The 241030-nt window shown below is 39.5% G+C and overlaps 1 protein-coding gene across 2 annotated transcripts; it reads left to right on the top strand.

Moving 5' to 3' along the window:
* The first annotated feature begins 33030 nt into the window (after positions 1-33030).
* LOC124717131 (pre-piRNA 3'-exonuclease trimmer-like) lies at positions 33031-238369 on the top strand. 2 transcript variants are annotated; one of them, XM_047243883.1, is made up of 12 exons: positions 33031-33310; positions 44787-45021; positions 74807-75109; positions 95650-95857; positions 105696-105794; positions 128241-128351; positions 138922-139021; positions 139093-139189; positions 145646-145732; positions 158866-158954; positions 204825-204923; positions 238059-238369. In XM_047243883.1, the coding sequence occupies exons 1-12, from the start codon at positions 33180-33182 to the stop codon at positions 238129-238131; spliced, it is 1632 nt and encodes a 543-aa protein (XP_047099839.1). In that variant the 5' UTR covers positions 33031-33179; the 3' UTR covers positions 238132-238369. The 2 variants fall into 2 exon arrangements, with proteins under 2 accessions (XP_047099839.1, XP_047099830.1); XM_047243874.1 differs by lacking the exons at positions 204825-204923; positions 238059-238369 and adding an exon at positions 161252-161484.
* Positions 238370-241030: the final 2661 nt, after the last annotated feature.

Raw genomic sequence — 241030 nt, 5'->3', positions numbered from 1 at the left:
TTAAGAATGTGCAACACACACACACCAAAAATTTTATCTACTGTTAACAGTCTTAAGATTTGTGCATAGAAGTATAATTTGTTTTCTTATGTCACCAATCATTCCATTAATGCTATTACTTTACATCTCTTTGATATATACTGTTGTTAGCATGTGAAGAAAATCTGTGGCTGAAAATGATACATTTGTTTCATCATATCACATTCTTAAAATTTGAAGAAGATATCTGACACAAAATGCCACATTTCTTTTACTGTTTCACATAGTCCTTTAGAAAATATTGATTTAAATAGTGTATTATTGATTGTGCAATAAACAAAGCAGGTAACAGACAGAAAAGTCTCAGAATGCTTCCTTACATCAAAATATGATCATCATACCTTTCTGTTTCAAAATAGTCTCTCAAACCTGTTACACTGCATGTATTCAAATTATTGTAGCAGTGCAACTGCATTACTGTTGAAATATTTCAATAACTTCCAAGAACCTTTCAGCAGAACATAATCTGTGGCGAATATGAGTGCTCTTTTAGATATTTCAGGTACTTCTCTTATTTGCTTCATAGTTGGCCAATTAACATCCATTATTTTGTTCTTTCGTTTACCCAATTTTGATCTAAAGATTCTCAAGATGACTTATTTTGTGATGTTAAGGAAAGTTCTCAGTGCATCATAGGTCTGCTGCCAATCCCAAGGACTAAAAAAAAAAAAATTGTGGCCTAAATTGATTTCATTTGGTAATGAAGATGATTTGTTTTGTTCTCATGTCATTACCCTGGTAAAATATAGACATAAATAAAATTTATTTGTGAATGATACTGTTTATAAAAGTGCTTTTAATTACACTCAATAAGCAACTGAATTAGACAAATATACTTGTTTATTCTAGCACTACTTGCAGCATGAGGATAGTGGTGACACATTGCTGCAGTCACTCTAGGATATATTGTAAGCATACGGGAGTATTTTGATGATTGACAGTGGAAATACTGTCTCAATACATGGAAATGGTGATGAGTCAAAGATGTACACATATCTCAACAGTGTACCCGATTATTTAATATGATAAAGATAAGGTGATTTGGTTATCTACACAAACACACACATGTCCAGTGCTCCTCAAACCCTTCAAACATCCCAGATGTGTTCAATTGGGGTCAGAACAAAGGAATTAGGTGGCCAAGACATCTTGAATTCACTATCATTCTCCTTGAACCACCACTATATGATGCTAGCCTTGTTACCAGGACAGTTATCTAGCTCAAAGATTCCATCACCCACGGAGGAGGCATCGAGCAAGGAGGTCTGCAGTAATATTCACATGGTTCGCAGCTGTTTATGCAACACTTCTCGTGAAAGCCTATGTGAATGCAACACCGTAATATCATAGCGCCCCATTGGCCTATACTTGTGCATCTTTTTCTTTGTAAATATCTTTCACATGAGAATGTCTAGAACTGCCGAAAGGATGCCTTGTTTCGTGCATCATGTTATGTAGTTTTTGACATCATTGGTATTTATGAGGGTGTTCAGTATCTCAGTCCAGATTGCTTCTTTCCACGCTTAGACTGTGTCCAGTCACTTGTTTAGTTGTGTCAGTGTTAATCGCAGATATATATTAGGAGAAATACATTTGTGGGGTGATGGGATTCTGTATTAAATAGTGATGAGGTGGTTAGATTAGATTAGATTAATACTTGTTCCATAGATCATGAATACGACACTTCGTAATGATGTGGAATGTGTCAGGTTAATAAAAGATGTCTGTACAAGATATTACATTACATAAAATATTGCATGACACTAATGTTTAAGTTGTCCCCCCCCCCCCCCCTCCTTTAATGTATATCTAAAAATTCAGCCAATGAGTAGAAGGAGTTGTCATCTAGAAATTCTTTTAATTTATTTTTAAATGTTGGTTGGCTATCTGCCAGGCTTTTGATGCTGTTTGGTAGGTGACCAAAGACTTTTGTGGCAGCATAATTTACCTCTTTCTGTGCCAAAGTCAGATTTAACCCTGCATAGTGAAGATCATCCTTTCCACTGGTGTTATAGCTATGCACACCACTATTACTTTTGAACTGGGTTGGATTATTAACAACAAATTTCATAAGTGAATATATATACTGTGAGGATCCCTAGATCCTTAAATAGATGTGTGCAGGATGACCGTGGGTGGACTCCAGCAATTATTCTGATTACATGTTTTTGAGCAATGAATACTTTTCTACTCAACGATGGATTACCCCAGAATATGATGCCATACAAAAGCAGTGAATGAAAGTAAGCATAGTAAGCTGATTTACTGAGATTCTTATCACCAAAATTTGCAATAACCCTAATAGCATACGTAGCTGAACTCAGACGTTTCAGCAGACCATCAATGTGTTGCTTCCAGTTTAACCTCTCATCGATGGACACACCTAAAAATTTTGAAAATTCTACCTTAGCTACAGACTTCTGTTCAAAGTCTATATTTATTACTGGAGTTGTGCCATTGACTGTACGGAACTGTATATACTGTGTTTTATCAAAATTTAATGAGAGTCCGTTTGCTGAGAACCACTTAATAATTTTGTGAAAAACATCATTTAGAATTACATCACTTAGTTCTTCGTTTTTGGATGTTATTACTATACTTGTATCATCAGCAAAAAGAACTAACTTTGCATCTTCATCAATGTGGAATGGTTAGTCATTAATGTATATCAAGAACAGTAAAGGACGTAAGATCGAACCCTGTGGGTTGCCCCCCAGTTTGAGGAATCAGCTGTTGTTTTAACATTACATGAACCACTTATTTCAACTTTCTGCTTTCTTCCAGTTAAGTATGAATTAAACCATTTGTGCATTGCCCCCCTCAAACCATAATGATTTAGCTTATCTAAAAGAATTCCATGATTTACACAATCAATGGCCTTTGAGAGATCACAAAAAATACCAATGAGTAATGTCCGGTTATTCAGAGCATTTAATATTTGATCAGTGAAAGCGTATATAGCATTTTCTGTTGAAAAGCCTTTCTGAAAACCAAACTGACATTTTGTTAGTACTTTATTTTTACAAATATGGGAGGCTACTCTTGAATACATTACTTTCTCAAAAATTTTTGATAGAGCTGTCAGAAGAGAGATTGGGCGATAGTTGTTGACATCCGACATATCCCCCTTTTTATGCAATGGTTTTACAATGGCATATTTCAGTCTATCGGGGAAAACACCCTGCTCCAAAGAGCTATTACATACGTGGCTTAGAATCTTACTTATCTGTGGGGAACAAGCTTTAAGTACCTTGCTGGAAATGCCATTAATTCCGTAAGAGCTTTTACTTTTCAGTGAGTTTATTATTTTACTGATTTCAGAGGGAAAGGTTGGTGGAAATACAGTTGTTTCAAACTGCACAGGTATGGCCTCTTCTATTAGTAGCCTTGCCTCTTCTAGTGAAGATCTAGATCCTATTTTCTCCACAACATTTAAAAAATGATTATTGAAAATATTTTCAATTTCTGATTGTTTGTTAGTACACTTGTCATTATGGATTGTATCAGTGCGTACTATTTTTTGCTGTCTAAAATTTAATGAGTGATTGACTTACTGCACATTTGAAGCTGGCTGCAGCAGTTCCCTCCTAATTGAAGTTCCTGACAGTGTGCACTTAAGACGATAGCATATAAAAAGTTTATTGCTTGTACATCCTTAGAGACAGTGTACTCCTTGCCTGAAATCTAAACTGCAGGTGGCTGTCACAGCAGCCTTACAAGATTTATTGTCATCTCGTTCCCATGGTACATTGGTCTACTCCATTTTCATGTGACAGTATGGCTTTCTCTCCAATGTAACAGCAATTTCTAGTTCATGGTTAGCTGACACATTGTCAGCAAGACAACAATCTCTGAATTTGAATACTATAATCTTACTAGAGAAGTGTATTTTCCCAAATCACACACATAAAAAACTAGTTTGAGCAAGTTAAAATATCAGAACTGAAACGTTATTACAAAAAAATTTACTGTCTGATAATCATTTTTCATTGCAAAGAAGAAATTTTAATATTCATATTACATAACATATAAATATGTACCATTGTGCCACACATAGCGGAATTTGTGGAATGTTCGTGTGCTGTTCTGACTATGTACAGCACTTTCAAAGTGTATGCATCTTGTAGTTTATCAGTTCTGCCACTCGCTATCGTCATCCTTCTCTTTATTACACAGTACACTGAAAGTATTTATTTGTTATGTTTCTAAGTTGTTATGTAAAAAACAAACTGCTGCCACCTGATGGTACTTCTAAACACTATATAGTCTGTTTCATGACTGCCTCGCAGTGTGCCATCAGCTGTCACCATGGACACAGAAGGCAATATCCAATAAGCCAAATGTATTTGACCAGAAACTTTTGTGCTTATTTGGCACAATCATGGTTTTTTTTTTTTTTTTTTGTATAATGTTACACTATAGCATGTTTTTACTTATATTACAGTTGTTCCCACATGTGCCCATGACTAAATGACATTGCACTACACTAAGTGGCAAAATGGTCTATATTAGTTACCAAACAATGGAAACTCCAGGATGGAATATCAACAATATGAAGAGAAAGATAAATTGTTACTCACCATAGAGATGACACATTGAGTCGCTGACAGGCACAACAAAAGACTGTTACACATTTAGCTTTCAACCAAAGCGTTCTTCAGAAAAGAAAGCACACACGTTCATTCACACACGCAAGCACACCTGATGCGTACATGACCGTTTTCAGCAGCCTGTCCTTATACCTTATCTGCATATAGGGTTTGTTGATTAAGTTCTTTTGATAGACCAGAACTAAAGTTTGTAACTAGGAAAATAAGGAGTTCTTCATGAAAGCTAGAACCGTGTTTCATACAAATTTTAGGGGCTCGCCCGGAATCAACTGACAATGCAGTTTTATCGCCTAATCTGCAACATTTACAATGAATTTTTCTGAATGCTAATTTGGCTATGATGATGTATGAAAATGTAAATGTGGTGATTTTTGATCTACAATGAGGATTCTCATTTTAACTGTGACTGGTAGTAGCAGAGTGATGAAAGAAGAAATTTTAAACATTACAAAAGGAGAAATGGTCGTTGAAGAAAAAATCTAGAAATGGCAACATTAGAAGAAAATGGAAAAGTAGATAAGAATTTTCTGGTTTTATTTTTTAATCACTAGCTGGCGAACTTGAAGCTAAGAAGTCATTCATTGAAGCGTCATTTGCAGAAGAACAGTTAGGAGCAGTCTGCAATATATTGTGTATAGATCGTGGGATGAAAAATGAAATGACTACCAAGATTTGTTGTTATTTATCGAACATTGACAAACTTGCAGTGAAAATTAACAATGGCATAAAAGTGTGAGGAGGATGATTGCGATCCCGATGATGGTTAGCGATAAAAGTTCGAATTTACTCGAAAAGAAGACAGACAGAGATTCTGATTTAGAAACAGGCGATAAAAGCGAAACACAATCCTCGCCACATTTGTAAAATCAGTGCAAATTTTCTGTCATTTTGTGATGTCGAGGGTGCTCTAAAGCCATTTAATGGCAGTGACAGAAATTCAGGTAAGAAGTAGATCACAGACCCAAGGAAATGTCACTTTTAATGGGATAGAGTCAACTGCAAATGCCTGTTTTCACACAAAAAAAAAAAAAAAACTGTTGAAGATTTGGCTGAGATTTTAATTGGGTGAGAGTGGCCTTATGTTATCGGCTGTGGTGAAGAAAGGTTTGCAGGAAGAATTCGACATGAAAATAAGTGCTGCAGAGTTCCACCAAGTGCTGTCTTGAAAGAAGAAATGGGAAGAGTCTCTTCAAGAATATTTTCTTGTAATGAATGAAATTGCCAACCATGGTGGTACTGATAATGACTTAATGTTTCAGTATGTGGTTGATGGAACAGAAGATGACTCGGGCATCAAACTTCTGCTTTATAGTGCTGGAAGTGTGAGAGAGGTTAAGGGAAAAAATTAGGTGTTACGAAAGAGCTGTGAAATCATTGCCAAAAAGAAATAAAAAAATTACAGCAACAAAAATTTAAACTCCAATAAGAAAGATGCTAAAGACTCAAGTAATAGAAATACTAAAAGCACAGCTTGGGATCGAAACCAAGAGTGTTTCAATTGCGGTGCCAGTGGTCACAGGTCAAGTGATTGCAGCCACAAGAGCAAGGGAAAGAGCTGCTTCAATTGCAATGAGTTTGGTCATATCTCATCCAAATACACAAATCAGTAGGACAATCAAAACGCCACTATAAATGTGAACACTGTTAAGATGAGTATTAACACTCGAAACTTAAAAATGTGTGAATGAGTAACAGAGGTGAAGGTGCAAACTGTCAGTGGCAGTTAACTTATTATGACAGGATGTTTATGAGCTTATGAAAGCTCTAAGTTTACAAAATACAAATTTATTCTTGATGGGATTTGGGAAAAACTGCATCTCTCCACAAGTGTACTTTAGAGGCATTGTTGAGATTGATCATGTGAAAACTGAAGCAGATATTATGTGGTTTCTAAAGACATTATGAAATTAGAAATGGTAGTTTTCTATATCAAACTGAAGTTTTAATAAACAAGGACAGTGTTATTATTAGGAAGCCAGAAGGGCAAGCTCATCTTATGCGTATCCACGTAGAAGACAAACCAGAATCAGATACTGAAAGCTCTGTTACTGATGACACAAAGGAACACATGGATGACTTGGTGACTAATTACAGCCCAACAATGTCAGAGAAAAGATTGTTGTGAGAGAACAACAACTGATATATAGAAGACCCAGAAGATAGTCACCAGAGCGGAAAGAAATTATTAACAGCCAATTCCAGACGTGGCTAGATCAAGGAATAATAGAACGAAGTTCATTTGAATACGTTATCGAGGTTGTAGTTGCAAAACAGAACAATGGAGATATCGTGTCTGTATGGACTACAGAAAATTAAACAAGATCACAGTGGAACATCATTACCCGTTGCCCCTCATACAAGATATTTTAGTTAAACTACAATATGCCTGTGTGTTTTCCACATTAGACTTCAAGATCTTTTTTTAATGTTGAAGAGGAAAGCCAAAAACATATCTCATGTGACACACTCAGGGTAGTTTAAATTCCATTTGTCTTATCAAATGCACCTGCAGTGTTTCAGCATTTTATAGATCCTGTGTTTTGGGCAGTGGCTTGAGGATAACTTCATGTTTATTTACATGGATCATACTATAACATCATCAAAGAGTGGTGATGAGGCATTCAGTGGCTTGGTTTAATGTTAAAAACTGTGACAGAATATGGCTTGGAAATTAATTTTGCAAAATGCCAGTTCTTAAAGGGAGCTGTTGATTTTATTGGGTGTGTTATACAGTATGGACAAATCTATCTTTCTTCTGAGAAGACAATAGACACTCAAAACTTCGCAGAACTGAAATTTACTGCAGCAATACAAAGTTTCCTATGTATAACTGGTTACTTTAGGAAGTTTATCTCAAATTACTCTACAGCTGCCAAATCTCTGAGCATTTTACTGAGTAATGATCGAGAATATTGTTTGAAGGAGAGCAGAGGTAAACATTCAAGATGCTCAGACATATCCTTTCATTAGATGTAGTTTTAAAAACTAAAACTCAAAATGCGAAACTGAAGTACACATGGATGCATGCAAAGAAGGTTTTGGAGCCATGTTATTGCAAAAATCTTCAGAAGATGACAAGTCCCATCCACTCTCATATATGAGTGGGAGAGGGGGGGGGGGGGGGACACCAAACACCTGAAGAGGAAAAATAAAGTAATTATCAGCTTGAAGTTTTAGCTGTTGTTAATGCCTTAAGGAAATTCCAGGTGTATTTACTAAGAACACATTATAAAATTGTAATGGCCTGCACTACATTCCAAAAGACTGGATAAGAAGGACTTGTTACCATGAACAGCAACATGGGCTTTAGTTTAGGAACAGTATTCCTACACCATTGAAGACTGATCTGGTTCTAGGATGAAACATGTAGATTACATAAGTCGTCATGTGAATGTACTGTTTGGTTTCACAGATGGTTTAACAGTCAGAATCAGGAAAATCAGTAGAAGAATGATGGTTTACCAACAATCAAGAGCATTCTCAAAGGTAGGCCTTATGAAAACTTTTTAATGAGAGATAGAATTCTTTTCAAATTCTATGATGGAAGAGAGACTTTGGTGGTTCCAAGCATTGTGCAACTTGAAATCATCAAGCTTGTGCAGCAGAAATGTTGTTATGCAGTTTAGCAAACTGGGGAGGAAGTAAAACAATATTATTATATACTAAATTTGACTGACAAGGTGGAAAGGGTATCTTCATTTGTGTAAGATGTTTAAAAGTGAGTACGAAATCAGGGAAGAAGGAAGATTTCCCTCATTCCTTATTCAAGGAAAGTGAGCCATTATATGCTAGTCGCATGGATCGTATTGGACCACTTCAATCAATGCACAAAAGATACAACCACATTCTGAATATTATTGATGCATTTACCAAGTTTACATCGCCATATCCTGTACTGACTACAACATCAACAAAGCAATTAGTAATATGGAATTACAATAAACTAGTTTGAAGAATCCAGTCCAAATAATTACTGATAGAGGGACTTGTTTTACTTCTCAGGAATTCAAGGAATACTGCACTGGAGAAGGAATGGAACAGGTTTGAGGGCTTCCCTGCTACAAGACTGATGACACCCCAGAGAAGCTGAATTCTGGAAAGTAGTTCCAGGTGTGTGTGTGGAGAAACAATATTCATGGAAAAACACAAGTCTTTTGATTAAGTTCTTTTGTTTATTTTGACAGTTCAGTAATAAAGCTTGTAACTAGGAGATTAATAAATAGTTCCTCATGAAAGTCAGAACCATTTTTTCTACACATAGGTATTTATTGCTATCTGGGAACATAAACTTCTTTAGTGAGAAGATTACATTATTCATTTCTAATTCATTCAATTGCTCTTGAGTCTAGTATTCTGCTACTGTTAGAACTCATTGAATTTAGTGGCCATTGATTAGAATATATCACTTGTCAGACAACTGCTGCCATAGTAGCATATCATTTGCTTTACAGAGTTTATTTGTTTCATGCTAATAATGCTCAAATTGCTTGCTTTGTTTTTGGAATTTTTTTTATATATGGTGACTTAGTTGGATACAGAATCGTCACCTGCAGAAAACTCAAATAATTTGCAGATGAAACGTATAGACAGTGTATTCCTCTTCCATTTTTACTGTTTTATTGTTTGACTAACAGGTACATCAGTTAGCAATGTTAAAGTGTAATTTGTATAGAAAGGCTGTCAGCTGCACCAAAGTCCAGACATATGTGGATGACACGGGATGCAATAGCAAAGCAGAAATTTTGTCACTTTTCAAATGTCTCTTTACATGCACCACACCAGCTCCTAACCATTACAAATACCCATTATATCTAATGAAAGGGGATCCAATCTGGCAGCACCAACTATGATAGAGGGAGCTATGCCATGTGAGGGGTGATACTGTTCTGCATGCGACCACCACAAATTTGGGCTTCACCATTGTCAGTCCAACTGCATGTTCTAAGTCCAGCTCCTTGGACTTGACACCTTCACAGCAATGGGCCTTCTTCCAGCCACAGCAGACTTCTACCCTTCAGGGTAGCCATTTGAGACCAGGGCGGTGCAGCCATTCGCTCTCCTATGCTGATACAGGCATCCTGTTGCTGTGCACCTTACTTCAAGGATGAGTTCCACTTCTGAGGGCTGACATCCCCTGCAAGAATTATAGGAAGCTTCTGTGCTGCTGGCATGCCTTGCCACAAGCAGCTGAGCCGAACGCATTTGGAGCACGAGTCACTGTGCAGACTCCAGGCTTCAGCATTCCTTTTGTCACTCAGATGACTGCTGGCCCCTGGCCGCCTGCTGGTTCAGTGGACCTCTCTGCATTCGTACTCAACATGCGAAAAGGCGGGCATGGTCACTGTGAAGCAACGCTGCAAGTGTTGTAGCTTGTGTCTGAATAAAATGCTTCTCTATTGATGTGTTGTCATGTGTTACTAATAGCCGACATCCTTACAGTGACCCACGGCCACTACCCAATCCTGCCACTGTAGAAGCCATCCACTCTGGGCCACTATATGGGGCTACAATATCAATGAATCACAAGTGGAATCTGTTAGCCCACACAAATACGGAGATTTGAAATAGAAGGCTCAGCATCAGTTGAAGTGACTTTACTTCACACAAACCAAAACAGCCTTTGACTGCAAATTTGTTTATTCATTTCAGATACCAATTTGAGTTGTTATGATCATCATCAGACTGATATAAAAAAGAATGGATGTGCATATTCATGAGTTAGTGCACAAGTTGGATCAGTTACCTTAAAAGGTGATAATGTTACCCCACTTCATTGTTAGGATACTTGGAAAATTTAATCAGTCTACAAAGAAAAATGTTTCCAATCTTAAAATATTGCTCAAATGTGTGAAATCCATACCAAATAGATGATCTACAGGGAATACTGAAAGTATACAGAGGACACTGTAAATTATCACATTTGTTTGACTCATGGGAGAGCATCATTTAAATGCTGAGAAACCTGCATGGCATACAGTCAAAGATAGATGACAGTCTAGTTACAAAGTTTGTAAAAACTGGTATCAAGTGAGTCATCTAAGAACATACTACAGGCCTCTATGCTTTGTACCTGTGGGGAGAAGAACGAGAAGTTGCAGTGTTCACAGAATATAGGAACAGTCATTCTTCCTGTGCTCCAAAAGCAAGTGGAAGAGAAAGAAACCATAATCTCTGCTACAGTGGGAAGTATCCTCTGCCATGCACTTCACAGTGATATGCAGAGTATGGATGTCGGCAGAGTGTGTCCTTTCCTATAGAGAGCCCAATGCTGTCCCTAATTCAGTGTCTGGATACACTCTTGCAATTAAAGATCTACATTTGTACACCATAAACCCCTAAAGAGTGTGTGATTTATATATTAATTCACACATTGTGTTCTGTAAATCCCATCATTAAGGAGAGCCTTCAAGCTATACAATAACACATCGACTGCTGCATGCTTAGTGATGGATGTTTTAATAGCAGGACAGCACACTGTGTTAGGTGTGAGGCCCTACTGTGGCCAGCAGTGGGCCACACGGCTAAGGCATTAGGTTCTGCTGTGGTCAGCAGTTGTCACACCGCAGTCAACATATTGGAAGGCATAAGCATCAACTGCATTCTACCCTTATAAAGAACATTAAAAACAAATTATGACCAATGCTAAACTGCTCATATTAATAATAAAAGATAGTGAAAAATTTAAGAGAGAGTAAATAGGGAAATAGCTTTCTCTCCCCACACAAACTGGTGTTCCACTACCCAGCCAATCTATGAAACAGCCTGGACCATCCTTAACCATGCCTACTCCCATCTTATCACCACATGAGTTTTACCATGGAAAGACAATGGGCAAGACACATGCTAAGCACCCACTCAGCACATTCTTTTTGTGTCCAATCACTGGCATATCCTATCCTGTTATTGCCAGAGCCACCTGTGGAAGTTGTTATGTTATATACCAGCTCCAATGTAACTTCTGTACTGCATTTTTTGTGGGCCTGCCCACCAGACAACTATCCTAGACAATTATTGGCCACTGTCAAACTGTAGCAAAGAGTACTGTTGTTTATATATGTTATAAGCAGGCAATGAACATACAGAGAAATCAGATTTGTCATATAACTAATAAAATGTCAAAATTACTTATTACAAACGTCCATGAAGGAAAACTACTTAACGTAGTCATTTTAAGTCTCTGCAGCACATCCTAATCGTTAACTTTTCCTAAGAGAATGATCATATTTTACTAATGTTAACACATCTTCATCTAAATCTACAGAAGGTATGTGCACAGGTTGGAAAAAAAAAAACAGTATCATCACCTCTTAAACAACTCTGAACATTGCATATATTTTTCCTGTCTAATTCAACAATACCGAAAATATCTTCTAATGTAGCTTATGACATTTTACCTCCTTCAAACATATTTCCATACACTCAGCAGCTATGATGCCTCAACTGCCCTTCGTGTTCAAACACTGATCAGCCTGTGCAAAAGGGATATTATTATACTTACAACTGCTGCTCATTACATAGAAGGAATCAAGAAAATGTGAACTTTATTAAGCTGGAACCTAATTAGTTAGCAATTGGCTACCTAAGTTAGTATAATATCTTACAACTGTATCTCAAATAGTACTTTATTCCTCATATGATAAGTAAATTAAAAAAAAAAAAACAGGTTATGCTTCTACCACAAACAACATGACCTCAAGTTCAACAATATTAACTATCATGACATAAAGAATTACATAAAACTTTGTATTTGAGTTGGTAATGTGAGACGGGTGAAGAATGTGGTGTTTTTTTTAAATAATAAGAAGAAGAGAGAGTTGATTAGTCAACTGAAACAAAACAGTTTCAAACACTCACGTAATTGACTTTTTAACTTTCCACACAACACTTTTAGTAATCCACACACTCATTGACGTGTTGATGTAGCAGCTGATTCTGACATTTCTGCTCCTGTTGAATATGTCAAATGAGCACAGTGGGTGTTGATTGTCGTGTAATGTATGGTGGTACAGCAGAAGGTCATTGATTCTCATGTCATGGCAGCAGGCAGCAGATGTTTTGACCTCTGACTGCGAAGGGGGCTAGTCGATGATGAGTGTAGCCGACAATTGTGTAATTCTACTGCACCACTGACCACTGCCTCTCGGTGATGGTAGTAATGGGGTGGGGGTGGCACTGGAAATAACTCGAGACTCTCCTCTGCAGCCAGCCATGCAGCAAGTGTGTAAATTTTAAACAAATAACTTGGCTCAGTGTCTGTATGCCTTACAAGAATCAAACCACTGTCTAGCATGTAGCAGTTCTGTGCCTCTATTTGTCTACTCGTAAACACTCAGTTGAAAAAAGTGAATACCATTTAAGAAAAAGAAAATTCCACTGTTCATTATAACAACAGTCTATATTGCCATTAACCAAACACAGTACAGTATTTTAACACAAACGGTATGAAAATACTATGCAAATCACTGTTAATAAGTATTTGACAGTTCCTGTATTTGTAAGTGCAACTCAGTCTTCTTGCAGCTATAAAACATCCACAATGCATAGTTGTCAATCTCTTTTCCTGTCCTTTCTTCTCCTCTTCTATTGTTAATCTTTATGTCCTTGTAAGTGATCAACTGCCAATATGTCATTTCAGCTCTGCTTACTCTGCTTCTCCCCAGTCTGCACATCCCTTTCTCATTCTACTTCTTCCTGTGTCTCTGCCTGTGAAATGGCAAGTCATAATATCGTACATGTCTTTGTGATGGTAGTCACACCCTCTTGTTACCTATGCTTGTGTTTGCTCCTGACACCCATTGCTTCTTCTCTGTTCAGTTTCATGTGGACCTTCATCAGCCCTGCTCTACAATTCTAATCATTGAGCTAGGCAGAAGACCACAAACTTGGGACATCAGTTGTTGCATCGCTCTGTGTGCAGTGCCATTTTCTTTATACTGCACGTTAAAATACTGATTCCTTTAGCAAAAGTTTTGAATATGCTTTGTCATGTGTCTGATTATATCGATCATCACAAATCAGTTTTAAACCCTCATTCTTTTGTGCATTTAGACCAACATTTTGCCAAATCTTAGATTCTGCAAGCGATAAAAATTTCTTCTTTTTGCTACACAAACAACATATTTTCAAATTTATTCTCACAATCTATTGACTTCTGACATTTCCCTTCTACGTATTCTTTTTTTTTTATTTATTTTATAATGATGTGGTCCAGTTTCTTTGTGACAATAATGTTTCGTATCCTCTGCTTGAACCTGTCTGCTTCACAATACCCAAGAATATCATCTCATATTCCTCTGCATAAGACAAATTTTCTTCTTCTTCCTTCAAATACAACACACCATAATGTTTCTTATTAAAATCTGATGACCTCTGAAGTTTATCTGCTGAATCTTGGTTTTGTTTCATGTCAGTCTGCTTCAGTTCCTCTGTAACAAAAATCTTCTCATTGTCCGTTTGAATATTCTGTTTCAAAGTACAGGGTGATTCTAATTAAAGTTAAACTTTCAAAATGCTGTAGAAACAACACCATTGGTCAGAATGACATCAAATTGCAACGGAGTTTTATCAGCAAAGGAGGAAAATGTGTGGCAGAAGAGAAAAAATAGTGTGAAAATTGATCAATAGATGGCGTTCTATGTGTCAGAATACATAAATGAAAACACTTGTCATGCGTACGACCCATTGAAGTTGGTATAAACAGGCCATGGCTTTTCCTCCTTTCTTGTCTGCGAAATTCGCCATGACTGTCCCAATGCAGAATCCTGCTCTGCTTGTAAAGCTGTATTACAAGAATGCACATGTTGCTCTGCAGAAATTCTGGACACTGAAGGGTTTAAAAAAAGGTGTTGGTCCGATGACTGCCATGGGTCTGAAGAAAATGATTTGGAAATTCAAAAAGACTGGTTCTTTTGGTGTACAACCTGGTAGGGCAGGAAATGAATTGATTCGATGTCAGTGGAAGCAGTGGTCACAATAATGCAGGAGGAGATGAGTGGTGGTTTGCAGACATGTAGTGCACGGAGAATTGCCCAAACATTGGACATACCCATGAGCACGGTGCATAAAATCCTAGGAAACATTCTTTTTTGCTATCCATTCAAAATTACCCCTGTGCACGAGTTGCTTCCTGTTGACCCGCCAACAAGAAAGTCCTTTGCTTTAGAATTTCTTGTTCGCATGGAAGTGGACAATGATGGGCCACGGAAGGTTTTGTGGACAGACAAAGCGCACTCCCATCTGACAGGTTATGTCAATACACGGAATTTTCGAATATCGGCAACGGAAAATCCACACTCAAATCAAGCAGTACTACTTCATCCTCAAAAGGTCACTGTGTGGTATGGATTTATGGCATAATTTATTGTAGGGCCATATTTTTTTGGAGAGACAGGTGCTTCCGGTCCTGTTACCTGTGGTGTCACTGGTAAGCACTATGAGCATCTTTTGCGCAATCACATCATTCCAGCTCTCCGACACCATGGATGTGTGGATGGAATAATTTTTATGCAAGATAGCGCACCTCCACACACTGCAAATCAGTTAAGTAGCTGCTGAAGTGCCGTTTCGGAAATGCTAGAATTATCAGCTGCCATTTCCCTACAGCCTGGCTGTCCCAATCGCCTGATCTTAATCTGTGTGAATTCTGGCTGTGGAGCTATCTGGAAGATGTTGTGTTCAGAGTTCCAATTGCAAACTTAGCTGAATTGAAGGCTTACATTGCGCAACAAATTCTGAACGTGACCCAGGAAACACACTTCCATCAGTTGTGGATTATGCTGTATCTCGAATTCAACTTGTTGCAGAAAATGATGGATAGCATATGTAACATGTTTTGTGCCAGTCACACTGAAATTAATAATCTGATTTGAATTTGATTGATGCTTTTTATGTGGTTTTTGGCCTCAGGAAAATTAAAAACCAATGTGATTGGTGCTTTTTATGAGGTTTTTGGCCTCAGGAAAATTAAAAACCAATGTGATTGATGCTTTTTATGCAGTTTTTTGGCCCCAAGACAATTAAAAACAGCGTTTCCCATCCGATGTGACATGACCTTGCCATGGTGGATGGGCTTACATAACTAACAGTATCACACCTGTATACCCATACACACTGAGTAGTACAGTTTGTTTAATGTCAGACGTACACCTTAGGCATTGTGTATGATTCATTTGTCATTTGTAGTTGACCACTATTAAATTGTGATGCTTACAGCACCATCTATTGCTACATTTTGTAACTATTTATTTTTCTTCTGTCATATATTTTCCCCCTTCTCCAATAATATTCCGTTGTAATTTGATGTCATTTTGACCAGTACTGTTATTTCTACAGCAGTTTGAAAGTTTAACTTTAATTATAATCACCCTGTATATTCCCCATCCAATGACAATACATCTGAATCTATACCAAAAATGTTAGCATCCAACTGAATACTATTACTAACTGTGCATGTACTAGTCATTTCATAATCTGAGACTGCATAAGGTTTCATTCTGCTTGGCATGTGAAGTTCAGAGCTAGATATTTCTATTAACTAGTCAGTGTCTTACGTTGCTCATAAATCTGACTCCATGGGTTCATAATGATCAATTGATAAGAATAATAGGTGTGTCTTGCAATTGATTACATGTGTCTGTGTATTTTTCTTCTTGTCTCTCTTCAGATATCTTCACTGTTTCCTCTCTTACCTCTTTAACAACAAAGTTTATTATATCCACAATTTTCTCTTGAATTTCTTTCAAATTAGGCACCTCAGCCAGCTGCTCTGCATTTGATGTGGATTCAGCTGTGGCTGCAGCTGTATCGAAAATTCTGGAGGAAGAATAGGTGCGTTCTGCATTTCTTCACATACTTCCACTTGTTTCATTGTGAGGCTCACTGTAACTAACACTAATCACTGGTACTTGTTCCTTTTCTAACAACATTTTTATTTTACACTTGAAGTCTACAATACAAAACACAGTCTTAATTAACTTTCTCCACACAAAATTTGTCACATGCCAAATAATCAAAAATTTACACTTATTACTTTGACTGTTGGTTGCTGTATTGTGGCATGATGCTGCAAGCTGTGTCACTCACGTCATTGAGATAATCGTCTCAGACCACTGCAATCCAAGATATTCCAGAATTCCTCTTTTTGTTTTGAGCCACTGCAATCCAAGATGCTGGAGATTTCCACTTCACACACAATTATATTGGCGATGATACACTTTTATTTATTGGCAATGATGCACTTTTATTACGCACTCTACACATAGATTCATAGCTCAGCTGTTTACAGTGATTTCTTGTTATTGCATTTAGAATCATTATTCCTCACAAAAGGGCAGTTGTACTTTCATGCATCACCAGATGTAAAGCTTCATTAAATGTCTTTATAGTTTATTTTTAGATTAACTTTTGTGGCCATCGAACTTTCTGGCATAAATATGAGAGCCTTACATTGACAATGTGCTTCATTAAAAAATAAACCTAACCATGTGCCTAATATCAATTTGCGTCTCTTACATCTCTCAAATATTAAAGTTATTCAGCTGAGAATTGGAAAATTTACTCTCCCTTGTTAAAATTGATTACTTCCTCTACCTCGCCTTTTCTTCCTGACTATCGAACTCAACTTTTGCTATACTGATTATTGATATTTGTTCCTTTTCTAATGTCATGACTTGAAAGCTGAAAGCACAAAAGGCTTTCTTAACAATGTCTCAACTCATCCAGTCTAGTGTTAACAGTTATGCTTCTTTCACATTCACAGTGATGTAACCATTGCTAAGTTGTTTTTCCACATTAATAAAACTGGTTGTGAGTAAAGGGATACCATGGGGCTAGAAATCCATCAACATAAAGACACATCCAGATCGTGAGAATACTCTTTATTAAACAGAGCACTAGTACAGAGTGTCTAGTCAATCGCATTGTCCAGCTTGACTCAAGTCACTCTGTGTTGTTCCAAAGAGCTTCCACATCACTTGCACCAATGATATTTGGTCATCCTAGGACAAATCTCCCCACAGAGACCCCTGCTGGAAGTTCAGAGCACTATGGCATATAGCGACCAGTCTCTGTCAACAGGTGTGGAACCACAAGGCTGCGTCGATGTTTGTGGTAGCGCAGGTGTGTGTGACTGACTGGACCATGTGTGACATCTGCAAAGAACTCAACTGGATCATTTCTTGTAGAGCATTTGAGAGCGTACTTGACCAGTCATGTCATAGCCAGTGCTTGCACGAGCCGCACGATCAGACCATTTCTCGCAATGGAAGAAGTAGTGTAGAAGATTCTGTACACATGGTAGATGGTAAGCTGTTGCAGTGGTCATCTGCCTGCAGCTGTGCTGTGACGTCAGAGATGTGGGCAGGTTGGTCAGCTCATGTGGACACGCGACAGCATCTCATAGCTCTTGTGGCAGCTGAAGTGTTGTGTCATGTGTGTTGGTGTTGTGCTTGTCAAGGTGGGTGTCGTCATCCACCAGGGACAATGGAAGAGGTCCATCTTGCAGTATCCATGCTAGCTTGAAGCAGTTATGGGAGACAATGGTAGGTTTCTCTTTCATTAAAATGTCAAAAGATATAGGTTCCATGTTTGAGCAATTTGTAGGGTCCCAAATAAGGAGGTTGCAATGCTGGACATATTGTTTCGTCATGCAGCATCACCTGGTCACAGTGTTTCAGATCTCTATGAACAAATACCTCCAGCACAGAGTGTGGACAGAGGGATCTGTATGTGTTGGATGTGAGTTTTGATGCATCATACCAATTGTGGAAAACTGAACTTGCTGATGTCAGTTGCAGGCAGGATAATAGCCACAGGGAATGCAAGGAGTTTTCCTTACACTGCTTTGATGAGCAAAGCCTGAAGGTCCTCTTTATATGCAGTCTGTATGCCTATTAGGACCCATGGAAGTGCATCGGTCCATGAGCTCTTGTGGCACATGAGCACTGCTTTCATTATTCTATGCTATCTCTCCACCAGGCCATTCCTTTGACATAGAAGAATTGTATTAAAATTTCCCCCTTTGTATACGTTTCTTATACATGCTGCAAAGTGCATGCCACATCTCTTGACTCAACCTTTCGTAATTTCCGAGAAAAATGTACCTCCTTAATGAAAAAGATAACTCTGAGAAAACACACTCTGAAGATAAACTTATATTTTCTGTACCATTCCCTATATCAAAAGGCTCCAGATCTGTACTGAGCATCCTCCTTTTCTTCAAGAGATTTCTCTTCTTGCTTCTTGTTTTTACTGTCTTGCAATCTCTGCAAGATCTTTATTGGATTTCCCAGCTGGAGTTATATGTTGTGTGCCAATTCTCTTCATGATTTCTCGAGTGAATGCTCCCTCAGCCTTGAAGGCCATTCTCTGCAAGACTTTTATACTCTCAGAGTTGTCACCATTAAATACAATAACTGCATCATAACCTCCAATTTTGACTTCTGTGACTGAGCAAAATGTCGTTTTGGGACAACATTTCTATATAATGGCATTCAAAGTTTCAGTAGGGTTCTGCCTTTTGTCATCCACACACTTCTTGAGAAGCTCAGATTTGCGCAGAAACCTGAATTTTGGCTTGATGATGTTCAAAATCATTTCAGGAAGACTTTTCTTGTGAATGTAAGGAATACCATCCCTCTGGGCTTTCATATAACACCACCAAATAATGGGGCACAAGGTGTGTATAGGGGATTCATCTGTTGATAACATATGAAAATATGTAGTCCATAGAGACCATTCTACACTTAAGCAGCTGAAGGTTATCCCTGATATTCTTACCATAATACACTTTGTAAATGGATCAGCTCAGCACAGGTAATCTTTTTGTGAAGTATCGAAGTACATGATATGACACAAATTGAAGTAATGACTGTTGTGACGCGTTATTAATATAATACATATTGTTTTCTAAAATCATTCTAAAAGATAAATTGATAAAAAAGATGCTTTTGTTATTGAAATCTTAACTGTCTGTGTTTCTTTGGTCAAGGAATATCAATTGTGTATGCAAATCTTTGTAACATTGTATAACACTAGCATAGGAAAAATGTAGATGGACTCACAGTATGCAGTTAAGGATTAACATGTAATACTCTTTTTAGAGTCTGTTTGTATGTAATGGTGGAATGAAATGGAAGTTGGCATCAACTTGGATTGTAAATTCAATTGGTTTTGTCAGAACAAGTCTGGTTAATATTTATTTTTCAATGGAAGTTTGATTTGTGATATGAATAAAATAAAATAACTGATGAAGAAGCAATGCCTGAATTATTTCATAAACCCTAATCATACTCACTAGGAATGAGCAATTTTACTTACAACAATTCAGGAGAAGAACAACCACAAAGGAGTGTCCCCTTCATCACCCAGTACCACCCCGGACTGGAACAACTGAACCACATCCTTCAGCAGCGCTTTGATTACCTATCATCGTGCCCTGAAGTGAGGGACATCCTACCCAGAATATTTCCCACCCCTTCTAAAGTGGTGTTCCATTAGCCACCCATCCTTCACAACATCCTAGTCCATTCCTATGCCACCCCCAATCCCAACCCCTTGCCACAAGGATCATATCCCTGTGGAAGACTCAGGTGGAAAACCTGCCCAATCCACCTACCCAGCATTTCTTATTCCAGTCCTGTCACAGACTTATCTTACCCCATCAAAGGCAGGGTGACCTGTGACAGCAACCATGTCATATACCACCTCTGCTGCAACCATTGCACAGTCGTGCTTCGGTAGCTCAGATGGTAGAGCACTTGCCCGCGAAAGGCAAAGGTCCCGAGTTCGAGTCTCGGTTGGGCACACAGTTTTAATCTGCCAGGAAGTTTCATTGCACAGCTTTTTATATTGGTATGACTACCAACCAGCGGCCTACCAGGATGAACGGCCACCGCCAAGCTGTGGCCAAGAGCAAAGTAGACCACCCTGTGGCACAGCATACAGCTGAACATAACATGCTTGATTTCAATGGCTACTTCACTACCCGAGTCATCTGGATCCTACCCTCCACCACCAGCTTTTCTGAACTAAACAGATGGTAATTATCCTCACAGCACATTCTCCACTCCTCTAATTATCCAGGTATCAACCTACAGCAACATACTGTCCCTACACCCAACAGTTTCCACCCCCTCTTTCCTGTCATCCCCTCCTCATTTCATCTTTCACTCTGTTTATTTACAGCCCTCCGCCATTGCATCACCCGTCTTTCCCCCCTCCTCTCCTTTTTTTTGCTCCTTTTTTCCACACTTCTCCCTGCCTCACAACCTCCTGACTCTGTGCCTGTTGGCAGTCTAGTCTCTCTCCACCTGTACGCTACTATACCTCCCCCTTCCCTTACCCACCCCTTCCAGACTGCTGCTTGTATCCTATTGTTCAACTTTACTTACAGTGAGCCACAATATTCTATGAGCAAGAAAGTCATCAATGAGCCGTGAGAAAGAGGTATTTTGCACTTATCCTTCTCACATAATAATCAAATACATACAGGGTGACAAAAGCTACATAATTTACTTTTGGCTGTTGTTTATTCGATTATAGAGAGAAGAGTGTCTCAACTTGAAGAGTATCAACCATCCATCATCTTTGTTAGCCTGTTGTGTACACCTAGACTCTTCCTGTCTTCCAACTTCTTCGCCTTCATGTCACTGACGAGTTTTCATAATCATGAGCTCCTGTGCTTCTGGACATGACCTATGCATTCAAGCAATTCAATAAAATGCCCCATGTCATTTGGATTTCATCACTTTGTACTTCGAATGCACTGGAGTTGCCCTACCTGTGATATTTTGCATATGTTTAGCAACAGGTCTGTTAAAAATAATCTTCATTCAATCACCCTCCACAGTAGTTCATTCTACAGTTGTCATATTTTTATCGAATCTTCTTTGCTGACATGATTTCTAAGAAGATAACTTTAACAATACTTATGCATCAAGTAGCACACTTGAAACACTATATAGGGACTTGTGGCATTTTTTTTTCATAAATGTGCCATCACATGAAACAACTAGGTCTTCCCACCCTTTCTGTCATCATTTTCATCTAAGGGATCATTCTCTCTTGTTGCCTCTGCCTCTGCTTCTGATGCCACTGCAGACAAATTCTCTTCACAAACTTCATAAAGAACCTTCTCCAATTCAGTTTGTCTTTATAAACCCAACACATGGTGCTGGCATATTCATCATCCCCCAGATAAAATTTCTCCCTTCCCTCCCTACACCAAATCTCCACGAAAATCTCATGTTGGCTTTGTCATACCAATTATTTGATTCTGAAGTTTTAAATGACAAGTCAACATCACAGCCCATCTATGAAATATTTACATCAACACCAAACCTATTCTATTACCTCATCAAATGCTACCTGATCGTTGGAGCCACCTTTCTTACAGACACACACACTGGACAACAACACAATGTCAGTCAGCCTATATTCAGCGCTATTTTGACATTTATCACTATTACTGAACTACATTTGAACTAAGTTACATCATCAACATATCTTCAATAGTCAGCAAATTAAGTAACCATGAATGTAGCCACAAAACCTGGTTAGGTTTTAAGCTCCAGAAATTTGTAATCTCAAGATTGATTAACTCATTAGATTGCTAGGTGTATGTGTCAACTTTGGAGGGCTTTTTAAATTGGCTGTGAGAAATTTGAAACTTAGCTTCCTCAGTGAGGTAAAAGTCAGTAGCAAAGACAATGTTTTACAGCTTTATCATGAAAGATTTGGATACCAGAACAAGCACCATGTAAAGTCTGTTCATAGCAGTGAGCTAAATGTCAAGGCAAAAATTGACAGTGAACCATGTGGAGGCTGTATTTAAGGCAAGGTTTATCATTAACATTTGGCACCTGGAAGAGGAAAGCAAAACTGGGTGAGCTTATGGACATCAATTTGTGTGGTCCATTTCATGATTCAGTGTCAGGATATCAGTACCTCAAACTTTTTAAAGATAATAATGCAAAGCTTCGGGCAACATATCTTATCAAAAAGAATCTGGAGTTGCATAAAAGTTAAGTCAGTTCATAGCTAAAGCAAAAACTACTGGACATATCATCAAGGAACTTCTGAGTGACAATGGAAAAGAGTTGACAACAAACAAGTAAAGGAAATTCAGCAGAAAGTAGTTATTATTCAGCATCTCACGATTCCATGCACTCCAGAACAGAATGGATGCCATGGAAACTGTCAGAGCCATAATGCATGCACATGGAAATGTTTCACAAAAGCTTTGGGCAGAGATAGTGAACACTGCAACCTACACCATGAACTGAACAAGGCCTTTCAGTATTCCAGGAGTATCTCCACATGAACTGTGTTATGGCAAGGAGCCAAACTGAAATATTTGTGGGTGGTAGGCCCTATCTGCTACATTCATATTCGGGTATTATCTTACAAAATTCCTACAGTCACCTTTCTTGAAATTAATTGCTTGAATGGACCCGCTACACAATAAATTTTGCAACATTGTTGTAGGATTTTATATTTAAACTCAAGAAGCTCAGGATGGTAGCAGATCCAGAGGGCATGGGAGGGGAGTGTTAGCCTGCTTTCTTAGTACTATACTACCTACAGTACAATTTTCATTACTTAGCCTTACTTAATCCATTTAAGCAGTTATACATTAAAATTTTAAATTTCTATACAAAGCTGTTCGGATGACAAGTTTTTAATTCATGTTCCACTAATTCTCGATGCAGCCTCACCACCACCCATGATGAGGTCGCATGTGGTACTTGAGGTATGAGTGTGCAGTTTGTGAGTGCACAACCCATACCGCTGTACACGTAATCCTTTGATGTATGGTTTGTTGAACTGAACACAACATATTGAGCTGTCATGTGGTTTTTAATTGGTATTATGGCATCCTTTCATTTGTTTTCATCAAATTTTGAAAAAAATGTTGTTACAATGTAAACAAGATCATTGTTCATCTTCTTTACTGAAAAGAAAGACAGAAGAGCTTGAATTGAGTGGAAATGAACCAATATTACCTGGGAACAATGTCAGTGACTTACCATTGTAGACTCAAAGTTCATGAGGTACATCCTTCTGATTATATTGTATGTATTTAAATGAAATTCACATAAACACAATTAGTCGATTTTGTGATGACTTTTTATTCAGTTGAGTTCATTGATCTTTTGACCAGTGTGGTGTGGGTGGCTGTGGACAGGAATCTGGGCACTTGATCCTCCCTGCCTGCTCTACGAGGGACAATGTGAAGTAATAGTTAATGATCCTCCCTGCCTGCTCTACAAGGGACAGTGTGAAGTAATAGTTAACATAAATAATGTAACATAAAATCAATCATTGGGTTTCTTCAGTTTTTAATTCTTTCTAAGTAGCTTCATTTACACACCTGCATTATCTACCTGAAATCTGTCAGTAATCTCTTAAAGGTTAAAGTAAAAATAAAGACAACTGTTACTATGGAACAATTTTTGGAATCATGAAAAAAATTAGCTATTTCATACATTTTGGTCAAATACCAAGTGGTTATAATTAAACTGATGGTGTTCCGAGTGTGCCATGTGAGCTCTGTGCAGCATAGGATGCTGAAATGTTGTAGATATGGCCATTAATATGCTTACTCATGGTGTATGCTGAAAAAAAGATAATTCACATTTCTACTACCAGTTGAAAATATGGCACCATAAGCAGTCAGAATGTGGTGTGGACACAGGAAAAGGGTTGGAATGACCAAACACATTATAATGGTAGTTCTGGCACATATTATTAGGATATAGTCACAAGTTATAACATATGTTCAGTATGGTCCCCCAACTTAGCAACATGCTGCATCCATAACACAGCATGGTTGACAGTTGCTCACAGCATGTCTGGTGTAATCAGAGCAATATGTCATTGAATGCTATCCTTCAAATCAGGAAGAGTCCAGATACATCTCTAACAGACACAATCTTTCAAATGTCCCCACAACCAGAAGTCACTTAGATTTAGTTGGTGGATCTGGGAGGCCACATATCTTTAAATTGCCCAGAGACGATGCAGTCATACTAAAGGTTTCTCAAAATAAATCTTTCACCTGGTAAGCAACATGTGGTGTCACCTCATCTTGCATGAAAATAGTGGTGTGAACACAGTTGCTTTCTTGCAAAGCTGGAATAACGTGTTGCACAAGGAGGACTTTACACTGTGCAGATGTCACTGTACACCTAACAGACACATGAGGTGTCATCTCCTTGAAGGAACACAGTTCAAGAAGAAATAACTTTCTGAACCACAGCATACAGTCATATAAGCCGAGTGTAATGGATGTTCCTGCTTGACCTGTGGCAGAGTAGAACCACATTTGCCAGTTCTGTGCATTCACAGCACTGTGCAGAGTAAAATTTGCCTCGTCTGTCAAAAGAATATTCCCCAGCCACATATCATCCATTTCCACGCATGCCAAAAAATGAAGGACAAAGTCTTATGACTTCATTTGGTGCATGTTCTGAATCTTGTAGGGATACCAACGTAAAATACACTGCATAATCATTTTAACTATTGAACAAGAGTGAGACTATTCCTGTGATACAGTTCGAGCACAGGTTGCAAAATTTGAGGCATGTGCTACATGGTCAGCTATAGCTACAGCAACTTCATCAACAACTGCCATGGGAATGGGCCACCTTTCTCTCCCTACTGTGCCATCTAATTCACTTATTTCTTCAAATTTCTTGATCATATTCTTTGCACCATTTATTGACATGAGGCCTCTTTGCAGCTGTTTCTGTTGGCAATATTCCTGCAACACAGTGCTACTATTGCTGCCTTTCTGATAAAACAACTTTACCAGCAGTGCATGGGCTTTCTTATCAATAGACAATGCATTTCATACAGAAAACTTCAACCTTCTTAACCCTTTACACCAACAGTCATGTCACAAGAGAAATCATCACACATCGCCATATGAGAGACAGCATACTGATGTCAAAACAGGAAACCTTTCACATTCTGACTCCATACAGCACCGTATTTTCAACTGGTGGCAGGAAGTGGAAATATTTTTTTTTTTTTTTCCAGCATGCTTTAAGAGTAGACAGATTAATGAACATACCTTCGGTGTTTCAGCATCATGAGATGTATAGAGCCTCTACTGCAGCACTCAGAACACCATCAGTTTACTTATAACCATCCGGTAGGTTACCAAGTATGTAACTTTTATAGGGATTAGTTGATTTTTTTGTGATTTTGAATTTGGCACCATAATAAAAGAAACTGATTGATGAGTATTATTCTAACCCCATGGAAAATTATTGGCCATTTCTAAACAAACATGTAGAGTTGTTCTGAAACCACACTATCACTGAATGCCTCGTGTACTCTCAGCTTTCCTTCACTTTGTGTTGTGCATCGAATGTTGCTTGTCTCATATATTGAAATGTGTGAAGATGCCACTCTAGGTCCATCACTAGGTTTGAGTACGACTCCCGTGACCTCTAAAAGGAAAGGGAGATTTGTAGTATGAAGTGGTGCTTGTAAAATAATGCTTGATGGGCTCGTGTGGTGCAAGGTGGAAAAGAAAAGCACAAAGCTGCTACACCCTATCACTCAAGCCCATAAGAGAGCTGTCACTTACACCAGCAAAAATGTATCACCCTTAGACAGGATTAAAAAGTATGCAAGCTCTCATCCAGTTGAATATCCCGGTACTTCAGGAAAAAAAGGTCAGTGTTAGTTCTAATTTGTGCCATAGAAGTGTAAAGCTGTTTATATTCGACAATGCTCCCAACTAAGTAGTTGCTAGGTTCAAATTACTTTATGTTTATTTTGTTTCACTTAGGAAGAGGTGCAGTGATATTCAAGAAGAAATCAATGACTTAAGTAAATTAGTTATAAGGAATACCATTGTGAAGTTCCACACACATCAGAAAGTAGTTCTTAGTGTGGAAAAACTTTTTCCATTCCTGTGTGAGAAGATAAATTGGAGATGGGGCAGTACTTCATTAATAATTTTATTTAAGTTGATGGGACTCATGTGGAACTCCATACAGAGCAAATGAAATCTTTTGCTAGAACATGGTGACATTGTTCTTTGGTGATCTTGTTTCCTTGCACACATGAAGAGCATTAGGGAATCTCAACAAAATATGTTTATCTTGATGACTCGTGGATTGTCAGCAGTCTGACATGTGGCAAATGTTGGTAGAGGCCACAAGATGTGCTGGGTGTTATGGCATAGGAAAGTGCCTCCACAAGGATGATAGTGCATGTGTTAGCTCAAAAAATGGGTTTGTGTATCAAGCAGAGATAAAGTTCTGGGCAAAACTGATGCAAGGAGGTTATCATGGCCAAATGATCTCTGAGTATTTCGAGAGGTGGTTTTCAGAGATGGTGCTCCCAATCTTCAGCCAATGTCTGTCATTGTTATGGGCAATGCATTGTATCACTGTAGGCAGGTGGGCAAAACAACAACAATATACTATCCAAGAGTGATGATGGTAAAATGGCTGCGAAAAAGGAAAGCTAAATGCAATGACATCATGACAAAGCTTGAACTGTATGCTCTTGTGAAGGCAAATAAACCTACTGAAAATGTGTATGTAGTAGCCGTACTGGATAAGAGTGCAGGCCACACCGTGGTTCCCATGCTGCCGTAGAATTGCAACCTGAACGCAACAGAACTTACGTGGACAAAAATTAAGTGGTACGTTAGGGAACACAATGACTCTGGTGAGATGTCTGCAGCCAATCTCAAGAAACTGACAATGGTGCCTTCAATTCTGTCACTCCAAATAACTGGTAAAGGTACTGCAGAAAAGTGCAATAGGAGGGGAATGACTACAGGAGGCCCGATGGCATAATGGAAATCGCTGTTGACGAGATTATAATACCTGCTAATGACTCTAAGGAGGACTCATCTAATACAGACACAGCAGACAATAAGAGCTCATCCTGCATGGACACAGCTGATAATGAGTCTTCATGTACCGACACCGCAGAGAGTGACTGTGAAAGTAACTAAAATAAATTGTCAAACTGTTTCATGCAGTATGTAAATGTTGTATTTATTTAATTACACTGGTTTTCTATCAAAAATTATGTTTGTAATATCTTGTCATTTCTGTTAAATTTGTAGCAATATACTGTAATGGGACATCCTTTTCTAATATAACCTTTTTTTTATAGAAATAACCTATACCATGTATACTATAGATTGTTATATAGGTGAACATTATATCAGCTGTTTTACCGAATGAAATTCAAATGATTTTCTATGTGATGCATTATGTTTCAGGCTAAATTATGTAAAAAGAAATCAATTTGCTAGTACTCTGTACATACAGTTAAAATCACTCTTCTTTTAAAAATATTTGAAAGTATGAAGTATCCAGCATATTTAAAATTCATATTATTAATTGTACAATCTAACACAAATTATTAAATTTATTTCTGGATTTATCTACAGAATAATGTTATAACTTGGTGACGATTCTTCTTTTGTCAAGAAAGTTTGTAAACTCTTTCACTTTGTAAACTTTTTGGAATATTGTGAGTACCGCAGAATGTAAGTAGTAAAGGGCATGCCTCTGATGGAACTGGTTGGATTTTTATATTGTGCCACAACACTGTGAATTTGAGTCCTGAAGTGGAAATTGTAAAGACGGTGGGATGTGGAAAAATGTGACAAAGAATAAAATTCAAGAGTAATACAGGCAAATCTTCAACAGTTATTTAGTCATCTGGATCCCACTAAGCCAAAATTTCAGGTGCAAGAAGGTATCCCTAGACGCAAGAACTGAAGAAAACAACAACAAGAGAAAATGAAGATAAGTAAAAAGTTTTTCTTTTGTATATCTTACACTTTACGAAGGTTTCAAAACTTGTGCAGAGAAAGAGAATTTTAATAGTGATGTGTGGGAGGATAAGATTACAACACGTCTTCACTGGTTTCGACTGTCACTGTCACCATGTTTCAGATTTACTTTTGCTGAAGCACGAAACATGAGTGTAGGCTGGCTGCCCTGTGAGAGAGAGACAGGTCTTCTGCACCTTTCTTCTCCCCTCTACCAGCCATACTCCTCGTTTGTCTACGTGCGGCCGACTGCCACAATACAGTGATTGAGTAATACTACTACTACTACTACTACTACTAGTAGTAGTAGTAGTAGTAGTGTTGGCTCGAAAAATGGGCTTGTGTAACAAGCAGAGATAAAGTTCTGGGTAAAATTGACGCAAGGAGATTATCATGGCCAAATTAGCTCTGAGTATTTCGAGTAGTGGTTTTCAGAGATGGTACTCCCAATCTTCCACCAATAATAATAATAATAAATGGTTCTGAGCATTATGGGACTTAACTTTATCTGTGCTGCAAGCGAACAGTGTATATATGAACATTCACGAAAACTGTCTCACTCTTACATTCACTTAAATGTGAGATCAATGATGGTGTGCTTTTGACCTTTATGGCTCTCAGTGCCTCATTTGTATTCTAGTCAAGTGACATTACTTCTAGAATTTCACTCCCACAACTGGAAGTTTGTGTTCTGAGTTGGTTGTTTACTGTGCAGGAATCAGTTTTTGTGTGCAGTATCAACATTAAGTCTGTTGATTCTCTTTTTAAGGTGCTAACAGAAAAGAAAATTACCTGGAAAAGTTAGCCGCAAAGAAATTAGGGCCTCCCAGATCAGGTCCATTGATTGAGAAAGTGACAAATCAAATAAGCGTATGTACAAGCAAATATTTAACAAAGAACTGTACAATAGCATAAGTTGTTGTGTTGGTGTAATGTAAGACAGTCTGATTTTCATCCTGGAACTTAATGCATGGACTAATACGTCTGTAGTAATTTTGTACATTTGTCCAAAAAACAAAAAAGCACAAAAACTCCCACTTACACAAAAATTCAAAACAGAGAGTAGGAGCTCGACCTCTAATGGCTGCCAAGCCAAGATTGAGTGTTGCAGACAGCTCGTTGGGATGAGAAATGGGAGAGGGAGAACTAGGCTACACATCCGTGTTGTCGGATTACCTGTAACAGTGTTCCTTGCGATTGCAGGTCCTTGGGAATATTATTTTATGGACAACCTTCATATCATACCCTTATCTACTATACACCAATAAGGAGTGCTAACCTGCTGCATACTTCTAGAAAGACCATGTGTAATTGGATGGATGATGTGAGAATGATTGGTATGAAACAGTCTTTGCAGAACAGTAGTTAGGGTGATGGAAATGAGAACACCAGTCTGTATCACTATTGTCAGTCAATTGTGTAAGTTTGGAACATATTCTGCCCCTTCCAAAAGCAGAATATCGATGTGGATTGATTATGTGGAACTCGTCTCATTCTGTTCCTTCATGAGGCATCGTATGTAGCAGATATTGTACCCATTCACTTCTGGTCAGTTACAAATTAAATCGGAGACAATGTTGCAGGGAGGATTGGTTAAAGTCAGCAGAACAGTTACAAGATGAATAGAGAGACCACCTACAGTTTTGTTCAGGATCCTTAGCCAGTTGATTCAATGAAGGGGCAGCCCATTTTGAAATTGAGGGCGGAATGCTGCTATGGATATGAATCATTTTTTGGGGTGGTTATCATCAAAGATGATGGTGAGATCTTTCAGTCTCCTTCTTTTTATCCTACGAATGTGAGAATACTTTGTGACTCCCATCCACACTGAGGAAGAAGGCAAATCGTAATAAAATCTTACTGAATTTATAAAATAGCTCGGCTTAGGAGTAGTTTTTGCACCTCGTATCTGTTGATAGCTATATCCTACACAACGAAACAGTATTTGTGTCATGTGATGTAGGCAGTGTTTCAAGGTTTACAAAATGTGCACTTGTAGATGGCCCTCGCGGAGTAATGGAGTGGGTGGTTTAGCAATGATACAAAAATTGAGAATCATGCTGCAATGTCATTGGCTGATAGCATCACAAGATCAAAGCAATGAGACATTTTCTTGACATCAGAGTTGCTGAGAGTGGGTGTTTCTACCTCGTGTAACTAGGTAAAAAACGTTGAAATTACCAAAAACCTGGTAAAATAACGAAAATTGAACTAATGAGCATAAAATTGATGAAATTAGGACACAGTATAGAGGAATGAGGGTAGTTACATGCTCGTCTGAGTGTGTGAAAATCATACCATTTCTCTACTAGTAGTATTGGCAACTTATGATGTATACCATCTATGCTTTATGGCTTTAAGTCCTGCAGAATATCCCCTTGTTCTCACATACAGCTACACATTGCAAGCTATAAAAATGAAAGATGCGGTGTCCAAAGATCTGGAGGTCAGGATGACCACCGCGTAGGACACTGAAACAGTGATCATATACCTGAGTGCAATATGCACCACCAATATGAGGAATCAGTGCTCTTGGTCTCTTTGAAAATGGAATGCTGAAACATCTGCTACCCTGTCACTGTGGAAGATGAGGCGAAATGTGGAGGTCATCACCTTTGGACAACTGTTTGGAAATGCTCCACAGTTCCACAAACTCTTCCACTTTCCATATTTTGCAATGTCTTCCAACATCTTGTCAATAAGAAATACCATCTCTGTCCTTTATTTCAACCATCCTGTGTTTTAGCGGCTTACCTTACGCCATGCCATGTCCATCTTCCTGTGACAGCCACTGAATCGAAACATGTTAATGTCAGTTTAGTACCTGACACAGACCTCAAAGTCATTGTGGAAAAACAAAATGTATGGCTGTTTAGACAGCTGTAGTCATACACTGCTTTGATGTGTTACATGAAGAAACGATGTATCAAAATGCTTATGAAACAAAAACACAAGAAACCTATGTTTTGATGGAAAGTCTATGGGATATGATCTTCCTCCATTGCAGGCGGCAAAACTTTACACAGATCCTTGTAAGCGACTTCGTTCAGTGGCCTCCTGCTCCAATGGACCAATACATGTATATTTTATGTGATCACCACATATGGTTAGTGCCAACACACAGACAGTAATTGTTTTCGATACATCGGAAGAGAGTGAGGCGGTGAAATCTTATTGAATTCCCTACCAAGTGATGTTAAGAAAATGTTTACAGTTGGTAGTTTTACTCCGTTGGATGTTACAAAAATAACAAGTAGGAGAGAGAGAGAGAGAGAGAGAGAGAGAGAGAGAGAGAGATACTGTGCTGTCAGTGAAGAGTCTGACAACATTACACTGTCTGATTTCTACCGTAGGAATCATAAGAATAAGATAAAGGCGATTAAGACATCTACAGGGGATATTCTTAGACACTTATTCGATATCAACGAATTTTATGTGTTATGCTTCTGAATTTCTTTGTACAGACCACGTGTACTCTGCATTGTTGGGAATTGTCTCCTGTGCACTTTTGGCGAAAATGCATTTATTCTGCAAAAATGAGTAAATGAACAAGGGACGAAAATGTAATAAGATCGCAATGTCCATTTAACGGCGATCGCAATGATTGCGTTTGCATAAGTTTCACCACAACACCTCCGCTAGGTGTGCATCTCCTCGGTGTCGAGCGCGTCCACCGATCATGTGAGCGGGGTGGAACAATGGAAACATGTCCTTAACGAAACGAACTTTTTGCGCCATCGCAGGCCCCCATGTACTTCGCGAACGAGACGAAGCGAAAGCGGAAACAAACGGAGAGCGTCAAATTAAAGTGGAAACAAACGGAGAGCGTGAAATTTCCGTACGCGTGTGTGGGGATCTTTCATTAAGTTCGACCCACGTGGTCCGCCGATTGAAGTGATACACTTTCGAAAAACGCGTCTTGCGCGCCGCACCTTGCCATAAATTTGTCAAACGGTAGGAATTCGCACCGACCCATATCTAACGCAGCTAAACTGAGCCGGCCGTGAGCTGCTTTGGTGCGTTCACGCATTTTTGCGGCGCGGCTGCCACACTGTTTTTAGCTTTATGGATAAAATGACTTGTGGAGACCGGTAAGTTGTGTTGCAGAATTCTAACAGCGTTCATTTATGCTTTGTCGTGGCCATTGATGAGTTCTGACTGTTACTATGTCGCTATGGCCAATATACAAAACAAAATTTGGGTTCTTGTAGTAATGCGGACCCTCTTTAAATCATTATTTAGCATTGACCTTTCCTCGGTTGACGGCAGTGCCAAATGAATATCGTACGTTTCGCGCGAAAAAACACTCCGCGAGTTAGATTTGCGTTGCCAACCGAACTGTATGGAAGCTCTACCCCATACAATGCGCACCCCAATTTATACGGCAATTAGCTTGTTTTTCGAATAGCTAATTGTGTCTTTATCCTGCGATCGTACAACTTGCCCTAAAAATCTGCGTCTCCAAATCAAGGTTAGAAATAGTTGCAACCTATTGGAAAAACGCAATCGAGGTACTTTGAAAAAGAATAGTTGCGGCGCCAAGAATCTTTGATAACAAAGTGTAGAAAACTGTCGAGTGTCGGGCGTTGGCGGAGAGCCGGAGATATTGATTGTTATTGTTGAGGTGAATGTGCTCAGACAGGTTGTTAACGATGTAGGCGAAGAGTTGGGTAGTGTTGAAAATTGTCTAGTGTTGAGAAGCAGTTCGTAGTGGAAAAATGGTGGACATACTTAGGAGTAACTTTGAAGAGAAATTGCCGGAGATAAAAGCTGCACTAACAAATGCAAAGTTCATTGCAATTGACACGGAATTTACAGGGTTGTCCGTGTACAAAAATTACAAGCCAAGGTATGCTACCCAACATGAAATCTGGAACGTATTTTAGTTATGTTACCCATGGTGACAAAAACCAACAAAATGTTTGTATTGTACTACCATAGCTATTTGTTAAAAAAGAAATTCGGTTGCATTGAGGTGGTGATAGTTATTTGGTGCCATCTTCCCTGATCAGTTTTATGATTCTGATCCGGTGAGTGTGTTCACCGGTCGCAGAGGTGCAGTGGCATAACGTTTGCAATAATATGATGCCTATAAATCACCGTCACAGTGTTAGTGCCAACCTTCTGATACTTTGCAAACAAAACGAGCCTTACGTGAAATATGAATTCAACAGATCTTGGATAGAGTGTGATACCTACTAGTGGAACACTCCCACACCCGTCTTCGCCCAAAAATCTTGGTTTTGGGACAGATTACCGTTCCATATTATGTCGCGATAATGCCCTAATCTTGTGAATATTAGTATGTATACATTTACTCGCTCTCCTTTTTTTCCATTTGTATTCTTGTTTATAACGTATTTTAAATCCTTGAGGATCTCTATATGGGCATTTTAGTAATAAACGTATGTTAGTCATTGGAAAACTTTTCGTTGTGCCTATCAGCAATTCCGTCTTATCCCCAAAGCGAGTAGCAATCTAACCTTTTACTTGTATTGTTCTCTCACTGCAGAGGGAATCCTCACTATATTGCCCTTGTTAAAAACATTTCATTTCAATGAAGTGATTGGAGTAATGTTTGCCATATTCAAATAATGGTTTTCGCCAGTTACTTCTCATCCACTGCACTAACCCGTCCACAGATATCACAAAATATAAAAAATAAAGCTGACAGAGAAATGATCATCGTATGGAGTTGGGAGATGACAGCTGAGTCCCTATTCGTGTGGTATATTTTTAAATAAATTAGTTGGAAACCCTTTCAACTTCAAAGAAGACACCAAAAATAAAACTTGTACAGGAAGCTTGTTCTATAGCCACTGTGACCATGGTTGTGTTAACCTGGGGAGATATCTGCTGGTCCCACACTGAATGTAGTTGTGAAGTTGCCTAAATTCTAATACCCAGCAGTTGGACATACATTCCAAGGTCTTCATTTAGTTGGTCATTACCAATATATACATGTACCTGATTAATCTATATGTCACTCGTAAGTGTTTCTCTCTTCTGTGACTCACTTTAATTGGTTTTAATTTTTTCTAGACCATTCGACTGTTTTACAGCACATGGCAAATATGAGTAGGCCTAATTAAATATTACGGAGATTTCCTTCCAGAATTCATATAATATATGAAGACATGCAGATAGAAGAGGTTGGCAGTGTTAAATTTCTGGAATTACAACTCATTAATGAATTCAGTTGGGAAAAGCACACCACAGAATGACTCTGTATTTGCGATGAGAAAAAAATTGTATATGTGCTTAATTTAATTCTTTTGTATGTCATATGAGATTATATTCTGGGGTAACTCATCAAACTGATCAGAAGTTTTTAGAATACAAAATCAAGTAGTAAGACTCATTTTTGGTGAAACCTCAAGATCACAATAGAAGCCTGTTCAAGGAACTGCACTTCCTAACCACTGCTTCTGTATATTTACAGTATTCCTAAATGAAATTAGTTGCAAATAAAATGTCTGTAGCCCAATACATAGTATGTATCAACACTACGATTAAGAATAATCTACTTAAAGACCTAAAACCACTTACCTTGTTCCAGCTGGGGTCCAATATTCAGGAACACACATTTTCAATAAATTGCCAGCAAACGTTAAATTCGAGATAAAGCACAGTTTAAACAGAGCTTGAAAGACTTTTTGGTGGACAACTCCTTCTACTGTATAGATGAATATCTTAATAAGGACTTTTATACCATTTTAAGTTAGACTTCAGTTTCGAAAACACTTGATCACAACACTCAAGATTAGGTATTTTATGTATGATAAATTTGTTAGGGGACATAGTGGTGTAAGTAATGTTCCTGGTCTTGGAAGTTTTTCTGAACATCATGTAGTAGCTTATCACAGCTTCTTCTTCTTCTTCTTCTTCTTCTTCTTCTTCTTCTTCTAATTCTTAAGTCATTAGTCTTCTGACTGGTTTGATGTGGCTCACCAGGACTTCATCTCCTGTGCCCAACCTGTTCATCTCAGATCAGCACTTACAATTTACATCCTCAGTTATTTGCTGAATGTATCCCAGTATCTGTTTTCCTGTATTGTTTTTGCTCCCTCTAGATCTTTCTAGTACCATCGACTATATTCTCTGATACCTTAACAGATGTTGGATTGGTTTTCCCCTTCTTCTTGTCAGTGTTTTCCATATATTTCTTTCCTCACCAATTCTGTGGACAATCTCCTCATTCCTTGCCTTATCAATCCAAATAATTCTCAACTTTTTTCTGTAGCACCATGTGACAAGTGCTTCTGTTTTCTTGTGTTATGGTTTGTCCACAGTTCATGTTTTACTACCATACAATGCAGTGCTCTAAACATACATTCTCAGAAATTTATTGCTGAAATTAATACCCCTGTTTGAGACTGGTAGACTTATCTTGGACAGGAATGTCCTTTGCGCGGGTACTAGTCTGCTTTTTATGTCTTCGTTGCTCTGTCTGTCATGGGTTACTTTGCTGCCTAGGTAGCAGGATTCCTTAACTTAACGTACTTCATGAGTACCAATTATTATGTTAAGTTTCTTGCTATTCTCGTTTCCACTCCATCTCATTACTTTTGTCTTACTTCTATTCACTCTCAAATCTTATTCTGTACCCATTGGACTGTTCATTCCATTCATCAGGTCCTGTAATTCTTCTTCATTTTCACTGAGGAATTGATTTCCTTTTTAATCGCACTCCTGACTTTCTGTTATTTCCATCATTGCTTTTTCGATGTACAGATTGAATATCAGGGGCAACAAACTACATCCTTGTGGTCACACTCTTTTTAAACCATGCATTACGTTTTTGGTCTTCCACTCTTAGTGTTTCAACTTGATTCTTGTACATATTGTATATTACCTGTCTTTCCTTATAGCTTGTTCATATTTTTCTCAGGGTTTCAAACATGCCCCATTTTATATTGTTGAATGCTTTTTCCACGTCGACAAAACCTATGAATGTGGCTTGATCTTTTTTTTTCTAGTCTTGCTTCCACTACCATCAGCAACATCAGAATTGAAACTTCCTGGCAGATTAAAACTGTGTGCCCGACCGAGACTCGAACTCGGGACCTTTGCCTTTCGCGGGCAAGTGCTCTACCATCTGAGCTACCGAAGCACGACTCACGTCCGGTACTCACAGCTTTACTTCTGCCAGTATCTCGTCTCCTACCTTCCAAACTTTACAGAAGCTTCTTTAAAGTTTGGAAGGTAGGAGACGAGATACTGGCAGAAGTAAAGCTGTGAGTACCGGACGTGAGTCGTGCTTCGGTAGCTCAGATGGTAGAGCACTTGCCCGCAAAAGGCAAAGGTCCCGAGTTCGAGTCTCGGTCGGGCACACAGTTTTAATCTGCCAGGAAGTTTCATATCAGCGCACACTCCGCTGCAGAGTGAAAATCTCATTCTGAAAACATCAGAATTGCCTCTCTGGTGCCTTTACCTTTCCTAAAGCCAGACTGATCACCATCTAACACATCATCAATTTTCTTTTCCATTCTTTTGTATGTTATTCTTGTTAGCAGATTGACTGAATAAGCTGTTAAGCTGAATGTGCGATAATTGTTGCAGTTGTCAGCTGATGCTATCTTGGGATTTGTTTGGATAATTTTTTTCCAAAAGTATGATGGTATGTCGCCAGTCTCGTCCATCTACACACTGACATGAATAATTGTTTTGTTGTCACTTCCCCCAATGGTTTTAGAAATTCCAATGGGAAGTTAGCCACCCCTGTGCTTAATTTGATTTTAAGTCTTCCAAAGTTTTTGTAAATTCTGATTCTAGCACTGTATCCCCCATCTCTTCCCTATATCTCCTGTTTCTTCTTCTATCACGCCATCAGTTAAGTCCTTCCCCTCATAGAGGCCGTCAGTGTACTCTTTCCTCCTATCCGCTCTCTCCTCTGCATTTAACAGAGGAATTCTCATTGGCCTCTTAATGTTACCACCTTTGTTTTTAATTTCACTGAAGGTTGTTTTGACTTTTTTATATGTTGAGTCAGTCCTTCCGACAGTCATTTCTTTTTCAGTTTCTTCAGATTTTTGATGTCGTCATATCATCTTAGCTGCACTGCACTTCTTACTTATTTCATTCCTAAGTGACTTGTATTTCTGTATTCCTGAATTTCCCAGAAAATTTTTGTACTTCCCTCTTTTATTGATAAGCTTAGGCGTTGCTTCTGTTACCCATGGTTTCTTCGCAGTTATCATTCTTGTACTTGTTTTTCTGTCCAACTTATGTTATTGCCCTTTTTAGAGATGTCCATTCCTATTCAACTGAGCTGCCTACCAAGCTATTCATTATCACAGCATCTATAGCCTCAGAGAACTTAAAGTGTATATCTTCATTCATCAGTACTTCTGTATCCCACTTCTTTGCATATTAAGTCTTCCTGATTGGTCTCTTGAACTTAATCCTGCTCTTCATCATTATCAAATTGTGATCTGAGTCTGTATCTGCCCCTGGATACACATTACAATCCAGTATCTGATTTCAGAATCTCTGCCCGGCCATGATGTACTCTAATTGAACTCTTCCTGCATCTCCTGGCCTTTTCCATGTATACCTCCTCATATTGTGATTCTTGAGCAGAGTTGCACCCAGTGTGCAACGGTCTTTTTGTTTTTATGTATATAGACTGAAGTGTGGCCAGTGAAAATTCCTACCAAGGTTGGGAATCAAATCCGGGTCCTCTGCTTACTAGGCAGGTGCGTTAGCCACTAAGCCACCTTGGGACAGTGGTTCACACAACTGCACGGATTACCCTGACGTGCCTCCCTCCTTGATCCAAATTCTCACTGCTGTCCTACTCTATGTTAAATTCCCTCTTACACATGAACAGAATTGCCAAGGTACCTGAATAGCATCCTGGCATTCAACTTAAATGGGGGATTCAGCCTGAAACCCAGTTGCATGTGCTAACAAAAATGAAATGATACAATTTCAGAGGCTTTACTGGTCTTATACAGATCTGATTTTGTGTATATAGACTGAAGCGGCGAGTGAAAATTTGTAGCATGACTGGAGGAATCTAAAGTAGACTGGGGGGCTGTGAGAATTAGAATCGAGGAGAGAGGCATGCCAGGGTAATTAGTGCAGTTGTGTGTACTGCTGTGCCAAGGTGGCTTAGTGGGTAATGCAGCTGCATAGTAAGAAGGAGACCTGGGTTCGACTCCAGGCCTTGATACAAATTTTCACTTGCTACTTTAGTCAGTATACATAAAATTATATCTGTGTGAGACCAGTAATGTCACTGAAATTGTGTTGTTTCATTTGCACAGGTCTTCTTTATTGTACTTGTCTGTGACTCAATGTGACATCTTGACAGTGAGTAGATTTTACGTTCACGTAGAGTAATTACTGAATTTGCAAATGTTTGTAAATTAATAAAAATTTCTACAATTATGCTAAATTAACTAAAAGAGGACTCTGGTGAAAGCTGTTAAGGAGTTCTTACATTTGGACTTGGCACCTGTATGACACACATTCACACATAATTGGTAGAGACTGCAGACTTGACCTATTTGCTGTAAACAATATTTACACACAATTTACACATTTCCATGCAAACTAACTACAGCATGTGGTAGGTTGAGGATAGTGTTTAACATACTGCACTGTTATGGTCTGGTCTTAGGTATTTTAAATGCTACACACTAGTTGACTGCAACAACAAAACTAGCAGGCAAAAACAGTTTGTATCAACATGCCACATCCACTCATTATAATATTATTTTACCTTTTCTTCGTTATAGCTGTTTTTTGTAAATTTATAATTAATAATTTTAGATAGTAGGGTTCGTTGTAAAAATTTTAATTGACATTCTGTTTTGATTTTGCTCCACACACATCTGTGGACATTATTATCATACTTCTAGATAAATTTGTTTAATAATCAGTTCTGTAGTACCATGCAATGAGATAGTCAGTTGGCATGTGATTATTGCCTCAGATGGCCTTTATGAGCGCAGTTGTATTTGAGAAGTGGTGAGGTGTGGACAAATGGAGGTATGTGGACATATGGTAGCAATGAGGGTACTGTAGTAGTTCTGACTTAAAATTATCTTTTAGTGACAGCTGATTTTGAGTTTATTCAAATGTTGATCATGTGATAATTTTCTTTTATGAACTATTACCATCTGATTCTAAAGAACAGAATGTTAACATTTCTATGAAATACCAGGCTGACTATCAGTAAATCGAGGTGTTCTCAAGTTGTTATGTACAAATTGACTCTTACCACCATAGATTAAGAACTATCTAGGGATTCAAATAAATGTGCTAAGAACTATGAACTTTAGTCACTGAAATTATTTACAGTGCATCACTTGCACCAAAGCACTTTACACAATTTCAGCTAATGCAAATATCTTAAGTTGAATGATATACGAATTGATCCAGGAAATATTACCAGTACGACTAAAACCTCGATGAACATCACAGAAGATGCTAGATGTGGTCACTGTTAATTTGATGCAGCCCTGTGCTTGAGTTATCAAACTGTGAGACATGGGGAACAGCTCTGTGTGAGGGATGCTGTAACAGCAATACTGTTCACAGTGTTCTGCTGTAACTCTTTCAGTGTGCGAGGATTATGAGGATTATTTGAGTGCAGCTGACCCTCCTTTGTGCTCCATTGGTAAAAATCACAGGGAAGGAGATCAGGCAGTCGAGGTGACCAAACAACTTGTGCACTGGTGACAAGATTATCAAGATGATGTGTGCTGTTGCTCTGTCTTGCTGGGAAAAAATCCATACTGTCGTTCATCACCTCAGGGTTAATCGCCGACTAACTTGACACACAAAAGTTCATTTTGAACACTTTGACTCTCATGTGCAACAATAAGTTTGTAAGGATACAGATGCTGGTCTTTTTGACTCAACGATTTCTCACACAGATAAACAGTGTTGATTAAACTTATCCATTGCGGATGTTTAAGAATCCATGGATGTTTATTGAATATAAATACAGAAAACGGAAACCAGTCACTTTTCTGAAATAGTATTTATTCCATGAACTGCTTTTTTAATCTTTTCAGGCTCATCTTCAGATGGTGTACAGGAGTTTACGTAGCTATTTCAAAGCATAATGTTGGGTGCTGGCTTCTGACAGCATGAGTGGCTTTTGTTGTTGATATCCGTACTTTACTTCCATTGTGATGAACTTTTGGTACCACATCACTCCGTCTACAGAATATGCATGCATATGCATTGTAATAATGAAACTCTGCCAGCATCCTGCATGTGCTGTACAACTGTTGCTTGTTGCAAAGATCTTCTGTATGGAACAGTATTGAGATTTTGTCAGACTTTGTTCCAGGCTTCCCTTCACTAAAGCAATTTTGTCATGGTGTTAAAAACTCCAGTTTGGATATTTACTATTTTTATTTGCTATAGAGCCTGTTTTCAGACAAATTTTACCACGGAATTTTGCATTGAAAACTTTGTTGAAAGTTTTGCCAAAACACTTCCAGTCTCTAACTATTGTACAAATGTTTCCGTACATGTTTTCCCACAAATTGTTTCATGTAACACACAACAAAGAACAGGTACTCTTTTATTGTGAGTACCATTTTATGTTGCATTCAACTAGTTGCTGAACTAGTCTGCTTCGCTCACTCACTGAAACGTAATGAAACTGTGAAGTATTCAAGGCAGATCATGTGGGAGATGCACATTTGCAGACAAGTGACAGCAACCAATTGGTGCATCTATATTACATTTTCCAGCATTTTCTGTGATGAGCAGTTCTCTTGTTTGTTAACAAGGGCCAGTTCTGTATCAGTCTTATGAATATTTTCTGGGCTGGTTTTATTAGCCCACCCTGTAAATCCTGTATTATGGACATGTGGTTTGAACCATAAGATTAAGAAGGGGCCAAAGTTTTAGCTTCTCATTGACCCAAAACCCACTATGTAAAAATGTGTGTTTTAACTGCTTAGTGGAGAATTGATTGTTTGGATTAACATTGAAAAGTTTAGTATAAAGACCCATTACTTCTTTTACACCTCTCCTCTGTATGAATAATGTATCTTTCCACACAATGGGACAAGATATTCAGTTTTATAATGGCAGTTCTCGGTGCCTTTTCTTAAGTTTTTTCCATGACTAAATTTATGCAAATTTGTGATATTGTCATGGAATATGTCTATGTGGTTCATGGTGTGGGTTCCTGTTCTCATGTCCTAGTTCATGATCCACGGGCAACATATGAGTGGTCAAGTAAGTGGTCCTGACAGTCGGGATACCAGTTACTTTGGAATAAGGCTTGGCATCTCGGACATATTCGAGTCGTGGTCACTTTTGTGCTCAGACGGCAAAGACTGCCAAATCCACCGGTTAGTCCATCAACCGTTAGGGGTAAAACTCAATGGGACCTGGGGCAAGTAAGGCTAGCAACCTGCTTCCCTGGTACTTTAAAATATGATGCTGGCAACAATCAGAGCAAAATGCCTCGGACCTTTGGAGGTGACGGAGTCCCACCTCTAATTGACAAACCAGGGACTCCTAAGATACGACTCGACAAACGAATGGTAACGAGATGGGGAGCTATTAATATCAGTGGGGGCTACTCTGGGAAGAAGGTAGAGCTGGCAGAGGCTGCAAGTAAGATGGGGTAGGACGTTTTAGCTGTTAGTGACATTCAGGTAAGGGGTGAGAAAGAAGAGGAAGTGGGAGAATACAAGGTCTACCTGTCAGGAGTCAAAGCAGGAATAGCACAATGGGGTGTAGGGCTTTACATCAGGAAAGAAATGGAACCCAGCGTAGTTGCAATTGGGTATGTAAACGAAACGACTGATGTGGATAGATTTGACAGTGTCTAGCAATAAAATTAGGATTGTGTCAGTATATTCGCATTGTGAAGGGACAGATCAAGATAAGATGGATAGTTTTTATGACACACTCAGTGATGTAGTTGTTAGAGTAAAGGACAAGGACAGTGTTCTGCTCATGGGTGATTTTAATGCCAGGATTGGAAATCAAACAGAAGGGTATGAAAAGGTTATGGGTAAATTTGGAGAGGATATGGAGGCCAACAGGAATGGGAAACAACTCAGGGGTGTCTGTGCCAGTATGGGCTTAGTAATCACAAACCCCTTTTTTAAACATAAGAACATTCACCGTTACACTTGGGAAGGCAAGGGAACCAGATCTGTCATTGACTGTATAATAGTAGATCAGGAATTCAGGAAGGCTGTGAGGGACACACGTGTATTCAGGGGATTCTTTGATGACACTGATCACTATTTAATCTGCAGTGAAATTGGTATCGTGAGGCCGAAAGTGCAGGAGGTCAGGTCCATATGTAGGAGGATAAGAGTGGAGAAACTTCAGGATAAGGAATCAGGCACAAATACATAACAGTGATATCAGAAATGTACCAGTTAGTTGAATGTAGTCAATTACAGTCGTTGGAAAAGGAATGGACAAGGTACAGGGACACAGTACTAGAAGTAGCTAAAGAATGCCTTGGAACAGTAGTGTGTAAAGGTAGGATGAAGCAAACAGCTTGGTGGAATGACACAGTCAAGGCAGCCTGTAAAAGGAAAAAGAAGGCATATCAAAAATGGCTACATACTAGAACTCAGGTAGACAGAGAAAGTTATGTTGAAGAAAGAAACAAAGCCAAACAGATAATTGCAGCATCCAAGAAGAAATCTTGGGAAGATTTTGGAAACAGGTTGGAGACTGTGGCTCAGGCTATTGGAAAACCATTCTGGAGTGTAATTAACAGTGTTTGAAAGGGAGGTAAGAAGGAATGACAAGTATTTTGGAAAGGTCAGGAAAACTGCTGGTGAATCCTGTTGATGCCTTGGGCAGATGGAGGGAATATTTTGAAGAGGTGCTCAGTGTAGATGAAAATACGATCAGTAATGTTTCAGATTTCGATGTACAATGGGATAGGAATGATGATGGAAATAGGATCACATTTGAGGAAGTGGAGAAAATGGTCAATAGATTGCAGTGCAATAAAGTGGCTGGGGTGGATGAAATTAAGTCGGAAGTCATCAAATACAGTGGGATGTCAGGTCTTAAATGGGTACAACGGATAATTGAAATGGCATGGGAGTCAGGACAGGTTCCATCAGACTGGACGAAAGCAGTAATCACACCTGTCTTTAAACATGGCAGGGTGAGGTTAAGATATGGGAACACAAAATAAGCAGTCTTGCATATACGGATGAGTTAGTTGTGATGGCAGATTCAATTGAAAGTTTGCAAAGTAATATTTCAGAGCTAGATCAGAAATGTAAGGACTATGGTATGAAGATTAGAATCTCTACAACGAAAGTAATGTCAGTGGGAAAGAGATATAAACGGATTGAGTGCCAAATTGGAGGAACAAAGTTAAAACAGGTGGATGGTTTCAAGTACTTAGGATGCATATTCTCACAGGATGGCAACATAGTGAAAGAACTGGAAGCGAGGTGTAGCAAAGCTAATGCAGTGAGTGCTCAGCTACGATCTACTCTCTTCTGCAAGAAGGAAGTCAGTGCCGAGACTAAGTTATCGTGCACCGTTCAATCTTTCAACCAACTTTGTTGTATGGGAGCGAAAGCTGGGTGGATTCAGGTTACCTTATCAATAAAGTTGAGGTTGCGGATATGAAAGTAGTTAGGATGATTGCAGATACTAGTAGGTGGAAACAATGGCAGGAGGGTGTCCACAATGAGAAATCAAAAGAAAAACTGGGGAATGAACTCTATAGATGTAGCAGTCAGGGTGAACAGGCTTAGATGGTGGGGTCATGTTACACACATGGGAGAAGCAAGGTTACCCAAGAGACTCATGGGTTCAGCAGTGGAGTGTAGGAGGAGTCGGGGTAGATTTTGAAGTAATAGGCTTAACATCAGAAGAGGCACCAATGTTAGCACTGAATAGGGGATCATGGAGGAATTTTATTAGGGGGCTATGCGCCAGACTGAACGCTGAAAGGCATAATCAGTCTTAGATGATAATGATGATACGTCTATGTAAATATGCATATTATCATGGAAGATATGATTTAGATTTTCCAGCACCCCATTTAACTGAATCATTGCAAATAGAGGCATCACATCAAAACTGATAGTTGTAGTTATACCACTACCACGTAGTTGGAATGTGAAACTTGTCTATTGTAGCAGGTTTCATTATTTATACTGAAGTTCCCATTGTCCATGATTCTCCAATATCTGTCTGAATTTTGTTTACTAAATATTCTATACTAAATTCAATCATTAGTACATTTAACTTGCAGTATGCTCGCAAGAGTGCTTTTTGAACAACATCAACACATTTAAATTACAACATCATTAGTAAAGTACTTAAACAAATTCAATTTTTTGTTACAGTCTGTTTGACACAGGAAGACAGAGATATGAAAAATTAAGAAGAAATCTTGAAAAAGTAATTATTATACAGATTGGTTTGTCTGTATTTTCATATGTTCGAGATGAAAATAAATATGTTGCGAATATATACAGAATACCTGTTTATCCCTGCAGTTTTGGTTCAATAGATAGTGTTTACCTCACACAGGCATCATCTGTCCATTTCCTGTGTGAGTATGACTTCGACTTCAATAAGGTAAGTACATCCATGTCTTGTGGCTGCATAAACATACTTTAGAGAAAAATTGAAAGCGTGTAACTTCAGCTTTGTTAATAATAATAATATTATCTATCTGTAGTGCATATTTCATTGCTTTCCTTCTGCTGTTGTGTTCATGTAGTATAAACTGATTTTGCATATCGAAACATTATAAACTAATATAAAATCCAAACTGACACTGAATAAAGCGGAGGTGATTCTGTTTTAAAAAGTATGTCCACATTATTGTGAAAATAAGTTGTTTTGACTTGGAATGAGACAGTTCTATTCAAATTGAAGCATTTTAGGGACAGCAAAATGAGACTAGTGGGAAAATAAAATTGAAGATAATTGTACCAATTTCACCCTCCAGATATATACAATCCCTGTATCAGTTGCCTATATTTTCCTTCGTCTTATCATCTTTATCAAACCCATATACGCCTCAGTGATTCAGGCTCTAAAACTCCCAACAGCTCTCCCTGTTAACTATTAAGTAAAAGGAACTTAACAGTGAAAGGGCACTTTTGCGTCAAAATAAGCTATGTAGGGTTTAGAAACTAGGAAGGAATAGCTTGCTTCCTTAAGGTCATCAACAGATAGCGTAGTGGCACTCCTTTTTATTGAAACTGTGTTGGTTTTCAGAACAGATGTTCGGTATGAACCAAATTGTATGGGAACTTATCTCTGGATACCTTCAGGAGGTATGGTGAGACCCTACTATATTATAGATGTTGATGTCAAAATGTGGGATGAAGAGCTAGCTTGTGCAGTCTGACAGAAGGTGGGAATATTGTGAAGAATATAATAAATAATACACTGAAATGCTAATGCAGAAAATGTATATATATAAAAAAAACAAAGATGCTGTAACTTAGCAAACGAAAGCGTTAGTATGTTGATAGAGACAAAAAATACATAAACACACACACAAATTTCAAGCTTTCACAACCCACGGTTGCTCCATCAGGAAAGAGGAAAGGAGAGCGAAAGATGAAAGGATATGGGTTTTAAGGGAGAGATTAAGGAGTCATTCCAATCCCGGGAGCGGTAAGACCTACCTTAGGGGGAAAAAAGGACAGGTATACACTGGCACACACACACACACACATCCATCCGCACATATACAGACACAGACAGACATATGTAAAGACAAAGAGGTTGGGCAGAGATGTCAGTCGAGGCTGAAGTACAGAGGCAAAGATGTTGTTGAATGACAAGTGATGTGCGAGGGGTGGCAACTTGAAATTAGCGGAGGTTGAGGCCTGGTGGGTAACGGGAAGAGAGGATATATTGAAGGGCAAGTTCCGATCTCCGGAGTTCTGATAGGTTGGTGTCAGTGGGAAGTATCCAGATAACCCGTCCGGTGTAACACTGTGCCAAGATGTGCTGGCTGAGCACCATGGCATGTTTAGCCACAGGGTGATCCTCATTACCAACAAACACTGTCTGCCTGTGTCCGTTCATGCGAATGGACAGTTCGTTGCTGGTCATTCCCACATAGAAGGCTTCACAGTGTAGGCAGGTCAGTTGGTAAATCACGTGGGAGCTTTCACACGTGGCTCTGCCTTTGATCGTGTACACCTTCCGGGTTGCAGGTCTGGAGTAGGTGGTGGTGGGAGGGTGTATGGGACAGGTTTTACACCGGGGTTGGTTACAAGGGTAGGAGCCAGAGGATAGGGAAGGTGATTTGGGGATTTCGTAGGGATGAACCAAGAGGTTACGAAGGTTAGGTGGACGGCGGAAAGACACTCTTGGTGGAGTGGGGAGGATTTCATGAAGGATGGATCTCATTTCAGGGCAGGATTTGAGGAAGTCATATTCCTGCTGGAGAGCCACATTCAGAGTCTGATCCAGTCCCGGAAAGTATCTTGTCACAAGTGGGGCACTTTTGTGGTTCTTCTGTGGGAGGTTCTGGGTTTGAGGGGATGAGGAAGTGGCTCTGGTTATTTGCTTCTGTACCAGGTCGGGAGGGTAGTTGCGGGATGCAAAAGCTGTTTTCAGGTTGTTGGTGTAATGGTTCAGGGATTCAGGACTGGAGCAGATTCATTTGCCACGAAGACCAAAGCTGTAGGGAAGGGACTGTTTGATATGGAATGGGTGGCAGCTGTCATAATGGGGGTACTGTTGCTTGTTGGTGGGTTTGATGTGGACGGATGTGTGAAGCTGGCCATTGGACAGATGGAGGTCAACATCGAGGAAAGTGGCATGGGATTTGGAGTAGGACTGGGTGAATCTGATGAAACCAAAGGAGTTGAGATTGGAGAGGAAATACTGGAGTTCTTCTTCACTGTGAGTCCAGATCATGAAGATGTCATCAATAAATCTGTACCAAACTTTGGGTTGGCAGGCTTGGGCAACCAAGAAAGCTTCCTCTAAGCGACCCATAAATAGGTTGGCATACGAGGGGGCCATCCTGGTACCCATGGCTGTTCCCTTTAATTGTTGGTATGCCTGGCCTTCAAAAGTGAAGAAGTTGTGGGTTAGGATAAAGCTGGCTAAGGTAATGAGGAAAGAGGTTTTAGGGAGGGTGGCTGGTGATTGGCGTGAAAGGAAGTGCTCGATCACAGCAAGGCCCTGGATGTGCGGGATATTTGTGTATAAGGAAGTGGCAACCTCAAGAAACTATCCAATATCCTGGTTTCCCGCCTCCGGAAAGGCAACTCACTCACTCTCCACAACCTTTCCAAGAAACATCAACCTCCTCTCATTGCACACAGACCCAGTCTCTCCCATCTACTCAGTCTCCCACTTCCAGCTCCACTCACCCCAAAACCTCAAAATTCTAATCAACACAGTCTGGAACCACAACACTCCAATTCAGTAGTTAACCTTTCCTCCAAACCTCTCTCCCAATCCGAAACCTCTGTCCTATCCAAAGGCCTCACCTTCAGCCCTACTCCCAGATTCAACCAAACAGCCCTTGCCGAAGATTTACTGTCCTACACTCGTACTCTCTGCTGGAAATAGCACTTTGCCACGAAGAAAAATAATCCTAATCCTACACCTAATGATCCAACTCACCAAGACACTATCCAAATTGAACCCTGCCTGGAACAGTTCCATCTTCCATCACAGCGGGACCCACTTCCTCTTCCTCAAAATCACCCTCTCCAAACCTTCCAGGAATTTCTCACTTCCAGCCTTGCCTCTCAATCCTTCTTGAAAAACCTTAATCCTACTCCCAACATCACCATAGCTGAAGCCCAGGCTATCCGTGATCTGAAGGCTGACTTATCCATCGTCATTCTCCTGGCTGACAAGGGTTCCACGACCGTGGTACTTGATCGTCGGGAGTATGTGGCTGAGGGACTGCATCAGCTTTCAGACAACACTACATACAAAGTTTGCCAAGGTAATCCCATTCCTGATGTCCAGGCGGAGCTTCAAGGAATCCTCAGAACCTTAGGCCCCCTACAAAACCTTTCACCTGACTCCATCAACCTCCTGACCCCACTGACACCTTTTACCCCTACCTTCTACCTACTCCCTAAAGTTCACAAACCCAATCATCCCGGCCGCCCCATTGTAGCTGGTTACCAAGCCCCCACAGAACGTATCTCTGCCTACGTAGACCAACACCTTCAACCCATTACATGCAGTCTTCCATCCTTCATCAAAGACACCAACCACTTTCTCCAATGCCTGGAACCCTTACCCAATCTGTTACCCGTGGAAACCATCCTCTTAACCATTGATGCTACTTCCTTATACACAAATATCCCGCACGTCCAGGGCATTGCTGCGATGGAGCACTTCCTTTCACGGCGATCACGTGCCACCCTACCTAAAAACTCTTTCCTCATTACCTTAGCCATCTTTATCCTAACCCACAACTACTTCACTTTTGAAGGCCAGACATTCCAACAATTAAAGGGAACAGCCATGGGTACCAGGATGGCCCCCTCGTATGCCAACCTATTTATGGGTCGCTTAGAGGAAGCCTTCTTGGTTACCCAAGCCTGCCAACCCAATGTTTGGACTCGCAGTGAAGAACAACTCCAGAATTTTGTGTTTGTTAGTGTCTCTATCTACATACCAACGCTTTCGTTTGGTAAGTTACATCATCTTTGTGTTTAGCTATATTTTTCCCACGTGGAATGTTTCCCTAAGATGATGTGACTTACCAAACGAAAGCGCTGGCAGGTCGATAGACACACAAACACACACACAAAATTCAAGCTTTCGCAACAAACTGTTGCCTCATCAGGAAAGAGGGAAGGAGAGGGAAAGACGAAAGGATGTGGGTTTTAAGGGAGAGGGTAAGGAGTCATTCCAATCCCGGGAGCGGAAAGACTTACCTTAGGGGGGAAAAAAGGACGGGTATACACTCGCACACACAAACATATCCATTCACACATATACAGACACAAGCAGACATATTTAAAGACCAATATGTCTGCTTGTGTCTGTATATGTGTGGATGGATATGTGTGTGTGTGCGCGAGTGTATACCCGTCCTTTTTTCCCCCTAAGGTAAGTCTTTCTGCTCCCGGGATTGGAATGACTCCTTACCCTCTCCCTTAAAACCCACATCCTTTCGTTTTTCCCTCTCCTTCTCTCTTTCCTGATGAGGCAACAGTTTGTTACGAAAGCTTGAATTTTGTGTTTATGTTTGTGTTTGTTTGTGTGTCTATCGACTTGCCAGCGCTTTCGTTTGGTAAGTCACATCATCTTTGTTTTTAGATATATTTTTCCCACGTGGAATGTTTCCCTCTATCCATTAGAGTTCACCTGTTTGTTTCCAACGTAGTAAGTCTGTAATATGTGTAACCTACCTGTTGCTGTATTTTGACAATTCTTAATTGAAATTGGATACAGGTAAGTGGTAGTTAACAGAGAATGTGCTTTGTATAAAACCTGGACGTGTTGCTTAAAACAGAAACATGCCTCTTTTCTTTACAAATGTTGGTCATCAGTTTTTTAATTAAGTGAAAATGTTTCTTTGAATGGATGACAGTTCATACCATTGTTTTCTTTACTGAGTTCTTTTGTAGCACAATTCCTAACAATGGTTGGGCCCAGCTGTACTAATATTAGCAGCTAAATTTAGTTCCACTTCCATACTGAAGTTTGCCATTGCTGCATTGCTTTTCGAAATTAATCTGTCACATGGTAGCCTTGACAATTGTTGATATAATATTTAGCCCACTAACTGATGCTACTGAGTGAGATTGATGATATTGATGTTCCACTGGTTTATGTGTAATTATATGCACCCTGCATGAATAAACTAATAAATCGTGCACTGTTGCCCTGTGATTCAACAGAAAAATTCAAATTTTATCGACATCTGTGAACTGGTAATATTTTTTGTTGTGATCGACTGTGTATGACAGTTCCATGTGAAACCTGAACAATGACTGGTCTTGCCTCGCATGAAGATATATGAATGCTGGTACTTGGGCATCATTGAACAAAACAGCAAGACAGCATCTCCTGCCAGCAAAGATGCACTCAATTTGGAATATTCAGGGGAACCAGTGAAGCGTAGGGGATATGACTGTCTATATGTCATGTTGCTATTCTGTAGCAGTACACCCTTACAGATTTTTTGCACTTCAGAACTACGGGCAAACCCTTTGTCTATATGTCATGTTGCTATTCTGTAGCAGTACACCCTTACAGATTTTTTGCACTTCAGAACTACGGGCAAACCCTTGTTGTGTATAATCATAAAGCTGTGTGAGTAAAATACAGGTTGTCAGATCATCAATATGAAAGAACATTAACATGTTAAGAGTGTCAATTGTTAAGGTAAACACTCAGTAGGACTCAGTAGCAGTAGGACATGCTCAGTATTTGTTGCTGATAGGAAAATTCAAGAGCAGAATATCTTAAGGAAAACTCTTTCTGGTGAAGTAAAAGAAGCATTTAATGTAGAGCAACCATAGAGGTTTGCTACTTGTGCAGCAGCTATTAAAAAATTCTAATTCTAATGAAGCAACCCACAAATACTCCACCGAGAGTGGGGCAAATACACACAACTGTTGTTGAACCTGCCAGGGGAAAGACTGTTATATCTTTAACTCCTACCAAAATAATGAGTGCAACAGTTAGTTTGATACTGTTGATACAATTAAAAATATTCACAGAAAGTGCAGAACAGATAGTGGAGAAACCATTAATGGTTCTTGTAAAAGAAATTTTCTCGGGTAGGGGGATGCCAGCTGTGCCCCTCAAAGAAGGAAAAGGGTGTAATTAGATGAAAACCCAAAAAAAATGAGCACTAAGTCATAAGACCGCCGACACTTATGCTGTCTTAAGTTCACAGTGTTGATACACTTAAAAATATGGGCCTAAAATTCGTTTGTAGGAACTAACCATTACAAAATCCAAAAATATGTAATAGTTATGTCACTTTGACAGAAAGGTGGGCTGAGAAAAAAAAGAGAGTACCTCACCATTGTTGTTCCCATACCCAAATTTTGAGTGTCAAGGGGCACGGAGTTCATGTGGAGTAACAGAGCCTACTGGCACAGGTGAGGCCAATTTGCATATTTTTCCAGGAGACTTCTGTCAGAGGTAGCAATGCTCCCAGACTAGGGATTATAGCTTTTCATGAAAGGATGACCTTTTGGGGTGAGGGCTATGGGCGATGTAACTGTGTTTGTCAATGCCAAATACCACTGACATCTTTTGCTTAATATCAGACAAGGCTACCACTGCTGTTGTGCCCATATTGTATTAATGCTCCCTAATGAAGGATATACCGTGAGCCTCTCCATAATCTCACCAGATAGCTTCCTCAACCTTTTCTTCTTCATGGAAACTTCGCGCAATACAGTGTGCTCTGGGGTTCTGCCACCACACGCTCTTCATGTAGTGCGGTTGATGGTCTGACACAGGCAGAACTACGCCTTTTTAATATGGGCTTTCTTATATACTGCTATGCAGTTGTTCTGTGCAGCTAGTATCTCAGTTTACCCTTGCAAATATTGCTCAGTGGGGCGGATTGATGATTTGCTCTCCAGTGACCACTTCCCAGTCGCAATCCATTAAGCATATAGAAAATGTGCCAACATAGATGTTCAGAAAATCTAACAGGGCACTTTGTAGTCAACTGCCTGTGTTGGAGCATTGTATACATCAACATCTACAGCGATACTCCGCAATTCACCGTATGGCACATGGCGGAGGACACTGCCACTATTAGTCATTTCCTGTCTTGTTCCACTCACAAATAAGACTGAGGGAAAAAATGACTGTTTATATGCCTATGTGTGACCCTTAATTTCTTGTACGTTATCTTCATGTCCTTTCATGCAAAGTATGTTGGGAGCAACAGAATCATAGTGCAGTCAGTTTCAAATGCCTGTTCTTTAAATTTTCTCAATAGTGTTCCTTGAAAAGAACGGCTCTTCTCCCTGGGAATTCCCATTTGAGTTCTCGAAGCACCTCTCTAACACTTGCATATTGTTTGAACCTATCACTAACAGATATGGCAGCTCATCTCTGAATTGCTTCAATGTCTTCCTTTAATCTGACCTTGTATGGTTCCTAAACACTCACAAAAGCTTTACTCAAGAATAGGTCGCATTAGTGTCCTACATGCAGTCTCCTTCGCAGATGAACCACACTTTCATAGAACCGTCCCAATAAACCGAAGTCGATCATTCGCCTTTCCTACCACAATCCTGACCGGCTCGTTCCATTTCATATCGCTTTGCACCGTTACATCCAGATATGTAAACGATGTGACTGTCGAGCAATACACCACTAATACTGTATTTGAAGGTTAAGGGTTTGCGTTTCCTTCACATCTGCATTAACATACATTTAGATCTCGCTTCCATTCATCACTCCAACTAGAAATTTTGTCTGTCATCTTGTATCCTCCTGCAGTCACCCAACTTCGACACCTTACTATACGCCACAGCATCATCAGCAAACAACCACAGATTGCTGTCCACCAAATCATTGATGTGTATAGTGAATGGTAGTGGTCCTATCATACTTCTGTGGGGGACTCCTAATGGTACTCTTGTCTCTGATTAACACACACCATTGAGGAGAAAATTCTGGGTTCTGTAAATTAAGAAGTCTTCGAGCCTCTCACATATCTGTGAACCTCTTCCATATGTTTGTACCTTCTTTAACATCCCACAGTTGCACACCGTGTCAAACGCTTTCTAGAAGTCTAGAAATATCGAATGTGCCTATTGACATTCATCAATAGTTTGCAATGTATAAAGTGAGAAAAGTGCAAGTTGAGTTTCATACGAGTGATGCTTTCTGAAACGTGGACATAAACTTCATTATGCCAAGAACATTATTATATTCAGACTGAGAGTATGTTCAAGGATTCTGCAGCAAACCAGTATTAGGGATATTGCTGTGTAATGTTGCGGGTCCATTCTTTTGCCCTCATACACAGGAATCACCTGCACTTTTTTCCAGTCTTTTGCGACTTTGTGCTGGTTGAGAGATTCGCGATAAATGATAGCTAAATAAGGAGCCAGTGTCGTAGAATACTCATTGAAAAGTCAATTTGGGATTCCATCCAGACCTGATTAGTTCTTTGCTTTCAACTCCTTCAGTAGTGTCTCTGCACAAGGGATGCTTATTACTAAGTTGTCCATATAGGAGTTCGTTTGATGGTCAAACGATGATATGTTTGTATGATTCTCCTTTGTGAATGATTACTGGAATATGAAATTTAAAATTTCAGCTTTTGTTTTGCTAACTTCAATTGCCACACCAGACTGGTCGACCAGTGACTGGATGGAAGCCTTAGACCCACTCAGCGACTTTACATAGTATTTGCATTTTCTTGGGTTCTCTGCCAGATCTTTTACTTAGGTATGACAGTGGTAGTAGTTGTATGTTTCGCGCTTAGGTCTTTTCACAGATGCGTGAATACTAACATTTGTTTATTGTCATTTGCGTATTCTTGTTTGAACTGAGATTGCAATAGCCTCTGCTTCCTCAGCATTTTCCGATTCTCGTTATTAAACTATGGTGGATCTTTCCCATCCTTAACCCACGTACTAGGCACATAATTCTCCAGACCACGATTTACAATCTGCTTAAATTTTGCCAGTAATTCCTCTACATCCATCTTACTGGAACTAAGTGATGCCAATTCACTGTCTAAGTGAGATGCTAACAACCCTTGGAAGCCATAGACCCACTCAGCTATTTTACATAGGATCCAGATTTTCTCCAGTTCCCTGCCAGATCTTTTGCTAAGGTATTATGGTGGTAGTAGTTGTATGCTTTGCTCATAGATCTTTTCACAGACACATGAATACTAATCTTTGCCACCATTTGTGTGTCCTCTTTTGAACCTAGGGTGCAACAGCCTCTGCTTCCTCAGCATTTTCCGAATCTTGTTATTAAACCCTTGTGGGTCTTTTCCATCCTTAATCCACTTACTAGGCACATAATTCTCCAGACCACGATTTACAGTGTGCTTAAACGTTGCCAGTAATTCCTCTACGTCCATCTTACTGGAACTAAGTGATGCCAATTCATTGTCTTAGTGAGACACTAACAGCACTTATCTGCTTTTTCTAACAGAAATACACTCCTAGCCATCTTAACTGATATATTAACTTTTGTAATCATAGTTGCTGTAATGATATCATGATCACTAATCCCTGTTTCTATACTGACATTGTCAATAAAGTCAGGCCTTTTCGTAGCTTCAAGTTCTAAGGTATTTCCATTGCGTGTGGGCTGCCGGAATAGCTGCTCAAGACAGTTTTAGAAAACATGTTCAAAAGTATTTTGCAAGACTGTCTGTCTGTACCACCTGCAATGAATCCATAGACATCCCAGTCTGTACTCGATTGGTTAAAATTGCCTTCAACTAGTAATGGGTGATCTGGGTATTTACATGCTACTGACCATAGATATTCTTTGAATGACTCTAGAACTGCCACAACAGAATCAGGTGGCTGGTAAAAACATCCAACAATTAGCTTGGTTTCACTAGATCTATTATATGCGAACTCGCACTCAACATCAACCTCATTAGAGACAATATTTTTGTCAAGTACAGTGAACACTTACCCTTCTATGGCCTCTAATCTGTCCTTCTGATATATGTTCCATGGTTAGCTAAATATCTCAGAGCCTGCTCTTGATCCCGAGAATAATTTGACAGTGAGACTGTTTCTAGATGGCTGTAAATTCGGGAACTTTGTAATGAATACTTCAACAATTCATTGATAAAATTTTGACAGTCGAAGTGTCTTTATTGCGAAAGCCGTCTGATTTCCCTCGTTGCGTATCAACTGCCGAGTGTTCATCAGAGTACTTCAAACTACTGCGTAGCCTAAAAGACCCTCATGTTCACTCTACAAATACTCTGCTACCAGAGTAGGTGCTTCCTTTTTGTAGTGCATCCCTGACCTATCAAGGGGAGTCCTACAAATCCGTAACTGATACCGCAGGTCTAGAAATACGCAGTGACGACCATCACAGAGTCGACGAATCCTTTGGTTGAGACCCTCCAGGAAAGGATGAAACAAATTGAAACTGTTATCCAAGAAGCCACTGATGTTTCCATTTCAAAGCATTCAGACTGTGTATTATGATTGCCTGTTCCACTAATGGAGCAGTGAGTGTCACTTGCCAACCAGGATAAGTGTTGTGGCTCTGTGCAAGTTCAGGTGTAACTTTGTGTTCTTTCAGTTACCAAGGGTCATTGCTGCTCAGGTATTAAGGAGATCACAAAGAGAATAGAATGTAAGTTGTTGAAAACTATTAGTTATTGTACAGTGTCCCTTATGGGAGTTCATGGCTTTTTTTTGTGTGAATGTCATGATGATCACAGGCCCCAGATAACTTCAGCATTTCTTTCTTTATGTGCTGCAATTACTTCTATCCTATTACTTGTTTCCAATTTCTGAGACTTCTTCGAACTGCCACGACTTCTTTCTCAGAGTCTGATTTTGGTTGTCCCTTTTCCTTTTTTCTGCCTATATTTAATTTCCTCCTGTTCAGCAAACTATAATGTTGTCAAGTTTAATTCTATACTTACTCTGCACCTCACTGTTCATGCAGGGAAGGCTACCCAATGTTCCACCAGTTTACTACTATCCTCTTAAACATTTCCAGGAGGATGGGATGCATAATACTGTATGCCCAAAACACAATGCAGTAGGCAACTTATCATTGGGGGGGATATTCAATTATGTGCATGCTGGTAGGTCCTTGACAACACATGTTACTTATATCTAGGTCATTGGGATTTCACTCAATGACTTGCATGTTGGCCAGCCATTCCTACGTTGATGTGCCCATGAGGAGCCGCGAGTTGGGGTGGGTCATACCATGACGACAAACAATGCCATGGACCAAAAAAAAAGGGGGGGGGGGACAGAGAGAAACATTTTTATTTTGGACTTTAAAAAAAGGATCACTCACTATCAGACAAATAAAATAAAAGAAATGGTATAACAATGAAAAGTGAAGCTTTAAGTATATATGCAGTATAAACACACTGGTTCTCCATGCTGCCTCTGAACTACAAACAGATGATCAAATGATAGGTTTAGTTACTCCTTGCAGTCTTCTGATTATGCATTATAGTTAATTGCTTATTTTGTCTTGCACAAATAAATTGTATTTATGCACAACATTTGGTGGTCCTGAGTTTTCAAATCGTGCCAGAATGATCATATGACATGCCAGAAAAATTAAATTGCATGCTGGAATCATAAAACGCATCTCACATAGGTTTTCGTGTCAACTGCACCATGCAGAATCCCTCGTGAACAATTGCATTGCATAATCAACACCTACCTTGCTTAACTTGGAGAATCCTGCAAGCAGCAACTTAACAGCAGCAAGTGGGATCCTTAGTCCAGTTGTTGTGTAATCCCTGCCCTTCTGGTTAGATAATCCAGTATTGAGAGTTGCCCAGCTTGAGAACCAATTTGTTTTGGCCCACATCGCCTTGGATGAAACTAAATATAATTATGTGGCAGTTGCACATAATGAGCAAATGAATGTGAAAGTGCAAGACCTAGCTTCACCAACAAGCACTGAAAAATACATTTCAACTAAGCATGCACTTGTAAAGCACTTACCACAGTCATGAGCTAAGGATCTTGGAAAATTGCTCTGCACTGAAGAATTCGATTACTGCAAAACATGCCAGCTATTTCATTATCTTTGCTCACTCACAAGCACGGCAATTAATGACGATATTTTGTGGAATATATGGCTGTAATGGTAGCCTGCCAATTACAACACTTCTTACATTGGCAAGAAATTGGGCACCTATTTGTGATAGAGCGATCATAAATGTGAGGTGGTTGAGGGTGCAAATTGGTCACATCTCATGATTTTTCTGAATTCCACTAATCTTGCATCTTCAGAGGTTGCAGTGAGAGCATCTGGTTGTGGTCTCGTACAGAAGTGGCGGGTGTGGTGCTGCAGTGGCGATATTTGGTGGAAATCCTTAACTACGTGGCTTGCAGCAAAGAGCACACACTTTTTGGTAAGGGACACCATTTAATGATCCATGTCATTTTTCACATTACAGTTCACTCTACACTTAATACATTGCACAATTAATTATCAATACAATTTTGCAATCGTGGGCAGATAACACTTTAATATGTGTGGTACACTTGTCTAAAAGAACAGACAGCATACATATAATAGTGATATACACTGACACGAAGTCCATGAATGGCTGCTAATGGTCTCCAAGTAGTGGAAAATAACCGTTTCCCATCAATGATCAGTTCATTCAGATATAGGACATAGTACACCTATGTAAAACTCCATTATGGAGCTGCGACCAGCTTGCACATTGCTTTGGTGACAGAACTTGGGTCCATGGCTTCATGGGTTCATCTGACCAGGCCATGGTGTTCCAGTTGTGCAGGGTTCAACCGATATGGTCACGAGCCCAAGAGATGCACTGAAGGCAATGTCGTGCTGTTAGCAATGCCACTTGTATCGCCAATCTGCTGTCGTAGCCCATTAACATCAGATTTATCTGCACTGTCCTAACGGATATGTTCGTCGTATGTCCCACATTGATTGCTGCAGTTATGTGACATGGTGTTGCTTGTCTGTTAGCATTGACAGCACTATGCAAACGCTGCTGCATTGAAAGGTAATGCCTGAAATTTGGTTTTCTCGACGCCCTCTTGACACTGGATCTCAGAATATTGAATTCCCAAACGATTTCCAGAATGGAATGTCACATGCATCCCACTCCAACCATCATTCTGCATTCGGTCTGTTAATTCTTGTGGTCGGAAACCTTATCCCATGAATTACCTGAATATTATACCTAGTGTGTGTGATACTACTACCATCTGCATATTGCCATCCCATGATTTTTGTCACCTCAGTGTATGCCTCTTGACAGCATTTCATGATATCTTCAGTGTGGATGCATCCTAGGTGTGACCTCTTGTGGGCATGAAGCTAAATGCTGCGAGCAGTGAGGATGGTGAATAGGGGGATGTTACAGAAGTAGTGTTTGACAAGTAGGGAATTTGGGTTGGACGGGAAACACGCTCAGATAGCTGAAATGGTTAAGATGACCACTTGTGTAAAGCAGGAATTTTCGGTTCAAATTTTGGTCTGGCCAAATTTTCACTTGTCGCTATTGAATTATTTCAATGCCCTCATGTGGCTGCCTTCAGTATTTCTTTTTCATCAACTGTAATTACTTCCAGCGCAAATATGCACTAGAGACTGGCCCATGACTACAGAACCATAAGCAAATGTTTTTAATGATATTGTTTTAACAGTTGATGAAAGCCACTACTGACATGACTGTTCACTTTGGCTCCCACTCCCAGACTGCTTTAATAATGCAGTAGTTAACATAACTGGCAGGAGCTGCCACTGATATGGGGTGTTCGAAAAGTCTCTCTGCGGTGCCGTATGATTGTTAGCCGCGTGTGCCATATGATTTTTCACCTGCCTGGGTTACTTCCCTTCAAGTGGACTCTCCCAACATTCCACTGTTTCATTTATCTCAGCCAGCGTCAGTAGTATCGTTGGTGCGTGTTGTTACGTGTTTACGTGAACGTTTAAGATTAGGCCCTTTGTTCGTTTGTTTCATTTCTGTCAGTGTTAAAGTGCTAACCATTGAAGAACGTGTGTTTTTAGTCAAACAAGTGTTAAAAGCTGGCGTTAAATACATAGTTTCAGTTCGTCAAACATTTAATTCAGTTTTCCCGGAGACAACACTCCCACATCGCGATACTGTGCAAGATTTGATTAACAAGTTTCAAAGTACGGGTTCAGTTACAGACGCACCGGGAAGTGGTCGTCCTAGCGTTTTGTCTGAGGATAAACTACTCGATATTTCCGATAAAATGTCCATGAGTCCGAACAAGTCAGTAAGAAAACTCGCCCAGGAAATCGATCTTAGTGTCGGAACAGCCCACCCAGCTGTAAGGAAAAAATTAGCACTTTTCCCATACAAAATGACAGCCGTGCAAGAACAAAAATACTGATCATGGCAAGAAACTGCATTTTTGTCAGTGGTTCAAAACTTTCTTTCATCAAAATGGAAGGGATATTCTTAATGAACCGTTTTTCACTTATGAGGCGTGGTTTCATTTATCCGGGCACATGAACTTGCAAAATTCTTGTATGTGGAGTACTGCAAATCCATTGTGTACTCATGAGGAACCACTTCATTCTGTGAAAATAGGAATTTTAACTGTAGTTTCTAGATGTCGGATTGTGGGTCCCATATTTTTCAATGAAACAATAAGCGCACAACGATACTGCAATGAGTTTCATTTAAGTATATCCACTGCGGCATATGGCATGTGAGGCTAACAATCATGCGGCACTGTGGAGAGACTTTTTGAACACCTCATATGTCTGTTTACTGTGGCCACCAAACTCTTACCAGCCCTGACCTTTGAATATCTGCTGACACAAGGGAGCCTCTTGGATCAGGTGTTTCAACCAATCCCAGTCACAGAAATTTTTATATTATTGTATATTTCGGGATGTAGCTCAACCAGTCTCAAGGCCATGTCAGCCAGGTGCCATGCCGTAATCTCCATGGCATTCCAACGCCATACCACCGGTCTGTGCAGATGGTAAGCTTTGCGTCTATTGCACAATGTTATGAAGTCATAGATAACAGTTATCTAACATAATTGTTATAGGATGCACAGAAAATACTCAGTTTGGGCTGGTGACCTCAACAATCTCACTTAAACGGCTGACCAAATGGTCAACATATATCCGTTGTTGGGTGTTCCAACCATCTCCACAGAACAGAGACATCTGTCAGAGCCCTGTAATCACAAGTAACTGAACAGTCGAAGCAAGTTGCAGCCCTACAAATATGGTATGCTGCAGCTGCGTCATGACGGCAATGCTCATGCAGCAGAAGCAGGCGTTTGCTCACCGGAGAGAGTATCTGTTAGTTTCACATAAAATTCAGAGTTGCAACTCGCCAGTCTAGGGCAAGCAACAGTGACTCATTTCAAACTGGATAGCTGCTGACTGTTTGTAATGGAGCACTCTACCAAGCTACAATTTTTCGTGGCACAGGTGCTGATCTCTCAGTTTAGCCTCCTCCTTGTCATCCGTGACGGAATACTTATGGAAATTGCCAGTGTACTGTAACTGGGTTTTCCATCAAGGCCTATAGCTACATCAGCTCATATCTAAACTTCAACCTTTGATGTAAATTCGTATGGAGTCGTGTTTGCGACTTGCTGTTGGAGCTCATTTTTTATTGTTTTACAGCCTCCTCCAACATATTTACAATTTGTGCTTGCTTGAGCCTGCAGCACAGTTGTTTAGTCATGGACGCCTACATGATGCCAGCCATACCGGCATAAAAGTGATTGCAGATGATTTGTCATACAATCACCTACTTCTTCAGTTCCCTGAAGTCACCTGTCCATTGCCTACTGCAGTATCGGTTAGACAATAAATGGTGTATCACATTGTCACCTTGCCTGATCACACTTGGCCTTGTCATCTGCATCCAGAAAAACTGTTGACGGCAAAGCAAGTGTTCTCTTTCCTGTTAGGCCGGTATTACACTATCAGATTTCTTTGTCAAAGATTTGATCAAAGATGTGATCCAATATTCCGTCCAATATATATGACAAAGATCTTTGACGTAGCACTACAAGGAGTATTACACTGTCATCAAATTTTTTGTCAAAGTTCAAGATGGCTGACAACAACTTCTTATTAACCGCAGCAGTTCTACGTACTTCAATTGCATTGTGTGCACATGCGGAAAAGAAGTGGGGGGAAAAAATGGAACCATACATACGTGGTTGACAGTCTTAAAAGTCCTGGGATTACAACTTGATAATAAATTCAGTTGGGAGGAGCACACCACAGAACTGCAGAAAGGCCTTAACAAATCTGTATTTGCAGTTCGAGTGTTAGCAGACATAGGCAACATAAAAATGAAAAAGCTTGCATACTTTCATTCCATAATGTCATATGGGATAATATTTTGGGGTAAATCTTGAAGTCAAACAAAAGTTTTCAAGGCCCAAAAGCGTGTAATACGTATTATTTGTGGAGTAAATTCACGGACCACCTGCAGAAACCTCTTCAAAGAACTGGGTATACTAACTACTGCCTCTCAGTATATTTACTTCTTAATGAAATTTGTCGTAAATAATATATCTCTTTTTCCAACAAACAACTCAGTTCATACATACAATACCAGGAACAAAAATGATCTGCACAAGGTCTTAAAAGCACTTACTTTAGTTCAAAAAGGGGTCCACTACTCAGGAACACTCATCTTCAATAATTTGCCAGGAAACATAAAAAATTTAGTTAGAAATAAAGATCAGTTTAAAAGGAGCCTGAAAGACTTACTACTGGCCAACTCCTTCTACTCCATTGGCGAAATTTTTAATAGAAACAAATGATGTATTGTATTTATTCATACTATTAGTATTGTTATTTCAGCTTAAAAAAATCGACATGTTCCACATCCACGAGGATCTCCTCAGCACAGATCTATGGAACGAAAAACTAATCTAATCTGGGTGAAGCCGTGGGTTTTACGACGACACGATAAAAGCATTCAATAATACTTGTTACGTGAGCTTACAGTGGTAGACGTCAAGTCGTACATCAATTACTTAAGAATGGATGAGCATACATTTCTGTATATGCTCAATGAAGTGTATCCTCATATCACAAAGCACAATATTCACTTAAGAACTGCTACATCTTCAGAAGACAGGCTCACTATAACACTCCGATTCCTTGCTACAGGAGAGGGTTATGTTAGGTTAGGTTAGGTTGGGTTAGGTCAGGTCAGGTCAGGTTAGGTCTCCAATCTTCTTAATCTATTTTTGTATTCAGGGTGCCTCACGCTGTAAAGCGCCTCATCAGCTTCAGACATCTCTATTAATTTTGTAGTTGTCGGCACACACCAATTGTATTTACCGGCAATGGTTATAAAAACACTACAGACGACAGAACGCTGCAGCGATGCTAGCGCTCCATGTGGTAACATGTCACATTGCAGTGAACAGAAGACAAGCGGTTTCTTTGATCAAATATACTGCGAGGCCCTAGATTTGATCAAATATTGGACGACATTTGACAAAGTTCCTATTACACTATCAAATATCTTTGACAAAGATATTGGACAAAGAAATTTGATAGTGTAATACCGGGCCTTAGCACAAGGTATTTGTCGTCCTTCAAATAATAGCTGGGCCTCTTTGCTCCTTGTACCTATGAAGACTGATGGCTGACACAGTGTATGGCACCTATTGTCGACTTAACTCCAGAATGATATTTGATTATTATCCCATGCCAGATATTGAGGACTTTGGTATGCATATTCATGGTAATGTTTTGCCCAGACGTTCCAGTGCTTCATGGTTGAACTAACTAGAATTCTGACAATATTATGAAAAGTATAGTATGCTGCACACCATATAGTGAAGAGGTTGAGTCACAGACAGGAATAACAAAGACTGCTAAACAACTAAGCTTTCAACCAAAAGGCCTTCGTGTACATTGATGGCCTAATATAACGTCATGCAGCAAGGCAGAGCATCTAGTACACCTACAGCAAATGTTCTCTAGGTCACAAGGACATGACTGAGTTAGCGAGTACAGTGTATAGCACACTGTACTCGCTTTCAGGAGGACATTGGTTCAAGACCCGTCCCGATTTAGGTTTTCTGTTAATTCTTAAAAATCTCCCCAGGCATGGTCGGATGGTTCCTTTGAAGGGACATAGCTGATTTCCTTCCCCTGCTTGAAGCATTTCAAGCTTGTGACCCATCTCTAATGATCTCGCTGTTGACATGACGTTGAACTCTTACTACTCCTTCCTTCTTCCTTCGTTTACAGAACCATGATCTAGTGATTGATCTGCAGTAGTGTGTCTTTGGAGCAATGGATTAAGATTCTTAGGGTACCTTATCAGTGCACAAGGAAGTCTGCCACCTCAAGACAGAGTGGAAGCTATTTCTCAGTTTCCCCATCTCACTATAATACAAGAATTGCACAATTTCTTAGGTTTGAAAACTTCCATTGACATTTTGTGCACAATTGTGCATTTTTAGCAGTGCTTCTGAATGAAATGCTAAAAGCTTCTTCTAAGCCTGGAGATACACTAGAGTAGACTAATGAAAAGACAGCATCCTTGGCCAGAATGAAAGCTGCTATTGCATATGCTGTATTGTTAGCTGGTCCTCTTCGTGATGCACCTCTTGCGGTCATGGTAGCTACATTGTCAACTGAAATGATAGTTGTGTTACAACATGTTACAATAATTTTGTGTAACACGACTGGCAAGCTCTAGCTTTCTTCAGTAAAAACTTATCGCCTTCACAAGGAAATTTATCAATGGAAAATTGCAACCTCTATATGTCATATGCCTCAAGCATAAAGCTTAGACACGTGCTTGAAAGTAAACATTTTATACTTCTCACAGACCATAAGCCACTTGTGTTTGCATTGTCAGAATCCAGATAAGGCATCGCCACCTCAATTGTGGCATTTGAACTTCAGTGCCCAATTTATTACTGATGTTCGACACGTTGATGGTGAGTTGATTAGACCAGCAGATGCGCTATCTCACATTGACGCCATCACCAATTGGAACACACCTTTCAGCTCTCTGCCAGGACCTCGCCTATCCTCCTTGGAATGTACTCCCAGTGTTTTCTTGCACACTCTCCCTTGGTTGGTACACAGACCATGAATTATAATCGTTCTGTTTTAAAGACATCAGGTATCGATCACCTACATGACCTTTCAGCATATGTTCCTTTTAGTTTTTCAGGAGTATTGGGGTGCTACAGTCTTTCCCACTGATGCCTCTAAAACCATACATAGGACTGGTTATGCTTTTACACCTCCCACTGGTCAGAAACGCCATTTATTGCTGGGAGTCCTTGTGCTTGTATGGCAGAGCCGATGGCAATTAAGAACCCTCCATTTTATGAAACGGGGGCTCCCTTGATCTCTTATTAATATGTATTGACTCAGTGAGCAGTCTCCAGGCCATTGACCAATGTTACTTTTGTCACCCTGTGATATCTGCTGTTCATGACATTCTCTCTGAACTTAAATCATACTGCCTGTTCGGTTGTCTATCTCTTGGTCCCAAGTCATGTTGGTATTTCAGGGAATGAACTGGCCAACCCATTGGCTAGAAATGTTACTACTTGCCCTACATTTGCTTTGATAATCGCCATGTGCGGATTTGTGGGTGCAACTACGACCTCTTCTCACTTGTAGGTGAAAGAAGATATGTGGGCTACTGCTCCCCCCCCCCCCCCCCCCCCCCCAAATAAACTGTGCACTATCAAGGAGATGACTGCTGCACTCTTTCTTCCATTCCTCCCAGAAGGAATTCACCATTGTATGTCGCCCCTGCATTGGTCATACCTAACTGACTCATAGTTTTATTTTATGTAATGACCCATCCCCACTTTGTGGTTATGAAGCCTAACTGACAGTTGTTCATATCCTGGTGGAATGCCCCCTCCTTCTGGCTTTCTGTGCTAAACATGGTGTTATGAATTCTTTGCCTCTCGTGACAGTGGATAACTCATGGACAGTTGAACGGGTTCTCAGTTTTTTTTTGTGACTGTATTTTTTATTCTGAGATATAAATTTCCAAACTACCTTCGGGGTGGAGATGTGGTGTTCGGGATTCGGGGCATCTCCTGCCACGTGCTATGTCATGGGGACTCTTGACCTTACCTTCTTCGCCTGCTGCCCCTGTCATCCTTGTTTTCCTCTGTTTTAATTACTTTTAGGTGGTTTGCCTCCTTTTCTGCTGCACCACTTTCTGTTTTACGTGTACCATTCTGTTGATCAGTGGGTGCTATCCTACTCTTTCACACTTTTCCTATGAAGGCTTGAAGGCTTGGATGTGGGGGGGGGGGTGGAGGGGGGGCGGAGGGACTGCCCCCTTCATATGCAGAGCCCATCTGTGGCCTTAACTTTTGCTCTCATCTTGTTTTATTATTTATGCTATGACTGATGTCTGTTACATTTTTAGCCTTATCCCTTGTCGTTTTCTGGATTGCTTGACTGTGAGGCATTCTTTAGTCAATAGTTGTCTTCGCTTTTAATTGGATTAGTAGGGGTCGGATGCAGGTGTGGTTTCTCTCACCATGGTTGAGCGCTAGGAGACTAGTTGACTGCTCTAACCTATGTACAGATTCAATTCATGTACTTCTCTGTAAATCATTTTTTCAGCTTTGGCATTAGTGTTGCCTTTAGTGCCTCGCTTGGCGTTCATGTGTGTGTGAGTGTGCTTGCTTGTGTGAATATGTGTGTATTTTCTTTTCTTTTCTTTTCTAAAGCATGATTTGGCTGAAACAGTCTTTCTGTTGTGCCTGTTTGCAAACCAGCAAGCCTTCTTTACGATGTGTAGCAGCTGTTCTTTACATAATATTGTTGCTATTCCAATGTGGACTTTACATTATTTGTTTTATTTTCTATGCGCTCAGGAATTTAAAGTAATGTAGTTATGATAGAAATTGACTAATAGATACTGAAGTCTGTCACTTCAAATCACAAGGAATTTCGAAATGTAGCCCAGGGACTTAAATTCCTGTCAAAATTAGTAGTAGATATATTACTAATAAATATTTCCCAAAAGACATGTCCTGAAACATATAACTCCAACAAAAGTATGCTTAAGTTGATAGTAATTAGTATTTACATGACCATAGCATCATCAGGTGTTCTCTTCAGTCATAATTGGGTATCGTCAAATGCTGGTTTAGTAGCTTGTATGAAAATTGAAAATTAAAGTAAAATGACTACTTCAGTATTAAATTAGAACCAACTTTGTAAGTGATGGCTGAAAAAGGAATGAATACTATTGTATTGTATATCAAAGGTGGAATAGATGTTGTCACTAATTGTTTTAGCTCTTATAGTGCCTTGACGGTAACATGCCTTTGGAGCATATTGTAGTAAAAAGTGCATTTTGGGAGTTTTAAAATCTTTGTTGAAATCTTTTACAACAGTGAGATAGTGTTATCATATATGGCAGTATCTGTGTATTCCACAGGAACATTTCTGGCCTGAGCAGCCAGAGGTAGCAGCCATTTGTGCGTAAGGTGTCTTTGCTAGTGTGAATGTGTGTGTGTTTTCTTTTCTTTTCTTTTCTGAAGAAGAATTTGGCTGAAAGCTCAGTGTGTGACAGTCTTTTCATTGTGCCTGTCTGCAAGATGTCATCTTTTCTGTGAGTAGCAATCTATTCTTTTCATAATATTGTTGATGTTACAATCTGGACTTCCCATTGTTTGTTTTATTTTCTTGCTGAGAAATTCATCATCTCCCCAGATACCATGATTGGTGCCATCTAAGCAATACATGTATCCATTTGATTAAATAATCCAGAACATTCACGATACCATTCTCCACCTAAAAAGATTCTATTGCAATGGGTACCAGGACACTTGGGAATTCAACTGAGAAATTAGTTGTCAAATGGAGCAGAAAAGGAAACATTTACTGAGAATTCTGTACTCTGGTGTGTTGTTTCCCTACAGGCTGTTACCATGATGTTGAAATAAACAGTCGGTAAGAAGAAAATTATATGGATGTGACAGACAATTAGCTACAGCAGCAAGTCAAAACCACTGCTCCCTGTTGATATACCTCCTGATCACAATGAGATTCTCCTCATTCATCAACTGATACAACACGGTCCATTTACTGTTTGCTTTCTGCTCTTGTGAGACTTACTGTGATTCTTGAGTACAAATTTTAGCACATCACATTTTTACAAATTGTGTTTTGTATTCAGATGAAGGTAAATATAATTTACATGAAATCTGCCAACAATTTTAATGGGTGATGAAGTAAATGTTAGAAGACTAAAAATTTTTTAATCTAACAAAGAGATAGAGGGGCTGGCCAGTACTTACCTCAGCTCAGTACAGCCGATAGATACACAAAAAACAGAACCGAAAATTTACGTTCCTAGCTTTCGGAACAAATGTTCCTTCATCAGGGAGGAGAGAGGGGAAAGAAAGGGAAGAAGGGAAAGTAGATTCAGTTACTCACAACCCAGGTTATGAAGCAACAGGGAAAGGAAAATAGGGAGGGTAGCACGGATCCTTGTTACCCTCCCTATTTTCCTTTCCCTGTTGCTTCATAACCTGGGTTGTGAGTAACTGAATCTACTTTCCCTTTCTTTCCCCTCTCTCCTCCCTGATGAAGGAACATTTGTTCCGAAAGCTAGGAACGTATATTTTCGGCTGTACTGAGCTGAGGTAAGTACTGGCCAGCCCCTCTAGCTCTTTGTTAGTATTTGTTTCACATCTTTATATGATATTTTCCATTAATCATTTAAAATTTTTAATCTGTCTGATTCACTTATGAAGTTATTAGATAGTGGATTTTAATGGGCCATCAGGTCAGGTTGTATAACTTATTGAGTTACTCTGCAAGTCATCAATTTGCTACCCTGATATTTTACTCTAGCCAGTACAGTTAACGATGTTTGTACATACAGAGGAGCTTATGTAAAATCAGCTTGTAAGAAAATGCTCGGTTTGTGGGTGCAACAGTGAAGTTTTGTGAACTTTAAAATTTTCCTGGTGACATCAAAGAAAATTCGAGCTTGAAGGCGGTTGTTGTCAACTACACTTCACAATATTTTGACTGAACACCTGTCAGTCATTCTTAAGTGAGCTGTCAAAGACATCCTCCATTCCTCAAAACATAGTGGTGCAAGTATTCTACACGTGTTTGAAGTTCATGGTGACAGATGGACCCTACTGCCTGGTGGCAGCTTCCGTGCTGATGTAACTGCAAAACTCAGCTGTTCTCACAGATGCTGTTTGCTGTGGTCACTGGCGTACTCTGTCATTGTCAGTTAGAGTAAATCATGGTGATGATCAGGTTCCAAGCATTATCCAGCTGTTAGCCACTATCATTGTTAATCAGATTTTACATCATGCATATTTCCACAGATTCTTTAATCATGACGTCCCAAAAAGTTGTTACTCTGCCCAAAACTATTGTTCTAACATTCTCCACTGAATGTCTGGTGAAGATAGCAATGTTTGGCAATAGCAGACTTGCTTTGTTGCAAAAGCTGAGTGCAACGCTTATGTTCAGTGCAGTATTCTTTGACAGTGCGTGTGGTACGCCCTATATAAGCCATGCCACACTTCCAAGTATTTTGTAAATTCTAGCTTTCCACTATAACAAATTGCTCTTCACCGATCCCAGCTGGTGTCTGCAATCTTCGATGGGGGTCAGAAAACCACTTTCACGAGAAAACTTCTCAGGTTTCTAGCTATTTTAAATGAAATATTGCTAACAAAGGGAAGAAAAGCTAGAGATCTTGCAGAAATTCTATCCATTTATCCACTTCCTGGTGTAATGTCCCTACGTAATGTGAACTGACAGTTCTATGGTGTATAGTAGTGTGCTTATGTTATTTGCGTCATATCTGTTATGTGAAGTGAAAAGGATGTTTTATTTATTGAATGTGTATGTGCAACACAGACTCATAATTTTTTATTGTTGTTAATAACAATAAACATAAATCTTAATAACGCAGCAGAGTGCTTAACTAATATTATTGGAATGTTCCGGTTGTGAGTACCAGCGAGGATGTGCTACTATAGTTGATATGACAATGCTCTTTGCTGTGAAAAAAGAGCACCTATGCCTTTTGTAATTTTGGAGATAAGGAATGGCTATTGGACATTTTTTTTTTTTTTGGGGGGGGGGGGGGGGGGTCAGATACGTAGTTTGCATATAGATGTGATTTGAATTGCAGAGGAGATACAACATGTAATTGCAATTATCAAAGGAAAAAAAAATTATTTTGTGAAAAAGAAGGTAAATAGCGTTTCGAAATTTTGTTCAATGTTGGGTATCTGGACCTCCATAAAACAATTAGTTTGTTTAGCAATCCAGTGCATAGTGATTTCTTCACAAATGAACAATACTGGGCAAATCAGCTACTGTCACGGTCTGAACAACGCGATATATTTAGCTGTCAGCTTGTGTGTTAAAGATGTTCCCTATGCGACCAGTTTGTTAGCAAGAAGATATCATACTGCCACTGTTGTTCAATCTTCTCATTCTGAAAGTGTTTCCAGAAAATCTTAAGGGTGACTGTGAGTACTCTAGCTGCCATGAGAGATGAAGTTTCCATCATGAGTTGTTGCAGGTTTCTCCGACTTTGCCTGGCGTTCTCTGAGAACCAGAGAAACGGAAACCTCTGACCGCCAGGTCATCCTGTACCTAACCCGTTCTCTCCTTACAGCAGCTACGAAGAAAGCATATTCATCTATAGGCAAATTTTTCACAGACTTTTATATTAGAAAAGTCAAAATTTTAAAATCTATACATCTAAGAAAAAAATCGAGTTTAAACGCAGTACCTGTCGTATCTGTGTCAAAGTCAGAAGTCAAATTAATTAATTTTTCTTTTTGACACAGCAGTTCCTTATATTGGTCTGTGGTCTTAACTGATAGGGTCCTGTTAATTTGCTGAGTAGAATATCCATTTTCCCTGAACACTATCTTACTATGGATGATAACAACTCGATGATTGTAGATACAAATTGGTATGAGTGGCCTGACAAGACTGAATGCTCCAGAGTGTCATCATTCTTCTGTCTAATCACAACATTCATGAAAGGCAGACATCCATCTTCCTCAAATTGCACAGTGAACTGGATGTACTTATGAATTGAGTGAAGGTAAAATAAAAATTCCATTGGAGGACCACTGATTCAAGTGCTGTCCCCTCAAAGTCTCAGTGACTCAATTTTGCACATAAACCTAGAGCACCAACTTTAACAAGTTTTGCGAGTGGTGTTGAAGAAGCCGTGCCACACTTTCCTTTGGATGTTGCAAAATAAATTAGAAGGGAAACTTGCTGCTCTTTTGAAAAACCTCCTCAATGTAGTAACACATAACATCCCCAGAAAGGGCTGCTTAATGAAATCTCAGACAAGATCCTGATATAGTGGTGCTGAAGGCTGATAAATGTAATACAACAGTACTTTTCCTCGTACCCCTTCATAAGGGGCAAACTGTACTACCGATATCTCCTGGTGTGGTTGTAGTGGGCTGTCAAGATGTAACATCACAGTAAAGTGCTCCAAAACAGTAGGACACCATAGGCCGCATGCTGCTTGTACAGGCTGTTAACTCTTGCTTCAACCCCATATTCTGATGTAAAGACATCCATTTACTCCTTTCTTGAATAAGAAACCATTGTTTGGCGCCGGCCGAAGTGGCCGTGCGGTTAAAGACGCTGCAGTCTGGAACCGCAAGACCGCTACGGTCGCAGGTTCGAATCCTGCCTCGGGCATGGATGTTTGTGATGTCCTTAGGTTAGTTAGGTTTAACTAGTTCTAAGTTCTAGGGGACTAATGACCTCAGCAGTTGAGTCCCATAGTGCTCAGAGCCATTTGAACCATTGTTTGGCAGGCATTTGCAGAATGATAAGGTCGTTTCCGAAGTTGAACTTTTCCTGAACAACCAAAATACAGACTTCCACAAGCAAGGTCTCTGCCAAATCATCCATCTTGAAATAATTCACTGGTGAACTACTGCATGTCAGTGTCCAACAGGCAAAGTGACCATGTTGCCATCGTCACGTGTGTTACTGAACTGACAGATGGTGGGCCAGCACTACGCTACTATCTCCTCCCATCTCCCTCTGATTGGCTGTCCACACCTAGCATCCCTACCCCTACTCCTCCTGCCGACATGATGTTCCGTCCTAGGTTTGTGCCCAGGTGCACATGTTGGCAACAACTCTGTTGTTCCTTTACCTGCCCTCGAAGTCAGTTTGATGTGTGATGTATCATTTTTCTTCCTTACCATTCTAATAGTGCGGCCCCATGCCTTACTAAGAATGTACCCGCTATCACAATTTATCAGTAGTTCCCTTACTGGGTTCTCAGTAGATTCCTTAACGACACAGGCCTACAAGTTGGTCATCTGTGTCTGAACCTTGGTGGAGTCATAATCCATTCCATGTAATTCCGTCAGGCAATGGTCTGCGACTGCCACCTTTTTAGGCAATCTGGTGTGCCATTGGTGTTTTCGACAACGATCTTTGTCAGTACTCTCTGACCTGTGTATATCTTACCAAACTGGCAGGATGTCTGATAGACACTGGTTCCGTACTCAAAGGTAGTCTTTTATACTATCAAGCAGTGCCCGTTTTTAGGTTGATGGGTGTAAGACTGTCGTCAGTTGGTGTTTCCAGAGATTTTGTCGTATCTCCCTGTATAATGCGCCATAATAAGGAATAAATGTAATGGGCATATCCTCTTGAGAATCGTTTCCTGTTCCTCCTGTTGTACAGAGGGTATAGGACACAGGGCTCACTGAATTTCCAGTAGCAGTTCTTCCAGAAAATCACTCAGATGTTCAAGTCGTAGGTTGACACATTTGTTGTCAGAGAGGATGTGAGCCCTGTGTACTGAAGTTTTGAGCACACCGTTCCTCTAATGTGGGTGGTATCAGTTGCCTGTATGTAAGTATAAGTCTGTGTGTGTCTTCCAGTACACAATGTTGCCCAGAGTGTTGTCTGCTGTTCTCTGAACCAGAGCTGTTAACAGCACATGCACCTGGGTGTAAATCTGAAATGGACACTGTGTCAGCGGGAGGAGTGGGGGTAATGATGATGGGTGGAGTGGCCAATCAGAGGGAGAGGGGGAGGAGATAAAAGTCTGGCTAACCCCCTCCCCTCTTTCCCCACCTCCAATCGATCAGTTCATTAGCACACATGATAGCAATGTGGTAATTTGCCAAAATTTTTTGCCCATTGGAGACGAACATCCACAGTTCACTCATAAACTATTTTGACATGAAGTAAGTGGGGAGAAGGTGAAGAATCACAAGTCATCCATCGTTTGAGTTCTGTGGGGCCATTGGAGGATGAATATTTAGAGGAGGACTAATGCAAGTTTCAAGATCCAAGCTTGATTTTTCTGAGTGAACCACTCAATCTGAAACACGTTCTTCTCAATTTGAATCAGCTAGCTAGATAGTCGTTCTGCGGCCCGACTCTATCTTTCTTCACTGAGAAAGGTGATATGAACTTGCCATTCAGGAGGCTTAATTTCCTTCACTAAACAGCCTTCAAATAATTACTTCCTTGATTATTACAGTTTTTGCAATTAAATATGAGGGTACATTTGGTAATTTCAGAGTTCAACACTTGATCACTGCACTGTGTTGTTCTCCCATTGTCTTTTATCTAGTTACTTAACCATTATGCTACTTTTTGTTGTACCCCCCTCCCCAAAGGCAGATTGCCCAGAATGTTACTATTTGTATTTACCAAGTTGCACGTCTATAATGATTTGGTGTGATGCAAAATAAACCTCACGCTTGCTCTGGCACAATTTTGAATACCAAGGCGAGTATTAGTCACAGCTCTCTTGCTTGCACTGTGAAAGCTTCCGAATTCCTTCTCTACCTTGGGAGAATCTAATGTCGTAAATGTGCCTTATTTTGTACTCTTATTTCATGATAACAAATCCCGCTGACACCTGATCATTCCCATTCAGCTTGTGCAACAAAGCACAGAGTAAGTGAACGAACTGCTCATCATGGCTGATGATGCTGGATTTAATATTCGTTGCATACTGTTCACAAATGAGGCTCAGGCTCATGCTGGAAAGATGTGAGGTCTACTGAGGATTCTATGTGTAAGAAGATTGATAGTAGTCCCTTAAGATGTGTGCAAAGGAAGACTCCTATGCCCCTGAGTTCTTCCTCATTACCTTAAGAGACAAGGTTAAGACCACATGCTTGTGTACCACCAAAATTGTATGGCATCTCTAAAATTCATAAAGAAGGTCTACTTTTACCGCCAATAATAAGCAACATTTGTGCCCCAGCATATGATTTAGCCAAATGTTCTACTTCCTTTCTGAGACAACTAGTTGTGGAGATGATAAATTAATGGAGCATTTATATCACCTCAAATTATTCATAAGAGCATCCAGTTCATTGTTGAATTAGATAAAGGTAGTTGTCTGCCTTTCCTTGGTGTTTTGATTAAATGGAAGAATGATGACTCTGTGGAATTCAGTTTATCATAAGCCCACTCATACCAATTTATATTTACGATCATAGAGTTGTCATCACCCGTGGCGAACTATGAGAGCACTTAAAAAGCTTGTACATAGACATCACACGTTCTCAGAGGCAGGTAATTTTTCCTAAAGAGCTCACCCACCTTAAGGACAATGTTCAGGGAAATGGATATTCTACCCAGTGGATTAATAGGGCACTGTCAGTTAAAACCGTGGACCAGAAAATGGATAAAGAGGAGAGCACACCAGCAAAATCTCTAGCTTTTCTTCCCTTTGTTGGCAATATTTCATTTAAAATAGCTAGAACCCTAAGTGGTTTTCTGGTGGAAGTGGTATTCCGTCCACCATGTAAGATTGCCGTCCTGCTGGGATAGTGAAGGGCGATTTGTTACAGTGGAAAGCTGGAATTTTCCACATACCTTGTGAGTGTGGTATGGCTTATTTATGTCATACCATACATGCTATGGAAGAAAGCTGAATATCAACACTGCACTTGCCCTTTTGTGCCCAAGCAAGTCTGCTCTTGCCAAACATTGGATCATCACCGGATATTTAGTGGAGTATAACAAAACAGTAATTTTTGCAAGAGAAACATTTTTTTGAGACTATACTGTTAAAGAATCTGTGTAAATATGCATGATGGAAAGTCTGATGAAATGTGCAACAGCTACCCGTTGACTGATGTACAGAAATCCACCATGTCCGCGACTTGCTGTACTCAAAGACAACAGAGTACACTGATGGCCAAGGTGAGCGGTAATGGTGAGGACAGTTGAGTTTAACAGTTTCAGCAATGAGGGCACTGCCACAGGCTTATGCTTTTTGTCTGTCACCATAATGTTGAAGCAAGTGTGGAATATGCACAGTGCGCCATATATTGTGGAACATAGGATTTCTTCATTAGTCTTCGATGGGTCACCCGAGGATGACAGGCAGATGCTCAGTCAAAATGTCATGGAGTGTAGCTGATGACAACCGACTAAAAGCCCAAAATTTCTTTGAACAATACAGTGTTGCTCATTACTTCTGTCTAAAAGTCTGAAATGCATGCCTATAATGAATGACATCAAAGAAATCTTAGAAAGTAAGTAAATCTAGGTCTGACCCGACTCCCTGTCTCATAATCTGTTATGCTGCGCAGTAAATTCTTTAAGTAGGCCTCGGAGTGTACTACATAAGGCTGTGAGACTGTTTGTGAAACTAAAACAGTGTGTGCTATTGTGAAGTAGATGTAGAATTGCTAACAGATAATCTTTCTTGCCCATATAGGTGATGTATGAAGGCGTTCCATATCTGAATTTGCGAGATGAGAAACGGCTGAAGCAGGAATTGCAGGAATGTAGAAATGTGATTGATCTCAGAAATCTGAGTTTCTTGGAAGAAGAAGCAATAATTTATTTGAAGACTGAAATGGATAAAGTGGTTGACTGGGTATCTACAGCTTGCATTGGAGATACATTATTACTATCAACCTTTCTAAAAGCAAGAATGAAGAGACAGCTAGGTTATTGTCTTCACATTGAACTGCGACATAGGTTCAACAACATTTGGACATATGGTGATGAAGAAGGTGTAAGTAGGGAAAAACTATTCTTCTGTAAATGTAATTATATACTTTTGTTTGTACTTAAATGGTAAACAGTTTTTTTTATCTAAATGGGTGAATGTCAGAGTTCTGTAGGAATGTTGGAATTATGATAATATTGTGTATTTTCAGTAGATAATCAGTAGAAAGTAATAATCAGTTGAAGAATTAAATTGGAAAATTATCATTACAGTAGATTAAATCTGTAGCCCATTACCTCTCATAAAGAATGGGAGTTGTGGAGCTGGGTTAGTATATTCTTTGGATTATGAAAAAATTGGTCAAGCGAGAGCAGAGTAAGAGTAAGAGTAAGAGTAAGAGTAAGAGTAAGAGTAAGAGTAGAGTAGAGTAGAGTAGAGTAGAGTAGATCATCCCCCCCCCCCCCCCCCCCCTCAGGAATTGAGAATCTCAATGATTCTTGCCTGTCATTGATATCAATACTGCAAGATATCGGTCCTGGGAATTTCAAGACTTTCAAGAATGTTTTAATTTTAAATTTGTTATTGTAGTTTCTAATTTTCTTAATTTATTCAGGAGATGCAATAAAATGCTAATTAGTGACACTAATTAGTTAGCAAAATAAGTTTAAAGATCAGTGAGCATAATCTTTTGCTAGCTCATGTGCTCAGGCATCATGTAAGTTTTTAGTGCAGTTATGGTAGAAATTGGCTGATAGGTACTGAAGTCTGATGCTTCACTTCAAACCACAACGAATTTTGAAATTTAGCCCAGGAACTTAAGTTCCCGTGATAAGTAGAAGCAGCTATTTTACTAATAAATAACCCGCCCCACACCACAAAAAAGGAAAAGAAAAGAAAACCATCCCTGAAACATACCCTTAAGGTGAGAGTGATTAGTTTTTTAAAAGTTGTTGGTGTTATCTTCACTCATAATTTGGTGAGATTGTGGTCAAATTTTGGCTTAGTAATTTATATAGCACAACATAATCATAGCTAACACTTGGTTTAAGAATCATGAAAGAAGGTTGTATACATGGAAGAACCCTGGAGATACTAAAAGGTATCAGATAGATTATATAATGGTAAGACAGAGATTTAGGAACCAGGTTTTAAATTGTAAGACATTTCCAGGGGCAGATGTGGACTCTGACCACAATCTATTGGTTATGACCTGTAGATTAAAACTGAAGAAACTGCAAAAAGGTGGGAATTTAAGGAGATGGGACCTGGATAAACTGAAAGAACCAGAGGTTGTACAGAGTTTCAGGGGGAGCATAAGGGAACAATTGACAGGAATGGGGGAAAGAAATACAGTAGAAGAAGAATGGGTAGCTTTGAGGGATGAAGTAGTGAAGGCAGCAGAGGATCAAGTAGGTAAAAAGACGAGGGCTAGTAGAAATCCTTGGGTAACAGAAGAGATATTGAATTTAATTGATGAAAGGAGAAAATATAAAAATGGAGTAAATGAAGCAGGCAAAAAGGAATACAAACGTCTCAAAAGTGAGATCGACAGGAAGTGCAAAATGGCTAAGCAGGGATGGCTAGAGGACAAATGTGAGGATGTAGAGGCCTATCTCACTAGGGGTAAGATAGATACTGCCTACAGGAAAATTAAAGAGACCTTTGGAGATAAGAGAACGACTTGTATGAATATCAAGAATCAGATGGAAACCCAGTTCTAAGCAAAGAAGGGAAAGCAGAAAGGTGGAAGGAGTATATAGAGGGTCTATACAAGGGCGATGTACTTGAGGACAATATTATGGAAATGGAAGAGGATGTAGATGAAGATGAAATGAGAGATATGATACTGCGTGAAGAGTTTGACAGAGCACTGAAAGACCTGAGTCGAAACAAGGCCCCCGGAGTAGACAACATTCCATTGGAACTACTGACTGCCTTGGGAGAGCCAGTCCTGACAAAACTCTACCATCTGGTGAGCAAGATGTATGAAACAGGCGAAATACCCTCAGACTTCAAGAAGAATATAATAATTCCAATCCCAAAGAAAGCAGGTGTTGACAGATGTGAAAATTACCGAACTATCAGTTTAATAAGTCACAGCTGCAAAATACTAACACGAATTCTTTACAGACGAATGGAAAAACTAGTAGAAGCCAACCTCGGGGAAGATCAGTTTGGATTCCGTAGAAACACTGGAACACGTGAGGCAATACTGACCTTACGACTTATCTTAGAAGAAAGATTAAGGAAAGGCAAACCTACGTTTCTAGCATTTGTAGACTTAGAGAAAGCTTTTGACAATGTTGACTGGAATACTCTCTTTCAAATTCTAAAGGTGGCAGGGGTAAAATACAGGGAGCGAAAGGCTATTTACAATTTGTACAGAAACCAGATGGCAGTTTTAAGAGTCGAGGGGCATGAAAGGGAAGCAGTGGTTGGGAAGGGAGTAAGACAGGGTTGTAGCCTCTCCCCGATGTTGTTCAATCTGTATATTGGGCAAGCAGTAAAGGAAACAAAAGAAATATTCGGAGTAGGTATTAAAATTCATGGAGAAGAAATAAAAACTTTGAGGTTCGCCGATGACATTGTAATTGTGTCAGAAACAGCAAAGGACTTGGAAGAGCAGTTGAATGGAATGGACAGTGTCTTGAAAGGAGGATATAAGATGAACATCAACAAAAGCAAAACATGGATAATGGAATGTAGAAATTAAGTCGGGTGATGCTGAGGGAATTAGATTAGGAAATGAGACACTTAAAGTAGTAAGGGAGTTTTGCTATTTGGGGAGCAAAATAACTGATGATGGTCGAAGTAGAGAGGATATAAAATGTAGACTGGCAATGGTAAGGAAAGCGTTTCTGAAGAAGAGAAATTTGTTTACATTGAGTATAGATTTAAGTGTCAGGAAGTCATTTCTGAAAGTGTTTGTATGGAGTGTAGCCATGTATGGAAGTGAAACATGGACGATAAATAGTTTGGACAAGAAGAGAATAGAAGCTTTCGAAATGTGGTACTACAGAAGAATGCTGAAGATTAGATGGGTAGATCACATAACTAATGAGGAAGTATTGAATAGGATTGGGGAGGAGAGAAGTTTGTGGCACAACTTGACCAGAAGAAGGGATCGGTTGGTAGGACATGTTCTGAGGCATCAAGGGATCACCAATTTAGTATTGGAGGGCAGCGTGGAGGGTAAAAATCGTAGAGGGAGACCAAGAGATGAATACACTAAGCAGATTCAGAAGGATGTAGGTTGCAGTAGGTACTGGGAGATGAAAAAGCTTGCACAGGATAGAGTAGCATGGAGAGCTGCATCAAACCAGTCTCAGGACTGAAGACCACAACAACAACAACAACAACAACAACAATTTATATGAAAATCAAAACGTAAATTAAAATCATTACTTCCATACTTGGTAACCAAATTTGTAAGTTATGACTGAAAAAAATGAACAGTAAAACATTAGGTATCAAAGTTGGAAAAAACATTGTCAATAATCATGTTAGCTCTTATAGTGCCTTGGTTTATTGATAGTTACATGCTTTCTGAGGAGAAATAGAGTAAAATTGTATTCTGGGGCTTGGTTTTAAAATTGTGTCAAAATCTCCTATGACAATGAGGCAAGAAATATAGTTGTTGCCGTTGTTATCGCATACTGCAGTGTCTGTGCATTCTATAGCAGTGTTTCTGGCTGTAGTGGTTGGAGATAGCAATCATGTATGTGTGAGGTGTGCCTGCCCCCCCCCCCCCCTCCCCCTCCTTGTGTGTGTGCGTGTGCAAGTGTCCATTTATGGATTTATGGTGACTGGTGACCAATCTGTTCTTCTCATAATGTTGTTGCTATGGCAACGTTGGTTGGACACTGGCGACCTCTGAACAGCAGTCAATTGGACTGTGAACATTTCAAAATACACACAATCACAATGGCCATTTGCAGAGCCCAGGTTGTTTAAGCAACACCTTTTACTTGATCTATCCATCACAGCATATCTTAGTTGTGATGTTCATATACAGTAGATCCCAAAACTGGGTATTTTCATTAGCTGCTGCTGGACTGTCTACTCGGCACTCCTCATCAAAGCCATCAGGTTCAAAAGTGTTACTACGACATTACCATGTTTCAACAAACAGTGTGGTATGGGAAGAAAAAAACGATAGGATCTGTGATGGTGTCTGGAAAACTGACTGTGAATCTTAGTATGTAACATAAATTTCAGCTTGATTCCTGAGAAAAAAGCATCTTAACAGACGGACAGACAGACAGACAGCTGGGTAACAAATGACAAAGATTTTTTTCGTGTGATATAATTACAAATTAACAATTTTGGCATTTTTTTTTCATTTACTTGTACTGTGAACCTTGCTTCTTGACAAGTTTCATGATTCTAGGTCAATGGGAAATACTCCATAGGTTTTGGTTAAAGAGTTTGCAAGTATCAAAATATGTGACGTAAATTGCCTATCTTTTGATTACATTGACTTAGAAGCTTAACATCTTTACATCACCAGAGGTTCATAAGCCTTATTATGTGACATAAATTTCATCTTGATACATCTAAATGATCTTAACAGTTGGACAGACGGACAGCAAAGTGATCCTAAAAGGGTTCTGTTTTTACCAATTGAGGTACGGAATCGTAAAAGGGACTCAACGTTCTACTGTATGTTGCACTCGTCTTGCTGGCACAATAGTCAACAGCTGCAGCTGATATTTGTATCTGAGTTTTCATTTCTCTCCTGAGATTTCCTTTGTCACGGTTCAGGTGTGGAAATGTCTTTGATGGCTTAGTAGTCCAATCCTAGTGTGGAACATGCGACCACAGAAATTACAAATGATGGAAGTTGAGCACATGGCTGGGCCAGGAGGAGTTTTACATCTCTGGCGTTTGTCATTCTCCAGTCTTCAGTGTTCTTGCTCAAAGTTCTGAAGAGCGTTTGAGGTAGTTGAAAGCCAGTGGCTGTGATCTTCTGCTGTGGTGGACCAATTACTTGGATCGATGTTAGAGGTTTTTAGATTTTTCTTATATTGATCATTATAGCATTTAATAGGGGCACCTTGGGGCATTTTACCTGTGCTCACTTCACTGTGCTGCATTTGACGTGGAAGTCTGTCATCTCTCATCCGCTGGACATGCCCAACCCATCTTAGTTGGTGCCCAATAAAGAGAGCTTCTATACCATTTGTTTTTGCTTTCTCAAGAATGGTGATATTTGATATAAAGTCAGCCCATTTCATGCTCATGATGTATCTTAGCTTCTGTTGGTTGAAGCATTCTAGTTTCTTCAGATTGCAGCGGTATAATGTCCAGGTTTCGCAACCATAGAGCAGCATTGAGATGACAACAGCTTTATACACCATCAGGTTGGTGTATAGTGTTAGGTCTTTATTAAGAAAGACATGTTTTTTAAGACGACCAAATGTTACATGAGCAGCACACATTCTGTTCTCCACATCTTTCTCAGATGAGAAATTATTTGACAGTATGCTTCCTAAATAAAGGAAATGGCCCACTTGTTCTGAGGGTGTATCAGAAATGGATATGCCGAAATTGGGAATGGAAGAGCCAGGAGCTGGCTGTGCGAGCACCTTTGTCTTTTGAATATTGATGGAAAGACCAAATCATTGTTATGCCTTGCTGAAACAGTTACCATCTCTGCAGGTGAATGAATTGGAGAGGCATTGTTGTCAGCATACTGCAGCTCTGTTACACGAATGGTACTTGTGAACTTTTTTGAATGGAGTCTGGATTGGTTGAGTAATCCTCCATCGAACCTGTACTTTAGTTCTACCCCAGCATTGTTCACAGATGTCTCACAAAGCATAGCTGCCAGGTACAAGGCAAATAATGTTGGTGCAAGAATGTCCTTGTTTGAGCCCACTTGTTATTGGGAAGTCATTAGAGGTTTCATTCTGGCAGATGACCTGTCCAGTCATGTTATCATGGAGAGCTTTAATCAGGTCAACAAAGTCTTCAGGGCAGCCAAAACATTTTAATACCATCCACATGACTTCTCTGGGAACTGTATCAAAGGCCTTTTCTAGATTGTATAAAACTAATAGTAAAAGCTTTTGTAGTTCTTTGCACTTCTCCTGCAATTGTCGTGCACAGAAAATCGTGTCAGTTGTCCCTCTTGATGGGCAAAGCCTGCATTGAGACTCAGGAAGCACAGTCTCTGAAAGTGTCTGAAGGCGATTTAAAAGGATTCTGGAAAAAGTTTTACCAGCGACAGAGAGAGAGAGCAAGGATATTCTAAGGTAGTTACCACAGGCGCTTCTATCGCCTTTCTTGAAGATGGTGACAATTGTGGAATTCTTCATGTTGGCTGGTACCTTGCAGGTTTCCCACATTAGTAGTATGAGTGAGAAGAGCCTAGTTTTTAGAGGCTTTTAGAGGCAAGCCACCACCCTGGATAAGTTCCAACGGGATGTTGTCAGGTCCAGGAGCCTTTCCTGGTTTCATACTATCGAGTGCCTTGCTGAATTCTTGAAATGTTGGAGGATGAGCCATCCAGGGTTGTGGAGTATGCTGTGGCACATGTTTTAGAAAGTCTCCAGCGGCAGTAGAAGTGTGATTCAACAGCAAGCTGAAGTGCTCTTTCCAACGATTTAAGAGGATGGTGTTCCTGATGAGGAGTGCATGGCTCCATAAGGCATAAGGCATAGAAGCCACACTGATTCCTTACATCTGAAAGATTTTGGAGTTCAGAGGCTTTTTGTTGCCACCATTTGTTCTTGATTGGTCGTATTTTACTCTGACACTTCTGCTTGAGCTCTTCAAACTTTTAGTTAGCCATCTGAGTTTACCAAAGTATCGCAAGCCACGATCCCACTTCTCAAACTCACCGCACAGAAAATTCAACATCAACAACCGGCAGAACAAAGACGTTTGCTCACACTTCCAAGATGAGGTGTCAGAACAACTCGACAAATGTCCAGCAATCACAGATGATGTCGAACAAGAATAGACCACATTAAAGATCATCATCACAGAGACTGCAGAGATGTGATTGGTTTTGATGTGTGGAAGAGAAGTGACTGGTTTGATCACACCAATGGCACAATAGTAAAGAATTTTTAAAATAACTTTGAGTGGAAAAAGCCATCCTACCCATTCATAATACAGTCATTAACTGCACCAACTGAATTAGTAGTAAATCCTACTTGCTCAAAGGAAGAACCAGCAGTAAGCAGACCCACTCATGTGGTAGCTGATATGTAACCACAATACAGCTTTCTGTAACAAGGTGTATCCCAAAAGTCATAGTGTATATATCTCTTTACCTCCCCTCCCCTCCCCACCCCCCGTCCAACCCCACCCCACAAAAGCAAGATGTCACGGGAACTTCGTTTAAAGCTGTTGCCACAGTCACTTGGGTAGCTTTGATGCTGTCAATATGGCATCCTTTGAGTAAATAGTTAATACAGAAATAAAACGGCTGGAGTGAAATTGAGACTGTAGGGTGGCTGCGGCAGCATTGCCACATGATCCATCTCAGCCAGGTAGCAACTGCAGTTTCTCTTTCTTTTGTGTGTGTGTGTGTGTGTGTGTGTGTATGTATGTGTGTGTGTGTGTGTGGGGGGGGGGGGGGGGGATTTAACTGTAACACCATGAGTAGGGAATACTGTGTGGTGGATCTGTCAGTGTGATGTGGTCTTTCTTTCTTCCAACATGGTCACCCTTTTGTTTTGTTCCCATGATCTGGCTACTTTGTGCCATGGCCATGCATGAACCCTTGACTTCGTCTTCAGGCAAGGTAATACTGTAAGGGAAAACCTCACTATTCCCAGCTACTGAATGACAAACATGTTTTCAATGATAATCTTCTGTATTCTGTATCTCGCAAGAGAAACGACCCGCAAAGAATACTCTATTCTGATTGGTCAGTTTTCTTTACGCCTCATAAAAAAAAACATTATTTTCCCGCGTTAGTCCACGCTTTTCACGACTAACCAATTAACAGATAACACACTTTCGAATTGTACTTTTTCCCGAAATAAATTTTTAACATTCTGGTATTTCGTTTATACTTTACATTATTAACTGTTTTCATTTGCACTCGAATTAGCTTTCCTTTTACCATAAACTTACTTAACATAGGATACAAAATTCCTTGTCGTGTGCATTCACAATGTCTTAAAACTTTCTAACACTAGTTTGTACAGCATTCATCAGTAGAACAATGATCTACATATTTATGTTAGACCACATTCACGCATCTTTCTCACTACTAAAAGCATATACAAACCTGTACAAACATAAATAAACAAAAAAGCCTTCAAGAAATAAACAGAACAATTCATGAAAACATTCTCTTGACCTGTTTCTGGAATGTCTCTCTGCACCACTGAACTCTGATGATCAAAATTCTTAATTGCATTCTAGTTTTTTTCTGTTTAGTCTTGCCTGCAACCGTCCTCTAGCAGAGGAAAATTAAAACTACGTACTTGACTGAACCCGCTTCAGACCATCCGTCACTGCACACATGAGTAATTCTCCCGATGCACGGGCTCTAGACAGGAGTGATATAAGGTGCCAAGCCTCACACCCCCTATAAATATGAAGTTTTTTCCAAAAAAATTTAGAATTATACAAATTATTGATCCTGGCTTCAGATTTTAAATCTTTCAAAAAATTCTCATTCTTATAAACTAAAATTACAAATTTCTTACTACGGACTTTGCAGTCTACAACTAACCTAGCCTAATCTTTTATTTTCTTTATGAAAATTCATTTCTTACTTGACAAACTTTATGCAAATTTTCGAAATAAATTTTCAACATTTTAATATCTCTTTCAGCATTTTTAATTTCGTGTTTCATGAAAGTCTTTTGAAGTTAAGTACGCGTCTTCTTCTTCTTCTTCTTCTTCTTCTTTTTCTTCTTCTTCTTTTTTTTTTTTTAATGGCACTGCAGCTTGTGTCCTTCCATTTAATAACGGTATTTTATCCTTCCTTATCACCAGCAGATCACTATAGTCTTTTCATCCCATACATTTCCCTGATTTTTGATTATGGCACCTTTGCATTGTAGCATCCATAAGATTCCTCCATTCTCCACATATCTGTCCTTCCAGGGTTTACATGCAATGTTGTCCCTGAAACCATACTTCCATCTAAGAATACTTTCTTCTTTGGTCAAATTATTTTTTCAAAAAAATGGTTCAACCACATCTTTCCCATTTATTTAAAAAATTACTACATTTTCATTAAAATTTAATCTCCCTTTGTACTGGTTAAAGAAATCTATGCCAGTTAGCATTTTTTTACATAGATAAGGGATTATAAGGAAGTTATGGAGTACTTGCTGCACACCATTAATTTTACTGGCAACAGAAATTCATGTTAACAGGTTTTTTAACTTTTCCTGTAGCTGCAATTATCTGCACCCCCATTTGTGACATTATTACAAGTTCATTTCTATTTGGCAACGATTCTAATGAACTTTTACTCACAGCACATAAATCATTGCCACTATCTGCTAAACACTGTACTTGTTTGTTACACACTTGCAGACTAATTACTGGCTGACTCAACACTTTCCTTTCATTGCTTATGTCAGACCCCTCCTCCAACAAATAGTTAACAACCTCCCTTCTACCTAAACCTTCCGTTTTCAGAAATTACACAGTTTTTTGCAGAATTTCTCTCATCACTTTTCTTCCTCATACTAACTATTCTGTCCACTAATGGCAGCTCAAATTTTTTTCCAATGTTTTACCGTTCTCCCTTTCCCCCCTCTCTCTCTTCCTTTTTTTTCACAGTTAATTGGCTGATCCCCGTTTTGGTCACCATTTTTCTGCCTCTCCCTTATAACCTCACAAATGTCGTCATTTATAGACACTAGTATTTCCTCTATGCTGGCAACACTAATCTCCCATAATTTTGCCACTTCTGTGCTTTTTCCTCCCCCAGAACCTGACTCAACTTCAACTTGTTTTGCTAAAGACTTTCTGGCAATCAGGTTCTGTCACATTTTCCGCTAATACATCACCCATTTTATCTGCAATACAGTGTTTATTTTGTTTATATCTGTCAAAAAAATCCCCTAAACCTCCGTTAAATGTACAGATTTTTATGTAGCTTGTTTTGTCTGTTGTTACTACCTTCTTCTGCTCCTCACTTATAATCCCTGTTTGTTTAGTGCTAACACGTACAAAGGGTTTTGCTAGCGGGTTCAAATTTCTGCTTCCCGTCTTTCACAGACGACATTTAGTTTAATGGATTCTGGGATTCTGTACCATTTCTTAAGTTTACCCCCATTTACTGTCGCTTTGGCGCAACATCATCCTCTTGCACTGGAGAATATGATTGATAATTGTGCACCTGCTCTCCATTACTTTGCCTGACATTTTCTGGATAGCAGCACCTCTGCTCCTGCTATTTCCACGGTACCTGCCTATTCTGTTAATGCTTACATTCTGCCGCAGTTCTTCATTATTTGGTGGTCTGACGTTACAATTTGCATGCTCTTCCTCGTGCAACAACTTCTCAACTCTCTCCAAATAACTAATGAATTAAATTTATCTAGAATATAGTACTGTTCGGTAGTGAAAACCCCCGAAGCTCCTGCCTTTCCCAAGAATTTAGACATAATAAACCCTATTTTTTGTCCGTCTGATCGCAAACTAGGTAGAACACCTTCAAGGCCATTCCAAAATTCTTTTGGTGTACATTTCCTGTTGGAGCAAAATGTAAAAACTGCCTGTTAGTGACATGATACTTCAGACGATTCTGCTACAAAACTACACCGACTGCTGTTCCATGTCTGAGGTTAGTTTTAACTTGGCATAATCTTCCTCTATCCTCATCCTACTTATTTTCAACCTCTTCTACCTGGTTAGTTAGCTGAAGAACATTTTCTTCAGACACACCCACTCGGTCAGACAAACTTTTTACTTCATTCATACCTTTGGCATATTCAGAAGTGATATTACTGTCTTAACGATTCATGATCATTTATGCATATAGACCGCTATTTTGACCTCTACTTCCTGCACAGTTTCTTTTATCAAATCTACCCTTTGTTTGTTTCCAATAGCAACTTTTTTCAAGGCATCTGTTAATTCACTTTTTACAGTTTTAATGAATTATTGGCAATTATTCTCAACTTGAGAAACTTTGCCAGCCATTTTTCTTTCTAACGACTTCATATCATTTTTCCACATTTCTTTTAAAACAGCAATCTGCTTTTCGAGTTTTTCATCAAGTTTACTAATTTTCTGAATAAAATTTTCACTCTGCAGCAGTGTGTGTGCTGATATGAAACTTCCTGGCAGATTAAAACTGTGTGCTGGACCAAGACTCGAACTTGGGACCTTTGCATTTCGCGGGTAAGTGCTCTACCAACTGAGCAATCCAATCACGACTCGTGCCCCATCCTCACAGCTTTACTTCTGCCAGTACCTTGTCTCCTACCTTCCATACTTCACAGAAGCTCTTCTTTAGACAACATTCACACTGCTGAAAGCATATACAAAACTGTACAAACATAAATAAACAGAACAATTCATAAAAACATTCTCTTGACCTGTTTCTTGAATGTCTCGGTGCACCAGTGATCTCTGGTGATCAAAATTCTTAACAACATTATAGTTCTTTCCATTTAGTCCTGTCTGCTAGCAGAGAAAAATTAGAACTATGTACTCGACTGAACCCACTTCAGACCATCTGTCACTGTGCATGCTTGAGTAATTCTCTCGATACAAAGGCTCTAGACAGGAGCGTTACCAAGACATAAATGTCCACGTCCAGCAAGTGCTACTGTGCTCTCCTCACAGCACCTTGCCCCTATGTGCTATGTCACACACAAACTGCTCAGGTAATAGATTGGACTGCGCACAGTATATTTTTCCCATGATATAAAATGTTTATAAGAAAGACAACTATCTCTTGCCAGCGCGCGTGTCCTCAGCGGCACATAGTCATTCTCATGAATAACCAATGTTGCACTACACGGCGATGTCTTTTCGCAAACTTTGCAGAACACCCATGTAGCAGGCAGTGTTAACAGTGTCCTTTAGGCACAAACTCTTCGTGAACCACACCCTTGGCTTTGAAGAGGACTATCAGGAATGTCTTCAATTTGGATTTGCTCATCATTGCCTTCTTCTACTTCAGGGACACTGGGATATGCCAGTCAGTACTCTTTGTGTCATCTCTGGGATGTATCAAAATGCTCACATTTCATCACCATTAATACATTGTTAAAATAACCTGGTTCAGTTTTCATATGTTCTTTCATTCGCTTGCCATCATCGCTCAGTTGGCCTTTTGCTCATCCATCAACAGTTTGAGGACGAGGCTATTGAACACCTTTCACAGGTTCAGTTCTTCTATAACAATGTGATGCACAATAGGTTTAGGAATGTTCAGAGCCAACAGTCAATCTCTCATTTGACAATCAGCATTCAACAACCCGTGCACATGAGTCACATTATTCTGTTGTCCTATCCAGTAAGAATCCAACATCATGCAGCAGCACACCAGAAAAGGATGGAAAAGTGTCTTGCATCGTGTAAGTGTTCTGCCAATAAAACACAGTCTTTGGTTCACCTTCTCTACAACATTTTCTGTGTGTTCTTTCCAATTCAAGTTGTTGGTAATTGTAATTCCTAGGTTTTCTTTGAATTTGTGGCCTTTTGATATGATTGATTTATCATGTAATCAAAGTTTAACTGATTCCATTTAGCACTCATGTGGTGTTCCCACACTTTTTGTTATTTAGGATCAGATGCCAATTTTCGCACCATACAGATATCTTTTCTAAATCTTTGTGAAGCTTGTTTTGATCTTCGGATGACTTTACAAGATGATAAACGACAGCATCATCTGCAATCAACCTAAGATGGCTGCTCAGATTGTCTCCTAAGTTGTTTATGTAGATAGAGAACAGCTGAGGGTCTAGAACACTACCTTGGGGAATGCCGGAAATCCTTCTGGTTTACTCGAAGACTTTCTGGCATCCTTCTGGTTTACTCGAAGACTTTCTGGCAGTTACTATGAACTGTGACCTCGCTGACAGGAAATCACGAATCTAGTCGGATAGCTGAGGTGATGTTCCATAAGCATGCAATTTCTTTACAAGCCGCTTGCAAGGTATGGTATCAAAAGCCTTCTGAAAATCTAGAAATATGGAACCAATTTGAAATCCCTTTTTGACAACACTCTGTACTTTGAGTAATGAGCCAACTTGTTTCGCAAGAACAATGTTTTCTGAATCTGTGTTGACACTGTGACAGGAGACTATTCTCTTCGAGGTAATTCGTAATGTTCGAATACAGTATACGTTCCAAAATCATGCTGCATATCTATGTTAATGATAGGGCCCAGTAATTTAGTGGATTGCTCATATTGCCTTTCTTGAATACTGGTGTGACCTGTGCAACCTTGCAGTCTTTGGGTATGGATCTTTTGTTGAGCGAATGGTTATATATGATTGCTAAGTATGAAGCTACTGCTTCAGCATACTCTGAAATGAACACAGTTGGTATACAGTCTGGATGGGAAGACTTGTTTTTATTAAGTGATTTAAGTTGCTTCACTAGTACAAAGGTATCTACTTCTGAGTTACTCATGTTGGCAGCTGCTCTTGATTCAAATTCTGGAATATTACTTCATCTTCTTTGGTGAAGGAATTTTGGAAGGCTGTGTTGAGTAACTCTGCTTTGGCAGCACTGTCAGTGATAGTGTTTCCATTGCTGTTGTGCAGACATGGCATTGATTGTGTCTTACCGCTAGCATACTTTACATACAACCAGAACAAAGGTATTACCGTATTTACTCGAGTCTAAGCCGCACTCGAATCTAAGCCGCACCTGAAAAATGAGACTCGAAATCAAGGAAAAAAATTTCCCGAATCTAAGCCGCTCCTGAAATTTGAGACTCGAAATTCAAGGGGAGAGAAAAGTTTTAGGAAGAATCTCCAAATCGAAACAACGTTGGTTCACTGTAATATGAGACAATTTAGGTCGAATGAATGACGATACAGCTACAGTAGTTTGGTTCGAGTCGTAAGCTTAGCAGTTAAGCTTTACCAGGTAGCCATTGCTATGCGTCAGGCGCTCCGTCCGTATTTATACGGGTACCCTTCCTTTTTCACGTGCTTCATCTGGTTTGAATTGATTGCTTATTTTTCTTTGATCTGATAAGCGCAGTTTTCTTTGTTATAGGTGTTTACATCACTCTATGCTGAAAATGCATTACTGTACTGTGTCATGCATTGTTTGTCGTACTCTGATACTGCGTATTTACGGCCTGTCGCCGATCGCGGCATGGCTTGCTTTTGAGCGCGCTACCGCCGCTTACAAATAAAAAAAAAAAAGAAAAAAAAGAGAGAGAGGAATCGTCTCATTAGCAAAACAATGGCAAGAGACTGCTACTTGTTGTTACTTACACTGCTGCTTTCTTTGATAATGATTAACAAGAACCAAATAATAGACTGTGTATGATAGAAGATGTTCTGAACGAGAGTTTAGCGAAAATTTTTCTCCGTTTGAAAATCTTTGCAGTTTTAGTACATTACACTCTGCACAGAAATTAGAGTCATCTTAGATTTAAAAATCTTGCCTCGCTTCATTTCTGACTGTATCACTGTTTAGCATATGAATATACACATGACATGATATGTATATTCTTCCGCATTTGCTGTTGTCTCACTCTAGTTTTGTGGTTTATTACGCAGACAGGATTTAAATGAGATAGTAGCAAACACGAAACAATACATGGCAAAATGTTTATATTCGTATTATTCTTATGGTGACGAGAATACTGCATGTGATTCACAATTTATAAAAGTTCGCATTAGCAACCATCTCTTCTCACAGATAGGAAAAAATTCAGAACGTAGAGTTGGCCATATTGACAAACATCCTAAACATTCTTGCCAGTCGGATTTTCGTAGTACATTGAAATGCTGCTACATTCGAAGATTTGAACAATACGGAATTAGTATTTACTTCGTTGAATAATGTATGAAAATGCAGTGGTCGAAACTCGGCGCGGAGAAAAAAAGCTTGTCTTCCACCTTTTTTTTTTTAATTTATTTACTGACACAGAGGTTTTGGCGCCAGTATTTATCTTTGTGCCTACAAACAGCACCCTACAAAGCATGCCTGTGTAGCGCTACATATATTCGACGGCAGAACTAAGTTGTGGCGGCACCCACCGACATTTTTAAGAACTTCCGCTTGCTTTGCACTCGATTCTAAGCCGCAGGCGGTTTTTTGGATTACAAAAACCGGAAAAAAAGTGCGGCTTAGATTCGAGTAAATACGGTAGGCAAAAGAGAGAGAGAGAGAGAGAGAGAGAGAGAGATTTTGCAGGCATGGGAACATTGTAGAATATTGAGGAGAAGCAGAAAAACAGGGTGGCTACAGGTTCTGGAAATCAAGGAAATTGCGGAATTTCAAACACGTTAGGGAAATCAGGGAAATTTGGAAAAAAAAGAAAAGGAAAAATGTGGAAAAAAAAAGAAAAGGAAAAATGCTGGAAAAATCTTGTTTCATTTCAGTAGATGAAATGAAATGGTTTGTTGACTGAGGTGTCATGCATCATCACTGGCTGGGTGCAGCTGAGTACATGCACCATGTCTCTACTCCCTCATTATTAGTGCTTCCCTTCTTCCTACCACTCCCCTCAGCTTGCAGTCAATGTTGCCACCACTTCTTGCCGGTAGCCTAGGAGCTGCCGACGAGGGGCAGAGAGGCATGAGGTTTGCTAAACAAACTACTCTTCATGCCTCCCTGCCTCTCATCAGATCTGATTCTCAGAGACTGTAGACGCAGTGGCCGGAGATTGCAGTCATGTCTGCATGAGTTGTGTCCAAGTCATTGTGTGAACCTGTGTGTGCTCTCGTTTTCTGACAAAAGCTATGGCTGAAAATTTAGTTTTGAGAGTGTGGTTCTAGAATGAGAATGAGATTCTGTTTTCTACCTGCCTTTGTGCAGCTCAGCAATCACCTTTATGGTAAGTTTCTAGCTATCCTCATTATCAGTGATTTTCAGAGTATTTGAACAAGTTATCTGTTGGATTGATTGATCACCATGGTCTCATTCCATCCACATGCTGTCTGTGGCTCATGAATGGCTGGCCACATGAGTGGATTTCTACGATGGGCCGAAGTCAGAGGTTGTTTTTGCGGGTATCTGTAATGGGTCGGACCTGCTGATCTGGAGCCATTCGGTTCCCACTAGTGTGCAGACCCTGCTCGTTGGATCTAGCTTCACTGATCTACCGGCAGGTTGGATGTGTTTGTGTGTGGCATAATGCAGTGGATTTTCATGGTTTATCCATGGACCCAGGACTGTGGTGCTCCTCAGCAGGCCAGAGGCCATGGGTGATAGATTTCAGTAATTGCAACTGTCTCACTGCAAATATGTTGTTCAGTGTGGCATTTTATCGACATTTTATTTATTGTAGTACATTTTGGCACTTCAAAAGTAGTTTTTATGTTAGAAAGTTTGGATGATAAGAAGAAGAAAATTTTGTCAGTCGCTGGCAGTTTTATGCTCTGTGTTATTATATTTCTCGAAAGAAAAATCACGCAATACCTGTAAAATAATACTTATAAGAAGTGACTAATAACCAACAATAACGAACATAGTAGAACCACATTTTATTGGTGGTCACCTGCAGTGTCGGTTTGCACAGTTCTTCCCCGCCTTATACTCTTCTTTCAAGAGGCCAGCTTTTTTCTGAGGTGATTTCTGAAATCAGTGAAGGTATTTTAAATCTGCCTTACAACTTCCAAGGAAATGGGTACTTTTGTTACCAAATGTGTTTTGTTTTATTGAAATAAAATAACACCAGTGGTCTTAATGAAACACACATATAATTTGGCTTGTTTTCTCCCCTAAAAACAGTTCATTACAAAAGATGTTGATGTTAGTACTTAAGATTTTTACTCACTTTAGTTAACACCATCTGCTTGCAAGTTTTTTTTATATATATTTCCTTGTTTGCACTATTGTTTCATGTACCATAACTGCAAAGACAGATTGTCAGCTTTGTCTTAACTTACCCTTGGGATCTCAAAAGTTGGTTAGGGGAAAATGCTAAAACTTTTCTGGAAATCAGGGAAATATCAGGGAATTGTACTTGCTGAAACTTGTTGCAACCCTGAAAAAGGAGCACATCTGGCAGAAGATGTGGGCATTGCTTTATTGTTTGGCAGAGAGAAACGGACATATACTGTCAGAAGAAGAAGAAGAAGAAGAAGAAGAAGAAAAAAGTTGACCATTCTGGAGGGCAGGAGGAAATCAATTCAGACTTCTCAGTTAGAGAGGGTATGTGATGTAATTTCAGTGACAGCAAAATTGACTCAAATTTACACAGAATTTGGCAACATTAGCCCATTTATAAGTGTGATGCTGCACCCACTCTAGCTATGATACATGCACTGATTCTGTTGGGAAGGGCATCATAAAGTCATTGAATTCTCTTCTGAGACAAACTGACCCTCAACTATTGTAACATATACTTACATGGATATGATGTCTGTTCTTTCAGACATGTAACAGGTCCTTCACATCCTGGATTCTGGACTAGGACAGATTTGATGTCCATGATGATCCCACACATTTTAACCAAAGACTGATATGGGGATCTTGGTTTCCACGAGATGACCTCAACATCAAGCAGACAGATACACATGCTTTGATGGATGAGCATTGCCATGTTGAAAAATAGTACTACCGCGATATAGTCATTTGGAAGGTAACATGTGAGGATGCAGGAAGTCTGTGACATACCATTGTGTTATCAGGAGTTCCCTCAGTCACTACTAGCCTTGACCTAAAGTCACACACAATGGCTCGTGACACCATCGTGCTAGGAGTAACACTGCTGTGGCACTTCAAAACATTGGAAGAGTGTCACCTTCCTCTGGGATGCTGCCGTACTTGCCAACAGTGGTCATGGTTGCTGCCATACTTGCCAACAGTGGTCATGGTTGCTGCCATACTTGCCAACAGTGGTCATCTGTAGTAGTGCAGCACAGTGATTCATCACTGTTTTTCCCAATCATGGCATCACTCCAAATGCAGCCAGCAGTCTATGCAAGGTACAGTAATTCTCTAGTCCAACTGCTACAAGTCTCTGAACAAATGTGGGAAGACACACAGTATTGCAGGGAGTCCTGTACATGTTATTGAATGACAGGTGCATATGTGAAGGGGTTATGATTTGGTTGGTGCACAGTACAGTGATACACCCTCGTGATCTTCAGGTGCGATCGACCAGCACCTTGTCGATGAGTATGACTCCTCTCACATTCCCATGCAGGCAGTGTATATGTTAATTTTTGGGCAAAAGTTATGAGTTGACAAAAGAAAGTACATCAGTATTTTTCTTAAATGCAGCAGGGTATGGGATAGCTTATTCCAGAGGCAGACAGCTGCAATGGAGGAGTAGATTGTGATTATTATTTTTGTAATTTGTTGGCATGGGTGAGATACTAGGTCAATAAGGCCTTGTGATGTTGTTATGATGAAGTGATACTTATTAACTGGCAAAGTAAACTGAAGCCTGGCCATTGTGGTTGCACTTTCATTGTTACAACCAAGAAACTGGGTGGGGGGTGGGGTGAGGTAGTAACAGCATATATTCCAGTAGACTTAAAAGTGGGGCGGCACTGTTACGCGGTAAACAAATGAATGCTAACACCCTGCAAAGCAAAACAATTAAATATTGATCAGCACTTTTGTTTAATGATATTTTTCTCACACTGCCATTGTGTCAGCATTTATTCACAGTGTAATGTGAATGAAGCCATGCTTTGTCCGGATAAACACAGACTGCTTGATTTCTGATGCTTCGTATTTTTGTAAAAATCTAACATGTATAATTTTCCAAACTGTGTCATTTACTTCACCCATTATAACTTGTTTGTGCTGGGTTCTTTTAAAGCCTGGCCCCATTGATAGAATAATTCTTCTCAGAGATTCATTGCAAGCATTGAATTTCTGTGTGACAAAAACTGTGAAGGTTTTCAGAGTCAGTATTTCTCTGTATTGTTTATGATCTTGCAAAAATTGATCCATAACAAGACATTTAACCATATTGCCAGTGAGGTACTTATTGTGTACATTTTGCATCTTTTTCTTTGGGGTTGTTACTTGAATCACATACAACTTAGCATTGTATTCTTCCTTCCATAATTTGCCTCAACTTCATAATTTGATTGCACTTTTCGTTGCATTTTCTGGTTGGCACTTCTACTTAACTCTTTCCTATTCATTGTCATCAAACTTAACAAAGTTAGCAACAAGCAATTGTGGTCCTCTGTGAATGCTCTTTCTATGATCACTTTCCATGCTTGTACTAAAAGGTAAAAACACATACTACTTTGAACTGAAATGCAGCTACGAAAGTGTTTTTAGTGTAAGGTAACACTATACAGTACTTCCAAATGGAACATATTTGGTAACATGGTCAAATTAGTTCCCACTATGGCTGGATTTGTGCTTTACTTTTCCACACAGTACTTGATCTTTGAAGTGAGGTATTGGAATGCATACCCTTTGGGGAGCTAATGAATCAGACATAGCATGCCCAAATCACATAACTTGTCTGAACGTTTATCTTGACTGGGACAATGAACCACTGACATGATCAAATATACAGATGTGGAAATCAATACTTCCACACCAATGTGTGTTGTGCACAATCATGCCTGCCTGTGGACAATAAGCTCACCTGTACCGCATTCTTATACCAGACACATGATCTCTCTTCCTCCCAGTTGTCACCCAGTCTTTCTCTTTTTCCCTGCCTCCTTTTTCTCCTTACCCACATGAGATCCACTACCTAGTCACTTGGCACATTGTATCCATTCAGGTGTGTGTATGCCTGTGCATGTGCATGTATTTGTATGTGGAAGTTTTGACAGAAAGCTGAGTGTACATGATAACAACGGCAGTAATAAGAAATACATATAGGACTTTAATTTCCTATTATTAGCATTGGGTAAGAAGTCAAAGGAAATGCCCGCAGTATCACACTTGAGTCGTCATAGCTGGTGAAAGTATGGATGTGCTTTGAAGTGAAGTAATTAGTAAAAAGATTGTAGTAATAGTGAATGTGGACTTTATATTTGGCTCAAAAGAGAAATTTAGATGAGTACAAAGAGATTTAAAAATGCCGAATTATTAAAAACATTCTGAAGATGATGTGGATCTATCATCATCAGATGAAATAAGTAGAAGAAAGAAAGGATAATTGATCAGAATTCAGCTTATGTACATTTAACGGAAGTTATAGCTGGACAACTGAGTGATATTGTATGATGGTCAAAACACTATTCACATGTTCATGTGCAGTTTCCCATCTGGCTCATTTAATTTAAGAGTTTTAGGTCTTTCCCAAAATCACTGTAGATGGGTGCTGACATGGTTATTTCAGTAAGGGTACAAAATGTTACTTAAAATTCTTTACTTTACAATCTGAGCTCGGCTTCTTTATCTAATGCCTATAATATTGGCAGTTGCACCATGTTCTATGAGCTAAAGAGGATGATGTTCAATGTGCATATTTTCTGTCTCTTTTCATAATCTTTTATACTGTCTTGCTAGAAGTGTTTTCTATAGTGAACAATATTTTTGCCCTGCAGATCATTGTTAAAAAGATTGCAACAGAGAAACATCGCTTAATGTCTAACAAAGAGAATAAGGAAAAATTAGATGAAGACTTTATCCACTATCTGCTTGGTTTCTCCCATATTTTCAAACTGTTAGTTGAACTGAAGAAACCAATTGTGGGACACAATTGCCTTTTAGACCTAATGCTTTTGTACCAGCAGTTCCATGATGTTTTGCCAGGTAAGAAATTCTTTTCATTTGCTGTGTAGTTTTGTAACCTTATATCTTAAATATTAAAACAAACAACTTATTTATTTTTGTAGGAAAAGTGGTTCTGACTTTCATGTAAACTACATGCTACTTTCACAGTTGCAGTTACAGTAAAAACAAACAAAAAGGACAGTCCAGTGCAACTTATGTCCTCTCTGTGAACATAGTTTCTCCATGGACACATGAAAACTGCTCTGCAGTTATCTTCTCCTCTGGCACATAACTTGTCAGCAGAAAAACCTGTATCTCCCCCATCCAAACCCCACATGTGGCCGTCTTGCCAAACTTATGACACCGATGATGAGTAGTCATTTCACTAGGGTCGCATAAACGTAACGCGTGTTGTCATAGTTCTGAGCTCCTTATGGTTATTACCTTGCCAATCAAATCTAGCAATGGAAAGTCCAGAATGGAGCAACAACAATGTGGAAAGTATAGATTGCTATTCACTGCATGGAGGAGGCATTGATTCACAGACAGGGTCAGTGAAGAAGACTGCTAGAAATATTTCAGGTTTCAGACAAAGTGCATGTTCAGAAGTAGAAAACTTGCACACATTCACACAAGAACAACTCTCACATATGTGGTCACTGTCTCTGTGTGGTCACAATTCAAGCGTACCTTTTCTTTGCTTTCGTGGTTACAGTCACTTGACCTAGGTACGCTGTCATCACAGTTGAAACTCTTTGTTTGGATCCTAAGCTGTGCTTATAGTGCTGTTATTACCAAATCTTCACTTTCTTTGTAATTGGAGGTTGAGAAATTTTCATTGCTGTAACTTTTTTTCAGTAATGACTTCACAGCTCTTTTGTTTCACAGCTCTTTGTTTTTGATTTCGCCTTTAAATCTTTCATTTCCAATGCCATAAAGCAAAAGCTTTGTGACTGAATCTTCTTCTGTCCCACAGTCACACATTGGTACAAGAAGTCATTATTGGTATCGTAATGGCTGGCAATTTCTTTCATTACAATAAAATATTCTTGAAGAGACTTCTTTTTCTTCTTTTGTAGGATGAGTAGTTTGTGGATCTCTGCAGCAGTTGTCTTCATGTTGAATTCTTCTTGTAATGTCTTTTTCAGGGCAGCCCATGATGTAAGACTGTTCTATCCTGCAATGAAAGCTCAGTCAGACCTAGCAATATTTTGTGGGGAAAAAAGGGGAAAATGCTGATGATTACAAACCACTGAAAATGGTGTTCCCTCAAAATCAGTGATCCACTTTTTAACGGGATGTCCATCATTGGTGCTGAATGACTTAAGAACACCCTCAGCATCATTCACACTTATCCTGTGAACGTGGTGAGAATTACATCTTGGGTTGTCGGGTGTTCTGCCGGATATCAGCGTCGTACTTGCACGATATTTCGGTCACGTAGCTCGAGGTCTCGAGCTACGTGACCGAAATATCGTGCAAGTACGACGCTGATATCCGGCAGAACACCCGACAACCCAAGATGTCATTAGATCGCCAGGAAAGCCTGAAGAGTTATGTGGTGAGAATTGTTTCTCGTGTTTATCATCTGTTGCCGAATCGGAGTCCTTCATCTTCTTTTCCAGTAAACTCAGTCTAATCACTACCTGTTTGGATTGAATCATCTCTTTCATCATCCTCCATCATCATCATCATCATCATTATAATCAGCCGCAACAGCAGCTTCTTCTTCTTCTTCTTCTTCTTCAGATTCTGTGCCTTTAATTATCAATGCAAAGTTGTCAATTTTGGATATATAACAATTTTCAGTAGTTACTTCATTTTTCATTCCACTATCTGTACACATTGTATTACAGGTTGCTCCCAGTTCTGTGTCTGAAAATGATGCTTCAATAAATGACATCTTAGTTTCAAGCCAAAAGAAATTCTCTCCTGTGTTTTTGATTTTTTTTTTTCTGTCATCTGGAACAGCTTCAAAAGTAAACTCTTGTAAAGATTTAATAGCTTTAACTGATGCAGAAATGAAATTTTCATTTACTTTTCAATTTTGCTTAACATTGCCATTTCTGTATAAGTTACAAATATTCTTCACCCTTTACAGTGTTCTGAAATTGCCAGAAATGAAACTATTGTAACCTCTCAAAAATCATCCGTAATCAAACCTTCCATTGCGCCTGCCAACTTGGTGTTCCATGTTAGAACTTGTTTCATCTAATAGTTTTTGTTTCGCTGGTAAATACTCCTTTTCTCGCAGTGTTCAAAAGTTATAAGCATTGTTTATTCTCCTACCAGTAATCATTGAAATGTGGATTTCCATCGTAGATCCAAAATCCACACAATTACACTTTGCTATGCCATCATGAGCAAAACAGCACTGAGAAAAATTCATCATAAACATTTAAATTAGATGTCCAAAACTATGTTGTCACTTGTACTGTTGATCGCGGAGGAGCACCCAAAATTTATAAGAAAAACTGTTCTGAATTTCTCTTAAACTATTTATTACTTCCACATTTACAGATTCTAGTAATGAATGAAACAAAATAACAATATAATACAACACAGACCTTCTCTGTGAACATAGTTTCTCTGAAAACACACAAAAATTAATCCACAGTATTAATCTTCTCTGGTAGATCACTTGTCTTGTCAGAAGAAAAACCTTTATATCCACCATATGTATTCCACATTATTATTACTGTTGTTATAACTGCAACCTTCATAAATGGTGAAGACTATCTTGAGTAATGTTTGTGTTGTTTGGATAATATAACTAGATTTAGCATTTAATTATAATTAGCTAGAATGAATTTACTTCATAAAATTGTTTATGTTTGTGGAATCTGTGAAAGGATAATACATCAGCATATCATGTATTCCTGTGTTGTTCATGTATCCGCCTTTGGAAATATGGAAGTTGCATATAAAAACAGTGATTTGTCACAGAATAAGATTTTTCTAGAAAGAGACACGGGGTGTTAGCAAAAAGCAACCAAGAAAGACATGTAAAAATGAATTACAAAAGCACTATGCTTTAGAAATCTCTGTAGGGAATTGAAAAATGGTTAAATACTGAACTGGGAGAAGAGGTTCTGCAAAAGATGCATGAATTTTGTTCGCTCAGAAGGCTGAAGGTGTAAGAAAGACAAAGTAGTAAGGGTTGCTTAAAGCCGCAGGTTTTTGTAAAAATGAAGGAAGTGCTAACTACTAAAAATATAAATCTTGTGTCCTGAAAATATACACAAGTTATTTTTGGAGCACAGCTTTGTATGGGTTTAAAACATGAACAAAGGGAAGATAACAATTAGAAGCCAGAATGAGATTTACACTCTTCAGCGGAGTGTGCACTGATATGAAACTTCCTGGCAGATTAAAACTGTGTGCCGGACCGAGACTCAAACTCGGGACCTTTGCCTTTTGCGGGCAAGTGCTCTACATCTGAGCTACCCAAGCACGACAAACACCCCATCCTCACAGCTTTACTTCTGCCAGTATCTCGTCTCCTACCTTCCAAACTTTACCAAAGCTCTCCTCCGAACCTTGCAGAACTAGCACTCCTAAAAGAAAGGATATTGCGGAGACATGGCTTAGCCACAGCCTGGGGGATGTTTCCGGAATGAGATTTTCACTCTGCAGCAGAGTGTGCGCTGGTACGAAACCTCATGGCATATTAAAACTGTGTGCTGGACCGAGACTCAAACTCGGGACCTTTGCCTTTCGCGGGCAAGTGCTCTACATCTGAACTACCCGAGCACGACTCACTCCCCGTCCTCACAGCTTTACTTCTGCCGGTATCTCATCTACCTTCCAAACTTTACAGAAACCTTGCAGAACCAGCACTCCTGAAAGAAAGGATATTGTGTAGACATGACTTAGTCACAGCCTGGGGGTGTTTCCAGAATGAGATTTTCACTCTACACCTGAGTGTTCGCTGATATGAAACTTCGTGCCAGATTAAAACTGTGTGCACTTGCCTGTGAAAGTCAAAGGTCCCGAGTTTGAGTCTCGGTCCAGCACACAGTTTTAATCTGCCAGGAAGTTTCACAACAATTAGAAGCATTTAAAAAGTACTGTTACCAGAGACTGGTGAAGACCAGATCAATTAATGTAGTAAAAAAAGGATAAGGACAGCTTGCAGTTAAGCAACAAGAAAAAATGTCTAAAAAAAGAACACAATTACTTAAAGATAGAAAATCTTATGATAAGAGTCTTTGCTGAATAGTGGTTTTAAGGGATGGCACAAGGAGATAATTACAGGTGCCTAAAGGAATTTATCCTTTGAGTATACTGACATCAACCTACATTTATTTTTAAAAAAATGTCATCTGGGATATTGGAAAAATATTTTCAGTAGTGTGACTTGCAAGCTTAATGTAAGAAATTTTACAGCTGAAATCTTTAACAACCAATTCATATTTAACCATTGAATTGCGACACGGAATTTTTAGGATGCATGTCCCACTTCCAAGCCTCCATGACAAGAAAGGATGTTCATGACATTTAGTAGTAAGTAAGTGTTGGGACGTCCTATGTGGGGAGATATTATTACGATATGTGCAGATGCGAGAACTGCTTGAACCCATCGCTGTTGCAATGTGAGAAGCGGGTGAGCATCTCCACTTACTGTGTGGAGCTGCTTGTTCCATGATATCATACCTTGAAGGTGGTTAGAAGAGGAGGAGAAAAAGAGAAAAAGACATGGTTACAATGGAACCCATGAAAAATGACTCTCAAATTGTCTTACGAAGCTGTGGTGCAGTGTATATAGTTACTGGCTGGCCAGTTCAATTCCTACCTCCTGCAACTACTTATGTGCCATCAGGTACACAATATAATCATCTCCTGTTCACATAGCTAGTGATGTGGTTAACAGCCATTACATTTCTGATATGTTAATGCTGGTAGCTATGTTAATGCTGGTAGCTGTAGCCTATGTTTGAGGTATCTGTGACCTCATCTTTCAACAGGCTAATGCAAGACCAAATGCTATTCATGTTGGTCCAGCTAGCTCAAACAGAGGTTGTTTTCCAGATCTCGCAACTATTGAAAACATCTTGTCATGAGTTTGTGAGAGACTGGTAAGCAATCACTTGTCAGCCACTGCAGTTGATGGACTCTAGCATAGAGATGAAGCACGGAATGACGTACTATTACGTGTAGTCAAAGCTCAATTTGACTTGATACCTAGCTGGGCTGGAGCCATTGCTGCTGCTAGAGGTGGCAACTGTGTCTACTGATATCCGCACCTACATGTTTCTAAGTCACCAACACATTTGACATACCATCTTCCTGGTATACTACGGATGCAAAAACAGATATAGTTTGTAATTTGGTGCTACACTTCCTGATAGTGTAATTTTAATAGTCAGCAAAAGCTTCGTTTTTCAAGTATGTTCTGTTGGTGACTTATTTGTGGAAAAACTGGAGTCTAGTATACTAGGGAGCAGCGAAACAAATTTGGACGCAAAGGAAGTCCACCATAAAAATGGCATTGATGGATCCTACCTTGTGTGGACCTATTGGGCCCATACGTGAATAATAATAATAATAATAATAATAATAATAAAGACTAAATAAGAAAAGGACAGTTCATATAGTTACCCATTTGTAAATGTGACAGCAAACACAAAATATCCTTATGTGTCTATGAGATGTAGAAACTGTAATTTATAAAGTAATACTATGAAGATTTAAGTTTTAGATATCAAAAATACATAAAAATTAAAACCCAAACCACTAACCCTCATCCACTGGTTCAACAATAAATGATTAAATTCCTGGACCATGTTACATTCACAATAAGATTTCATATTGTAAGATTCTATGTGACTTTCATATAAAATTTCGTAATATTCCTTCATTGAAGGAACTGAAGTGATCGATGGCAGTATCCAGCGAGAGGAGATGTTATGTATCAAAACATGATGAAAGTGGAATGAGTTGTATTTTTCCCGTTTGTTTTGATGATAATACAGTTTATCTTATAACAGCTGTTATATAGTAAACTCTACAGAGTAATGATAACCAAAAAAAACATAATGTGAGTGAAGTAGCAAATGAAAGTAGACTTAATTCAGTTTTTTTTTTTTTAAACTAGCTGCTTCTGTCTGTGATTAGATGTTGAGAGTGATGGTTGTACTGAGGAGACATAATAATGCTCTGTAATAAAAATGCTTATGTGGAAAATATAATTGCCAATGTTGTTAAAAGCAAAATTTAAAAAATTTTTTTTTTTTACTTATTTCTCTGCAAAACTACGAAAGAAGATTTATTGGTAGAAAAAATGCAGCTACATGATGGAACGCAACATCACGTCTAATTACTGAATCCGGGCTACACAGAAATAATATAGGACATGTTGGGCAGAGCACAATTAACTCACAGGAGCTGAAATACAATGAGGTGTTGAGGTAGTAGCCAATCTTCACTATTTCAAACTCATCAGTACCAATATTTATCCAGAAAATACAATATATACACTATTAGTGTTAACATTGTGAGTGCACTGTGGCTAGAGGAGAAAAGTGCTTCTATTTCACACCATAATACTAATATGGAGATGTTGAAGCAAGTCAATTGCCACAAGCACCTTTATAATCAATCTGAACTTGACAGTTTAGTAGCAAAAACGGGCCGTGGGATTATGAGACAATCACTTTAGCACTGCTAGTACAACCCCATAGAAAATGTGTGGGCGCTATTGAAAGGAAAGATTGCATTCAGAAACTGCACATTCAGAATGAAAGCTGTTCAGAATTTTCTTGAAGTGGTCAATGATGTCATCTTGGAAGAGTGGTTCAATTGTGTGTGTGATGCTGAAAATCTGCAAGAGAAAGACTTTTGAAGGAGGGCATCTGAAAAAGTTTGTTGACAGCATTTTCATTGCTTCCTTTCAGTCATCTCCCCTTTCCTGTCACCCATAAAAGATTGACAATATGAGGTAGAACAGCTGTGTGGTTTAAGCTGCCTGTGCTGGTATATATATATTATGTTATCTCTGGGGAGGAGAAGACCCATGCTTCCTGCTGTGTTCCAAAGTTGACACTAATGTGCGAAGTTAAGAATTGCTTAAATGTTCTCATAATTAACACCAAAATAGCTTTATAATTTAACAGAAAAGTAGTAATAATGTATTTGGCTGCAATATGTCGTCTAACACACTCAACAATACATTAATTTGGGGAGACTGCTGTTTCACTATGTGCAGTATTTTCTATGCATTTTGTTTGCATATAGTTTTATGGCCATAATTATTTTTTTAAGTAAATCATTGTCCATTTCTGATTCTAAAGTCATCATGTCACTGTGCTGTCTGCCAGTTTCATTAAGTGATGGCATTCTAGGTTTGGCTTGACATGTGCACGCCAAAGGCTACTGAACTGGGGCAGGTGTGTGGCAAGGACACAATTGGGAGAAGTACCACTTTAATTTCAGGGTTGCCACAGGTTCTGGAAATCAGGAAAATTGGGGAGTATCAGAGAATTTCTAGGACGGGAAATATCAGGGAAATTTGGGAGGGGGGGAGAAAAACAGTGGGAAAACCTCATTTTTGTCTCAGTAGACGAAATAGTTTGTTTACTGGGGTGTTATGCAATTTTGCTGGCTGTGTGCAGCTGAACACATGTGCCGCTTCCCTACTCCCTCATTCCTACTGCTTCTCTCCTACCTGTCACTCCCCTCAGCTTCCAGTCTTTGTTGCCACCACTTCTTGCCGCTAGCCTAGCAGCTGCCGATGAGAGGCAGGGAGGCATGAGGAGTGGTTTGTTTGGATCTGATTCTCAGAGACTGTAGGCACAGCAGCAGGGGACAGCGGTCATGTGTGCATAAGTTGTAATTGTGTGAATGTGTGTGTGCTCTCATTTTCTGACAAAAGCTGTGGCTGAAAATTTAGTCGCGAGAATGTGATTGTGTTCTCTACATGTGTGTGTGTGCAGCTCAGTAACCATCTTTATGGTAAGTTGCTAGCTATCCTCATTATTATTGATTCTCACAGTATTTGTACAAGTTATCTATTGGATTGATTGATCACCATGGTGTCATTTCATCAAGCTGTCTGTGGCTCATGAATAGCTGGCCACATGAGTGGATTTCCACGCCGGGTCAAAACCAGAGGTCATTTTTCCTGGTATCTGTAATGGATCGGGTTGGATGATCTGAAGCTATACGATTTCCAGTAATATGCACGCCCTGCCTCTGAAATCTAGTCTCACTGATCTGCCTGCAGGGCGAGTCTGTTTTTTTGTGGCATAATGCAGTGGATTTTCACGGTTTATGCATGGACCCAGGACTGTTGTGCTCCTCAGCAGGCTAGAAGCCACGGGTGATGGATTTCAGGAATTGCACCTATCACACCGCAAAAATGTTGTACAGCGTGGCATTTTATTAACATTTTATTTATTCTAGTACGTTTTGGCACTTCAAAAGTAGTTTCTATGTTAGGAAGTTTGGATGATAAGAAGAAGAAAATTTTGCCTGTCGCTGGCGATTTGTACGCTCTGTATTCTTATATTTCTTGAAAGAAAAATCACACAATACCTGTAAAATAATACATATGAGAAGTGGCTAATAACCGACAGTAACGAAGAGAGTAGAACCAACATTTTATTGGTGGTCACCTACAGTATTGGTTTACATAATTCTTCTCCATCTTATACACTTCTTTCAAGAGGCCTGCTTTTTTCTGAGGTTATTTCCGATATCAGTAAAGGTATTTTAAATCCGTTTTGCAACTTCCAAGGAAATGCGTATTTTTGTTAGCAAATGATTTTTGTTTTATTGAAATAAAATAACATCAGTGGACTTAATGAACACACATATAATTTACAAAAGATGTTGATGTTAGTATTAAGATTTTTACTCATCTTAGTGAACACCATCTGCTTGAAAGTTTTTTCGCTATTGTTTCTTGTACCATAGCTGCAAAGACAGATTATCAACTTATGTCTTATCTTACCTTAGATCCCAAAGTTGCAACTCGGAATTTACTTGACAATTTGTTAAACGTTCTTAAGAGTTCTTAAGAACTTTTAAAAATTTGTGCAATTTTAAATATGGTGGCCTTAGTGCTCTCATTTAACTTGCCAAGAAACAAAATCAAATTTTCTTGATCAAAGTTCCTCTTTAGGTAATATTGTAAAAGTTTTTTTACTGCTCTTTGGCAGTTCAGTGAACAATGCTCAATCATGAAAAATTCCTGAACTCATACAAAATTTATACTGCACTCCAGTTTAAAGTGGTATCAAAAAGTAAGTTACAGAAAATATCTTAATATTGATCAACTAACCAAATCTGGACATTAGATTTTCTGGTATAGTAATTATTAATTGAGCCACCAAGCCACTTGTACAATAAATGATCACACATTACTGACAGACCTTTTGGCTTATCATATCTGCACTTGTCCTTATGTCAGACACATGTGGTTATCTGTATTGCATTCTGTTGATGATACTGGTGTAGAGTGTCTGTAGAACAGTGTTTGTCAGAGTAGAGATTCTTAAGAATACAATAACATTTTTAAGAAAGACAGATCAAAACTGAAAACAGTGTGAATACATTCTAGTTAAATCACATGTACTGTTATCTTGACAAAGTTGGTCCACCTGAGGAAAAGTTAAAGTGTTATTTTTTTGGATTTTAAAACTTATTTTAACAGGATATCTTTTCTTTGTTTGCAGAAGTTGTGTTGAATCATTGGATGTAGGTCAGTAAGCTTATGATTTCCTCTTATTGCCTGTGAAGGTGAGAGTTTTTATGAAAGTTTTTTGCCTCTGTGTTTTGTTGATGTTGGCAACATAAATTCTTGCATGTGCTATTTATTTTTCATAACCACTTCAAAAAATATATGTCTTAATTCACGCGTTTTACTTCTTTTCAGGGTCTTATAGCTCATTTAAGAAGAAAATGAATGAACTGTTTCCAAATTTGTATGACACAAAGCACATTAGTTTCGAACTACAGCACAGGCTGGACAGAGGTAAATACTAGTTAGTATATTGCTTTTTTTGTATGTTTCTCCCTGTAGTGTCCAACAAAATTGTAAATAGTAATTACTAACAAGAAATAATGTAATATAATGACAAAATCTCAAGGCAGTATAAATCATCAGTTTCATCAAAGAGATGAAAATACTTGAAGCTCATATTGATTGTTGTAAATAAAAAGATTGTATTCATATAGCCCACCTAAATACATGTGTAAAATTGTGAAGTAAGTGCACAGGTTGTCGATGGTATTTTGATTTACTACACACAGGAAACAGTTATTGTGTCATTTTGATCAGATAATTTGCATAGTTGGATTCATGATATGGCTAAATATGCAAAAGAGCCATATTTATACACAAATCGCAAACATAGAAATTAATTGTTTATTTCATTTGATTTTTTATTGCCTTCAGAACTCCTTTACATGTGGATGTAGGAAAAATCTAAAATACAGTTTATATAGCTATTATAATTAACTCGTAATAAAAAGAGAACAATGAGTATGGGGCAAGCCACAATTACAGTTAAGTTATAATAAACTCGTAATGATAAAAAACAATGGTTATGCCTGTAGACTGAAATAAATAAGCTCAGATTTAATGATATTTAAGAAAACATTTAACTTGGTTATTTTAGACTCATAGTAAGAGACAATAACAGTAACATCTGTAGAATGAACTAACCAGCTATAAACTTATGATATGTAACAAAATATTGAACTTGATTGTTTTAGGCTGACATTCATAAATTCTTGAACTGTGTAGCAGTAGTTCTTCTGACATAATGTTTTTGCTTTTGCTCTGAATCCATCTCTGTTTAGCTTTATTTTCAAGTATCTTGATTTATAGTACAATTGGCATATGCCTTACGCTCCTGTGTCCATTACATAGCCTGTGTGATGGCAATAAATTATGTACCCAATTTTGCCGTTGTTCAGTATAAGGTTGCTTGTATGTAAGCAGTGTACCAGCTTATAGTTTGTATCAGAAATCGTGTTGTGGAATTCATTATCACAGTGATTTGAATCCAGTATATTGGTGTCATCAGCAAACATTACTGATGAAATTGCTGTTACTGTAAAAGTACTATCTTGCAGATTCTGTGGCAGAGTTGTCATAGTTAGTATATTTAAAAAAAAAGGGCAAAAATGGTTTATGCCTCCAAGTAAAATCTTCCAAGAACTGAAGCGTATTTCAAATAAAATGTTTTATGTACGTATTAAATATTTGGGAGTCAGCTTATAGTTTTAGTACTTGCTCCAACAACAATAAATAATTGCTATTAAATAGTGATAAGAAATAAAATTTTCATAGAAATGTTATATTTTATTTCCTAGTAGCCTTCACCACATGATTGAAAACATTTCTAGCTTCAGCATTTACAAACGCTACTGTATTTTTGAAGATGTCAGACTTGTAGATGGCACTAAATAGTATTTCTTTGCCATGTCCGAGAGCTTTGTGTTTTGATTGTTACAGACATCATGGATGATTGGCAGCTTTTGCTGAACTGTAAGCTTTCTATGTTTGAAGGCCATTACTCCACAAAAGTGAAATTGATAACTTAAAGTAAAATTGGAAACTTCGACACTTCAGTAAAACAAACGATTCCGCTATTCGTGTTTCGTAGACTCAGTGATTGTGACATCAGATCATTTGATCTAAGTCGCATGGAAATTGGTTTCCGATTCTTTCAACGCATCTACTGGTATCACTTCAAGGGAAGTTGAATTAAATACTGTACTAAGTTCTAGGCACGTATCAAGCGGTTGAATTGATTACCATTTATTGCATCACACGACAGAAAATTTTGGTCTGTGTGAAATAGAAAAAATTGGAAACTCACTTGAAAATGTTAGGAATTGTGTAAAAACTGGGATTCAATTTGCAAACTGTTTCATGTTTTTTTCCTTTAAAGCAGACCTTTTCTTAAAGTGGGAGTTGCTGAATGTGGGGAGAAATAGCATTGTTCTTGCGGGAGTTTCGCTGGGTCTGATGGAAATGTTCGTTAGACACAGAACTTCATTAAAAGCCAGTTCATTACTTCAGGGTGTTGTTGTATTTCTACTGTCTCACTTGCTACCCTGTTTGCATTAATAATGGTGGTAACTTTTAAATCACCACAGGTACAGCATTTATAGCAGTCATTAGTGAATTTTTTCAAAAAAGTAGTAGCATAGTTCCATATGTCTCTTTCAGCTGGGTAGAATATCCAACTGGTACTGGTGCATATTTATTTCCATTGTGTGATAATACTGATTTCAAGCATATTCTAGAAGAGTCGATGAAGAATCCCCATGCTCCAGTGTTGTGTTCCACCCTGAGGCTTCATATGAGACCTTGGACATCTGTATAGTAGCAAATAGTGACACTCATTGCAAACCATTTCACAAGTTTTTTGTGTCTGTGGTGAAAATGTGAAGTGTTGTATCCGATGCAAGCAAAAGATCAGCATTGTTCATTGAACATGTGCCACTCCAGATTGGCAAAGTCTGATACGTTGCTGGAAGGTGAATGAGTACTCTCTTCTTGTGTTTTGTCGTAAACTGTATATTCTGTAGGTACTAATGGTTTTAGGCAAGTGACAGGATCATGTGAATGTGGTTTAGAAACTGGTCTGGATGTAATAGAGATGCACAAGTTTTGTAGAAATATCCAGTGATATTTGCCACACAGAAGTAACAGTCTGTGGTATGTTTGCCTGATTCATGCCATATCATATGAACTCCGAATGTCAGATGATTTTCTTATTCGCCTTCCTTATCCATCCCCACAAGTTGCACAGTGTGAAACAAAGGAACTGTGATGCCCACAATTTACCTGTACCCACCTTTAAATCGAAGTATAGTTCATATGCTTTCTTCAGAAGTGGTGTAGAAGTTGTCTGGTAGTTTTTTTCGTAGATAGCTGCACACATAGAAAAACAGTGTGACATTGAAAATGCTTTGGTGTTTTACCTGTTTCCACAGAGGGTGAAAATATTGCATGGCATCACATGAAAAATTACTAAAAATGTGGGGCTGGGTGGAAAAGTATATATTGTTCGTTTATCAGTTTTAGAGTTTGCCACATTGTGACAACATGTGATTTATATTAAGACAAGAGGGCAGAAGCCAGTTTACTGGCAGACCTGACCTCAATTTTAAGTGAAGATATAATGAATGTGAGATATGTTTTAAGAATCTGTGTTTTAGTTGACCTTCTACCTAAGCTGTTAGGCCGGAGCTTTTAGTATGTGTAGAGGATGGTTGGCTCATCAAGTTGTTATACTAGTGATCAGCCAACCATCACTCCCGGAATAGCTGCCCTGTGCCTTTTCTGCCCTGGTAAGAATGTTTTAATTGCACATCTTAAGACAATTTCAGTATTGTGCTGTTAAAGAATGTCTGTGTGTCCTAATGTGAGTAAGCATGCAACAGAGCAAATGTGATCTTACCTTGCTTTTGTAAGTCTACATTTTATATATTTTAACCACATTCATCTCCTGTAGTGTTTGTATGGGGCACTGATAATGACATCATTGAGTGCCCTAAACAAACAGCCACAATAATATGAAGATTGTGTCACCTTTTGGGATATATGACTACCCATGGATAAAGCATTCAACTCAACATATAAACACTAAGTTAAATGAATTTTATCCATAGTGAATGCTGTTGAACTCCGTGACTGTTCCTTTATAGGGTGTAGAAAAATTTCCGCTACCAGTCACAATAAAAGGTTATTTATTTGTCACATGACAAGTTTCGGGCTTACGCCCAGCTTCAGGTGTTTATACATTCATGTACATGTTTATATACTGGATGTACCCATGCCTTGCCACTTACAATTGTCCCACATGTATCTGTTTAGTCACCAGCAAATAATTTTTTTGTATTTATGCAGTGATCTCCAGTATATAAACATGTACATGAATGTATAAACACCAGAAGATGGGCGCAAGCCCGAAACTGGTTATGTGACAAATAAATAACCTTTTATTGTGACTGGTAGCAGAAATTTTTCTACAGCCTATAAACACAAAGCTTCAGAGGTTGGTCAACAGAGTGGAACAGTCACATGTGAATGTGATTGATGCACTGCCCCTCACATGATCGCACGACACATATGGTATTTGTTGTGTTGACCTAAGAGCCAACACCGTGTTACTAGAGGATGCCGAAATGCACGCGTTTAGCTCACGCAGGCTGGCGTGAGGAGGGGAGGACTATACTGACGTGAGGTCTGGAACATGACAAGGAATTAGAATTCAGAAAGTGGACGTAATTAGTTTCATACTTAACTTTAATCCATTAATGATGAACATCGCTCTTGACGGTACATGATTCACAATATTATCTGTTCAGAATAGTAACTGAATATGGCGCCTTCCTAGGTCGTAGCAAATGACGTAGCTGACGGCTATGCTAAACTGTCGTCTCGTCAAATGAGAGCGTATGTAGACAGTGAACCATCGCTAGCAAAGTCGGCTGTAAAACTGGGCAAGTGCTAGGGAGTGTCTCTAGACTAGACCTGCCGTGTGGCGGCACTCGGTCTGCAGTCACTGATAGTGGCGACTCGCGGGTCCGACGTATACTAATGGACCGCGGCCGATTTAAAGGCTACCACCTAGCAAGTGTGATGTCTGGTGGTGACACCACAGTATTGTTTCCAGTAAGCATTTACTTGCACAGCTGATTTCCAGTGTCATTCAAACCACTATAGAGTACATGACTGAGGCTACTTTCCATTGTACCGCATATCATGTTACTTCCATTTCTGTTCTTGACTGCTTCAGTGCCTCTGTGTGTATCTTTGCAGTCACTAGGGGAACAGTATGTGGAGAGTTGTTGTATGTTCCTATATTTCTGATGTAATACTTGTTCTTGAAACTTTGGTTTTGTGAGATGGTTGATGCCTGTCTCCAAGCATCTACCATTTCAAGGTTTTCAGCATATCCAAGATGTTCTACCATGGGTCACATGTACCTGTTAGTCTGCTTGGTAAGGGTCCCACATACTTAAGCCATATTCTAGGATACATTACACAAATGTTTTGTAAGCAGTCTCCTTTATACACTTGACTACATTTTCCCAGTGTCCTATCAGTGAACGGAAGTCTTCCACGTATTTAATGATGACTGAGCGCATGTACTCATTCTAGTTGATATTCTTTCAAATTTTTACACCCATTGAAGCTACCCAGACAAAAAATTTGGTATCTCCATGACACTTGACTCTAATGCCATGTAAACTGCCTCTAGTGTTGATAATGGGCTCAGTTTGCTGGGGAAGGGTGTCTGCAACATCCCTAGGTATTCCTTGTTCAGCTGAGGCCACTCGTTGATGATTAGATACTGTAAGGCTTGAAGTTGTGAAGATGTTTGTTGCTGTGTTTAGCTCACTGTATTCCAAATAATCCCAGAAACTTCCTATGGGATTAAGAATTGGGTGATTTAGTGGGCCAGGCAATGTGCGAGAGTGCTTGAAAGTTCATCAAACCAAGGTTGAATGAGAGAGGAGACCCAAAAGAAACCGAACAAATTTTTTGGTGAGCAGAGCTTTTGTAGTACCAGGTTTTGCCACTAGGAGCACATAGAGCGAACATTCCAGCAGAGTCAGTAAGCCGAGTGCCATTGCTGAAAGAGGTCAGGACTAGTTTCACTATAGTTTCTAGTGACAACTATTTTGTGTAATTGTCATTTTTGCAATGGCTAATTTTTGTGAAGAACATGAAGCAGTGAAATTCTGCTTTTTGCTCAGAAAAAATTGAACAGAAACTCTTGAAATATTAAAAGTGGCATACAAGGGTGAAGCTGTGGGGAATACTTTAGTGTTTGAGTGGTTTTCCCATTTCAAAAATGGTGAAAAGTCAGTTGAAGACAAACCTCATTTTGGTCGTCCTTCCACTTCCTGACACATGAAAATATTGAAAACATTTGTGCAGTCAGCAATGAAGATCGACGAGGGATTGTTGAAGAAATTGTGGAGCAGGAGTGACTTGGAGTCCAGTACAGCGAATTGTGACAGAAGGCTTATAAATGAAAATGGTGGGTGGTAATTTGCGCCAAGCCTGCTGACTGTGAACAAAAACAAGGTTGCGTGGAAGTATGCTGTGCTTTGAATTTGAAAGAAGAGTCCTAAAATAATCCAAACTTTCTCTCTCTCTCTCTCTCTCTCTTTTTTCCAAAAATTATCACAGGTGACAAAACTTGGTGTTATGCTTACGATCCTGAATCAAAGAAACAATTGAGCTAGTGGAAGACTTTAAGTGTGCTTCTCCACAAGAAAGCTCATCCTGTGAAATCAAAACATTAAGACCCCCACCTCCCAGATGTCAGACAAGTCATCCAACCAGTGTTTGTTCTGCAGGGAAGACAGTTAGCCAAGCTTTCTACTTGTAAGTTTTGGAAAGATTGTAGAACAATGTGCAGCATAAGTAGTGGCCTGATTCGTGGCAGTCGGGTGACTGCCACTTCCCCACCCCATCTTTTTTTCATTTAAGGGTCCTTCATGATCACATCAGTTACACAATTCACAACTACCAGATCTGGCCAATGCCATCTTCAGATCTGTTACAAATAAAAAAGAAAAAAAAGAAAAAAGAAAAAAACAACAGTGGTGTAAGAACTTAATTCTTGACGTTAACTTCTACCAGCAATACATTATCATAAAAATATTCTGGTGTAAGTGTCAGAATCAGTATCTATATATCTAACTACATAATAAGTACTGGTAATGGCATGGGTACATCCTGTATTTATACAAATAGCAGAGGCTATAATATTCCATATGGCAAAGAGAGTGCCCGACAATAAAACGTGAACTCTCATACAATATGTGGAAATAAAATTTACACTTAAACTCCACATAAAAACATGTAAGCAGTAATAATCAAAAGCTCCTAGTCTGCCAAAGTAAATAATACATGATAGTATAAACATTTAAAATTAACATCACATCTGTAAATCTAAACCTTGCAGCATGAGGAAACAACTATAAGTGTAAGATAATTAACAAGACAAAAGACAATGGATTAAAATCTTGATGGTCAATGACACATTCATAGTGGCATTTCAGTTGTGCCGCCCCATGGCCTCTCTGTAAGATGTTTTTGTTTGCCTGTGGTAGAGCAATGATTGCAGTGAGACACAGAAAGAAAACTTTCAGTTTACAAAGTATAATGGAATATTACACGTATAACAGGAAATCAGATATCTGTTTTCAGACAGGATAGTCAGTCCCACAAACATAAAAATGACAGATAATGAAGTGAATCTTCTGATAAAGGGTTTACATTTTATTACTACCCTGAAATTGAGCCCAACCCCAGTAAAAAACTGGCTCAACCGCATTCTTTTTTCAAAGTTTAAACCTAGCCCATTTGTGCAGAACCATCCAGTAACTTTCACAAAAACATTATTTTCTACTTTCTCACTTGATGCCTCTTTGCTCGGCTTCACAGTAATGCTTGTATCCTCCGCAAATAGGATTAATTGTGCCTCCTGATTCAAAGAAAATGGCAGGTTGTTAACAAAGCAAGAACTATAGCGGACCAATGATCAAACCCTGTGGGACATGAAACTCCCATTGTAATTTCTCCCCAGGTATATGACAGGGCATCCCTCTTTCTACTGCTCAAGTAGCCTACTTACTTAATTATCCGTGGCTTGGCCGTAAGTGACCATATGCCTGCTCCACTCTCCTCCATCATTCCCAGTTATGGGCCTCCTCCTCCTAGCCCCATGTCCTCAGTTTCCTTGTCAATATTGTCCTTCCATCTTGTTTGTGGTGGTCCCTGGTACCTCCTTCCAGGTACAGCTCCCAGAAACACATCATGGGGTATCCTTCCTCCATTCATCCTTGCTACATGTTCAGCCCAGGTCAACCTTCTTCTTATTATTCTTTTTATGTCAGGCTGTGCATAAAGCTCTTTTAATTCTTGGTTTTTTTGTATTCTCCATTCCCCTGTTTGTGAATCTATCACAAGACCATATATTTTTCGTGGGATTTTTCCTTCGAAAACTAGTAGTGTCTCTTCATCTGTTCTAAAGGTGAGGCTTTCACAACTGTACATAACCACTTGCATAATGATACTTTGGTACAGCCTGATCTTAAAACTTCTTGATGGGGATCTTTTCTTCAGCACATTCTGAAGGCTAAAGTATGCTCTGTTCCCTCTGACAATTCTTGCATTTATTTCAATTTCACAGTGGTTCTGATCACTGCAGAGATTACCAAGGTATTTGAAAGTATTTGACCTTTTGAATCGGAGACTGTCCAGTGTGAGCGGGTCCCCATCTCTCACTGACTTGCTCAGGACCATATATTCCGTCTTATCTTCACTGACTTGCAGGCCTGCACTACTGGCAATCTTGCAGTATGAGCCTGCCACTCTTCTGAGCTGATTAGGATTATATCATCCGCGTATGCCAGTCGAGTCATTGACGTGTTGTATAGGGGTATTCCAATGGGGTCAGTTTTCATAAATTCCCAGTCTATTTTTTCTAGCACAGGGTTGAATAATATAGGGGAGAGGGCATCTCCCTGTCTGAGGCCAGTTTGAACTTCGAACTGTTCTGATAGACCGGTACTTGTCTGCACTTTACAGAGTGTTTGTTCTAGACACATTGCCACCAAGCGGATTATTTTAGATGGAAACTAAAATTCCTTTATTACTCTGATTATAGTACCCCTGTGTACGTTATCATAGGCTTTTTTGAAGTCAATGAAGAGCATGTGCATGTCTGTATTATATTCCCAGCATTTCTCCGTTGTTTGACGCAGGGTAAATAGGTGGTCCACTGTTGATCTGTTGTGTCTAAACCCACATTAGTAGTCTCCTACAGCTTCTTCAGCAAATGATAGTATCCTATTTAGGAGACATAGAGATAGTACTTTATAGCTGACATCTATCTGAGATATTCCCCTATAATTGTCACATATCAGGGGATAATTCTTTTTCAGTAATGGACAGATGATGGCCATTTTCCAATCTTCTGGGAGACTTTCTTGCTCCCAGACCTTCCGTATGAGGCTTGTCATGGTTCTTACAAGGTCAGGTCATACATTTTTTTTTGAGCTCTGCAACAATTTGGTCTTCCCCGGCTGCTTTGTTGTTCTTTAATTTTTTGAGTATTTGTGGGAGTAGTCACTTCTATTTCCACAGTTTGTGGCAACTCAAAAGGAAGAAGTTCTGTGGGGTCTTCACAGTTTAGGAGCTGGGAGAAGTATTCTGTCCATCTTTGCCCTATCTCTTTTCCATTCACTAGTATTCTTCCCTTTTCATCTTTTGCTGTTCTTTCTTTACATACTTTTTGATACATTTCTCCATGTTTTGATACATTTGTCTAGTCCTGTGGTGATTCAGATCCTCCTCTGTCTTGTTAAGTATGTCATTGTAATATTTCCTTTTTTCCTGTCTAAGAACTGTTGATGTTTCTTTCCTTATTCGAGTAAAGTTATCTGTTAGTTGTATATCACATATCTGGTTGAACCATTGATTTGATTTGGTTTGATTTTAACAGGGAAGCTAAAACAGCTTAGGTCTAACCCACCACTGCCCGCACCAGTTTTTTGTTAGACACAATTTCTTCAGGTCTAGTTGTCCCGAAGATTCTATATCTTTTACTCTCCAATGCCGTGCATTCGAAGATTAGGTGTGATGCAGTTTCTTCAGCCTTATCACAGATCCTACATTTAGGGTCCTCTTCTGTTATACCCATTGTGTATAGGTGTTTTTTGAAATTTCCATGGCCGGTCATAAGTCAAGTTACGAGTTTGATCTCTTTCCTGTTCAATCCCAGGGTTACAGAGCTTCTTTTAAAACATGGCTTGGGCGTCATTACCTTACACTAGGTTTACCCTATTGCTTCCCTCTAGCTCTACCAGAGCCCTGTGGCGTTCCGCAACAGTGTTAGATCTTGTTACAGAAGCTGCTAAAGATTTCAGGGCTGCCTGGCTGTCTGAATAGGTGTAGATGCTACAATCCTTGTAGCACCTATGCATATTCTCCTTGACACATGCCCTGGTTGCACTAATGTCAGCTTGGAATACAGAGGCCAGTTTTCCTAGAGAGATGATGCCCTCCAGTCTTGGCTGAACCCCGTACACCCCTGCCCCAGCGCCTTGGTCTATTTTCGACCCATCAGTGAACCAAACGACATCCCCATATGGTGTCAAATGTCACACTGTTTTTTCCCCACTGCTCTCTGCTTCCACTTATTATATTCAGGGTGTATACAACCCGGGAAATCAGGGAAAAACCTGGGAATTTTTTCATCTGGGAGAAAACCAGGAAAAACCCGGCAATTTTTCGGAATTCTGGGAATTTTTAATTGTTTCAGCTTTCAGTTAAATTTTTTTATTTTGACTGGTAATAATTGACTCTCTAGCAAAGAATGTTACTGTATCCTGCTACTGGAGAATGGTACTGCAGCAATAAAATATAAACAAGAGGGGAAAGAAATAAAACTTTAGTGGCAAAGGAAATGCGCCATTTACAACAACAAAACCACCGTTCATGCACAAGCGTCTGCAAACAGCAAAATTATGTCAAAGGCCTTAGGGCAAAGAATATGTAATACTTCGTAACAATAAACTGTTTTCTATGAGCGTGACGTCACAACTGTTTACATTAGGTTCGTTTGACCAGTTGCCTGCGGGCTCATGCGCATGCGCAGTTGGCTTGCGTATGAGCAGTACCTTCTCCCACTTCCCGCTACTTGAAGTGTGGCTGTTAGCTGTGTCGGCAGCAAGCAGCCAGATGCCAATGAGAAAAATTTTTCTCGCATGCCCTAGCTGCCACATTCGCGCATTCTCTGAGTTGTAGTGGGGAGGGGGTTAGTCTCCACCTGACCCCTGTTTGCGTTAAGTGATTTCGCTGTCAAATGAAAACAAAACGGATTTCTGCGTCCGGGAGCTATCAAGTGAATTATAATACATTAACATAATTACGGAGGGCAAAAATATATTATTGGTTTCAGCAGTCAAGCATTAATCACGTTGCCGAACAATGTTATTTTTGTCAGTTTGCTAAAGAAATGTGGGTTTATTAATCTTTCCACTGAGGCAATCAATTTACTTGAAACGAAGTGTTTCATTCCACAGCATTGGATAGTTACAGCTGTTTGCTGAATTTCAAGTGCACGTTTTCATCATCTGCCATATGTGGCATTATGCCATAATAAAGAACCAAATATGAGATTTACATCCCAAAAACCACACTGACAAGCTTAATATCAAATGGGACTTGCTTCATTATGAATCTGGAAAAAAACAATGTGCACTTCAAACCAAAATATGCGTTTTATTATGGTTCACGAAATTGCGATGCTTTTGGAGTATTCTCTGATGTCCTGTATCTTTCATGGCATAATGTAAGCTCTCTTAGTGCTTTATACATATGAACATGCAAACTTCCTACACCACTGCAGCTGCGCATGCATAATAATACCTGTTTCCTGGTAACTGCTAAATCGAATCTCATTTCTAATGGTCTCGGGATAGTATTGCACACGGTGGTTCGAAAGGCGTTACTTTCAAAATAAATTTCTTTTCACGCAAGATGAATTATGTTAAGTGTGTGAAAGTGGGATGAATTTCTTGATTCACAGAGTGCAAGGTTTTTGAGCCCAGAAGACCAGAAATTTATGTCATTATTTTAAACTTACCGGCACATTTGTGTGATGTATCTAAAAGTATAGCACACGCAAAATAGATCAATATTACATGTGAAAGCTTAGCACCTCTTGTAGCTTATTAATCATCGAGACCAATATTATATGTGAAAGCTTAGCTTTCCTTGTAGCTGTACTATGTATATTAATGTAAACCATTTACTTTTCCGCTTTGTGTGTTCACGCGACGTAACAGTGATATTGCTATTGGCTGACTACGTCACGTGTCCTATGCTCTGAATATCTGCTGTCATCGGCTGGGGAGATCACGTGGCATGAGATATGATTGGCTTACAAAAGGACATCACAATCTCGATTTCAGCGTTCCGGAAACTAACATGCTGTGATTGGTGCAATTCGAATTTATACTTCCGTAATATGAAAATGTGCAGTGTATATATTGATGCACATCAAAGGTCTTTCCAAACTTCTCTCCTTTTTTTTTTTTCATCGAAAGTCTTCCCAAAACTTCTCTCCCCCGTTTTTTTTTCTTTTTTTTCTTTTCCTTTTTTTTCTCTCTCTCTCTCTCTCTCTCTCTTTTTTTTTTTTCTAGAAACTCTGCGCTAGTGTATAAAACATTAATCATTCAAAGGAGTGATAAGTTTTACAGTTCCAAAAGAAAAATCAACAGAAAACCTAATATCACTTAGCACGGTAAAAGTGTATTTTCGCCCGGGAAAAAGTATATTTTTTAAACGAGATATCTGGGAAAAATCCAGGAATAATCGGGGATTTTTTTTTTTCCTTGTCCACGTATATACCCTGATATTGTAAGGCTTGTCGAAGCAGTTGGGAGTTATTGTATAGTTGGCAGGCTTTTCCCCAGCCATTGCTATATTTACCTCACTCACGTACTTAGTGTGTGATTCTGGGTATCCTAATGAAACCCAGTTTTGCCAGTTTTAAGTCAGTGTGCCCCAGCTGCTGCCTCCACCTTGACCCGAAGGTCTAGTGGAGGCATGTCCAGCATGGCTTCCATTCCAGCGGTTGGTGTGCTGCTAATTCTGCTTGTTATGGCTAAGCAGGCCAATCTCTGCACCTTAGCAAGCCCCTTAGCTGCAACCTGCTGTTCAACCTTCTTCCACCACACTACAGCCCCCATAGGAAATCCCAGGTTTGACCACTGTGTTGTATATCCAGTGCATATCCTTGGGGCTAAGGCCCCAGTTTTTGCCACGGGCCCTTCTTGTACTCAGTAGAGTACTTTTTGCCATGGAGCAGGTACTCTTAATGTGAGGGGTGCACATTAGCTTCTCATCTAAGGTTACCCCCAGATATTTCACTATCCCCTTCACAGGTAGAGTTTCATCGAAGAGCTTTAGATTCCAACTTGAGTGTTGAATATGTCTCTTTGTAAATGGCATCACAACAGTCTTCGTAGGATTAACCCTCAGATCCTGTTTAATGCACCAATTTTGCACAATGTCCAAACCTCCTTGTGCCATGTTTCTAACTGTGTCAGTAAATTTGCCAAGCATTACTATGACAAGGTCATCTGCGTATCCTTGGCAGAAGCGTCTGGAATTTAATTCCCCAGTGAGTTCATTCACCACTAGCTTCCACAATAGGGGACAAAACTACTCCTTGTGGGCAGCCTCTAGTGGTGTTAATTATCATCTTTTCATTCGTCATGGTAGCCTCTACCTTCCTTCCACTAAGCATGGCCCTGGTCCACCTGCATATAGTGGTCCCCAGGTCATGCACCTCTGCTGCCCTTACCACGGAATCGAAGATCGTGTTACTGAAGGCCCCATCGATATCCAGGAAGATGCAGAGGGCTATTTCTTGGAAGTGAAGTGCTTTCTCCACCTTCCTGACGAGTTCGTGGAGAGCTGTCTCACACGATATACCTGGCTGGTATGCGTGTTGGTTTGAACATATACATTAACCAGTTTTTCCAATGTTTTGAGAATGGAGGAGGACAGACTGATTGGTCTCATATCCTTAGCCTTGGTATGATCAATTCTCCCTGGCTGTGGAATGAAAGCAACCTTCACTGCCCTCCAGGCATTGGGAAAGATTCCTACTGCTAGGCTAACCCTGAACAGCCTGCATAGGACTCTTATGAGCTTCTCTTCTGCCTGTTGCAGGAGAGCTGGAAAGATTCCATCTGGACCAGGCGACTTGAACAGTTGGAATGTTCCCACCGCCTATTGGATTTTATTAAAGTCCACACACTCCTTGGCCGATTCCCAGTTCTCTCCTAGAGTGCCTGAGAACCCTTGTCTCTCCAGGATCACATTCTGGTCATTGCTGTCTGGCAGAGCATATTGAGCCGGCCTCAGTGGCCGTGCGGTTCTAGGCGCTACAGTCTGGAACCGGGCGACCGCTACGGTCGCAGGTTCGAATCCTGCCTTGGGCATGGATGTGTGCGATGTCCTTAGGTTAGTTAGGTTTAATTTGTTCTAAGTTCTAGGCGACAGATGACCTCAGAAGTTAAGTCACATAGTGCCCAGAGCCATTTGAACCAACCAGAGCATATTGAGGAAAGTGAGTTTTGAGGAGCAGTTCCAGCATCTCGTGCTGTCTTTCTATATTCTCCACCCTCCTTCCTCAACATACCTCCTGGATTGGTTGGTACTCTAGTGAGAATCTTGTGAAGTCTGGCTTGTGCAGCCGTGCTCTTCACTTCCTTACAGAATGCCTTCCAGGATGCCTTCTTTGTTTGTCCGATTGCAGGATTGTAGTTGACAAGGGCCTCATGATATTTAGCCCATTGTCCTTTACCTCTCGCTGTATTAAACAGTCTCCATACCTGTTTTCTTTGAGTTTCCAAGTTGTTATTCCACCAAGGCATACTCCTATTTGAGCACTTCTTGGTGATTGTGCAGTTGCCCTGATATGAGGTCACTCTGGCAGAGTTAACAGCCTCTGCTACTTCCTCAAATTCTATTGACTTCCTTATCGAGGTTTTAATTTCCAATAAGCCTATATCAAGGTCCCTTTTATATGTCTCCCAGTCTGCTTTCCTGGGATTCCGGTAGGTCATGGTCTGTCTGAGTCCAATTTCAACCTTGAATTTAATGTACGTGTGGTCCGATGAGGATGGGTCCAACACCACATGCCATTGTTTGACAGCTGCTCATCATCATGGAACTAAAAGTTATGTCAGTTACTTCTTCCATTCTGATATTCCTGAATGTAGGTTCATTGTCCCTATTCAGGACCTCTAAGTTATTAGCTAAAAGAAATTCAAGAAGATACTCACCTCTACTGTTGGTGTCCTTGCTGCCCACACTAGATTGTGGGCATTGGTGTCGCACCCCACCAGCAGTTGGTCACCTTGCCGATGGCAAGTCCCTACCAGTCTCCTCACCTCCAAGGGAGGAGACGTGTCTTTGTAGGAAAGGTATGCTGAGGCCAAAACAATTTCCCTTGTGATACCTTCCTCTCATTGCTGCATTTTAATGGTCACTAAGTCCCTAGAGCAGAAATCCATCATTGGCATAAAAGAAATTCCATTTCTTACATAGATGCATGTTCTGGAGTTTCTTAGATTTCCAGCGTAAATCAGCTTACCTCCAGTGCCACCGAGACCCGATACACCCCCTTTATATAAATAGGGTTCTTGTATCAGGGCCACGTCCACTTTCTGCTTCCCCAGGCAGCGACTCATGGAAGCAGAGGCCCCTTTACTGTGCTGCAGATTAATCTGCAGCACCTCCTGTCTCCATCTTGCTGCCATCTGTGAGATCCCCGACAGTGACCTGCGAGAACCCTAAAAACAATTTCAGGGCCTGCTCCCGCATCGCCTTCAGAGACTTCTCTCTGACCTCCACTACCAGGGTTCACCCTTCCGGTGCAACCTGTTGGTTGATCACTCTCCAATCTTCCGTCGAGAACAGAGTCTTAGGAGAGACTTCCTTAAGGATCTTTGGTACCTATGGTGATATCTTTGTGGTCTTAAGAAGCTCTGCTGCCATCTTAAACAGCAGCTTTGCATCTTCCGACGGGGATATCATGGGCACCTTGTCCTTGAGCCATTCCACCGTGTGCACCCCCTCACAGACAAAAATGGGGGCACCACAGTCTAGATAGACCCTCCTGAAGTTGGGTCCTGCGCCAGCGTCCCCCCCCCCCCCCCCCAATCTTTTCAAAGAAGGCCTGCTGCGAGGTGATGGCCACCAGTGGATAGCCTTTCTGGATAACTGCCATCCTAAAAACCAAGACTGCGGTACTATAGGTCTGTTTCCCTATTTATTGCCTCGGTTTTTTCTGGAGTCGCTTATCCAGGGGGTAGGGAGTCTTTGATTCCTCTCTTATCTGCTTGCTACATGTATGTGACATAGTGGGGGTCTGCATATCCCCTTCAACCTGAAACAGTTTCTTCCTGGGGGTCTTAGATTCAAGTCCCTTTAGTTCCCTCCACTTGTCTTTAGGAAGCCATTCTTTCCCTTCCTTTTTCCTCTGTTCCCTGAATAGTTTCCTCCTCTGGGCCTCAGACGAGCCTTTGATCTTAATCTGGTCTAGCTTCTTGGTTAAAGTTCCCACTTGTGGCTCAGGTCTAGACCTTGATTCAGTAGTGGGAGTGCCTTCCATCTGTACTCACCCCGATGTTTGGATATCTGAGGTCTCAATTTGCCCCTCAGTTTGTTTTTCTTTGTTTTATTTAGTTGTGTCCATATTGATCCCACGAGATTTGGGGATCTATAAGGTTCACACTATGAGTACCCCGTGCGGTATAAGGCATCTTACTCGGGGAGGTCGCCCGGTATCACTGATGCTCCGTTTGTGACACATCTTCCCATGTGCCATGCACCCCTCGACAAGGATCACATCACACCTTGGGTTGGGTCAGGGAGTTGGGTAGGACTAGGAGTGGGTAGGGAAGATGGGACGTTGTGGGACTCTCTTAGTTTGATCCATCAGCTGAAGCCTTTCCGGCAGCAGGTCCTCTACCTTCGGCATAGCCCTCAGCTTCACGCGAATACGCAAGCCTCTCCACCCGCATGGACAGTGCTTCGTCAAGGTGTTGACCTGTGGAAAGGTGGCTGAACCATACCCGGTTAGGTTTTTTCCATTTTTCAAAAACTTTTGTGGCTGCTTCATTGAGGGTGGTTTTGATTTTTCTGCAGTCTTCAGTTGTATTATTGTGACCATACTCAATTTCCTCCACATCTGATATCTTCCCAGCTAATTCTGTCACAAACTGTTCCTTTCTTCCTGGCTCCTTTAACATATTTACATTATAGATTACCCTTTTGGTCATTGTCTTTGTGACTTCCTTAAAGTTTACTGTCATTTTAGCTATTACTAGGATATGATCAGTGTCGCAGTCTGCTCCTCTGTATGACCTGGTGTCCTTGATGCAATTTGCAAAATGATTTTGAATACATATATGATCTATCTGGTTCACATTTTGGCCATCAGGTTATATCCATGTCCCCTTATGAATATTTTTATGGGGGAACATGGCTGTAGGTATGCATGAGTTGTGATCTGTAGCGGATGTAATCAAATGGCTTAAGTTGTCTGTCGTCCTACCTTAGCATTGAAATCCCCAAGTATTATTTTGATACTATGGTTTGGCAGCGAGTCATATGCGAGATTCAGTTGACTGTAGAATGTTTCTTTTGTGAGTTCATCTTTGTCTTCCCAAGGAGCACGTGCATTAAGAAAGGTCACATCTATGCCTTGTCCACCAATTGTTATGTATGAAATTCTGTTATTTATGGATTTGAATTCTTTTACCAAGCTTAGCACTGTGCTACTAACATAAAAGCCTGTTCCAAATTCTCGGTGGTCACCACAATCTCCATGTAGAATACTTCCTGTACTTGTTCTTACAGACCCTGTTTGTGGCCATCTGATATCCTGCAGTGCTACAGTTTGTAGTGTGTATTTTTCCAGTTAGCTGACTAGAGTTTGCATGCTTCCCAGCCTGAACAAACTTCTTACATTCCATGTTCCATATCTTAAGTCTGGTTTTTGTTTCCGAGTTCTGCTCCAGTTAAGACAGTCCTGTTTCTGAGGCTCGTGTAGAGTATCCTGACCAGATCTTGTTTTCCATGAGAGGGGAGGTAGCCCTCGGTACAACCCTCAACCTGGAGGACCAGAGACCTTGTATTTGGGGGTCTAGCCCTAGGAACATTGCCTTGTCTATGGCTCAGTGACTTGTCCCAGCCACGCTAGTTTCAGTCCACCCTGGGTATTTTATTTCCTGATACCCGACATATCTGTTGAATGTTCCCCTATCTGCCACCTGGGGAGGCACCTGATGGGGGACTAGCAACCCCACACAGGCTCGAGTAGCCTAAGGTAATAATTTTCTTTATTCTGTTTCTTAAATAAGAACTAAACCAGACATTTGGCTGAAGTATGCATTCAGTATAAAACATTAACTTCTCTATTAGAATATTATGACCGACACAATCAAATGCCTTTGATAAGTCACAGAAGATCCCAATTGGTGATATTTAATCATTCAAAGATTTTATTAGGTGGCAAGCGTTTTGAACTATTGTTGCATTGTTTGTGACACTGCTAGTATGAGTAGGCAGTTGCATAGTTGCTATTACTTAATGGTTTGCATGGTGCATTGCTTGTTGTTTTTTTCCCCTTCTTATTCTAAAATTAGTGTAGAAACTAATCCCGATCCATTGCAGAAGTTGATCACGACCATAAAAACAATGGAAGGGGTCTGCGATCCCGATGACCATGTGTCAGGTTCTGCTTTCACAGAAAAAAAGAACATTCAAGTAGGCTGGCTGCACTACAAGAGAGCTTGTTTACCAACACTGCTCCTCTCCCCATTGGTAGTTAAAATTCTAGCTTGTTTATACTTGTGGATGGCCAGTTTATGGTATATGTACTCTGCGCTACAGTGCAGCTGGGAAACAAAACCTGTTTTGACTATGCTGAAATTCGTCCCCTCACATACAAATAGTGTTATTTTTGGCTCTAGTTCAATGCTAAGTGTATTGTTGGTTCCTTATGTAGCATTGTCAGGTATGGATTGCATGGCTATGAGTGCACATGGAAGGTCAAAATCAATCCTCGACAGATCTGTGAGGTTTCAATTGGGTGGCAAAAAAAAAAAAAAATAATGTTGAGAAATGTCTTGAATCAGATGTGTGAAAATGTTGCTGCTTCTCAACAGAAACAATCATTTATTGAAAGCCTAAATAGAGTCAAAAGAAGAAACCAATCAAAGAGCATTTTGTAAAAAAAGCATTGAATATTTTGCAGAAGTGACCATGCCAATCAAAAAGCTCTCAAATCAACAATATTTTTTCCCCAGTAAATTTGAAAGCAGTTCAGATACATAGTGTGATAACCTTTCGAATTTGCACCTCTAATCATTTATAAACAAAAACATCAGTGATTCATATTTCATCAAAGAAAGCTGCGAATTTTGGAAAAAATAGATGCAACATTTTCAGGTCCGTGCTTATTATGAATGTACAGTTGTATTGAGGTATCAAGCAAAATTTATCATTGCATTTAGGATATCTTGGTAGGGAGGAAGCAGCATGTTATCTTGGACCAGCAGATGCAGAAGTAACTTCATGCATGCCCCAGTGAAGTGTGTTGGGACCCATTCTGTTCATGGAAATGGAAATGAAGTCCCATACTTTTTGGCAGAGCATAGGGGGAACGATGCGGGAGACCTGCACCGCCATATGCAAGGTCCTAAGGGAGGTGGTTTGCTGTTGCCTTCTTCCAACTGTAATGGGGATGAATGATGATGATGATGATGATGATGATGAAGACGACCTAACACCCAGTCATCTCGGGGCAGGTGAAAATCCCTTACCCGCCAGGAATCGAACCTGCGACCCCATGCTCGGGAAGCGAAAACGATACTGCAAGACCATGAGCTGCAGTGTGTCCTGTTCATATTGGATGTTAAAGACCTTGCAGACAATATTAATTATAACCTCAGACTTTTCACAGGTGATGCAGTTACCTGTTATAAAGTACTGGCTGAAAGAAACTGGACAAATATTCAGTCTGGTCTCAATTAGAGTTCAAAGTGGTGCAGAGATTAGCAGCTTGACTTAAATACTCAGAAATGTAAAATTATGGACTTTATTAAAATGTGAAAACGTAGTATTCTATGACAACAATATTAGTGAGTCACAATAGGAATCAATAACATCATACAAGCATTTGGGTGTAGCATTTGTAGAGATATGAAATGGAATGCTTACATAGTCTTATTCGTAGGTGAAGCTGGTGGCAAACTTCAGTTCATCAGTAGGGCACTAGGAAAATATAGTGAGTCTACAAAAGAGACTGTGTACATCTATATCTATATCTGCACTCCACAAGCCACCATACAGTGCTTGATGGAGGGTACCTAGCACCACTACTAGCCATTTCCTCTCCTGTTCTACTCACAAAAATACTGAGAGAAAAATGGCTATCTGTATGCCACTGTACTAGCCCTAATTTGTCTCATCTTCGTGATCCTTAAGCAAAATATACATTAGTGGCAGTAGGATCATTCTGCACTCAGCTTCAAATGCCAGCTCTGTAAATTTTCTCAGTACTATTCCACAAAAAGATCATCATCTTCCCTCCGGGGATTCCCCTTTGAGTTCACAAAGCCTCTTCATAATTTGAGTTCACAAAGCCTCTTCATAATACTTGTGTGTTGATCAAACTCAGTGGTTACAAATCTAGCAACCCGTCTCAGAATTACTTTAATGTCTTCCTTCAGTCCGACCTGGAGGATGTCACTCAATGACAACACCTTCTTCTACACCACAGAGTCATCTGCAAAGAGTCACAGATTGCTACTTAACCTGTCTGTAAGCTCATTTATGCATATAGAGAATAAGAGTGGTCCTGTAACACTTCCTTGAGGCACTCCTGATGATATGCTTGTCTGATTAACACCCACCATCGAGGACACACTACTGGGCTCTATTACTTAAGAACTCTTTGAGTCACTCACATATATGGAAATTTGGTCTCTGTGCCCAATGTCATCAACAATCTGCAGTGGGCCACCATGTCATACACTTTCTGGAAGTCTTGGCAAATGAGATCTACATGTTGCCCTTTGTCCATGGTTCACAGGATATTATTTAAGATAAGGGCAAGCCAGGTTTCACATGGACAGTGCTTACTAAATTGACACTGATTTATACATTGTATTCAAACTGAGTATATGTTCAAGAATTCTGTAGCGAACCAATGTTAATGATTAGTGGTCTGTAATTCTTCTTTTGCCCTTGTTATGTACAGGAGTCACCTGCACTTTTTTCCAGTGGCTTGGGACTTTGCCCTGAGGGAGAGACATGTGATGAATGCAAGCTACGTAAGGGAAAAACGCTGTAGAATACTCTGTGTAAAACCAAACTGTGAATTCATCTGCACCTGATGACTTACCTGTTTTCAACTCTTCCACTTCCTTCTCTATACTAGCAATGCTTATTACTATGTCCTCCATATGGGAGTCTGTACAACAGTGAAACAACAGTATGTTTGTACAGTCCTCCTGTGCAAATGATTTCTTAACCACAAGATTTAAAACTTTGTTTTTTCTTTTGTTGTTTTCTGTTGGGTAGACACCGTGGACCCACTCAGTGATTTTACATAGGTCCAGAATTTTATCAGGTTTTTGCCAAGATCTTTGGCTAAGCTACGGTGGTGGTAGTTTTCGTACGCTTTGTGCATCATTCTTTTTACAGATGCCTGAATTTTTAGTAGCTTTTGCCTTTTGTCGCTTGCGCGCTCATTTTTGAACTGAGTATGCAACAGTCTCTGCTTCTTCAGCAGTTTTTGAATTTTGTTATTAAGCTATGGTGGGTCTTTCCCATTATTAATGCACTTACTTGGCACATACTTCTCCAGAGCGCAGTTTACAATCCGTTTGAACTTTGCTCATAATTCCTCTATGTCTGTCATGCTGGAACTAAATTGTGTCCATTCGTTTTATAAGTGCGGGTGCTAGCAGCTGATTATCTGCACTTTTTGGCCAAAATACTGTCCTAGCCTTCTTAATGGATCTATTAACCTTAATAATGATCATTGCTTTGATATCATAATCACTAATCCCTGCCTCTGTATTGATACCGCCAGTAATGTCAGGGAAGTTTACCATAAATATGTGGAGACCCATATCAGAATATTGGACATATGTATGGGATCCATACCAGATAGACTATCACAGAATATGTATTGCATACAATGAAGTGCAGCATAAATGGTAACAGGTTTGTATGACTCATGGGCGAGCATTGTGGAGATAACTGATTTAACAAACACTTTAAGGCAGACGCAAATTATCCCTCGAACCATCCCATGAAAGCTTGCTTATAAATTTTCAAGATTCATCCATAAGTAAGGAATCTAGGAAAATACGACAACATGCTATTTTTTGCTTCTTGAGGTTGCGAAGAGAAGATTAGTCTGATCATAGCGCAAACAGAGATGTTAAAGCTGTCATTTTTGCCATGTTCCACATGTGAATGGAGTGGGGGGGGGGGGGGGGGGGGGGGGGAGGGAGGGAGGGAGGGAGGGAGTGAGGGAGGGAGGGAGAACCCAAATACTGATACAATGGGAAATAGTCGTGCCCATGCACTTTGCAGTCGTTTGTGCTGTATGGACTTGCTGTAGATGTAGAACAACACAGTGATAATCTTATTGTTCCTGCTGTTTGAGAAACTCTATGTATTCACTAATTGAAGAAAACCTAGATACAGTTCAGTTTACCATTTTGATGGGTGATGACTGTCTGTAAATTCAAAATGGGTTGTGTCACGGGTTTGTCTATTACTATTACTGTTACCTCTATTTACTGTGAAATTTGTATGTATCCTTTGTTACAGATGTTCTGCCCTCAACAATACTTTCCGACTTGTACGCATTTTTTGAGGAAGGGAGAGGCTCTGTGCTAGGAGCGTATACTCCAACTGTAGAAACAGAGTTTGGTGATGATGGTAAGTGTAACCATGAAGTATTGCCTGCCGTGGATTTGTATAAGTTATTTTTTTCACATCAAATATGCTACATATTTTTGAAGGTGACAAATCGGGTATTTTGTGTTTTCCACGTTCCTTTAAGGATACTTGGTCTTCTTAAATGTGCAGTCCTTCCCCATTTTTGCTTTTGCAACATGTTTCCTTGATATTTTTATTTATTCTTATTGGTGTTACCAATAGGGACAACAGGGTGTACATATGTGGAAAACATTGTCTAAGGATACTGATTAAAAGTATCTGCCTAGTGTATTCATCTCTTGGTCTCCCTCTACGATTTTTACCCTCCACCCTGCCCTACAATACTAAATTCGTGATCCCTCAATGTCTCAGAACATGTCCTACCAACCGATCCCTTCTTCTAGTCAAGTTGTGCCACAAGCTCCTCTTCTCCCCAATTCTATTCAATACGTCCTCATCAGTTATGTGATCTACCCCTCTAATCTTCAGCATTCTTCTGTAGCACCACATTTCGAAAGCTTCTATTCTCTTCTTGTCTAAACTATTTATTGTCCAAGTTTCACTTTCATACATGGCTACACTCCATACAAATACTTTCAGAAACGACTTCCTGACATTTAAATCTATACTCGATGTTAACAAATTTTTCTTCTTCGGAAACGCTTTCCTTGCCATTGCCAGTCTACATTTTATATCCTCTCTACTTTGACCATCATCAGTTATTTTATTCCCCAAATAGCAAAACTCATTTACTGCTTTAAGCGTCTCATTTCCTAATCTAATTCCCACAGAATCACCTGATTTAATTTGACTATGTTCCATTATCCTTATTTTTCTTTTGTTGATGTTCATCTTATATCCTCCTTTCAAGACACTGTCCATTCCATTCAACTGCCCTTCCAGATCCTTTGCTGTCTCTGACAGAATTACAGTGTCATCAGCAAACTTCAAAGTTTTTATTTCTTCTCCATGGATTTTAATTCCTACTCCGAATGTTTCTTTGGTTTCCTTTACTGCTTGCTCAGTACACAGATTGAATAACATCGGAGATAGGGTACAACCATGTCTCACTCCCGTCTCAACTACTACTTCCCTCTCATGCCCCTCGACTCTTATAACTGCCATCTGGTTTCTGTACAAATTGTAAATAGCCTTTTGCTCCCTGTATTTTACCCCTGCCACCTTCAGAATTTGAAAGTGAGTATTCCAGTCAACATTGTCAAAAGCTTTCTCCAAGTCTACAAATGCTAGAAACGTAGGTTTGCCTTTCCTTAATCTATTTTCTAAGATAAGTCTGAGGGTCAGTATTGCCTCACATGTTCCAACATTTCTACGGAATCCAAACTGATCTTCCCCGAGGACGGCTTCTATCAGATTTTCCATTCGTCTGTAAAGAATTTGTGTTAGTACTTTGCGACTGTGGCTTATTAAACTGATAGTTCAGTAATTTTCACGTCTGTCAACACTTGCTTTCCTTGGGATTGGAATTATTATATTAATCTTGAAGTCTGAGGGTATTTCTCCTGTCTCATACATCTTGCTCACCAGATGGTAGAGTTTTTTCAGGACTGGCTCTCCCAAGGCTGTCAGTAGTTCTAATGGAATGTTGTCTACTCCCGGGGCCTTTTTTCGACTTAGGTCTCTCAGTGCTCTATCAAACTCTTCACGCAGTATCGTATCTCCAGTTTCATCTTCATCTACATCCTCTTCCCTTTCTATAACATTGCCCTCAAGCGGACGCAAGGAGAATTGGCCACTCTTCGGGGGCAGGTGGAGGCTTTGTCTGTTAGGCTCATCGAGCTCGAGGCGCAGGCGTCGGCTCGTAGTGGCGTTGGGGCAACTGTGGTGAGACCTATGCCTACTTCGGTGGCCTTGGAATCGCATGGAACCCCTGATGTCCCTGCATCTTCCGGCAGTGAGCATCTTACCGGTCAGCCATCACTCCAGGGTGAATGGCGGACAGTGGTGGGCTCGCGCGTGCCTGGCCGAAAGGCAAAGGTGGGATCTGGCCGCGTGGCAGCTGCCTTACACCTTTCCAACAGGTACGGGGTGCTTCCTAGTGGTGATGACATCGTTTCCGAGCCACCACAGGATGCCTCGCCTGTTGGGCCAGTGGCCGATTCTCCGGCAAGGTCCCGACAGTCACAGAGGGCGGGCCTATTAGTTATAGGGAGCTCCAACGTTAGGCGGGTTATGGAGCCCCTCAGGAAAATAGCGGGTAGGTCGGGGAAGAATGCCAGTGTGCACTCGGTGTGCTTGCCGGGGGGTCTCGTCCGTAATGTGGAGGAGGCCCTTCCGGCAGCTATTGAACGCACTGGGTGTGACCGGCTGCAGATAGTAGCACATGTCGGAACGAATGACGCCTGCCGCTTGGGTTCTGAGGCCATCCTTGGTTCCTTCCGGCGGCTGGCTGATTTGGTGAAGACAACCAGCATCGCACGCGGAGTGCAAGCTGAGCTTAATATCTGCAGCATAGTGCCCAGAGTCGATTGCGGTCCTCTGGTTTGGAGCCGTGTGGAGGGTCTAAACCAGAGGCTCAGACGACTCTGCGACTATAATGGTTGCAAATTCATCGACCTCCGTTATTGGGTGGAGAACTGTAGGACCCCCCTAGACAGGTCAGGCGTGCACTACACACCGGAAGCAGCTACTAGGGTAGCAGAGTACGTGTGGCGTGCACACGGGGGTTTTTTAGGTTAGAGGGACCCCCCCTTGGGCGAAATGATAAAATACCTGACGGCTTACCAGAGAGGACATTATCATCGTTGATAAAGAACGTCCGTCCTCAGAGACCAAAAACAGGAAAAGTTAACGTAATATTGGTAAACTGCAGGAGTATCCAGGGCAAGGTTCCTGAATTAGTATCTCTTATTGAAGGAAATAGTGCGCATATAGTATTAGGAACGGAAAGTTGGTTAAAACCGGAAGTGAACAGTAACGAAATCCTAGACACAGAATGGAATATATACCGCAAGGATAGGATAAACGCCAATGGTGGAGGAGTATTTATAGCAGTAAAGAATTCAATAATATCCAGTGAAGTTATTAGCGAATGCGAATGTGAAATAATCTGGGTTAAGTTAAGTATCAAAGGTGGGTCAGATATGATAGTCGGATGCTTCTATAGACCACCTGCATCAGCAACTGTAGTAGTTGAGCGCCTCAGAGAGAACCTGCAGAACGTCGTGAAGAAGTTTCGTGATCATACTATTGTAATAGGGGGAGACTTCAATCTACCAGGTATAGAATGGGATAGTCACACAATCAGAACTGGAGCCAGGGACAGAGACTCTTGTGACATTATCCTGACTGCCTTGTCCGAGAATTACTTCGAGCAGATAGTTAGAGAACCAACTCGTGAAGCTAACGTTTTAGACCTCATAGCAACAAATAGACCGGAACTTTTCGACTCCGTGAATGTAGAAGAGGGTATCAGTGATCATAAGTCAGTGGTTGCATCAATGACTACAAGTGTAATAAGAAATGCCAAGAAAGGAAGGAAAATATATTTGCTTAACAAGAGTGATAGGGCACAAATCGCAGAATATCTGAGTGACCACCATCAAACGTTCATTTCTGAGGAAGAGGATGTGGAACAAAAATGGAAAAAATTCAGAAACATCGTCCAGTACGCCTTAGATAAGTTCGTACCGACTAAGGTCCAAAGCGAGGGGAAAGATCCACCGTGGTATAACAATCATGTACGAAAGGCACTACGGAAACAAAGAAAGCTTCATCATAGGTTTAAGAGTAGTCGAATCATAGCTGATAAGGAAAAGCTGAACGAAGCGAAAAAGAGCGTAAAGAGAGCAATGAGAGAAGCATTCAACGAATTCGAACATAAAACATTGGCAAACAATCTAAACAAGAACCCTAAAAAGTTTTGGTCATATGTAAAATCGGTAAGCGGATCTAAATCCCCTATTCAGTCACTCGTTGACCACGATGGCACCGAAACAGAGGACGACCGAAGAAAGGCAGAAATACTGAATTCAGTGTTCCGAAACTGTTTCACTGCGGAAAATCGTAACATGGTCCCTGACTTCAGCCGTCGCACGGACGCCAAAATGGAAAATATTGAAATAAACGATATCGGAATTGAAAAACAACTGCTATCACTTAGTAGCGGAAAAGCATCCGGACCAGACGAGATACCCTTAAGATTCTACAGTGATTATGCTAAAGAACTTGCCCCCTTTCTATCAGCAATTTATCGTAGATCGCTGGAAGAACGTAAAGTACCTAGCGACTGGAAGAAAGTGCAGGTCGTGCCCATTTTCAAGAAGGGTCATAAATCAGATGCGAATAATTATAGGCCTATTTCGCTTACGTCAATCTGTTGTAGAATAATGGAACATGTTTTGTGTTCTCGTATTATGACGTTCTTAGATAATACAAATCTCCTTCATCATAACCAACATGGATTCCGCAAACAGAGATCATGTGAAACTCAGCTCGCCCTATTTGCCCAAGAAATTCACAGTGCCGTAGACACTGGCGAGCAGATTGATGCCGTATTCCTGGACTTCAGGAAGGCATTTGATACGGTTCCGCACTTACGTTTAGTGAAAAAAATACGAGCTTACGGAATATCGGACCAGGTTTGTGATTGGATTCAGGATTTCCTAGAAGAAAGAACACAACATGTCATTCTTAACGGTTCAAAATCTGCAGATGTAGAGGTAATTTCGGGAGTACCGCAGGGAAGCGTGATAGGACCTTTATTGTTTACAATATACATAAATGACTTAGTTGACAACATCGGTAGCTCCGTGAGGCTATTTGCAGATGACACGGTTGTCTACAAGAAAGTAGCAACATCAGAAGACTCGTACGTACTCCAGGAGGACCTGCAGAGGATTAATGCATGGTGCGACAGCTGGCAGCTTTCCCTAAACGTAGATAAATGTAATATAATGCGCATACATAGGGGCAGAAATCCATTCCAGTACGATTATGCCATAGGTGGTAAATCATTGGAAGCGGTAACGACCGTAAAATACTTAGGAGTTACTATCCGGAGCGATCTGAAGTGGAATGATCACATAAAACAAATAGTGGGAAAAGCAGGTGCCAGGTTGAGATTCATAGGAAGAATTCTAAGAAAATGTGACTCATCGACGAAAGAAGTAGCTTACAAAACACTTGTTCGTCCGATTCTTGAGTATTGCTCATCAGTATGGGACCCTTACCAGGTTGGATTAATAGAAGAGATAGACATGATCCAGCGAAAAGCAGCGCGATTCGTCATGGGGACATTTAGTCAGCGCGAGAGCGTTACGGAGATGCTGAACAAGCTCCAGTGGCGGACACTTCAAGAAAGGCGTTACACAATACGGAGAGGTTTATTATCGAAATTACGAGAGAGCACATTCCGGGAAGAGATGAGCAACATATTACTACCGCCCACATATATCTCGCGTAATGATCACAACGAAAAGATCCGAGAAATTAGAGCAAATACAGAGACTTACAAGCAGTTGTTCTTCCCACGCACAATTCGTGAATGGAACAGGGATGGGGGGATCAGATAGTGGTACAATAAGTACCCTCCGCCACACACCGTAAGGTGGCTCGCGGAGTATAGATGTAGATGTAGATGTAGATCACCCTTGTATAGTCCCTCTATATACTCCTTCCACCTTTCTGCTTTCCCTTCATTGCTTAGAACTGGGTTTCCACCTGAGCTCTTGATATTCATACAAGTGGTTCTCTTTCCTCCAAAGGTCTCTTTAATTTTCCTGTAGGCAGTATCTATCTTACCCCTGGCGAGATAAGCCTCTACATCCTTACATTTGTCCTCTAGCCATGCCTGCTTAGCCATTTTGCACTTCCTGTTGATATCATGTACTGCATTTTTATATTTTCTCCTTTCATCGATTAAATTCAATATTTCTTCTATTACCCAAGGGTTTCTACTAGCCCTCGTCTTTTTACCTATTTGAACCCTCTGCTGCCTTCACTATTTCATCCCTCAAAGCTACCCATTCTTCTTCTACTGTATTTCTTTCCCCTCTTCCTGTCAATTGTTCCCTTATACTCTCCCTGAAACTCTGTACAACCTCTGGTTCTTTCAGTTTATCCAGGTCTTGTCTCCTTAAATTCCCACCTTTTTGCAGTTTCTTCAGTTTTAATCTACAGTTCATAACCAGTAGATTGTGGTCAGAGTCCACTGGTTAGAGTCCACATCTGCCCCTGGAAATGTCTTACAATTTAAAACCTGGTTCCTAAATCTCTGTCTTACCACTTTATAGTCTATCTGATACCTTTTAGTATCTCCAGGGTTCTTCCATGTATACAACCTTCTTTCATGATTCTTGAACCAAGTGTTAGCTATGATTAATTTATGCTCCGCGCAAAATTCTACCAGGCGGCTTCCTCTTTCATTTCTTAGCCCCAATCCATATTCACCTAGTATGTTTCCTTCTCTCCCTTTTCCTACTCTTGAATTCCAGTCACCCATGACTATTAAATTTTCGTCTCCCTTCACTACCTGAATAATTTCTTTTATCTCCTCATACATTTCATCAATTTCTTCGTCACCTGCAGAGCTAGTTGGCATATAAACTTGTACTACTGTAGTAGACGTAGGCTTCGTGTCTATCTTGGCCACAATAATGCGTTCACTATGCTGTTTGTGGTAGCTTACCCGTACTCCTACTTTTTTATTCATTATTAAACCTACTCCTGCATTACCCCTATTTGATTTTGTATTTATGACCCTGTATTCACCTGACCGAAAGCCTTGTTCCTCCTGTCACCGAACTTCACTAATTCCCACTATATCTAACTTTAACCTATCCATTTCCCTTTTTAAATTTTCTAACTTACCTGCCCAATTAAGGGATCTGACATTCCACGCTCCGATCTGTAGAACACCAGTATTCTTTCTCCTGATAACGATGTCCTCCTGAGTAGTCCCCGCCTGGAGATCTGAATGGGGGACTATTTTACCTCTGGAATATTTTACCCAAGAGGACGCCATCATCATTTAATCATACAGTAAAGCTGCATGCCCTCGGGAAAAATTATGGCTGTAGTTTCCCCTTGCTTTCAGCCGTTCGCAGTACCAGAACAGCAAGGCCATTTTGGTTAGTGTTACAAGGCCAGATCAGTCAATCATCCAGACTGTTGCCCCTGCAACTACTGAAAAGGCTACTGCCCCTCCTCAGGAACCACACGTTTGTCTGGCCTCTCAACAGATACCCCTCCGTTGTGGTTGCACCTACGGTACGGCTATCTGTGTCGTTGAGGTATGCAAGCCTCCCCAACAACGGCAAGGTCCATGGTTCATGAGGGGGGTCAGTAGTATTAGTAGATACACAATAGTTTTGCTTTCATATACTGCCACATTGTAACCACAATTGAGTCATAATCCAAAAGCAAGCTTGTCAGTCAAGTACAACACTTACCACTGGATGAACATTTACTATGAAGACCAGCATATTGACAGAATAGAACTGCCTCCTGGTTGGAGAGCCCTGCTGTTTATACAAACATTGAATATTCCAAAATATGTAAACATTACAATTGTAAGAGATTTTGGGGACCTTCTTGGAATGATAAACACTAAGTAATAAATATTTACCGGTGAACGTATATGAACTGGTGGCCTGCAACATGCCAGCAAGCGATGGTAATCACTACTCACACTAAGTAATAAATATTTACTGGTGAACGGATATGAACTGGCGGCCTGAGACATGCCAGCAAGCGATGGTAACCACTACTCCACACTGCTTTCAGTGGAACTTGCTGCAGTATAGCTGTCTCTCTTCAATCATTGTGATATACTTTTGCTCTGACTGCAGTCTTTCTCAAATAAGCCCTGAAATGAGATGCTTTTTCCATGATACCCTGGCCACACCACCTGTTGTAACCTTCCATCACCCTCCGAACCCCTGTAACATCCTTTTCAAACTATATCATCAATGGGAACACCAGGTTGGAGTATACCCATTGAGCTTTCAGCCGGAGCTTTTTTTCAGCAAAGAACACACTCACACGCCTAATGCACATGACTGCTACCACTGTCATCTCCAACTAGAATGTGACTGTCATGCAAATAGGAATCTGGAAGGGGGCGGGGAAGGGGAAGTAATAGCAGGATATGGGTGGGAGGAGAGAAGAGTGCTGTCTGGGGAGTGTAGAAGAGCACTGTGTGGGGACTGTGCAGGGACTAGATGGCAGCCTGATGAGACTACCACAGGCAGCATTGGGAGGGAAGATATGGATGGCCCAGCCTCTGATGGGTTGTAGGATAAGCCTGTGACAGGACTGGAATAGGAAGTGCTAGGTGGGTCGATTGAGCAGGTCTTCCATCTGGGTCTTCCACAGGGATATGATCCCTGTGACAGGGGTTGGGATTGGGAGTGATATAAGGATGGACTAGGATGTTGTGGAGATTCAGTGGGTGACAGAACATCACTTCAGGAGGATTGGTGAGGATCCTGGGTCGGATGTCTCTTATTTCAGGGGTTGATGATAAATAATCAAAGCCCTGACAAAGGATGTGGTACAGTTGGTCCAGTCAGGGGTGCTATTCGGTGATGAATGGACCACTCCTTTCTAGCTGGCTCTTAGGGGTGGTGGAAGGATTGGCAGGAGTGGGGTAATGGCACTGGAAATCTGTTTGTGGACTAGGTCCAGGGGATAGTGCCTGTCTGTGAATGCCTTGGTAAGACTTTCAGCATACTGGTAACGGGAGTTCTTGTCACAGAAGATAGGCCTCCCTAGGTGCCCAGTCTGTACGAGAAGGATTTTTGGTGTGGAATAGAAGACAGCTGTCAAAATGCAAGTACTGTTGGTGGTTGGTGGGTTTAATGTGGGCAGAGGTGCAGTTGGAGCCATCAGAGTGGAGGAGGTCAACATCCAGGAAGGCAGGAAGGTGGCATGCTGCGTTGAGGAGGACAAGTTGAAGCAGATGTGGGAGAGAAGCTGTTGAGGTGGCGAAGGAATGAGGACAGAGTGTCTTATCCATGAGTCTCAGTCATGAAGATATCATCAGTGAACCTGAACCTGAACCTGACCAGGTGTTTGGGGTTTTGGTTAGCTAGGAAGCTTTCATCTAGATGGCCGATAAACATTAGTGTAGGAGGGTGCCATACTGTGCCTATGGCTGTGTTGTAGATTTGTTTGTATACCTTCCTTTCAGATGAGAATTAGTTACATGTTAGGATAAAGTTTGTCAGTTGTGTGAGGAATGAGGTAATGGGTTCAGAGTCTGAAGGATACTGGGAAAGGTAGTGTTCAATTGCAGCAAGACCATTGGCATAAGAGATGTCAGTGTATATGAAGTGGCATCAACAGTGACCAGTAGGGAATCAGGGGGTAAAGGGTGGGGATGGTGGAGAGTTGAAGGTAGTGGTTGGTATCTTTGATGTGGGAGTCTAGATTACAGGCAATTGGTTGGAGGCATTGGTCAGTGAAGTCTGAAATCCTTTCAGTAGGGGCACAATGACCAGCTACAATGGGGCATCCAGGTTTGTTGGGTTTGTGAATTTTGAGGAGCATGTAGAAGGTGGTTGTGTGCAGTTTCTTCCTCCCTCAATTCATTTCTCTCTTCACCACAATGACACCCTGCCATTTCCCCACACACTCCCAATTCTCCCATCACCCATAAAAGCCATCTACAAAAGAGTGCTCCCTTTGTCACACAATACCATCCCTGACTGGAAGAACTGAACCACATCTTTCATAAGGGCTTATTCATCATCATGCTCATTTATCATCAAGTCCTGAAATGAGGGACATTCTATCCAATGTTCTTTCCACCACTCTTAAAGAAGTGTAATTTCACCCCCCCCCCCCCCCCACAATCTCCACAACTTTGTAGTCCATCCCTATGCCAATCCCAATCCCAATCCCCTCTCACAAGGATCATATCTGGTGGAAGACCCAGGTACAAGACCTGCCCAATCATCCCACCCAGCCCAGACTTATCTTACATCATCAAAGGCCAGGCATCCTGTGAGAGAAACCATGTCATACAACCAGTTGCAACCCTAGCACAGCTTTTTATATTGGTATGAGTATCAACAAGCTATCCACCAGGATGTACGGCTAGCACCAAACTCTGGTGTATAGCGAAGCAGACCACCCTGTGAAAAAACAGGCAGCTTCTGGATCCTCTCCTCCACCAAAAGCTTTAGTGAACTGCACAGACAGGAGTTATCCATACAACACATTCTCTGATCCTGAAATGATCCTAACCTCAGCCTGTGGGAACCTACTGTCCCCACACCCTCTGTCAAACAGTTTCTGCCCCCTCTGTCATATTACCTCGTCCCTTTTTATTTCCCCTCACCCTCATTGTTTTCTGCCCTCTCCCTCATTGTATTCTGCCCTCTGCCAATGCGCACACCTTTTCTTTCCCCTCCCTTGCTCCTTTCCTTTTCTGCTCCCTGAAAAAGGAAATGATAGTTCCATAATCTAAGAGTAGTTTCTTTTTCATTTTTGTGTGTATCTATCAGCAATTTTGGAATTCTCTCTCTCTCTCTCTCTCTCTCTCTCTCTATCTCTATCTATCTGTCTCTCTAATATTCTGGCTAATGTGGTTTCATTGTTTCAGGTGTTACAAAACAAATTCATGATGCTGCTTGGGATTCCTATGTTTCTGGATATTGTTTTATTCGAATGGCTCATGTTATTGCTAATAGAAAGTTTGAAATGTAAGTCTTACTTGAAATATATATAGTTATTTTTATGTATCAGTTTTAGTATCCTTTTTTTCTTTTTTCAGAATAGTACAGCAACCACTAACAAGTGTGGAACATTTCACATCCCTGGAAGACTTCAAAAATAAGATTAATGTCATCCGTTGTGCTGTATCTCATATAGTAAGTATTTCTTTCATAGGTGATATGTCTGCATGCATTATGATCCATGGTCTGGAGCTACTGTCATTGGGTAGTAATCAAAATGTTCTGGATCCCAGGTTCAATCCCAACCACTACTTGAATTTTTAAAAAAAATCATAGTCAGTGGTGGTGGAGAGCCTCTGGAGTCATTCATTCTGCGAGTGTCCGTGTCAAAGATGATGGAGGAGTAGACAGAGGGTCAGGGTGCCTTTTTGCCCTTGGGATTAGATAATGTCTCTGAAGGTGGAAGATTTAGCAATGATCAATGACATGATGATGCAGAAGGCAGCAGAAGCTTCCTCATTGAAGGCGCATAATGTGTATCCGTAGGACGTGGTCTATAATTGGGGGCAAAAATAAAAAAAATTAAAAGAAATTACAATGATCTCTCCATTGACAAAAAAATTCCTGATTAGTTCCTATTTGAATCTCTGGGACGGGTCCACTAAGGGAGAAGTGACCATGAGGAAAATGTTAGATTGAGTAAACCACTGAAAGGTTAATATTTTACATGTTAGAGTGCAGAATATCAGTAGTCTGAATGTGGTGGGGAAGCTATGGAATCTGTAAAAGAAAACAGAAAGGCTCATGGCAATATAATGAGGTTCATGAAGTGTAATGGAATGATGATGAACTCTGTTCAGATGGTTATAGGGTAAAGTTTGCAGCAGCAGAAAATGATGCAACTAGAGTACAGTTTGTTATGAATAGGAAGGCAGGACAGAGAGTGAGTTACTTTGAACAAATCAGTGATACAGTAAACTAAAGTGCGCGTAATTTATGATGGCGGCCGAGTTTAGGTTCGTTCTGCGCATCTGACGTCACAAAACACAGTCAGCCAATGAACAGAGAATGACGTTGCCAGAGCTCGACTGCAGTGCAGAGCACGGACGAGTGTCTTCAGTTTTAGAAACGTTCAGTCATAAATAAAGTAATTGAACAAAAGCAATGTATTGATAGCATACTTTCTTTTATAGAAAGCTTGGAAAAAGCATTCTTTATACCAATTGTTCATATTCTATTAATTAATTAAACCAAACAAGCAATAAGCCTCCTAATTCAGGTGATAGCAAGGAAAGGTGTTTGTATCATTCTTACTAACCGCTTTTTTGCAATAAAGAACAGCGGTAATTGTTTATTTCCTATTGCACTTCGACGAAACGTGAGTAATTCATAATCATACCAACAGTGTTTGTCGGTATTTTACGTGACATTTTAAAGTCATCCGGGAGATATATTGAATGACGAGCTGCGTTAGCGTAATGGTTAAAGTGTATGGCTGCTAAGCGAAAGGTTCTGAGTTCAAACCTTGATCGCTGCTTGATATTTTCTTTATTTAAAAACAATATCGAAGTGTCTTACTTTATGAATTTTATTCGTTTGAATGTAATTTTTTGAAATTTCTAGTGGCAACTAAAATCGACCATATGGAAAGTATACGCTATGGACTTTTATCTCTACAAACTCTTCAAAATTTCGTGCAATGGTTTACTACATATAATGCTGCACAATAACTGCGTTGAACATCGAAACAAAATTAAGTCTTTTGTGGGGATAAGGTATCAGTCAAGAAGGTGTGTAAAAATCAAATTTTTGGGCCAAATAGTTTTTGTGAAATCGAATGATAAAGTGTGTCAAAGCAGTCAAAACACCATGTGTCTGCACAGGCGAGCAATGCAATTATGACAAAATTGCGCACAGCACGGAATGCAGCGAGCACGTCTCTGTAGCAGCAAAAGGGTTAATGTGGCCGTGTTGGCTTTACTTCATAAACTGCGCACTCCCCCCTAAACGTAAGTTTGCGAACTATATTATGGCGCTGCTTCTCTTGGCACGTACAACTGGCAACGCAGCAATCTCCCACGTCTGGGCGGGCATGCTCGAACCGCCGAGATAAAAGAATTGAACTATAATGCCAACTACAGTAGTTCAAGTATAAACGCTGATGCAACAAGGCAGAAGAAGAAGCACTAGGGAAAATATGTGAGGGTATTTAAAACGTTACTCATTACATTAAAGGAGATAAAAATCTAATAATCAAAGGTGATTGGAACACTGTAGTGCGGAAGGAAATAAAAGAAAGATACACAGGAGAATATAGTCGTGGTAGTAGAAACGGAAGAGGAGGAAGACTAATTTTATGCATCTGGAGATACACCATCAGATGCTGGAAAAAAGTCTACAAAAACACGAAGATATCAAGGGCAGGTAAATGCAAAAAGTATCGCACAGTCAGCTTTACAGCTCATGCATCCAAGTTACATATGAGTATCTTTTAGGTGACAATAAGTTAACTTTAGGAAAGTTAAAGGCACCAGATAGGGATTTCTGATGATATGCTTGATAATGGAAGCAAGACTGAAGAAAAATCAAGACATGTTCATAAGAATTGTCAGTGTTGGAAAAGTGTGGAGAGAGAGAGAGAGAGAGAGAGAGAGAGAGAGAGAGAGAGAGGTACAGGGAATAACTAGTGATTTACAATATCTATAAAGACCAAGAAGGAATGATAAGAATAGAAGACCAAGAACGAAGTGCTTGGATTAAAAATGTTCTAAGAAAGGCATCCAACCTTTCACCATTACTGTTTAACCTATATGCTGAAGAAGCAATGATGGAAATAAAAGGAAGGTTCAGGAGTGGGATTAAAATTCAGTGTGAAATGACATCAGTAATGAAATCTGCTGGTGGCATTGCTATCTTCAGTGATAGTAAAGAAGAATAACAGAAATGAACAGTCTAATGAGGACATCGATGGTAAACAAAAAAAAAAGAGTAAAATAGTGAGTCATAGCAGAAATGAGATTAATGATCAACTTAGCCTCAAAATTGGTGACCAAGAAATAAATGAAGTGAAGTAATTCTTCTACCTGGAAGCAAAATAGCACATGTTGTACAAAGCAAAGAGGATATACAAGCAGACTAGAATAGGCGAAAGGGCGTTCCTGCCTGAAAGAGGTCTACTAGTATCAAATATCGACCTTAATTTGAGAAAGAAATTTCTGAGAATGTGTATTTAGCACACCAGAATTGATGAGGAAAGGAACATGGAGAACAATGACAAGAGACAGGATAGTAAGACATTTTAAGACATCAGGGAATAACGTGCATAGTATTAGAGGGTGCTGTAGAGGATAAAAGCTGTAGGGAGTAAATACCTGAGCAAACTGGGTGCAAGTGCTACTCTGAGATGAAGAGGTTGGTACAGGTGATAAAGTGAAGATGCCCTGCAGTAAACCAATTACAAGACTGACGAACACCCCCGTCCCCCTAGTTACCCCTCACTGCCCAAGGAAAGAAACCTTAATCCTGAGAGTGAAAAGCTTTTTCATTAAGACCTAAGAGTTTGTTGCAGTATAGGAACTGAAGCTATTTGTTAAAAAAAAAGGGAGGGGGCTTTAGACAATCATGGAAATCAGGCTGTTCCAGGCTGTGCACTTCCTGCTGAGCTGTGGCTTACTCCCTGCTTTGTGAAGCATTGTCACTGTGTGTGAGCAATGAGATGGCCTGGCACACTGTACTGCAAATCTTTTGATATGCTAGTTGCGGCATACATAGATCGCCAACCTCATACTCGTAGCTGTGCTACATCAGGGAAATTCTAGATTATGGAAATAAATAAAGAACAGCTTTTTAAAAGAAATTGTATATATTTATTGCACTTCTGAAATTTCAAAATTAATTTTAAATATTGGCAGTTTGGTAGATTTTTGTGGTATGTCGGAAATTATTATTTTGGGACTGTCGAATCATAGCTGAATTAAACCTAGTTTTTAGTGCCATACATGTTTCACCTTCACAAGGTATTTTCACTGGCCTGGAATATTTACATATTTTTATTTGTACTACTTTGTTTGCATTTTGGATTGTGTCTGTGTTGGCTGTAAACAGTTCTGGCAGTTTTTGCTATTCTGTGATGTTGGGTAATGTGAAGTTCTACTTAAGATTTTGTGGATGTTGATTTACATTTTATATGCTAGTTCCTTTGTTACAGCTATTCTTCTTCGGATAACTGTCATTTAAAATTTCATTTTCACTCTTCACAGGCCTAGGAATAGAAAACACATTTAGATGTTATGTTTCAGATGTTTTTGTGTGTGTGTGTGTGTGTGTGTGTGAGAGAGAGAGAGAGAGAGAGAGAGAGAGAGAGAGAGAGAGAGACAGAGAGAGAGAGAGATGGTATTTGTTTTGGTATGATTAGGTGTGGGTGTAAATGTGTGAATATGTGTTTTGGTACGATGCTCGAATGATGGCATATGCCACGTTGGGATTAGTATATGTACTGATCACAGTTTCAACGTTGTCTGCTAACAGGTAGTGTAGTGGCATAGCTATCAGAGTGCCACCTGTGCCTATCCTTTTATGGAGATTGCTCACAGCTGGAATGCTCAGTTTGGTGCAAAAGTGTGAGGCAAGCAGGCAACCATGCCATGGAGATGGACTCATGCTTCCTACAGGCAACTAAGCAAGTTTGAAAGGTGTTAAATTGTGACTTTCCAAGTGGCACAATGGTTCTTTCGCAGAACTGTCACACAGGTAGTATGTCCTGTGTCAGTTTTTCATGGTGGTATCAGTGCTCATGTGAACATTCTCACGCTTGTAGATAAGGTTCCAGATGTCCACACAACACAGATGCTGGGCAGGATCATTTTATCATAAGGGTGGCAGTGGCAGATTGTAGAGCACAGATGAGAGGGCTTGTGAGTCCAGACGTGTCAACATTAACTGTTGCAAACCGGTTATTAGCAATGGACTACGGGCACGCACACCTCTAGCCTGTCTTCCACTAATGCTGCAGCATCGATGTGGGTGGCTCGACTAGTGTCGCCCGATTATCACTTGGAAGATAGAATGGTGCGCCACTGTCTTCAGCAGTGAAAGCAGATTCTTCTAACACACAAGTGATAATCGTGTGCCCTTATGACATAGACCTGGTGAGTGCTGTCATGTAGAGTGCATTCATCCCTGACGCACTGGACCCATCCCAGGCCTTATGAACTGCGGTACAATAAACTACAACTCTCATTCACCCTTGGTGTTTCTGGAGGGGACACCAAGCAGTGTTCAGTACGTGCAGAATGTTGTTACACCTGTTCTTTTGCCATTCTTGCACCACGAAGATGATGTGTTGTTCTAACGGGATAATGCTTGCCCACACATCAAGCATGTAAGAGATATGATGGGACAAGAATTAACTCGTCTGGTATTTGTCTTGTGTACAATTGACTGGATGCCAGAGTCAGTGCCTGCGTTGCCGCCCATGGAGACTACATCATGTACTAATATGGGTGTTTCAGCATGGTTAAAAATCTGGTTGCTCAGAACTGCTTGTGCTGTTGATCAGTAAATGTAATCGTTTTCATGTACTGCATATACAGGGTGTCTCTTATAAGAGTCATCAGGCCAATTTTCTCTGGTATTTCACAAGATATTTTTGATCTCGTTTTTGCGTTGTGTAGCCGGAGTCATCCCAAACAAACAGTGCATGTCATGTCTTTCATGCGACACCCATTGTCAATGGAAAGCATTGGTTTGATTCCCCTTACAAACAAAATGATTTTTAAAGAATTTCACTAGCCCATTCGATAGAGCAGTCCTTGATTAGTCTAGTGCGACATTCATTTTGTCGGTATGTATTAAGAGGGACAGAAAAACACGAAGAATAAGCAGCGGACAAGCAGCAATCCAGTGGTGCTGCATACTTGGTTTGATGATGATGACTGGTTTGTTGGGCACTCAACTGTGTGGTCATCAGCACTCATACAAAGTCCTAATTTTTACACAGCCTAAAGTTTTGTACACAGTTCAATCTAGCCACTGTCAAGGATGATGATGATGACAACGATGACGATGACACCCAGTCCCGTGGCAGAGAAAATCCCCAACCCAGCCGGAAATCGAACCTGGGACCCCATGATCCAGAGGCAGCAACGCTAGCCAGTAGACCATGAGCTGTGGACTGCATGCTTGGTGGTAGCAGTCAGTGCAGGCCAGGAAAGTGCTGTTGTTGCTGGATTACTAGTTGTTCTTCATGTTTTACTGTCCTTGTAAATACATATAAAAAAATGAATATTGCATTAGACTAATCTGTGGCCATTTTATTGAATGGGTATGTAAAATTTGACTTGGAGAATTATTTTGTTTGTAACAGTAAACAAACTGACACTTTCCGTCAACACTGTATTATACGTAACTGAGGGCAACATAGCTACAAAAGTTGAAGATGGTAGATCGTATCTGAATTGTATGTACCTCTTTGTAAAATGAGTGTTTATTTTCTAACTGATGCTGTGGAAATTCAATATTGAGCTCTGTTATCTCTTAAGTAGCTTCAAAGTACAAATATTCAGCTTTGATTTCTCACACATGCAGAGACATTTTACGTTATGATGATATTATTCGTTTGATGTAATGCAAACACTCCTTTCAATTTTTCAGTGTCTCAGTGGTCCTGATCCAGAGTCAAGGCGACCTCAATGGATATATGTAGAAACAAGAACAAACAGAAAACTATCTGAAGATGAGGTAACCTTTCTCTTCAAAGTTTCTATTGGTTTAATAGAAAATATAGCACTTAAGTGTATTATTTAAGAATAACTGGAATGCCTATACCTTATCCTGATGTGGTAGAGAAAGAATGAAAGAATGCACATGAACTTGCATTCTTCTGTGATAACTTCAGTCAGATATGAGCCCTGTCCTTTCTTAAAGGGCACAGAGACAACTGCACCACATCTAAAATTAGGTCTGATGCTAGCAGCTATTGCAAAATCTCACTTCTGACATCTTTATCCAAAATTCTTGGAAAAGTGCTGTTTTGAAGAGTAGTTTCACATATTTGTAAATATGAAGTATTATGTGCTTTCACTGATCAGATATTAAATGCACAGATTAACCGAAAACGCTGTATCTCTGGAACAGTCCTAGATACTTTGTTGTATTTTTTTTTATTTGATAGATAATTGCTTAATGATTACAAATAAATCCTCCATTTGGGCATATCTGTCAAAGTTCTTTTGCTATAGTATTCTGAACTTTTTAATATTTTGTGGATTTTTTTCCTTCAAAAATGCCAATCCTTAATATTTTTTTTTCTGTTGATTAGTACCATATAGTTCTACATTCCTTGAAAATGAGAGCTTCCCTCTTTCAGGTTGAACAAGTTTTATAAACAATTGCAATTTTTGTCATACATAAAACCTGTTTTCTTACGACATCATCATATAACAGGCACATAAAAATCAAAACCTAGACTTATTTAACATAATTTTAGTTTTGAAAGATGAGTAAGAGACTCATTTTTCAAGCACTTTAAATGGTTCACAAATCTAAGTGAAAGGTCCAGAGACTTAAAGTTTTCAATTTATACAACTTCTGTGCAATCTATTTTATACTGAAATTAGCCAGTCAATGAACTACAAATGTGTTCCACTGCTTCAGTATTTTCCTTTGATATAGAGTAATGCCTTGCTGATGAACCAGTAGGAAATGGAGCACTTAAAATTTAAAAAAACATTGTGAACAGGAAGTGAGCACTGATGGCATTGTTGCTGTCCTTCAGCTGAAACCTATAGCCCAAGGCTGTTCCATGTGGTAGTCTGGTGGTTTCCGGCGACTAGAAGAAGCATTGAGATGCTGGCGTGCAAGACTTACAGGTGCCCTTCATCATTTGACTTACCTGGATGTGCTTTGCTGATCTACTTTTCAGGATAGTCTGCTGCGACAATCTGCCCAACTTCTTCTCTGAAGATATGATGCTGTTTGGAGGAATTTTCTCTGCTCTTAAAATGATTGCGTACGCTCAAGATACTTTTAAATCAATCCCACTGTATTTCACTTCCACAAACAGAACACCATGTAACAATTTCCACATAAATCAATCACATTTCGTAAGCCCAGTGACTTGCAGTCCGTGAGAAACTATTACATACTTTTACAGTAAATACACTTCCAAAAACCTCTCAAGGTTCTCGAAAGTCCACCAACTGCAACTCTAGAGAATCAGTAAGTAAGTAAAAGTAAGTGCCCTTTCTTTTCTTTTACACAATTTGACTGTTCACAGTAATGACTGATGTAGCACTGTCCGCACTTGCTCCTAGTGCTGGGCATTTAACTTCTGTGACGATCGAGGCAACCATTTGCCCGCACTGATCGACCATCACTATTGCCGTATTCTCCCGATACATGTCCATCCTGCATACACAGAAACTGGTGGCTTGGTAGACACGTCTCCACTCTCTCACCCTCGTACTTAAAATATCGGGTGTTCGATATGGTGTATTTACACCTAAATTCTTGAGGCACTACATATCCCTCCCCTTAGCTCGAATACGTGATATTTTATAGATATTCATTATGTACAATTACTCAGGATAATAATTCTTTATATTTTAACAGTACCGGCATATTTTACCACAGTTACAAACTGTGAGCCTGTCTATCCATGTTGGAGTTATCTCTGTTCCTCTTCCAATCGTAAATTCCAGGTGCACATAACTCATGAATATTCTGCTGCTTTGTTCTTACTTCCTGTACTACTTTTTCTAAGTATGTACTTAATCATTACTTATTGGAATCTGGAGGAACTGTGGGTAGAATAAAAGTGTTACCTTCTTGGACATTTGTAAACCTGAAAATTAATGAGGCTATTTATGCATAGAATTCAAACTTACCAGACTCATCCCTTTAAAAGTGTGACTTCTGTCACAATACTGCCTTTTCTCCCTTTAGGAACAGTACTTATATCTTACATGGGTTGATCCTAGGAGTACCCTTTCTCCTTCCGGTTTGGTAGGTATGCCCGTTTTAACTTCCTAATCTAGGGTACAGGTCGGTTCCCTTCTGTCCGCACAGTATAGGTCAGCCTCTCTTGGGTCTGCCTGTCTGCCTTTCTCATCCAATAAATGCTGGGTGCACCCTCCTTCTCCTTCCTGTGTAGGCCTCCCGGTTCATTGCCTGAGTATACATCTTTATGTATACTATTCTTAAATACTCTCTGGTAAAATTACCAATCTGGTTTACACTCATATTCAACTTTCTAATACTTCATCTTATACCCTAGAGTCCTCTTTCATTCCTCACTATTACTATATAAACAGATATCATGTACACACATGGTAGATGCTATGTCTACCTGTATTTACCAACTTTTCTCCAAGGACTAGCACGGCACATGTAAATATATTTTAGAGCAACAAAAATAACGATGCAGAACAGTCACATATCAACAATGTAATATGTGCATGGATTCAGATGTACATATATCTATATACCCCTACATCCCTTGGCATTTCTGATATCGCTTTAGGTTTCTAGACCATAATTTTCATGTTTATGTTAAAGTGCAGTTTTGTGTGTATGTCAATGTGTGTTCGTGCAGCCAGATTCTTCGGCCTACTTATTTGAAATAAGTTGAAGGTTATAGGAAACCACGGAGAATGAGAAGGACTTTAGCGATAGAAGTATAAGCATATGGAAAGAGGGAAAGATAGACCGGTACTCAGATGAAAAGTAAGAAAGGAAAAAATAGAGATGGTTGCTAAGATCGAAGGAGAAAAAGAAGATAGCCCCAAAGACAGGAAAACCCTTCCCACCCTCCTACCCCTGGATCCCTACTTCGCTGGTACTAGAGTGAGAAGCTGGAGGAGGTATGATGTTAAACGTCTCCTGCAGAATGGACATTCTCACCTTCACCTTTGAAGTTCCAAAAGAAAGACCTTAGCAACTCCTATGGAACGGAAATGATGAAGAATCAGTTACACTTGTCTGCGAGGGTCGTATGAAAGGTGAGTGTGTGTGTGTGTGTGTGTGTGTGTGTGTGTGTGTGTGTGTTTTGTGTTAGTCATGTTTGTCCCTACACTACCCACCCCTTTCAAAATCTATATAAACCCTCCCCGTCTACATCACATCTCATCAAAAGGTATGAAATATTCTATAAAATTAGAAAATCATACACTATTGTATAAACTAGTCATCTAGTTAGTCATTTCATATTATCTTTTATACCCACATAAAATACTGTGTTCGGTCCATGTCATCTTGATATCGTTTTGCTTACCTAGTACAATCATACTAATTTTTCAGTAAATTATTATTCTGTTTGTTCCATTTTATGTTTAGAGGTCACTGTTTATTCGTGATTCTCTTAAATTAGTCACAAGCTTAAATATTAACATGATAGGATAGTTTAAGAGGCTATGAGTAGATTACAGACTAATTGAAGATTTGTGTGGAATTTGGTGTAGGAAAACTAATATGAAAGTAACACCGAAAACAACTCAAGAACCGATGGATGTCACTTCGCCCATTAACACAGAATATTATCGTTCCTGGGCAACAGATGTGACCCCGCCCGGATCCCATGGATCTGACATTAACCTCACTCGAATGCCTACAGACCAATACTTCTCATTAAATTTTGTGTGAAAGTCTCCCCACAACAAAACAATTACTATTTTACTAGGAAGCATGGCATTAAGTGAAGTTATTCTATGTTCTAATCTGTCTTGGACAAGTTTGAATTCTTTCCATAACTCATCGACATTTTTCTTAGTGTCATTGAGTACATAAGAGAGAATTGTAGACAAGTTGTTGGAGGTTACCCTCACAGCAACTTTTCTGTCTATCATCTCCTCTACCTGTTCCTCCAAACCGCTTATATTTATGGTGTCTGGTGTTGCTAGTTTCTCCTTAAAATCCCTTTCCACAATATCAACTCATGTGTTGATACCTGCAGTTTGCGTTTGTACAAAAGGAATTAGCTTATCTTGTTTCTCAATACTATCCTTCAGGGTGTGCAACCTCTGATTTACCACATCGAAGGTAACATTGCATATACTTTGAAATGATCTTAATTTTTCAACAAGTGCCTTTTCTACATTATTACGTCTATCTTCAATGTCAAATTCTAATTTTTTAGTTTAATCTTGAAGTTGCGCATCCTGTCTTGGGTTATATTCAGTAAACATTTGATTCATCTGGCCAGTAAATGAATCCCTTTCCACAATATCAACTCATGTGTTGATACCTGCAGTTTGCGTTTGCACAAAAGGAATTAGCTTATCTTGTTTCTCAATACTATCCTTCAGGGTGTGCAACCTCTGATTTACCACATCGAAGGTAACATTGCATATACTTTGAAATGATCTTAATTTTTCAACAAGTGCCTTTTCTACATTATTACGTCTATCTTCAATGTCAAATTCTAATTTTTTAGTTTAATCTTGAAGTTGCGCATCCTGTCTTGGGTTATATTCAGTAAACATTTGATTCATCTGGCCAGTAAATGAATTATGTAATTCACCCTTCAAATCTAATAGCAAATTCTCCACTTTATCATTTAATACATCAAACTTAGAATCTAAAGCTTCACCCTGCGTTTATAACTTTTCACTTAAACTAGTACGTATTTCATTTCTCAAAGAGGCAATTTGAGCAGTTGAAGTTACACTCTGTGCTCCTAACTTTTCACTTAAAGTATCATTCATCCAATTCCTTTCTTAAGGAAACACTCAGTTCCTGTCTTAACGATGCATTTTGAGCATTTAGTTATTGTCTTAAAGAAGTTGAATCTGCTCTCTGTTCTTGTCTCTGGTTATCTAATTTAGGGCTTAGTGCTTTAATTAAATTTGCTACCTCAGTCCAGTCTGGCATTTCCTTTGTTACAGTCATTGCCATGGCTGGATCTGAAGTTTGTTGATCTATAATTTTATGGATCTTGGACGTAGTGATCATCTAAAGAAAGTTCACCCCTGAATACAGTAACCATAATAACAGTTTATTATGCAATTGTCTCCTCAACTTTACCAAAAGTTATTGTTTTTCGCTCACCCAGCATAAAGCTTTAGGCTGCATTGGTGAGCAAGTGTAGAATCGGCACCGGTGAATAGCACAGGTACCACAGCGTTGAACGTTGGTTGCAGCATCGAAGAGCAGACGCGAAGTCAGCAACGGTGAACGGCAGCCATTGCAGTCAGCAATGGTGGCGCGTTACTGTGCCGGCGTCAGCGGCTGGTTACTGCATCGACACGAGACTCAGAGGGCCATAGACACGGGTTCACAGGTAGATGCCGTGTTTCTTGACTTCCGCAAGGTGTTCGATACAGTTCCCCACAGTCATTTAATGAACAAAGTAAGAGCATATGAACTATCAGACCAATTGTGTGATTGGATTGAAGAGTTCCTAGATAACAGAACGCAGCATGTCATTCTCAATGGAGAGAAGTCTTCCGAAGTAAGAGTGATTTCAGGTGTGCCGCGGGGGAGTGTCGTAGGACCCTTGCTATTCACAATATACGTAAATGACCTTGTGGATGACATCGGAAGTTCACTGAGGATTTTTGCGGATGATGCTGTGGTATATCGAGAGGTTGTAACAATGGAAAATTTTACTGAAATGCAGGAGGATCTGCAGCGAATTGACGCATGGTGCAGGGAATGGCAATTGAATCTCAATGTAGACAAGTGTAATGTGCTGCGAATACATAGAAAGAAAGATCCCTTATCATTTAGCTACAATATAGCAGGTCAGCAACTGGAAGCAGTTAATGCCATAAAGTATCTGGGAGTATGCATTAGGAGTGATTTAAAATGGAATGATCATATAAAGTTGATCGTTGGTAAAGCAGATGCTGGACTTGAGATTCATTGGAAGAATCCTAAGAAAATGCAATCCGTAAAGAAAGGAAGTAGGTTACAGTACGCTTGTTTGCCCGCTGCTTGAATACTGCTCAGCGGTGTGGGATCCGTACCAGATAGGGTTGATAGAAGAGATAGAGAAGATCTAACGGAGAGCAGCACGCTTCGTTACAGGATCATTTAGTAATCGCGAAAGTGTTACGGAGATGATAGATAAACTCCAGTGGAAGACTCTGCAGGAGAGACGCTCAGTAGCTCGGTACGGGCTTTTGTTGAAGTTTCAAGAACATACCTTCACCGAAGAGTCAAGCAGTATATTGCTCCCTCCTACGTATATCTCGCGAAGAGACCATGAGGATAAAATCAGAGAGATTAGAGCCCACACGGAGGCATACCGACAATCGTTCTTTCCACGAACAATACGAGAGTGGAACAGGAGGGAGAACCGATAGAGGTACTCAAGGTACCCTCCGCCACACACTGTCAGGTGGCTTGCGGAGTATAGATGTAGATGTAGATGAAGACATCATTGGCTAGTTACTGTGTCGACATCAGTTGGTTACTGCCTCGCATAGGCACGATATGCATGGGTGAGAAATACTTCCTCCTCACACCAAAAACTCCTTAGTCAAAAAGTTGAGATCTTCTCCCCGTTCTCTTGGCATTATTACTTTTTCCCATCTTGTATTGTGTTGCATTCGCAACTTTCTTCCTTTGGTTTATTGGATACCATGCAATTACTCGAAACAGTTCCTCAGTCTTGTTACCACTGGTTGTTATGGCAACGCTCAATATCTTCTTGTCTCAATTTACTTAAAAAAATTCCTCCTTTTTCAGGTCCTGATCACATCAGTTGCCATGTTCTGGCAGTTTCTAGTGACTAGAGGAAGCAGTGTGGTGTGGGTGTGCCCGACTCACACGTCCCCTTCATCGTTGGCTTACTTGAGGTGCTTTGTCGATCTTATTTTCAGGATAGTCGGTTGCGACGATCTGCCCAACTTCTTCTCCGAAGATATGATGCTGTTTGGAGGCATTTTCTCTACCCTTAAAATGATTGCGTACACTCAAGATACTTTTAATCAATCCTGCCATACTTCACTTCCACAAAGAGAACACCACATAACAGTTTTCACATAAATGAATTACATTTTCGTAAGCCCAATGACTCGCGGTCCATCAGAAACTCTTACTTGCTTTTACAATAAATTGCACTTCCAAAAAACCTCTCAAGGTTCTCGCAAGTCCACCGCCCCCAACTCTATAGAGTCAGTAAGTAAGTAAAAGTAAGTGCCTTTTCTTTTTCTCAATTCACCTGTTCACAATAATGATTGACGTAGCACCGTCACAGAGTAAGGTGCACTTGCTCCTAGTGCTGTGTGTGTAATTTCTGTGACGAGCAAGGCAACTTGCCCTCACCGATCCACCATCACTATTGCCATAATCTCCGATACACGTCCATCCTGCACACACAGAAACAGGTGGCGAGGTAGACACATCTCCACTCTCTCACCCTCGTACTTAAAATATCGGGTGTTTGATACGGTGGAAAGCTGAGTGTCTCTAGAATTTACACCGAAATTCTTGAGGCACTACAGTAGCATAAAGTTCACTACAATTTCATTTAATGCATAACTTGGTGTCTATAATCTCTGCAATTCACCAGTCACAGTCATACAGAGACACCACAAACATCCCCCTTCTCAGGTTGTGAATCTTTATATTATCCTGTTGTTTCTGAGGTGTTGGCCTGAACCAACGAAATTTCTTCTTCTTGCTCTTTAAAGTGCTTGCAATATGAGTTTGCCCATCACTTCGAGACCAAAGATGTGTTTTCTGAATTCCTTTAACAGGAGTTGTTTGTTTGGACCGTTTGGGACCATTCTTCTTTTTCTGCTGGAATTCTTTGATTTCCTCTTTTGAAAAAAGAATGAGAGCTGTGGATGTGTAAGATTTCATGACTCTTGTAAAATCCTCAGCATTCTGAATCGCAGTTGTATTTGGTCTGGACAAGATTATGTTTTATAGTGTAGGTGCTTCAGCAGCCTACTACACCGTCACAAGGCCCCTTTCCGTGGACCAGTAACACTGTATACCCAGTCAGTTGGCACAAGGGACTTACTCGATTCAAAGAGACTAGGAGCACCATCAGAAATAATGATGATCTTCTCTACCCCTGTTTGCAGTTGAAGAATTTTGTGCATTGCTAACGAAGCATGTGCTGAGTCATGTCCTGTGTCATCACTTATAACTGCAATATTGTGGTCTTGTTTGAAAATATGTCACTCCTGTAAAAATTGAAACCTGCCGTTACTCCATTGATACCCTTGTACTTCTTGTGGGAGGATTACGGACCAGTTCTCAGCAAAATCACAGTGAAGCATCAAACCTAGTTCTTCAGCCTGTACACAACCTGTCATTTCTGCAATGTGTTGCTGCAATTTCTTCAGATGCTGGTATGTTACTGCTTTCACTGACCATTTCCCAGGTTCATCAGTGAAACTGCCAAAGGCAACAGTTTTCTTAATTAGTTTATTTTCCCTCCCATGTCGCATAATGTAATTTCTGCAGAGTTATCTGCTACACCTTCCAGGTCAAGTTTGTGTAAAGATAGTCCTTCCTTTCCAAGGCAGTTACCACATTCTTGAAAGAACCAAGTCTCTCGCTTTACATCACAGACTACTGACTTCACACACCCAACCAAGGTGTCAATGTTACATGCTCCAGTAAGGTCTTCAAGTTACCACCCAAAGTTCAAAATTTGTGCAGTACACACATAAACTGAGATCTCTAGGTGGGTGTGGAACTACCCCACCTTGGGCCACAGTGCATGAAATATTGATCTTCCAATATGTGAAGTTATAAAAGTTGCTTTTATAAATTGCAAAAGTTTCTTTAATACTGCAAGTCATGCCACTTATGATCTTCAGCTGTTATTTGTTGGCACTCTGGCGAGAACAGTCCCATTTATCTTCCAAATAAAATGACTACACTATTTTAACTTGAGCTGCTTCTACAGAGTGACTATAATAGGGATCTGGTCTTCCAAAGACTCCTTTTACAGACCCTCACATTTCTTGGTTTGTCTACTATGTACTTGATACTGATGGAACATGGTTCAAATTGTTTTCTTTGAAAATGTCCCTGGAATAATGCAATGTAGTAAGCACAATATTCAACAGCTGAATTGATATTTGTGAAAAATTCCTGGCAATAGGTGCAAGAGTGCTTTGGTTCATTTTCTTCTGAAGATGGAATTTCTACTTTGCAGAGTGTGATCAGTTTTGCTGTATATTATCATCCATAGCTTTAGTAATTTCTCTGTGCTTTCTTCATGCTTAGAGCTTATGACTTGACTTCACTGACAACGCTTCCTTAACAGGACTAACACCTACCTCTGTTGTTGACTGATTCAGGATATTAAATTCTTACTCTGTTGATGCAAAATCTGTGTCATCCGTACCATGGGATGCTTCATTTTGTTCAGATATAATTGTTGTTATTATTCTGTCAAAACATTTAGAACACAAACACTTTGAAACGATGTCTTCAAATGAGAACACACATTCCCAACTTGAAACAAGTCTGTTTTTTTGTTTGCTTTATATATCACTCTTTATGGATATGCAAATAGTCAGCACACTTCACTCTCCTGTGACCCCAGTCAGAAGACATTTCAAACAGTCCTTTTCACAAAACACACTGCACTGCAACTGTGTCAACTGGAAAAATTCTTATGAAAACACAGAATTCACTGGATGGTCTCAGATTTCTTAGAAGCGTCTTCAGTAAACAAATTAGCCCTGAACAACTGCAGTACAGAAACATGCAATGAACAACCACGACAAATAAACTGAGAAGAAACTACACAAAATGTAAGAAATGTCTGCAACAAAGGAAGTGATAAGAAATAACTGCAACAAAGACAATAGAAATAAACATTGTAACTAAGAAATTAGTAAGAAACAACTTCAGTGAACACATACATTACCCTTTAAAGTTAAAAAAAAAGATTTTTTAAAATAAAACCTGTTCAACTTAAAAGTGGAAGCTCTCCTTTACATACAATATAGTACTACATGCCACTAATCAACAGAAAAAATCTAACTTTTCTGAATTGACATTTTAAAAAAAATTCTGTAAAATATTTAAAAAAATAATTCAAAATTTGACAGTAAAAGAACTTTGAAAGATATGCCCTAGTGGAGGATACCATTGTAATCATAAAGCAATTATCTTTCAAATAAAAAAAAATAAAAAAAAAAAAAACTCTAACAAAATATCTAGAACGTTACAGAAATACAGCATTTTTAAAAAAATTCTGAAATTCGCATCTTCAAAATGGTGTTCGCTGTGTCTTCTTTGAGGCTTGTACCTTGGGGCAGGGATTTTTATGGAGAACACAAAAAAATACGTGTTTCTTACTTACACCTGAACTTTAAAACTTTAACATATGCTAAATTCAATAATATCCGAGACTGTGAAGGTAACACCCCCACCCCCCACCCCCCCACACCGCCTGAAGTGATATGGATTGTGCCTCTACTATTGCTTCTTTCTGTCCCACAGTACCTATCTTCTTGTTCTTATTTTTTCCCTTTTCCTCCTCCTTTTATTGCTCTCTTGTATTCCCTCATATTCTTGTTGTACATCTTGAAATTGATCCATTGTTAGATCTTTGACCAACACTACCACAACCTCTTAAAATTTACAGTGGATGTTGCAAACTTTCTGCATTTTTGAAATCCCATGAATCTCCTTGTTCCTTGAGATAGATATCCTCCCCATTATGCTCCACAGGCTTGGGGAGGCATCTGATCAACATTAATACTCTGCAAACCACTGTTAGATGCATGGCGGAGGATACTTCCTATTGCACTACACGTTAAAATTTCATCAGATTCCATTTGTGTTCTGTAATTAGTATATTATTATGTTTTTAGTCACTACGCGGAAGGATTGTTGGGAGTTGTAGCATATTCTTAGATTTCTCATTTAACTTTGGCTCTTAAAACTTTGTAATTTGCCTTTTGTGAGGTAGTTTGTATCTTTAACTCCAAGCATGTGCTATTTTAGGTTTTTCAACATTTCTGATATTCTCTCCCATGGGTCAAATGAAGTTATGATCATTTGTGCTGCCCTTCTTTTGGTATGTTTAATATCCTCTGTCAGAACTACTGGGTGCAGTATTTTAGTAGTAATCTCCTGAACAGACTGACTGGATTTTCCCAGTATGCTACCAATGAAGCAATATTTGCCACCTGCATTACCAATAATTGATTCTGTGTGATCAAAGATTCCATTCAGTTCCTCACAAATTGTTGCACCCAGATGTGTTTAGGAGTTGACTGATCTCAACTATTACTCATTAGTTTTATGATCCTGAACATTTAAAGCAAGTTTGAAATTTTGTCTACATGTGAACAAATATTTGTGTGGTGTACTTTCTGGTCATCGACTGGAATATTTGTTTCTTTTCCTCGAAATACGGTTTTGTGATGCATACATATTTGGTTTTGTGATGCATACATATTTAGCGGCCTTCTGGTAATTGTTATCTCCTTCTACCTGTATGTTCTCTGTTCCTTTATGTGTCCACATTTCACAATATTTGTGTTTTGTAGAATCTCTTGTTTGCTCTGTCTGTCTACCATTTCCATCAGCTCCACTGTGATGGTCAATGCTGATTGATATTCATTATGCAGTCTGATTCAAGTCGGATACTTCCCTGTTACTATTTGTTCTCAAATGTTTGTTGTGTACAATTCCTTCTTGCTACTAAATATAATCTTATAAATATCAGATGAGTTCAGTCTTGATGTATTGGAAGCACAGCTACCATTCATTGTTCACTGCTATTTCATTATCCATCTCATTTAAATATTTTACTGCTTTTCACTACTCATCCTTTTTGTTGATGCCATCAGGTGCAAGCATTGTTACTGTTTTTCCAGATCTCAGGTTTGGCTTCCCTATGGTAATCGTGGAACCCTACATTTATCAGATGTCAGAGTTTGGGTGAATATTTTGAAGCACAATTTAATGAAGTATGCAGTTTAAACAAATAACTTTATTTACAGAACAGGTAATTCAGTGAACTTGGGGAGCAAGAAGCCACATGCACGGTTTGTCACTTCTGAGTGCCATTACATTGGTGGACTGTTTATGTTTAGTCATTATTATGTTCTGTCTCATAGTTTCCTGTAACTTTCAAAAGCTGCTCTCTCACCAAGCTAGGCATAGTCTTGCTGAAATAAAATACTAGATTTTGTTTAAGATAAGAGTCAATTGTAATTTGGTGAAATTGCTTAATTAAGTCATGTTAAGTGATGCATCCATTACTTCTTTGTAGAACAGCTGCATAATTGTAAATGAAAAGAACAATATTCTATATGTTGTACAGTATACTCAACATTGTGTTTCATGGAGTGATTATTCTTTAGGGTATGTGCAATTTATTGGAGCTGATATAATCACCTCAGTCACACCTATCACTTGGTCTCATAAGACTCTAAAACATGAAATACATTGCTAACCATCCTTCCTCTTGCACTTGTGGCTTCCATGATGTCATCGACATTAAATCAGATGTTATGTGGCTGCATGGAATGATATCAGTCACGCCTTCATCGTCTGAGTTGAAACTTCTTTTTTTGAAACAATGCCTAATAACTTCACTGTTCATTATACACTAGTATAAATCAGTTAGCATGGTTTTAGTCTAGAAATAGTCTGTGTAGTCTCACCGTGTTTAAAATTGTGCGAAGTCAAAAGTTAACTTTTGGAATGAATAAAACCTAAAGCCCTTAATGCAGAAAGCACTGAAACATTTCATTTGGTCTGTGTTGTGAAGATGATTGTAATATTGAAACTAAAGTTGGCAATGAAGATAATAAACTAATTCTGTTTATTTAAACATCGGGGGGGGGGGGGGGGGGGGGGGGGGGGTGAAACTGTTGTATTTGTTGTCATTGCAGCCAGTAATCATGTGGTAGCAGCTGTATGATTCTTGTGCCTTGTTTCAGGTTTATCTTCTCTTTTCTCAATATGATGCTGTTGATGTTACTCTGTATTCCAAGAATTCTGCTCTCGTGGCAATTGGAAACTCCAGAAGGTAACTTTATATAACAAATTCATGCATGTGTGTGTATGTCTGTGTGCACACAATTGGTTATATGGTGTAGCAGTTAAGTTCATGAGGCTTTAGATTTTTATTCTGCTAATCAAGTGAATAATTATATATTGTTATGACTTTTATTTACCCTAGTATTAAGTTGTGAGAGGGCAATATTATGAATGTCTAAAGAATATGCCAATTACACTCAATCGATGCGGTAGGAATTTGTACAAGAAAACATATAACTGAAAGCTTCACACAGAGCAGGGTTTCCCAAGTTGTCTTAAGTAGGAAGTGAATAACTGCTCCATGAAAAACTGTTAATAACATGACACTCTTTGTTTCAACATTTTCATGATGCTAAATACTTTTTAAATTTTATTATGGTTACTATGTTATTAATTATGATTCAGAATTGTAATAATCACTGAATAAAACAAGTTTTCCTCATTTTTAAAAATTTTATTAACCTTCAAAAGAATGAAGGTGTTTTATCGAAGTACCAAGATTCTCACAGTGTTCCGTCAGAGGAAAAATCTGGGAACCCCTGACCTAGAGAATTAATGTTTAATGACTGTAAACTATTTGTACTTCTTGGATAGGGGAGTTCTGTTGAAATTATTCTATGGATAACATAGTGAGACATCTAGAGATACGTGTGTAGTATTGTCATCTCGCCCTAAAAAGTGAAAATCTGTGCCGTTGGCAGGCAAGGTGATGCTCATGGTCTTTCCTGACATCCGAGGTTCGATATTCAACAAATTCCTCAAGCACAGAAAACCCATTATCGATGACTTGTGCTGTGAGACACTCCATAGCTTATGCAAGTCCATCAAGAGCAAACAGTCTGGGCTGCTCATAGAGTAAATGATTCTGCTTCATGATAATGTGTGTCCACATGTCTCTGAGGTCACACAAATTTAATGGCCAAGTTCAGGTGGGAGCAGCTTGAGCATCTGCCCTACAGCCCGGACATGTCACCCTGTGACTTGCATGTGTTTGGCCCACTAAGAAAACATCTCAAAGATGGAGGACTGGCTCCTGTCACAGCCACTGGAATTCTGGGAACAGGGAATACTTCAGATTATGAAATAAGTGGGATAGTTGTGCTCAGGTGTGTGGTGATCACTTTCAGATAAAGACTTCAAATCATACCCACAGCATCGTTTTGTACCTTTTATTTTGAACAGCCCTTCCTGGAGTTTAATTCCATCTCTTAACATTAGAATTTTCATTCTTAAAAACACAGTTGTAACTTGGTCCTCCATAATCTATTGATTTATACTCCCGAAAATATCTCTATAAACTGAGAATATCTTTTAAATTGTTTTAAAGAAGCTATAATGGTAAATGTTCTTAATCAGGTAAGATAACTGTCGCACAACATATTAAACTAAATACAAATGTGAGTCGGAAAGTAAGGTACAAAGATATTCCATGACTGTCAAATTGTCAGCTTTTTGATGTCAACACTAAGATCGCAGCTTTAACATGCAGTTGACAGCTGGAATGTATTACAGGTCAGGTGCTGCTTCATTTGTGAGATGATTGTCTTCTGCGGGTATGCAAAATATTTCCATGTTGTAACTGCAATCAAGTCCAAATCAGAAATCAGTGTCGTCAGTGGAGTAAACACTTAGCACTGAATGCACATGTGCACGCTCCTCTCTCTCTCTCTCTCTCTCTCTCTCTCTCTCTCTCTCTCTTGTGTGTGTGTGTGTGTGTGTGTGTGTGTGTGTGTGTGTGTTACTTAGGGCATTATTTATGTTTTTCCTTGTAGTTCTAATCATTTTACATGCTTTAACCACACTAGTCTCATAACATTTTGGTACGGGCACTAAATACTTTGCTGTCATGTGCCAACACCAACTTAACATGAAATATTCCAGTACATACAAACGTTACAACCGTAAGAAAGATCAAGAACCTTCCAGAAATGATAAATACTAAATCTATACTAATATTATAAATGCAAAAATTACTCTGTCTGTCACCTTTGCACGACAAAACTGCTGAACAGATTTTGATGAAATTAGGTGTGGAAGGACTTATTTAAAAAAGTGTGTAGTACAATATTTATTGATTTCTAGAATATGACATGAATAAGGAAAGAATATTTATGCTTTGATAAAGCTGTTGTACTTACTGTTAAACTTTTCAACTTGATCACATTTATGAAAATGCTTTTATTGGTTGATAGTGTGTAACTTTTTGAAAAAGCGAATGAAATAAAATATTCTGTTAAATTTAGAATGAAATGTTCTGTTAAAAAATCTCTTTTATGTTCGTTAAAGGCCACGGCTAAATTTTCTCAGGGTGCTATCGCCAGAAACACCATACGTATTCCAACATGAAGACATCTGTCTTACTCACGATGGATTAAAAAAAAAAAAAAAAAAACTTTCTTTAATGTTACGCAATAAGCAAATTAAATGTTATACTCAATTAATTATTTGTTTTTCTTTGTGAGGCTTGATGCTCCAGTATAGCTGCCTATGTGTAATGACAGCATATATGATTGAAATAATTGTTTTTAATAAAACTGTACCTCTGGCCTACAAAAAGAAATAAAAAATATTACAACACGCCGTTCTGCATATATTTAGATTATTTTCTTTAATAATTTTTGCAATTAAATGATTATTGAAATAGTTTTACCATTTTAACACCAATGGCATCGCTGCAACAATGGACTTACACAAAATGGCCAAGGCAACATTTAATTATTACGCAAATGATAATTATGGGTCAGAGAAGGTACTTTTGCTACTAACAAATACACATACTACTGAGCTATTTGCACATATATTTAAAAAAAATTATCATGGCACTACTTATGATTGAAATACTTATGTACAGACCGTGATCTATATGTGATCATTAGATAGGACATCAGAGCCACCCAGACAAAGAAGGAGACAAGAGCATGAAACAAAGAAATCTTTTTCGTATGTACTACGATACAGAGATAATAGTAATTACAATTGTATGAGCACGTATGGCGGTTCTATTGAGCACGTATGGCGGTTCCATTGTAGTTACATATCGAAAAGTTGATTTACATTACTTTTTTTCAAGAAGCGATGCTGTCTTGATATGTCCTACATAATACTATTCAAGGTAATGAGTACAATGCTTATATAATACCCTACATCTTTAATCCATACTTCTAAGTCCCATAAGATTTAACACACATTTTTTTTAATCCACACTTCCATAATGTAATATAATAAGTGTGAAAGTAACTGGGTCTGTTATGTTTTCAAGATTAAACCTCTGAACTAATTTTGGTAAAATTTAATAGAGAGATGGCTTGAAATCTGAGGAGAAACATAGGTTACTTTGGATAATTAAAAAAAAGTCAGCCCCTAAAAAGGTGCAGTAGAGAATGGAAAATCTTTTTTATGTCAATGAACATAAATCATTATTGGAAAATTATTAAATTGAAATGGAATTATTAAATTTGTTGCATAATATACACATTCTATGACCAACTGTTTCAGAAAGTCTCATTGGAGCTGGCTACAGCTTCCTGGATCTTAAGTCTTGTCACTGATCCTCTGTATGGTAGCACTGACAAACCATCACATACTGATCATGTTATCACATCCTTTTTGCTATGATGAACATTGAATGTTGCCCCTCATGTCAAAATTCCACTATCATTGAGCAAAATCACTCATGAATGAGAAGCTCCCATCGTTGATCTGTGCCTCAAGACTGTAATAGGGCTTCGTACAGAAGAAATGGACACAGTCTCTGTGCTTTTGCCTTTTTGGTGAAGGACCATAGTCCTCAAGTTCATTTGTGATGTCCGACGAGCAAACAAAGGATACAATATGGCCAAAAGTAGCATTTTAGTAGTTTTTCAATATTCCTACTTTCCAAACAGGCATAAAAATCCACACTGACTCTTCCTGGACTGTATGTCACAGGCTGGTGTTGCTGTTACAACACTCTAGGTCTTCATGTGGGTGTCCTCGTCATATGTGAGCCAGCTATCTTGCTTCTTCAGTCCTGGTGATGAGATATTTCGTGTATTCATTCTGAGTATCAACTGGTTGAAATGGGAATATTGTATCCATTATCACATTGGCCTCACAACGGTGCAGCAGAAACAATGGTGTCAAACCTGTAGTGTCTTGCTTTGGATTTGCTGCTGCCTGTCGCCAAATGTTTTTTTCGGTTCACCCTGGAATTTGTTCCAGCTATCAAGATTTTCTTGTGTGTCCTCGAACTTGCTGTGCTTGTGCCATCCAAGTAAAAGTTCACATTTGCCAAACACATTGTGTCATCTCACCTGTTGTATTTAGCATCTAAGTCAAATTCCTGCAGTCATTTTTCAGTTCCTGAACAGTGTTTCTAGAAAATGCTGGTGGCTGTTGTGCAGCTGACTTACTGTTTTGGAATCCAATGGTCTCCAGAATATACGGACATTGGAACAATGCTTTTATTTCAGTTCCAGTTCCAGTTCCTGTTCCTGTTTCTGCACTATCTAGTATTGCACGGTTCAGAAATATTGTAGATCTGGGCAGATCAACAGAGCAGTCTTAAGTTGTAATGGGGTGGTGGGTAGTCTCACGTGACCTGTGTTTATGTTTAGTGATTTTGCTGTTTCCTTTTCATTTATTGATCTCACATCAAATGAAAAGAAAACGGAATTCTGTGACCGGGAGCTATCAAGTGAATTAAAATACATTCACATAAATTACGGAAGGCCAAAATATGTTATTAGTTGCAGATTTTATTGTATTTCCCCTTTCTGACAGTCGAGCATTGATTGCATTGCAGAACAATGAAGTTATTTCTGTCAATTTGCTAAAGAAATTTGGCTTTTATTAATCTTTTCCACTGAACCAGTCAATTTATTGCCAATGTATTTGAAACAGAGTGTTTAATTCCACACTATTGGCTAGTTTCAACTGTTCACTGCATTTCAGGTGCATGTTTTCATCTTCTAGAACATATAGCATTATGCCATACTAAAGAACCAAACGTGAGATAGTACAGTACTAGTACTCCAAGAAAATTTACATCGGAATCTGGACATACGAATGTGCACTTTAAGCTGAATTATGCATTTTAGTATGGTTCATGAAATTCCCGTGCTCTTTGAGTACCCTCTCATGTATTGTTTCTTTTATGACATTATGTAAGACACTTTTTATCTGGAGCTCTCTGGCAACTGCTGAGACGAACCTATTTCTAACAGGTCGCGGAAAAATATTGCTAATGGTAGTTTGAAAAGCGTTACTTCCAAAGTAAATTTCTTTTTATGCAAGACGAACTATGAGCGAGAATGTACGATGAATTTCTTTAAATCACAGAGCTTTTGACTCTCATTAAAAATCAACTCTTTGAGTACGTTGATTTAGAATAATTTCGAGCTAAGAAGATCTGACATTTATGTCCTTCTTAAACATGTTACTGGCTCATTTGTGTGATGCATGGTAAAGTGTAACAAGTGCAAAAAGGGGCAACATTATATGCGAAAGCTTTTCTTTTCTTGTAGCAACACTACGTATATTAATTTAAAACATTAAGTTTTCCTATTTGTGTGTTCGCGTTACTTGACAGTGATGTTACTATTGGCTGACTACATAACGTGTCCTATGTTATGAATATGTGCTGTCGTTGGCTGGTGAGATCACGTGACGTGAGCTATGACTGGCTTACAAAAGCACATCGCAGTCACGATTTCAATGCTTCGGAAAGTAACATGCGGCATTTGGTGGAATTCGAATTTATACTTCCGTAATTTGAAAATATGCAGTGTACATGTTGCTGCACATCAGACACCTTCCCAAAATGTGTTTTGTTCTCTGAGTTTTGTTTTCTAAAGTACTGGGTAATTTACGCCGGTGCATAAAACCATAACCATTCAAAAGACTGATAAGTTCCGAGGAAAGGTATACTCTCGCCTAACACAGAAAAAGTGTCCCCCCACCCGGTAGGAAATGTACTTTTAACTGGGATCCCCCCCCCCCCTCCGTCCATGTATACTGCCTGATGTAGGCAATGGCTTAAAGCAATGTAGAAATGTGTATTGTGAACAGGTTATCTCACCACCAGAAATACATCAACTTGGAAACAAAATTTGGTTTGATTAAAAACCTTAGATAATGGCAGGGCAGACGTATATGTTGAAATATGTATAGCTGCTTCAGGTTTTTTTCCACTTACGGCAGTGAATGTCAAACTGAAGGTCTGTCTCAGAACAGATGTCATATCATTTTACTTTGGAGTGTTTTCCTACCTGGTGTGTCCATCTGGCTTGTGGCAGCATCGAAATTCTTCGTATATTTGATACAGCTGAAAACAGTTCTCAGTGGTTGTTCAGCTGATGGACACTACAGAGTTTATGCTTTTAAAGTGCTCTCTCTCCACAGCAAGTGTTGCAATGGCCAGTTTGGTTGTACATCACTCTGATTACAGAGTTAGTGAAATGCCAATTTCTGCCCACTCCATTCTTAGAACAAGACAGTTTCAGTGACAAAAGAACACTTAAGCTCAGTCCTCATAGTGAGAGGTGGGATGAAAACGCAAGTAGAAGTGTGCTTAGGAAGAATGTTCATACTATCAGATCCTCATAGTCAGAGGTGGGATGAAAACGCAAGTAGAAGTGTGCTTAGGAAGAATGTTCATACTATCAGATTAATGGAACTTCACTTAATGAAAGCTTCACAGTGTCAATTCAGAATTTACGAAGCAATGGACTGTCTCTGTCTTGACACAAGATGTTACACCTTCGATAGACAGTCATGGTCTTTACTTTACTGACTCAGTACATGATGTTGTGTGAATGATTACTGGTAGTGAACACTATTATAAGATCATAATACATTGTGTGGCCTGAATGATTACTGAGCTCAGACTTCCATGTTCATTTTTTGATAGAGAGATGTTAGTAATATCAAGGCTAGGCATGGATTTTCACAGAAACGTTGCATTTATTATTAATAACATGTATGCTGCGTAGTTGCTAGTGCATCCGAGATTGAAGATTTTGGGTGGGGTTTAATTATCTAAAGACTGGCATAAAGAGATTTGTTGATTTAGGAAACTACATAGTCATTTGAAGAATGTTTCAGTTACATTTTACCAATCCAAATGGACTATATGCTCAAATTGTAAGGTGGTTTATAAAAATGTATTGAGACTTAGTAAAAAGTTATAAAAGTACATAGAACCATCTTATTCATCTGTGTGGGAATACCCTTTTTTGGAATATGGTTGCCACCTTGAAAATTATTTTATATTATGAAAAATTATGCAAAATCTTAATTAGTGGCTTAATAAATTAACGAAGTACAGTAAAAACCCTGGCATCTGACAGTCTGGCACATTCAATAATCGTTCTTCACTTTATATGTTCTGAAAATTTCGGAAGTATTCACCAGAAATCGTTTGTGCTTGGAACTGGTCAGCAATTTTCATTCATGTAGTGCCAACAGTTCACTCACCTGTCAGACAACTCCTGTCATGCACCAGTTGCCTACACCAAAAAAAAAAGTGTTGTTTTAAAGTGTAATCATGATTAGTGTTGCGTGTTACTGTGGAAATGTTTTATCAACCAAGCACCTCTAAAAACAAATTGAAGTGAAACGCAAACATGTTATGCTAAAAGAAAAGCTCGACATCATTAATCAGATTGAGAATGCTGAGAAGAGAAATAAGATTAAGGAGGATGTTGCTTTTTTTAAAGACTCATTAAGCATAGTACACAAATTTACAAGCTCTGCAGTGTTGCACAATTTGTTGCTTTCAGCAAATTTATAAATAGATCAACAGCAGCAGCTACCTCAGTGCAAGTAGGTGGAGATGTTAAGTTCATTGAGATGTTTTTACAAGAGCTTCTTTTCTTCAAGAAGTTACCTGTTCAGGCTGTTCAGTAGCGGATTTTCAAGAAACAAAACAAACGTTAAAGATGCTATTTTGGGAACTGCTTTGGTGTGGAATAAAGTTAAGACTTCTACTCTTTTTAAGTCTTGGTGAAAACTCAGGCAAAAAGCCTACAAATAAAAACAGATTTCACTCTTCCAATCAGAAATGATGCTGTTGTTTAAAAGTTGTGTACTATACTAAAAGAAAAAAAACCGACAACAGTACTGTATGACGGTATAATACTGTACTGCCCTGGACTTAATATAAAAGCTTAAAATTGCATTACATGATGTATGCAATCAAGGCTTTTTTTATTTGTTCTCTAAAATGTTGTTTTATGCTGTATTATACATTTTTATCACTTTAATTGAAGCAGAGAATGTGTGATAAACAATCAATGGCCTGCTGCCCATTGTTTACCTTCTCTCACACTCCATAAACTGCTGATTTTAGATGATTGGTAAGCCAGCATTTTCGGCAGTCTGGCACCATCAAGGTCCTGAAGGTACCGAATTAGTGTATTTCAACTGTATGTCAACTTGTGTATAAAATTTAGGGCAACAAAAATCAGTAGCAAAAGTTGGGATATCACAGGCAAGGAAACGAAATCTGTAACTGAAAATTGTGACAGTCTGGACTTTCAGTGTCTGTTATCTCATAAGTTAATTAGTTTTGTGAAAATTGAATTACGTTACAGCAAAGATAGGGTGCCAACCTTTCTAGTGACGTGTGCTAATGCACCATGCAACTGTCTTTGTCTTTTATGGCCACATTTGTATTATGTTGCTTGAGTGAGTGCTGTCAGTTGTGACATTTAGGGTGTTGCTGGAGGCAGTTCATGTTATCAACATTTGTCACATTGTACACAGTAAAGCCTGATTACAGTCAACCAACAACACAAACGAAGAAGATATTACCCTACCATTCTTTCTTGAGCCTTACCATGAGACTGAGTGATTTTGTTCTTTTTTTTGCCATTTCATTTTGCCAATAGTTATTCATGAACACATGAAAATTCAACAAGCTATCAAGAGAAGGGGCTTGACTCAAGTTTCTCTATTCAGGCATTGATATTATGTATAATGTTGGATCAAATAGGTGAACAAGTGTGGTGACACAATTGAAAAGTAAGAGGTACCATTTCAATACAAGTTCCTGTTTGTGTAACTGCTCATGCAATAGATACAGTTCGTAAGAGCACTTGGTATCGTATTTTCTTAATCGCCATCAAGTAGGGCTGAAAGAACTCGGTTAAGAAACTGAATGTGAACATGGGTCAAGTCATTTTCTATTAAAGTACCTACTTAATTGTAATCAGTGATGAAGCAGAGCATCTACATTGTTCTATGAAGGAGCAGATGAGTTGAGTGTGGGACTGAATTTGTGACTTGAACTATGAGATACGCTTAAAGATGTTCATTGAATTTTAACCAAGTAACTAGCGATCTGGTAATGCATTTGTGTGTGTGTGTGTGTGTGTGTGCGTGTGTGTGTGTGGACTTAATCTAACATCAGACCACTGAATAAAGTGGAGAGGAAGGTGATGACTCTTCTTGGACCCTGTGAATAATGCCAAGGGGAAGATGATGAGTCTTATCAGTAAATCAGGCTTTCCACTTAACTCCATTAAGGGTCTTAGAATATTAGTAGTTGTGGCACCATGACTATACGGATTTCTTCAGGTACACAGGGGAGGCATTTCTCTAAGACCTATAGTTAATAATATTAGTGAAAACTTTATTTTATTTTTAAGTCATCAGTCTTATGACTGGTTTGATGCAGCCCACCACGAATTCCTCTCCTGTGCCAACGCCTTCATCATCTCGGAGTAGTACTTGCTACATACATCCATAATTATTTGCTGGATTTACTCCAATCTCTGTCTTCCCCTACAGTTTTTATCATCTACAGCTCCCTCTAGTACCATAGTTAATAATATTAGTGAATCTATATACCAGCTTGCAAAATAACTGAGACACATTCTCTCCAAATAAGTGGGAAATTGTGAATGCCACATTTGCATGTCTGCTCACTTTATATGCTGATTGCAGATCCAGGATCCAAATATGATTAGTTTTGATGAGCTCTCCCTTTTTAATCAGAGTCCAAGTGGTTGAATCTTCAGAACTAATTTTAGAAAAAAATTTACAGTTGTGTTTCTGTACTCTTTAGGCATCTTCTCTTGTCATTTTTTTTTGTGTTTAATGGAAAATATTGTGAACAGAGCAATGGCGTGGTGATGAGATGTCCATTATCGCCTGCCTTGATGAGCCTCTTCATGGACATATTGAAGCAGACACACTAGAATCCGCCAAGGTCATGCCAGTATGATTCTGTCGATGGACACGTGGAAGAGAGAGAGAGAGAGAAAAAAGATGAGTTCCTGGAACATTTAAACTTTATCCGCCCGTCTTATAAAATTTATGGCAGATCTTGAAACAGAGGGCTAGCTATCTTTGCTTGACGTATTTTCCAAAAGAAAAATGGACTGTTCTGCCGGTTGCAGCGTACGTAGGAAACCTAAGCACACTCGGCTCTGTCTCTGTAATATCTTGCCCCAACACCATCTGTCAAAAAGCAATTCTGTACTGCAGACTGTGGTCCATAGAATTCAAATGCAGCCAGAAAATGATAGCTATGCCAAAGAATTAAAAAAAAAAAAACAACTTATTAACAGTGTGCTGACAGAATAGGCACCAGACTGACAAATTGAGTGGGCGTTGCAGTCAAAATGAACTAAACTTGATGAAGAGCTTAAGAGTGAGAAAGGCAGAGAAAAGCCAGAAATTGCTTATCTTCCTTATGCTTCCCCAGTTTGCGGAAAGATCATTAGACTCCTCCATTAACGTGGTATTTTGTGTATTTTGCTCCTGTCAATAAAGATAAAAAAATCTTTGGAACATTAAAGATGATCTATAGAAGCTGGATTTGCACTGCATTTGGTGTTAATGTAGTATGTTTTATGTAGGGCATCTATTACAGTAATAATAGCCAACAAACAGGCGGGGGAAGGAATGATAGTAATGAGTACTTTAATTCTGGACATAGTTGTGGGAATACCAGAAATAAGAGGCAAACCAAACAATATAGTTCAAATCAGAGGTAAGGACTTACGGGAGTAGCTTGATTCCGAGAAGTGTAGAGGAAAAACAATAAAAAATGAACGAATATTTTGAACATACAATTAATGACTCATTAACATGTTGACTGCTGGTGTGGTCTCTGGTGAGCACAGCAGGAACACATGCCTGATGCTGTGTGCCTTGCCTGATGCTGAAACAGCATCACAAGGTGTGCAGCATTCAACATGTTAAGCAGTGTACCAGTTGACATTATCTGAGATTCAGGGAGCATATTTCTGTCATCAACAAAGGATTTTTTTTTAGAGCTTAATATTTATTACACATTTTTCCATGATTACCAGTTGCAGGAGTAAGAGCTATCAGCATTAGAGGAACAAATGGCAAAGCTATTAAAGAGGATTTATTAATTTAGCTTTAAGATTGAAGGTTATGCTTTTGAATATCCAATGTATTCCATGTTGAGCTTGAACATCCCAATCCTGTTAGGCATTGACTGATTTATAAAGGGTGTTCAAAAAGAAATGAGACAGAGCCATAATTACAGAAACCAGTACTCATATGTGGACATATTTATCCTAGCTGTTAAGACACTTGTCCCACTGTGACACAATATGGTGAATGGATGTCTCGTAAAATTCTCGGGGCTGCGATGTGAACCAGTTCCACATGTACAGCTGTACGTTGTCGTCCACACGAGTGCAGGAAAGGTTACGCTGATGTTATTCTTTGATCAAGATGGCCCCCTTCTGATTCATTTCCTGCCTCACAGGACAACAGTGAATGCCCAGCATTACTCACAAACCTTGATCACCCTTTGCCAAGCGATCAAATCAAAACAACCAGGCAATCTTGCCCCTGGGGTCATTCTGCTCCACGACAATGCAAAGCCTCATACAGCTGACACAGTTGTGGCACTCTTGCAGAAATTGAAATTGGAGGTTCTCGGCCACCCTCCATATAGTCTGGACTCTCTCCCTGTGATTATGCCATTTTTGGTCCTCTTAAAAAGACTCCGAGGGGCAAACGATTCACCTCGACCAACGCAGTCCAGCTGTAAGTGCAGAACTGGTTCACATTGCAGCCTCGGGAACTTTATGAGAGAGCCATTCACAGCCTTGTGTCACAGTGGGACAAGTGTCTCAACAGCCAAGGTCAGTACTTCTAACATGCAGTTATTGGTCTCTGTGGTTATGCCTCCAGCTCGTTTCTTTTTGAACGCCCCTTATACACAAACAATAGTCTTGTTAAACTTTAAGGAGGGTGCAGTAACGTAGTAATGTTTCCATATGGAAATTCAGAGGGAAAAATTCATTTACAAACAAACCTGGTGCATCTCACTTACTAGAAATAAGATTGACAGCTGAAGGTGCATTATTAGATGATATTGCAAATAAAACAATAACTAGAGAAATGAACATTGACCAAGACAAAGTAAGTAATTCAGGTAATAAATATAGTAATTAAATGTAAGTGAAAGAATGTTGATAGAAATTTTGAAAAACCATAAAGATGTTTTTCCATTGAAACCAGGAGTGATTAGAGGTTATGAGTGTAAACTTAAAGTAAAGCCACATGAACCATTTTTCATCAGACTTTATTCTGTTCCTATTGCTGTTAAATAATCCTCTGGTAGTAAGGAAGAAACCAGATGGATCTGTACGATAGGTATTAGATTCAAGAAATGTGAATAACGTAATAGAAGTAGAAAGAGATGAGTACCAATGATTGACAAGTTACTGACTAGTTTGCAGCAGTTAAATATATAAGTATTATGAACCTCATAGAAGGATAGTGGCAGGTGCCCCTAATGAAGGAATCTAGAAAAGAGGTATTGAAGCAAGTAAAAATATAATGAAGAGGGGGAAAAGTCACAGTCTGTTTCTTACAAAGTAACGAATGCTACCAGGAGACAAGACGGTTGGTGAATAACATAGCAACAAAGCAAACAGGAGATACATTCATAAGGGCTCAATTGAGGAACGTAAACATGTATAATATCACGAAGACAGTAAGTGGGAAAAATATAAGGGCTGCTTATTCCATAAGGATAATAGGTTGAACAGTTGGGTGCTGTGGATACTGTGATGTGCTGTGCAAGTATTTGGAGTGAAAAATATATATTGCGTAAAAAATATTACTTTAAGTACATGTGTAGCCGGGGAAAACTTAGAACCTTCATTTAATGTCAAACGGTGAAATTATCATCTAGTGGAACGCACATGTTGTTGTATATAATAATACCCAAGAGTGTGTTTGTGAAGTTCTACAGTCCGCTCCCTAAAGGGTGGGGAGGAATGGCATACGTTCTTATAGTGATCAAATGCTGGTCTAAGCTGGTTACATTAAGTCCGACGAAGGAAGCAACAACCTGTACGGAATATCTAAACTAAGGGACTGCTATTTCCAGAATATAGGGAAGCCCAGCAAACTACTATCTGATTACAGAGAACAATTTCCTGCCAGAAAATTCAGAGAATTTCTAGCCTGGGAAAATGTAACTCATATTTTAATGTCCAGATACCACTTTCAGGCTAATCCTGCAGAGAGAATTATGAGAGAACTAGGCAGATTATGTATAACTTATTGCAGTAACAGACATTCAAGATATCTTGAGATGATCAAGAATTTTGAAGTAGTTTGAAATGAGGAACCACATTCAGTTACAAAAATGTCACCTGTAGGAAGTAAAGTATTTTATATTAGAAAGTGAACCGTACTGAAATGGGCTGATTTGCCAAGTGAGAGTGTACAACAACAGGAAGTAGAAACTAATATTACGGAACTATTAATTAACTAAGAAGATAAAAGAAAACGGAGATAGGAAGTAGGGTCACCTGCAGAATTCAATGTAGGAGACCATGTGTTGGTTAGAAGTCACAAACAAAGTTTAAAAAGTGACAAAGTAACAAACAAGTTCATATCTTTTATGTGAGGGACTGTTTTTTTTTTTATTATTATTTTTTATTTTTATTATTATTTTTTTTAATCAAGAATATACTTCACCCTATGGCGCCTGGCTCGCTGATACAAGTGCGTGAAAGGAAATGGGAATGTACAGTATTCAGGATATGAAGTTGTTCATACCTGAGTGATTCAATGTTAAGGGTGGTTTTCGAAATTCAGAAACGGAAAAGCTGTAAGATATAAGAATAACACATACTGAAATTTTTTGAGATTTTGTGACAAAACACTAATGAAGGCTTAGGCATGGTGGGAGAGTATGGCACTTATTTTCTAATACCAGAATACTTTGTGGGTAGAAGAATGTTGTTTGTGCATTGGAGGAGGAGTGGCAGCACGAGTGATATTGCGTGATGTATGTGGGTTTTAAGGTTCAGGGTTAATCTTAACATGCAATTGTGGGATGGTCAGAGAACCAATCTGATTTGTTACACTTGAAAGGGTTTAGCACCGATAGAGGTGTTTGATGGTTTGTGTGTAGGAGGTGTATGAACGTGAAAGGTCCAGGAACAGTCTGTCCACATTCATTTTACCTTCTAGTACTTGCGTAAGGAACGAGGAAGAACCCCTTACGGCAAAGAACTGTTTTCGGTCCTAATGACTCAGATAGCTGTAGCTATTGAAACAATTATCAATGATTTGGTTCATAGCTGTAGTCCAGTAGCTGCAGAACATTTCAACAAAGATAAATAGTCAGTTGTCGGCCACACAAGGAAACCTTTATTTGGTTCACTTTACTAGCTTCAGCAGTTTAAACTGTCATCTTCAGAAGTGAAAACCAGGCAGGAATAGGACACTGGCCCAAAATGCTGGAGTTGGCAGTCACATGTGAGTGAGATGTGCTTGCTTGTGTGAATGTATTGGCGTGTGTTCCTTTTTTCTGATGAAGACTGTATCCGAAATCTTGTGTGTAAGTGTCTTTTAGTTGTGTCTGCCAGCAACTTAAGATGTCAGCTTTATGGTAAGTAGCAATCAGTGTTGATCTTCAGAAGCGAAATAGGTTCAAATCATTGGTAAGCCAGCATCAAAATAAGAATCAGATGGTAGTATCCTTACTCTGTTTTATTGACTATAAAATAGGACACTGCCATCCAATTCTTATTTTTACTTTGGCTTACCAATGACTTGAGCCTATTTCACTCCTGAAGATGACAGTTGAAACTGTGAAGTGAATCAGATAAAGGTTTTCTTGTGCAGATGACAACTGATGTTTTATCTTTGTTGGCAGTTATCAGTGTTATTAGCAATAAGATGCAAAGGAGCATAGATCCTTCCCGAGTCTCCCCACTAAAAATCGATCTTCTGAGGCAACAGTGCCTTCTGATACCTTTGTTAGGGGTTAATTGTGATAATTGGCCAGGTATTTTTGACGTTATAATTCTATACAATAAAGTTAATTAAGTTGACTTGATCAACAAGTATTATTCAGAGAATCAGTTATTCAAAGTGTGCTGTTACATTGTGTGTTTGCAGGAATTAGCTTGTGACAAGTTTAAAGTTGTGCATTAATTATAGCTATGAAAAAAAAACAATTTTTATGGAAGAGGGTTCTTTGAACTATTTCTTAAAATAGTATCTGGGTGTAGTGAATGAGGTATTGCTTACACTTGTGCCAGCACTTTTTCCAATCTTGGAAGCACCTTTGGAACTCACTTTTCATTATGGTGTTCAGCTCCCTCAGCAATTCTGTTTTTATCTCGTCCGTGGTGGCAAAGCAATGTCCTTTCATGGTTCTCTTCAGCCTCAGGAATAGAAAGAAGTTGCAGGGGCCCATGTCTGACAAATACAGGGGCTGAGGCAATGCATTGAGTGTGAGCAGGAGCATTATCGTGATGCAATTTTTATGCTTGGTTTTGCCACAACTCTGGTCATTTCCTTCGAATTGCTTCACTCAAGCAGTGCATAATTTCCAAGTAGTATTCCTTATTGACTGTACAACCATATGACAGGAACTCATCATGCACTATCTCATGGTAATCGAAGAAAACGTTAAGAAGAACCTTCACATGTGATCAAACTTGTCAAATTTATTTATTTATTTATTTTTTATTTATTTATTTATTTATTTATTCTTTTGTCTTGGCTCATCAGGCAGTTTCCATTTGGATGATTAGACCATGGTTTCCCTGTCGTGTCCATGTTTCTTCGTCTGTTATACCTTCATTAGAACTTCTGGATTGTTGTCGACTTCATTTAGCAATTCCTAAGTAATCTCTATGTGGCTTCATTTTTGGTTGAAATTTAACAATTTTGGAAAAAAATTCGTTGCTTCACATTTCATGCCCAAAATATATGTATAAAAAAATGCTTGGCCTGAGCCAAGGGATTTGCTGACATCATCAGTAATCTCTCTTGTGGTGATTCGGTGATTTTCCAGAACCGTTTTCTTTACTTCTCCCACATTGTCATCAGTAGTTGATGTACCAAGGCATCCAGGGAGGTCGTTGTCTTCAACGTCTTCTCGACCCTCTTTGAAACGTTAATGCCACATGTAAATTCTTGTCTTACTCATAGCAGATTTGCTAAAAGACACAGTCAACAATTCAAATATGGTGCTTCAGTTTATTCCATTTTTCAAGCAAGATTTATTGTAAATTCTTTGATCCATCTTTTTTTGAAAGTAGCGGTTCACGGAGTAGTCGAAAACAGGTATAACCTTTTCGACAGCCAACAATAAACTAAATATTCAAAACAGTTGAAAAATGCAAACATACATGAGGAACATGCATACTAACAAGAAAAAGAAAGAAATTTGAAAATCATATGTATGAAGTCTGTGAAATTAAGAAATTCCCACCTCGTGTGTGTGTGTGTGTGTGTGTGTGTGTGTGTGTGTGTGTGTGTGTGTGTACGCAAGCAGGCAGGCAGGCATGTCCACTTGCGAGTTGTGTTCAGTGATTCATTGGAGTGGCAAATGAAAAGAATTTTAAGATTTAAAACCCTGAAATATGCGTGAATGCTATCATGCTAAAATATCTGCCCCGTTGATGTTGCATATAAGTGAGTTAACATGTCATGTCATGGCATTATTCTTGTACCGCTTGGCAGGGTACGATTGGGTAAAGTGCTGTTTGTGGGTGATTACATGGAAAAGGTGGCGAGGGTAGGTGCAGTTGGGTGATTAGATAGAGATTGGGGGGGGGGGGGGGGGTAGCAGTGGGAAGAGAGAGAATTAACAAGGACTGTAGGTGCGCTTGTGGAATAGAAGGGTGTTGAGTGGAAACAGGCAAGGGGATAGCTGGGTAAAGGGCAATAACTAATGAAGGTTGAGGCCATGAGGATTATGGGAACGTAGGATATATCGCAGGGAGAGTTCTCAACTGTGCAAGTTAGAAAAGCTGGTGTTCATTGGAAGGATCCAGATGGCACAGTTTGTGGAGAAGTCATTAAAATAAAGAACATTGTGTTGGGCCAAGTGCTTAGCAACTCGACGGGCTAGCTGCTTCTTGGCCAAAGTTTGGCAGTGGCTTTCATGTGGACAGACAGCTTGTAGGTTGTCATGCCCATGTAGAGTGAAGCATAGTGGTTGGAGCTTAACTTGTAGATCATATGACTGGAGTACGTGGTGGTGGGAGGATGTATGGGACAGTTCTTGCATCTAGGTCTATTAGAGGGATATGAGCTATGAGGCAAGGGGTTGGGAGCAAGGATTGTGTAGTGATGGATGAGTATATAGTTTAGGTACAGTGGGCGGCAGAATACCATTGTGGGAGGGGTGGGGAGGATAGTGGGTAGGACATTCCTCATTTCAGGGCATAAGAGGTGGTCGAAATCTTGCTATTTCTGTACAAGGTTGGGAGGGTAATTTTGGTCCGTGAAGGCCTCAGTGAGACCTATGTTATATTTCGAGAGGGACTGCTTGTCACTACAGATGTGATGGCCATGGGTGGTGGTATTGAATCGAGGGCATAAGTTGAATTGGAGGTATTGCTGATGGTTGGTAGGTCTGATATGGACGGAGGTAGAGGCCAAAATCAACGAAGTTGGCATGTTGGGTTGAGGAGGACCAGGTGAAGGGAATGAGGGAGAAGGTGTTCAGGTTCTGGAGGAATGTGGATAGGGTGTCCTCACTCTCAATCCAGATCACTAAGATGTCATCAGTGAATCATCGGTGAAGACTTTGGGGTTCTTGACACTTAGGATTCCTCTAGATGGCCCATGAATAAGTTGGCGTAGTATGGTGCCATGTGGGTGCCCATTGCCGTACCCTCTTGATTTGAGACATATTTCGCTTTGTCCACATATTGCTATACCCTCTTGATTTGAGACATTTTCACTCTGTCCACTCGGTTTGAAGATTTTTTGAATGGGTGTTGTTTGTAGAATATGGACACATGTATAGGGATATAATTTGTTAACTGCCTCTCAGTTTGGCTTTTGTGAAGAATATTTTTCAGAGAAAGTAATTGAAGACCTCAAAAATGAGCTAAACTAGAAAAATTGTCCTTTTGGTATATTTCATGACCTTGCCAAAGCCTTTGATTGTATGAATCACACAGTTCTACCTAAAGTGTTATGGGATTGCTCCTGCATCCACAGTGGTTTACTTGTTTAACAGAAAGCAGAGGGTCTCTTTGAGGGACTGTGTCACAGGCTTGAAACTAACCTTAAAAAGGGGGAACCTGAGATCTCACAAATGTTTATGCTGGGCCTCTTGTTCTTTACTGCCATGAGTGGACTATAGTGCTTTTAAAGGGCCTTCCAGAAACTGAGATTTTTTTTTCATTGCACAAGCTTACTAATCAAGCACCACTACCTCAGATCACCAATATGGCAGATAGTCAGAGAAGATAAATGAGAGTTCTCTACATCTGTTAGTGTTAGACCCAGATAGCTGGAGATACTAGCATTTTTTGCAAACCCAGGCAAGAGGAAGTAGCATCACTAATTCCAACAACAACAGTAGCAACATGAATTTAAAAAATTAAAATTGCAGGGCTGCCACTAGTAGCATGTAACATTTTCTTTATTTTACATGTTTCCCTCAACCAACACGAGCATCTTCAGGAAGTACATGGTGGACGGGCATTCATTAAAAATATGGGGCTGTGTATAGCACCGCAACGATCTTGTGTATGGCAGCAGCACTATACACAGCCCAGTATTTGTAATTAGTGGCCATCGGTCATGTAATTTCTGAAGATACTCATGTTGGTCGAGAGAAACATGTAAAACAAAGAAAAAATTACATGTGACTTGTGGCGACTCTACAATTTTAATTTCTAATGGTCACTCACTAAAGAAACAGTTTGCCAATCATTGGAACCAATCAGAGCAAGGCAGACCAACATGGTGGATTGGAGTTGGAAACAAAGGGAATTCATTTGTGCAGAGTAAATAATGGAAGGAGTAAAGACAGCAAATCACTACGTAGTTGAGGCTTTGAGTGGTCAAGGCTACATTCTTCCAGACAGCTATATTGGACCGGCACTGCAGCCTGACAGGGGCGATGGTTTACATTTCATGGGGTGGGGGAGTGAAGAAAGAAGTTAGTCAGCAGTAGGGAGGGTTGGTGGGTAGGTTGACTGACGTGTGGGAAGAGGCTGGGCATATATATGTGACAATGATGAGTTCACTTTGTCACAGTCAGAGGGGTGTGTGTATGACACGCTGTGACCTTGAGGGGTGCACTGGGATGGGAAGACAGAACAGACAAAAAGGAGGGTGTGTATACAGAATGGATGAAGGGGTAGAAAATTGTGACAGGGTGAATGTGGATGAGGGACAGGAGTTTGTGTAGTTTCAAGGTCAAGTAAATTGTGGGATCAAAGGCTGTGTCACAAGGATAGGTTCCATCTACGTAGTTCAGAGAAGCCGTTATTGGCAGAGAGGGTCCGAATGGTGTGGTTTTTGAAACAGCCTTTGGAATTCAGAATGTTGTGCTCAGGAGTGGTCTTCTAAGTGTTCTGCCAACAAACGCAGTCTTTGGTTTGTTTTCACCACAACATTATCTATGTGATCATTGCAATTTAAGCTGTTCATGATTGTAATTCCAGGGTATTTAGTTGAATCGACAACTTTTTAGATTTTTGTCATTGACCGTGTAACTTAAATTTAACAGATTCCATTTAGTTCTCAGTTGGATGACCTCTCACTTTTCATTATTTAGGGTCAGTTGCCACTTTCTTTGCACCATATAGATAGCTTGTCTAAGTCATTTTGCTATTGATTTTGATAATTGGGGTGACTACACTAGATGGCAGATGACAGCGTCATCTGCAGATTGTCTCCTATATTATTTATATACACTGTGGCCAAAAGTGTCCAGACACCTGGCTGAAAATGACTTACAAGTTCGTGGTGTCCTCCATCGGTAATGCTGGAATTCAGTATGGTGTTGGCCCACCCTTAGCCTTGATGATAGCTTCCACTCTCGCAGGCATATGTTCAATCAGTTGCTGTAAGGTTTCTTGGGGAGTTCTATAGGATTCGGGTCAGGACTCTGTGCAGGCCAGTCCATTACAGGGATATTAGTATCTCGTAACCACTCGGTCACAGGCCATGCATTATGAACAGGTGCTTGATCATGTTGAAAGATACAATCGCCATCTCCGAATTGCTCTTCAACAGTGGGAAACAAAAAGGTGCTTAAAACATCAATGTAGGCCTGTGCTGTGATAGTGCCATGCAAAACAAAAGGGGTACAAGCCCCCTCCATGAAAAACACGACCACCACCTCCAAATTTTACTGTTGCCACTACACAAGCTGGAAAATGTTCACCGGGCATTCGCCATACCCACACTCTGCCATCGGATTGCCACATTGTGTACCGTGATTCGTCACTCCGCACAACGTTTTTCCACCGTTCAAACAATGGAAAATCTAGGATGGAATGTAACAGTATTATGAGAAGGAAAGTCATTACGATATAACAGAGATGCTGAGTTGCAGATAGGCACAACAAAAAGATTTTCACACTTAAAGCTTTATGCCAGTGACCTTTGTCTACAATACACACACACACACACACACACACACACACACACACACACACACACGACTGCAGTCTCAGGCAACTGAAACCACATTGCGAGCAGCAGCACCAGTGCATGATGGGAGTGGTGACTGGCTCGGGGAAGGGAGGAGGCTGGGACGGGGAGTGGGAGGAATAGTATGGTGGGGATGGTGAACAGTGAAGTGAAGTGCTGCAGGTGTGGCAACAGATCATTTTTCCTCGAGATAATTCATAATATTCAAACACAGTACATGTTCCAAAATCCTACTGCAAATTGGCATCATTGATGTGAGTCTGTAATTCATGGAATTATTCTTACTTCCTTTCTTGAGTAGCTGTGCCACTTTCCAGTCTTTAGGTATCTATCTTTTGTTGAGTTAGGGGTTTTATATGATACAGAGGTATTATATCAGCATACTCTGAAAGGAATCTAATTGGTATACAGTCTGGACCATAGGAGTTGCCTATATTAAGTGATTTAAGCTGCTCTGCTACACTGGGGATATCTACTGTTAAGTCACTGATGTTGGCAGCAGTTCTTGATTTGAATTCTGGGATATTTGCTTCATCTTCTTTTGTAAAGAAACTTCAGAAAACCACATTTAATATCACCACTTTAGTGGCTCTGTCATAGGTAACATTACCATCGGTGTTGCTGTCGTGCGGTGAAGGTATTGAATGTGTCTTGCCACTGGTGTACATCACATAGAACCAGAATCTCTTTGAATTTTCTGCTAGTTTTCGAGACAGAGTTTTGCTGTGGAAAATATTAGAAGAATCTCACATTGAAGTTCACTTTAAATTTCAAGCTACTCTAAAATTTCGCCAGTTATGGGTATTCTGTGTTCTTTTAAATTTGGCATGCTTTTTTGTTGCTTCTGCAACAGTGTTCTGATCTGCTTTTTGTACCATGGCGGACGAGTTCTATGTCTTGCTGATTTATTTGGTATAAATCTCTTCATTGCTGTTGGTACCATTTCTGTGAATTTAAGCCAATTTTGGTCTTGTATAGTTAGTTGGGAAGGAATGGAGGGTGTCTCTTAGGAAGGCATCAAGTGAATTTTTATCTGCTTTTTTAAATAGATGTATTTTTCATTTATTTTTGGTGAGTTTGGACGTTACAGTATTCAGTCCTGCTCCAGTGACCTTTTGGTCAGTAATCCCTGTGTTAATTGTAGTGCCCCCTATTCGCTTGGGATTATTTGTTGCTTGCAGGTCGAGTACATTTTCGCAATCATTTACACTTTGAGTGGGCTCGTGAACTAATTGTTCAAAATAACTTTTGGAGAAAGAATTTAGTGCAACTTCAGATAATGTTTTATTCCTGACACAAGCTTCAAACATATATTTTAGCCAACATGTTGAGGGTAGATTGGAGTTGCCACCAAGTATAATTGTATGAGTGGGGGATGTCTGTCTGAAATGAGACTCAACTTGTCTTTGAACTGTTGAGCAACTGCATCATCTGAGTTGGGTGGTCGGTAAATGGAACCAATTCTTAATTTAGTGTGGTTTTTAAGTATAGCCTCTGTCCATACTAACTCACAGGAACTATCTACTTCAATTTAGCTAGGCACTGACATAAGTAGTCACAGCCCTTTTGTTCGTGGACATACCCAGATTATTTACCCAGTTAGTGCAACCTTGTTTGTTTTTCATGCTGTCCCACATTTCCTCAATAAAAAGTATGAAATTGGATTGTTTGCATTTTAATTCAGTCACTTTATTTTTGACATGCTTAATGTGCTCATGTTTTATGTCTCAAAATTCTGGGTGATACTTCGTATGTGCGAGGTGCTATGGTGGAGAAGAGTTTGTACCTCTTTAATTCTGGTGAATTTTGCATGAGAACTAGACATGCACTCGACCCCCCTCCTTACCTACCACCTAATTAATTATTTGCACGACTGTAACAAAAGGAATTGATGGTGGACTTTGCTAGTTGGTAAAAGAAGGAGTGCACACTCACAGCAATTTAATAAAATCTTAATCTACTTGTAAAAAAAAAGGATTTTTATCATAATAAATGACAGGAAATGGGATTCTGCATCACACTATGAAATGATACGTGGATTAAATATTACAATGACATTTATTATAAATCAGAACACAAAGGTACTTGACTGTCGATACAAACAGTAGGCTAAAGAATAGGGTATACTGAACTATTATGAGAATAAGAGTTGGCTCGAGAACAAGGGGCTTTTACTCTCTGTGATGCAATAGAGTGAGGATAATGACTGGAGTTCCTAATGAATCAAATATTACTCCCCCGACTATAATGCAGTATTGCGGTTAGCAGTAAGAGCTCAAATGGGAGCACATGGAGAAACAGACAAGGTGGACTTGTAGCAAAGCGAGTGCACGTGCTGCTGAGGCCTTCAGTATAAAAATAATAGGTCCTACAAAGCCGGAGCTGCAAAATACTATATCGATCCTGAAACCGGCAGCATGTCGTCAGTAGGCAGCATTCTGATGATGTAGGCACCGACTCCTGCTGTGCAGTAACTCTTGTTGCAACCCGTGGTCTCGAATGCTGACCGAGAAGCTTAAGTTCCGCTGTGGCTACATTCAGATGGCTCTCAGGTCGTTTCCCCCTCCATGCAATAGGTGAAACTCGACTGAGGTCGAGCCAGGTGTGCTCAAGCCCATAAATGTACGACCCTCTCGGTGTTTGTGGAAGTGCAGACCCCCCCCCCCCCCCCCGTCCAATGAAAACGCCGTGTTGCGTCCTTCGGTTGCTCACCTTGCAGCAAGCCACAACACAGGGAAGTAACAGAGAAAACTAAAGGCAAGACCACTTACAGTTCCCAACATGCATAGCAATAAAGTGAAAAGTAATTTGAGCTCTCAGTACAAATACTTTTGCCGGAATAACCATATTCGGTCCGTTCCCACCATGAAATCCTATAACTTGTATTCTGCTTCATTAATTGCATTTAATATTTTGTCCATCTTGCTTAAATTAATTTTCCCACATTCATTTATGGTCTGTTCTGAAAGGCCCCATATTTGTTAAATATTTCTGTTTGTTGCTGCATCCTGTTAGACTGTTCAGAGCTTCCTCAATGTTTTCTTCCCTATTGTATCCATAAGTCCCCACTTCTGTTACTTTCTTTGGTTTGTTGTACTCGCTATATTCCAAGTTAAAGTAAAATTTCTGAATCTGTAATTCTCTTCTGTTACTGTTATTATTTTCACATCTATAAATAAACCAGACTCCGCAAGATACCTTTTGGTCATTGACGAGATTACTTCAGATAATACTATCATTTGCCTACCCTCTTCCCCTTTTCTTTCCCACTGAGTAAAGGTGTTTGGAAAGAATGTCTGTCAGAATTATTCTCTAGTTTCTCTTAGTTCACTATCGTAATTATTCTATAACATGTGAAGGAGAAAGTAATAGAATACTTTACTCTTGTTGGAATTAACACTTTCAAATTTTTAACAATAATCAACTCCTTTCGCACTTTGTGTGTTGTATACTGTCTGCCATTAGAGTTTGATGATTATCTCCAAGCTTTCCATCATGTTTACTAAAGAAACTAGTGAGAAAATGTACTCTTATTCTTGGCATCTTCTCTTTTATATCTGCACAAGGCATGACAATGCAAATCATCGCTGTCAGCCAAATGTAAACTAATTTGCTGGTCAACAATGGCTCAACAGCATAGCTGGGAGCTGAACCCCAGAAGAGGGAATGAAACGCGATGCATGAGTCAGTCCTCGGGGGAGCAGTGTGTCCGAACACTTCATAGACTGATTAATAATACAATATTCGTATCTGACTAGTAAATCAAATCAAATTGCTAATTCTGCATGAAACCTGCAAGCAGTAATAACAAGTGCCAATGAGTGCAATTGTAATTAATTCTGTGTCTTTTTTTTCGGTACGTTGAAGGAATCTTGTGATTATGGCAGCCTTGACGTTTTGGGCTGGTTCTGGAAAGGGAAGAGTCACTTGATGGAATTGCATAGGATGTAAATATGTTTCTGCTGATAGCCATACTCTTGGGCAGATAAATAAGGGGAGAACCTTCTGCTGACCAAGAGCAACAGGAGCAACCATAAAGGGTGGCTAGCCTTCATACAGCTCCATAATTCACAAAGCGAAAAGAATCCCTTGTAGCTGAGATAAAGATCTGTAGGACAGGAGTGAACATGAGGCTACAAGCATGGGACCAATAATTAGTCCTGAAGGAGGCCATCTGGATCGATTGTTGAAAATTCAGTAAGAGTTTTGCGATTGGTTCATAGTATCTTTAGTGGCAGTGGGCAAGAATTCCCATGTGTGTGTAAGTTGACACCTTCTTATTGGCCATAATTGGAAATCCGTTACATATTGGGGGAGATTTTCTGCCTTCTTCCCGTGCCAAGGATGAAATTTACGTCACTGACCAACCATGGCAAAATCTGTAAGAGTAGGGAATTTGTTAGCATATGTACTAAATTATCATTGGTTGGAACTAGCAGCATCGGTTGCAATTGGACAGAGAATTAATAACTGGCAGAACCAAGCTAATTTTTGTAGAGGAGAGTAAAATAGCAGTTCTTCTCAGGACGTCATAGGAGATGACACTTCTCCTCAGGGCATCATGGAAGACACATCTCCGTAGGTCATCACAGGAGCTGCAGAGCAAGATGTCACCTACTTACAGCAGAACTCACATGCTGGGGCTGCACTAGGTATTCTCAGCCACTTCTGCAGCCATCTTCTGCTCTCGTACATCATTAGAGTGATAAGCATGAGCTGTGTTTGTGTTCACTGAGACGAGGCAAGCACGAAGTCATTTGTCTTGTATAAGGGTTTTGATATGCGTGTCTAATTTTCACAGCCAGCTAGCTGCACTCATAACGCTTAAGTGAGTGCACTGGTGTGTGTTCATGTTTTTCAGGGACTTGGACCTAATTAACTTTTTCTGTAATCGTTGTTCATATTCATGATGCAGTTTTACATTGTTTCAGTCATTCATCCACCCCCCCCCCCCCCCCCCCCCCTGTGCCAAGACTATAATATGTATTTTCAGTCCATTGTTCATGCAATAAGTGACTGTGTTATAGGTGTCCAGTCCAACACCACTACAGTAATCAGGATTGTGGCAAGCAGGGTGTAATGATGAGGATTTGTTTTTGCTTAAGAGTGCCAAGAAAACATTATTCATAGTGGAAGGGGATGCAAACAGCAATTGCTCACAATCTCATTAGTTTTTATTATTTTTGCATATTTACATTTCACTTATAAATAGCCATCTTCAGTGCTAAAATACAAGGAAAATTATAGAATCCATACAAGAATTGTAAACCTCAGTATTCCTCTTGTCATTTGGTTAGTGCCCCTTCCTTTTGCATCTTCTGAAGCAACCACACAAATACAGCCTGAAATTTGTCAATCTAAGTACCCACAAATGATTTGTCAGTAGAATGTCTGGTTGCATGGAGAACAGTACTCAAGGCTCTAGAGGCTGGGTCTGTAATGCAGTTATTGTTTTCCTTTTGGTGGGCTGCAGGATTATAAGAATTACAGTATTCCTCCAAGACCTCATTCCATTATGCTCCTGAGAGAAAAGAACATTTATAACTTCACCTCCATACTGCTAAAGATGAGGGCATTTGGAATAAACTGTAAACCCTTACATGTATATTAGTAATATTGAATCTATCCCTTAATACAAGCTATGAACAAAGAATGAAAAGTAAAAAACACCTCAAAACATACTAGAAATAGAATAAAAAAATGCAATACTCCCCAACAACCCAGACAAAAACAAACACAGTAACATATAATTCGAAAGTCATCTGCTCCTCCTTCGTTTTCCTAGATTTTGTATTCTACACTGCAGGTGGTGTTGGAACTTCCAGGAACGTATCTACCGCTCCCTTAAATAGCTTAATGCATCCCAAATAAATAACCAAGATTTTTGTTGACATCTATCTCGTAACATTGACAGGTGATTTCATTTACGCCACTTGGTACAGTCTGTGCTATTGAGTCAGGAATTTCTTTGTTTTGCCCTAGTGTGTGTATAGGTTTGTTACAAATACCAACTGGACAACCCTACATTGTGACAAGTTCCCCGTGCATTGTTCTGTCTGCTCCTAGCATTTTAAAGCTTTTGTGTTTGTCCAGTTCACTTGGTGCAAACGTCTTGCATCCTTTTTGTGAATTTCTTTTACCATTTCAGTGTCTATTCCAAGTTTTGGTTTTATCATTTCAACAGGTGAAGGCATTTTTCTCCTATGTAACGCTTCATGTGGCAAAAGACCAGTGGCCGTGTGCATTTTGAAAATGTGTTCAGTGCTCACATAATTTACATACGCATACCAGTTGTTTTGATCACTACTGACATAATAACTCAACATCTTTGAATTTGTGTGATTAACTCGCTGTGAGGATAATAGTTTGTCTCCAGCTTGCAAAGGTGGGGCAGTCAACAAATTGCTTAATGGCCTATTATGGCGAATATGTACATTTTTCCTGCTGGTGTCCTATTAAAATATCCATGCCTATCATTTGAAATTGTCGAGACATTTCCAGTAGTCTTTGTAATGGTATCAGTCAGGGGCTAAGGCGATACAGCTGCACACGTAATATACTGTTCCTAACATATTGTTAACATCTCATTTCCTGGCTCTCCGACAAATTTTCCAGGCAACCCATCTATCAGTTGCTTTCTGCCCACCCTGGTCTGCTAAGAGATGGTTATGTGTATTACCACCTGTATTCTGCACTATTTCATTCTGCACAGTAAGCAGTCATGCATGACACAGTGTTCTCGAGTTGAATATCTAACAGTCAGCATCAGCTGCCTGGGCCTTTTGCCACTCAGCAGTTTTCATGCCAAGTTCTTGTAGAGCTGCAATTTTCTTATTCAATCAGTCTGTGTTGGAAAGCTCTTCCCTGGCTTGTGCACTACTTCGTAATCAATTTAGCTTAATTTCAGGTCCTGCTAGATGAGTCCTTCAGTCCTAGCAATCGTTTTAATGCCCTGTGATCCGTCACTACTTTATACTTTTGCCCATATAAATAACAGCTGAAGTAAGGTATACCATAGGTAACTGCCAACATTTCCTTCTCAGTCATGGAATAATTTCACTCTGCTTTGTTCAGCTGTCGGGACGCATATGCTAGAGAATATTATTTACTATCCTTGCTCTGACTAAGGACACAACTAACTTCTTTATTGCTTGCATTGCAAGACCAAATAAATCCTTTTTCAAAGTGTGGAAGTATCAAAACTGGACCTGACGTCAATGCTTGTTTCAAAGTATCGGACAATGTCTGATATTCAAATTTTGCTTTTTTATGTGACAGACGGTTCAAAGATTTGGCAGTATCAAAAAAATTCTTTACAGATTGGCAGTAGTAATTCTGGGGCCAAAAAATTTACAGTTGTTTAGCTGTCCGCAATGGTGAGAAGTTCCGAACTGCTGGATTAAGCATGGATCTGTTCTCATACCTTCCTTACTAATCATATGTCCAAGGTAATTTACCTCCATTGCTACAAAATGATATTTATCAATGTGTAGCATTGTCATGCTATCCTCAGTCTTTTAACTCTTCCTTTAGCTGTTGTACATGTTCTTTCATGTCCTTAGAAAAAAATACTATGATATCAAGGTAAACTGTGCATTGTCTCAGCTTCAATCTTCCAAGTACCCTATCCAAAAATCTTTGAACAGTTTTGCGTGCATTCTTGAGTATGAATGTCACTCAACAGACTGAAAATGGCCCCAGGGGATGGTAAAAGCTCTCTTCGACTACTCTTCAGTCACTACCTCACATTGATGATTCTGGCTCTTTAAATCCCTGGTGGAGAAACATTTACACTGAGCCAAGTTGTCCAGAGTCTCCATTTTGTTGGGAACGGAATATGCATCGATGATGGTTTGTGCATTGAGGTATCAGTAATCAGCAAAATCTGTATTTTTTAGTGCCACCGGGTGACTTCTTTGAGGCCAAAGTGACATGTGCTCCCCACAGGCCATCACTCTATCTGCTACCTGTTGGTCAATGTGGAGTGTTAAAATGTTTTTCTTTCGGGAACACAGCGTTGGCCAGCAATAGTGAACAGTGGATTCCACCTAATTCTTCAGCTACCTGCCTAAAGAAGGTGTTTAGTTATGCCTTTGGTATTTATATGGCAAAAGTGCACATTAAGCATTGAAAAAAGATTTTTTTTCCCTTCTTCTTCTTCTTCTTCTTCTTCTCTCTCTCTCTCTCTCTCTCTCTCTCTCTCTCTCTCTCTCTTAAGTTGACTGGTGATTTACAATGTTTGTCACTGAGGGTTCTTAACATCATCAGAACAGTCGATTGGATTTGTCCAGGCACACCTTCTGAGGTGATATTTGGTGATGCACACAGACGCATGTACCACATTGTGATCCATTACTGAAGCCAGTAGTTTCACTGTCTCAGAGTGTTCACTTTTGATGTACACACAGGATCGGTGTACAAGGTGGTCCGATAGTATTATCAGCAGCCAACATTGAGAATTGTGTAAACTGCTGGACTGTCAGCACTACAGAACAAGTACTGCTGAAAGCTATGGATTTTGTGCAGCACCTATTCGTGCGGAACTAGTTAGTGTTGTTGGAGTCTGATACGAAGTGATATCACGAAGTGTGGCCCTTTTAAGCTGTTCCCTCGTTGTGTCATTTGCTGCTACTGGTCTGGTTTGCAGCAGTTACTGAAGTTGTGGCATTTTGCTCACTGCAGTTAGGGCCAACAGCATTACTTTGCACCCTTACATGGGAATATGGCTACACACATCTTCCCAATATGTGTTGTCTGTAAAAAGAGCTATCTAGCTATGCTAAATTATTGGAGTGTTTGCATCTGGCCCCGTGTAAGCAACGCAGTGAAATTTTCCTCGTAATTGTAACATTGGTTAAGGTGTCATATTCCATAAGGATGATAGGGATTAAACATTATTATATTATTATATTATATTATAAATTATATTATTAAACATTATTATATGGCGTCTCACATTATTCTGAGTAAAATCGAGGCGTTAAGGCACGGTATCCCAGTGTTATATTTCACTGCTGGTCAGCGTGTGTTAAAAATTTGAATCAAATGTTTTCTTAAAAGGCGGAGCATACTTTTTTGGCTTAACGTCATTTAAATGAGAAATAAGGCTGTTAAGTAAGAATTCTTTAGCATAACTTTATCTTAAGCTGCACTCAGCCATCAGATACTCCTGTGCAATTTGTTTTGGTTGTTGTGTTTGCGCAGTAACGAATTAAAGTGCAATACTGCACAATAAGCTGGTGCAGTGGGGATTAGTAATTCTGTTGTATGTGTGTGGTAAGTGGTCTGGCAGTGGTTGATATCCTATGTGTGTGTATGTCCGTTGGATTTGGTTTACATGTATTGTCAGTGATTCTTGTGTGTGGAGCCGAAGTAATTGAACTCAGATCTTATTTCTGATCAATTTTATTAATGTTTTATTGAGTAAGACTTATATTAATGAAAAGTAATATTTTATAGATAGTAATGTCAAGCAGTCTTCAGGATAAAGGCTTTAAATTTTTTTATGTAAGTTGTTGAGACCTTAAAGGAACTGAAATTGCTTTTGTCATATGAATTCAATTTTAACTATTTGCAGTTCTCTCATAGTCTCTCTCTCTGTCACTGTTGGATTAACTACTATTTATTGTGGTTGAAGGCTCTGGGAACATTGTAAGTGGACCATTGCCTTACACCTATCTTCATTGTAAGTTGACATTGGTGCTCATGGCTGGAGAAACTGTGGGCCCATGTTCCCCTGAGCTAGTGGTCCTGCAACCATGAGGTCATCAGCCCTGTAGGCAGCCAAGAGTACTACCTTTATCTAAGGGATGTTTTTGTTAATACAGTATAATCCCACTTTTATGTTCCAGGAATTAATGTTTTCCCGCTGTTTATGACATTTTTATCTGTCCCGTCAAATTTCCTGTGCCCACAATGTTAATTCGCACCCGATTTGGCATCAACATATTTATAATTTTCCCGCAATTTACGCATTACGAAAAAATGTTTGTGGAGAAAAAATGACGCTGGCATGATGATGATGGCCATCCAGTAGTGTTTACAAATATTACTTGGTTAAGCTTCTTGACACCTGGGCACTCTACTCAGCAGATTTGAACTGGTAAATGTGTAAAAGTTGGGAACGATTTGTGCTGCATCTCCCACTGCTGCCAAGTTCTACTTGGCTTGGTGGCTGATGGGAGTAACTAAGTTCGTTCAAATGAAGATATCATGACCAATCACAACCATTTGCAACTGTCTCTACTGCATAAACACAGTTTCATGATTGGTATGATCATCGTGACACCTTTGTCGAACCATATTTAGTGTGTTTTGGCATATGGCCACTTGGAGTGCTAGATGACAGTCATTCACTTTGCATTGCTCAAATGTTTTTAGACTAAACACAGCACTGGTTACGTATTTTATTCATGCTGAGCAAAACGTGTTTCAAGAATTTATTCTCATTTCAAGTGCAGTATTTATGTATTTATTTTTTGTGATGTTACACAAACAAACAATGTGAGCAATAGTGTGTGTGTGTGTGTGTGTGTGTGTGTGTGTGTGTGTGGTTTTCTCCATAACTGGTGAGGCACCATACCTAATAACCCCAAAAAGATGACTGCAGTGCAAGAGATGCAGAATAAGACATATTCAAACACCACACAAAATACTTATGTACATATTTGCACTTGACAATGAGAAAAAATTCTCCAAATGTGTCGTGCTAAGCATGAAAAAATACATAACTGGTGTAGTATTTCGTTATTTAAATAATGAATGACAGCTGCAGGCTTTCAAAAACATTGATTATGACATATGAAATTGAGTCAAATGTTCCTCCTTCCCAGACAGTTATCAGTTCCAGTTACATAAGTGGATTTTATTGGATAATAAACCTTCATTAGATAATAAAGAAATCCCTGACAAGTCTTTTGATGCCTGATATGTACATATATCATACATAAAGTGCAAGGGGGTAACCTACACGTACCTTTCACAGCTTGAAATGTTATTTCCCACATTTTACACCATCTTTTTTTTAAGTCCCTTGTTACCCCAGCGCTGCACTCCCAACAGCGAAAAATCCTGATCGCTGGTAGCAGAGCATGTTTTTGATTGACAGATCTGAGGGATTATGGGTCGAGGACACTTCCATGAATACAGAACTTGTCCTGCCTGAGTAGATGTGGATCTCATACCATACATGCACCCACACTGCAATAGTTAAAAACAGATTGTAGAATTCCAACCTAAGACGTACCCAATTATTTAACCTCAGCTCAGCCTCAGTCGACCCAGATCCCAGAACCACACTCTACAGCTACCATTGTGGAGGATTTTTCACGGTTGGGAGTGGAGGACTTGAGTAATTAACTGATGAGACTGAGCTGAATACCATTTATTAACAAAAACATCCCTTAGATGTATCTAGTAGTTTTGGGTAGCTGCAGGGCCGCCAGCCTCGCATTTGTACAACTATCAGTTTGGGGGAGACACACTGGGCCTACGGTTTCTCCAGTCATAAGCATCAGTCTCAACCTGTAACTAAGACAGGTATAAGGCAACAGCCCACTTACAATGTTCCCAGAGCCTTCTACCACAATGAATAGTAGTGAATCTAACAGTGATACAGACTGACCATGAAAGTACTGCAGATAGATAAAATTGAATTCAAACGACAAAAACAATTTCATTTTGTTTATGCCCTCAATTAAAAAAAAAAAAATTAACGCTTCTATACTGAAGACTGATTGACAGTACTGTCTTTAAAGTATATCCAGTCATTAATTCCTGCAGACATTTATTTAAGGATCTAGGGATATTCACAGTAGCTTCTCAGTATATATACTCTCTTATGAAATTTGTTATTAACAACCAAACCCAATTCAAAAGCAATAGCAGTGTGCATAACTACAATACTAGGAGAAAGGATGATCTTCACTATTCAAGATTAAATCTAACTTTGGCACAGAAAGGGGTGAATTATGCTGGCACTAAAGTCTTTGGTCACTTACCAAATAGTATCAAAAGTCTGACAGATAACCAACAAGTATTTAAGAAGAAATTAAAAGAATTTCTGAATGACAACTCCTTCTACTCCATAGAGGAATTTTTAGATATAAATTAAGAAACAAAAGAAAATATATATATATAACAAAGATGATGTGACTTACCAAATGAAAGTGCTGGCAGGTCGACAGACACACAAACGAACACAAACATACACACAAAATTCAAGCTTTCGCAACAAACTGTTGCCTCATCAGGAAAGAGGGAAGGAGGGGAAAGACGAAAGGACGTGGGTTTTAAGGGAGAGGGTAAGGAGTCATTCCAATCCCGGGAGCGGAAAGACTAAGGGGGAAAAAAGGACGGGTATACACTCGCTGCGCGCGCACACACACACACATCCATCCACACATATATGTATACTCGTACACACAAACACACACACACACACACACACACACACACACACACACACACACACACATCCATCCACACATATGCAAACACAAGCAGACATATTTAAAGACAACTTTGTCTTTAAATATGTCTGCTTGTGTTTGCATATGTGTGGATGGATATGTGTGTGTGTACGCGAGTGTATACCCGTCCTTTTTTCCCCCTAAGGTAAGTCTTTCCGCTCCCGGGATTGGAATGACTCCTTACCCTCTCCCTTAAAACCCACTTCCTTTCGTCTTTCCCTCTCCTTCCCTCTGTCCTGATGAGGCAACAGTTTGTTGCGAAAGCTTGAATTTTGTGTGTATGTATGTGTCTGTTTGTGTTTCTATCGACCTGCCAGCACTTTCGTATGGTAAGTCACATCATCTTTGTTTTTAAATATATTTTTCCCGCATGGAATGTTTCCCTATATATATATATTAACTTAGGAATGTTGTTAAATTAACTTAATTATGTCATGTATTGGAAAATTTGACTCGTTCCACATCATTACGAAATATCGTATTCATGATCCATGGAACTAGTATTAATCTAATCTAATCTAATCTAACAAAAGTCTTACTCAATAAAACATTAATTAAGGAAATTGATCAGAAATAAAATCTGAGTCTAATTACTTTGACCCCGTGGACAAGAAACACAATACATGTAAACCAAATGCAACAGACATAGACACACATAGGACATCAACCACTACAAACCACACACATACAACAGAATTACTAATTCCCAAAGCACTGGCTTATTGTGCAGCATCACGCTCTAACTTGTTCCTGCTCAAAGACAACTCAAACAAATTGCGCAGTGGTATTTGATATCTGAGCGCAGCTTAAGATAAGGAAGTTAAGCAAAAGATTTCTTGCTTATTGCCTTAATACTTATTAAAATTATCTTAAACCGAAAAAAGTAGACACAATAACTTAAATTACCATGGTGCATCACTTCTAAGATTAAAGAGGTGGCCCTCTGAAGCACCAGCGATTCAGTTCTTATTTTTTATTATTATTATTATTTTTATTTTTAAATAACCACAGACCAGAAGTGAAACAGAACACTGGCATACTGTGCCTTAATGCCTTGATTTTACTTAGAATCATGTAGGACAGCACTATCTCAGCCTTAATGTTTAATCCCTATAATCATCATGGCGTATAATACCTTAACAACTTGGAAAAGTTTCGCTGCATTGTCCATGTGGGTCCAGATGCAGATGCTTCAATAATTTAACAAAACTGGATAACCCTTTGCCCAGACAACACACATTGGGAAGATGTGTGTAACCATAACACTGCCGGCCCTTACTGCAGTGAGTAAAATAGAAAAAGTGAACAAATGCCACAACTTTCCATAACTGTGGCAAACCAGACCAGTAGCAGCAAATGACACGACAATGATGGAACAGCTAAAATGGTCACACTTCGCAATACCACTTCGTATCAGACTCAAACAACATTAACCTTTTTTCAACACTGATTGGTGCTGCCCAAAAAAAACCTGTAGCATCCAGCAGTATGCGTGCTGTAGTGCCGACTGTCCAGCAGTTTACGCAATTCTCAATGTTGGCTGTTGGTAATACTATTGGACCACCTTGCACTACTGATCATGATTCTACACGAAAAGTGAACACTCAGAGGCACAGTGAAACAAAAGCCTTCAGTAATGGATCACAATGTAGTGAATGCATGTGTATGCATTGCCCATTATCACCTTAGAAGGTGCACCTGGTCAAATTTGACAGGATGCTGCGATGACATTAAGAACACTCAGCGAAAAATAGTATAAATCACTAAAAAAAATAATAATAATAAAAATAAAAATAAAAATTTCAGCTTGTAATGCCCACTTTTGCGTTATCGTTACCGCAAACATAATAAAGCAATTACTTCAGACAGATAGTTGAAAGAAGTAGGTGGAATCCGCAGTTCACTATTGCCAGCCAATGCTGTGGTCCCAAAAGACAGATGTTTTAACACTCCATGCTACGACAACGTACTGCTGTTCACCACATCGGCAATTCACAACCAGGAGATGTCACCGTAAATAATTCCCACAGCCAGCTACCTCTATTTGTTTGCCCCAAGCACTCCACGCTTCTCATTTAAGACACACTGCTGACAACGTAGAGGTGAGTTGCAGGCCAGCATCACCCAAGTTCGCTGTTGGACAGATTTGCACATGAATTCAAACTGCCGGCCGGAACAATGAACATCTGGCACATTGATAAAGAAGCAGTTGGATTAAATAAATCCATAAATTGCAGTAACAGGTTTTGCACTGCTTTCGTATCATTTCCTTGTAAATGTTTTACTGGGTAGTTCACATTGTTTTGATGATTTGAAATTTGAATAACACAAAAAATATTCGTAAAACAAAGTTTAATATTGGGTACATTATTCAAGTTTTCATATGAAATACAAACACTGACCATTTGTGGCTACGCAATACTCAAGACGGTTCATCCAATTTTTGAACACATCTTTCTTAACTGCTGGGAGAATTCTGGAAATTTTATCATGAATTCAATCTTTTAACTGTTGCAAGTTTTTTGGACAGTCGGAGTAAACTCTTGCCTTAAAATAACCCCATAGGTAAAAGTCTGGCATGTTTAAATCAGGTGAGCGAGGCGGGCATTCAACACAAGTGCATTTGGAAATTATGTGGTAACCAGACGCTTCATGGAGAACTTGTAGGAAACAAGTTTTCATACTGAAAGGCGAGGGCTTGCCTGTAAACTGCTATGCATATGTTTGTTGTTCTCAGGAGTTCGAAAGATTTTCCAAGACCAGTTGACTTTTGGTTCGATGCACTGGCAGTTGCACAGTAGTTTCGTACCCAGTTCACTATTGTTCCCTGAGCAGAAATTAGATGTCGTGGCTGAATCTGAATTAGATTTCATCGTTGAATCTGGAAGTGCTTACAAAAGGCATACTGCAAGTGCACAGCAGATTCTCCATAGCCAAAATATCTCTCCACTACAACCAGTACAATGTGATTACTGGCCTTTATGTGGGATGAAACTTGACACTCTGTACTACTAATAGATGGCACCGTTATCCCTGTATCTAGTTTTTAGCATGTGTTATTCAAATTTGAAGTTGTCAAAACATTGTGAAACACTCTGCACTTTTTCACGTAATGCACTTGGGTTGGCTCTGCTGCAATGGGTGTAGCAATGACATCACATATACTGGTTTTCTTGTTTGCTCAGCTCTCTTTGTGCCATCAGACTTTTGTAAATTTGTCTTTCGAATGCTCTTTTCTGTGGCATCAGTAACTGAATAGTTCCTGTTGCATTGTATTTGGGTCTTCTTGTGATGCTCTACTCTGTCACCTGTATGGTGGTATCTTTCTGGCGTGTCATCATTGTGCTTCATTCACTGACTTGAGCACTCGGCCAATCCTGCATGTTGCAGTCACTTCTGCATTCACCTTAACATGCTCAGATTTCTCCCTATCTGGCTGTCTGCTGGTCCTTGCCTCAATCGGATTGGATTCTGGCATTGCCAGTAAAGAATTTTAGTAAATTTTTATTGTAAGCCTGGCATACTATTTTGAGGTGTAACAGTATTATATTCAGTGGATAAAACATATTTGGTACCTTTTAGCAATAAATCAGATTGTTATAGTGACCTTTAATTTCGTATCTTAGTTTAATGGATCCTGTTACCTATATGTCCGTACTTTCATGCTTAATTGGGCCACTCCTGAGAATTTCATTAGATAAGTCATAATCTGCTGCACAACATTGTTATCTTTTAATTTGCATGATTATGTGGTGAGTTTGCTATCACAGTAGGGCATCAGGGATAGAATCTGTAACTTCTCAGGGGATGTTAAAGTGTTCAACTGGCACCTCACAGAACAACTGTCAGTAGCATGCAGAAACAGAGAGTGACATGAGGTGAGAGACTGGTCCAAGTAAGTCGGAATCACTGTAAGTACTGGCAGACCAGGCTATCCACCACCAATGGGTAAACATTTGAGTCAGTTGCTTGGCCCAGGCCAAACTTCACAGGAGCTCTCCTTGATGGCATCCAGTACTATTCTCCTGTGACATCCACATCAGCTGATCCGTTGATATCCACATCAGCTGATATGATTTCACCTCAATGTGCATTGGCAGGGATATTGAATCCCCCACCACACACACACACACACACACACACACACACACACACACACACACACACACACACACACACACACACACTCCTGCCCCCCTTAAAATTCCTCATCGGGTCGAAAATTGCCTGACTTCTGCTGCAGCCTCTGTCACAAAAAGAGAAGGGGCGAGAGTTCCCCAGCAGTGGACCAACCACTGAAGGAGGCAATGCTAGTGCAGCTAGCTCCATTGGAATGGAAGAAGATTGTGGAGGCTGGAGTGAGGAGTGGCTTGATGGAATCAGCGGGAGTGTTTGACTTAACCACCGGCAAGTGGGAGGAGGAGGGCGTTTGGTCAAATTCTACGGACTCCATGTCGGTAGTTGCAGGAGCTATCCTAGCTGGTGCTGAGTCTGCAGTTAAAAATAGGGTGACAGAGGGTGCGGAGAGAGTGGCAGTGGGGGCACATGCTGCTGCAATTATTGGTAGCCTCCCTGCGGACCAATGCTGCTGCTGACCCCATTGACCAGCCATCTTGGAGATGGTGGTTGCTGGAGGCCCACAGGTTGCTGGCACAAGGGATTGGACTGACACGTCAACTCCTCTGCGTTGCTGTTCACCTCAGAAAAAGGCCAATCTTTATGTCCCACTGATACACAACCAGCCATGCTGTTGGCTGAAAGACCAAGCCCAAATGGCAGCCCCATGAATATTGGGAAGGGCCGCAGCAGTCCTGGCCTGTGATCTGCAGTGCAGCATATACCAAAGATATTGTGACTGGTGCCCATGGAAACACTCCATTGGACTGCACCTGTTAATTAACATTGCCTGGATGTGGCAAGAAAAGTTGGCAGTGCATTCTCGCACAAGATAGACACAGATTTTTTTATTTGAGATTTAAAGGTTCATGCTAATTACTCTACCTTTGAGTTAGAAGCTGGATGAAATTGGGCCATAGCCAAATGCTGTATACCATTGTGTATGCAAAAATCTGCGAACTCCCACAATACAAATTGTTGACCATTAACGGCGGTGAGGGTCCAAGGAGAATCCTCAGTACCAAAATAACCAACAACATGTGAATGTGTCTTGACGTCATGGAGGACAGTTCGGCAGCATATGTAAGATTTGACAATGCATTGACTAACAGTACCCCAACATTACACAAATAGGGAGTGCAATCAGGCCATTCCGTGAAGACTGCTGATGATTTTCTGGGAAAGTGAGTCAGCAACCACAGCTTCCTGTGCTGTTGAGGGAAAAATCCAGCAATTTCTGCGCAAGACACTCTGCATAGCAAAAACTAAGAGCCTCCTGTTGATCGAACTCCATATCAGGACCATTCGGCAACTGTGTTTGTTCATCCACATAATCTTGCTGGGTGGTGCACAGGTAACAAATGTCATAATTATAATTACTGAAAAAATGAGCCCAGCTCTGCAACAGGAAGGGGGCGGGGTGGGAGACAGTCTGATCCAGTAGTTTAGAGTGAAGGGCGAATAAGAATACCAGGTGCTTTTGGTTGGTGATGAGTAATAACTTTGCTCCATACATGAAAACATGGAACATATAATGCCAAAAATGGGTCCCAGTGCCTCCTTTTCCACCTGTGAGTAGTTAAATTGCATCAGAGAAAGCATCTTTGATGCATAAGTAATGGGCTGTTGAGTGCCGTCTGGGTTCCAATCAAACAGAACTGCACCAATACTATACTGACATGCGTCAGTGGCCTGTGTTAGTGGTATACCTGGTGTAAAGGAAGCCAGTCAGGGACAGAGCGCAAATGGCGCTTGAGGGACTGATAGGCCTGTTGACTGTCCTCAGACCACACAAATGTGGTGCCCTTTTGCTAACGACAATTAAGAGGATGGTAAATATGCACAATCTAGGGAATAAACTTAGAATAATAAAAAAATCTTGCCAAAAAAGGGACTGGAGCTCCTTCAGATTCTTGGGCATCAGCAGGTTGTGATGGCTTTGATGCACTTGTCCATAGGCATGAGGACATATTTGCTAAGCACATATCCCAAAAATGCACTTTTGGGAAGAAAAAATTGTATTTTTCCAGATTGCAGTGAAGGCTATCCTCCAGAATGCATTGGAAGACTATTTACAGATTTTCTAAATGCTCCTCTCACACAGAGCCTTTCACCCAGACTCATTGAAGTAGTTTACACAAGAGGGAATGTCGTGAATTGATGGCTTCAAATATCATTTATAAATTTGCTTAAACTTGTAAAGCCCTAAGGGATAGTGAGTATTGAGAATTTCTGAGAAGCTGTGTTCAGTACCCACTGAAGATATGCATCACGCAAGTCGGTGGATGAAAAACACATAACCAACAACTCCTTTGGCCAAGGAAGTGGATATGAATTCATGATACATTGCGCTTTGACCATCTGTTTAAAATCACTGCAAAGATGCACAGCACCATCTGGTTTGTGTATCATCACCAAAGGGATGGAGCACTGCAGTAGGAGAAAAAATGCTGAGGACTTGCCAATGCTGCAATTCGTCTTAGACCTTATCGCACATAGTGAAGGGAATGGAATGGGGGTGATAAAATTCAGGTATTGGGGATGGCTTAAGGGAGATGTGTGCTTCAGAATTTTCTGCCTAACCTTACAGTAGTAAGGAGCCTAATCTTTAAAAGCGGTCGATTCAGTCTTTAACTGTACTTTCCCAGCTATCTGGAAGACAAGCGCAGAAAAGGCATTTAACCCAAAAATATCCTTCATCTTGCGTGAATTTACCACTAACAGTGTAAGCTGTCTTCTCACATTCTTACAATGGGCAGAGACAGATAATTGCCCACTCAAAGGAGTACACTGTTTACTATAAGACTCAACTTGATGTAGTGGCTGTTGCAACACAGAGCTCAAGAGTGTTTGCGTACCTAAGTTAATTAGGCTGACTGTCACTCCTGGGCCTACCTGAAACTCAGTCAGTCGTCCATCTACTGCCAACATAGCAGAATGAGCTGAGTTGATTCTTGTGGCATGTGGCAGATGGTCTCCGAGTCTAGGGAAATCACTGTGGCCTCTGATGACCTCCTGTGGCTTGCTAACTTTTCACAGACTGTTGCCAAATGGCCTGTTTGGTGACAGGTCTCTACCTGTGGGAAATCCTATCGAATGTGCATCAGATGACAGTTGGGGCAGGAGTGCCAGCTTGCCCATTGAGTGGAAACAGGTGCAGAAGGAGAGCGCCACAAAGAAACCAAAAAGTCATAGGTGATAATTACGATGCTTGATTGGCGCATCCCTGCCAAGCCCAACATGAGTGAAGACAGGCAGTGCCATGGTGTCACGGCTCTTGAATCATGAGCAGAAGGCAAGGGCACCTGGTTCACCCAGCAAAGCATGGGGGTCTGTTTAGTGCACATGTCTAACTTTAGCAGTTGTTGGGAAGAATGTCCATTGCCGCTGCTTTAAGTTCATGTGATTCCGCAGCCTTAGCAACCTTAGCTGAAGAAAGGTTGGACAAAACCAGTGCCCTAGTATGAACCTCTGGATAGAGCATTAACTGCACTATTGTGTCTATAATTATTGAGTTCACATACAAAGTAGTTCACTGGGTAACTCAAGATGACACTTGCACAATAGGCTTTGCAGGTCAGCCATCCACACTTCATCCTACTACCTGGGACACTTGTGGTGCTAGTTAAACTATAATCATCTTGCCACTACACGGATTTGATTACCAGAATACTGCGCGAGCAACTGACAAAGTCAAGTTTCTGAAGCTCGATAGAAGGCTTCAAATTCTGTGTGATTTTGTATAATCCCACACTGCTGCACAAGGCAGATGTATCAACTGGGTTGAAGATACACTTCACTTGGAAGTGTAGCAAGAACCGGTGCAGGTATATTTCTCCATCCTTTCTGTAGACTTGTGCCATGAGCATGGCATAAGTACATAGCAATTCCATATTGTGTTGTAGTAGTTCCTAAATCTGCTCCTGCTTCAACTTTTGTTGCTGCTCCTGAAGGTGTCGCAGCTCCTGCCAACATTGCATTGCGGGTTCCATAGTAACTACAATTTCACACTGTGGAGAAAAAAAAAGTGTAACAGGTCTAAGAATGTCCTACATCTTCACTGTTATATCCACACAGTTATGACATTGCTATGAACCATCACTATCAGCACAAATGTAAACTATACAAGCCGACTGTGGCTCAGAATCAAAGCCAGAAGCTGAACCCCAGAAGAGGAGACGAAACTCGACATACAAGTCAACTTGCGGGGGAGCAGACTGTCCAAACACCACATAGAGATGGGCATTTAGATAAACACAAACGTGACCACTGCGAATGCTTGTCACTAACACGTGGAAACAGAGCATGGTGTAAGGTGAGGAACTAATACAAGTTTGTCAAAATGAGTGTAAGAACTGCCAGGCCTGGCCTATCGTGACACTTAAGTCAGCTGAACCCACACCACACTTTGCGTGCACCCTATGTTATGACATTCTGTACTATTCCACTGTGATGTGTGTGCCAGCTCATCTCCATCAATCTTGATGTTTGCTGACAGGGCTGCTAAATTCTCTATCTACGCTATCAAGCCTACCTGGAAAGATTCACAGACTAACAAACAATACTCAAAAGTCAAATGAGGTCTTTGTACATGGTATCCAGCAAAGGAGTCTCTCATATCAAACTTAAATATCTTGAAAACTAAAAGTTGATAGATGATTACAAGTGGTATGTTTTCTGTGAAAGCTGTAAGAATTTTATACAGAAGTTTTGAAATAGTGGGAAAAGTTACTAATAGATGACACACTAGTTGCAATACACAGTGCCTATAAGTGCTGCATCCCAGATTAGCACAGTCAGTTCCATCGTTGAACCGTGAAAAGGGGTTAGTGTACCTGTGGAAGAAGTTGAAATCATTTATTCGTTGAACAACATGTGGTTCTGGAATACCACAGGTTAGATCATAGTCCTGTGGCTATAAAGTGGTGTTTAGAAACATAATTTAACGCTCCAAAAGCCCGTGATGCAAAAACCATTTGCAAGCTCTTTGCCATATTCTGGTCAGGCAGCATAGCTTATGATCTAGTGGGGAATGTTGGCCCCAGGCAAACTGTAGTTTCTCCTGAATATGTGTCTTGTAAACCATTCAGCAAAATTCAAGGAAATGCATCCAAGGAACTCTGGCAGAGACTCATTTGAAGCATTCCAGCGCACAGAAGAGATTGAGACCGAGCCAACATCTTTCATTCAAAATCCAAAGCCACCAGGTCATAACTGCACGGGCTGTGCGACAAAAGGCTGACTTTGCAACCCAGTTTCTCACAGTGATTGATAATAAAGAATTGATGTTGGCTGCATCTGGTACACAGTTGAAGTACAGTTCCACCTGAATGGAGTTATGAGTAAACAAAACTGGGGATTTTGGGGTTCCAAAAATCCCCATTTATATGAAACTAAACCACTCCATTCTCTCAAAGTTGCTGTTTGAGCTGTGGTATACAGCAGAGCTGTTAGTGGCCCTTTTTCATGTGAGATCATTAGTGAATGTTACTTTGCAATTTTGGAACTATTTGTTGCCACACAGCTGGCATTGGGAAGATTAACCAGGCACTGAATGATTCACGCCAGATGGGGCCATACCACATCTCACTGAACAAGTGTTTTGCGTTCTTTGTGAATACTTCAGGAATAGAGTCAGTGCAAATTTACTGACACTGGTCTGGATTGGCCTCGTTATTCACCCAATCTGACTCTCATAACTACTTTTTGTGAGGCACATTGAAAGACACTGTCTACCAAAAGCATTTCACCACATGATCTGTGTGGTATCTGAATCCATTTCTGTTTGATACACTACAGGATGTAATGCAAGTTTCATTGTTTGTTCGTGCCATCTCTGTACTGTGAGTGGTAGACGTTACAGAAAGATTGTGATGTGATTACAAAGACTGCTAGCAGGGGGCGAGTTTAATTATGCACACTGGTACTGTTATGGGCTGCACAGCCTACAGTGCCGTCTGTATAAAATTCTTAAGCCTTCACAGTAAACGTATGGTATGTTGCACTTGTCTGTCGATCTTAGTTTTTGAGATATTTAATTTTGAAATCATGGACTCGTTCACTGGACACACTGTAAATCATAACTGAATGGATGGATTACATTTCATAAGGATTCTTTTAGTGAGATTGCCCAACATCTGTCTTTCCTATAACTGTTTGCACAAAATATTACATTTGTTTTTGTTGAACTGAACGGTGAGCCCCTGCACTAAGTGTCAATCTTTTACTGTTCTTCCTGCATTTTGCTGCAATTTTCTGGTGTTGCAATTTCTCTATTCAGTACGGCAACTACTGCATGCACCTTCATGGAACTATTGATGTTATCCATCCATTCATTTATACTTATCTTGAATGTTAATTGCCTTACGACAGTCCTTTGGGGTACACCCAAAGTTACTGTATCATCTAATGATTTCTTCGTATTAAGAATGACATACTGAATTCCATCAATTGGGAAGCCCTCAAGTCAGTCAGAAAGCTTATTTAGTATTCTTGAGCTCATATTTTATTCATAAGTTAAACTGTATCCAATGCATTAAAAAAAAGATTGAAGTTAACTTGAGTGAAGTCATAGTCCTATATCATTTTGTAGAAAGTTGCACTGCAAATTAACCCTAACAAGAAGCTGGTAACCTTTCAATGGTTTCTCCAGACAAGATTATTGAAGTCACACGTGAGCATTAATCGTGTTCCATTACCACAGATTGGCATCAGCAATGTGAGTCCGTAGTTATGGGCATTGTTCAACAACCTTTTCGAAAAGTGGAATGAACTGCTCGTTTTTTTCAATCGCTTGGAATACTTATTTGGTCCAGCAGTCTAGGATGTACTAATTTAGGTTAACGGGGAGGAATTTCATGTATATAATTTTCATAAAATTGAACATGCATAGTTGCCTCTCCTGTATTGAGCAGTTTTAGTTGATTTTCTCTCAGCAGTTTATTACCACAGTTATCTGTCAATTCAGCATTTTTGTGACACACAAGTGAGGGAACTGTAGTGTTATGTTCCACAGTGAAACTATTCCAGAAGACCAAACACAGTACTTTACTCTTCTCTTGTGACATCTATGCTTTTCACTACCAGCATTATCATTTGAGTGACTATATAATTATTTCGTCTGCTGTCTTCACTAAAGACCAAAACTTCAGCATTTCACGCCATTGTGGAAGTCAATAAGTTATGTTATAGCCAACAATCTTTTTTTCAGATATGGTTTAATAGTTCAGTGAGTCATGGTGATAGCAAATTGTAGTTTCTTCTTGCCATTAATGAAGAAATTTTAGTGCATCAGTTGTGCAGTCGTGGGCAGGCCACTTGTCCATCTTGAATGAAAATAATCTCATCATTGTGTTTGATTAGTGGATAGCCCAGAGTATTAGACTCACCACCACCGCATCAAAGGTTAATGGCAGGTATGTGTCTCACTCTTCTGATTTCTAGACACTGCTTGTGCTACCTCCACAGTACTACAGTACAATAGTAAGTCAGAGAATATCTGCAACAACATAGTTGAATGCTTTTTTCATGTAGGTATATTCTTTATGATTTAATGGAGGCTTTATTGCTGCATTTGCTTTTGTGCATTAAATTATGTAGTAATATGTGAGGTGTCAAGTTATGTATGTGAGTGCCTAACTCTGTCAGTATACTGAACTACCTGAATGTGGACCAGAGACTGAAAATAAAAGAATTACAGGGAGTGTATACTGTGAATATTGTTTTATTAGTCTCATTAATGTACATAATCAAAATCATTTGGTTCAGGTACAGGAGAGACACCAAAATTGTGGTAAAATTTCACTATAAACATTGAACAACAGCATCATCATATTAATACAATTTTGTAATATGTACATACAATAAAAAGAAATTAACTATCCCTTGCTCAAATTATCATTTCATCCTGTGTGAATTCTTTTACTGAATTGTAGTACTTCTTCCACAGAATCTGCTGTAGCCTTGTTTTGAGAATCCCTGGTTTCATATAAAATATGTTTTTGCCCATTGACTTGTATATTGTCATCCCCATTTACTGTGGAGTCCTTGTGTATAATTTCAATTGGTGTGGGAGTAAAATAAAATTATTTTAATTTCTAGTTTTATATATTAGGTGAAAATGTTTCTGCTCAAATAATTTTTGTCTGCTTTGTTGGAAGATTATTATTTCATAAATGTATATGGAAGGAACAGTTAGGATTTGGAGTACACATTATGAGGTTCAGTTTAAGAATTGAACAGTTAATATTCTTTCAAAAAAATTTAAAAACTTGGGAAATTCTTATGAACTGTGTGTATATAATTTCTTGTTATTATTCTATTGGTGTAATATTTATCAATGTTTTCTCTTCTTCATTTGCTAGCGCAAGAATGATTCGGAAAAAGTTACAAGAAAATGAAGAGTTCAAAGTTACAAGTTACAGTTTAATCAGCCATAACAAACTGCTTCGCTGTGTGCTATGGTATGTATTGAATTTATTTGAATTTTTTGTTAAAAGAACTCACATTTATATATAATAATTGAACTATTGATATACTAACAATAAGACGGAAATGAATGCGATTAGATTAGATTCACTGCTTGCTTCGTGGGCCTTGTGGACATGTCAGAAAACGGAAATACTTGATCAGGGTGTATATGACACGGGACAACAGGGAGATCTGAGAGAAGCCTGGGAATTTTTTCGTCCGGGAGAAAACCGGGAAAAACCCGGGAATATTTTAGGATTCTGGGAATTTTTCATTGTTTTAGTTTTCAGTTAAATTTTTGTAATTTTGACTGGTAAGAACCGATACCCTAACAAAGGAAATTACTGTATACCGCTACTGCAGAATAATACTTCAAACAATAAAACATAAACGAAAGAAAAAATGAAAATAACTTAAATTGCAAAGGAAATGCACCATATACAACAACGACACACAGTGCTCTTGCAAGCGTCTGCCAACAGCAAAATGTGTCAAAGGCTTTAGGAAGACTATGCAATGCTTCATAACAACAAATTGCCTCCGATGAGCGTGAAGTCACAACTGTTACAAGCGGCCTCATATGCATGCGCAGTTGAGGCGCGCTTGAGCAGTAGATTCTCCCGCTTCTGGCTACAGGAATGTGGCTGTTGGCTGTGCAAGCAGTCGCAGCAAGCAGCTAGATGCTACCGGGAAAAGAGGGCACCAAATTCATATTCTGGAGGGAGAAAAAACTTGTTTCACAAAGCGCCTAGCATCCAGCGCACGTTTGTCTATCGATTATTTTGAAATGCTTCCCTGTTGGTTTTTGAACACAGTTTAAGTTGATTTCTGAATGAATCATAAGTTGATTTTTGAAAGCGTGCATATTGTACGTGATGTGTGTGTCAGGAGAATCCTCGTCACTTCTAGAAATAAACTTTCTGCAGACAAAAGGGGTCGGGGCTACCCGAGGTGAGCGGAGTAAAGCCGAACGGATGAATGCCAATCGCTGTCTGATTATGTGGTTGATTGGTTTTGCGAATGATCAGCATTGTTATAATTACTAGCGAAGTCCATAGATTCAGAGTACTAGAATGGAAATAAACGACTGACAGGAAAAACAGGTGAGAAAGATTACGTACTATCTTCTCGGTGTACCAAAGAAAATGAAATTTTGACAGAAAATTTTTGGCCAGGTCGCTACACTAGTAAGGACCAGTTGTACAGTCCCCGGCTAGCAGCCGCTTAAGTTCTATTCTGGAAGTAATGTGGAAAACGTGTTGTACGAACATGTAATAATGCATAACCGTAAAATAATCGCGGGATAACTAAACCCGTGATTCTGGCAAGATTAGTGAAATTAATTGACGAACAAATTTTGACAATGGTAGGAATAGCTGCAGAATTGCTGATGACAAGATCGTTCGTTAGAAGGAGGAGAAACGGGGACATCACACAAATCATGGAAGAATATGACAATTCCAAATTTATATAAAAATTTCGTAATACTACTTTTCAATCTCATGATTGTGAAGCTGGTGCATATGAATGAAATGTGAAACTATTTCCTGACATAAAGCTTTTTGCTTGTAGTAGGCCTAATAGGCATTTGATATTGGCACTTCGTGAATTATATTCTGTCGTGTTATAAAAATGACCATTTGTGCCAAAACAGTCTCGTTTATTAGATGTGTGTTACAAAATTGCTGAAATATTAGAAAGGCCTATGTTGTTTTATCTAGCAGACAGTGACAAAATAGACGTAATCAGATCAAGAACCAACCCCGGCCTTGGGTATTATTCGTATTAGCATTTTTTTCAGTTTTAGATAACGATATTTCGATTTTTCATATAGTGAATCGTTTGACGAACTTTGATGAGGTAATAGATTCTTTCGCAGAAAGGAAAGCGTGCCATTAAAGCTGTAGCATGATTAGAGAGAAAAAAATACTAGGAGCTAAGGATTGAAGGTATGTGTACTTTGTTACTTGTCTCTTTTCTTTACTGGTTTTATGTATCCTATATATTTAATTTTATGTCACACAAAGCAGCAAGTTATTAGCTAATAAGCAATAAAGAGTGCAGATTTTCTGAAGAGATCTTGTTCTCCCAATTACAAATAATCCCATCCGCTATTAATCGCGAGATTTTTTTTTTTTAAAAAAGAGGGGCAACCTATCAAACCGGCCGACTGGGAGCAGGATAGGCACCACAGGACGTTTCAGCTTCCACTGTCCTGAATATAGTTTGATGGCATCCAGTACAAAATATACACGTTTCAATTCCACAGAGCGAAATACAGTGACGTGCAATAGAAGAATACTTTATGAAGAGGCGTGGCACTGTACTTTGGCACACTTAAGACCAAATAACTTGTCTTACATTTCCTCAAACACATATGTTTTATGTTTCAGACTTTTCAGGAAGATGTGCACTACAAGATGAACATATTTTTGAAAATTCGATTTTTTTTTAGTATTGACCCGGTTTGTAAATATCGTTGATCTGAGGTTGATGCGCAGAGCAGCCTGGGTTATAGTGGGTAGTCCCCACGTGACCTGTGTTTACATTTAGCGATTTTGCTGTTTCCCCTTCGTTTACTCTCACGTCAAATGAAAACAAAACAGATATCTGTGGCCGGGAGCTATCAAGTGAATTAAAATACATTCACATAATTAGGGAAGGCTAAAATATGTCATTAGTTTCAGTTTTTTTTTTCCCACCTTTCTGACAGTCAAGTATTAGTCGCCTTGCAGAATAATGAAGTTACTTTCGTCTGTTTGCTAAAGAAATTTGACTTTTATTAACCTTTTCCGCAGAGGCAGTCAATGTATTTGAAACGAAATGTTAACTTCCACAGTACTGGCTAGTTTCAACTGTTTGCTGCATTTCAAGTGCATGTTTTCATCTTCTAGCACGTATGGCTTTATGCCATAATAAAGAACCAAACACGATATAATACAGTACTGGTGCTCCAAGAAAATTTACATCCCAAAAACCGCACTGAAAAGTTTAATATCAGGTCGAGGTCTACTTGATTGGGAATCTGGACATACAAATGTGCACTTTAAGTATGCACTTTAAATGTGCACATTTTAGTTATGGTTCATGAAATTACGATGCTCTTGAAGTATCCTCCGATGTCTTGTTTCTTTTATGACATAATGTATGATCTTTCAATGTTTTTCATGTACGTACATACGGTCTTCCTGCGTCATGGTAGCTGCGCAAGTGCAGTGACGCCTGTTATCTGCGCTCTCTGGCAACTGCTAAAAAGAACCTATTTCTAACAGATCACGGGAAAATATTGCTAATGGTGGTTTGAAAAGCATTACTTTCAAAGATAATATCATTTTAACTAAGTTGAACTATGTGCGAGAATGTACCATGAATTTCTTAAATCACAGAGCGTTTGACTCTCATTTAAAAATCAGCTCTTTGATGACGAGCCATTTAAAAGAATTTTGAACAATGAAGATCAGACATTTGTCATTATTAAAAATTTTACTGGCACATTTGTGTGATTCTTAAAGTGTAACACGCACAAGAAAGATCAACATTATATGCAAAATCATAGCTTCTCTTGCAGCTTATTAACCTTAGATACCAATATTATATGTGAAAGCTTTTCTTTTCTTGTAGCAGCACTATGTATATTAATTTAAACTATTAACTTTCCCTGTTTGTGTGTTCGTGCTACGTAACAGTGATGTTGCTGTTGGCTGACTACATCACGTGTCCTATGCTCTGAATATCCGCTGTCATCGACGGCCGAGATCACATGACATGAGCTATCACTCCTTACAGAAACGCATCGCAATCTCGATTTCAATGAATCAGAAAGTACTATGCGGTGTTTGGTGGAATTCCAATGTATACTTTTGTAATACAAAAATACGCAACATTCATGTTGCTGGACATAAAAGATCTTTCCAAAACGCGTCTTTTTCTCTGAGTTTTGTATTCTAAAGTGCCGGGAAATTCTACGCCCATGTGTAAAACCTTAACCATTCAAAGGATTGATAAGGGAAAATATACTGTCACTTAACACGGAAAAAGTGTGTTTTCACCCGGGAGAAAGTGTATTTTTTAAACGGGAAATCCGGGAAAAATCTGGGAATTTTTCTTCCTTGTCCACGTATACACCCTGATGATGCATACCAAAGAAAATTTCTAGTACCTTATGGTTCCGTCCATAGATACTAAGTGAAATGAAATGGCCCTGAAAAATGTGGAAGAAACAAAAAGTTTGTAGTAGTAGTACCTTTATTCATCCGTAGATCTCTTTTTACAAGGACATAGGACATGTCAAAGTATTTACAAGTTTAGACTAATTTAAAATAAGGTAATTCGTATACACATATATTTACAGGCTTCTAGTCAGACATAATCATTAGATTTACTCCTGCTATGCAATACTTGTTTTTGCAAGTAACTTATTAAATAATGTAATGCCACACCGTTCACTCATATCTCACTATCAGTCACTGCACACACATTGTTTCATAACACTTCACTCACCACACACACACACACACACACACACACACACACACACACACACACACACTGGTGATCTCTGGCCCATTTTCTGTACCGCAACCTCCCATTTTCTATCCTGAAAAACTAAGTCATTATCCCTCCATAATGATTGAGTTGTTGAGCTCAGAAAGAGGAAGAGCTGTTAGTATTGTGCTATGCATAGCTTGGGGGTAAGTATTACTAGAAAGGAAAAAAAGAAGGAAAAAAACATAAAGTGAAGGTGTTATGTGGAAGTTTTAAACCTACTCACATTTACAAATTACAGTAACAAAAAACTTTCCACAAACCTAGAAATTTTACATACTGTGGTATCTAAGAAGATTTGTAGGCCATTGAGACATAGCATTGCCAAAATAAAACTCTTGGGTATTTGACAAGGTTTATTCCAACATTTATGAAGCACAATTATAGAGACAACGCGTGAAATACACTCCTGGAAATGGAAAAAAGAACACATTGATACCAGTGTGTCAGACCCACCATACTTGCTCCGAACACTGCGAGAGGGCTGTACAAGCAATGATCACACGCACGGCACAGCGGACACACCAGGAACCGCGGTGTTGGCCGTCGAAGGGCGCTAGCTGCGCAGCATTTGTGCACCGCCGCCGTCAGTGTCAGCCAGTTTGCCGTGGCATACGGAGCTCCATCGCAGTCTTTAACACTAGTAGCATGCCGCGACAGCGTGGACGTGAACCGTATGTGCAGTTGACGGACTTTGAGCGAGGGCGTATAGTGGGCATGCGGGAGGCCAGGTGGACGTACCGCCGAATTGCTCAACACGTGGGGCGTGAGGTCTCCACAGTACATCGATGTTGTCGCCAGTGGTCGGCGGAAGGTGCACGTGCCCGTCGACCTGGGACTGGACCGCAGCGACGCACGGATGCACGCCAAGACCGTAGGATCCTACGCAGTGCCGTAGGGGACCGCACCGCCACTTCCCAGCAAATTAGGGACACTGTTGCTCCTGGGGTATCGGCGAGGACCATTCGCAACCGTCTCCATGAAGCTGGGCTACGGTCCCGCACACCGTTAGGCCGTCTTCCGCTCACGCCCCAACATCGTGCAGCCCGCCTCTAGTGGTGTCGCGACAGGCGTGAATGGAGGGACGAATGGAGACGTGTCGTCTTCAGCGATGAGAGTCGCTTCTGCCTTGGTGCCAATGATGGTCGTATGCGTGTTTGGCGCCGTGCAGGTGAGCGCCACAATCAGGACTGCATACGACCGAGGCACACAGGGCCAACACCCGGCATCATGGTGTGGGGAGCGATCTCCTACACTGGCCGTACACCACTGGTGATCGTCGAGGGGACACTGAATAGTGCACGGTACATCCAAACCGTCATCGAACCCATCGTTCTACCATTCCTAGACCGGCAAGGGAACTTGCTGTTCCAACAGGACAATGCACGTCCGCATGTATCCCGTGCCACCCAACGTGCTCTAGAAGGTGTAAGTCAACTACCCTGGCCAGCAAGATCTCCGGATCTGTCCCCCATTGAGCATGTTTGGGACTGGATGAAGCGTCGTCTCACGCGGTCTGCACGTCCAGCACGAACGCTGGTCCATCTGAAGCGCCAGGTGGAAATGGCATGGGAAGCCGTCCCACAGGACTACATCCAGCATCTCTACGATCGTCTCCATGGGAGAATAGCAGCCTGCATTGCTGCGAAAGGTGGATATACACTGTACTAGTGCCGACATTGTGCATGCTCTGTTGCCTGTGTCTATGTGCCTGTGGTTCTGTCAGTGTGATCATGTGATGTATCTGACCCCAGGAATGTGTCAATAAAGTTTCCCCTTCCTGGGACAATGAATTCACGGTGTTCTTATTTCAATTTCCAGGAGTGTATCTCCCTGGTTACGCACAGTGACCAAAAGTAAAAATGAAGAATAAACAACTCTATGGCTACATAACATCGCATAAACATCTATGACAAGTGGCACTTTGCGACAAGATAATTTTCCACTATTGCTACATGTGTTCTTAAAATGTAGTGCACCTTATTGTTTTGTACTAGTGCAAGCACGGATGATTGCTGCATAATTTCTGGATACTGCTGAAGGAGTGAGATATACGGTGAATCACCCATTACTGTTCTTATTCTGGCACAGTCACTGTGATGAAATTGACCCTGGCTGCTTAGGTTGACTGTCATGTCCAGAAGACAGCAGTGCCTGAGGTCTGGAAGTAGTCCAAAGTATGACAAAAAGTCTGCCCGTAATATCGGATGCACTACATCGACTACTATGATGTACATATGTCTGAATGGTGGAGCCATTGGCAGAAAACAGGCAACGATCATCACGACTATGACGAGGTAGGCATTTGGTGGGGTAAACTGACACAGCTGCTCTGGTGTCTACCAAGAATGGCTGTTTCGTGTATTGCTCAGTGATAAAAGGCGACAGCTGTTATCTGTTGAGTCAGTTGCTGTCATCACTGAGCCCTTGTCGATGCTTCTCATTTCACATGGCAGGTTACACTGCTTGGCCTCTGTACGGAATGGTCTGTGGTACTAGCATACCATTATGGTTGACGGTGAGCAGTTGCGACCCCATGTTGAGCTGTGGAGCTTGTGATGGTGAGTGGATTCAGAGGAACTAGTTCCAGACTGGATTTCAGAAGTGTGGAATAAGCGGTGAGGAGCTCTTCTTCACTCAGAATCAGTACTTGTGTTGGATAGTTTTGTGGGCACACTGGTGCATGCAGAGCCGTGACCTGTGCTGTAAGCTCCTCCAGTTGCACCTGTAATTACGGAAATATTGCTGTGGCGGGACTCAGGTTGTGGTGTGACACCTACCTCCCATGCAGACGGATACATTTCCACTATATGGTCGGCCGTCTGCATGAGAGTGTTTAAATCTCCTGCACACACCATAAGTATCTTTTGTGTGTCCGTGGGCGGGCGTGACAGCCAAATGCTCCTCAGTATGTCATCACTGAGTGCACTGTTTGCCAAAGTGCACAGACTTTACAGTAATTGCAATGGCATGCGATTTCTGAGCTTTTCTATGCACAGCAGCTTCTCCAGTCTCTTGATCTCTGTCTGTGACAAGTGTTTGATTAGTGCACTTTTAATTGTTGTGTACCATTCTGTGGCTGGGAGTGCAGATATTTCACTGGTCATCTCTTCATTTAGTGCTGCAATGATGTAGCAGTACTTTGTCTCGTTGGCTGTGACATGTGCAAACACAAACTGGCTCTCCAATTGAGCAAACCAAAGCATTGGGCTTTGTTGTCGAAAGGGAGGCAGTTTCATGGATTAGCAGCTGACTGCTGGGATTGCTGGCATCTTGCTTGTGATTGTTGGTTTGAACATGAGTCAAAGCTCCTCTGTAAGTTGCATGAGAAGAACGTGGCGCAGTCTTTACGCGTGTATGTCACAGCATGGATGGCTTACGCGTACGCTGTAGCCGATGTGATCATGTAGCTTGTTAGGCGGCATTATCATGTCAGGGTCACCACTAAATGTTGGGTATGTGATAAGATACATTCCAACATTTACAAAGTGCAAGTCCAGAGACAATGTGTAAAATACATCTTTGGTTCCATACAGTGACCAAAAGTAAAAACAATAAAAACACTATCGCTTCATAACATCTTATAAATTACTTTGAGAAGCAATGCTTTGCAGCAAGATAATTTTTCACTATCGCTACAAAACAGTGTACTGTATTTTATTGTATTTTATTCACACAAATCAGATGCAGAATTTGAATATGTCATAAAACTAATATTTGACATTGTTAATAATGTATGGGCCACTTGATTCTATTAATAAATTTGTCTTTGAGATTGGCATTGACCCCAAATAAATCCTTTTAGCTGGTCTGAAACATACTTTATTAGTATCAGACACTTTATGGTTTCTGGGAAGTTATTAAAAATGTGCGTTTTTGAATAGTGGATTTAAGTTGTCAGAATAGCATGGCTCTGCTAAAACTGTTGTTGCTAGGTAGCTGGCCATGGGCACCTGACTTGTACATGTGTGCCTGGAAATAACAGATTTATTGGGAGGTCTAGTCATGTGACTAATTCAAGGGACCGTGTAAGGAAGTTAAGGACAAGAGAAAAGTTGATCTTTCGGTTTGTGATTGACAGTGGGAAAGATGTATACCAGTTACGCAGTGATTGTTTTGTTAGTGCCACTGAGAAAGGGGTGTATTAGAAACCACAGTAGAATTAAAAGGAACGTATTAAGTGGAAAGCCGGATGCAGATTTGATGGTGATTTGGCAGGAGGAGGGGGGGGGGGGGGGGGGGTTACGTTCGTCGATGGTGTGAAAGTGAAGAGAAACCCATTAATAGTTTGGTGTGCATTTTGAGGACAAAAGTGAAAATTGTAATTCAAAATAGGAAATGTGGCCTTACCACTATGATGGAAATGATTCAAATTGAAGCTCACAAAATAGGATGTAAAATAAACATTTTACCAAAAGAATTATAGTTTTGTATGGGGGTTTCAGTCATTTATGTAATGAAACAATCTTATCTGTTTGTCACAGAACTACAGTTGTGCAGAAACTTTGTGTGATATCTCCTGAGCGTTATGTAGCAAAAATTGTTACTTGCTTTACCATATAGGGATTGCAGGCCAGAATCTGGCCCATTTTGATATGCTGAGCAGCATTACAGTAGTGTGCAAATATGTGTACGTGTTGCTGAAAAACGGCGGTGCACAGTGATGTTGGGCATAACAACTGTTGGATGAAAATTTCCGCTGTATGTGGTTTTTAATCAGAAAACCCTGCCAAAGGGAGAAAGCAGGGTTGCCACAGGTTCTGGAAATCAGGGAATTTCCAACATGTCAGGGAAATCAGAAAAATATCAGGGAAATTGGAAGGGAAAAAAACCTGGAAAAATCTAATTTTTGTCTCAGTAGATGAAATGATTTGATTACTGAGGTGCCATGCATCATCGCTGGCTGGGTGTAGCTGAGTACGTGCACCGCTGCCCTGCTCCCTGATTGCTACTGCTTCTCCCCATCCTACCACTCCGCTATCCTACCACTCCGCTCAGCTTGCAGTAAATGATGCCACCACTTCCTGGGAGCTACTGACAAGAGGCAGGGAGGCATGAGGAGTGGTTTGTTTGGCTCTGATTCTCAGAGACTGTAGAAGCAGCACCCGGAGACAGCGGTCGTGTGTTCAGGAGTTGTGTCGGAGTGATTGTGTGAATGTGTTTGTGCTCTCATTTTCTGACAAAAGCTGTGGTTGAAAATGTAGGTGTGAGTGTGATTGTCTTTTCTACGTGCCTGTCTGTGGTTCAGCAATCGTCTTTATGGTAAATTGCTATCTATCATTATTATTATTATTATTGATTCTCAGAGTATTTGAACAAGTTATCTGTTGCATGAATTGATCACCAGGGTCTCATTTCATCGACATGATATCTTGGCTTGTGAATAGCTGGCCACGTGAGTGGATTTCCATGATGGGCCAAAACCGGAGAGCGTTTCTGCAGGTTTCTGTAATGGATTGGGCCTGCCGATCTGAAGCCATTTGGATCTCACTAATATGCCAATTCTGTCCGTCAGATATAGTCTCACCAATTTGCCTACAGGGTGGATCTGTTTGTGTGTGGCGTAATGCAGCAGATTTTCATGGTTTATCCATGGACGCAGGACTGTGCTGCTCCTCTGCAGGCCGGAGACCATGGGCAATGGAGTTCAGGAATTGCAACTGTCTCATCACAAACACATTGTACAGTGTGGTGTTTTATAGACATTTTGTTTGTTCTAGTATATTTTGGGAGTTATGTGTTAGAAAGTATGGACGATAAGAAGAAGAAAATTGTGTCAGTCACGGGCAGTGTATATGCTATGTACTCACATATTTCTTGGGGGAGGGGGGTAAATTGCACAATACCTGTAAAATAATAGATATAACACAGTGGTTAATAACCGACAATTACGAACATAGTAGAACCAATATGTTATTGGTGGTCACCTACAGTGTTGGTTTACACAATTTTTCTCCACCTTATACACTTATTTCAAAAGGCTACATTTTTCTGAGGTTATTTCTGAAATCAGTGAAGGTGTCTTAAATCCATCTTGTGACTCCAAGAAAATGCATATTTTTGTCACCAAATGTGTTTAAATCCGGGAGTTTCACTTGTGGAAACTTATGGCAACCGTGGAAAGTTTCACAGCTGCTGTCATTGTGAGAGCTTGTGATGGTGGGTGGATGCAGAGGAACTAGTTCCAGACTGGATTTCAGCAGTGTGGAATAAGCGGTGAGGAGCTTTTCTTCACTCAGAATCAGTACTTCTGTTGGATAGTTTTGTGGGCACACTGGTGATGGAGTGAAACAAAACCTGAAAAAAGGAAACTGTGACCTAGTGATTGCACCTCATGACACAACAAGTGTCTGCAGCCTTTAGATGTGTGTATAATCGTCCATTCAAAGCTAGTATAAGACGGTCCTATAAACATGACATAATAAACAAAACAACTGTATTGCCAGGAGGATGTTTGCAACCTGCTTCTGTGTCTGAAGTGTGCCTTCGGTTTTGGCTGCTTGCTTAGAAGAACTTGTCATTTGGTTTGTGTGTGTGTATGTGTCGGGGATGGGGGAGGTTGAATTTCCAGTAATCTCGATGGGACTGATGATGATCTTTGTGATAGTGACTCTGAGCAGCAATCTGGATTGTCTAGCGAGGCTGAAGAATCAGATACTGTTGATGCTGAGAATTGGTTGTACTTCATTTGGGTGAAACTAATAGTCTGGATTACATCTGTCCCACAGTGTAATGTTTCGATGTGTTCAGGTTTAATGTGCGAGGGGCATTCAGTAAGAAATGCAATCCTTTTTTTTTTTTCTGAAACAAGGTTGTTTTTATTCAGAATTCCAATACACAGTGTTATTCCCCACTCTTTTGGCAACAAAACCCTATTTTTCAACATAAGCTATGTTCAACGTGACCACCTTACACTGTAATCTTACCCCTCCCGCACATCACTTGATGATTGTCACTCATTTCAAAATAAACTCTTTTAATAAGCTTCAAGAGTTGTAAGATTCACAATAAACTTATTTACTTATCTTCTTTTCTCAAAGTTGGCTCCAGTTCTTCACGCCTAGGGGCTGATTTTTGAAGCTGAAATTTTTGACATTGTAGGTTCTCATGGTTACAATTGACCTAAATAATTGTAAAATATTACCTGAGCAGTTAATTTCTGTTGCTGTAATTTTTTTTCTTTCGCATTTTTCTATATCACACTGTCTTTACGATTTCCACTTCAAAATCAAAAATTACATTGTTATTGCCAAACATAGAAACACATCCAATCATATCAGAGGCATGCCCATTGCTAATACATTCTGCAATACTAACAGTATTCCAAAGTATTTCTTGACAAATTACTTTCTATTAATGAATTCAGAAATAAATTTAATAAGTATCATCCGATTGCACAATTAATAATAGGAATTTTAAGTGTGCCAGATATTTCGTAATTTCAAATGTTTCTAAAAGAAAAGTAATTTTAATTTTATGTATAGAGCTAGTACATATCAATTGTAACAAAAAAAATAATTTCTTTTTATACATTATAGTCTGAAATACACCACATTGTGTACAAAATCATATGAAATGCTTTTAGAAAAACAGCTGAGATAATATTAACTTGTTTAAAAATTAGAAAGTATTTTTGGCATTGATAACTTCTGTTAAAGAAAAGTAACACTAGACGAAGGTGTCCCTTTACAATATCCCCCTCAAAAAATTTGGAAACAATGTGTTTATAATATTTTGTGACGGACTATTAAGGTTTGCCAAACGGTGTACAAAATGTCAGAAGATAAAATACATATGTATGAAGTATCTGATACATAACAAATTAGAGAAATCATAAGAAAAATATCTACCACACAAGTATTAATCTATACATATATCAGGACTTGGCTTTCAGATTTTCAGATCTGTGGAACATTCTGTCACAAGACAAATAATACAAAGTCAAAACTATAATATTACAACATGAAACTATAGAAATAAATACAGACACAACGTAAATTACTAGAATTACAAATTGTAAGTTTACTTCCATAAAGCCACACCTTCCAAATTTTCAGAAGAGAAGAGAGAAAAAAATTCAGAGCCCAAATGTATGACAAGTGAGCCGACTCGAAAAATTCACGACGACAGGTACAGACCAGAAGAATATGCTCAATCATGAGAAGGAATACAGCACAAAATCAGTCAGCTACATAAGCTAGAGTATTTAAGGATGTGTTGAGTCATGAAAGGACAAAATAATGAAAAAATATTAGGGCCTAAGCTTACGATGTGGGGACCGGCCCATGAATCCAAACCACAACGGGTACAAACCAGCAAAAAATGTTTCGATACAATGAAATGAATAAAGTTCATAATTATATCAATAAGTTCTATCATATGTAAAGAGTAATTATAAGAAGCATCTAGCCTCACTCAACAGTTGCACGCTCTCCTTGAGCACACACACACACACACACACACACACACACACACACACACACACACACACACACACAGAGAGAGAGAGAGAGAGAGAGAGAGAGAGAGAGAGAGAGAGAGAGAGAGAGTCGCGATGACCAGGGTTACCCAAAACAGAGTTAAGCATGAGTCTGCCCACATCTCAAGTACCAATCAAGATACAATACTGCAGTACTCAGGATAAATATAGGTAAACAGAATCATAAATAGTTTTGAATGATGACATAATCGAGTAGCTTGAGGACCAAAATCAGCCGATGAAGGCAGACATGTATACATTTTGTTATATTGTCTATACTAGTAAATGTCTTCCACAGTATTTGCTAACTGCCATACAAACTAACCTACGTACATAAAGGCTGAGAAGATTCATTTACAACTGATAGAAAAACCCTACTGATTTAAAGTTATATAATGTGTTGGGAAATCAATCCCCATACTTGAAAAAAGTATCATGGCGAATACAGGGATTAGCAACCACAAGGCAGTTGCTGCTAGGCTGAATACCGTAACACCCACAACCATCAAAAAGAAACGCGAAGTACATCTATTTAAAAAAACTGATAAAAATGCTCTTAATGCCTTTTTAAGATAGGAGTCTCCACTCCTGATCTGATCACGTAAGTATAGAAAAGATGTGGAATGATTTCAAAGAGGTAGTATAAGTGGCAGTTGAGAGATATATACCACATTAAATTAATAAGTGATGGTACTGATCCCTCTTGGTACACAAAATGGGTCAGATCGCTGTTGCAGAAGCAACAAAAAAAGCGTGCCAAATTTAAAAGAACGCAAAATCCCATAGATTGGCAAAGTTTTGCAGAAGTTTAAAATATAGCACGTGCTTCAGTGCGAGATGCTTTTAATAATTTCCACAACGAAACTCTGTCTTGGAATCTGGCAGAAAACCCAAAGAGATTCTGGTCATATATAAAGCACACCAGTGGCAAGACGCAATCAATACCTTCACTGTGCAATAACAATGGTGAAGCCACTGATGACAATGCCTTCAAAGCAGAGTTATTAAACATGATTTTCCGAAACTCCTTCACCAAAGAAGACGAATTAAATATTCCCGAATTCCAATCAAGAACAACTGTGAAGATAAGAAACATAGAAGTAGATATCCTTAGTGTAGCAAAGCAGCTTAAATCACTTAATAAAGGCAAGGCTTCTGGTCCAGGTGGTATACCAGTCAGGTTCCTTTCAGAGTATGCAGATGCATTAGCTCCATATTTAGCAATTATATACAACCGCTCACTCATAGAAAGTTCCGTACCTAAAGAATGGTAAGTTGCTCACATCACACCAATACCCAAAAAGGGATATAGGAGTAATCTGCTGAATTACAGGCCCATATCACTAACGTTAATTTGCAGTAGGGTTTCGGAACATATACTGTATTCGAACATTATGAAGTACCTCGAAGAAAACAATTTACTGGCACATAGTCAGCACAGATTCAGAAAATATCATTCTTGCGGAACACAACTAGCTCTTTATACTCATGAAGTAATGAGTGCTATCAATAGGGGATGTCAAATTGACTCCATATTTTTAGATTTTCAGAAAGTTTTTGACACCGTTCCTCACAAGCATCTTCTTACCAAACTGTGTGCCTGTGGAATACCGCCTCAGTTGTGTGACTGGATTTGTGATTTGCTGCCAGAAAGGTCACAGTTCGTAGTAGTAGATGGAAAGTCATTGAGTAAAACAGAAGTAATATCCTGTGTTCACCAGGGAAGTGTTATAGGCCCTCTATTGTTCCTGATCTATATTAACGACATAGGAGTCATTATTTGCAGATTATGCTGTCATTTACCATCTTGTAAAGTCATCAGATGACCAAAATGAATTGCAAAATGATTTAGATACAATATCTGCGTGGTGCAAAAATTGGCAGTTGACCCTGACTATAGAAAAGTGTGAAGTTATTCACATGTGCACTAAAAGAAATCCGCTAAATTCCAATTACGCAATAAGTCTCGCAAATGTGAAGGCCGTAAATTCAACTAAATACTTAGGGATTACAATTACAAATAACCTAAACTGGAACGATCACATAGATAATGTTGTGGGTAGAGCAAACCACAGACTGTGATTCATTGGCAGAACGCTTACAAGGTGCAACAGATCCGCACTACACTTGTCCGCCCTGTTCTGGAGTATTGCTGTGCGGTGTGGGATCCGCATCAGGTGGGACTGACGGATGATATTGAAAAAGTTCAAAGAAGGGCAGCTCGTTTTGTATTAATGCAAAATAGGGAAGATAGTGCCACAGACATGATACGTGAATTGGAGTGGCAATCATTAAAATAAAGGCATTTTTCGTTGTGATGGGCTCTTCTGAGGAAATTTCAATCACCAGCTTTCTCCTCCGATTATGAAAACACTCTGTAGGCACCCACCTACATAGGGAAGAGAAATCAGGGCTCGCACAGAAAAATTTAAGTGCTCGTTTTCCCCGCGCGCCGATCAAGAGTGGAATGGTAGAGAGACAGCCAGGCACTTAATTGTGAATAGCAGAGTAATCACATAGATGTAGATAGATGTAGATGTACAGTTATGCAGAATAACACTGTCTTTGGCAGTCTTTGCTAACAATTTACAAATCTCTGTCACAACACTGATGTAGTTGGAAGACGCTTGAGTACATTACCCAGCACCTGTAATCTCTCGTAAGTTGACTGGTCCAGCAGGGTACAGCCATATGGCACTGTAGGGAGTGGATACACCCATATCTTTCAGTTCCCTCCCTAGAGTTCTCATCGCAGGCTCCAACGGATAGATAACTTCCTGTCTAGCATTCGCATAAAATCCTGAAACATTGTTTTGTGTGCTAAGTATGCTGTTCAATACCTTCTTCACATCACACGGCATATGCTCTTCCTGTTTATATTGCAAAAGCAATGTCAGATGAGATTAAAAAGTGTTCACATATGAAACTTTAATAAACAAAGCTAACGGCAGTAAAAGAAATGAACTAACAAGGTGAGACACACAAGTATACTTGAATACTATTCCTAATTTTTACAGTACAAATTGTGAACATTGTCCCATTTCAAAATTGCAAAAGGATCTACTCAGATGGCTCTGAGCACTATGGGACTCAACTGCTGAGGTCATTAGTCCCCTAGAACTTAGAACTAGTTAAACCTAACTAACCTAAGGACATCACAAACATCCATGCCCGGGGCAGGATTCGAACCTGCGACCGTAGCGGTCTTGCGGTTCCAGACTGCAGCGCCTTTAACCGCACGGCCACTTCGGCCGGCAAGGATCTACTCATTTAGTCTCTTGGCACATATGCATCAAATTCCAAAGCACAAATCTATTACAAAACGTAGATTTAATCTCAGTCAATAGCTAGGACAGAACTTTAAAAATCACACCATCTTACATACTACGTTCATGACAAACAAAACACTATCATATAGTCTTATGAATCTACAAACATAGTGTATATTTTCTTCCAGACTAGGGGTCATTATGCATGTATGTTCAAAGGTCTTGTCCTCTATACTAAATGCTAACAATGCTTGACGTTTTACATACTTGCTTTGCTTACCAGTAGCTCCTCTTATCTTTACCCCTGCAATGGGTATTCCCACAAAATTCTTACTATACTGGATCTTGTCTCTAAAATTGTTCAGAGATACCACAAATCGGGCTACCTGTATCAGTCAAATAGTTCCCTCCTCAGTGATCAATCTTAATCTCGTTGTAAGGACACCCAAAACCTGAATCATCATCTCTGTTATTAGACAGTTCACATAAAAGCTCACTTTCAATTTCATCAAATGCTACATCCACACTGTCTTTACAGGGTTTTATCAGCTTTACTCGTACCACTGCATTACTTTGGTTACTCATGTTGTCAGGTAAAGATTGAACACATTGAATGGATTCCATAGCACAACTAACATCACTTATTACAGAAGGAACACAAAATATATTACTGTCAAAATTACACTTCCTACTTAGATCTTCTTTCACTTCATTCCATCAATTTGGATACAAATTTTGAGTAACCACAGATAACTTAATCCAGAATGCACATTTATCTATGTCACCATCAATCTTGTCCTAAACAAACTTCAAAAAGTGTTCACCTTTATTCTCTAGGCTTACAGATAACTCACCTTTACTGTTTGGATCGTTACTCTGCATGACATTAATGAAAACCTGCTTTGACTGGACCGATGTAACACGACTCTCTGTACATCATCATTTACATCACTTACCTTATCTGTATTGTCAACATCATTCACAAATAACTCTGAAACTTCATTGTTCTTAAATTCCACAAGTACCTGATACTCATCATCATCATCATCATCATCTTCTTCTTCTTCCAAAATTACTTCATCAGCAACATCACTAACAACACAAGACTCATCTCCATCAACATCTCCATTCATTTGCAGTATGCTACCAGTCTCAGATTTACCAACCTCAGGTATTTCACAGCTCTCTTTCACATCTATATAAAAATATCACCTAGTTCAGATCCAATACAGTCATCACCTGATTTATATGTATCAATAACGCTGTTTTCGGACCAGGAGAAAAAAAATTAGTACATACCACATAAAAATTCTCATTACTCTCAAATGCTGGTTTGTGATTATCACCTACATCACCATAATTAAACATAGTGTCCCAAAACTTTTGATCAAAACATAAATGAGAAATCTGATATTCCTTCTTTTCAACTTCAGGTACCTGTGCTATATCATTAACATTGATATTATTGTCTAATTGCAAGTGTAGATTGGAGGCCCTGTGTTTCTTGTGTTTCTTCGCCCCAAAACTGTGGACCATTGAGATGGAATGCCTCTTCTTGAGTAGTTACCTCTGTGATTGTTTCTTCTATTAAATTGCCCATGGTTATCCTCATTGTTCCTATTCTGCTGATATTCAAAATTTCTCTCTCTGTTAACATTTTGACCGTGATAGAAATTTCCACTATTTATGTTTCTGTAGTTATTCCCATTGTGATCTCTGTCATTCCGATTGTTATGGAGCATACCTCTTTCTACTGTTCTATCCAGCCTGTCAACATATCGTAAAAATAGTTCTAAGACAATCGTCAGGTCTTTGTATTAAATCTCACTGAACCTTTCTGGTAATCTCCTTTTAAGTGCATCAATCAATATCATTTCGTCAAATGGTCTGTCAAGATGTGTTAATTTCATAAGTTGATTTTTACAAAACTCTTTAAGAGTACCGTCCCTATTCCTATAATTAGGACCATTCAAAAATTCTACTTTTAATTCTCCCCTGTTCAGCATCTGACCAAAATTTATTTAGAATACTTTTTTTTTTTTTTTTTGAAACATTGATGTGTTTCCCACTGACTTAAATTTAAATTTACCCAAGACAAAGCTTTGCCTCCAAAACATCTTTTAACAAATTTAATTTTTTGAGTGTCACTCATGCCTGACACAAAACAATCCCTACAGTGGTGCAGAAAATTCACTGGATGTAAATTGTCTAATGGAAAACTTTTGATTGGATTGTTGGACCATGCATTACAATTGTTTGAATACAGACTTTTGTGAATGCAATGTTTCTGAACTGCAGAAATTTTTTGATCTAAAACATTTACATTAGTTTGCATATTGTTCTCAACATTTAAAATTTTTGATCTAAACTGCTAAAGTTTTAATCTTCTCACCTTCAAACTGCAAATGGCACAAATCACTCTCCCTTCTTGTGCAACAGATAAAACTTCATCATCAGTCAATTGATCCCAGACAAGCCCCTCCCTCACGTCATTTGCTGATTGTGACTCATTTAAAAATAAACCCTTTTAATAAGCTTCGGGAGGAGTAAGATTTACAATAAACTTATTTACTTATCTTCTTTTCTTGTGATTGGCTCCAGTTCTTCATGTATATGGGCTGATTCTTGACGCTGAAATTTTTGACATTGTAGGTTCTCATGGTTCCAAGTGACGTAAATAATGGTGAAACATTACCTGAGCTGTTAATTGCTGTTACTCTACTTTTTATTCTTTTACATTTTTCTGTATCACACTTTCTTTACAATTACCACTTCAAAGTTGAAAATTACATTGTTATTGCCAAAAGTGGACATGTCTGATCACATCAGAGGCATGGCCACTACTAATCCATTCTGTGGTACTAAAAATATTCCAAAGAGTTTACAAACTTTCTTGACAAATGACTTTCTGTTAATCTGTACCATTATTTTATAAATGAATCCAGAAATAAATTTAATAAGTATCGTCCAATTGCGCAATTAATAATAGGAATTTTAAGTGTGCCAGATATTTCGTAATTTCAAATGTTTCTAAAAGTAATTTTAACTGTACATTGTAACAACAAAAACAAACTAACTTCTTTTTATACACTATAGCCTGAAATATACCACATCGTGTACAATATCGTATGAAATTCTTTTAGAAAAACAGCTGAGATAATATTAAAAATTAGAAAGTATTTTTGGTGTCAATAACTTCTGTTGAAGAAGAGTAGTAGAGGAGTGTGTCCCTTTACAATGCCACCTTACTGGGAGGCCCTATATGGTCCATGTGGTGACACTCTACTGCTCAACGTTGGAGCCAATGTCTTTTTGCATCAGTGACCTCCTCATCATCCACATTCTGCTTCCCACAGAGGCATCATTCATTCGACCAGGGTGCAAGATCCGGGCTGTAAGGTGGGTGAGGAAGTACAGTCAAGTAAAGTTTTGTGAGCTCGTCTTGGGTGTGCAGACTTATGTAAGGCCTTGCATTGTCATAGAGAAGTAGTTCATTTGCATTTTTGTGGTGTCGAGCATACAGAAGTCGTTTCTTCTATTTCCTGAGGGCAGCACAATACATTTCAGAGTTGATCATTGCACTGTGAGAGAGGTTATCAAACAGACCCCTTCAGATCCCCCAAAGACTGCTCTGAACTTTTTCCTTGGAGGAGAAATAGTGTGGCTCTGCTTTATAGATTGCAGTTTTGATTCCAGTTCAAAGTGATGAACACATATTTAATCACATGTGATGTCGTCTGACAAAAAAATCATCACAATTGGCCTCGTAATGCAAAAGCAATTCCACACAAATGGTTGTTCTTTGCTGCTTGTGATCTTTTGTTAGGTGGTGAGGAACTGAGCGGACACACACCATTGTGTACCCCAAATGGTGGACGAGTGTAATAACCACAGGTTATTAACCATAGGTTATTAACCATAGTGCATGCTGTGCAACATGCTAAACATACCCCTATATGGCAAGTGGTGGAAACAAATAATGCACCCAGGAACATTGCTGAACATGATCATTTGGTTGTCCAGGTGTAAAGGTGTGGGGAGGCATTATACTGTGTGAGTGTACTGACCTCCGGATCTTTGATCGTGGTGTACTCACCAGTCAGTGGTACTGTGACACCGTACTCCTTCCCCATGTGCATCTTTTCAGGGGTACATTCCAACCTGACATAGTTTTTATGGCTGAAAATAAGTGGCAGCATCAAACAGCACAGTTGAGGGAGCTCTTAAAATGAGGGGATATTTGATGAATGGACTGGCCTGCCTATTCCACTGACTTAAATCCCATCAGGCAGTTGTGGGATGCCTGAGGGAGACACATTGCAGCATGTTCACATGCACCAATGACCATCCAGCAGTTGCAAACCATACTGATGGAGGAATGGAATGCACTGCCACAAGAATTCATTGCCAATCTTGTGGCCATCATGGAAGCACATTGCAGAGCATGCAGTGCCATCTGTGGTGATCACACACCCTGTTAAGAATCATGTCCCACCTTTTGTAATGTCAGGACGGTCATCGTGAATTGCAGTGACTTCAGTGTAATTACATGCTGTCTTTGAATAAAAATGTCATTTCTGTTAATTTCAATGTGTATTTGTTTCAGTTACCTTTTGTACTATACTGTATCATTTCTTTCTGTGTATGGTCCAAGTTCCACTGAGGTATGTTACTCAACAGTGGAAAATAGTGTGAAAGTTAGTTTCAACCTTAACCCTCTGTGCGTCACATTTAGAAAAAAATTGGGGAAACTTTTTTTGTGTTGAATAGTTACTGTATATGTTGCAGATATGCCATATCCATTGCAAAAGTTCTTTTGAAGCTATTGGTTAATAAATAAAATAATGATTCCACATGGCATCATTGGAAATTACATAATAATTACTCAAAAAAATGCATACATAACTGTATTGTAAACTTACTGTATTTCTTTCCCTTCCCCTCGAGGTTCCATAACCAAGAATTTCAGTATATATAGAATAAAACTAAACACAACAGTTATCGTTCACTCACAAATGCAGTAGCACAACTCACGACACTTCTCTGTTCTGCACTTCAAACAAACGGCAAGTCATGAAAGCAAACGCCACTGTGATCTGTTGGCCAAACTTGGAACTACGTGAAGCGATGCCAAATGGTATCATTGAAGCATTGGGAAGCTCATAAAAGCCAGGAATACTTAATGATGCCATTTGGAATTGCAGATGCAGAAAGGGTTAAGTTTTGCACACCAGTGTATTTATGTTGTTCCAGGATGTTCCATTAGCATTCTGTAAATATGTAGTAGATAATAAAAGGTAGGCCTGACTTAGTTATGCTACACTAAAAACAATCAAACAAATATCTCTCTCTCTCTCTCTCTCTCTCTCTCTCTCTCTCTCTCTCTCTTCTCTATACTCTGCTATAAATGTATACGGAACTTAATCCTCGTAACTACTGTCACTACTGTTTTGTTCTTTCCACGTTTTCTCATAAAGAAAACTGAGACATTCAATAGATGGTTTAGAATACACACTTTTGCTACAAGTATGTACTATTCATTAAGATAATTTTTATTAAAAGTTAAATAACTTACATGTTTGAGAGGACATAACCTTAATATTACAGTGAGAGGTTGCTTGGAGTACATTATAGAAAGTCATTGTGCCATTATACAGTGATAATTAATCATCATATTAAAATAAATGTATGTATTGATATGAATGAGGTTAGAGAATAAATTTTTCAAGCTTTCTTGATCACTGTGGACAATCATGAGGCTGTAGTCATTATATCAATTGTTTAAAGAACTGTTCAGTAGAGGTTCTTGAGTAGACACCAAATGAAGTCCAAAGAACACATTCTTTCTCAATGAAAAAAATGCCCCTGAATATGATACTTTAAGGCATTAGAAAGTAAAAATAGTTAAAGTAAGTCAACTTTCCTTGGCCTTTTTCCTGCAAAAGTTGCAGAGCTTAGTCATTTAAGAAGGCCAATGAAATTTGACTTCTAGTTCTGGTTCGTACTGATATTTAAAAAAAAAAAAAAAAAAAAAAAAAAAAAAATAATCCAAGAATTTAGGATGTTCTGATTCATTTATTGGTTTTTTCCCTTATGAATTACTTCTAGCTGTGTGGTGAGACTCATTGCAGGAATCATAGAGTGATCTCAGGTACAATCCATTTATAAAGAGAACCAGTTTATAAATTTGATGAGATTTTATTTATATTGTCAAGTGTTGAAACTCCATTAGGTTTGATTATAGTATGTGCATCATTAGCGAAGTAAACTATTTCAGCTGCTTGTATTTGTGATGGCTTATCACTTATACATAAAAATAACAGGAATGGGCCCATTATTGATTGCGGTGATACATCTGTAGTAATTATTTCCCACTTTGAAGATGCAACCTCGTTATGTGCATCTCTGAGTTTCTTATATCTTTCTCTGCATGTTTGGAAGAAAATGACATTTTACTATGAAGATAATTACTGAGTTTTTATTTGTGCATTCAATATTTTTGTTGACGTAACAGCAGAAAATGTTTTATATTGTTAACTGGTATTGGCCTCCATTGGCCATCACCAAAACAGTTGGAAGCAGCATGAGATAAACACCAAATAATACTTTGTTGAACTGCCCTGTTCAGTAAATTATTACTTGGTGTCCATCTCTTAATAGTTAGTATATAAATTTGTTACTATCCAAGTAAATGAAATTTATGTGGCCCATTTTAGCTTTTCTGATAATAGGCTGTAATTATGAAGAATGAATAAAAATAATAAATGTCCATCTCTTGCTGCTTTGAATTGCTCTGATGTTTGACAGTGGTAAAAAATAACGACTAATTACATGAAACATCTTCTGTTAGTGGATCAAAGAAAAATTAAAGGGTATAAACTCTGCATTCTTTTGGTTAGCTAGAATGAAAATGTCTTATGGGGGAATGTTGTGGATATCCTAATATTTGATCTTTTCTAGGAGACGACATACACTGAGATGACAAAAGTCATGGGATAATGATATCCACATATACAGATGGCGATAGTATCGCGTACACATGGCTAAACATGTATTGGTGAAACTGTCATTTACACTCAGACGCATCCTTTGAAAAGGTTCCAATGTGATTATGTCCGCACAACACGAATTAACAGATTTTGAATGTGGAATGGTTGTTAAAGCTAGATGCATGGGACATTCCATTTCGAAAATCGTTACAAAATTTGTTATTCCAAGATCCACAGTGTCAAGAATGTGCCGAGAATACAAAATTTCAGGCATTGCCTCTCACCATGGACGAAGCAAAGACAGACTGCCTTCACTTAATGACTGAGCAGCGGCATCTGCACAAAGTTGTTGGTGCTAACAGATAAACAGCACTGCATGAAATAACCACAGAAATCAATGTGGGATGCATTACATACGTATCTGTCATGATAGTGCAGCAGCATTTGGTGTTTATGGGCCACGGCAGCAGACGATCAGTGCGAGTGCCTTTGCTAACAGTACTACCTCATCTGCAGCACCTCTACTGGGCTGGTGACTGTATTGGTTGGAGCCTAGATGACTGAAAAACTGTGACTAGGTCAGATGAGACCTGAGAGCTGGTGGAGGGGTCAGAGTGTGGTGCAGACCTCATGAAGCCTTGAACCCAAATTGTCAGCAAGGCACTGTGCACATTAGTGGTGCCTCCATAATGGTGTGGACTGTGTTTACATGGAATGGACTGGGTCCTCTGATTCTTGTGAAACAATCATTGACTTGAAATGGTTATGTTCGGCTACTTGGAAACAATTTGCAGCCATCCATGGACTTATTGTTCCCAGACAACAATGGAGTTTTATGGATGACATTGTGCCTGGGTCACCAAGCCACAGTTGTTCGTGATTGTTTTGAAGAACATTCTGGATGATTTGAGTGAATGATTTGGCCACCCAGGTTGGTCCCCCAACATGAATCCCTTTGAACATTTATGGGACATAATCGAGAGATTAGTTTGTGCAGAAAGTCTTGCACTAGCAACACTTACCCAATTGTGGACAGCTATAGAGACACCATGGTTCAGTATTTCTGTAGCGATCTTCCAATGACTTGTTGAGTCCATGCCATGTTGTTTTTCTGCACTAATCAGGGCAAAAGGAGGTCTGACATGATATTAGGAGGTATCCAATGACTTTTGTCACAGGTGTACCGGTATGAAATGAGCATTTTTTTTGTGAAAATGAAACACTAATTTTGAATTGAAAAGTAAAAACATTTTATTCAAAGTACTGACCATTGCTTTCTATACATTTTGACCACCTTTCTGGCAATTTGTGGACACCACGCCAATAGAAATGTTCATCTTTTGAAGCAAACCAATCAGACACCCAATTTTCGACTTCTTCATAGGAATCGAAGTGTTCCTCAGCCAATGCGTGTCCCGTTGATGAAAACGAATGGTAGTCGGAAGGGGCCAAGTCTGGTGAATACGGTGGGTGGGGTAGCAGCTCCCAGCCAAGTGTTTTGATTGTATCCTGAACCAGTTTTGCTTTGTGTGCAGGAGCATTGTCGTGTTAAAAAATTACTTTGCCATGTCTTCTGGCTCATTCTGGTCTTTTTTTCGATCAATGCATAGTTCAAATTGATTATTTGTTGTCTGTAGCTATTAGTATTCACAGTTTCACCAGGTTTTAGAAGCTCATGATACACCACACCTTTCTGATCCCATCAAACACAGAGCATTTTCTTCTTGCCGAATCGATGTGGTTTTGCAGTCGATGTTGATGGTTGTCCCTGATTAACCCATGATTTTTCCTGTTTAGGATTCTTAGAATAAATCCATTTTTCATCACCAGTAACAATTCGGTGCAAAATTGATTTTCTTTCATGTCTTTGAAGCAAAATTTGACAAATGGTTTTTCGGTTTTCCATCTGTCTTTCATTCAATTTATGTGCACCCATTTTCCACACTTTTGAATCTTTCCCGTAGCTTTCAGATGGTCAGAAATTGTTTGTTATGCAACATTTAGCATTGCTGCCATTTGCTTCTGACTCAAAGTATCATCTTCATGCAATATTGCTTGCAATTTGGCGTCTTGGAACTTTTTTAGTGGTCTTCCACGTTCTTCATTTCTTACATCAAAATCATTATTTCTGGACCATTGAAACCATCTTTTGCTTGTTGCTTCTGATAGAGCATGATCACCATATGCCTCAACAAGCATTCGATGCGACTCTGCAGCACTTTTTTTCAAATGAAAACAAAAAATCAATGCTTTCCGCAAATCATCACTTTCTGGTACAAAATTCGACATTGTTCACACGATGAAAACATATGATGATGTTTAATATTTCATCATTTTAGTTCCATGTACTCTGGTATTTGAATTGAAAAATGATTTGTTCTGTGGGGAGATACTATCTATCTAGCTTCGGGTATCTATCTAGCTTCGGGATAGGCATGTTATCATTCTAGTGTACATAATCTTTCCCCATAATTTTGAGAAGAAGGTATGCATTGAGACTGTTTGGCATTTACTAATATGTGTTTCACTGTGTTTCTTGTAAAGGCAATAGCATATTACACTCTGTCAAGAAATATACTCTGTGATAGTTATGGTGCGCTGCATATATGGCCAAGTACATCACTGGCTGTGGCTAAATGCATCATGAAGAACAGGGTTTTAATAATGTTATTAAGATATTCCCAGTTCTGTGGAAGTGTTTGTCTTAATGAGCAGTGTATAGCTATTTCTCAAAATTTATCAATGAATTGGTAGATAGGGAAGATGGCGTACGTTATTCCATTTCTTATGAAATCATACTGGCAGGGACCTGGATATTGATGTGAATTCAGTGGTCCGTGATTCCTTCACTGTATTTGACAGAAAAAACAGTAGTTAACCTTTGGCTGGGCCACTCTTTGTTACTAAAAATAGGGATGACTTTGCTTATTGAGTATTCGAGGTTCAGTACAACATTGGAGAATTCTGCAGACTTTCATGGCCTATATTTGTGACATTGCTGATATTTTATTTATGGGCCCAACGCCAATGGTGCAAGGCGTAATTTTCTGCTTGACGTATGCTATGGAGCTTGTAGTGGGGGAGAGTAGGGGCAGTTTGTTTTATTTAGCACTAGAACCACAACCTGTCTATTTTCAGTTTTTTTTCTTTTCTGTTGAAATTGTTTGTGTGCTTTTGAATTTCTATAGCCTCTCTGTACTACAGAGAAGTGAATTTGGTGGTTTCCCAGTCATATTGCATGATTTGTTACTGCTGATTTATCCATCTTGCCCAGGTCACAATTGCTCTTGAGTTTCTTGAGGTAGGTGGTTGTGTTTGCTTCTATGTATGCTTGGCTGCAAGTGCATGGGATTGGGTTTACTCTTTCCATGGTAAGCAGTGGGTTTTGATCCTTAGCAGTGTTCAAATATTCGTGCAGCTTTCTTGTTGTTCATGCAGCTTTCTTGTTGGTATCAGTAAGTGTTTCCTGAGTACTCTGCTGATGCAGTCTTTGATATTTTTAACAAATGGAAGGCAAACTTTCCCTTTAATTGGTTCTTTTTCTTTAGAAGCTCGGTAACTTTTAGGATGTAGCACACTATTTATCTCTTTGTCAGAATAGCTGTTTCTTCTGAAGACCATTCTTAAATGAACGAGGTTGTTCCACAGGTACTGTGGAACTTGATCTACTAATATTTTAAGAAGTGTTGCTTGCCACAGCCGGACTGTATAAAGTCCTATGCACTTGTGGCCAAGTATACATAGGAACTACGTAAGGAAGCATTAAAACCCAACCAAGGAACACAAGAGCAGTTGTTTCTGGGCAAGATGGCTAAATCAGCAGTAGCAGATAGGACTGGGAAACCACCATATTAATTTCTCTGGCAATGTAGGTTTAGCAAGATCTAATAATTGCTATGCTAGAATGTACAGGGAACCAATAGAAATGCAAAAGCACAAAAACAGTTTGAGATTAAAAAAAGAAGAAAAATGATTTGAAATTAGAAGAAAAGTTGTGGCTGTAGTGCTAAATGAAACAAATAGTGCCAACCCTTCCCCACTAAAAACTCCACAGAGAGAATTATGTCTTGGACCATGCCTTATGCTCATAAATCAAATGGCAGCAATATTGGAGATCTCTATCAGGATATCACTTCTGGATGGAGTTAACTCTTTTCTAAAGCCTGAGGATATCTCATTTATACCAGCAGACTTTAAGTTATTTTTCTAGATTAAAAGATAAATTACATAGAGCTGTAAGTCAGCTGTAGGTAAGTCATGTCAGCTGCAAGTGCTCATACTGGTGATGGGCTAAACTATTGATTGTGAGTATTAGGTTACAACACATCAGTTCCAATCAGTTAATAAGTTGATTATTTAATAGCTTCCAAGTAGGGTGTGCAGTATGTTGAAACCAGCAATATAGTCCGCATTACCTGTAGCAGTGTTATCTAAGTGCTTGATGTGCTTGAGAAACTCATTTTCAATTGTCAAGCAATGGGAACTCCAGGTAGGAATATTTGATGTAAGGGAAAGACAGATTGCTACTTACTGTAAAGAAGACACATTAAGTTGCATATGGGCACAATTAAAAGACACTTAGTTAAAGCTTTTGGACACAGCCTTCATCAGTAAAAAAGAGACACACACCAATCATACACACAAGTGAGCACACCTGATGCACATACGACCACCAACTCCAGCATCTAGAACTGGAATGCTTATTGTGCCTGTCTGCAACTTAACATGTCATTTTGAATTTTGATTCTTTATATCCATAAACATTGTACTCAGTCTTCCATGGACAAGTGTTCAAATTTTCCATGGACAAGTGTTCATATTTAAAAACTGAATCTTTTTGATAAATAAAACCTAATTTTAAATTACTTTCACTTTGGTATAGTGCATGATATTAGTGTAATATGCTAGTACAAGACTGCTTGCAAGAGTCCACAACCCATTTGGAGCATGTTATGGCTTCCGTGAAGGACCAGTGGCCCAACTTGTGTAATTGAACAACTTAGCACTCAGGCAGTGCAAAGCCTCTATTAGCTGTTACCAGAGAAACAAATTTGTTTAAGCTGTGATTAAGACTAAGACCATGTGGACATATTAATGAATCATGGTTTCCTTACCGAGTGGCTGCAAATAATAAGTAACTGACTCTAAAGGAACAAATACATTGCAGGCATGCGAACAATACCTTGACCACATTTCAGTGCATAATTGGCTACAATATGGAACTGCGAGGCTGTCTGGTACAATGACGGTATGTTGATTTGTTTTAAATTAGTGAAATCTAACATGGAGAACAGAAACTCAGTGTGCAAGGAAGTGGGATACTGAAATACTGAGGATTACTGATGGGCATTTGAAGTTTGCTGAAGATGTGGATACTGTGGGGTGGGGGTGGGGTGGGGAGAGAGAGAGAGAGAGAGAGAGAGAGAGAGAGAGAGAGAGAGAGAGAGAAACATGGATAACACAGAAGGTAACTGTGAAGAAACCGTGGGTAACATTAAGTAATTACATTAATCATTGAAGGAGGAATACACAAAAATGTTCAGAGAAAGACAGGAAAAGAGCACTATAAATCACTCAGGAATTAAATAAATAGGAAAAGCAGGGCAGCCAATGGCTGCAGGAAAAATGTGAATAAAGGTGAAAAAGAAATGATTGTTGGAAGGCGTGACTCATTTATAGAAAAGTCAATATAACACTCAGTGGAATTAAAAACAAGGGCAGAAACTTTAAGACTGCAATGGGAATTTCACTGTTACACATAAAGGAGAGATAAGCTATGTGGAAAGAATGCTTTGAAGGCTCTATGAGGGAGAGGAATGGTCTGATGACGTAGAAGAAGAAATTGGAATTGATATGGAAAAGATAGGGGATCCAGTATTGGAATCAGAATTTAAAGATGGCAGAAGGGATAGATAACATTCTGTCAGAATTTCTAAAATCATTAGGGGAAGTGACAACCAAATGACTATTTAAATTGGTGTGTAAATCTATTAAACTGGTGACATACCATCAAACTTTCCGAAAAATGTGTTCCACACTATTCTAAAGATAGCAAGAGCATATAAGTGTGGAACTATCACACAATCAGTTTAACAGCTCGTGCATCCAAGTTGCTGACAATATTAATGTACAGAACAATGGAAAGAAAACTGAGAAACTGGTACAAGACAATCTGTTTGGCTTTAGTAAAGGTAAAGACTCCAGAGAGACAGTTCTAACATTGCTCTTGGTAATGGAAGCAAGACTGAAGAAAAATCAAGACACTTTGACAGGATTTGTGTACATGGAAAAAGCGCTTAGCAGTGTAAAATTGTGCAAGATGTTTAAAATTCTGATAAAAATGGGAGCAGTATGTAATGTCCATTATTGTTATACATTGCTGATTCAGCGTGCTTCCTTTCCAACACTTCTACCTTTCTTACTGTCCCTTCTCACTTATCTGCAACTTGTTGTCCATTCTTTATTCCTTATATTTCTCTACTTCCTTCTTGTCTATAGTAAGTGCCTTCAAAAAACACACCGGCTCCTCTGTTGTTAAACACCCCCTGTTCAACACACTAAATAGTTCTGTACTACAACTCTGTGCCCCCCCTCTAGTGACCCCACTCCCTACCTGCACACTTTTTACATATTGCTCCATCCAGGAACTTTTGTTATTGAGAAAAATAGGAGTAATCTATAGGGAAAGACAAGTAATAAACAATGTGTACAAGAACAAAGAGGGAACAATAGAACTGGAAGATCAAGAATGAAGTGTTTGGATTAAAAAGGGGGCAAGATGCTCTTTTGCCACTGCTGTTCAAGCTGTGTATCGAAAAAGCGACGACGGAAATGATTGGAAGCTTCAAGAGAGGGTTAAAATTCAGAGCAAAAGGATATCAGTGGTAAGATTTACCAATAGCATTCCTGTCCTCAGTGAAGATCAAGTAGAATTACCATATCTGTTGAATTGAATGAACAGTCTGATGAGTATAGAATATGGATTGAGAGAAAACCGAAGAAAGACAAAAGTAATGAGAAGTAGCAGAAATGACAGTTGTGAGAAACTTAACATCAAAACTGGTGATCACAAAGTAGACAAAGATAAGGAATTCTGGTGCCTTCGAAGCAAAATAACTGATGGTGGACAATGTAAGGAGGACATAAATAGCAGACTAGCACTGGCAAAGAGGGCATTACAGACCAAAAGAAGCCTACTGGCATCAAATGTAGGCCTTAATTTGAGGAAGAAATTTCTAAAAATGTTTGTTTGGAGCACAGCATTCTATGGTAGTGAATCGTGGACTGCAGGAAACCAGATCAGAAGAGAATTGGAACATTTTAGATGTGGTGCTAGAAGAGAATGTTGAAAATTAGGTGGAATGATGAGGGAATCAACAAGAAAGCAACACACGGAAAACATTGACAGGAAGAAGGGAGAGGATGATCCATGTGTTAAGACATCATGGACTAACTTCCATGTTACTAGAGGGAGCTGTAGAGGGTAAAAACTGCAGAGGAAGGCAGAAATTGGAATATATCAAACAAATAATTAAGGATGTAGGGTGCGAATGCTATTTGAGATGAAGAAGTTGGCATATCAGAGAAACTCATGGTGGGCTACATCAGAAGACTGACGACTCAAAAGGTACAACTAAGTAACAATATTATTTTACTGGATACATTAAAAATATGTCAATCCTAGTTCATATTCATTACACAGCCTAGTGAATTTTCAGAGAGAATTACATTAAATTGTTTGCAGAGAGAATTACATTAAATTGTTAACAGATTATGTGGTTACAATCATTTACTCATTTTGTGACAGGCACTACTGAAATATCCCGAAAGTATAAATACTGTTGTTCGGGTAGCAGGTTTACCAAAGTACATTTGTATTTTAATTTTCATTAATTCTATTGGTAAAGTACTGTAGGTTGTTAACAATTGTTGCTAGCTGAATCATATTGCCCTTCTTGACAGTATGTGCAAGTGTAATCCCAAAAGTAAGGTCTCCTATTTTTTATGAGTACAGAACTCTGTCTGGCAGTTGGTCACACTGTTATGAAGAGTGCATCACGGGCTGTGTGTAAACATGCACACACCATGCTGAGGCGCTCATTCTTGGCTTGGCAGCCGTTGAGAATGGAGCTCCCATTGGACGTTACCACCAAGTGCAAATTGCGCGGTGTTATTAGGTTTTTGAATACAAAGGGCACTACACTGATTGAAACCCATCACCAACTGATGGAAGTGTATGGTGAGTCGTGCTTCAATGTCAAAAATGTTCGTAAGTGATGTAGAGGGTTTGCAGCTGGTCGTAGCGAAATTCACGACGAACAAAGGAGCAGGAGACAGTCAATTTCTGAGGAGACAGTGTGGAAGGTTGAGCAAAGCATGTGTGAAGGTCGGCGGATCACTCTGGATGATCTCTGCAGATTGGTTCCTGAGATTTCCCGAAGCACCGCTCACAGAATTTTAATGGAAACATTGAACTACCGGAAGGCACGCACAAGATGGGTGCCACGCTTGCTGACTGAGGACCACATGCGGCAACTAGTTGATGCTTCCCGCGCATTTCTTCACCGCCATGCGGTCGAACAGAACAACTTTCTCGACTCAGTTGTCACAGGTGACGAAAACTGGTTATACCACTTTACACCTAAGACCAAGCAGCACACTGGACCCGCATTCGGGAGGACGACTGTTCAATCCCGTCTCCAGCCATCCTGATTTAGGTTTTCCGTGATTTCCCTAAATTGTTTCAGGCAAATGCCGGGATGGTTCCTTTGAAAAGGGCACGGCCGATTTCCTTCCCAATCCTTCCCTAACCCGAGCTTGCGCTCCGTCTCTAATGACCTCGCTGGGACCGCAATTAACACTGACAGGTACTGCGAGACTCTGAAAAACCTCAAATTGGCAATTCAGAACGGGAGAAGAGGAATGTTGAGCAAGGGCATACATATTCCTCCATGACAACGCTCGCCCAAACATCGCTTGGAAAACTGTTGCTCTCCTGCAACAGTTTCAGTGGAACATAATCGCCCACCCACCCTATAGTCCTGACTTGGTGCCCAGTGACAATCACCTGTTCCCTAAGTTAAAATAACATTTAGTTGGAAAGTGATTCAGCTCAGCTCCGCCGACGAGGTGAAAGAAGAGGTTCATAACTTTCTGAACAGCATGGCGGCAAGCTGGTATGACATGGGCATACAAAAACTGCCACAGCGTCTACAAAAATGCGTTGACAGAAATGGTGATTATGTTGAAAAATAGCTAAATGTTCAAGCTGAAAACTGATGTAAACCATTGTAGAAAAAACAGGTCTATGTACTTATAAAAAAATAGTTGACCTTACTTTTGGGATTACCCTTGTAACAAAGATATCATTCTGAGCTGAAGTACCTGATGATGGTAAGCATCAACATTACTATGAAAGTTTTAGACAAGGAGAATAACTAATATTTGAGGTTAACTTTCAATTTTGCTACAGCATGATGTAACTTGAAGGATTGTCAATAATTACTCTTTTGAATATACAAACTTCGTTTTGGGTATGCTCATCAAAAACAGTGATTTTTCCAACACATGTTGAGGGAGGAAACTATAAAGCAATCGGGTAGAATTAATAATCTAATATACTCTCCCCTTCTTCCTTGGAAGGCAGTTACAGTAGTTTACTTAATCTATCATACAGAATGGCTGAATATTGCGTTTTATAGTTAACATTTAATGTTGGAGAGTATCTAGCAAAAAGTCTGTTTGCCATTCTGTGTTTGTTGTGTTACGCCATTGAATTCATTTGCAGTGATATTCTCTGTTTGATGATGTTGTATTCCCAGTATTGAAACCATTTTGTTTTTGCAGGATATGTGCAGCTTCCACAAGTATGACAGCAGCATGGTTTATCACAAGACATGCAATTCTTCGTAACAGATAAAACCATAACTCTTGTATTGTGTAGATTTGCACCTTGGGTAGCAAATGTTTCCACAAAATGTGTAAACTGGATGCAGTCACATTTTTATTTTTGAACAGAGCAGCACAATATGTGCAATTGCAGACTAGAAATTTATTTGTAAGTCTTGTAATAATGTAGCCTGTTTCCAGCCCCTTTTGTTTTTTAGCTGTACTTCTTATTACTTATTTTACTTTAAAAAAATAGGTACCTATTTTTACATCACTGTATTTTTGTAGGATAAGAACAATATTGGTCCTGGTCATTTGAAATTCCATTCCAATTTAGTTTCATTGTGGAGGGCATCCGCTGCAGTTTCCTTTCTAAAAATATTTCTCCTAGCAGTTTGCTGCTTCAGATTTTATGATATCAGGTCACTTGCTTTTGTACGTGCATTGTAGCTGAGGTCACTAATGCATGCCTGTGTGGTGGTGCTCGGCTCAGAGGTAAGCTGATTCTAGTCATAGTGGTGCATGAAACGTTTATTAGAAATATTTGGCTGGCAAGAGGAGTAGAAATATTGACTGTAAGTTCCTGATCACTAGTCATTATTTATTATCGTGTTAAAAACTCTCTCAGGTAGCTTTCTTTCCTTTGTCTCCAGTAGGTGTCCAACAAAACATAACCAATCATTTAAAGGTTTCCGTAAATAACTGCAACCCATCACCTTTTGTATTTCTTTAATTTTTATTTACCATGACTGGTTTCAAATTGCCTAGCTATTCACCTCCAGATGGTATATATTTACTATTTGGTGATGAATTGCTGGAATGTTTGGAGCCTTGTGGGGAGTCATGCAGCTGTGGCAAAATATAAAAATGAAGCACTGAATATGGCGAGATCAACTTAACAGTTATTAGCATCTGTTGGTTTATTTCTAGTGCATACTTTACTGTGGAGAACATAATGTATGTTTTCCAGTAACATTAAATATGAAGCACTGGACAAACTTTGTCACAACACAAACACCCGCATAAACCAAAGATAGTGGTTAAATTTTTGTTCAGAGAATTTATATTGGGGCAGAGACTTACTTTGTGTGTGTGTGTGTGTGTGTGTGTGTGTGTGTGTGTGTGTGTGTGTAAGGATGTAGCCAGGATTTTGTCAAGGGAGGGGGGAGGAATCAGATTTTTTACGGAGGACATCAAAAGGCTCATGTTTTTAACCCTTGAGTGGGCGTGCTGTTTTTCATAAAACGAGAGGGCACGCAGCGCACATTGTACACATGCAAAGAATAGCTTTCCTTATGTTACCAAGGTAAGTCATGTATGATCAAAATCACAGTTTAATCTTAGTTTATTTAAACAAGGAGGAAATAAACTTACATAATATGAGCTAAACTACTGTTTTTTAAACAGTAATGAAATAAATTTTCACTATAACTCTCTGTTGCCAGGGACAGGTGTTAAAAGACACAGTAATGACACATACGAAGCAGTAAACAGTGGAGTTGCATCAGATCTCAGTCAGCTGCTTATTTGATCACTAATTATCTTGTAGACAACTGCCTCAATGTGGGATTATGTTGCTAGTTCGGAACTGGGGTCATTTTTTGATCACTAATTATCTTGTAGACAACTGCCTCAATGTAGGATTATGTTGCTAGTTCGCAACTAGGGTCATTTTTTTGAACTGATCGTAAATTTTTTCTTGCCCAGCTCGCTTTGTGTCTTATATTACTGCTGCTCACTTGGACGTAGGACAACACAATTTATCACTGTGTTACCTGAAACAATACTGAAGGAATAGGTATAGGTTTACAGTTGTGAAACAAAACTTGAATCGCACAAAATCATTTTATTTTTGGTTGATGCACTTTTATACACAGGTGCGCCTGCTCGATGGTTAATTTATTCTGAAAACACATTTATTCATTTTTATGTTCATAATTTTGTGTAGACCTTCATACAAATACATACCGGTAATACCACACACATCTGCGTGAGCGCGCGCGCGCACACACACACACACACACACACACACACACACACACACACACACACACACACACACACACAAAATTAATTTTTTTTTTATTTGCCAGTAGGATAACGCTTCACTCTATTGCCAAGCAAATTAAACAGATTATTCTTCAAAGCCACATTTTTTTATATTCTGGTACACCTTCTTTAGAAACTAGGACTGATAGACATCAAACTTTCAGTCTCTGTAGTTAATAGAGTAATGATTAATCAGATAAAAAAGGGACCTGGAATGATACCAAGAATAAATTTACAAGCTTCAAGGTGATTGAAAATATCTATAATATTTTTCTGTTGGAACAAAGAAAAGCATTACTTGTAACATCTGTAAAACACAGTAACCAGTTTTTATGCGATTTGAGGATGGTGTTTCATCTATATTCTGTAAGAGTGTCGGGTCTTTGTCTCTACCAGTTTCTTCAGAAAATGTACCTGAAGTTTGCTGATTTTAACATTGATTGCTTATGGGAGTTTCTTCACGACTGTTTTTGTCCTCCCCCCCCCCTGCCCCATCCCCATCCCCCCAAGAACTGTGCAGGAAACAAACTGCAAAAAAGTTAGATGAAATGTAAAATAAATGTTGAGGTTGCAGTGTGGAAGAAACAAAATGGAGAAGAGGGCGTGGGACTGGTGGGATTCCTTTGGAACCAAATGACTTTATCCTCTAAGGATCTCTTTGCAGCTATACTGATGTCAACCAACAGGTTCCCCAGAGGCTGAAATAAAACAAAAGAGGCAGTTTCTGGGGAAAAAGCAGTATATACATGCTAATAATGATGCATTGCATGTAATATCTGTTTTCCACTTTAGAAGCAGTTTATCAACAGAAGTTCAGTGATTTGCTTGCACAGTCTTTAATTTCTTGGCCATAGTAATGCAATTTCAAAACACAAATACTC

Source organism: Schistocerca piceifrons, chromosome 1, assembly GCF_021461385.2.
Source record: "Schistocerca piceifrons isolate TAMUIC-IGC-003096 chromosome 1, iqSchPice1.1, whole genome shotgun sequence".
NCBI lineage: Eukaryota > Metazoa > Arthropoda > Insecta > Orthoptera > Acrididae > Schistocerca > Schistocerca piceifrons.
This window is presented reverse-complemented; position numbering and strand designations above follow the sequence as displayed.

Bases quoted from the DNA above. Each gene is read 5' to 3' on its own strand.
- LOC124717131 (XM_047243874.1), top strand. From the start codon at position 33,180: ATGGTGGACATACTTAGGAGTAACTTTGAAGAGAAATTGCCGGAGATA. The intron at 139,022-139,092 runs GTAAGTCTTACT...TTCTTTTTTCAG, and splicing joins GCTAATAGAAAGTTTGAAAT to AATAGTACAGCAACCACTAA. The intron at 139,190-145,645 runs GTAAGTATTTCT...TCAATTTTTCAG, and splicing joins GTTGTGCTGTATCTCATATA to TGTCTCAGTGGTCCTGATCC.